Source organism: Notolepis coatsorum, assembly GCF_963971535.1.
Source record: "Notolepis coatsorum genome assembly, chromosome: 2".
NCBI classification, from domain to species: domain Eukaryota; kingdom Metazoa; phylum Chordata; class Actinopteri; order Aulopiformes; family Paralepididae; genus Notolepis; species Notolepis coatsorum.
In genome coordinates this window covers 140,048,601-140,292,393 of record NC_140166.1, presented here as the reverse complement: position 1 = coordinate 140,292,393, position 243,793 = coordinate 140,048,601, and the positions used below count along the sequence as shown (strand labels likewise).

The 243,793-nt window shown below is 43.7% G+C and overlaps 2 protein-coding genes across 2 annotated transcripts; both read left to right on the top strand.

Annotated features, from left to right (window-relative positions):
* The first annotated feature begins 2,069 nt into the window (after positions 1-2,069).
* Positions 2,070-77,720, top strand: ice1 (KIAA0947-like (H. sapiens)). The gene is made up of 19 exons (XM_084308325.1): positions 2,070-2,222; positions 27,989-28,047; positions 32,655-32,748; positions 35,525-35,646; positions 35,738-35,775; positions 37,460-37,542; positions 40,521-40,597; positions 42,587-42,624; positions 43,470-43,552; positions 47,137-47,173; positions 47,298-47,354; positions 50,367-50,875; positions 53,664-57,443; positions 59,855-60,023; positions 61,031-61,191; positions 64,060-64,250; positions 72,384-72,484; positions 74,820-74,918; positions 76,898-77,720. Exons 1-19 carry the CDS (start codon positions 2,124-2,126, stop codon positions 77,071-77,073), a joined length of 5,973 nt encoding a protein of 1,990 aa, XP_084164451.1. The 5' UTR covers positions 2,070-2,123; the 3' UTR covers positions 77,074-77,720.
* Positions 77,721-79,720: 2,000 nt separating this feature from the next.
* Positions 79,721-136,117, top strand: LOC311224218 (terminal nucleotidyltransferase 4A-like). The gene is made up of 13 exons (XM_084309113.1): positions 79,721-80,226; positions 86,182-86,452; positions 87,035-87,158; positions 87,302-87,348; positions 91,364-91,484; positions 102,915-103,022; positions 105,722-105,850; positions 113,962-114,193; positions 117,412-117,538; positions 124,777-124,880; positions 125,362-125,561; positions 128,276-128,410; positions 135,607-136,117. Exons 1-13 carry the CDS (start codon positions 79,815-79,817, stop codon positions 136,114-136,116), a joined length of 2,520 nt encoding a protein of 839 aa, XP_084165239.1. The 5' UTR covers positions 79,721-79,814; the 3' UTR covers position 136,117.
* Positions 136,118-243,793: the final 107,676 nt, after the last annotated feature.

The following is a 243,793-nucleotide window of genomic DNA, read 5'->3' as shown; positions in this document are numbered from 1 at the left end:
CCAGCGTCTCCTGCGTTGGTGGCGAGTGCCTTGCCCACTACACCACCTAGCCGCCCCCTTTGCCATGTTTTCTATGCAAAATCTTTTTCTTCAAAGTAACTCTTTGTAATCAAGTAAAGTACAAGTAGCTAAAAAAAATTCTTAAGTACAGTACTAAAGTAAAAAATACTTTCCACCACTGCAAATTGCTGATGATTCTGACATCCGAGGTAATAAACTGTGACAGGTCATAAAAGAGGATCCCATTCAACTCAATGCCGGCCGAACTGAACGTTTCCACACTGACACACCAATGTGCATTCACACGTGACATAATGACCCCCCCCCCCCACTTGCCGGTCTAGGGAGCGCTGAAGTCTATCACATGCTTCCTCCGACACATGTGGAGACAGCCAGCCGCCTCTTTTCACCTGACAGCGAGGACTCTCACTGTGGAGGATCACACTACCCTCCCCAGTTTCCTCCCTCACTGTGCAGGCACCCTGACCGACCTGTAGGAGTCGCTGTTTACAACGACCAGGATACACCCCACCGGCTTCCCACCCGCTGACACTGCCAATTGTATCAGTATGGACGACCGACCAAGCCAGAGGTACCGCTGACAGCCGGATTCGATACCAGTGAGTCTTGCGGTGGTAGGTCCGCTGCGCTACCCGGCCGCCAACCTTTCCTTCTTTTATACTTTCCTTGTACTCAACGTTCTTTTAAGTGTGTTGTTAAAATATAAACTAAACAAAAATGTGTCTGTGTCTGCTTTTTGAATGGAACGTTTTATGCCTTTTGATGATTGATTAAAAAGCAACTGCCCAACCCTCACAGGTTTATAAGACACCAAAAATACTGTTGCAGTGTTCCATTATTACATTACACATTTCATTATCTAAATACAGATTACATAAATAGGAGATTACAGCTCAGTCTAAACAAAGTATTCTGTCTTCTCTCCCAAACTTGACAAATAAAATCTGCTACAAAAAAAGTTCCTTTCAAGTTCATATTCATCCTATTGTATTCAGTCATTACACACAATACAATATGCACAATCATTCCAGACTGTCAACGGTCTTCGATTTTTTTTTGTCAGTGACTGCAAAGGTACAGGCTGAAGCATAATGCTTATGCCTGTCCAGCTGTCCTATATTCGTATCAAATTAAGCCTAAAAAAACAAAACAAAAAATGAAATAAAAATGATTCACATTTGTAACCCGCACAAATAGCTACACAAACCATTTGCTTAGCTTTTTGAACAGTAAACTTACAAACATCAAATCATATTTGCTCTCCTGTATTGAAAAAAAGATTCAGATCGTTTTATTTACATTTACATTACATTTAGTCATTTAGCATTTTGTCGCTTTTATCCAAAGCGACTTACACGTTTTGTACGACAAGTCATCAGGAAGGGTACAACTATCAGCTGAGTAACTATGTTCATCAAAGTGTTGAGTGCTGTTGGTTAGTATATTAGGACAAGTGCATGACAGTAAGGTTAGTTAGGGTTATATTTTTATTTTCCATACAACAAGTACAATGGAATTATTACTCTTCTTACTTCTTCTGTACATTATTTGCATACTTTTTTTTTTTTTTTTTTTTTTTTTACAATAAACCAAACCATTAAATGTCATAACATGGGACTTTGTAAACAGTGGATTGGTGGTCTGCATGATGCCCCCCTGCTCCCCACGTGGTCCACGCATTGTGACGCGACATGCGACGACATGTCAGAATCCTCCCGTGTTGGTGTTTTTTGTTGACGTCTCTATTGTATGCCTGTGATAATATTACCTGGCTTGTGACGTCTATGTATGTTTTTCTATTAAATCCCATGTTCGCATTGTTCAACAAACAGCCATACAATAATTTGACGAACTGCAAATGTGATGAAATCTAAAAGACAACACAACAACAAACACGCAGGCAGTTCCTTTAGTCCCCTAAACGTGGGGTCCTGACGTGGGGTCCTCACTCAACGTGGAACACACGGAAAGAAAAATGTTCCAGAAGAAGAGGTCGTAAACTCGTCTAATATGTCCTCAAAAACAGTTAGTTGTATGTTAAGTTCTGAGTGAAATCTGTATAATATATTTATATATAATAGTGTGCTTTAGGGTGAGTTACCATGATGCCGGGCCCGGGGGACAGCCACTCTAACGGTGTCCGCATCGCGTCGGACGCGACGTTTGGAGCCAACTGTCAGAACTGCTCCGTCCTGCAGGCGGTGAGTTCATAATAATAATAATAATAATAATAATGATAATGATAATGATAATGATAATAATAATAATAATAACTTTATTTGTATAGCACTTCATACAGAAGTTGCAGTTCAAAGTGCTTCACAACAGTAAAAAATACAGGCATAAGCGAGCATAAACAAAAGAGTGGTCTGCAGTATTGTATTGATTGATTGATTGATTGAAAAGTTTATTAACAGATTGCAGAATGGGTACAGTACAGCTCAATACATACAATTGTTAAGGGGATGCAGACCAGAGAAAGACTTTCGTCTTGTTTACATCAGGGTCCCCCATTTTCAATTCATCATAACATATATGACATACATCATGACATACAGATAGACAGTACTGCTACTGTGGGGGCTGTACATTGGAGGTGGGGGCGGGTTGTGTAGGGGGGGACGACGACACTGTACACTGTACATTGGAATACTGACAAAGCCATACATGGTAATTTACTGTACAACTGGGTTAGGACATTTGTAGGGGCCAGTTTCGAATTGCAGTCTCCCGTAGGTGTTCTTTGAGTGTTTTTGAAAGTGGGTAGTGATTCACATTCCTTTACAGCTTTAGGTAGGGCGTTCCACATTGATGTGGCATAATTGCGAAACGTGTTTAGTCTCTTGTTTGAGCCGGCTCTGGGTTGAACATGATTTGTGGAGCTCCCTCTGGGCCCCGTTCCCCCGTACCTGGCTAACTGAGTTAGCCGGATAATTTCCAGCATAGCTTGACTTAAGCCGGACCTTTCTGTTCCCCGAAGTCGAATTTTCTAAATCACTGACTGTCATGTACGAAGGTCTAAGAATAACAACGGGAGGGCGGCACATGAGCAAAAGCAGCCTCTCTCAGTAAATGTATTTAAATCAAGGTCCCAGGTATAGGTAAAAGAAGACACAACACAAGACGTTTTCCAAATAGTAAATTATATATTTATGGTGATAGGGATTTAAACCTCCACCATAATGCAAGAGAAAGGGGAAAAGGTAGGGGAGGACAAACAATACATACATGTAAACAAACAAACACTTAATAGCCAATACAACCACGTGCCCATCATAGGACACCACAGCTATGGGGTTTAATCCACACTCAATGCGATAAATGGCACCCAGCCACACAGTGTTGTCTCAGGTAACAGATAGGCGAGACGGCAGCCTCCTCACTCCACCCTGAAACGTGGCAGTGACTTCCATAAATGAGGGCCCCGTGTGTGTGTCATCTTCCAGATTATATCCACTCATCCAACTAACTGCCCACAGGTGTAATCAAGCAGGTGCAATCAGCTCAATCAGGAGGATGAGTGGTCTCTGGGAAAAAGAGAGAAGAAACAGAATTAAAGATGACACATCACACAACCAAGAACAACATAACCCATACTCATGATACTAATCTGATGTTCACATGGTCTTCCAAAATACAGTAATAATGATAATGACCAACCCACGTACGTCACACCTCCCCCATAGGCCTGTTGCAATAAGCAATAAATCAATTTATCGCGCAATAATGAAAATGAATGCAATGATTTTGACGGGCGCAATTAATTGCTATTTGCGTGTTTGTTTTAATGAGGCGGGAACCAGTACCTCTCTGTGTGGGGAGGCGGGCCGCTGGCGTTACTACAGAGTACAGCACGGGAGCTCCTGTGAGCACCATGCGTATGTTGGGCAGTAGCAACGCTACATAGCTTAACTACATTTCTCAGTAGCGTGATGGTAGCGTCGCTCCTTTTGAACCAAGTAGCGTTCTTTGTAGTGTAGCTATTTTTAGACCCAAGTAGTGATGTAGCGTGAACAAACGCTATACGCTACTGCCCGGAGAAACTGGACTGCTAAATAAAGATTAAAGATCTAGCGTTGATGCTATGACCAGGCATGCGTTGTTCATGGGACTGGGTAGCACGGTGTGCAAGCTCACGCGCTATTTGCATATCAATAGCGCCGGTCGTCAGGTGTGTTAAATACGTTCTCAGACACATTCACACCTAACTTGTTGTGAAGACGTGTTACATTCCATTCGTAGAGGCGAATTAGGCACTGTCTTTAGTCTGTGCCCAAGCGAGGGGACATTAAATGCGCATTCGCGGGAGCGCGCGCACGCGCCGGGAGCGCGCGTGCACGTGGTGCGTGTCACCCCAGATGATTTCAATAACGCACCACTGGCTATGACGCTTCCTCCTCATCGTTGATTGCCTGTAGTAGCTGCATCTAACGTTAGTAGCTAACGTTAAAACTAACCTAAAGTTAGTTGTTCACCAACAATCTCAACATTTGTTTTATCATTAGCTCAAAAACACAGAACCGGACGACACAAGTTGTCCGCTCATAGGTTCTGCTAGGATAATAACAACAATACTTCCGGTCGGTGGGTTTCAAAATAAAAGAGCAAAGTCTAAAACACCGGAAAAGACATTTATTTTGTACAGCGTTTTCCTCCACAAGTACTCAAGTACATCATGTGATCAATCGATCTGTTTTTTTTTGCCCATCCCTAGTTTATCCTGTGCTGAAAAGTCTCCATTCCAATAGAGATAGTATATATTTGTGTTTATTTGATTATTGTTGAGCTATATTTTAATCGAGAGTAACTGGTAGTGTAGCTTACTACATTTTCCAAGTAGCTTGCCCATCACATAATCCGCGAGCCACAGTAAACAAACGCGAGCCACAGTTAGGGTGACCAGGTGTCCCGCTTTTGGTTGTATACTGCACAGCCATTTTACCTAATGTCCCGCATATTGAGAGGATGTCCCTCTTTTCGAAGCAAAAAATAAAAACATGGGTCTAAAAGCCCCTTCCTACAGTAAACGTAGTAACTTGCCTCTTGTCCACACACATTGCTCTGCTCGTTTTATCATTGCTCTCACGGAGATAAAACTGGGAACGAGGTTACTCTGCTTCTGACGCTACCTCATATCTGATTGGTTAGGTAGTCATTTAGGATATTTAAAATGTCTTCCAATGTTAAATAAAGGTTTATTGCACTTTGAAACGGTTTCCTTGCATTATTATGCTATTATCATTATATTAGTAAAAAAAAAAGTTGATTGAAAACTTTTGGGAAATACATTTCTCAAAAAAATAATTTCTCTCAAAACCGCAATAATATCACTTATCGCAATAATTTCTGGGACAATTAATCGCCCAGCAAAATGTGTTATCGTGACAGGCCTATCCCCCCATAAGAGCGAACCCGCAGGGTTAGCAAAACATTATCACTTATTATTAACCAACATCCGATTAGCACCAACAGAACAGAAATAAATAAACAACACCCTTCCCAATACCACATGCCATAACGGGAACAAGACAGGCACCGTCATTACGTTCCTAATTTATGCAAATGACATGTCGTCAGCTTGTGACTGCAACTTGTTCCTGTTTGCGGACGACTCAGCCCTGCTGGTCTCTGACAAGAACAAGTTACAGGTTGAAAAAACCCTCAGCTCGGAACTAGGCAGAATCTGCATATGGCTCGCTGATAACAAACTATCATTACACATGGGCAAAACAGAGTCCATTCTCTTCGGTTCAAATAACAAACTCAGCAAGACCGACGGCTTCTCAGTTACAGTGGGTGACAATATTGTCACAAGGAAAGATGAAATTACCTACCTGGGTTCCATCCTAGAGGCTAATCTCTCCTGTGACAAAATGGCATCCAATGTAATAAAAAAAGTCAACCAACAAACTCGATTCTTGTACCGGATCTCCTCTGGTAAACAAGAATACCCTGAAGACTCTGGCAGGAGCACTCATTCAGGGGTACTACGACTATGCTTGCACCTCATGGTACCAAAGCACCTCAAAGGCGCTAAAAACAAAATGACAAACATCTCAAAACAAACTGGTCAGACTACTGCTTGACCTTACTCCTAGAACCCACCTCACCCCTGCCCACTTTGACAACCTAGGATGGCTTAGAGTAGACGACAGAGTACAGCAACTTGCAATGGGCCTGGTCTACAAGATACACTACACGACCAAGGTACCCATGTACATGTCAAAATACTTCCCAAAGGTCAGTGAATACCACGATCACAACACCAGAGGGAGCTCCACAAATCATGTTAAACCCAGATTCGGCTCAAATAAGGGACTAAACACGTTTCGCAATTATGCCACATCAATGTGGAACGCCCTACCCAAAGGGCACACTGGCGCCGCTCTGATGGCTGCCTTTCTGATCGCTCCGACGAGACTGTGCTTTATTTTGTTAATTTTTATAGTATTAGGAGTTTTATTTGCACCAACTGTTGGTGCATTATATGTGTATGACCGTCAGTCAATCATTGACATTGGATTAAGAAAAACTTACCGTTTGGATTGCTCTCTGGATCGGATCGCTGAACAGCAGAAATGGCCCGCCGAGATCCTTTGTTATGCCGGCCATGGCCAAGACGCCAAGAAGCCGCCGCGAAGACGAGGAAAGAGAGCCGGGGTCCGGAACAGACTGAGGTCCAAACGACACAGAACCACATTGCCCAGCATATTGTTGGCCAATGTGCAATCGATAGGAAACAAATTGGACGACATCAGAGCAAGGATCCAATTCCAGAGGGACATTCGGGATTGTAACGTCCTCTGTTTCACAGAAACTTGGCTGAGTCCAGATGTCCCGAATCATGCAATAGAACCGGCAGACCACTTCTTCGTTCTACGCAAAGACCGGACGGCATTAGAGTCATTAAAGAAGAAAGGAGGCGGCATTGCCTTCATGATAAACAAGGAGTGGTGCGATGTAGGCAACACAAAGGAAATGTCTAACCACTGCTCCCCAGACCTGGAGTTTATCACGATAAAATGTCGACCCTTCTTCCTCCCAAGAGAGTTAACGTCCATCATCCTCATCGGAGTGTACATTCCACCACACGCGAACACTGAGGTCGCACTTTCAAAACTTCACGACGAGGTAAACAAACTCCAAGCAGCTAATGTTGACGCTGCCATTTTGGTCTTGGGGGATTTCAACAGCGCGCGTCTTAAAAAGGTGCTGCCGAATTTCTATCAGCATGTGACCTGTCCCACCAGAGGCGAGAACATATTAGACCATGTATACTCGCAATTTAAGAATGGGTACAAGTCACAGGCTCTTAGTCCATTCGGTAAAAGCGATCACGCCGCCATTTTCCTTTTGCCTAAGTACAAACAGAGTCTCAAGCGAACGCCGGTGGTCTCGCGAGAGGTTAAGCGTTGGGCCGTGACGTCAGTGGAGTCACTCCAAGCAGTGTTGGGAAGCACAGAATGGAGTGTATTCCGTGATAACACAGCCAATATTAACGAATACACCGAAACGGTGATTGACTATGTCTGTACTCTGGTAGAAGTAATAATCCCCACCACCAAAATTAATATCTACCCAAATCAAAAGCCCTGGGTAGACAAATCCGTCCGTGAGGCTCTGAAAGTGCGCACATCAGCATACAACACCGGGCTGGTGACAGGCAACATGGAAGAACACAAGATGGCAAGATACAACGTCAGGAGAGCAGTAATAGAGGCAAAACGGCGTTACAGGGATAAAGTTGAACTTCAGTTTGAACAGGCTGACTCTAGAGGCATGTGGCAGGGCCTCAGAACAATGACAGACTACAAAGGAACCCCCCTCAAACTGAACAGTGACATCTCCTTAGCAAATGATCTCAACTCCTTCTATGCGAGGTTTGAGGCTGTGAACAACAACACCAGCCTACAAACCACGGCAATGGGGGGGGGGGGGGGTCTGCTGATGGAGACTCAGTGTTCAGGGTAACGGAGCATGAGGTGAGACGGATCTTTAAAAAAGTGGATATCAGGAAGGCAGCAGGACCGGACGGCATCCCCGGCCGCGTCCTAAAAGTCTGTGCCGACCAACTGGCCCCGGTATTCACTGACATCTTCAACCTGTCCTTGGAACAGGCCGTCATCCCCACCTGTCTGAAGAAGTCCACCATCATCCCTGTACCCAAAAAATCTACGCCCGCTTGCCTCAACGACTACCGCCCTGTAGCCCTCACCTCCATAGCCATGAAGTGCTTTGAGAAGCTAGTGAAGGGCTACATCTGTTCCTCCCTCCCCATCAACCTGGACCCTCTGCAATTTGCATATCGCCCCAACAGGTCCACGGAGGACGCCATAGCCCATGTGCTGCACACAGCAGCATCACATCTGGACAAGAGGCAGGGGAACTATGTGAGAATGCTGTTCATCGACTACAGCTCAGCATTCAATACCATAGTCCCCTCCAAACTCATAGCCAAGCTCAGGGACCTGGGCTTGAACTATGACCTGTGCCAGTGGGTCCTGGACTTCCTGACGGGCAGACCCCAGGTGGTAAGAGCCGGCAACTGCACCTCCTCATCCATCACGCTCAACATAGGGGCCCCCCAGGGCTGTGTTCTGAGCCCCCTCCTCTACTCCCTGTACACACATGACTGCGTAGCACAGCGGAACAACAACACCATCATCAAATTTGCTGATGACACAGTAGTGGTGGGCCTGATCTCTGCCAACGACGAAAGGGCCTACCTGGAAGAGGTAGAGAACCTGTCACAGTGGTGTCAGGAGAACTGCCTCTCCCTGAACGTCAGCAAAACAAAAGAGATGATTGTGGACTTCAGGAGGTCGGGGGTCAAGGACTACAGCCCCCTCAGCATCGACGGGGCACCAGTTGAGAGAGTGAACAGTTTCAAGTACCTCGGAGCCCACATATCCGAGGACTTGACATGGACCACACACATTGACAGTGTTGTGAAGAAGGCACGACAACGCCTCTACTTCCTCAGGCGCCTAAGGAAGTTCCAAGTCAGTCAGAAGATCCTTAGGAACTTCTACTCATGTACAATAGAGAGCATCCTGACCGGCAACATCACCTCCTGGTTTGGGAATAGCACTGCAAAAGACCGTAGCAGACTACAAAGAGTGACACGTTCAGCCGAACGCACAATTAGAGGGGGGCTTCCCACCCTCCAGAACATTTACAACAAGCGGTGCAAGGGGAAGGCTAAGAGAATTATTAAGGACTCGAGCCACCCGAACAACTGCCTCTTTGAACTGCTGCCGTCAGGCAAGCGATACCGGAGTCTTATGGCGAGCACAGAAAGACTCAGAAGGAGCTTCTATCCCCAGGCCATCAGGCTGCTAAACGAACAATAATCGCTAAACGAACAATAATCACTATGCAACAACCATCAAATGCACACAGCACACACACCCACACGCACACACTCACTCAAACAAACAACACACTGCAGCACCCACTCTCCACACTTTAGATCACACAAACACACTTACACTTTATATTTATTGATAAAGGATTTGCACTACAACTCGTACACCTACTGTGAATTGTACCTAAACTGCACCTCGTCCATTTATGCCTTGCACTATATAGTATTGTATATTAGTACACTGCACAGTATTGTATATTGTATGGTAACTACGTCTACGAACATTGTACATATGTCTAAACTGAACACTGTGACCTCTTTTTTTACTTCTAATTTTTACTATTTTTACTATGTTTTTATTTCATACTTATCTTGTCATGCACAGTCTCTGGAGCGCAACAGTAAGAAGCATTTTGTACAAAAGTATTCTGTACTTCTGTATGACAACTATTAAAGAAACTTGAAACTTGAAAGGTGTAAAGCAGGGGTCGGCAACCCTAGGCACGCGTGCCTGCTTAGGCACGCGGGACCATTTCCATAGGCACGCGGGGGGGGGGGGGGGGGGGCAGCATAAAAAAAAAAAAAAAAAAAAAATTATTATTATTATTATTTTTTTTTTTTTACTTCGCTTTGAAATATTATTGTGAAATGTTTTGCACTGTTGTCGCATATCTCTTGTTGAAATCCTCCCACAGGTTCTTTTTTGTAAGTCGACTGTTCTGCACACCCCTATATTATGACAGCAATCAGCTGTTCCCATGTGCTCCGCTGTAGCCGGCCTCCCGCCGGCCTCCCGCAGCAGTCGCGCCAGGTAACACACAGTGCTGAGGTTGCATTCTGTGCAGTGTCATGATCAACCCCCGCTAAGAAATCAAAGCAAATTCGCACATTCCAGCCCTCGTGGACAGACGATTACGGGTTTGTGGACCGTCAGAAGGACCGTGCTATGTGTTCTTTCTGTTTGGAAAATGTAGTTTGCCAAACATCATCTGTGAAACGCCATTTCGAGACTAAGCATAAAACAAGTTTCAAGGATCAGGCGGATAAGGCAGAATCCATTAAACGTGCCGTCGCCAGGTATGGGAAGCAAGCCAGCACCCTCAAAGTGTTCACAAGCGCTAAAAAACACGCAACTGAAGCAACTATCGCATTGCTCATTGCATTGCAAAACGTGGAAAGCCATTCACGGATGGCGACGTATATAGGCTTTTATCTGTACCTATTATGTTTTGTTTGAAGGCTTGCCAAATAAAGAGACAATAAAAGCAAGGATAAAAGATATCCCCACCATGTCAACGGAACGTTGCAATGGCTTTGCTGACGGTCTTCGGGTCAACATACCTCTGTGAGCAGATCTTTTCGCACATGAAGTATGTGCTCAACCCCTCCCGGAGTCGATTGACAACCGACCACTCCGAAGCATGTGTCCAGCTTAAAGTGACTAATTACACCCCCCAAATAACCGGAGCTCAGCCAGGCAAAACACTGACGCGACAGGTAGGCTGCTGTTTATTTTCCTATACATTGGTTTGCATGTTAACTTGAACTTGAACGTGCATATGCAGGGCTCTACGCATAATAGATCATACGCACAATCGCGCATATATTATTATTATTATTACGCGGCATGTGTATGTGTAGGGCTAGGGGAGCTGTCCACTGTGCATGTGGTGCTGAACCTCTCTCTCTCTCTCTCTCTCTCTCTCTCTCTCTCTCTCTCTCTCTCTCTCTCTCGTCTCTCTCTCTCTCTCTCTCTCGCTGGCTCTGGTGGAGAGATTGGAGGAGGAGGAGGAGGGTGTGCTTTGTGTGTGCACTGTGTGTGCCATCATGTTAACGTTAGCCTCAGTTAAACTTAAACCTTGGGACGCCTCGTTAGATGTAGCTGTGTTCTGAGGTGTTCTGAGCTTCTGAGCTGTGTCATGTGACAATAGTACACATATTTAATTGAAACCCTTTATTTGTTTATTATTTCAATTTAGCTGGAAATACATTGCTACATCATTCAGTAACATTTGCAGAGCCTTATAACAAAAACATTATTACGGTCACCATTGTGACCAGTGCTTAATCAACACATTTTATTATTTATTTTTCTATTATTTCATTGAACATTGCACATGTTAAAAGCCATTTTTCTTACTCAAAATGTGAGTATTACCAAGTCAACTTGTGTTCTTAAAACAATGACAATAAACATAGTTTTATTAGGTTGAAATAATGTGGTTGTGTACTTATTTTTCTGTTAACTTATTATGGATTGAAAACTGAGCACAGTAACTGAACTCAATATTTTTAAGTTTGGGTAACTTATTATTATTTATTTTTGTACAGTTCTCCATTAGGCCTGTAGGTGGAGCTATGGTGTGTGCTGTGTCCAAAAATGAATGGGCAAATGTGAGTGAAATGGTCGCACTGTATGCAGCTGTTTGTCTGCATTGCACCCCCCCCCCCCCCCAACTCAGATTTAGGGTTGATACAACCATCATAATAATATTGTTAATAATAACAATAACAATAATGATGTAATAATGTAAGAATTATCATTAAAAAAACCTGATTATGAGAGAAAAAAAACGATGCATGGAATATTGTTGAGGCACACTAGTTACAACTATATTTCAAATAGGCACTCCATGTCAAAAAGGTTGCTGACCCCTGGTGTAAAGGAATGTGAATCACTACCCACTTTCAAAACCTCTCTCAAGGGACACCTACGGGAGACTGCAATTCAACACTGGCCCCTGTAAATATCCTAACCCAACCCCCTCCAATGTACAGTCATTTACCTAGTATGGTTTTGTCAATAGTCCAATGTACAATTTTGTTTGTTTGTACAGTGTCTCCTCCCCCCCCCCTCAATGTACAGTTTTGTGCTTGTTTATACAGTGTGCGCCCCCCCCCCCCCCCAACCACCTCCAATGTAAATTACCCGGTATGGTTGTCAATATCCCAATGTACCCAACCCCCCCCCCCACCCAACCTCCTCCAATGTACAGTTTCTACGTCAAATGTATATACTCCCTTTTCTTGACTCCTTCTGTATCACAAACAGTACTGTATTTGCAAATCTGGTATGTCATAAATGTATAGATGTAGCAGTACTGACTATCTGTATGTCATGTATGTCATATATGTCCTGATGAATTGAAAATGGGGGACCCTGATGTAAACAAGACGAAAGTCTTTCTCTGGTCTGCATCCCCTTAACAATTGTGTGTATTGAGCTGTACTGTATTGTACCCATTCTGCAATCTGTTAATAAAGTTTTCAATCAATCAATCAATCAATCACGTTCACCCTCCTGTAGTACAAAAAGACCGGAGAGACACATTAGCCATGGGAGTTAGAAGTCAAGGAGAGTCCCAGGGACCATGGCCAGGTGAAGCCAGCCCCCTCTTTCTTTTGTCAGGGTACATAGCCACTCTCCCCACGACCTCCCTCAGCGCCACCGGACACCGACACGCAAACCGCTTACCGGGGTTCGCACTCCCAACATCAGCACTATGCGTCCTGCAAGGCACAATAGAACACAACCCAGCATGTGAACCAACCACCCTGTCACATCCCAACTCCGACGAGACGCGGGCAGAACCTTTCATTAGCCTATTCACATGACACCAGCGTGTCCTCCTCCGCCGCCCGGGCGTATGCAACATATACTTAGTGGCAGACACCCTTCCTTTTACCACATAAGGTCCTGAGAACCGGGCAGCGAGCACAGTACTAGGCGTGGGCAGCACAATAAACACCTCATCCCCCGCCTCAAAATGCTGCGCTACCGCCAATTTGCAAAACTCACCACAGACAGAGTCACCCAACGCTAGACCTTGGTCTCGCTTCCGCTCCTGTACCCTAGGGACAGCACAAATAGAAGGAACATTGGGGTGATTATCAATCAATGAGTTAGTAAATGGAGCGTCTCCAACCTCCAACACAGGGACGACCTTACCCCCAGCGATATCATTCCCCATGACGAAATCCACGCCCTTTATGGGAAAACATGGGCGAACCGCGACCGGAAAGCAACCTGTGATCAGTACAGACTGTACATGCACCTTATGCAATGGCACGCGCACACACCCCATGTCAATACCTCTCACCAATTCACTCGACTGACAGGAGTCCACATCCAATGGTAATACATCAGCCAGGATGAACGATTGAGCGGCTCTTGTATCACAGAGTATTCTCACCTGCTGGTAGTCCCCAACTTTACCCGACAGGGACACATAACCATCAAACAAAAAGGGTTCAAAAGAGCTATGCTGGTCAGGACATGACACCGTACCAATCAACCTCACCCCTTTCGGGTCCTGGGCTGACTCCCTGGTCTCCTGTCGATCCCTTAGCGCATGACAGTCCTTCACAAAATGCCCTTCTTTTTTACAATAATGACACACCTTTTCAGACGGCGGTGAGTGAGGTCGGAATGGTCGCTCGTCACCTCCCCGAAACGGCGACCCCGACGGAGAAAACGCGCCCCCTCCTACATACACATCATTTCGTACAGAAATATATTTGTGGGTCATTGCTAACTCTCACACAAAACCGCAGCTTCCTGGAGGGTAGAAACCTTTCGCTCCTCCAAAAGCACAATCATGCGTTCGGGCACACATTTTTAAAATTGTTCAATGAGGATTAACTCGCTCAAAGCCTCGACCCCATCCACTTTACATGATTCACACCAACGAGTGAACATTGTCCGTTGTTCCTGGGAAAATGCCACATGTGTTTGCGAGGGAGCTTTACTTAGTGCTCTGAACCGTTGCCTATACGCTTCCGGCACCAGTTCATATACGCGCAAGACAGCACCCTTCACTTTCTCATATACCATGCTGTCCTCCTTATTGTAATCTGGAGCTCTCTATCCTTCTCCTTCCCCTCTTTTCTCTCCTCTCTGTCTCTCTCTCTTCTCTCCTCTCTGTCTCTCTCCTCTCTTCTCTCCTCTTTTCTCTCCAATCTGTCTCTCTCCTCCCTTCTCTCTTCCCTGTCACGCATAGCAGCTCTCTCCTCTGAAACAGAGGCACGTCCTGAGTGTACAGAATTATCACTGTCAATCTCCTCAGCCTTGGCACCGCTACCCCTCCGTTCCTGTATAGCACCACCTGTTCCCTCACTGGACTCACCAGACGCCTCGTCATGCGTGACGTCCTCCGAGTCATTTCCCCCGGCTATGGGCGAACTTAATATCTCCCTATCTACCAACCCAGCGAGCACAATTGCTTTCACCTCCTCTTTACTCTTTGAACTTTGGACCGTAATGCCATAATGCTTGGCGACCCCACACAATTCAGCTTCGTGCAGACATCAATCTGATCCCTCGTAGGATCCGCCACAAACAAATCCAAAGTAAAAGCCGTCCCAGCCATAGTCCCTACAGAATATGACTACACCACAAATAACCTACGCAAAATAACACAATAATAATAAACAAATCACAGGTGCCAAGAAAATAGCCCCTCACCTACTCCACAATATCCGTGCGTAACACATTTAATCATTACATTCCGCAGTATACAATTCAACCACTCTGATTTACTGCCCACATCTACCATTTACGAAAACAATAAATGCTGGTCTAACCATCTACCTAGGATCACCTACGTCACTCTAGCATACCCCAGCTAAACTACTCCCCTGCCGGGATGAGGCTACACATATCTTCAGTCGCTTACCGATTTCATTGCGCGCTCCACCGGAATTACGACGCGTGCCCCCCACCCGCTAGCCAAGTAGGCGATCCCCCTGTTACCTATGTGGCAGAAAAACAGATTCGTTCAAGAGTGTCACATACAACAATGGTTTACATCAATCAAACTGTGTAGCACGGACAATGGAACCACACTAACTTACCAATCAGAAAACGCTATCTTATCTTACCTGACATGCTTCAATCGACAAGTCACCCCGTTATTTTACCAACAAGGAACCATACAATTGCGCAAACTAACGAGCCCCCATGTCATGTACGAAGGTCTAAGAATAACAACGAGAGGGCGGCACATGAGCAAAAGCAGCCTCTCTCAGTAAATGTATTTAAATCAAGGTCCCAGGTATAGGTAAAAGAAGACACAACACAAGACGTTTTCCAAATAGTAAATTATATATTTATTGTGATAGGGATTTAAACCTCCACCATAATGCAAGAGAAAGGGGAAAAGGTAGGGGAGGACAAACAATACATACATGTAAACAAACAAACACTTAATAGCCAATACAACCACGTGCCCATCATAGGACACCACAGCTATGGGGTTTAATCCACACTCAATGCGATAAATGGCACCCAGCCACACAGTGTTGTCTCAGGTAACAGATAGGCGAGACGGCAGCCTCCTCACTCCACCCTGAAACGTGGCAGTGACTTCCATAAATGAGGGCCCCGTGTGTGTGTCATCTTCCAGATTATATCCACTCATCCAACTAACTGCCCACAGGTGTAATCAAGCAGGTGCAATCAGCTCAATCAGGAGGATGAGTGGTCTCTGGGAAAAAGAGAGAAGAAACAGAATTAAAGATGACACATCACACAACCAAGAACAACATAACCCATACTCATGATACTAATCTGATGTTCACATGGTCTTCCAAAATACAGTAATAATGATAATGACCAACCCACGTACGTCACAATCACCATGGTAACAGATCAGAACGTTTGAACCTGGTCCGGAGCAGGGTTAAGTTCAGTTAGCTGGATGAACCATGGCCACGCCCACGCAAAGAAATGCCAGCTCGCTTCCTGAAATATTTCTCACAGTCTAGATCCCATTATACCATTCTGAATTATGTTTTTGTGCTTCGTTTTCCTAGAGGGGGCTTTTGAAATGTATAATAATAGAACTAAATGCTGATAATAAATCATATTCAGCCTATAGATTTACTTTGTCCTAAATAAAATAATGCACGTCATATACGGCGCTCGGAGTTGTGATACACGCTGCATGTGGTTATTTTAATAACGGCGCATTGCAAATGTGAATCCCGCGGGGATATTTTTAATGAATGAAACCTGCCGTTTGGCTCTGATTAGTTTAATATATTCTCCGCTGTAGATTTGCTTAACGGAGCGCCCGGATTGTGTTTCATTCAAGCATAAAATTGTGTGTCTATGCGTGGATTGTGGTTTTTGTGGATTATGAATTACGAGGAATCTGAGGATTGTTGAATTGTATCATCACTCACACGTTATTGTGATATTGTAACTGGGATTAAAATGTCTGATGAGAATGAGATGCGCTGTTTGACGGATTTGAGCAATTGAATGAGCCGTTGACGTCACATTAATGCATTTGAGAATAAAGAGATAAAACTTCATTCAAAAGAAAAATATTTGAAACACGGGACTCTTGTATTGATGGATACACAATGGATATATCCCGTCTGGCACAGTGGTGCAACGGCTAGTGCTCACTCCTGTCAAGCAGACGACCCTAGTTCGAAACCCCGCGTTTCCAATATACTTTTTTTGGAATATAATATTAATGAATATACGCAAAAGTAGCCTAGTTTTAAGTTAAAATATTATAAATCTACATGCATTGAGGATGTCATTCTTTATATAGCTCTCAAAGTGCACCAAATTGAAGTATTTACATTGCAAAAAGAAGAAAATAAATTAGAAAAGACGGGGATTCGAACGCGGGTTGTCCGCGTGAAAGGCATAAGTACAAACCATCAGACCACGGTGCCAGACAAATAAAACATGCACCATACATCCATCAATGGATAAGAGAGCCGTATCCTTATTCTGAAATAGTTGAACTAATTATTTTCGCTAGCAAGATCTCATTTGATTATTCAATCCATAAACCTACTGCCAGCAGGCACATTTAAAGAAATATAATCTGATTGATTGGGGTAATGAGGGACTTAAAATTAGCCTATAGATTATGCATTTAACTTGTCGGCGAGGCTATTGAGCCGTACTGTATTGTACCCATTCTGCAATCTGTTAATAAAGTTTTAAATCAATCAATCAATCAATGCCGTTAGAAAATCAGGATTTCTGCGATCGACATCTGCTGTCTTTTCAGCTGAAGCGGCCGCTCGCAATTATCCTGAGTCTCAAGTCTGGTTCAAATGAACGAGACTGAATCAGCGTTCGAGGAACAGGAAAATCCCGGATTCAAACATCGGGTTAATTGAATCTGGATAATGGGACTCTTGATCGACTTAGTTGAACCAGGTACGGGGAATAGGGCCCTGGTGTTGTGATCGTGGTATTCACTGACCTTTGGGAAGTATTTTGACATGTACATGGGTACCTTGGTCGCGTAGTGTATCTTGTAGACCAGGCCCATTGCAAGTTGCTGTACTCAGTGAACCCTTTTTTTCCACTATAAACTACTAAAGCATTAAGGTTTCAAACTTTCAATTGTTTTCATTTTTTTTCTCAAAGAGAGAGAGGGAGAGAGAGAGAGAGAGAAGGGAGATTTTTTTTAATGAAGATTAGCATCTCTGCCTTCTCGCATGCGAGTTGGTTCCTTTGCTCGGTCATCACGTGTCCAGCAGCAGAAAACAAACGCTCAGAGTCAACGCTAGTGCAAGGCGCTGACAGAAATGTACGAGCAAGTTGGACACTTTTGTATCACAAACGGTACTGTATTTGCAAATCTGATATGTCATAAATGTATAGATGTAGCAGTACTGTCTATCTGTATGTCATGTATGTCATATAGGGCTGCAACGATTAGTCGACATAATCGACGATGTCGATTATAAAAAATCGTCGACGAGAAATTGTTGCGTCGATTAGTCATTAAAAAAAATAAAAAAAAATAAAAATAAACTTTATTTAATTTTTTTTTTTTTTTTTTTTTTTTGCACTACCTATCTTTGTGAGAGTGGCTTCTCAGGGTTCCAAACAACATCATAACATGCTGATCCCATAGCAAATTTTGGACATTGAAAACATTGTTCCCCTGCAGGAGATGATGATCAGACAGTAGACACACAATACATTACACACGCACTCCTCTCACTCACACACAGCGATCAGAGTAAGACACACACATACACACTCCTCTCACTCACACACAGCGATCAGAGTAAGACACACACACATACACACTCCTCTCACTCACACACAGCGATCAGAGTAAGACACACACACATTCACACTCCTCTCTCTCACACACAGCGATCAGAGTAAGACACACACACATTCACACTCCTCTCACTCACACACAGCGATCAGAGTAAGACACACACACATACACAAATTACACAGTACACACCTCTCACTCACACAGCGATCAGAGTAAGACACACACACAAATTACACAGTACACACACTCCTCTCACTCACACAGCGATCAGAGTAAGACACACACACATACACACACACACGGACTCCTCTCACACACAGCAAACAAAAGTTATTTAAAGTACACTTCCACTTTAATTTGTATTATTTAATTTATTTATCTTGTTATGAGTGATTGCTGTATTGTTCTTCAAAAACATTTTCATTTAAAGTGGCTTAAAGATCCAAATTCAAATGTTTCATGAGTCATTATTTTAATTTGCTATGGGATCATCATGTTATGATGTTGTTGTTTGGTCCTGACAAGAGTCTCAAAGTCTGGGGTGATGGTAGACAAGCAACTCTGAGGTCATGCTCAATGTCCAATCTGTTCCTCTGCTCTGTATTCAGCTGGACCAGAGCTGAGAAGCCACTTTCACAAAGATAGGTAATTAAAAAAAAAAAAAAAAAAAATCCTTTTTTTTGTTGTTGTTTACATTGGTTTTCGATTAGTCGACTAATCGAAAAAATTATCGGCAGATTAGTCGACTACCAAATTAGTCATTAGTTGCAGCCCTAATGTCATATATGTTATGATGAATTGAAAATGGGGGACCCTGATGTAAACAAGACGAAAGTCTTTCTCTGGTCTGCATCCCCTTAACAATTGTATGTATTGAGCTGTACTGTACTGTACCCATTCTGCAATCTGTTAATACACTTTTCAATCAATCAATCAATGGGCCAGGCACTCGTAATGGGACTGGCTGCTACTCCAGTATTCCAGCGGGCAACGGCTCATGGGAAGCGTGGGCTCCAACAGATAGGACTGCAGCTAACAGTAAAAACAAAAGCACAGGGGATCAATTACGATGACGTTCTACCGGTTCCATAACACAAGTTATACAGTGTTCATAAAACATTAAAATAAAATATACACTTACGTCCGCATCCACTCTGCTGTCGTTCTGTTGTTCAGTTGCAGCAGCATCTGTGTTTTCTTCCATGATTGCCTCAAACATTCCCAAGAGCGAGTTGTTGTTGTTCTCGTCTTCCCTGGTCCTCTTTGCCGGTGGCTCGTCTGACTGGGGGCCGGGGGTGTCTCTCTCGATATTGTGCTGTTCCCGCAGCATTTCTGTAGCTTGACGTTTTGATGCACTACTGACGCCATCTTTGTTTACATCCGCGCTGCTTCTGAAACTTACGTGGCTACGTCACAGCCAAGAAAGGGAGCGCTGGATTTGTGTAAAACGCCCTCTTCCTAAACCACACGCTATCAGTCGTACCACAGTACTGGCAAAAACGGGAGCCTACAGTAAAAACAAACGCCTTTCATCCCAATTCACCCGCACCGCATATTTTTTTACCAAAAAATATATTGTGTTATCGGAGCTATCAATAACGTTATCGGGTTTATCGGGATGACGTCATAATTATCGTGCATCCCTAATTATTATTGTAAATAACCCCATGAAAGGTTTATGATTTTTATGGGTAATTACCCGCTTCATATTTGTGATGTTACTGGTTTCAGGGTGTGCCTAAAGTGATCAATGTGTTGGGCCGTTTATAGAGATCTGACTGTCATGTTTATGTATATCCGGAACTTTTTTTTAATAAGAATTGAGAGGCCTACTACGGTATGTGTATATGTGACCTTTATTTTGAAAACCGTGTTGCGACGCAACCTTGTTTACATTTGTGCTTTTGACTTGATTTGTTCAGTTCAACTTAGCTCGAAGGAAAGACTAATCAAAAAGCTTTAATTGACCCGTATGAGGCTCTTACGGTAGGACTTTGATTGTTTATAGAAGTGGAATGTAATACTATGCAAAACGAGAAATAAACAGTGATTTTACCACCAGTAAGTTGCAAGCCACTTTCATACGGGGAACTAGGGCTGTCTTAAATACTTCGAAGCTTCGAAGCTTTGTTCGATGGCACGAGCTTCGAACATTAAAAGAAATAAAAAATTTGCCTCAAATCTTGCGCCTCCATTCCAATGAAACGAAAGTAAGCAGCGCCTCGAATCCACCTCTCTACAACAAGCACGTGGAGATTATCTGTGTTGAAAACAACAAGGACATGTGCAGCAGACATGTCGACGAAGAAGTCATCAGACGTGTGGTTACACTTTAAAATATGCAAAGACAATGCCTCTACAACAACTTTGTCAAATCACCTAAAAAAACGTAAGTATCGTTGTACACGACGGCGACGCCACACAAAACATTAATAAGGCTGTGCCTATGCTGCTATGACTAATGTGTTACCAAGTTGGCTAATTTAATTGTAATCATCTGCTCTTGTAGGTGCATTGTCTGATATAATTATAAATTATAAATTAAATATAATATAATTGTTTGCTTGATAGACGAAGGTTGCAACATAATTATGTAATGTCATGTCGTTGGCTGTGAGAGCAGCCCCACTGCACCCAGGCAGCGCAGCCGAGTGAAACCTTGTTGGCTGCGTCAGTCACGAAAGGGGCTACTTAATTAATTAATCCAATCCACTTTATTTATAGAGCACATTTAAAAACAAAAAGTTTACCAAACATAAGATAAAAAAAAATAATAATAATTATAATGAATATTTTATCTTTTTTTCATTCTTTTTTCCCCCCGAAACTTTGAATTAAAATCGAAGCTCGGCCCCGAAGCTTCGATTGCCTAAAAAAGCTTCGAAGGTCAGGCCTACGGGGAACCGTGACAATTATTAGTATTATCTTATTTGCATATTGTCTCATTATTAGATAGATAGATAGGTTGATACTTTATTGATCCCCAGAGGGAAATTTAAGTAGACAGTATTTAAGTATTGAAAAACGTCCTAATAGTGGGCGACTCACCTAATGCATGGCTGAACGTTAGCAGTAGGGCTGCAACGATTAGTCGACATAATCGACGATGTCGATTATAAAAAATCGTCGACGAGAAATTGTTGCGTCGATTAGTCATAAAAAAAAAAAAAAAAAAAAACTTTTTTTTTTTTTTTTTTTTTGTGCACTACCTATCTTTGTGAGAGTGGCTTCTCAGGGTTCCAGACAACATCATAACATGCTGATCCCATAGCAAATTTTGGACATTGAAAACATTGTTCCCCTGCAGGAGATGATGATCAGACTAGACACACAATACATTACACACGCACTCCTCTCACTCACACACAGCGATCAGAGTAAGACAGTCACATACACACTCCTCTCACTCACACACAGCGATCAGAGTAAGACACACACACATACACACTCCTCTCACTCACACACAGCGATCAGAGTAAGACACACACATTCACACTCCTCTCTCTCACACACAGCGATCAGAGTAAGACACACACACATTCACACTCCTCTCACTCACACACAGCGATCAGAGTAAGACACACACACACATACACAAATTACACAGTACACACCTCTCACTCACACAGCGATCAGAGTAAGACACACACACAAATTACACAGTACACACACTCCTCTCACTCACACAGCGATCAGAGTAAGACACACACACATACACACACACGGACTCCTCTCACACACAGCAAACAAAAGTTATTTAAAGTACACTTCCACTTTAATTTGTATTATTTAATTTATTTATCTTGTTATGAGTGATTGCTGTATTGTTCTTCAAATACATTTTCATTTAAAGTGGCTTAAAGATCCAAATTCAAATGTTTCATGAGTCATTATTTTAATTTGCTATGGGATCATCATGTTATGATGTTGTTGTTTGGTCCTGACAAGAGTCTCAAAGTCTGGGGTGATGGTAGACAAGCAACTCTGAGGTCATGCTCAATGTCCAATCTGTTCCTCTGCTCTGTCTTCAGCTGGACCAGAGCTGAGAAGCCACTTTCACAAAGATAGGTAATTAAAAAAAAAAAAAAAAAAAAAAAAAAAATCCTTTTTTTTTTTTTTTTTTTTTTGGTTTACATTGGTTTTCGATTAGTCGACTAATCGAAAAAATAATCGGCAGATTAGTCGACTACCAAATTAGTCATTAGTTGCAGCCCTAGTTAGCAGTGTGTCCCGGTCAGTGGTGCAGTCGTAATATGGGAACTGCCCAAACGCCTGCACATACATGTTCCCTCGGTTGCGCACAGAACAGATGATTATTATGCATAAATGTTTTAAATGTAATTGTAGTTACAAGTTCTTTAATTGAATTAACTTAAACTAGAAAAGTAAATACAAACTAAATTAACAATGTAACTTAGAGTTAGTTTACAGAAGGACAGTTTCCTTCAGAGACTGAAGCACAACTTAATGTCTCATCCTTCCAGTCGGGACCACAGATCAAGCAACCCCCCACCAATTGGTACAGGGCTTGTATTTTGGTTTGGCTCTTCTCGTTGTTATGCTATCGGTATCCTATTATTATGCAAAGTCTAGGTGATAAGTGCCGGCCGGGTCCTTGCCGCATGGCGCGACGAGTCCAGTGACAATTGTGCACATCCACATGTCGCACTGTACAGCCCTGGTTGTAGGCTAATGTTTTACTATTTTTTTATCCAATTTGTATGGATTAATTTAGGAGTGAAATGCGAATGAAGGGTTGAAATCACTACTTGCAAGGTTGCCCCCAAATATTATTTTCCACTCGCACGGGCCAAATTAAGGGGCAATTTGCGATAATCTCTTCGCAGTGTACAGCCCTGGCAAGGCTTCGTCCACATTGCAGCCGGCTTGTGGGAGGCATGGCCTAACAACGCTCGAGACAGGGGAGGGTAGAATTGGACGATACGAAATTGGGGAAGGGAGAAAAATAGAAAAATGGGGAGAAAAAGTAGATAAAAAAAAAAAAAAAAAACGGTATCGGTGGCAAATTTTCATATCGGTGCATCCCTATTTATTGCGCCATACAAACCGGAAATGGATCTAGGTGATCGGCGTCGAATAATTGGGATCTTTCTCCCAATCGAACGGTAAGGGGGCAGTAACGTTATTTTCAACCCGATTGTGCATTTCCTTGTTTGCAAACAGTCTGATCAATATATAAACCCATAGTAAATAAAGCCGTTAGTGACGATCAAGGAATTATAAACGACCCCGCCCCTTTCCTCCACGCATGATGAAGTAGAATGTATACTGATCATATACATTTGAATTTTTTAATATAGCGTGTATGGGAAAGAAACGCCAATCGATAATCTATATATGCTTCAGGGCCTATAACTCTCATTTTTGGAATTACAGCAGAAAAGATTAAAAACATACTTATATTCTCGAAGGTATTAACACAACAATGTATGAATATAACGTTCCCACATCCTGAACGATAGATAATCGATGTTGAATTGGCCATAGTAATGTCAATATAGCTATAATATTAAAAAGTTATAGCCCTGCAAAGAAGGTAAACATCTCCATAGGCTTTTAACAGTGGCAGAGAGTGGTATAAGATGGGCACAATGCCCGGCGCCCAATGTGTTAACAATTGTGTGTATTGAGCCGTACTGTATTGTACCCATTCTACAATCTATTAATAAAGTGTTTAATCAATCAATCAATCAAACTTGTTCAACCTCATGTCACATTGACTTACCTGGTGAATCTTCATAGTCCCGGGCACTGTATTCAGGGATGGAGGAATCAAATCCTGGGCCGAAATGATCTCATCCTCTGTTACCATGTATACAGCCTTACAGATGAGTGTGTTGCCAGTTGCTCATGCAGTGTGTTGGTGTCTGGGATGCTAGTTCCATAAGCAACAAGCCGGTCTGCTAGGTTCTTGAGTGCACCCCCTACCCCATCAGGTATCATCATACTAGCTAGTTTTGATTATCTGCTGCCATTTAATGATGAAACATGTGTCCAACTTCCTCCTCTAATGTTCTTGTAATGTTAGTTGATACGGATGATGATGATAGTGCTGCATGATGCCAATAAGAATTTGCATACAGGAATTAAGGACCCCCAACATTCTCGAAGACACTCTGACGTCGCGATTTCTACGATCAAATGTATGCGTTGAGATTGATTGATTGAAAACAGATTGCAGAATGGGTACAGTACAGTACGGCTCAATACATACAAGTGTTAAGGGGATGCAGACCAGAGAAAGACTTTCGTCTAGTTTACATCAGGGTCCCCCATTTTCACTTCATCATTATATGACATGTAATACAGATACAGTCTGAGCTCCGTTTTTATTACATATTTGATCACATTCTTGTTTATGTTGTTCATTTCATAACCTTTTCATATAATTTGTTTTGAAAATATTGAGGCCAACATGGCATTTCGAAAGCCTTTCTGGTGATTGTAAGTGCATAAATTAAGGAGTACACCACTTTATTCTTTTAAGTGTTGGTCCGCGCGCGTTACCCATCTGGGTGGCCCGCGGACCCATCTGGGCCTCTCTCGCCGGACATCTGGGCCTCTCTCGCGTACCAAAAGTTGTCCGCGCGCGCGGATCAAAACATGTCGGCGCGCGCGGACCAACTGGACCTCGGTGTCTGTATTCGACAAAACATGTCGGCGCGCGCGGACCAACTGGACCTCAGTGTCTGTATTCGACAGGCTTTTGTCCCAATCGGCGCACCAACTGGCCCTCTCTCGCGGACCAACTGGGTCGCGCAGGATAACTGGATAGGCGGTGTCTTGTATTAGTCAGGCTTTTGTCCCAAACGGCGCCTCATACAGGGGCACCCTTGCCATGAGATGCCTCTGAGAAGTTCCAGGTGACATATTCAAACCCTCTCATGAAAGGCCCTGTCGAGGCCGGATAGAACGCTGTCTTGTTGCGGTACTGGGAGGTGGGTCCATCTGAAATAAAATGGATGTGCTTCACTTCTGGATGTTCCTCCCGGATGGACTTGAGCACTGGATTAAGATGAGCACACGTTGCAACAGCATCATGCTGTAGGGACGCTGACAGAGAGGCAAAAGACTCCACACATCCCCCACTCAGGTATTTGACCCCAGTAGGGCTGTACCGAATGTCATTTTTTAACATTCGAAGCTTCGATTGAAGTATTCGAACGAAGCTTCGAATGTCTATAATTTTTTTTTACTGAATCCTCAATTTGAATAAAGTGATTAATCTGATTAAATTAGTATTTTTCTTTTATTAAATCAACTTTCTTTAATTAATTTCGTCAACATAAATAATCCAATAAGGGCACGGTTGGTATGAAAGTGATGGTGACGTCTTATAGTATAATATTAGTGTAGCCTAATCTTTAACTGCAACTGTGAAGAAAACCCCTATTGGTTTAAACGGATCTTAAAAAAAAAAAAAAAAAAATTTAAATGTAAAATTCGAATGTTGATTTAAAATTCGAATGTCAACATTATGATCGAAGCTTCGAAGCATTCGGTACAGCCCTAGACCCCAGTATGAAGCGTCACTTGCTGGTTCCCGCCACCAAAGTGGGTGTCTTCACTTCCCTGGTGTACTTACAGCTATAGTTAGTGTGGGTGACTATTGTAATCTATACTATTTATTAGTGTGGGTGACCACTGCCACACTATTGTAATCTATACTATTCTTTATTCTTTTCACACCACAGACGAGTGAGTGTAAGGTATCAAAATGACCGGTTTGGTCCAACTCGAGTTGCTATTACTTTTTGGAAAGTTTCACCGCACCGTTTGGCTGCAAATCGACTTTAAACGGGAACTTTTGGTCCATACGGAATGAATGGCAGAACATTCTAGAACATTTGTGATGTCACATTATGCTGTCATAATGGCACATTCTAGAACATTTGTGCTGTCACAGTATGATGTATAATAGAGGCATCACCCACACGTTCACAATTTCCCCGCGCGGAATACAATAGTGTGGTTCAGTCAACTCTATGACAAGCGGTTCAAAAGATACAAAAAGGGGGCGTGGCCTAATGATCAAGATTAATCCCCTGAAGCCTGAAGGGAAGGAGCTGAACCATGGGGGCGTGGTCAACATAGACCAATGAAAGAGGATATCCCTACTGATTATGATGTCATAATAGCACATTCTAGAACATTTGTGTTCTATATATAAAGCCATTTGAAATCCGCATTCACGGAATCGCGGAAGGAATCGCGGAATTGAGCAATACAAACGCAATCAACTGTAAACGTGGAATATTGCAGAATTTGCCCTAATCTGGACTGAAATTCCGTGTTCGGGAGGAGATGGAACGTTTGGTGCAACGCGAACATGACCGGGGACGCTACAGCGGGTTACACACAACACGCAGCAATTTCCAAGCGTCTAGCTGCTTCGGTGTTAATGTTAACGTCGGAAGAAATTCCACACTAAGCCCTAAATTTAGAGCAGCGCAGTATCCCAATGACTTGTATATGACCGGCGATAAGGTGTTTTGCAAATTCTGTCAACATGCCGTGGACTGGACTCGCAAAACACGTGCGAAGATCACTCTCCAAAAGCCATGTCAGAAACACGGGAAAACACTGTGCTTCAAAACAGAGTAGGGTATATCTGCAGTGCCACAGCCCCATACACACCAGCTCTCTAACGATGATCCCTGGTGATACAATAGATACAGCTAGAGGGCGAGGCTAATCACTGACACTATTGTGATTAAATAGCTATGTAACGTTGCAGTACATAAAGTACACAGGACTAGAAATGATAGCTTCTTGCTAAATCTGGTGCACCCATCTATTTGTTTAATGCAAATTATTGTCAGTACACACTGTCCTTTATAAACTAAACTAAAGGTGCCTAAATTATGCATTACTATATTTCATCACAATAGAATAGATATAGCTAGGCTACTTGCATTGTGATAATGTCAGTAGTAGCTAGCTGTCTGAATCAGAGCAATCCGCCAATATGGTATTTAGACACTAAAACACATTGATACTAACTCCTCTTACTATAATACAATGCTAGAGACTGAAAAATGACATTTATAACGCATGTCACCTTTAAGCACAAAATGTACTAAAATATTAAAATAATTAATTGTTATGAGTAAACAACTCATTGTACAAAGAGCACATTTTTATCTTTAATATTATGTTTTGTTTACTTGAATAAATGCTAACCTTTATTTAGAAAAGATCACGGCCATGGTAAATCATTGATTTCATGAGAATGACCCAGGTAGGGTAAGAATAGTGCAGGTAAAGTACAATTTGTGTCAGTTAAAACGTTTTGTTGTTTCACTGACTTTAATACTTCGCACAATCTATCGTTTGAAAAGACTATTTTTGAGAGTAATCTTTTTTACTCCAATCTAGCTCAACGTACATTACTTGCTTGCTGGCTGGCTGGTATTTGTTAGGCTTTGTTTTGGTGTCAACGTTACTACTACAACGTCACCGCTACATCCCACCTTTTATTTTATTTTATTTACGGTTGTGTCAATTCCATCTCGTATCTTTCTTCCAGAGCCTAAACGAGTATGTGACCGCCCTCCTGACACTCAAACAGAATATCGTCGACTCAAAGTAAGTGACCTAAGTTAAGTTAGTGTATACAACGTAATAGATGTGTAGAACGCCCATTTGTCCCCCATGTTGGAAGGAAACTGTTGCTTGATTGTTTGAGTTGATTGATTGAAAATGTTATGTTTACTTTATTTTATTTATTTTTCCCCTTTTTTTCCCGTCTGTATTGTCATTTTTACTGTACTGTACTGTCATTGTATTGCTGTTGGCAATAAAATGAAAAAAAAAAAAATATTATCAACAGATTGCAGAATGGGGTACAATACAGTACAGCTCAATACACACAATTGTTAACACATTCGGGGCCATTTGGGGCCGTCTAATATCACTCTAGACGGCCAGCATTTCAAAACAGACTTGCATAGTTCGTGAGGCTGTTTGTAGAGCTAAATCTATACTTTATAGTATTGCTATCTGTCCATGCTCATTGTCAATTGAGACCATAAACCGTCCCTTCAAAATGGCTTAAAGAAATAATTTTTTCATCAATACGTTCTCATTTTATAGCGTCTTGAATATAAGCGTTATATGGGATTTGGGCTGGTATATTTCCTGGAAGGCGAGATATAAGGCGCTAAGCTAGTAACGTTAAATCCAATGGCATTTCGGCTATAGAGAAGCTAGAGTTAAAAATCAAACTGCATATGATCGATATGATGATCCATCATGAATGCATGAAAGGGGGGGGGGGGGCGGGGAACGTCGTTTCTGATTATTGATTACCAATAACGGCATTAGCCTCAGTAGCCTCATTCGCTGACCGGGTGGATGGCTATCAAAGCAAGGCCCGACCAAGCTGAAATTGACGTAAAATCGATCTTACCTGTGACCGGTTGGACTGCAAAAAGGATTTCCCAGTTATCGATCGCCATCTGGTAGATCGATATGTCCATTGGCTGATCATATATTCCTTTACTGCACACTGAAATCCGCGTCCCAAAACGTATTCCGTGCTACATGCTACAGGCATAGCTTCAGGTTAGCAGAAAACTACATTGAAGATCCAGAAAAAACAAGACAACTTCTGCCACAGGGAACACTGCATTATCGAGACAGCGGCCCTACGAGGATCTGGCCGGTAATGCACTTTTTCGAATTCAAAGAGTAGGGTACTTCTGCAGTGCCGCTCGGTGACATTGAGTAGGTTATTAAAATGGAATAAAAGCCAAAACACGGACCCTTTAGGCATGGCACCGAAACACGGACATCTCCGTGGCTGGGCGCCAATGTGTTAAGGGGATGCAGACCAGAGAAAGACTTTCGTCTTGTTTACATCAGGGTCCCCCATTTTCAATTCATCATAACATATATGACATACCAGATTTACAAATACAGTACTGTTTTTGATACAAGAAGAGTAAAAAAGAGAGTATATACATTTGACGAAGAAACTGTACATTGGAGGAGGTTGGTAGGTAGGAGGTTGGTAGGAGGGGTGGGGGGGGGTTGGGTAGGTGGGGTGGGGGGGAACTGTACATTGGAGGTGGTGGGGGGGGGTTGGGTAGGAGTGGTGGTGGGGGGGGGGGTAACTGTACATTGGATTATCGACTAAACCTTACTTGGTCCCAAGAAGAGGGTCTCGTGTATTATTGGGTTCGGACATTTACTGTACATTGGAGGGGCTTGCGTTAGGACATTTACAGGGGCCAGTTACGAATTGCAGTCTCTCGTAGGTGCTCCTTAACACATCTTGCGCCATTCACGTCGTACGAATATTAGCATAGTTTTGAGGGGACTGAAGGAATGAGTCAGCGTTAATAGTTTTAAATGCAAATAATTTATTGAAACACTCGGGACACACACACACACTGTTTCAACTCACCACCCCTGCATCATATTGTAGTCTAGTCTGTCTTCAAACTTCCACTCCTCTCGAAACTTTTTTATATTTGAATATCAACATTATCTGTCCATCCTCAGTAATCCTCAGTTTACTATAATATACTCCTGTCCTGAATCCCGACTAGTGACTTCATCGTCTTTCCAAACGCACGCACACACACAGGGAAAGGGAGCGTGCCCCCCCCCCCCCCATTTCCCTTTCCCCAGTCCACACTGTCTGCTGTTCTCTATGGCTCTACCTCTGATCAGGATTAGCTTGTTAGCTTACGCTAACGTAACGTTCATTTCGGGCGATGTGGGCATAAAGGAATGGCGATGATGCAACGCATGTTAGATGCATTTGACCCGTTGTGAGAAAAAAAAACACCACAGACTTATTTCGGCTCGCAAAATAGGCGCACTGCTGTGTAGGGATGGGAATTGATACGATTTTATCGATACGATTCCATTATCGATTCTGCTTAGCGATCCGATTCTTTATCGATTCCCTTATCGATTCCTGATAATTTATCATTTAAATAAATAAATTGGAAATGCAACAGAACTAAGCTGGTTAGAATAACAACATGCAACTTGACATTTCTGATTGTCATTTATTGTTGGGCCCCCATGTGAGAAAAATACAAAAACTGTAACTAACTATACACTTCTATACACTTAAATAAAATAATGTATTTGAGATTCTCTTAAACTAATTTATTTATTTATTTTAATTTTCTTTATAATTTTTTTTATTCTTAAACTAATTTAATCTATTGAATAACGACCTGTTCAATGCAACTACAGTTCAATATCTTAAACTCATTTAATCTATATTGAACTGTAGTTGCATTCAACTGGTCGTTATTCCAGTTATTCATGTTAAAACAAGAAGTTATAACGTGATACGGATATTTTTTTTCTGTTTCTTGTGTGGCAGCAATACGCTTCCGTACATTTGTGTGTCATTAATGGATCTTGTGTCTTAGTGGAACTGTAATCATATTTGAAATGATACATAAATTATGCATAGCTGTCAACATTGGGATTTGAAAAAACTATATATAAAAAAAAAAAATAATCGCGATTTACCCCGTGGCTACAACAACACACTGTGAGTCACTGTGTGTTGTTGTAGCCACCGGGTAAATCGCGATTTTTTATTAGTTTGTCATGACAAACCAATTACATAATCCAACATATGTGTAAAGGCACAACATATTCCAGTTAACGGTATATTCTTTTAATGATTCGTTACGGCGCAATCAATACTTCCATGCGTTCGGGACCTCCATGTTTTGGGGGTATTCATCAGAAAAATCTGATCCGGGATTCGGCTCCCATCAGTCGGGCAATAACTGCAGGTTTTCAGCCTCTCTCCTCTCTCCTGGAGCTTAAGGGGGAGCTTAGTATTCCTGCCTCTGAGGAGCTTGTCGCGGCTCATGCGCATGCGCACGCTCGGCCAATCAGAGCAATTCAGAGCAACGCGGAAGCGCATGTTGGTTGCCTAAAGTGTTCACACGGCCCGATCCCCGGGTCGGTAGTTGGCTGTAATGCCCCAATCAGATGGCCGACCGCCGTAAAACCCCAATAAGAAGAAGAAGAAGCTTCTCTGCCTTTTGTAGGTAGGTAGTTGTAGAATGTAATAAATTTCGCGCTAAACCACTCCTTTATCCGGTCGCTGTTCTTCTTCGGGTCGCAACCGTTTTCCGTTCTGACTTCCTGTGCTAACGTTCTAATCTACACTGCTGCCACAAAATGGGCGCTCCAGTAGCACACCATGTACCGCGCTGCGTCGCGGATCGGCCGACCCGAGTTCGATTCCCGGACCCGCCGTTATTTGCCGAATGTCTTCCCCTGCTCTCGCTCCCGTTTCACCCTCACGGTATCTGTCGGTCATGTCTGACCAGGAAAAAGCGATAAACGCTAAAAAAAAAAATCTTAATTTTTTTTTAAAGACGCACAAATATTTTAACGGGATGACGGCGGGAAGGAAGGTTGAAATACAGTACAATCCCGGGAAAAACAGGATGGTTGACATGACAGGCATGCATATGTTTTGCTACCACTGCACAGCAATCAGGCATTTTATTTCAAAAGTGGTTATTTACCATTTACCAATGGTTACAGGCAACCGTTTTTGGAAGAGGGACAACTACACACACATTCCATGCAAGGCCTCTCAATCGTTTTTATTGATAATTATAACTGTGTGAATGTACATCATTTGATGGTTATATTGTATTGTGTCTTTTGTCTGCACCCCAGGAAGAATAGTTTGTTTATAAGGAAAAGGGCTAATGGGGATCCTAAATAAATATAAACATTATGTTAATGGTTGGCCCCAGATCATTCAAGTGATGAATTCAATTAGAATCAATCAGAATATACATTTTCTAATTGTAATGAAGTGTTTTGGGTTTGGTTTGATAAAAAAAGAAAATCCTATCATATGCCTCAGTTCACATAGAAATAAGGTCTCCAGTTAAATTCAGAGGATAACTTCTCTGGATTACCTTTTTATCATAGAACGTATACAAATACTGCCCTTTGTGTAATCTGTGATAAACAGCCTAGGCCTGTATCTGTATAACCAATAGATACCAGGGTCACTTGATGAAGACTTTACAATTAGGAACTGGTGGCATGCAAATCATCTTTCCCAAAGTCACGCCCTCTTTCTTGATCTTCCAATCACAACTGTGGTCAATTCATGTTCCCACGTGTGGTCCCTTATTATTGTCCAAATGACTAACCCGTCCCTGTGTTCTGCTCACTGCAAACAGCAGGCTTCATGGACAAGTAGAAGAGCTACAGGCCAAACTGGTTTCTGTAGCGAAAAGGAATGCAGAGTACGATGCAGAGCTGCAGGAAAAAGAGGTATGTCTTTATATTAAAATCAAATCAAATCAAATTTATTTGTAAGGCCCGACAACACACGTTAATGTCCCCATGGGCCATACACGTCTTCTTTAAACAAGTCCAGAAGAAACATCGCAATAAGTCAAGAACAAAACAAGAACACTATAAGGTCCAACATTTTTTAAATAAATGCAAAATAAATGCAACACTCCCAGACATACCCCACGCGAAGGTAAGGAAAAACTCACAAAAACCTAGCAATAGGAAAAAATGCACCACAGGCAATGTGGAGGAGAGAAACCTTAGAAGGGACGTTCAAGGGGGGATCTCCCTTCTTAGATGTCGGTGATGGTAGTGTTGCAGACTAACAGTTGGTAAGCATGCACTCATGTGTGTGGTGAAACACAGATGAGTGCATGCGATAGCAACTGAACATTTTGAAAAATGTAAGATAAGAGCTGATAGCGATAGCAACTGAACATTTTGAAAGATTAAAGATAGAGCTGATAGTGGATCTATTTGAGGCACAGGGGTGGCGCAAAGAGGGTCGCGTCCTCCCGGTCTTAATCACGGGACGTCCAACACTCCGGTCATCACTACGAGACAGCCGGAGACAGGGAGACAGGGGGGCACGCAGAGAGGGTCGCATCCTCCCGGTCTTCATCACGGGACGTCCAACACTCTGGTCATCACTCCGGGACAGCCACTCACAGGGAGACGGGACAGGCGTTAGACAGCTCGCGTGATTGTAATGGGCGGACATAGCAATAGATACAAGTGGTAAGCATATATGTGAATAGAATAGATATATGAAGTAAGCATATTATGTGAATAGAATAGAAGTACTTAACCCAGCAATGAAACCACGTTGACAGACCATGGACAGAAGATGGTAAAAAGCTGATCCATGGCCTCGGTGGTGCACGTAGAACAGTCACTGCAATCTTGGCCAAGACTCCGAGACATCCACCACCTTGGTCAGCACTACGAAACAAGCACTCAGAGAGATGGGGGGGGGGTTAGAGAGTTCCCATGTTTGTAGTGGGCGGAGATGGAGCAATAAATACATGTAGTGAGCATATGCATACATGGTGACCGTAGAATCATAGTATAAGAAAATTGTGAAATAGAGTAATGAAAATTCGAATGAAAAGCTTTTTTTAAAGGTATGAATCTGTAATTACTTTAGGGATGCACTGATCCGATATTGATATCGGCCCCGATATGACTAAAATAGCTGGATCGGGCGTGTTGAAGTGTCCTTGAGCAAAGACACTTAACCCCTAACGGCTCCTGATGAGCAGGTCGCGTGTGGCCTTTTTACAACGCATCCGCGTTTCCGGCGCTCTGATTGGCCAGGTCATGTGACATGTGCGCCCAATAGCATTGCCCATTTCCGCGTCGAAAAGCCTGCAAACTACCTGCCGTTCTATCGCCATGCTCTAAGACAAACTCTAACCATAACCAACTTCGAAAGAGTGCCTAAGCTTAACCGGCGAAAGAACTTGCCGTCACGTTCTAAGACAAACTCTAACCTTGACCAACTTCGAAGAGTGCCTAAGCTTAACCAGTGTAGAAACTTGCTGTCCCACGATTGGCGCTCATGTCACATGACCTGGCCAATCAGCGCAAAACGGGAACCCGGAAACGCGGATGCGTTGTAAATAGAGCTGCCGCGGTATTGATATTTTCCTTACCGCACGAATTTGCGCAATATTTCCTACCGCCGCGGTAATTACCGCACAGTGCGCACAAAAAAAAAAAAAGTTTGAATGCATTTTTTTTTTTTAGTAGTCTACTCTTATAGCCTGCCTCTAGTCTAATGGCGCTTTTCCACTGCATATTACCTACTCGACTCGACCCGCTTTAGGCACCTGGTACTTCGTTCCTTTTCCACTGCAGCCAGGTACTACTCCGTTTGGGGAATGGGGATGCAGGCGGGGCCGCCGCCGCTCGCTTGTGTACACTGAAAGCTCCGTGGGCATAGATGTCCGAGGGCTTGCAGCAAGCCAGAGTTTAACACAGTTTCAATCAATCAATCAATAACAACATTAACCAGACTCTCGTTGCGTCTATTCTGCCAAAGCTAACGTTACCTCTCATTGTGTATTCTACCAAGCAAACCCGGGTTTAACGTTGTTACCTCTCGTGTATATCGGCTGACTGTAGTATTAGGCTAATCACAACAACAAACTTAACACATCAGCGATCTTGTTGTGACACTAAACTCTCCGCTCGGTGGTAAATTGGGTTGATGTCGGTTTTGTTTCATCAATAAATAAGGCAGAATACACAGTGAATCCATTATTTTTTGTTTATTGCACTTGGTTCTGTCGCAAACAAATCCTGAATGAAATGCATCCTTAGCGAGGCAGTAAAGATGGCGGCGCGGCGTTCTGTTTTCGTTCAGAGGCTACAAAGTGTGACGCGTCGAGTAGGGGGTATCTGCAGAGCCGCAGAGCCAGGCTGGACCAATAGGGTCGCTTGGAACCGAGTAGGGTATATCTGCAGAGCCGCAAGCCAACTTTATTATTATGATAAAAAACAGCTGGTGACGCGGTATTCAGCCTAACTCTGCGGTGAGCGTGATGCAACAGCGATACCGCGGTAATGCGGTTATCGCGGCAGCTCTAGTTGTAAAAAGGCTTCAAGCGAGCAGGTCGGCACCTTGCGTGGTCTCCTCTGCCGTCGGTGAGTGAACGGGTCAAATGTGAGGAACAAATTGTAAAGCGCTTTGGATTATAAAAGCTGTTATATTAAAATGCACCATTTACCATGACTGTTTGTGGTTCAGAGCTCTCTGAAGGCCTCTGAGCACCTGTCTGAAGAGCTGGCGAGGCTGAAGGAGGAGAACAGCAGGACGACAGCACTGTCTGAAGAGCAGGCGAGGCTGACGGAGGAGAGGACGGCGGCACTGTAAGGGACTCTTCACATCCTGATTAAACACCGTTATCGGTACATCGAGTTACGTCCAATTCACAACGTTAACTTGTTTCTCCCTCCTTAGGAAAAAGGATCTCGAGGACCAGCTGAAGGATTTCGAAGGTATTTTGCGTTCGTTATTGCAGCTTGCTCAAAACCTAGGAGATGTCCGATATTATCGGCCGATATTGGCATTAAAATGTTAAAAAAAGTTTACATTTATTTAACCAGGCAAGCAAGTAAGAACAAATTCTTATTTTATTTATTGTCAAAAGTATGCATAATGTTGTGTTAATTCCACGGCAAGAGATATGTAATGTTAATTACCTGAAATTATTCCGTTTTTTTGGGGGGGAAACCCAGCATATATCGGTATCGGTTGATATCGGTATCGGAAATTAAGAGTTGGACAATATCGGTATATTGGATATCGGTAAAAAAGCCAATATCGAACATCCCTACTCAAAACTTAGCGAATATACTCCGATATACGCACAAAGTCGAGCACAAGTTCAAATTGATAAATCCCACACTTTGCTTAGAAATGATTGTACGCACGGGTTACGCACATATCTGTGCGTACGCCACGTTGATAAATGAGGGCCCTGGTTTATTTTCTTTATCTAAATAAATTAGTACTACTGAGTAATAGTGCTAATCAGATGTTATACCCAGTTTAATCTCCTGTACATTGTATATTACTATTGCACTTTACTGTTACATTTGCACACTTTTTGTTGTACTGTACTTGTGCTGTATGATGATGACAATACATCTAACCTAATATTCACTCACTTCCACTTCCTGCCCATAACCCCTTTACTCACACCTGTCTGCTGGCTGTAGTGGACTCAATCACTAAGGGGGCTTTCTCACTGCCAATATATCCATTTATTTTCTATATATATATATATCTCTGAAGGGCGGCTAGGTGGTGTAGTGGGCAAGGCACTCGCCACCAGTGTGGAGACGCTAGGATTCGCGTGTTCGAATCCAGCTCTCCACATTGTTTTCAGTTTAGCTGGTCGTCCGCAGTAATACACATTGGCCGTATTAGGGGGTGGGAAACTGAAGGGTGGGGATCGAACGTTGTGGACAGCGACTCCTACAGGTCGGTTGGTGCGCCTGCGCAGTAGAATCAGGAAGTGTCGGGGGCAGCGTGAGCCTCCCACGCGTCACTCCTCGACACTGAGAGATCGAGCTGCGCAGGTGAAAAGATGCGACTGCTGTTACCTCAAGTACCGGAGGGGACTTGTGCTATGTATGACTTAGTCCACATTGCAGCCGGCTTGTGGGAGGCAAGAAACAGCGTTCGTGAGAGGGGAGGGTTGAATTGGATGATACGAAATTGGGATGGGAGAAAAATATAGAAAAATGGGAGAAAAAGTGGATCAAAAAAATATATATATATCTCTGAAGAAAATCCTCTTCCTGAACAGAAAATAAATGGATCCCCAGCCAAGTTACATCATGATAGCATGTACAATAATGCTGTATATACCGTATATTTATTTATATATGTATATATATTAGTGCTGTCAATCGATTAAAATATTTAACTATTATTAAGACCGCGTTAACTTTGACAGCCTTAATATATATATATATATATTTATTACGTTTTCCTGTTCAATACACTCTGTACCAAATATAATGCACTTTTAAGGTTAATGGAGTTGAACCCGACTACATTGTTGTCATTGTTCATAACCTTTTTAATAACAGCCTTTTTGCGTAAGCATGAGGACAGGATGGTGCAAATTGTACCTTTTTTTATGTTTTGTGTTAAATTCGTTCCCGTCCACAGAAAGGACAGAAAAGCAGACACTTGAGAACGCCCGGTTGAGCCGAGGAAAGGCCTCGTTGGAGAACGACTTGCTGAAGACACAGGTGAGGACAAGAAGATAAGCTGTCCGCTAGGGGTGGGAATCACCAGTTTCATCACGATACGATACGATATCGATTCTTTGGACAACGATACGATATTTGCCGATATCACAGTCTGCCACGATACGATACAATACGATTCGATTCAGGTGCCTGCGATCGATATGAGACTATATTATGTGCCCATTTAACACAATCAGTCACATTTAGATCAACTAAAAAAAGGCTACGGAAATATCAATTGACGTTTTTATTTTTGAGCTCTTCCAGACATTTAAATGCTATTGTTTTTAATACAAATAGACCTCCTGTTCACTGTAAAGCGCCACGTTTTTATATATTGAGCTTTAAACTTTAAGTCAAATGTTTTGGAACTCGCAACACGCAAGCTAAAACCCCTCCCTCTCCCAAACTGTTTCATGTTGCATGATGATCATGAATACATTTAATGGTATTCATGTTTAAATATCAACATTATCTGTCCATCCTCAGTAAATAATATCAATATAATAATACTCCTGACTTCATCTGGTATTTTCAAACGCGCACACACGCGCACGCACGCACACACACACACACACACACACACACACACACACACACACACACACACACACACACACACACACACACACACACGCACACACACAGAATGCCCCGCCCCTCCTCCTTCCCCTCTCCTCTCTCATGTTCTCTCTCTCGGTTAGCTGCTTAGCTTAGTTAGCTTAAGCAGCTAATGTAACGTTAATTTAGATCTGCCCGCAACGTGGGCATAAAAGAATGGAAAAGTAAAAGAAATGCAAAGCATGTTAGATGCATTTGACCCGTTGCGGGGGGAAAACTGCACAGACTTATATCGGGTCGCAAAATAGACGCTCTGTAGCGCTGTTCTGCTGTAATGTCTACACGGAGTTTCACACTACTGGGCGGATACAACTCGTGGATTTTCAAAATAAGAGTATCGCAATATGAATAGATCTTTTTACGTTGCATCGATCCTATTTGATTATTAATAATAGATCGATATATCGATCTGGATCGATGTATTTTCCAACCCCTACTGTCCGCCCAACGTTTACTGTACAACGCTCAGGGCTAGATCCACAAAGAATGGATTGCACGGAGCAAGTTGCACCCTTACTTACAATTCATTATGAATTGAAAATGGGGGACCCTGATGTAAACAAGACGAAAGTCTTTCTCTGGTCTGCATCCCCTTAACAATTGTGTGTGTTGAGCCGTACTGTATTGTACCCATTCTGCAATCTGTTAATACAATTTTCATTCAATCAATCACCGTGCAGATTGATTGATTGAATGAAAGTTTTATTAACAGATTGCAGAATGGGTACAATACAGTACGGCTCAATACACACAATTGTTAAGGGGATGCAGACCAGAGGAAGACTTTTGTCTTGTTTACATCAGGGTCCCCCATTTTCAATTCATAATGAATTGTAAGTAAGGGTGCAACTTGCTCCGTGCAATCCATTCTTTGTGGATCTAGCCCCCAGTGTTTGTTGAAAAGTTTGGTGGGTGATCTCTAGGCCTGTTCCCGACTAAGGATTTGTGTAGTCGACTTTGATTGGCCAAAATTTGCCGATAGTCGACTGGTAGACTACCCCCCTGAATGCAAAAGAATAAGTATTATTATTATTATATATTATTTTTTGGATAAATCCATTTGGGCTGTGGGGGGTGCTTAATGTCTGAAGGAGTCAACTGAAGGCTTCTTGTCCTCTGCAAAAGCATGCAATTGGTCCACTGATGGATACATCTTGATATTTGTCTAGTGTGTTCATTAGACGGGTGAAATCCTCTTTCAGTGCCTCTGCTTGTTTTCTTAGGCAGTTAGCCTCGCTGGTTTGCGCGCCATTAGCGTTAGCCACGCTTCTAGGCCTCTTTGCTTTTGGAAAGAATGATACAAATAAAAAAATTACAATTATTATTATTCAAATTTTTTATTTATTTTGTGCATTCGACTAAGAGGTTGGCAGTTGACTACGGCTACTTTCGATCGATTAGTTGACTATTCGACTAGTCGGGGTCAGCCCTAGTGTTTTCTGTCAGACTGAGAATGCTGTTATTGAACTGAACGGAACATAATGGAGGTTGCACGGTCCGTAGCGTAACTTGTCTAGCCAGACATTCACATAAGCTGAGCCAGGACACTCCATCACGACAGGGTTAAATACACTATGGTAAGTCATACTGACCAGCAGCGTAACTAGTAGGGCTATACCGAATGAAATTTTTTAACATTCGAAGCTTCTATTGAAGTATTCAAACGAAGCTTCGAATGTCTGTCGTCATATTTTATGACATAATCAAACAAAATCTTTAAATTTAATTTTTTTTATATATATCCTCAAACAAAATCCTCAATTTGAATAAAGTGATTAATCTGATTAAATAAGTATTTTCTTTTTATTAAATCAACTTTCTTTAATGAATATAACTCATCAGTTTCGTCAACAGAAATAATCCAATAAGGGCACGGTTGGTACGAAAGTGATGGTGACGTCTTGATGGAGCGCAGAGTGCCGAGTGGATGCAGATAGGCTACATCATTTATGATAAATGTTTTATTTAAATTTTTATGACGAGTCATATACTATAATATTAGTGTAGCCTAATCTTTATCTGCAACTGTGAAGAAAAACCCCATTGGTTTAAACAGAATGAATAGACGCAGATATGTACAGATATTTAGTATCTACAGATATGTAAAAAAGGACAGGTAAATATACAGACAGGTGTGGATATATATATATATGCTGCGAGAATAAATGTACCGTATATATATATGTTTACTGTGAGCGATTTGTAGTGCCAAATTTCCCTCGGGATGAATAAAGTATTCTATATATTCTATTCTATATATATATGGTGTATATACAGCATTTATACATGCTAATCATACAGAGTTATGGGTTATATATGCAGGTGTATAAGTAAGTATACTGTTGTGTTCTTCTCAGGCATCCTTGAGGACGTCTCAGGCTTTGGCAAATCAAGTTGAACGATTGAGAGAGGAGAACGTGAAGACGACAACCATGTAAGAATGAAAACGCAATCTAAAATTTTTTCCTGAGGTGGCTGTGGTCCTAAGGGGGGGCGGGCTGTGCAAACAAGTTATATATTTAAGTACAGTGTATAAGGTAAAGGTTGCACAATAGTTAACGTTGAACACGAAAACACTCACAGTGGAACAGAAGACCAAAGCGATCAGGTATTGGACGACGATGTGTCTTTTTTTAAGCTGGCTCCAAGCTCTCACTGCAAAAATATTAAAACGTAATAGAAATGGCTAACAACACTAAAGGAGCAGATGCTGTCACACCCCACAACCAGGATGTACCGAAGCCGCTGACGTTGGAGAACCTGAACTAAAGATAGTTTTGACTATGCTTCCTTTTTTTCTTTTTTATTGCCGCTGCAAAAAAATCTGAAAATCCGCCCGCCTCATCAAAGAGAAATCAATAATTAGACTTCATTCAAGGTCAAGAGCCTTTTGTGAAAACGTTGATCTCTCAATAAACACATGGTGGGAGCAAGTTTTTAACAGTTATTTTTGATGAAGAGCCTTTGTGAACCACAGACAAAACTAGGAGCGATGTTTCTGATGACCTGTAACTAGCCCCTTTCGTGACTGTGATGCACCAAGTGAATACACAGTCCCTTGTCCAACCATGTAAAATTCCTACAATTAAGTTCAGTTCAGTTCAGAGTTTTTATTTGCCACATGGAATCATACAATCATAGTTTCTTCATTACACAATCATAAATAGTCATTCCATGGACAAAATGAGCAGGAAGAAGAATAAATCTTATAGTTACCTGCCCCTTATTCCTAAACTAACGCCAAGCTTTCAAACCCTAGCGTTTGTCTGTCCGAAACCTTCGTGCAACTGTGAGTACCTTTGAAATTTCTCTGTGATACTTGTACGAGAAGCGTTTTGATAGAGAAAAGCAAGACAGACTTAATTGTAGGAATTTTACATGGTTGGACAAGGGACTGAGGCCATGTTTAGACGGAAACGCTAGCAGGTGAATCCGGAAATAAATTTTTTTCGGATGTGCCTTTTGTTTATACGGCAACAGCGTTTTTGCGGGGAGAATCCACAAAAAAGTGAGACCACCTTCCTGGGTGGAAATCCTAGAAACGATACACCCTTGCGCTATCATCTGAACAGTCAAACCGCATAAAACTATGACGAAAGGGTTGTCAAGGCTCTCGTCGCGTACTGCTTACGTCACAGGCATGCGCCAGTAGCCTAGAAGCATAAACAAAGCGAACAAGCATGTCTGATTCTATCCACGGAGATCACCTGAAGGCTACATTGGCAGTACTTTTAAATACACAAGAATCAGTCCAGCGGCAATCGCAACTATTAGTGACTGGAGCCACTGTCTGTGTGACTCTGCTTTGGTCCAATCACATTCCCCTACCCACAGTCTGCGAATCAGAGGCAGAGTAGGGTGGGTCTTCACAGCATGCCTGGTTGTCTCAATGACCTGAGGCAGTGTAGCGTATGGGTTGCGTGAATATTTTCCCTAACGGAGTTGCACTTCCGCGTTCGGTTTGCGCGATCTGATTGGCCACTGACGTTTGTGGTCATGTGACATCTGCGCCAATCGTGTGACAGCGGGGCTCCGTCGTCTCGAGTCAACTACACTTTTACAGCCTCGTCTGCACGCAGAATTCCATCCCAAAACACTAGTCTAAACGCAACATTAAAAGTGAGACCGCAAGACGACTTTTGCGGTTTCTGTTCAGACTCTCTCCGTCTAAACATGGCCTGTGTATTCACTTGGTGCATCACAGTCAGGAAAGGGGCTACTGTAACTGTACTGTAGGGAGACGGGTGGAGCCGGACACCTGAGATCTTTATACTCTATTTCTATTGATGGATTTATCTCATTTCTTCCAATATTTACTTATTTTTAGTTTTGTTTACTACTCCGATTCTGTAATGTCAAATATTGCCCCATTGCTTTTTAGCTCTTTTATTATTTGTATTATAATTTTTTCATCCTTCCTCAGAAAGAACAACTTGGAAAATCAACTGAGACTGTCTGAAGGTTGGTATTGAATCGAGTTCAAGTTCTTTATTTGTCAAATACACAACAACACAGGGGTAGTGCAGGTAATGACATTCTTGTGTTTCGAGTTCAGACTCAACAGTGCACAATTTAAGAAACATCAATGAGTACAAGAATGGTAACAATAAGTAGTAGTAGTAGTAGTAGTAAGATCAAATAAAATAAATGTAAAATGAGGTAAGATCAAATAAAACAGTCAATTATTTACAGAAAGTGTCGTACAGTTTGTAGAGTAGAACTGATCTTGGCGTCTCGGGTAGGGAATGAATGAATAAATGAATGAAAACTTTATAGATTGCAGAATGGGTACAGTACGGCTCAATACATACAATTGTTAAGGGGATGCAGACCAGAGAAAGACGTTTGTCTTGTTTACATCAGGGTCCCCCATTTTCAATTCATAGTGCACCGATGCAGTCGGATGCACCGATCCGACTTTTTCAGTCCTGATACCAATAGCTGGGCTTTGGGTATCGGCCGATACCGAGTACCGATCCGATACCCATTGTTCAATTAATAAACTGTATGCCTCACTGTGTGGAAGAGACTGGGATCATTCTTTTGTGCAAGGCAACATCAGGCTTGACTTAAAACATTACTTTCCTAACTTAGTGAAACAAAATGTAACAAATTAACACATACCGGTAGATATACTGGTAAATGTACTGAATTGTTATTTATTATTATAAAAAAAAAAATTATAATATTAAAAAAAAAAGTGTTACCCGATCCAGCTATTTTAGTCATATCGGGGCCGATATCAATATCGGATCGGTGCATCCCTAGTCTCGGGCGTGTGATACGACTGCCGTCCTCTCTTCCAGAGTCCAATCGCCACCAGAAGCAACGAGCGTCTCAGCTGACGAAAGAGAAGGTTCTGCTGGAGAGCGGCGTGTTTGACCTTCAGGTAACCCTTCGTCCTTCGCTGAGTCTGAGCCCAATCCAGGCCACTTTCACACTAGACCCAGTGGAGGAACAGTTATCATGCCTCCTCTGTGGCCGGTGTCTCAGTGGAGGAACAGTTATCATGCCTCCTATGTGGCCGGTGTCTCAGTGGAGGAACAGTTATCATGCCTCCTCTGTGGCCGGTGTCTCAGTGGAGGAACAGTTATCATGCCTCTGTGGCCGGTGTCTCAGTGGAGGAACAGTTATCATGCCTCCTGTGTGGCCGGTGTCTCAGTGGAGGAACAGTTATCATGCCTCCTATGTGGCCGGTGTCTCAGTGGAGGAACAGTTATCATGCCTCCTCTGTGGCCGGTGTCTCAGTGGAGGAACAGTTATCATGCCTCCTCTGTGGCCGGTGTCTCAGTGGAGGAACAGTTATCATGCCTCCTCTGTGGCCGGTGTCTCAGTGGAGGAACAGTTATCATGCCTCCTCTGTGGCCGGTGTCTCAGTGGAGGAACAGTTATCATGCCTCCTCTGTGGCCGGTGTCTCCTTGAAGCAGAGCACACAGCTGCTGCCTCCCATCTCCACGCTACATACTATATTATATGATTTCTCCACGCTACATACTATATTATATGATTTCTCCACGCTACATACTATATAGTGTAGTATTTCTCCACGCTACATACTATATTATATGATTTCTCCACGCTACATACTATAGTGTAGTATTTCTCCCCGCTACATACTATAGTGTAGTATTTCTCTACGCTACATACTATATTGTAGTATTTCTCCACGCTACATACTATAGTGTATTATTTCTCCACGCTTCATACTATATTGTATTTCTCCACGCTACATACTATATTATATGATTTCTCCACGCTACATACTATAGTGTAGTATTTCTCCACGCTACATACTATATTGTAGTATTTCTCCATGCTACATACTATAGTGTAGTATTTCTCCACGCTACATACTATAGTGTAGTATTTCTCCACGCTACATACTATAGTGTAGTATTTCTCCACGCTACATACTATAGTGTAGTATTTCTCCACGCTACATACTATATTGTAGTATTTCTCCACGCTACATACTATATTGTAGTATTTCTCCACGCTACATACTATAGTGTAGTATTTCTCCATGCTACATACTAGTGTAGTATTTCTCCACGCTACATACTATAGTGTAGTATTTCTCCACGCTACATACTATAGTGTAGTATTTCTCCACGCTACATACTATAGTGTAGTATTTCTCCACGCTACATACTATAGTGTAGTATTTCTCCACGCTACATACTATAGTGTAGTATTTCTCCACGCTACATACTATAGTGTAGTATTTCTCCACGCTTCATACTATAGTGTAGTATTTCTCCACGCTACATACTATATTGTAGTATTTCTCCATGCTACATACTATATTATATGATTTCTCCACGCTACATACTATATTATATGATTTCTCCACGCTACATACTATATTATATGATTTCTCCATGCTACATACTATATTATATGATTTCTCCACGCTACATACTATATTTCTCCATGCTACATACTATATTATATGATTTCTCCACGCTACATACTATAGTGTAGTATTTCTCCACGCTACATACTATAGTGTAGTATTTCTCCACGCTACATACGGTACTATAGTGTATTTCTCCACGCTACATACTATAGTGTAGTATTTCTCCACGCTACATACTATAGTGTAGTATTTCTCCACGCTACATACTATAGTGTATTATTTCTCCATGCTACATACTATATTGTAGTATTTCTCCACGCTTCATACTATAGTGTAGTATTTCTCCACGCTACATACTATATTGTAGTATTTCTCCATGCTACATACTATATTATATGATTTCTCCACGCTACATACTATATTATATGATTTCTCCACGCTACATACTATATTGTATTTCTCCATGCTACATACTATATTGTAGTATTTCTTCAAGCTACATACTATATTATATGATTTCTCCACGCTACATACTATAGTGTAGTATTTCTCCATGCTACATACTATAGTGCCGGGGTCAGCAACCTTTTTGACATGGAGTGCCTGTTTGAAATATAGTTGTAACTAGTGTGCCTCAACAATATTCCATGCATCGTAATATTTTTTTCTCATAATCAGGTCTTTTTAATGATAATTTTTACATTATTACATCATTATTGTTATTGTTATTATTAACAATATTATTATGATGGTTGTATCAACCCTAAATCTGAGTTGGGGGGGGGGGGGGGGAATGCAATGCAGACAAACAGCTGCATACAGTGCGACCATTTCACTCACATTTGCCCATTCATTTTTGGACACATCACCATTGGTGTGTGTACTGTACGTGTGCTGTCATAGCTCCACCTACAGGCCTAATGGAGAACACCAGGATGTGAATGGAGGGTGAATGTGAGGTATATCGTGTAAATAAGTTTTGATTGATCGCAAGACTACACTGTAAAAAAATATATAATAAGTTACCAGAACTTAAAAATATTGAGTTCAGTTACTGTGCATTAAGGTTTTCAGTTTTCAATCCATAATAAGTTAACAGAAAAATAAGTACACAACCACATTATTTCAACCTAATAAAACTATGTTTATTGTCATTGTTTTAAGAACACAAGTTGACTTGGTAATACTCACATTTTGAGTAAAAAAAATGGCTTTTAACATGTGCAATGTTCAATGAAATAGAAAAATAAATAATACAATTTGTTGATTAATCCCACTGGTCACAATGGTGACCGTAATAATGTTTTTGTTATAAGGCTCTGCAAATGTTACTGAATGATGTAGCAAATTTGTATTTCCAGCTAAATTGAAATAATAAACAAATAAAGGGTCTCAATTAAATATGTGGTAGTAAAAAGAACCTGTGGGAGGATTTCAACAAGATAAATGCGACAACAGTGCAAAATATTTCACTATAATATTTCAAAGCAAAAAAAATATATATATATATATACAATTTTCATTTTTTTTTTTTTTTTTTTTAATGCTGCCCCCTGTGCCTATGCAAACTATGCAGGCACGCGTGCCTAGGGTTGCCTACCCCTGCTATAGTGTATGATTTCTCCACGCTACATACTATAGTGTAGTATTTATCCACGCTACATACTATAGTGTATGATTTCTCCACACTACATACTATATTGTAGTATTCCTCCATGCTACATACTATATTGTATGATTTCTCCACGCTACATACTATATTGTATGATTTCTCCACACTACATACTATATTATATGATTTCTCCACGCTACATACTATATTGTATGATTTCTCCACGCTACATACTATATTATGATTTCTCCACGCTACATACTATATTGTATGATTTCTCAATTTTCAGTATGTGATCGGTTATGTCATGGCAGATCCTAAACATAAGCCAAGGTGCCATGCATGGGACCAGCCACTAGGGGTAAAGTGTGAGTGAGTGAGTGAGTGAGTGAGTGAGTGACAGACATTGTTGGTCTATGAGGTCACATCTTGATCCGGACCGTAATCAGAAATGGTTTCCCATCCGAGGTTGTTTGATTTAATCCTCATTTTCTCTTACAGGCCAGACTGAGGACACTAGAGAGGGAAAGGAACAAAGGTAAGAAATAATAATAAATAATAAAATAATGTAGAATAACATTAACAACTGTTATCTTAAACCATTTGTATTCTCGTTTTGAGTTGCCACGTACTGACTCGAGTCAAAACCTTTTATTTGACAGAATTCAGGAGCATATCAACTCATGCGTCGGCACCGGAAGAGCCTAAAGTGGACAAAGGTACCGTATGCATGATGCAACTATCCACATGATGTAACTATCTACTCTTTAAGTAGCCTGGATGAACGCATGATGTAACTATCCACATGATGTAACTATCTACTCTTTAAGTAGCCTGGATGAACGCATGATGTAAATATCTATCCTTTAAGTAGCCTGGATGAACACATGATGTAAATATCTACTCTTTAAGTAGCCTGGATGAACACAAAATGTATTGTCAATTTGTCATCATTACAGCACAAGTACAGTACAATGAAAAGAAGTTTGGCATCCAACCAGAGTGCAAATGTAACAGTAAAGTGACTATCGAATAGTTTCCCCCATCCCTATCAAAGACTGGGCGATCTCCGGCTATGGCACAAAGTCCAAATTAGACTGAGATGTTCCTTTTAACACTTTGGCGACCGCTGGGATGCGTCTAATATAGTGGTTGAGGACCAGCTTTTGTAAACAGACCGGTGTCTTTTTGTACAGCTAAATCTATACTTTATAGTATTGCTATCTGTCCATTCTCATTGTCAATTGAGTTCATAAACCGTCCCTTCAAAATGGCTTAAAGAAAAAAAAATGCATCAATAGGTTGTCATTTTATAGTGCCGTGAATATAAGCATTATAGCGGATTTTGTCTCGTATATTTTCTGGAAGGCTAGTTATAGGGCTAATAGCTGCTAACGTTATATTCAACGGCATTTCCGTTTTACATATGCTAAAGAAATAACTCAAACTGCATATCATCGGGACTGTCCCAAAGCATGTATGCATCGAAGGGGGGGGGGGCGGGGGACGTCGTTTATTATTATTGATTACCAATAACAGTGGTCGTGTAACTAGCCACATACGCTGCTCGGCTGGTTGCGTATCATAGCAAGCTCTGATCCGGCTGTAATTTATGTGAAAAAGATCTTACCATGAGCCGGTGAGATACCCCAGAGCATTTCCCCGTTATCGATCGGCATCTGGTAGATCGATATGTCCATTGGCTGATGATAAATCCCCTTATTCCATGGTGAAATCTGCGATTCGAAACGTAATCCACGGTACAAGATGCTGATTCAGAATCCGGGTACTAAAAATATCCATTGAAAGAAAAAAAAAGTCATCCGTTCGCCCACAGGGCATACTGCAGTGGAGCGATGGCGCCCGTAAGAGGATCTGGCCGGTATTGCACATCCTCAAATTCACAGACTAGGGAATATATGCAGTGCCGCTCCGCGACCTTGACCCGGTTATTAAAATGATATAAAAGCAATAACAACTTGCCACAGCTTTATATGTGACTCTGTCCACAACGCATGGATTCGAAACCCGTATTAACTCGTGGTCGGGTGGCAAAGTGTTAAGCCAAGTGTGCAAGTGTTTCAAGTTTCTATTTACCTTTCTCTGCACCTTGGTGTTTTTAAAGTAACACCAGAGAGATCCACTAGTACACCTGCTGCATCCATCCATCCATCCATCCATCCATCCATCCATCCATCCATCCATCCATCACATTCTGTTAGGATTGTTACAATTGGAGTGTGAAGGGGCGGTCAGGTGGCGTAGCGGAGATTGCGTTCGTCACCAACACCGGAGACGCTGGATTCGCATGTTCGAATCCAGCTCACAGCTCCGGCGTTGTCACCAGCTTGGCTGGCCGTTCACACTAATACAATTGGCTGTATTAGAGGGTGGGAAAGCTGGCGGGGTGGGTCCGGGTCGTTGTAAACAGCGACTCCTACAGTTCGGTCGGGGCGCCTGCTCAGCGCGGATAGGATCTAAGGGGGGTAGTGTGATCCTTCCACACGTTACACCCTCTCAGTGAGAGTCCGCGCTGCCAGGTGAAAAGAAGCGGTTGACGACTAACATTGGGATGGGAGAAAATCGGAAGAAAAAGGAGTGTGAAGTTAATAATAATAATAATAATAACTTTATTTGTATAGCACTTTTCATACAGAAATTGCAGTTCAAAGTGCTTCACAACAGTAACAAATACAGGCATTTAAGCGAGCATAAATAATTAAATAAAAAAAGATAGAGAGGTAGCAAGGTAAGGCGCGCTACAAGGGCCATTTCATGTATGCACGAGGAAGGACAATAATGATGATCTAGTGTTGATTTCAGGAGGATTCGATAATCAGCCGAAAAATTACAACGTGTTTTGTGTATTCCACTAAAGGGCTATTATCGCGTTTTTCTCTGGAATTACTAGAAATCACCAAAACTATACTCGTATTCAAAACGGTATAAAACGGAAATGTATCAATGAAAAAACAATCCGTTTTGTACATGTTGACTCCAAGCAACTCACTGATAATCGACGAGTGTATTAGACCCATAGCCATAATTTAAGATATATTTTAAGCACTCGCAAATCTCCCAGTCCTCCCATTGATTAAAGCGGTGGTGCTCTAGCGCCCTCTCGTGCACTTAAGCGTGGCGGTCAATGAGTTAATACTTTGAGTTTCTTTACAAAGTTCTAACATACAACAGAGCACAGGCATTAAAGCGTTCCGTCTTGAGGGGCCGAGGTTCACCCACCACCACAGTCTCACTAAATCCTGTGGGAAACACTGAGGATTCAAATTTTACGGCTGTGGGTAGGGCGTTCCACATTGTTGTGGCATAATTGCGAAACGTGTTTAGTCCCTTGTTTGTATGATAACAAGCGTTTTAGTTCATGGTTCAAAGTAATGGGAAAAGGGTGCTAGCTCGCCATCAATCAGAAGCTAGCCACACGACTTGCATTCACGCTCTCCAGCACACAGCCTCCCTGCCTGGCACAACAACCACAACAGTAGGGTCTATAGTCACAGTCGGGACAGTAGGCTCTACAAGTAGGCTCCCTTAAAACGCTAACGCTATAAAAAAAAAGAAAAAGAAAAGAAATTAAAATAAGAATATGACTTGGCCTGAAAAAAAGTTCAGTCAGGAGATTTTTTTTTGCTTTAATCCCTGAGAGCAGTGCATCGCTCTTAACACTTTGAGTTTCTTTACAAAGTACAGTTCTAAGTTGTACTGATGTTTTGCAGAAAAGTTCCGGCGACTGCTAGACGATCTGTGGTCATGTGTGGAGCCACAGAACTCCGTGCAGCAAGTCCACGGTCCCCAACATGGAGTCCACGGTCACCAACATGGAGTCCACGGTCACCAACATGGAGTCCACAGTCTCCAACATGGAGTCCACACTCCCCAACATGGAGTCCACACTCCCCAACATGGAGTCCACACTCCCCACCATCGCCCCAAACAGCCCACAGCCACTTCCTCCTCGACACCGCTGAGGTCTATTCCGCATGTTCCACAAATCACGGGGTGCCATGCGTCTCCACAGCGGCCAGAGGGGAAGAGGCGGACAGACGCGCCATGCAAGAGCAAGAGCAAGAGCAAGAGCAAGCACAAGCGAGGGTTCGAGGAGTTCGGAAGACCCGATGGCGGACGTGACGATGACAGTAAGAAGATCAGGCACAGTGCGGCTATTGACAAGATCATGGACTGGTTTAAGCCAATGCCTCCCTGTCTGTCACCATTGCTTTGCATGGTAAGAATGAATACACGTTTGCTATTGTGCTCATATTCAGTTGCTTATGTCAGTGTAGCTTAACCATAGTGACTTTATTGATAGTGACTTTATTGTTTATTATATATTAGGGATGCACCGAAAATTCGGCCACCGAAAATTATCTGCCGAAAATTGTTAAAAGGGCTCTTTCGGCTTTCGGCCAAAAGGGTTTTAGCACCGAAAATATAGGACCGAATGTCAAATAACGTGTTGATGACGTAATCAAAACGCGACTACAGACATAGCATGCGCAACGTGTAACGTGAGCAGCTTGGCAGCTCTTCCTGCATTCTACAGCCTGTGATAACGAACTCCTCTTGGGAGTAGGGATGCCCCCCGAAACCCGGTTCTAAACTAAATTAGAAAAAACCCGAGTATTGATAATAATAATAATAATAATAATAATAACTTTATTTGTATAGCACTTTTCATACAGAGGTTGCAGTTCAGGAGTGTGAGGGGATGTAACACTAAAGATGGCGGCAACGACAAAGAATTGCTGTAAAAATAAACATACATCTGTTGTTTAAAGAAAAAAAAAAAAAAAACAATTTCGATAATTATCGATATTGAGAAATATGATAACATTATCATATCGTTATCGCGATATGATTTTTTGCCATATCGCCCAGCCCTAGTTTGACGCATAACCCAGTCGATGGTAATCAGGAACAGAATAGGGGAGAGGATGCAGCCTTGTCTTACTCCAGATTTAATGGGAAATGACTCTGTCAAGGTGTTATCAAGGATGACACTGCATTCAAAGTGTTCATAGAATTTTCCAATGATGTTCAGCAGTCAGTCTGGATTTAATGTATGCATTCAAAATAGGGGTGGGACGATACATCGATCCAGATCGATATATCCATCTATTATCAATTATCAAATAGGATCGATGCAACGTAAAAAGATAGATTCATATTGCGATACTCTTATTTTGAAAATCCCCTGTTGAGCATATCCACCCGGCCGGAACAACAGTAGCTCAGTAGCAGCGTGTGTTAACGTTAGACAGCATTGCTTCAGAGTCCGCCTATTTTGAGACCCGAAATAAGTGCCTGTATTTTTCCCCACAAGGGGTCAAATGCATCTAACATGCTTTCCATCCTCGCCATTCCTTTATGCCCACGTCGCGTTAAATATCGAAATTAACGTTGCGTTAGCGTAAGCTAACTAAGCTAAGAGAACAGCAGAGGTCCACTAGGGACTGGGAAGGAGGGGGGGTTACTGCATTCTCGAGATAGCCCCACTAACAGGATCTGGCCGGTACTGCACCTTCTGACTCCCAATATGCCTTTTCCAGCCAAAATACAGCGCTGTGACAGTGAATAGGATATATTAATATCGAGAAAAAAAAGAAAAACTAACCAAAAACAGTGAACAGGAGGTCTATTTGTATTAAAAACAATAGATTGTTTTTCATTTAAATGTCTGGAAGAGATCAAAAATAAAAATGTCAAATGATATTTCCATTGCCTTTTTTTGTTGTTGATTTAAATGTTACTGATTGTGTTAAATGGGCATATAATAGCGTCTCATATCGATCGCAGGCACCTGAATCGAATCGAATCGTATCGTATCGTGGCAGACTTTGTGATATCGGAAAATATCGTATCGTTGTCCAAAGAATCTATATCGTATCGTATCGTGATGAAACTGGTGATTCCCACCCCTAATTCAAAAGTGCTGAATAAATGTTTTATGGGCCCATAATAGTGATTATTAATATTATTTAAGTAAAGTTTTGCCATAATCATGTCTTTTGCCATAATCGGGTAGCAAAAAAAAATAAAGAAATACATTATATATATATATTTATATTAATCATTTTCGGCCTTTCGGCATTCGGTTTTTGGCCAACTGTTTCCTATTTTCGGTATCGGTTTCGGCCAAGAATTTCCCATTCGGTGCATCCCTATTATATATAGTGTCTGGCACCTCATTGTAGTCAATATAGGCTTATTCAGAAGAGAATAGATGAATAGACAGTGAGTGAACAGACTCTCGCATGCAGTCTCGGCTTGCAGACGGTACAAGACATTCCGTGCAGTGAGGAGAAGTGCAGAAGTCCCTTCACTTTGTTTATCTGACCATCTTCCACTGTTGCGCCCATCTCTCCGAGACTTAACAGTGCTGTGGCTATTCTTCCTGGGGTCCAGAACACGTCAAATACAGTTACAGACTTTATACACTCACAACATTCACATGGCATACAGACAATTAAAACAACAATAAATACTCCTAATCAAATTCATAATGCAATACAACAATACATACTCATAATTAATTCATAATACAATACAGCATAATATACTATTTAGCTTTTACATACATTATCTATGTTCATATAAAATTATACAATCTTCTAATAATATATCCATATAAGACCCATATCTTTTCATCCACGTATATCCCTATCTCTTTATCAGACAGACACATACATTTTCATTTACGTACACACTATCTATTAGGAAATGTCAAATGTTGTTTTACCAAGATTCTGAAACGACATTTACTATGTGTCAGTGTGCAGAAGTAAACAACTCGTGAGCTGGTTCAGCTCTATAGCACCGCCTCCCTCGCTTTGTCTTTGTCTGGTTCCCTTTCTGGTTCCCTTTCTGGTTCCCTGGGCGCCAAGCCTCTGCACTTTGTAAAATGGATCCTTTTGCTGATATCGTTTAGACTTTGTGCAAATGCTCTCCTCTTTTCAGAATCGCTAGTTGCCCGTCCGCATATTTACGTCTTTTTCTTTTGTCTTTTCTTTCAGGATGTTGGCGATGATGACCTCGCGGAGAACGAGCAGGATGAGGAGAAACGGCCTCTTGGATCCACCGTGGACTCCCTTCCTCTTCCGCAGCAGAACACCTTCCTCATCGCGACTACCGAGTCGAAGGGTCATCCAGAGGAGTCCCCAGGGCCGCCACCAAAAGTCCGGGGGACTACAGTCCCCAACATGGAGTCCACGGTCCCCAACATGGAGTCCACGGTCCCCAACATGGAGTCCACGGTCCCCAACATGGAGTCCACGGTCCCCAACATGGAGTCCACGGTCCCCAACATGGAGTCCACGGTCCCCAACATGGAGTCCACGGTCCCCAACATGGAGTCCACAGTCCCCAACATGGAGTCCACAGTCCCCACCATGGAGTCCACAGTCCCCAACATGGAGTCCACAGTCCCCACCATGGAGTCCACGGTCCCCAACATGGAGTCCACAGTCCCCAACATGGAGTCCACAGTCCCCACCATGGAGTCCACGGTCCCCAACATGGAGTCCACAGTCCCCACCATGGAGTCCACGGTCCCCAACATGGAGTCCACAGTCCCCACCATGGAGTCCACAGTCCCCAACATGCAGACCACAGTCCCCAGTACGGACTCACCGCTGAGGAGGGAACGGGGCGTCGCGCCACCCGAGTCCCGTCATCATCCCGACTCCCCCGGACCGCCCAAGTCCTGTCATCCGGACTCCCCCGGACCGCCTGTGTCGCATCATCATCCGGAGTCCCCCGGACCACCCGAGTCGCGTCATCATCCAGAGTCCCCCGGACAGCCGACGGAATCGCCGACAGATGTTCCGATGGAGACAAAGCAGATGGTCACGACACCGGACGACCAGACGACCCCATTCCCTGGATTAACGGACCAGACGACCCCATTCCCTGGACTAACAGACCAGACGACCTGCTCGCCAGTGAAGACCGAACGGGACCTCAGAACATCCGAGTCGAGCCATCTCCCAGATTCCACTGAACTACCAATAAAACGGACTACGGACTTGCCGGAAGACATTTCCAACAGACGTAAGACGTCGGAAGACATTTCCGATGTAATTGATTCCAAGCTCCGTGAGAGACATGAGCTGAATGGTGATTCTACAACAGTGGGTAGAGGAGAGAATGGAATAGACAAAAGAGACGGTACAAACAATGAAGAAATAAATGACATATCTGTCTGTTTGACTGATGCCTCCAAATCGGAAAAGGTGCAGGTTGACCAGGGGCCTGAAAAGGTGCAGGTTGACCAGGGGCCTGAAAAGGTGCAGGTTGACCAGGGGCCTGAAAAGGTGCAGGTTGACCAGGGGCCTGAAAAGGTGCAGGTTGACCAGGGGCCTGAAAAGGTGCAGGACTCATCATCACCATCTTCAGCGTCGTCCTCATCGCCGTACATGACGTTTGCCGTTGAAATTTCTTCTTTGAGCACCGCTGAAGAGGAGACACAGAGCTCTGTACAACCCACCGGCAGTCCCCTAGAACCCATTGATAAACACCTAGAACTTAATGGTACTTCTGCGGAAGTTAATTTAAATTCTATCAAACCTAATGCGGATACTGAGATGTCCATACCTCCGCCTGGTCATTCGCTAGGGGTATCGGGGGAAGATACTCAAGGCGAGGAAGAGGAATCGGTGGGCGATGGAGAGGTGGAAGAAGCTGCTAGTAATCCTGTTATTGCTCCCCCTGATAAGGGGACGAGGGGTGGTGGGGAATCACTCTGCGAAGGCAGTCATGCAATAGACTCTGAAACGGCATCAGAGGTGCTGCCATTTACTTCTGCAACTGTTAGTCCTGAAACGCCATCAGAAGCAACTGTTATTCGCTCATTCACTGTGGCGCTCAGTGAGGTCGTGTATGTGGACAGCGGCACAGAAATAGAAACGGAGGACGAAGATTTAAATGGTTTGAAGCGGGACAGAAAGGACACTAGCCAACATGTAAATGGTTTGCAGCAGGACAAGCTAGAAGCAGTTTGTAAAGCAGTTCGTAAATCCCAGCAATATAAATCTCTCAGTGAAAACACAGACGTGCCTAAAGGACCGTCCCTTTGTCTGTCTGAGGTCATCACGAGTGAAAACAACATTAATGTCCTTTCTAACAAAGAGGAACCAAGCAAAAAGCAAAAAGACGGCGAAGAGAGGAACCAAGACGATCCCTCTAGGAAACTCGCCGGAAAGGCAAGCGTGTCTGAAACGTATCTCGTGGAACCGGCGGACGAACCAGCCTCTGCCGCAGAGTCTAACCGGGATTCAGGAGCCGGGACTTTGACTCCTTGGAAGTCTCCAGTGTTAACCATAATCATAACTTCTGGAGAAGAGTCCCACTCGGACAAGGATTCCGGGGATGCAGTCGATGAAGCTCCTTCCGCGGGGAGATTGAACAGTGAGGTGGTGCAAAATAGCACCGCAGCGCCCGACACCCACGGTGCAATTAAAACCAAAGACTTGGAGTCCAACAAGACGGGCGTAAGGTCACTCTCCCGGCAGGTCAGTCTGAAACTAGTCCGAGTTAGTCCTGAAACTGTAAAATTAGGACCTCCCACTCGACCAGCAACAATGAAGGTCAACATTACGCCTGACGCCAAGATTGGACGTCCCGCGACAGGCGTGAACACTCTACTGGCCGCGATTGACTCTCTGGAAGAAGGCGTGTTCAAAAAAGCTGTCGAAGAGCCGTCGCTACTCAATGCTAGTGATGAGAACTCTTGTAATGGGCCAATTCTTAACCAAAGTACCCCATCAAAACAGAGCCCTCTTGACAAAAAGGAAACTAGTAACCTAGTAGGTTCTACAGTAGAAGAGGGGGTCTACTTAACCAGCCCATTAGCAGGCTCCCCAACAGAAAGTATCCATACACCTGGTCACCAAGAGTTCATAGGTGAAGTCCGCTCCGAAATGGGCCCTCCGCTTCGTCCTCTGCTCACTCCCCTGAAAGCATCGCCTCAAACCAAGGTCAAACCAATCAATCCGAGGCATGCTATTGGACGACTCTCTTTTCCCTCGCCCATGGATCCACCGGCTTCTCCCCACGTGGTGCTCAACCGCCTGCAGCAGCGCTCTCCGTCGCTGAACACGCCGCCCTCTCCCACCGTTCCCTCGTCGCCGCTCCAGTTCGGCTCCGCCACTCCGAAGCACGCGGTGCCGGTTCCCGGTCGCCTGCCTTCCTCCGCCGCGTTGAACTGCTCCTCTTCCTCCTCCTCCAGCCCGTCTCAAGACAACTCCATGAGGATGCTGGACACCATGTATCCGGAGCTCTCGGCCCGCGCCCGGACCCTCAGCATCCTCCGAGGGAACGTCAGCCTCGGGATGTGTTCGTCGGAGGGCGGGACGATGGGCACGCCGGCCGCCGGCCAAATGTCCGGCTTCAAGACCGTCAACTCCGCCTCCACGGCCTTCACCAAGGCTGAGCTGAGGGGAGAGAAGAGGACAGAGGGCAGGCTTTACCTACCGAGAAGCGCCAAGAGGCTGAGGCTGGACACCTGCTCGCCTAACCCTTTGGTGCCTTCCAACCCGGCCAGTCCAGATGAGGCCTCGCCACCAAGGTTTGTGAAGTCTGAGCCACTTGAAGAGGAGAAGACCGTTCGCTCCGCTGAAGCCGTGAAGCCTGTGGGGAAGGCGCTGATCGTTTCCTCGTTGGGGAAAATCGAAAGGGAGTGTTTCGACCTCCTGCCTGTGATCAAGAGCCACCTGTACGTGGGGAACCTGTCGAGGAAGCCTGTGCTGAGAGACGAGGAGAGGGAGGTCATCTCGGAGTTCTGTCAGGATAGTCAGGTTAGTTTCCTCTGCGGACTGTTTAGTTTCACACATGCTCGCTAAAGCAAGCTAACACTTTGAGTCCTGTTGAACGCCCTATGTTAACACTTTGAGTGCCACGGACGTGTTTTGTCATTAGTTAATGCCGCCAGTTGAGTATTTTTTTTTATTAGCGATTTGAATTAATATTTCATCAATCGAGCCTCACGCTAGTGTTGCAGACTCTCTCTGAGCTCAATTGGGAAAATACTGCCCCCTATCGTCTCCCTGTGTAACTGCACCCCATTGGTTTAGACTGATGGGGGGGGGGGGGGGGGGGTCCAGCCTCCTCATGTTACTTCTCGGGCGAGGCATCTGAAGAGACCCAAGTTGATCGCCGGCCCGGAAAACGCGTGGAATACATATTTACAGTACCCAACGCTGAATCAATAAACGCGATCGATATTTGGAATGGCGATCAGGAATTGGAATAATCTTTTTGGATAACATCTGATCTGAGGTAAGCAATTTATTTGACCAGTCTTGGGGTAATCGGATCTGTTTTGACCTATATATCAGCGTGTGCCCCGTGTGTGTGTGTGCTCGCTGATCAGGAAATGAGAGAATATATTTTTCAGATTGCTTCTCTAGCGTGCATAAGTACACATATACTATCGATAATCTAGCGTTTATTTGAAAACTATTCATAAATAGGCCGAAAAATTACGTTTTTTGTGTATGCCAGAATATTCCAGTAAAGGGCGTTTATCACGGAATCTATATATTTTCCTGAAAAACAAGGGCTTTTCAAAATGCTATAAATCGGAAATGAACCGATTATAAAAAAAAAAAAAAAAAAAAACAATCCGTCTCGACAATGTTGACTGCAAACAAGTCATTGATAAACGACGGGCAGATTAGACACATAGCCATAATTTAAGACAGATTATGCGTTCACAACGCTATCATTGAAGTGGGTGGTGGCATTCAACCATGCTTTACCATGTTAACAAGTGGCACTGATAGTGTTAATACAGAAATTCAGTTTTTATATTCGTAACAACCCATATTTATGGCTAAAACGCAAAACCTCCTATGTATTTTCTGATTTTACTTTGGATGATGAGAAGCCTCCTATCTACACCTATTCAGTCTGTCTGCAAGATATTTTCCAAAAGTCAAAAGCAGTGTATTGTATTGGGTATCCTTAAGAAAATTGCGTTCTGCAACCACACGTTTCTTTTTGTTTTCTCAAAAAAAGTTAAATGTTCATATAGGAGGTTTTGCGTTTCAGCCATCGATATGGATTATCTGACGTGCACACACACAAAACATGCACATACCACTGGAATATGGGTCTTGTCGCCAAACTCTCCATATACGTTGTCATGGTATTTTAAACTGTTCATCTGTTCATGGTATTCATTACACATATAAAACAAACATCATAGGCTGTTACTATTTCTGCAACAATTTCCCCCGAAACCTTATCTTCAAAAAACAATGTGTATACAGTAGCTGCTGTTGTTTTAAATGGATAATTCAGATTTTTGTAACCCTAGCCCTAGTTCTTATTTACCAATGATGTTGTTGATCGGTAGAATCCTTTTTTTTTTTTTTTTATATCTTTTTCGCCCTCCTTTTTCCTCCGATTTTCTCCCATCCCAATGTTAGTCGTTATGCCAATTCCCAATCCCCTTCCTGGTCGCTGCGCACTTACCACAGTCGGTCTGGGAGAGTGGAGGCTACCACGTGCTTCCTCCGACACACGTCCAGCCAATCAACCGCTTCTTTTCACCTGGCAGCGCAGATTCTCACTGAGAGGGCGTAGCGTGTGGAAGGATCATAATACCCCCCTTAGATCCTATCCGCGCTTAGCAGGCGCCCCGACCGAACTGTAGGAGTCGCTGTTTACAACGACCCGGACCCACCCCGCCAGCTTCTCCCACCCTCTAATACTGCCAATTGTATTAGTGTGAGCGGCCAGCCAAGCTGGTGACAACCCCGGAGCTGTGAGCTGGATTCGAACAGGCGAATCCTAGCGTCTCCGGGGTTGGTGACGAACGCAATCTCCTACGCTACGCCACCTGACCGCCCCTGGTAGAATCCTTTCTTAACACAATCCATGTTGTAATGTAATGTCAATGGGGTCAAGCCGGCTGAAGCCCAGTGAACTTTACTCCACGGTGCACACAGATATGAGCCTCAGTGAGAGGAGCTTGACCCCATTGACATTACATTACAACATCGGATTTGCATTCGCTTGCCGCTAACCAGCGGGAGCTAGTATGATGAACGGCGGGGATTGTGCCGAGAAAGGATTCTACCAATCGACAACATCATTGCAGATAAGATAAGATATTCCTTTATTGATTGGGGAAATTCTGGAGGGCTAGGGTTCCAAAAATGTGAAAAATGTATTCTAATGTCATATTATTATGTGGTTCCAGTCCATGGCAGAGGAGATGATGTCGGCCATCCTGGCCAAGCTGAAGGCAGAGAAAGAGGGGTTGAGTGGAAACTACACCCAGGCCCTCTGCAGGGTCTATACAGGCATCTGTCGACAGAGGGGAGACTGGGAGAGGGCTCACATCCTGGCCTACAGCCTGCTCAGAGAAGGTAAAACACAGCCTCCTCAGAGAAGGTTTGATTGATTGATTGATTGAAAACTTTATTAACAGATTGCAGAATGGGTACAATACAGTACAGCTCAATACACACAATTGTTAAGGGGATGCAGACCAGAGAAAGACTTTCGTCTTGTTTACATCAGGGTCCCCCATTTTCAATTCATCAGGACATATATGACATACATGACATACAGATAGACAGTACTGCTACATCTATACATTTATGACATACCAGATTTGCAACTACAGTACTGTTTGTGATACAAAACGAGTCCAGAAAAGGGAGTATATACACATTTGACGTAAAAACTGTACATTGGAGGAGGTTGGGTGGGGTTGGATTGGGGGGGGAAACACTGTACAACTGTACAAGCAAAACTGTACATTGGACCATAATAGGTAATTTACATTGGAGGGGGTTGGGGGGGGGGGAAAACACTGTACAAACAAGCAAAACTGTACATTGGAATATTGACAACCATACTAGGTAAATTACTGTACATTGGAGGGGGTTGGGTTAGGACATTTACAGGGGCCAGTTTCGAATTGCAGTCTCCCGTAGGTGTCCCTTGAGAGTGGTTTTGAAAGTGGGTAGTGATTCACATTCCTTTACAGCTTTGGGTAGGGCGTTCCACATTGATGTGGCATAATTGCGAAACGTGTTTAGTCCCTTGTTTGAGCCGAATCTGGGTTTAACATGATTTGTGGAGCTCCCTCTGGTGTTGTGATCGTGGTATTCACTGACCTTTGGGAAGTATTTTGACATGTACATGGGTACCTTGGTTGTGTAGTGTATCTTGTAGACCAGGCCCATTGCAAGTTGCTGTACAGCCTCATTAGAGAAGGTAAAACACAGCCTGATCAGAGAAGGTAAAACACAGCCTCATCAGAGAAGGTAAAAACACAGCCTGCTCAGAGAATGTAAAACAGGCTGACACGCTGCTTCGTCTGAAGCTGGCTGACACGCTGCTCTTCTCTTTGTCCGTCCTCCCACAGATTTCCCACATGCGGAGAAGCTGGTCTTGTTCATGGTGACCACATGGCCCAGTGTCCTCTCCCACGGCAGTGCTCTGTGCCGGGCCATCCACACCGTCACCAAGCTCAAAGCCCAGGAAGATGTCCTCCACTGCCTCTCTACCTACCTCAACTGGGATAAGGTAAGGTGTCCATCGTTTTCCCTCAGGTTCATGGGTAGCGGTCTAAGCACTCTCCTACCACCGTAGGGACTCTGGGTTTCGAATCCAGCTGTCAACGGTACCTCCGGCTTGGTCAGTCGTCCCTACGAACACAATTGTCAATGTTGGTGGGTGGGAAGCCGTGGGGTTATGAGTCCTGGTCGTTGCAAACAGCGACTCCTACTGGTCGGTCGGGCGCCTATTCAGCAGGGAGGGGGGATCTGGGGCAGATAGCGTGAACCTCTACATGCGTTACGTCCTCCCAGTGAAACTCTCGCTCTCGGGTGAAAAGAAGCGGCTGGCGACTCCACATGTATCGGAGGAGGCATGTGGTAGTTCTACACCCTCCCCAGGCCGACAGTAGGGCAGTATGTGATAGTCTACACTCTACACCCTCCCTAGACAGACAGTAGGGCAGCATGTGATAGTCTACACCCTCCCTAGACCGACAGTAGGGCAGCATGCGATAGTCTACACCAGGGGTGGCCAACCAGCCAGAGACTAAGAGCCACAAAAATTACTGTGGTACCACAAAGAGCCACACCATATACCAGCGTTTCTCAACCTTTTTTTCAGTCACGGCACCCTTCATGTGTTTATAGGTCTCACCCTCTGGCCTCTGAAGTTGCTAATGTTTTTTTTATTTGGGCCTCACAGGGTTAAAAGTACCCTGTGAGACCCACGGTTGCAAAATTACAAAATCACTTTTAGCCATTTAAAAAAAAAAATGTTTATTTAAAAAAATGTAAGCACATGTATAAGTCAATTGGTCCTGTTGTTCAGCCTCACAATGCTATTTGATAGTAAATGTGTTTATATGTGCCACCCTCTGGCCTCTGAAGTTGCTAATGTCTTTTTAATTTGGGCCTCACAGGGTTAACCTCTTAAGCCCGAGATATACAGTAAAAGTGTATATTTTCAGCATTACGTTTGTTTACCAATTATTTTAACTGTTATTAGTGAAATATAAGATTATAGAAATCTCAGGGCATTGAGTCGGAAACCGGCGCATATTGACAGGAGGAAGTGGCACAGCCAAAAGTGAGTGTAGTCTTTTGAAGGAAGAGACTCAGGGCTTTCGAATTTCGAAAAACTACCCTACCCAGCTCACACCAGCCCCTGTCAATCATCTGACTTCTGGATTTACTTTTTTATTTCTCTTATTTTTTGGGATTATCTCCCACAAACCTGAACGTTATTGCCATAAAACAGAACACAGTTAGTTTATCTACCTTTCTGTGAACGTCTTGCAAAAAATTGTGTTGTAATACGATGAAAAATGGTGGAGAAATTTACATTATAAAAAAGATGGCAGAATTCAGTACTGTATCTACAAAACCTTCTGTTTAATCATCTTCCCTTTATTCATTTGCTTAGATTTTTCAGGTCTGGTAAATTTTAGCATGGTGTTATTCACAGTCAAAGATAATTTTCTTTTTTTTAAATAGAATTGATATTCTCGTTTGGTTCATTATAATTTACTCAAGCCTAGTAACAGACACACTATTTCTGACACTGATCCATATATGTCCCTAGATTCAGATACCAAGAACATGCAAATGGACCATTTAATTTTTTTAAAATGTTTATTCTACGTCCTTATGGAATGAGTGACAAGTTTTAAAAAAGTAAAAAAAAAGAAAAGGATTTTTTTTTTTTTTTTTTATGGATGGAAGAGACACACATTGACGGGCAAAGAGCTGCATGCGGCTCGCCACCCCTGGTCTACACCCTCCCTAGACCGACAGTGGGGCAGCATGTGGTAGTCTACACCCTCCCTAGACCGACAGTAGAGCAATGCGCGCAACGACCAGGAAGGGAATTGGCATAACGACTAAATTGGGGGATGGGAGGAAAAGATATGGAAAAAAAGTTCATGGTCACATTATTGTCCCGAATATAAGACAACCCCTCTTTTTCAAGACTCACTTGTGGAAAAATACTTTTTTGAAGACCAAATCTTGTTTTTATGAAGAAAATAATTTCTGTTTATAACTCATAGAATATTTGTGGTAGTTGTAGACGGGGGCATGCGAGGGATGTAGAGCGGAGTAGTGTAAAGGAGGTGTGTACAGGCAGCAACACCATGCACACTTTTAAAGGCCTACTAAGTGGTTTCGGCCACTAGATGTCACTAGTGCACCACCAATGGGGGTGTTTATATAAGAAACCTCCGACCATCAAACGCATTCCTTATCAAACTGTCAAACTAGACATTGCAGATCAAATATGACTCAAGATTCAGCAATATCATATCACTCTCACAACAATGTTGTAGGAAACATATTTTAGGTTCAACTGTGGCTAGAAAAAGAGAAAGTTGCCAAGCGAACGGGCCACCATTTTCTTTTTGAAAACGGGAGCAGATGACTAGCGGCGTGTTTATCCAATCGGTTGTGTTCTGCAAGTAGGGTGGAGGTACATCACTACGGTAACGTGCATCACTGACCACAGCGGAATAATAAAATACAGGCAGAGGGAGGCGTCTAGGGAGATGAAGACACTGCCAAACTCTTCTAATGGGTCTTAAGATTTGATTGAAAGGAATTATGTTTAATTATGGACATTCTTTATCATTTAAATTTTTTTATTATATTCGTGCCATCAATGGAGGAGGCAGGAGAGGGCGGCTTTGAGGTGGGTGGGTGGGTGGGTGGGGGGATGGTTGTGGTTGCTTGTTTGATCTGATCTGATCCTGTACTGTACATGTCTGTCTGTGTTCCTCTTGTTATGTATGTTTGCTGTGTTTTTTTGGAGCTCCTATTTATCTGCTGTAACATGAATTTTCCCAGTTTGGGACATACTAATAAACTTGACCTTCTGAATCACTCGATGCCCATCTGTCCACAGAGCCCTCCGGGAGACATCGACCAGATCATGTCCACCACGCTGTCTGACATCCGGACCGGGTCTCGCCTGTCCTTCAAGAAGCACGAGCGCTACGGGGACGACCTGGGGAGCGAGGCCTGGGAGAGCGTCTTCACGCTGGACCTGCTCTGTGCGCACAGGAAGTGGAAGTGGACCTACGACATGTTTCTGAGGTGAGGATACAGAACAATGTATACAGAACGATATACCGTATTGACCTGAATATAAGATCCCTAACAATATACCGTATTGACCTGAATATAAGATCCCTAACGATATACCGTATTGACCTGAATATAAGATCCCTAACGATATACCGTATTGACCTGAATATAAGATCCCTAACGATATACCGTATTGACCCGTATATAAGATCCCTAACAATATACCGTATTGACCCGAATATAAGATCCCTAACGATATACCGTATATAAGATCCTTAACGATATACCGTATTGACCTGAATATAAGATCCCTAACGATATACCGTTTTGACCTGAATATAAGATCCCTGACAATCAGTGATGCGTTCTTCATGGGACAGGGTTGCACGCAGTGCAGCCAAAGTTTTGTGAGCAGAAGCGCGTGCACACAGGAATGCGCTGCACTCGCCAACTCGCTAAGTACCCACCTGGGCTACTTTGCATATCAATAGCGCCGGTCGTCAGGTGTGTTAAAGACGTTCTCAGATACATTCACACAGAACTTGTGAATTAAATGTGTTACATTCCATTCGTAGAGGCAATTAGGCATCGTCTTTAGTCTGTGCTTAAGTGAGGGAACATTTATGTGCATGCGCGGGAGCGCGCGCACGCGCCGGGAGCGCACATGCGCGTGGCATTATTAGCGTGCGTGCAATCAGTGTTGATATGAGGAACGCAACACTGCTGACAATATACCGTTTTGACCTGAATATAAGATCCCTAACGATATACCGTATTGACTGCACACGCTCACACCAAACGGTCACTTTACTAAATGAAAAGGTCACTTTACTTTATAAAAAACAAACAAACAAAATAAAGAACGGGAGTGGTTCTTGTATAGCAATAGATGGATATAGCAAGATAGCATAAGGATATATAGTATAACTGTATATTGTATAGTATAGTATTGTATAGTAGTGTATATAAGACCCAGTGCCTCATCTGTAGCTTAACACTGTAGTGCACTATCGCAGGACCTTAGCATGTCTTTACCATGCATTTTAAACTTTATGTACATTATACCTGTTATGTCTTATTCTTATTACTTGTATTATTGCACAATCTCTGCGATATACCGTATTGACCTGAATATAAAATCCCTAACAATATACCGTATTGAACCCAATATAAGATCCCTGACAATATACCGCATTGACCCGAATATAAGATCCCTAACGATATACCGCATTGACCCGAATAATAATAATAATAATAATAACTTTATTTGTATAGCACCTTTCATACAGAAACTGCAGCTCAAAGTGCTTCACAACAGAAAAGAGACAGGCATAAAATGAGCACATAAAGTGCAGACACAGGGCTCCAGGGTGCGCCCGTTTTGGTCGCATTTTGAGACCAAATATCAGCGCATTGCGACTGGATGTTTTCCCTTGTCGTACTGGTGCACCTCCCAGCAGGTCTGTCTGTGTGTATGTGTGTGTGCGTGTGTAGCGTCTTTTTCCCTGCCATGTGCGTTCTCAAATAAAAAAAAAAAAAAATCTCTGCCTTTGCCGTGACAAATAAATCTCTTGACTTGACTTGACTTGAAATACTGTACACCTCCAGTACAGAAACATTGTTTATGAGTTTTCGTGTCAGGTAGACCATTGATTGACAGTCGATTCTGCCAATTACGTCACACCGCTTGCACCCACCTCTGCTGTTGATAACGCTAGCCAAGTTAGCATACACAAACGCACAGTGGGCCAGTGACTTTGGTGTAGGGGTGTAACAATGCATCGATCCTAAGGGGAAAATTCAACTGCATCGATTTGAAAATGTTAGAATCGATTATCGCAATTATTATAATTTTTTTCCTCCGTTTTTCTCCCATCCCAATGTTAGCCGTTATAGTGTGGAAGGATCACACTACCTCCCTTAGATCCTATCCTCGCTGAGCAGGCGTCCCGACCGAACTGTAGGAGTCGCTGTTTACAATGACCAGGACCCACCCACCAGCTTTCCCACCCCTAACACTGCCAATTGTGTTAGTATGAACGACCAGCCAAACTGATAGCAATGCGGAGAGCTGGGCTCGAACCCAGCGTCGATTATCGCAATTTTAATGTGTACACAGTGTTGCTATTCTCATGTCCATTACAGCCAACACAACGACATACGCTACTGCATCAACGTTATGATTAACAAAGCAAGGCATTCGTTTTGTTGCATTAACGTTATATTACTATTGCTATCGATAAATCTAGGTGTTCTAAAATCTATTGCTATTGGTAAGACTAGAATAAGTTACATTAATTTAATGTTACTGTCTCGGAAAACTCTCACATATCGCAATGGCGGACTTTTAGGAAGTAAAAAAGCAAATGAGAGCTTCCGATTGGTCATTTCCTTTATTTCCCTTGAAACCAGTCATGTCACTCTACTGTGATTGGACCGTTGGCTTGAATGCAATGTGGGACTTGTAGTTTTTTTTAACGATTATCAGCGGAGAGAAAAAAGCACGACTGAGGCTGTAATCTTCACTCGCACACCGTGCGAGTAATTGATTTTTCCGGTTCGCACACACATATTTCTAGGGGCAAATGCGAGCAATATGGTCGCACTGTAGAGCCCTGAGAACCATAGGTTATATTTCAGTTAGACTCACTGATCACCATGATGTTAAAACAGAATTATAACTCTTCCTCATTCCTGACCTGGTTAACTTGTTCTTCCCCTAAACCCTCTGAAACCTACTGATGAGCCTACTGAAGGCTGGCTGTCACAAAACAGTCACATCTAGAGACCTCAAAACCTACTCTAGCGAGGCCTTTAACCTTGAACTGGAGAGTCTGGACTGGTCAGATGAACTCAATGGTACACTGGTTGAAGAAACTTGGCTTGGCTTCAAAACCAAATTTTCATCAATACTAAACAAAATGGCCCCCCTAAGAACCACCAGGGTAAAAAATCGCGCTGAGCCATGGATGCACACTGAAATACTGACCGCTATGAAAGCCAGAGACAAAAAATGCTCTGAGTTTCGTAAAAGTCAGTCAAAGCTTACCAAAAGCACGAGCAGTGAACTCCAAGACCACGTGACTGAACTCAAACTAGAAAGAAACAGACTTAAGAAATGACGTAAACTCCATGATCAAAACTGCTAAAAAAAATTTCATCAATGACAAAACCGAGGAAAACAAAAATAAACCACGTGAACTTTGGAAATTACTCAACAATCAACTAGGCTGCAGTAAAAAACTCAAAACCAGGTTCTCAAACATAAACATAAAGACGGACAACACGCTCATCACAGACAAGCTGGATGTAGCCAATTACTTAAACACTTTCTTCACAAACATAGCCACAACACTGGTAAACAAACTACCCTCCCACTCAGGGCAGTATGGGGTAGAACACATAGTAGCATACTACATGAACCTAGGCGTCCACAAAGACGACTTCAAACTGGAAATAGTAACTACAGATGAGGTACTCAAAAAACTGAGCGCCCTCCAACCAAACAAGGCCACTGGCCATGACAACATCCCCTCCAAATTCCTCAGAGACTCAGCAGCAGCCATCACCCCAGTCATCACACACATAATAAACCTCTCCATAAAACAGGGACACGTCCCCAAGGACTTCAAAATTGCGAGAGTAACACCCCTGCACAAAAAGGGCAGCAAATTAGACCCGGGTAACTACCGCCCTGTTTCTATCCTTACATCCATCTCGAAAGTCATGGAAAAAATAGTATACGAACAGATCGAAAAGTACCTTGCGGAAAAAAATCTAATCTACGAATTCCAATCTGGCTTCAGAACATCCCACTCCACTGACACATGCCTTCTCTACTTGAACGACCACATCAAACAAGAGGTGGACGCGGGCAAATACTGCGGCATGGTCATGCTGGACCTACAAAAGGCCTTCGACACTGTCAATCACACCATTCTGATTGACAAGCTAAAAGCAATTGGTTTTGATAGTTTATCAGTGAGCTGGATACAATCCTACCTGGAGGGGAGGGAACAGATGGTGGAAGTAAACGGTACCCTATCCCCCCCCCCTCACAGTGAGCTGTGGTGTTCCACAAGGAAGCATACTAGGACCGCTACTATTCCTAATTTATGCAAATGACATGTCGTCAGCTTGTGACTGCAACTTGTTCCTGTTTGCGGACGACTCAGCCCTGCTGGTCTCTGACAAGAACAAGTTACAGGTTGAAAAAGCCCTCAGCTCGGAACTAGGCAAAATCTGCATATGGCTCGCCGACAACAAACTATCATTACACATGGGCAAAACAGAGTCCATTCTCTTCGGTTCAAATAACAAACTCAGCAAGACCGACGGCTTCTCGGTTACAGTGGGTGACAATATTATCACAAGGAAAGATGAAATTACCTACCTGGGTTCCATCCTAGAGGCTAATCTTTCCTGTGACAAAATGGCATCCAATGTAATAAAAAAAGTCAACCAACGAACGCGATTCTTGTACCGGATCTCCTCTCTGGTAAACAAGAATACCCTGAAGACTCTAGCAGGAGCACTCATTCAAGGGTACTACGACTATGCTTGCACCTCATGGTACCAAAGCACCTCAAAGGCACTAAAAAACAAATTACAAACATCTCAAAACAAGCTAGTCAGACTACTACTTGACCTGACTCCTAAAACCCACCTCACCCCTGCCCACTTTGACAACCTAGGATGGCTTAGAGTAGACGACAGAGTACAGCAACTTGCAATGGGCCTGGTCTACAAGATACACTACGCGACCAAGGTACCCATGTACATGTCAAAATACTTCCCAAAGGTCAGTGAATACCACGATCACAACACCAGAGGGAGCTCCACAAATCATGTAAAACCCAGATTCGGCTCAAACAAGGGACTAAACACGTTTCGCAATTATGCCACATCAATGTGGAACGCCCTGCCTAAAGCTGTAAAGGAATGTGAATCACTACCCACCTTCAAAAACACTCTCAAAAAACACCTACGTGAGACTGCAATTAGAAACTGGCCCCTACAAATGTCCTAACCTAGTTGTACAGTAAATGACCAAGTAAGGCTTTGTCAATATTCCAATGTACAGTGTAAAATGTGTGTGTGTCCCCTACCCAACCCCCCCCCCCCCCCCCCCCCCCCCCCCACCTCCAATGTACAGCCCTCACCCAACCCACCCAACCCCACCCCACCAACCTCCTCCAATGTACAGTTTCTACGCCAAATGTATATACACTCCTTTTCTGGACACTTTTGTATCACAAACAGTACTGTATTTGCAAATCTGATATGTCATAAATGTATAGATGTAGCAGTACTGTCTATCTGTATGTCATGTATGTCATATATGTTATGATGAATTGAAAATGGGGGACCCTGATGTAAACAAGACGAAAGTCTTTCTCTGGTCTGCATCCCCTTAACAATTGTATGTATTGAGATGTACTGTACTGTACCCATTCTGCAATCTGTTAATAAACTTTTCAATCAATTCAATCAATTTCAGCCAGTGGATCATCCAGCATCACTGTGTTTTCAAGGCCCTACCGGCTTGCTTTTTAAGATAGAGGCAAATGAAATCATGGGAATCTTGAGATTGATACCATTGACACCACACATGTCCTACTAGCTAAAAGGGCTAAATATGGCTCCAAAGTCGATCTTACTTCACCACGACACCTCCACTCTCTAGACTAGAGCTCCAATATAAGATGATGCTCATTTTTCAGGGTGTGATTTGTGGTCAAACAAATAAAAAAAAAAGTGCTTTCTAAAACAGTGCGTCTTCAATTCGAGACGATACGGTAGTTCCTTAATGGATACTCACCCTACTGGGGCCACCCACACTAAATATGTACACACTCACAGAGAATCAAGAGGTTTATTTGTCACATACATACCAGGGCATACAGTGAAATGCGGGTGGTCAGGCCCGCATCGATTGTTCAATAATACAATAATAAAATAGACATAGAAAAAAAATAACAGGTAAGACATAAGAGATGTGCATGATACAAATAGACATGCTAAGTTCCTGAGAAACTGGTTCCTATGTACACTACTATATACAATATACAATTTTAACTCCGTCATTATTATACTTAATGTATTCTAAACTATACTATACAATACCTCATTCCTTTAACACTTCCAGCGCCAAAAACGCTGTCCAGCGTTATTGGCCGCCATGCGTTGTCTGCCAGGATCGCTGTAGCGTTTTTGAGATCAATATTTAATTTTCTCGCCATGGCATTCATAATTCATATACCCACCCCCGGTCCTGCAGCTGGACCTTAGATGTGACTGCAACGACGGCTCAATACCGCCGCCTGGTGGATGGTCGGGCGAGTTACACTCGCAAAAACTGGATGTGCCATCAGTGCATCGATGAAAATCATCCGGCAGTCACATCTCGTTACGGGACTCCCGACAGACACTATGTACATAATGGATCGCTTTCTAAACTTAATAATCGATATGATTTCGGCGTTTATTGCGCCATACAAACCGGAAATGGACCTAGGCGATCGGCGTCGTATAATTGGGATCTTTCACCGCCAGTCTCATTGGCCCACGGTAAGAGGAATATAACGTTATTCTCAACCCGATTGTGCATTTCCTTGTTTGCAAACCATCTGATCAATATATCCACCCAACCTACATAAAGCAGTTACTCATGATCGGGGAATTATAAACGACCCCCCCCCCCCCCCCCCCCCTTTCCTCCGCGCATGATGAGGCATAATGTATACCGATCATATACATTTGAGTTTTTTTTTAGTGTAGCGTGTATGGGGGGGAAACGGCAATTGATAATCTATATATGCGTTTGGGCCTATAACTATCGTTTTTGGAATTACAGCAGAAAAGATTAAAAACATACATATATTCTAGAAGGTATTAACACAACAATGTATGAATGAAAAAGTATAACGTTCCCACATCCTGAACGATAGATAATCGATGTTGAATGGGCCATAGTAATGTCAATATAGACAGAATGTTAACCCTTTACTATCACACAGCCGACGGCGATGCTCCATCGGAGCTAATGATGCTAATGATGGAGCATCGCCGTCGGTTGTGTGATAGTAAAATGCTAACCTTCTGTATTGTCACAGTGAAAGGGTTAACCGGCTGTCGTGTGGCAGTGAAAGGGTTAAAGTGCTTGATTTTTTTACCAAACAAGGTCATGGCCTGGAATTCCTTGAAAACAGTCAATTTTCTTACAATGTGCTTAAAAGGTCCTTGAAATTCAAATCAACCATTCACATTGACATTTTTGTTCATCCACGATAAAATTGTTCTGAATCAAGAAATTGAATATTTTTTTATTTAAAGTGTAATTGTCGGGAAATGGTTTTAAAGGGGAACTCCAACATTTTGGGAAATTAGCTTATTTAACATGTTCCCTGGAGTTAGACAAGAAGATACATACCTTTTTTGTCTCTGTGCGTGCATTTAGCTTTGGGAATAGACGCTCCGTTAGCATAGCTTAGCTTCATCACTGGAAGTGAGGCAGATCCGTAGCCTTACAGTGCCTTACAGTGTATTGTAAGGTCTGACATTGACCAAATTTGATATGCATGACCTTGGTGGGCTCTAGGTCAACTCCTGAAAAGGGGGTCAATGTCAGACCTTGCAATCACAAGTTAGGGGGCGCACTGAAATTATGGCAAGGGTTATTAGCCCCCTAACTTTTGATTGCAAAGTCTGACATTGACCCCCTTTTCAGGAGTTGACCTAGAGCCCACCAAGGTCATGCATATCAAGTTTGGTCAATGTCAGACCTTGCAATACACTGTAAGGCACTGTAAGGCTACGGATCTGCCTCACTTCCAGTGATGAAGCTAAGCTATGCTAACGGAGCGTCTATTCCCAAAGCTAAATGCACGCACAGAGACAAAAAAGGTATGTATCTTCTTGTCTAACTCCAGGGAACATGTTAAATAAGCTAATTTCCCAAAATGTTGGAGTTCCCCTTTAAGCCATAAATATTGGATCCGATTTATTTTCTTTCTATAAAAAAACAGCAAGTGAATTGTATCCTTTTTAAATGCCCTTTTAAAAATGAAAAATAGTGCTTGGAAAAGTACTTGAAAGTCCTTGAGTTTCATTTTGCAACGTCTGTGGGAACCCTGTCTGCAGTAAGGAGCTGTGGCCCTTGATGAACAGCTGGGTGACGCAGCCCAGGGACCAACAGACTCCCATCTCCGACGCCGCCGTCGCCACCGTCCTCAGGCTCATAGGTACGTAGGTCGCTTGGTTTTCATCATGAGTCTGACGAAGGGCTTCGCCACCAGGTTGGCCGAGTTGTTTCGGAAAAGGGTTTCGATATCGTTTTGGGACGTATTCGATTAGATTAGATTCTTTAATGACCACCCAGCCAGGCTGGTGGAATTTGTTTTCAGTGCAGTTACAGCATTGTTCCAACATAGAACATATAGCATCACTTACAATACATACATACTACATGCAGTTACCGTAATTTTCGCACTATAAGCCGCACTGGACTATAAGCCGCAGGTGTTTTAATGTTTAATTACCATATGTAATTAGCATTGGGACACAATACTGTCGGACAAATAACAAGAATTAACTCATTTACAAGTTGTATTAAGTTTAGCAAATAAGGATAAATAACAGATAAATAACAGATAAATAACAGATAAATAACAGATAAATAACATTTCAATGCAGTCAAAAAAGCAATATTTTGATTTTTACATTTTCGGGTTTGGTCATGTCGAGTCACATAAGCCGCACCGTTATATAAGTCGCAGGGTCGAAAAATGGGGAAAAAAGGCACAGCTTATAGTCAGAAAATTACGGTAAATACATAAATACATAATTACAAAGACCATACAGAGGTTGCTACAGGGACTTCAGTGTCTGTATGGCAGTGGGGAAGAAGCTGTTTTTAAAGCGGGATGTTTTGGTATGCGTTGGTTGTTTTGTATTTAGGGGAATGGCAGGAGGATTTCTGAAAAATAGACAAAAGTGATCCGGGGAACAGCACTTAAGATAAAATAAGACGTTCCTTTATTGGTCCTCTTAGGGAAATTCACTTATATTTGTACTTTTTACAAACTGCAGTGTTTCGCCGCTGCTGAATTAGGACCGCCGCTGCTATGAACTAGACCAGGGGTCAGCAACCTTTTTGACATGGAGTGCCTGTTTGAAATATAGTTGTAACTAGTGTGCCTCAACAATATTCCATGCATCGTCATTTCTTTTTCTCATCAGGTATTTTTAATGATAATTTTTACATTATTACATCATTATTGTTATTGTTATTATTAACAATATTATTATGATGGTTGTATCAACCCTAAATCTGAGTTGGGGGGGGGGGGGGGGGGGGGGGGCGGAATGCAATGCAAACAAACAGCTGCATACAGTGCGACCATTTCACTCACATTTGCCCATTCATTTTTGGACACATCACACACCATCGGTGTGTGTACTGTACGTGTGCTGTCATAGCTCCACCTACAGGCCTAATGGAGAACACCAGGATATGAATGGAGGGTGAATGTGAGGTATATCGTGTAAATAAGTTTTGATTGATCGCAAGACTAAACTGTAAAAAAATAAATAATAATAAGTTACCAGAACTTAAAAATATTGAGTTCAGTTACTGTGCATTAAGGTTTTCAGTTTTCAATCCATAATAAGTTAACAGAAAAATAAGTACACAACCACATTATTTCAACCTAATAAAACTCTGTTTATTGTCATTGTTTTAAGAACACAAGTTGACTTGGTAATACTCACATTTTGAGTAAAAGAAATGGCTTTTAACATGTGCAATGTTCAATGAAATAGAAAAATAAATAATAAAATGTGTAGATTACAACAGTGCAAAATATTTCACTATAATATTTCAAAAAAAATATATATATATTTTTAATGCTGCCCCCTGTGCCTATGAAAATGTCCCCGCGTGCCTATACCCCTGAACTAGACTATTAAAAAAAATTACGGTATAAAGAAACAATTTTTTTTTTATCATTTCATTTGGGCTGTGGGGGTGCTTAATGTAAAAGACTGACCTGAGGAAAAGGCTGCAGGGAGAAAGCACTGCAGTCTAGTCGATTTTGTGTTTTGAGCACAAAGTTCATCATAGATCTAGCCTCTTTATTTTGCTCTCAAAGTGCACCAGATTGATGCATTTAACTTTAAAATGAAAAAAAAAAGAAAATAGATTTTTGATGTAATTCAGTGTCTGCTATAACATAAGATAAGATATTCCTTTATTGATCCCCTTGGCGAAATGCGGGCGTCATAGCAGGAGGGGCGAGGGGGAGGTACAGGTATGGGCAGGGTAATGGAAGAAAGACATACATATAGGCAATCAAATATGAGTGTCGGTGGGGGGGTATGAGTCTTTGGCTGAATGTGCTCCTCATCCTGGCTAGCTCCTCATAGAGGGGGTGGGAGGGGTTCTCCTGGAAGAATCTCCTCGCTGGACGTTCTTTTATGCCCTTCAATTTATGAACGGCTTTGTTGTCGTTACAAAAATGAACTCGTTATCAATATTGTAATCTAACCTTTAAATGATAATGTATTCTCTGCTATCAGGGCGCCTCGGTCACCTGGGAATCAAGGAGAAAGGCGTGGCCTCTCTGAAGACGGTCGCCGGCGTCATCAACATGTTTGGCAAACATGGGAACTCTGAAGGTATCCACATCTGATTCCTGTCGTTACCGGGGAAGGATATCGTTGCATGTCGTTGCTGTTTTGGATAGTTTTTGTTTTGATGTGCTTCTAAAACAGTACTTTCCTTGATCAAGTCACAAAGAACCCACGTACGCGTGGAAATGACGGCACATGACGCAAAAAAGAAAGATAAAAAAAAGATAAATGTTTAAGATGTTTCATTCTGCGGGTGGGTGGCGCAGCGGACATTGCGCCTGTCACCAACGCAAGAGACACCGGGTTCGACTCCGGCTGTCAGCGTTGCCTCCGGCTTAGGCCAGCTGTCATACTAACTCAATTGGCAGAGTTAGCGGGTGGAAGTCGATGGGTGGTAATCTGGACGTTGTGGACAGCGACTCCTACAGGTCGGTTGGGGACGCCTGCACAGCAGAGACGGGAAGTAGCGGGGGTAGTGTGAGCCTCCCACACGTTACACCTCGCCAATGAGAGTCCGCGCTGGCATGTGAAAAGATGTGACAGTCAGACAGGCTGCCTCCTCGTGTATCGGAGGGGACACTTGATGCAAGGCTTCTATCCTCCCTACAACCGGCCAGTGGGGGGCATATGTGAGCAACGTTCAAGACTGGGGAGGGGAGAATTGGCACAGTGGAATTGGGATTGGAGAAAAATAGAAAAAGTGGATAAAAAATAATTGTTTCATTCTGTTTTTAAATGGCTTCTTTGTGACCTGATCTATTGCTTGTGGCAGAGCACCCGGCCACGAGGCTGCGTGACGAGCATCTGACGTGCATCGGAGGCTTCTCTCGATACCTATGGCTAATGAAAGTAGCCTATAATCTCTGAGAAGATGCAGTAAATAGTTTTCTCTAATAACCCTTGTGTGGCTCGTTCGCATTTCTACTGCTCGCCCTACGTTCAGGGGCCTGGTGGACCCCCAACATTATTGTGATTTTAAATACGATCAATGACAAAATACACAACAGATGTTAACTTGATCTCAATTACAAGCGATCTAACACAATATATGGTTAATATTTGCCATTTACCTCTGCTAGATCACATTTATCAATAAAAGTGCTATTCGTTTTTTGTGAAATATGAAAGAAATCCATTATAATCAAGACATGAATGGAATAAATCACATTTATCTTGAACAATACTTTTCGCACTATAAGCCGCACCTGACTATAAGCCGCAGCAGCTAAATTGAATGATGTGTACATATATAAGCCGCACTGGACTATAAGCCGCAGGTGTTTTAATGTTTAATTACCATATGTAATTAGCATTGGGACACAATACTGTCGGACAAATAACAAGAATTAACTCATTTACAAGTTGTATTAAGTTTAGCAAATAAGGGAACAGATAAATAAAATGTCAATGCAGTCAAAAAAGCAATATTTCGATTTTTACATTTTCGGGTTTGGTCACGTCGAGTCACATATAAGCCGCACCGTTATATAAGCCGCAGGGTCGAAAAATGGGGGAAAAAGGTGCGGCTTATAGTCCGAAAAGTACGGTAAACGAGGCAGACAGTGAAGGAACACGGTGAACCTTTTTGTTGAATTTCTACCATGTTCACCTTTCACCTACAATTTCAACACCACGTATGTGATGTAAATGTACACGGGGGGGGGGGGGGGGCGGGGCAGTGTGCACTCAATGGAAATGTGTTATTTTATTTTATATGTTCTTCACAGAATAAGCCAAGGCCAACGGGTCACAGGTTAATTGTATTTCTTTTAATAAAAATGGAATCCCATAGACCCGAACACCACACACGGGTTATTATAAGTAAGTAGGTTTTTATTTATATAGCACCTTGCCGATTTAACAGAGGGGGGGGGTTCCGGGGGAGGGGGGCCCTAACGACAGAAGTGCAATCGCATTTTGCTTTCGCAATCGTTTTACAATCTGTCAATACTGGACCAGTCTGCCAATACCGATTTGTGTGTTCATCGCCCCAGTCCTAATCAGCTCTGCCTCCCCCCATCCAGGTGTACCATGGGAGGTCCAGTTGGCGGCCATCTACTCCATCTATGACCTGTATCCTAGCAACCCTAAGCAGGCCCTGGACGCGCTGGCGGGGTGGAGAGGAGAGGCGACGCAGGCCGTACCCCCCGCGGTCACCTCGTACATCACCCGGCTGGCTTCCGTCTGCAGACACGTCTAGTAGGGGGGGCCGGCGGATCGGTCTGCTTTTCCGATTCAGTCAGTTCAGGTCGTTGATCTTCTGCTAGATGTGAAATATTAAATTGTGTTTTTCTTTCTTTGTGTGCGTGTCATAAAAAGGTCAATCTAATATTCCCGTCTATAGATAAATGATTGAAAATGAACGTTCCGCTGTGTGTAACATGAAAGGTGCAGCTTCATACCACGCTTTTGAAACAATTGAACGGAATGTGAATTGATCCACACACACACACACACACACACACACACACACACACACACACACACAGCATTCACTCATCTACTCTAGTTTTCCATCAAACATATAACCCAGAGCACTACTATGCGAGTGTGTGTATATATCATGTATATGTATGTGTGTATATATGTATGTGTATGTGCAAACAATTTGGGCAACAAGTTAAGACCTTAGAGACTTGACACCATCTTACCAACCCCACAAGATATGATATTACAAGATATGATGTGGTAGGTTAAAGGTTAAAGCACATGTCGGGGCGGCTACGTGGCGTAGTGGGCAAGGCGCTCGCCACGAATGCGGAGACGCTGGGCTCGCCCGTTCGAGCCCAGCGCTCCACATTGCTTTCAGTTTAGCTGGTCGTTCATACTAATACACATTGGCCGTATTAGGGGGTGGGAAACTGATGGGTGGGGATCGGGCGTTGTGGACAGCGACTCCTACAGGTCGGTTGGTGCGCCTGCGCAGTAGAATCAGGAAGTGTCGGCGGCAGCGTGAGCCTCCCACGCGTTACTCCTCGCCACTGAGAGATCGAGCTGCGCAGGTGAAAAGATGCGACTGCTGTTACCTCAAGTACCGGAGGGGACTTGTGCTGTGTATGACTTAGTCCACATTGCAGCCGGCTTGTGGGAGGCAAGAAACAGCGTTCGTGACAGGGGAGGGTTGAATTGGATGATACGAAATTGGGATGGGAGAAAATATAGAAAATGGGAGAAAAAGTGGATTAAAAAAAAAAAAAAAAGGTTAAAGCGCATGTCCAGGTAATACTCATGATGCACATGTTGAGCATGTTAAGCTCGGTTCTGATCCACTTAGGGTGCTAGCGTTGTACATTTCTCATGTGGTTCTTTGTAAATATGTAATGTTGCTTTTTGTATAAACGAAAACAAGTTTACCTTTTGTACATGTTTTGTACATAACACAGTTACATTGTAAGAGATTATTTTTTACACATTAAAACATTACATTTAATTGTGCCGTCTTTTTATTGGGATCCACTCATCACATTTAACCGTCATGAAATATTGTTCGGAATCCCGTTTTGGTACTTTCACAGGCATCTTCTACCAAAACCATAAATGGGGTAGCACTAGCTACATAACCATTGTAATTTTTTCCTGACTGATGAAGAAAGAATTTTTGAGAGCTAATATTGTTAAAAAAAAGAAAAGAAGAAAAAAAGGCCAATCTGAACATACAAGTGACTACTCTGATCATTATAGGTTTCACTTTCCCTGCACGTGTCAGCTATAGCATTTTGGACACATCAGATAGCTGTTCTGGGACAAAATAAATAAGATATTCCTTTATTGATTCCTTTGGGGGAAATTAGGGCTTCATGGCAGCAGGGGGGAGGGGAGGTACAGGTATGGGCAGGGTAATAGTAGAAAGACATAAATATAGACAATAAGATTAAGATCTGAATATGAGAAAAAACTAAACAATATAATTAACTCAGAATATACAAATATACTAAACTATAATTAACTCTGAATATAAAAATATGAGAACAATTAACAGTGTAAACAGGGTCTGTGTATGCCTCATCAAATGTGTTAGAATTCGGGAGTCCTTGACATGAAAACGGTGGATAAATATTGTGTCGTACTGTTGAGATGTACTATATAATAATAATAATACATTAAATTTGTACCGCACTTTATATTTGTGAAAATCTCAAAGTGCTACAGTACAGGAGATAAAGATAAAAAGTTAAATGAATAAAAACAATTAAAATGGATAAAACAACCAATGAAATGGATGAACATAAAAAAATATAAATTAGTTATAAAATTAATAGAAGTGAAAAATAAAAGTAGAAGAATAATTCAGGCAAATGCCTTGTTAATAAAAAGAAACGTTTTTAATATTACCACACAAGAATACTACCACAGTTTCTGTGCGTTTCAGTGAAAACGGGGGGGTGTTCTACAAGCAGGTTTTTAAATCCCACGGACATGCGCAGTGCGAGCCCATTCAGTGGCGGTGGGTGGAGTAGTAGGGTATATCTGCAGAGCCGCAAGCCCAACAACGTCTGGGCGGGGGGGGGGGCCTGAATACTTTTACCAACGAATTTGGCGGGGGGGGGGGCTTCGCGGGGCTTGTACTCTGTGTGAGGCGGGGCTTCGGCGCGCTGAAGCCCCACACAGAGTACAAGCCCCGCCCAGACGTTGCCGGGCTTGCGGCTCTGCAGACATACCCTATATTGGGTGGGTGCGCCATGTTGGCTTTTTAATAACTGGGGAGGAATGGAGTTGTGGGCCGGCTGTGTTGAAACCACCGACACACATTAGACATGGAGCGTAACGGAGACATGTGAATTAATCAGCGCGACGACGACGACGACGACGAGGTTTGTCTCTCCGTTTCAAACGAAAAGCGGGTTTAAATCCGCGGCGGCTCTGTTACCGGGGCTTTACGTTAACGTTAAAAACGCGGCTTCTTTACGTTAAAAACGTTGAACTCCCTCAAGTTCAATAATCATGGACCCCAGGAGCGCTTGTTGGACGACTCAGCCGGAGCAGAAGGGACCCGCCGGCTCCCTGTGGATGCACATTTGGGAGACCTCTCATCATGGATACCGGGGGGCGACCGACAACAACTACCGACGCCACTTACCGGGAGGAGCCGCCGTGTTCAGCAGCAGCGCCGGTATCAAACCACCGGGAGCGGGACCGGGAGAGATGATGATGATGGGTATCCGGAGGAAGGGCTCGCTGTCGCCGTCCTCGTCGTCGCTGGACTCCGAGGCCGAGACCACCGGGTCCATTTCGCCCTCGCCGCCCGGTGGTGGTGGTACCGGCGAGGAGAACCTGAACGACGTCGAGGCCACGGAGGAGGCGAACCGGTTCCTGCACCCGTTCAATGTCGACTACCGGGAGGAGCAGCGCCAAGGTACAGTTATTATCCCACACTGAACACCCAACTATCTTATTATCCCACACTGAACACCCCAACTATCTTATTATCCCACACTGAACACCCAACTATCTTATTATCCCACACTGAACACCCAACTATCTTATTATCCCACACTGAACACTCCAACTATCTTATTATCCCACACTGAACACCCAACTATCTTATTATCCCACACTGAACACCCAACTATCTTATTATCCCACATTGAACACCCAACTATCTTATTATCCCACACTGAACACCCACCAACTATCTTATTATCCCACACTGAACACTCAACTATCTTATTATCCCACACTGAACACCCCAACTATCTTATTATCCCACACTGAACACCCCAACTATCTTATTATCCCACACTGAACACCCAACTATCTTATTATCACACACTGAACACCCCAACTATCTTATTATCCCACACTGAACACCCAACTATCTTATTATCCCACACACTGAACACCCAACTATCTTATTATCCCACATTGAACACACCAACTATCTTATTATCCAACACTGAACACCCAACTATCTTATTATCCCACACTGAACACCCACCAACTATCTTATTATCCCACACTGAACACCCTACTGTCTTATTATCCCACACACTGAACACCCAACTGTCTTATTATCCCACACACTGAACACCCAAACTATCTTATTATCCCACACACTGAACAATCTTATTATCCCACACTGAACACCCCAACTATCTTATTATCCCACACTGAACACCCAACTGTCGTATTATCCCACACTGAACACCCAACTGTCGTATTATCCCACACTGAACACCCAACTGTCATATTATCCCACACTGAACACCCCAACAACTATCTTATTATCCCACACTGAACACCAACAATATTGTGATATATATCGTGATATGGCCAAAAAATATCGCGATATCATTTAGGCCCTGTTTAGACGGAAACGCTAGCAGGTGAATCCGCAAAAATATTTTTCGGATGTGCCTGAAACGGCGTTTTTACGGGGGTGAAAGTAACCGCAAAAAAGTGAGACTACCTTCCAGGGTGGAATTCCTAGAAACGATAAACCTTTGCGCTATCATAAAACTAAACTGTCAAACCGCATAAAACGATGACGAAAGGGTTGTCAAGGCTCTTGTCGCGCGTACTGCTTACATCACAGGCATGCGCCAGTAGCCTAGAAGCGTAAACAAAGCATGTCTGATTCTATCCATGGCGATCACCTGAAGGCTACATTGGCAGTACTTTTAAATACACAAGAATCTGTCCCGCGGTGTGACTGGACCCACTGTCTGTGAGTGACTCTGCTTTGGTCCAATCACATTCCCCACCCACAGTCTGCGAATCAGAGGCAGCGTAGGGCGGGTCTTCACAGCACGTCATGTGACATATGCGCCAATCGTGTGACAGCGGGGCTCAGTCGTTACAGCCTCGTCTGCACGGAGAATTCCATCCCAAAACACTTGTCTAAACGCAAAATTAAAAGTGAGACTGCAAGACTACTTTTGCGGTTTCTGTTCAGACCAGGGTTTCCGTTAGAAAAAATTGTTGCCGGTCTCCGTGACCTGCAAGATTTCAATCTACCGGACAAATGAGATTAATTCCGGTCATAGTTTATTGAGCTTTAAAACAATCGATAGGCAGGCTATATAAAGAATGTCATCCTCAAGGCATGTAGATTTATAATAGTATTACTTAAAACTAGGCTACTTTTGCGTATACAGTCATTAATATATTCCAAATAAAATAAGTCCCTCGATACTCCGTGCTGCTGCTGACTTGAAATAAAATAGACCGCGTATGTGGGCAGTCGGTCCGACACTAAACAGAAGTCTGTTATAATCACATTTTTATGAGCTAACGAATTCCGTTATATTGGACATTTGTATTAATTATATCAAGCGAAGAACTGAGAAAGCAGAGAGACGGCAACATTATCGTGGTTTGCGTGACGACTCTCTCCACCTCGCAACGACTTATTTGCAAAGAGTATGGCGCTGCAGAGAAGCTGATTCAGCTGTTATTGGCTCTTTTCTGGGAACCGCACAGCAGCGCCCCCCACCCAACATTGGCTGAAAATGGCTGAATTGGAGTACTGCTGGAATACTGCATTGTGCTGATAGTGCTCTGGCTCTGCAGCTTCACAAAAGTTCGCACACCCAGCACTAAGCTCTCGCTGACGACGTCGTTGTAATTATTAGAAGCAAAGAGGAAACAAATGTAATGATCGTTTCGTTCATCGCATAGGCTATTTAATTTTAGCCTATTTTAATACAATTCAAATAATCAAATTGTGCTTAGACTCAGGGAATTATTTTCACCGGACATTAAGACCGGAGAGATGAAATATGTCGGACTTCAACAGATTTTGCCGGTCAAATACCGGTAATTACCGGCTAACGGAAACGCTGGTTCAGACTCTCTCCGTCTAAACGTAGCCTTAGAGGCCATATCGCCCAGCCCTAACCCCAACTATCTTATTATCCCACACTGAACACCCCAACTATCTGTGAGACGGGAACGCGAGCCTCTCCCCCTCCGCCCACACGCCATGTAGCGAGTTATCCCCACATGAACGCCAGCGGCTACGTTTTTTTGTATTAGTAGTAGCGTTTGTTTTAGCAACGTTACAAGACATTTCCTGTTGAGTAGCGGTTAACGTTAGTAGCACCGGTGAAAAAACGCCAGACGTAACAAGGCCTTGCACACCACGGAATGTTTCTGTAGTTCTTTCCTTCCAGTATGGCTGCTGCCTGTAACTACTTTCAAAAGAGAAATGCCTGGTTTCCGTCCAGTGGTAGAGGCTACGTTCAGACTGCAGGCAAGAAGAGTCATTAAAATGTGATTGATTTGCTCTTATGTGACTATGTGATTGTGTGAGCCGAACAAATCACATTGGGATCCGAGCTTTTGCATTCCGACATGGGCCACCTTTCATATTATGGGCCCAAATTAGGGCTGGGCGATATGACGATATTATATAAATATCGGGTACAGTTCATTAACGATACACTTTTTAAACGTATCGTGGATATCGTGATGTTTTGCCCAAGAGGCTTGTGTTGCGTCAATCTGGTCCACACGTTGACACTTTTGAACAGCGCCGCCCCACACACACACTACTGCATCAAAAGTTACTACTTATGATAACAAAGGCATTCGTTTTGTGGCATTGACGTTATATAGTTACACTTTCAATAACATCAGCGTATTTACATAGCAACGACCGAGGTCGACCTAGATATAGCAAGCATTAGCCGTTCATATCTCAGCCCGTGCTGACTCCGTTGTGCCCATTCTGCGGTCTGTTAATAACTTTTCAATCAGACAGATGTATGGAAATGCTTTTATTATAACATCCGTTGCAGTAAAATCATTATGCCTCCAGTCGTTTAGTCATTCTGCAGAGCTAAAAGGTAAAAGTCGGCCGCGGCGAGCTACCGCTGCCATTGTTGTTTTCATTGAGCTCTCCAATAGCGGAAGTAAAAAATTAATACGCGCTTGCCGATTGGTGCTAAGAACAGCAGGGCGGGTGCAAGCGATGTGACGTAATTGGCAGACGCGACTGTCAATCAAAATGATTCTGTTTGCCGACTGAATGAATATAAACGTTATTAACAGATTGCAGCATAGGTACAGTACAGCTCAATACAACAACAGTCAACAGTGGACTGGAGGATGCAGACCAGAGAAAGACTTTCGTCTTGTTTACATCAGGGTCCCCCATTTTCAATTCATCATATTTCATATCTAAATCATATATCTCATTGCTAAATATATGCAATATATAATCTAATAATCCAATAATTTAAATCTAATATATAATATAAAAATGCTAAATGCATGGGTATTTTATTTTGTCTTTAATGTTAGCTTGCAAACTCAAATACTGTCTTGGTAAGCCTCATAATGAATTGTTTGGGGGGAAAAAAGAAAAACATCGTGATGCGTATCGTGTATCGCCGAAAGGTCAGAAAATATCGTGATATCATATTTAGGCCATATCGCCCAGCCCTAGCCCAAATCAGATACAGGTCTGATTAGCTGCACGCTCCACTGCATTCAACTTGTAAATTAAACCATAAACTGACTTCAGTGTCCTCCATGTTACATCCATCCATGTTGGTACATCCACATCATTATTGCATGTGGGTCAGCACAGGAGTGTGGCCGGTTCACACTGGAATCTTTTTTTTTACCTTTTCATGTCAACGTTCACACGCACAATATATGCTTACCTAGGATTTGACTTGATTCAACAACAAAGCAGTCTGAGCAATGGCAAGCCGAAAACCTACGGCTGAGGTAGGTAAATTAAATTGAGACTAAAGTACAGAAAAAAGGTACCGTTGGGTAGGGCTGGGCGATATGACGATATTATATAAATATCGGGTACAGTTCATTAACGATGCACGTTTTAAACGTATCGCGGATATCGTGATGTTTTGCCCTCGCTTTAGAGGCCGCCACGGCTGAGATGAGATTTACAAGCGCAGTGCTAAATGCTTTCCTCTCTCTCTCGCCTCTCCCTCTCGCAGAAAAAAAAAGTCAGTCACACACACACTTGCCAAAATTACGTCATCTACACGCACGCAAGCGCACACACCTAGCCAGAGACAGAGAGGCGGTGGCTCGGTGCTAGGGATGCCCCCTGAAACCCAGGAGTAAGCTCCGACGTTAACGGTACTGCTATCTGTAAGTTAGTTTATGAGCGGATTAGCTACGGAGCTAACAGAGTGTACCATCCATCTGCGACGCAACAGTGGCAGCAACAGTGGACACGGAGTAATGTTAACGTTATGTGGAGTTCATACTACACTACACGTATGAACTCGACATAACGTTAACGTTACTCCGTTTCCATGAAGTGTTTAATTAGCAGCAATCTGTTGTTGAAAATGTAACGTTAACCGGAAAACCAGAAATGGAATGCGAGGACAGGAAGCCATCATGAAGTGGGCTTCTGGCCCTTGTAGTCATATATATTGTAGTCTTTTAGTCTTAACTAAAAGATTTTAACAAAATAAAAAGCAGCAGCACTATTGGATAACTGAGTCATGTTTGCTATGTATTTCTTTCTTTAGGGGAGTAGGACATTTGTTTCACAGTTTTAGCATGATGTTTTATAGATGGCTAGGTTAAACACAGGTTTTTGTTTTTAAGAGGGGGGTTTGATTTGATTGAAGTTTATTTCAAGTATGCAACACAACAAACAAACATCAAGTACAGATATAGCCTTAAGCCATTCAAATAATAAATGTATACATACATGTAAATAAATAAATAGTTACAATATGTAATCTAATCTAAATCTAATCTAAAAAAACGAAAGGCTAAAATGCTAAATATATAATCTAAGAATCCAATAATCTAAATCTAATATATAATATAAAAATGCTAAATGCATGAGTCTTTTGTCTTTAATGTTCGCTTGCAAACTCAAATACTGTCTTGGTAAGCCTCATAATGAATTGTTTGGGGAAAAAAGGAAAAACATCGTGATGTGTATCGTGTATCGCCGAAAGGTCAGAAAATTTTCTGACATCATATTTAGGCCATATCGCCCAGCCCTACCGTTGGGTACCGGTATCGATTCACAGGTACCGTATCGGTTCAAATGTGAAAGGTACCCATCCCTACTAGCTATATGGTATGAGCTTGATAGCTCTTTGCATTAATGTAGGGATGGATTCAACTTTGTCTTTGGAATGGATGGTAGTCAATGGGGCTGATGTGGAAAATCTCACATGAAAGTATAACTATAATCATAAAATCCATGATCAAAATTAGCCCACTACTGGTACAGCCTGACAAATGGGCATATTCGTTAGCGATGTAGCTGCTATTCAGTTACTGTTGGTCAAAAAACAGACCGTACAGCCGTCCAGTACTAACCCACAGTGTGACCCCCTGCTTGACCTTTATCCTGTGGTTCTAGGTCTTCCTGCGCCCTTTGACAATGTCCAGCAGCACTGTCGCAGCAGGCTACAGTCAGGAAGCAACACCCCCAAGGCATTCAAAAATCATCACGGGAGTAATCGCCAGTACCAACAACAACAACAATCTTCTGGGCGCCGGAGGAACGTCAACAGGGCCAACACTTTCCACGGATTGAGCAATTTCCTACCCAGCGCCTGTAGTAACGGGAACTTTCCGGACGCCTCTTGGAGTCTGTGGAAGGCCAGGCGGTACAGCCACGGTGTGAATGGGTAAGGAGGTTTGGCAGAATTTAGAACGACCTATGACCTTAAGAAATCTATGATTTTTTTTTTTTAGGCTTTCAAACAACTGCATGTTTGCTTATATATAACATTTTTTCCAATTAAATCAAAATAAATTTTGTTTGTATATCTTTGTTTCACACATTCATTCCGCAACAATTTACTATCTCAAACCCCCCGCCCTCTCTTCTTGATCCTCCAATCACAGCTGTTGTCCGAGGGAAGCGACGGTTGTGAATGGAGGATCCAAGAAAAGAGGACGGTGCTTGAGATGGTTAAATTGTGCCTGCATCTTCTCCCACGGAGTGATTTACTTGTCTGTTGACCGGTGCTACAATTAGGCCTGTGAGTCCATGATTATGGGGCGTGGCTTGTGCTTGTGCTCCATCCGTTGCCGAGCACACCAATCGGAACGTGCTTGGCCCTACATCAAGCCCCGCCCTCTTTCCTTGATCCTCCAATCGCAACCGAATCGAGGCACATTAGTCTGTGGCTGCTAGCGACCACTCGTGTAGGCTCCTAAAACTACGCCGTACCTCCTGACGTTTAGCGTGTCCCCCCCCCCTGCAGTCTTCACGAGGAGATTGTGGACTTCTTCAACTTCATGTCTCCTCGTCCAGAGGAGGAGACCATGAGGAGGGAGGTGGTGAACAGGATCGAGAACGTCATCAAGGAGCTGTGGCCCACGGCCAGGGTGAGTGTACTGTCTGTTTGTGGCCCACGTGTGGTAGTTGGGCCAGTGGGTTCTTGGCGAGAATCCCAGATATTAAAAAGATTGAGACTGATGCGGATCATATCACATGGGAAAAAAACCTATTTATTTTGCGTGTTCTGCAGGTGGAGATATTCGGCAGCTTCAGCACAGGCCTCTATCTCCCAACAAGGTAATGTCCAGAGAGAAGTGTGTTCTGGTCGGGCATCCCCGGGGTGTCGTTGGGTTAACTGTGCTGTAAGTGGTATTTCTTTGTTAAAATAAGTGTTAAATAGCTCTACATTCTGACAGCCATCGCTGATAATAGTGTCTTGCCAGTAACATGGGTCTCTCAGTCCCTCCGCTCTGCAGTAAACAGAAATGTTTTTTTTTGTATCGGGAGAGGGAACCCTATATATTTGTACTTATTTCAAGAAATCTTACCGTGCCAGATTTGATTCCTGCACTATTTGACTTATTTCAGGCACTAATTTCCTTGAAACTAGTTCTTATTTCGTAATTTGTCAAGACTATTTTTGCAGTGTGGAGTTCTCTCTCCTGATTGGATAAAGTGGGAACGGAATATCAGGAAATTTATTTTCTGTTTACTGCAGAGCAGGAGGGACTGAGAGACCTAGGGGTGCCCCCCGGTTCTAAACGGGAACCGGTACTAAATTAGAAAAAAACTGAGTATTGATAAGCTCCGACGTTATCGGTACTGCTATTGATACTCTAGAAATTATTATTACTATGAGTTTTTTTTTCGAGGACTTTAAACGTTGCAAACTATCTCTCCTCTCTCTGTCTCTGCACGAGAAGCGAGCCGCAGCGAGCCATTATTACTCACACTCAACTTTTTTGCTATTGCTATGTCTACTATACATTGGTTTCTTGTTCGAATGCATTTATTTCTATAGACCAGTGGTGCCCAACCAGTTGGCCGTGATCGACCGGTAGATCAATGACATGCAATATAATTGATGAGAGCAATGTTAGCTGCTAACTAGTAATACATAGGCTGAGCTAACTAGCGTTAGCCGCTAACCCTGGAAAAAGCTCAAAGCGGACTCCACGACACCAGTTCCATTCGTGAGAAAAAGGGGTGGGTTATATTGACATGGCTTGACAACGGATGTTCAAATATAACTTTTTTTTGAACAAATGTTTTATATATATATTTTTTTTTACATTTCTATAACCTTTATTTACCCAGGCAAGCAAGTAAGAACAAATTCTGATTTTATTTATTGTCAAAAGTATGCATAATGTTGTGTTAATTCCACAACAAGAGATATGTAATGTTAATTACCTGAAATTATTAAAAAAAATGTATATCGGTTGATATCGGTATCGGAAATTAAGAGTTGGACAATATCGGTATATCGGTATCTGTAAAAAAGCCAATATCGAGCATCCCTAGTAATAATCAATGATAAATCACAGGACAATAACAGAAATAATAATAACAATAATGACTGTCCAGTAATTAAATCGGAATGAAAGATTAAAAGACATACAAATTATAAATACAATACATGGGCTCTTGCTCACTCTTCCTCTCGTGTATGCATGAACTTGTGCATCTGGGACGCTTTATATTTAAGAATTAAAGGTTTTGTTGACTATCTTTACATGGTGGAAGGGTGTTTAAGAAGGGTGTTCTCCCTTCTGATGATCTGGTCCAAAATGAATATTGTCCAACAGGAAGTCTGCATGTCGTAGTTTTTTAGCATTGTCTCAAATAGGGATGCTCTGATATTGATATTGGATACCGGCCACGATATGACTAAAATAGCTGGATCGGCTATCTATTTTATTTTTTATATATATCGTTTTATTTGATTTTTTATAATAATATAATAAATAAAATAATAGATAACAATTCAGTACAATTCAGTACATTTATATCTATGTGTTAATTTTTACATTTACTTTCACTAAGTTAGGAAAGTAATGTTTTAAGTCAAGCCTGATGTTGCCTTGCACAAAGGAATGATCCCAGTCTCTTCCACACAGTGAGGCATACAGTTTATTAAATGAGCAATGGGTATCGGATCGGTACTCTGTATCGGCCGATACCCAAAGCCCAGGTATTGGTATCGGGACTGAAAAGTCGGATCGGTGCATCCCTAGTCTCAAACCATAAGTCTGCACATTATTTTAGGATTTTTCAAACCACCACTGAGCGAGTGACTGAAACACTAGCCGGCTATCCTGTACAATTAACACAGATTTCAATGAGGAAATCCATTTACTGACCAGTTGCTCGGTCCATAAGAAAATAGTGACTATATATCTCAACCCGGAAGTCTTAAAACCGGCAAACCGGAGGTCTCAGTCGCTGAATGTTATCTATATAGACCTCTCACAGGTATTGTATCTTCTGGCTGCTCCCAAGTCTCCAGAATCTCCTGCAGTTATAGGAAAATGAACTATTAATAGATTACTCCTAGCTTCATCTGTGGTCCTGTGAGCAAAGCCTTGTAATATACATTTCTGTCTCTTGATGAGGCAGGGGATTTTCAACTTTTAAGAGGCGGTAAATAGGGATGCCCCGATCGATCGGCCACCGATTGTTATCGGCCGATAATCAGTATAAATATGCGATCGGTGATCGGTGATAATGCTTTATTTTCGCCGATCGTCAAAAACGATCTCACTCGCTGTCTCAGTTCTGTCTCAGTTCTGTCTCAGACACCGGGAGCTGCACACAGTGGTGCGGCGTCTGCTCATCCCTCCAGCCCCTTCCGCACGCATGTAAACACGGGTCTAGTAGTCTAGTGGGACGGGACACAGGAGGACGGTGTCTCCCTGAGCTAACGTTAGCTTAGCTACCGTTACAAAATGACCCAGTCAACTATTCACTTTTAGTTTAATACATGAGGCATTGTCTAACCGAACGGTATCTAGCCGGCCAGCTACCGATAGCTCCTGACATCAACAAACGCTCCACAAAGTCTAGTAGAGACGTGTATGATAGCTCAGCTAGCTCACGTTAGCGCAAGTTCACTGTTCAAAACGAAATGTCCCATTGAACTAAATAATTCACTGAGGCGTTGTATTAACGTTATATATCCGGCTAGCAGTAGCTACAGATAGCTCCTGATATCAATGTCTTATAACACTGATTCGATGCGTATTCGAGCTGAGGGCATGTTGAATGTGATACGACCACAGTAACGTTATACCAATAGGGTCCATCTGCAGCGCAGGAGAATCCTTGCCGTAGCTCGAGGCTACTCGAGTATAGGGTCCAGGTGCAGCTCCGGAGAATCCTGGCCGTAGCTGGAGGCTACTAGAGTACACACAGACAGTGGAGCTTGTTGCTTGGTGGCGATGTCTTGCAGATAATACAAGTACAAGTCTAATTATATAATATATATATTTTATAAACAAAAAAAAAGAATTATATAAAATTAAATTACAAATGTTTTAATCAAAAACGATCGGTATCGGCCGATATGGCTCACAACGATCGGTATCGGTGGCAAAAAACGTGATCGGGGCATCCCTAGCGGTAAAGAAACAAAAGATTTCCCCATTAACCCCCGACATGCAGTATCAAGGATAAAATTACTGGTAAACAGGGAGACAGCGGCTCAGGGGGTACAGCGGACGTCTGATAGATCGGAAGTTTCCCGGTTCGATTCCAGTTCCTTGAGCGAGACGCTTAACCCCTGACTGCTCCCGTTAAGCAGGTTGGCACCTTGCAGGGGGTACAGTGTCTCAGGAGGTAGAACACCCGTATAGGGATTTATCATTGGGAAAATGGATTATCGGCTATTGTAACAATTCTGCCGAATGGAAATTGAAAAGCGTTCCATTTTTGCACAAAATGAGTTCCCTTCTATCACTAACATAATTGTTTAAGTATTTTTGGTTGAAATCAAATTTGGCGATTTATTTTTTATGATTAATTGCGCATATTTTCATGTTGAGCTATAGATTGTGGATGAATACCCACAGAAGGGTACACCGTGCAAATGTTTATGCTTTTTGTTTTAAACGAGACGATTTAGAAATGGGCGATGGGGAAATACATTGCGTTGGAACAGAGGGTGGAACACGAAAAACGGCAATGACGTAACCACTACACCTCCCTATTGGGGGGGGGGGGGGCTTAATGACGTGACATTGTGAGTGGCCTATAGCACTTTTTTTTTTTTTTTTTTAAATTTAACCCATGTGTCTTTTTGATTGGCCGACAGTGACATTGACCTGGTGGTGTTTGGGAAGTGGGAGCGACCTCCTCTCCAGGAGCTGGAGCAGGCGCTGAGGAAGCACAACGTGGCCGGAGCGAACGCCATCAAGGTCCTGGACAAGGCCACGGTGAGTCACCTGGGGGGGGGAACGCACGCCATCAAGGTCCTGGACACGTGAATATTTTCGGCAACCAACTTGTGTTTAGCGTTTCTCTGATTGGCCACTACGCCCATGTGACCGCGGCAGCGCGAGAGAGCTGCAGCGCGGAAATAGGCTGTTTATTGCCATTCTCTAAGACAAACTCTAACCTTAACCAGCTCCTTAACAGCGCCTAAACTTAACCCTTCTAACCATAACCAACTCCGAAACAATGCCTAACCTTAACCATAACCAACTCCGAAAGAATGCCTAACCTTAACCAACTCCGAAAGAATGCCTAACCTTAACCTTAACCATAACCAACTCCGAAAGAATATTGCCATTCTCTAAGACAAACTCTAACCTTAACCAGCTCCTTAACAGCGCCTAAACTTAACCCTTTTTTTTTTTTTTTTTTTTTTTTTTTTTTTCTTTTTTCCCCCTCTATTTTCCTCCGATTTTCTCCCATCCCAATGTTAGTCGTATGCCAATCCCCAGTCCCTTCCTGGTCGCTGCGCACTTACCCCCCATAGTCAGATCATTTGGGAGAGTGGAGGCTACCACGTGCTTCCTCCGACACACGTCCAGCCAATCAACCGCTTCTTTTCACCTGGCAGCGCGGATTCTCATTGAGAGGGCGTAGCGTGTGGAGGACCACACTATCCCCCTCACGTCCAATCCGCGCTTAGCAGGCGCCCCGACCGAACTGTAGGAGTCGCTGTTTACAACGACCCGGACCCACCCCGCCAGCTTCTCCCACCCTCTAATACAGCCAATTGTATCAGTGCAGACGGCCAGCCAAGCTGGTGACAACCCCGGAGCTGTGAGCTGGATTCGAACAGGCAAATCCAGCTCAGCTCCGGGGCTGGTGACGAACGCAATCTCCGCTCGGCCACCTAACCGCCCTAAACTTAACCCTTCTAACCATAACCAACTCCGAAACAATGCCTAACCTTAACCAACTCCGAAACAATGCTTAAAGTTAACATGCCTAAACTTAACGGTGAAAGAATGCGCACGTTAAAAAAAAAAAAAAAAATTGAAGGGAATCGAACTTGCCAGCAACGGACCGTAGGATCCACACCAATGCAGCGCTGCCAGTTGAGCTAGTTCTGGATAGTAAAAAAGGGGGGATTACTGCTACATAATGCTGCCGCTCCGCTCTGCTGCTGCCGCGGGGGCGTGGCTAGACGCAAGTTGGGCGTGGCTAGACACAAGTTGGTTGCCTTTAATATTTAGGCGTCCTGGACAAGGCCACGGTGAGTCACCTGGGGGGGGGGGGGGGGGGGGGGGTCTTCAAGGGTTCTACCTGGGGACCTTGTTATTTCCCATTAATCGTCAACGGAAAGAACTGTTGAAAATGGAATTGCAGGGCATTTCCCGTGACTTTCAAACAAGATGTTGCTGACTCGCAACTAGGGGAAGGTCCAGGAGGGGGCTGTGCCTCAACTAGGGGGTGTTCCAGGAGGGGGCTGTGCCTCAACTAGGGGGTGTTCCAGGAGGGGGCTGTGCCTCAACTAGGGGGTGTTCCAGGAGTGGGCTGTGCCTCAACTAGTGGGTGTTCCAGGAGGGGGCTGTGCCTCAACTAGGGGGTGGTCCAGGAGGGGGCTGTGCCTCAACTAGGGGAAGGTCCAGGAGGGGGCTGTGCCTCAACTAGGGGGTGTTCCAGGAGGGGGCTGTGCCTCAACTAGGGGGTGTTCCAGGAGGGGGCTGTGCCTCAACTAGGGGGTGTTCCAGGAGGGGGCTGTGCCTCAACTAGTGGGTGTTCCAGGAGGGGGCTGTGCCTCAACTAGGGGGTGGTCCAGGAGGGGGCTGTGCCTCAACTAGGGGGTGGTCCAGGAGGGGGCTGTGCCTCAACTAGGGGGTGGTCCAGGAGGGGGCTGTGCCTCAACTAGGGTGTTCCAGGAGGGGGGGCTGTGCCTCAACTATGGTGTTCCAGGAGGGGGGCTGTGCCTCAACTAGGGTGTTCCAGGAGGGGGGGCTGTGCCTCAACTATGGTGTTCCAGGAGGGGGGCTGTGCCTCAACTAGGGGGTTCCAGGAGGGGGGCTGTGCCTCAACTAGGGGGTGTTCCAGGAGGGGGCTGTGCCTCAACTAGGGGGTGTTCCAGGAGGGGGCTGTGCCTCAACTAGGGGGTGGTCCAGGAGGGGGCTGTGCCTCAACTAGGGGGTGGTCCAGGAGGGGGCTGTGCCTCAACTAGGGGGTGGTCCAGGTGTCAAAATAATTCCAATAAAAGCCATTTGCTTTAAAAAAAAACATTGTGTATATGGTTGCACAATAGTTTACAGTTGAACACACACACGCAAGCAATTTCTAAACTGGCCCCAAGTTTTCACTGTAAAAGAACCTATTTCTCTTAAACACATGGTCGGTTTTATTATTTTTTTATTAAATTGTACCATGCTTTTTAATTCATCCTAACCATCGCATCGGCCTGGGTGTACGATGGTGTTTTCTGTAACAAATTACACCTAAAAAAGATATATCGTGGGAACTTGAGTGATATTTATTAGCTGCAACCAGCAGCTCTAACGCTCGCTCTGTTTAGTTGGTCCACAAACGTGTCCCCACCTTATAGCAGCCACAGTTTCTGCCCCTAGGAGGCTGACATTTGGCATGGAGGTCAAGTGTTTGTGTGCCTGTGTGTGTGAATGCGTGCACGTGTCGATTCAGCTACTGCTTATTCGCACTCGTTTCGTCCAGAATTTCCCTGGAGTTCCTCCCACAGAAAAGCAGCAGAGTGCAATAACCGTCTAACCAGGTGCACAGGGGGCATTTAAACACCAGAGATCATGAGCCAGCTCTAATGCTTACTGCGGCAGAGAGCCGGGGCGATGACACTAAATAATGTGCCTATTCTACAGTTTGAGACGTGCCGTTTGAACTCGAGACTCCAGAGCTTAATCCCATCATGATCTCGACTCACAATTTGGACGCGAAAGCGGGAGTTTTACCTACAAGATGACAATGGTGAAAATATGAGAGATGGCCAGGTCTTGTATAACTGGAGGTGGTATGTAGGATTATAATAATAATAATTCATTTATTTTGTATAGCGCTTTTCAATGACTCAAAAGTCGCTGACAATAGGCAAAAATAAAACTGAAACGGAACCACAGGGAACAATATGAATACACAAGAACATGAAACCACGAGAAACGGACAACAAATACGGGAGTCGGTAGGGGAGACATTCGGTAAGTAAGGAAACTGAGGGGGGGTGGGAGGGGCAGGGGGAAAGGGGGTTGGAGGAGGGTGGTTATGGGTAGGGAAGGTATAAACGGTATGAATTTGCTCTACGGTATGGATTTTGACTATACCGTGTAACCGGTAGAGCAGCTCTAAAATAGCAATGACGTCATGTAACCACAGCGTGACTATTTCAATCGCATTTGCCCCTAAAAATAGATAGAATTAGTCATAGATAATAGATATGTGCAAACTGGAAAAAGTTATTTAGGAGGCTTCGTGCAGTGGGCGTGTCAACACGCAATTGTCATTTCATAATAAACACATATCACCGCGGCGCACAGCAAGTTTCAATTTCAGTTCCTGGTGTAACATTGCTGTAAACATTATATGTGTGTAGTGTTATGATAACGACGGCTGCAGCGGGAGGACGGCTGCAGCAGTGGATTTGCGAATAGCATGCAGCTGCAGAGCCGCAGAGCCAGGGGCGCTTTCAGGTCTGGTCACAGGCCCGCTCAACAGCGCCCCCCCCACCCACCCAACGGCTGAATTGCCAATGGCTGAATTGGAGTATTGCACTGTGCTGAGGGGTTGGGGGGGGGGGGGGGAAACACTGTACAACTGTACAAGCAAAGCTGTACATTGGAATATTGACAACCATACTAGGTAATTTACTGTACATTGGAGGGGGTACTTTTATATAAAATGCTTACTGTAGCCACTAAGTAACATCATTAAGTCTGCTATAAGCTATTCTCCCTCATGTGTGCAGATCTTTATGCAGTTTTAAAGCACATTGGCTTTGTTCTGAATGCACTTTGTAGTTATCCTACAGAGAAAAGAAAATGCACTTGACTTGGAATTAATGTACTGTATGCATTCAGAAGTGCTGAATAAATGTTTTATGGACCCATAATAGTGATTATTTATTATTTAAGTTAAGTTTTGCCATAATCATATATATTTAAGCATTACATCACGCGCAGGGGTGGTTTGTGAACAATAAACCATGCCTAGGGGTGGTCGTTAGACCCCCCTAGGCATGGTTTATTGTTCACAAATCACGACTGCAAGTGGTGTAATGCTTTTATATAACTGCCACATTCATCCAACCTTATTGCTATACAATAAACACACATTAATCGAAGATTTATTGAGAACCATCCGCCAGAAAAAGTAGTTCCCACAACAACAAAAAAGAGAAATTGTCTCCATGTGGAAGCAGCTCGGAAGTGCATCCAACCAACTAAGACATCCAACCAACTAACACATCCAACTGCCTTTCAACTAAGACATCCAACCAACTAACACATCCAACTTTTCTTTAGTTTTTAATTATGAAGTTATGAAGTGGTTGTTATTGGAATGATTGATTGAAAATGTTATTACCAGATGCAGAATGGGTACGGCTCAATACACACAATTGTTAAGGGGATGCAGACCTACTTTCTATAGAACTTCATTCTTAGATGCTTCTATAGAAAGTAGGTAAAACAAATTAAAAAGTTCTTTGCCCTATAGGAAAAAAAAAGTTCTTTTCCCTTTTTTTTTTTTAAACCTACTGTAGAGGGCCTAAACTTAACCAGTTGGAAACCAAGCGTACAGTAATAAAATTAGCAATCAATCAACTCAATAGGCCATGCTCACTTAGAACAGCGCAGCACCCAGCTCTCAGTCTGACTCTCCCCCGCGTTGCAGACAGGTGTGTGCGGGGGCGTACGCCAGCGTCGGGACAGTGAGAGTGAACGCTGCAGTCGGGGAGAAGGAAGTAGAAATTTAAAATAAAATAGCAAATTAATCAATCAATCCGTGATTTTTCTTTTGTTACACAATGATTCATGACTCATAGATTACACAATCCAACATTGTGTAAGAGACTAAGACATTCGCCGTGACAGAATTGCTTGATATTTAGTCGTTATGACGCTATCAACATATCCATTTGTTAAAGATTATTGTCCGCCATCTTGTGATCCGGCGGAGTGATGTGATGTGATTCGGTTGTGGGCGGGTCCTGGGACCAGCAGCGTGGAGTGTTCCCAATACATACGTGTAAATGGACTGTTTCAGCCAATCAGAATCGAGAAATTTGCATGCCGTTGTATAATTTTCCATAATCAGGTAGCTGAACAACATTGGTAAAAAAATTCTATTCTATGAATCACTTTCGGCATTCGGTTTTCGGCCAACCGTTTCCTATTTTCGGTATCTGTTTCGGCCAAGAATTTCCCATCGGTGCATCCCTACAATACAGTGTCCGTGTAAGTAGCCACATTCACAGATCGATTGCTAGCGTTGCACGGCAAGCGCCGATCCGGCTATAAATTAGTGATAAATGTCTTACCGTCAGCCTGTGTGATACCCGGCAGCATTTCCCCGTTATTGATCGGCATCTGGTAGATCGATATGTACATTGGTTGATGATAAATTCCCTTATTCCATGGTGAAATCTCCGCTTCGAAACGTGATACACGGTGCATGCTGTTGATTTGTGATCAGAGTAATATGATACTCCGTTGGAGGGTAAAAAAATAGAAATTGCCCACAATGATACTGCAGTGGAGCGATAGCGCCCCTAAGAGGATCTGGCCGGTATTGCATGTTGCCGATTCCACAGAGGCTGGTAGATCTGCAGAGTCGATCGGGGATCTTGATCCGGTTATTAATATGGAATAAAACAATAACAACTTGCCACGGCTATCCCAATCACATTAGCATGTAAGCTAACAACATTGGCGCTCTTTTTGTGAGACTAAACTCTCCGCTCTTGGTGGTAAATTGTGTTGATGTTGGTTTTGTTTCATCAACAAATGAGGCAGAACACACAGTGAATGTATCTTTTGTTTATTGCACTTTTTTCTTGCTGCAAACAAAGAATGAATGCTAAATGTGCTAAGCGAGCAATTTAAAGATGGCGGGTTTCTGTTTTGTGAAGGACGTTTCCTCATGTAACGTAGTGACGCGTTCAACCCTTCTGATTGGTTGAAAATGGCCATTATGTTTGAACTACATCGCCACCTATTGCTTTGGCATTGTACTACATGTATATTACATCAGTTTAAACCACCCGTGTGTACAGAGGTATATATTTTTTGAAAAACCTCGTCAAAATACCCGTGATCATGTGGACTGGGCTTAAGACTTCCCCCGATCTGCCGCTGTGAAAGCTCAACAATGACAGCGGTCGATTTCTGTTTTTTAATACAGTCATTGCTTTCAGCGCTAGATATAAGGTTTCCTTCGCTGAGAACTCGCTGAGACGAAAGAGCCGTGACGTGGTTCACTGGACGTGTTCCACCTCGTGTCGAGAGCAGAGACCCTGCAGCCAAGAGGAGCTCAAGTCTGAGTCATTGGACCAGATGATGATGATGCCAAACATCTCAGCAATGGGGTGGAATCCCATCCTGAGCGTGACATGAGAGCAAAATGGCCACAGTGTGGTTATTGTGAATGACAAGGCACTCCGTTTTCACTAGGGATGGGCACCGTTTTCTTTTTTGACCCACTTTCTCTCCTGTTTTTCTCCCATCTCAATTTAGTCATCATGCCAATTCTCCCCTTCCTGGTCGTTGCTCGCATGTGCCCCCCACTGGCCGGTCTAGGGAGGGTTGATAGATACTATCACATGTCTCCTCCGTTACATGCAGAGTCAGCCAGCCACTTTTCACCTGCCAGCGCGGACTCATTGGTGAGGTGTAACGTGTGGGAGGCTCACACTACCCTCACTACCATCTCCCTTCCTCGCTGTGCAGGCGCCCTGACCGACCTGTAGGAGTCGCTGTTTACAACGACCAGAATACCACCCCACCGGCTTCCCTCCCGCTGACTGCCAATTGAGCCAGTATTACAGCCGGCCAAGCCGGAAGCAACGCTGACAGCCGGATTCGATACCAGTGTCTCTCAAGTTGGTGACGAACGCTTAGGCCGCTGCGCCACCCAGCCGCGGATGGGCACCGTTTTTCAAATAGCCGTTCGATTATAAAAAGAAAATGTAATAGTTTATGCAAATATTGTTTAGTCTCAAATATGTTTTACCGGTAACTACACTTCTGTCGTGTATTGAGAGGGGACCCTATTAACCGTTAGACCGCTGAACGGCATGCTGGGTACAGCTCGCTAGCTAGCCAGGTAGCATAATAGTCTGTTAGAGCTCGGAAAACAGAAAATAAATATGAAGAGACACTGGAGATGTTACATGCAGGGGCGTAGCTGGGCCCCATGATAGAATTTACTTGTGGGCCCCTAAACCTTGCGAGCGCGTGCCAGCTAAATTTTTTTTGGGCCTTTATTTATTGATAAACTCATTATATGGTTTTTACCTATACATTCGGATCAGCAGTTCAGCACCTGAACTGTTGGTGGGTGAGCCTAGTAAAGGATGTCTCATTGCGTTCATCTTCAATGAATGAACCAATGCAATAGTCTACCAAAGAACCTTGAGTCGCACTAGGCTAGGCATATTTTCCCCTATTCTTGTGACAATGTTTTCTGATACTCAACATACAAAAGCTGTTACTTGTCCTGTCTCTGTAATCCCATCTCTCACACAAAGTCTACTCAAGCACACTATTAGGTTGACGGATACTTACATTTTGATGTGCTCTGTAGTATACAATCACTCCCTGCTTCGATATACACAGTAAATTTCGCAGAGTAAATTTTACTCAAACTGAGTACATTTTACTCAAACTGAGTAAACTGTTTACCTTTTACGAAGCGGATTTTGATTTTGAACTGTCGCGGGCGGAGCACTAGCTTTTTTGCTGTAGGGGCCGGGTTGCTGCCTTTCTCATCAGAGTGCTAAAGCCCTACCTGTTACACGCACAAGTAATTCAAGGAGGCGCGAGTGACAAGTGTTGAGCTATTGGTGGCGACAATTCAGGATTCTTGGATACTGGTGGGGTCATGACCTTCCACCCCCTAAATGACACAATAATACCCAACCTTGAAAACCCTGTTGAAGTTAATTAACTAATGGACTGCAAGAAATCAACATGCACTGACTTTATCTTCTGTCTATTTAATTGAAAATTACACCCAATACAGGAATGAACAAACAAAAAATATCAACATTCTTTGACTTATTCAATTAAGATTTGAACAACACAAGGACACCGTTAGCTAACGGCTAGCTAACATAAAGACTGACCTGTAATTCAAAGCAGCGAAAATTAAGAGAAGGTGATGATTATAAATGTGTTTTATTGTATTGAGCATTGTAACTTACATGAAAGGTCTGCCACCACCAATGACAGACACGTCTTTACACACGCACTCAGCCGACAGCACCTGGCTGCATGATCCAGGGCTGTACACTGCAACGAGATTATCGCGAATTGCCCCTTTAATTGGCCGTTGCGATTGGTAAATATTATCTGGGGGCGGGCTTGCGAGTAGTGCTTTCAAGCCTTGCATTCGCATTTCACTCCTAAATTATCCAAGGCGTGTGATGACGTCACTTGCGCGAGCTGAGCAGTGAGCACTCAGCAGGTATGATTAGTGGGAACAATCGACTGAGCACTCACTCTGATAGACTGGCTGACTGTCTGATTCATTTAGCTATCAAGAAAAGTAAAGTTAGTATTGCTTCATATTTTCGACGCGTTCGACCTCCTATAGTGAGCTGAACTAAACTCAGACACACGGAGAGAGATGCGTCTGCTGTGCCTCCTCCCTCCCGCACCCGTGGCTGTTGTAAACACTAGTCTCTAGTGCAGGGGTGTCAAACTCATTTTCACAGAGGGCCACATCAGCATTATGGTTGCCCTCAAAGGGTCAAAGACTGTATAAATGTTAATGTAATGTAAAATAAATGTAGCTACACATTTACATATTGTTAAACATGGTGTTTCTGTATTTATTACTTATTCAAGTTATACATATTGCATATTCATTTGCATAAATGTAAAAATATATGTTAGCTTATGTTATTTTAACAAATAATTTTAGTTTATCAGTACCCCATATTACTCCATCAATCAATGATCAAACCATTCAAGTAAATAACAAAGAAGAATATCATCAAATACAAGCTATGACATTAAGTTTGTTCAAAACCTTTTTGTCACAGTCAAGAGGGGCAGAACTAACAACTGTGAGCTGCAAAGAACACGTGGGACAGATGTAGCAGATGTTACAAAAACAAATGGCTGCACACAACCTTGCAGAGGCCATACAGTACATCCAACTAATGGAAGATAGTTTAATTAACTTTAATTAACAGATTGCAGAATGGGTACAGTACAGTACAGCTCAATACACACAATTGTTAAGGGGATGCAGACCAGAGAAAGACTTTCGACTTGTTTACATCAGGGTCCCCCATTTTCAATTCGTAATGAAATTGCTATTATGTGTCTGCATGAACACACAACTGTAACTGTACTCAAAAATAACAAAATAAGGGTTGTCTCAGTTCACAACTATATTGGTCAAGTTTTGGGTGGGACTTGTTTGCGTCCCTACAGCTTCTTATTCAATTGAGCGAGATGCTCGGTTATGTCACACAGCCAGTTTGCATCTGACAGTTCAGACAATATTTCTTCAACCCTTTGTTACCTATTCCGCCTGGATCTTTTTTGTATTTTGGGCTGTAAAATTGTCAAAGTGTCTGAGGAGTAAGTGCTTTTGGCTTTTTTCCTTTGTTACCTCAGATGTTCAACATACATGTATGTGTAAGAATGTGTAATAACTAAGGCTGTCAAAGTTAAAGCTTTATTAACGCATTAACCCACAATTATTTTAACACTGCTATTTTTTAACCCAATATTAATGTATTTTTTTTTTTTTTTTTTTTTTTTTTATACCTGAGCTCTTGGGGGGCCACATCAAATGACGTGGCGGGCCGGATTTGGCCCGCGGGCCGTGAGTTTGACACCTATGCTCTAGTGGGACACTGGGACCTCGGTGAGCCTGCCAGCCGGCTAGCTACTGATATCAACAAATGCTACAGCAAGTCTAGTAGTGCATGATAGCTCGCGTTAGCTCACTGTTCAAAACGAAACGTCCCATTAAACTAAATAGCTACAGATAGCTCCTGATATCAATGTCTTATAACACTGAGTCGATGCGTATTCGAGCTGAGGGCACGCTGAATATAGTCAATAGGGTCCAGCTGCAGCGCCGGAGAATCCTGGCCGTAGCTGGAGGCTACAGTATAGGGTCCAGCTGCAGCTCCGGAGAATCCTGGCCGTAGCTGGAGGCTACTCGAGTACACACAGACAGTGGAGCTGGTTGCATATAGCGAGCATTTTGACTTGTTGCGTGGTGGCGATGTCTCGCAGATAATACAACTACAAGTATGATTATATAATATATATATTATTAAAAAAAAATTATATATATATTTTTTTTTAATCAAAAACAATCGATATAAATAATGGTAAAATTGTTATTAAAAAATTTGCCCCTAAAAAATATTTTTTTAAGTGTGCCCCTAGTGAAAAAGCTTAGCGTACAGCCCTGTGATCAGGACTGTTGTGGGTGGGAGGCAGTAGATCAAACCATTGTTAGAGAAATGCAGGGGAGTCGCAATCTATGGAAACTTAAAAAAGCACCAGTTTGTTTCTTTGTGGCATTTTTCTTTTAATACAGGCAATTATACTTTTGAGTCATCTACATTAACTTACTTTAGGATAATAATAAAACCATATTAATAAAAAGACAATAATAGTGTTCTCTGGGCCTCCCCCAGTGCCCAGTTCTCTGGCCCCCCCCCCCCTTGGAATCATCCTAATCTACCCCCCCCCCCCCTACGCCCCTGGTTACATGGTATCAACATTATGTACGTTTGTCATGTTTCACTTATGTTCACACATTTCAAGCATCAGTGATGTTTTTGTGCAGCTTTTGTTCCGGGAAATACGCTAGCTTGGTCCGCCAGCGCTAGCTGTTAGCATTGACAGCAGCCTGCTAGCTCGCTTGTTGGATTATCTCACATTCACTATTAAGTAAAAACAAAACCGTGCGTTAACGTGGAAGCTCAGACATTTCATGCATCAACAATTTCACTTTCAGAATGTTAACTTTTGTTCCTGGAAATAACGTTCGCCTTCTGCGACTCGCAAATATCTAGCTGTTAGCAATGACTGCAGCCAGCTAGCTCACTTGTTTATCTCCTGTTCGCTGTTAAGTAAAAACAGTCATAATGTGTGTGGGGGAGGATTTGCTCATTTAGTATTCGAATAGTTCCCAGTGACCTTTGTTTCTCAACACTGACTCGACGCCCCCAGGTTCCCATCATCAAGCTGACGGACCAGGAGACGGAGGTGAAGGTTGACATCAGCTTCAACGTGGAGACGGGCGTCAGAGCAGCGCAGCTCATCAAGAGCTTCCTCAAGGTCAGACATTCACTTACATCTACTACACCTGGGCTCCATGTCCTCAGCGCTTGGACTAGGGCAGGGGTTCTCAAACTTTTTCATACCGACACTCTATTTTATTTAGGATTTTTTTTGGCGACCCCACACTTAATGTATTGTGTAATTTCAAACGTGGAATTAACGAATATCAAAATAAAAGCACACGTTGTTGAACTTGATCGCGCATATTTATCAGAACTAGGGCTGTCAGTTTATCGCGTTAATTCGATTAATTAATTACACAGCTAATTATCGCGTTATGAAAATTAACTCAACATTTATTAAAAAAAAGAAGAAGAAAAATCACATTCATAGAATAAACATTTACATTTTTTTTTTTTTTAAATGGTCCATTTGCATGTTCTTGGTATCTGATTCTAGGGACATCTATGGATCTCAGGGAATGTATTCCCAGTGTCAGAAATACTGTGTCTGTTACTAGGCTTGAGTAAATTGTAATGAACCAAATGAGAATATCAATTCAATTATTTTTCTTTTCTTTTGACTGTGACTAACACTAGGGGTGGGAATCACCAGTTTCATCACGATACGATATAGATTCTTTGGACAACGATACGATATTTTCCGATATCACAATCTGCCACGATACGATTTGATTCGATTCAGGTGCCTGCGATCAATATGAGACTATATTATATGCCCATTTAACACAATCGGTAACATTTAAATCAACAAAAAAGGGAATGGAAATATCATTTGACATTTTTATTTTTTAGCTCTTTCAGACATTTAAATGAAAAACAATCTATTGTTTTTAATACAAATAGACCTCCTGTTCACTGTTTTTGGTTCGTTTTTCTTTTTAATATTAATATCCTATTCACTGTCACAGAGAAGACAGGAAGAATAGCCCCATCACTGCTGTGGCTAATGGGGATCCAAATAAACATAAACAGCTGTATTTTGGCTGGAAAAGCCATGTTGGGAGTCCGAAGGTGCAGTACCGGCCAGATCCTGTTAGTGGGGCTATTTCGAGAATGCACCCTCCTTCCCAATCCCCACTTCTCTCTGCCTATGGCTCTGGGTTAGCTTGTTAGCTTACGCTAACGTAACGTTATCTTCGATCTTTAACGCGACGTGGGCATAATGGAATGGCAAGGATTGCAAAGCAGGTTAGATGCATTTGACCCGTGGCGGAATAAAACGGCAGGGACATGTTTTGGGTTGCAGAATAGGCACACTAGCCTTGCTCTAGTGACGCTCTAGACGCTAATGCTGTGTGCTGTTGAGCCGAACGGATACGAGGGATTTTCAAAATAAGAGTATCGCAATATGAATAGATCTTTTTACGTTGCATTGATCCTATTTGATTATTGATAATAGATCGATATATCGTCCCACCCCTAACTAACACCATGCAAAAATTTACCAGACCTGAAAAATCTAAGCAAATGAATAACTGGAAGATGATTAAACAGAAGGTTTTGTAGATGCAGTACTGAATTCTGCCATCCGGACACATGCAATTTGAAATATGATTATAGAATATAAAATATCAGGCCTAAAATAGTTATGCCATTAATTAGATTAATTAATTACAAATCTTGTAATTAATTAGATAAAAAAAATGTATCGCCTGACAGCACTAATTACAACATTTAATAACAGCACTGTTATCAATACACATTTATAAAACGAGGCATATTTAGCCAAAATATGTTGCCAGAACATAAACAAAATTATAATAAATGCGCGGCCTCACTGTCACCTACCCGCAACCCCAATTTGGGTCACGACCCGTAGTTTGAGAATCACTGGACCAGGGAGTGCTGGTACTTCTTGTGTCATGTTATTCATCCTAACATGACTGAAGCTGATTTAAGATGAGATAAGGTATTCCTTTATTGATCCCCTTGGGGAAATTCGGGCAGGTGGGGGTACAGGTATGGGCAGGGTAATGGTAGAAAGACATAAATATAGGCAATAAAATGAGATCTTAATAAAAAGAATGAGAAAACAAACTAATCAAAGGTGCAGATGAGGGTCTGTATGCCCCATCGGTTATATTATGTTGCAATAATTTTTTATATATTAGTGATGTCAATGGATAAAACAAATTTAACTAATTAATCTCTCAATTTTCTGTAATTAAAATTAAGATAAAAAATAGCATTTTTCTACTTAAGACCGAAGCTTGTAACAGATATTTACTTGAGTAAAATCATGGAATTAATGTAAAATCAACACAAGTATATTTAGATTCAAAGACTATTTTAATAGCTTTCTTTGAATACAGTTTCTCTCCTGTGAAATACAAATGTTCAACAAAACCATCAACATTGACTCAGCTAGACTGCTTTCTTATATCCGCGGCAACCCAGGCCTATGTTAAAGTGCAGATTGGCTTAGAGGACGATAATGTCTTATGAACTACCAGTAATATAAATCCTATTGACAACAAAAATGTGTTCCATCTTCATGTCAGATGATTTTCAAAAAGGTGCATGAGTCAAAGCAAATATACTGCTGAAAGTTCAGAACGTTGAAGATTTTTTCACTCCATAGATTAATCTAGATTAATTTATTTGAATGTTTTAAATAATTTAAATTACTCTCAAGTTAAAGCATTAACTTTGACAGCCCTAGTAACCTAACTGGCATGATAAACGGCATACATTGTAGTCATGTTGTGTTCTTTCTCGCTCATGTATATCCAGAGATACACGGTGCTCCCTCCGCTCATCTTCGTGCTGAAACAGTTCCTGCTGCAGAGAGATCTGAACGAGGTCTTTACTGGAGGCATCAGCTCCTACAGCCTCATCCTGATGGCAATCACCTTCCTACAGGTACACACACACACACACACACACACACACACCTTCCTACTAGTGTTGTCACGATACTGGATTTTCGAACTTTGATACGATACCTTGAAAAGTATCAATATTTGATACCATTTTCGATACCACAGGGAAAAAGGTTCAATCTTAAAATGTAAAAAAAGAAGAAAAGAAAAAGATTTCTTTATAAATTTTGCTTTTGTTGCTGGTTAATTCTCATCAGCTTCTCTCTGGTACTATAAGAGAAGATAAATATAACACTTTTAAAACCCTTTGGTTATCTTTAGATCACACATTTAAAAATAACTAAATGATATAATCTTAGAAATTAAGTAAACTGTAATCTGTGTTGCATGTACCTGACAAACTGAACGGTTTGTATTAGTCATATTCCAACTTAACTGAATGCACATGTGTGTGTGCATTCAGTTGTGCATTTTTGACAACACTACTTCCTACAGGTACACACACGCGCATCACCTTACTACAGGTACACACGCGCATCACCTTCCTACAGGTACACACACGCGCATCACCTTCCTACAGGTACACACAGGGACCGAAACTAAAGCCCGCCGCCCGCCAGGGGCGGGCTGTTTTTACCTTTGGCGCATGACACTTAGAGGGCTGCCCGCCGTGTGGCGTGTAGACGTGTAGTTCATAACTTCATAACGATACTCTTGTGCGAGTACAGATTATAGCCGCTCGTCTTTTTTTTCTCCGCCGCGAGATCGTTAAAAAACTACAAGTCCCACATCGCACTAGGTCCAATCACAGTAGAGTGACGTGACTGGTTTCATGAGAAAAAAAGCAAATGACCAATCGGAAGCTATCATTTGGCTTGTTTACTTCCATCTGCTCCAGTCTATATCGGACCTCCAAGAGCTAACGTTACTGTTTAAACAATGACCCAGTCAACTATTCACTTTTAGTTTAATACATGACGAGGCATTGTCTAACGGTATCTAGCTGGCTAGCTACTGATAGCTGCTGATATCAACAAATGCTCCAGCAATAGTCTACTCGAGTGCATAATACCTCCGGTCCCTCGTTAGCTAGCTTAGCTAGCTCGCGTTGATCCATCTGTCCCAGTAAACTAAATTGTCTTAACGTTATCTACCGGGCTAGCAGTAGCTACAGATAGCTCCTGATATCAATGTCTTATAACATTGATTGAATGCGTATTCTAGCTGAGGGCATGTTTAATGTGATTTGACAAAAGAACGGTAACGTTATAAATAGGTCCAGCTGCATCGCCGGAGAATCCTTGCATGCTGAATGTAGGGTCTAGCTGAATATAGGGTCTAGCTGCAGGGCCGGAGAATCCTTGCTGGAGCTGGAGGCTACTCAAGTATACACACAGACAGTGGAGCTGTTTGCAGATAGCAAGCATTTTGACTTATTGCGTGGTGGCGATGTCTCGCAGATAATACAACTACAAGTATGATTATATAATATATATTTTATTTAAAAAATTTTTTTTATATAAAATATATATATATATTTTTTAATCAAAAAAAATGTGGCAGGTAAGAAATATGCTTGGCTGGTAGACTCTTCCCATCTACCCGCCACTGGCCGGTGAGTCAAAAAGTTAATTTCGCTCCCTGGGTACACACACACGCATCACCTTCATACAGGTACACACACATCACCTTCCTGCAGGTACACGCACATCACCTTCCTGCAGGTACACACACATCACCTTCCTGCAGGTACACACATCACCTTCCTACAGGTACACACACATCACCTTCCTGCAGGTACACGCACATCACCTTCATGCAGGTACACGCACATCACCTTCCTGCAGGTACACGCACATCACCTTCATGCAGGTACACGCACATCACCTTCATGCAGGTACACACACATCACCTTCCTGCAGGTACACACACACACATCACCTTCCTGCAGGTACACACATCACCTTCCTGCAGGTACACACACATCACCTTCCTGCAGGTACACACATCACCTTCCTGCAGGTACACACATCACCTTCCTGCAGGTACACGCATCACCTTCCTGCAGGTACACGCATCACCTTCCTACAGGTACACACACATCACCTTCCTGCAGGTACACACACATCACCTTCCTACAGGTACACACACACACACAATACTATGGCCCATTTGGCATTGAGTATCTTATCGTTCAAGATGTAAAAAAGAAATAATTTTTCCATCCATACATAACCGTTTTATACCGTGGTGAATATAAGTGTGGTTTTAGAGCGGTTTAGGGTAATTCCTGGGAGGCTAGTAATAGGCCGCAATGTATATTATAGGGCTGGGCGATAAAACGATAACGATAACTATCGCGATAAATTATTTCCTCGAAATAAACATGAAACGTGGTCGCAAGTTTCGATATATCGATTTTCCAAGCTTGGATATCAGCACACGCACTAACAACCAATCAGTAGGGATGGGAATTGATAAGATTTTATCGATACGATCCATTATAGATTCCCTTATCGATTCCTGATTAATGTATAATTTAGATAAATAAATTGGAAATGCAACGGAACTAAGCTGGTTAGAATAACAACATGCAACTTGACATTTCTGGTTGTCATTTATTGTTGAGCCCCCACCGCGCTGTTATAGCGTGAAAGGATTTTCCTGAGTTGCGCGAGAACCACTAGCTGCAGCCTCAGGGGCCTTTCTCACTCACCCATTCGATTCCATTCCATTTCGTACCATCCTCATTCCGGATCGGATGCGAACTTCCCCCCTCCCTCTCCCCCCTCTAGTTTGTGTACACACTTCAGTCTTGGTTCGCTCCGGGTTCTGTTTACAGTTTGCGTTTTGAGCGTTTATGCTTGCCGTTGGCGATGATGTCACGCTCAAATGTAAACAGGAAGTGTGTTAACACGGAGACTGGAGACTGGATGTTGATATAAAAGAAACAAATAAATATGAAGTTATATTTGAACCTCTGTTGTCAAGCCTTGTCAATATAACCCACCCCCCTTTTCTCACGAATGGAACTCTGTTGTAGAGTCCGCTTTTGAGCGTTTTGCAGGGTTAACGATAACGCTAAGCTAACGGCTAACGCTAGTTAGCTTAGCCTTTTACTAGTAACATTGCTCGCATTGATTACCGTATATTGAATGTCATTGATCTACTGGTCGACCACGGCCGACTGGTTGGGCACCACTCGTCTAATAGAAATAAATGCATTCGAACAAGAAAGTATAGTATACAGCAATGTCTAACGCTAAGCTAATGGCTAACGCTAGTTAGCTTAGCCTGTCCAGCAGCTGGACTGGATCCAGCAGACTGGATGCTGATATAAAAGAAACAAATAACCAATAAATATGAAGTTGTATTTGAACCTCTGTTGTCGAGCCTTGTCAATATAACCCACCCCATTTTATCACGAATGGATGGTGTTATAGAGTTCGCTTTTGAGCGTTTCCCAGGGCTAAGCTAAGCTTAGCCTAGTCTAGTATAGCCTGTAGCTAGGCCTGCCACGATAACAAATTTTGCTGGGCGATTAATTGCCCCCGAAAATATCGCGATAAGCGATATTATTGCGACCGGTTAAAAAAAAATTTGAGAAATTTATTTCCCAAAACTTTTATTTTGAAGCCCACCGCTCCGTCTTTTCCGGTTTAAGACTTTTATTTTGAAGCCCACCGACCGGACCGGAAGTATTGTTGCGATTATCCTAGCCGACAACTTGTCTCGTCTGGTTGTGTTTTTTAGTTTTAACGTTAGCTACTAACGTTAGATGCAGCTACTACAGGCAATCAACGATGAGGAGGACGCGTCAAAGCCGTATATAATAGAATAGCTGTGGTGCGTAGGCACTGCAGCACGACTCGAAAACGACCCGTTATAATAAATTAATTCATGTTTAACTTGTCCCCGTCTCCAGTGCTTTGACTAGCCCCACCCGTTCATTGTAAACAATGATGCATGTAATTGTATTAACGTTATTCTGTGTTATTCTAACGTTACACTACAAATAACGCTACTTGGTTAAAAGGAGCAACACTATTGAGAAATGTAGGTAAGCTAAATATGTGGCGTTGCTACTGCCCCACGGAGCTCCCGTGCTGTGCTCTGTAGTAACGCCAGCGGCCAACCCACACGGAGAGTGACTGACAAGGGGCACTGGTTCCGCCTCATTAAAACAAACGCGCAAATAGCAATTAATCGCGCCCGTCAAAATCATTGCATTCATTTTAATTATCGCGGCAATTAATCGATTTATTGCTTATCGCGGCAGGCCTACCTGTAGCACTTATTTTTCAGCAAAGAACGTGCAATAAACAAAACTGATACATTCACTGTGTGTTCTGCCTCATTTGTTGATGAAACAAAACTAAAATCAACACAATTGAACACCAAAAGCTGAGTTTAGTCTCGTCGGCGCTGATTTTGTTAGCTTACATGCTAACGTGAATTGAATATGCCAGTATAACGGTATAGCATTGTGGCAAAATGCTAAGCTAACGGCTAGTTAGCTTAGCCTGTTCAGCACATTATCCCATCGCTCGTGGCAATTATATTCCATGTCATTGATCTACTGGTAGACCACGGCCGACTGGTTGGGCACCACTGGTCTAATAGAAATAAATTCATTGAACAAGAAACCAATGTATAGACATAGCATGGCAAACAAAATTGCCAGGCCTAATGCGAGCCAGGGAAGTGCCGTTTGTAACGTGGCTTCATGTTTTCATCCACTGAGCTGTGAGGCTCCACATGCTTGTTTGGTTGCGGTCTGAACTCTCAAATTGCCCATAAATATAGTTTTTGTGGGTATTGTCCAGTTGTTGCTGTGTGGTTTTATCTGCCCAAAATTCAAGCAAGCATGAAAAGCATTACAGTAACGACGTTGTGTGTGTCACGCCCCCCGCTCCCACTGGCCCACATCCGAAACCTCCTATTCCAAGCGTCCCAGGTTCAGCGGGGGGGGAAACGAATCAGCGCCGGTTCGATCCCAAAAGGGGTGTGTCCGTCTGAGTGAGAACCCCCCCGTCCCCGTCCCCGGGGGCGCTGATTCGATCCCAATAGGTGAGTGAGAAAGGCCCCTCAGTCTATTGTGATCATCTAAAATGGATGAAATGGGAGAATATTTATACAGTGAATTCATTCGTTTTCATTTAAGTTTTCCTAGTCAAGGAATCAAATAGTCTGGTATGGCTGCATGCGTGGCGCTAACGTTAGTGTTTTAAAATGCGCAAGTGTCAGAAAAACATGGCATCGATAAGAGGAATTGATAGTCACGGAGGCATGCGATTCCAGGAATCAGACAATTGGGAACCGGTTCCCAACCCTACCAGTGAAGGAGATGGCGACAGCGACGGAGACCCGCGGTGCACCTCTGGGTAGGAAACAAGGCTGGCTAGGATCATTAGCTTGCACGCCGCTATTTTATAGTTTACGTGCGGAGTGGGTGTGTGGAGTGAATTCTGAGGGTAACGTTTAGTGTGGGCCGGGGTATGCTGCGATGGACGTCGTTGCAATGTAATGGGGCGGAGCGGAGTATTTTAGGGTTATAGTTAGTACATTGTCGTGGGATACACCGCTTGCTCTGGCTAACTGTTAGTTCCATTCTTATAATGCATATGATCCAGTGGCGGTAGGTTGCCCCCTGGTGGAATATAATAATCTATGCACTGGGGTGTTTAGTATACTGCGTAGAAGAATTGATATGGACTTGGACACATTCATGGAGAATTCAAGCCGGGACCAACGCTTCTCAAAGGGTTGGCTCGACACGCGACGGCTCTCCAACTCGTCTCCGTTCTACCGCAGCAAAACAAGTGAGTCTATTAATAGCCCGTCGGCGCCGGGCACAAGAAGTTAATTAAACTTGACAGAAATTATATCGACGATAATTATCGATATCGAGTGATATAAAAATAATTTTATTTTATCGCAATAACGTTTTTGGCCATATCGCCCAGCCCTAGTATATTATACTTAATCCATTGGCATTTCGTCCCGATACACGCTACAATAAAAAATTCAAATGCATATGATCGGTATATTATGTTCCATCATGAATGCATGAAATGGCGGGGGGGGGGGGTCGTTTCTGATTAATTGATTGGCAATAACGGCATTCGTTAGTACAACAGCATACGCTGATCAGGGCGATGGCTATGAAAACAAGGCACAACCAAGCTGAAATTGACGTTAAATTGCTTTTACCTGTGGCCGGTGAGATTCTAAAAAGAATATTCCAATTATTTGATTGCCATCTGGTAGATCGTATGTCCATTTGGGCCATGCCATAACCCACCACAGCATAATGAATCGGGGATCCCGAAAACTATTCAATGCGATCGGGTAAAGCCCTTGGTCCAGGCTACTAGAAAAGTCCACCCGGAGGAATTTCATCGACACACAGCCACATACACAGTCTCAAAGGGAGCGCAACATCGGCAGCATACCATCAGGCGGCGGTATTGGACTCATTCCCTATGGTTACACAGGCTCCCTGGATGGATAACGATTGGAAATAGCGAATAAAAGAAATAACTATCAAATAACGAGTTTACTCGTTGTTGGCGTCCAACGATTGGCGGCCAATAACGAGTATACTCGTCGTTGGTGGGGAATGAGTTAAGAAGACGTGTCCGGCCCATGGGGACATTAACGTGTGTTGTCGGGCCTTACAAATTAATTTGATTTGATTCCTCTCTCTTTCTGTCCCTCATCTCTCTCTCTTTCTGTCCCTCGTCTCTCCTTCTGTCCCTCATCTCTCTCTTTCGGTCAGTCTCTCTTTTCTGTCCCTCATCTCTCTCTTTTCTGTCCCTCATCTTTCTTTCTGTCCCTCATCTATCTTTCTTTCTGTCCCTCATCTATCTTTCTTTCTGTCCCTCGTCTATCTTTCTTTCTGTCCCTCGTCTATCTTTCTTTCTGTCCCTCGTCTATCTTTCTTTCTGTCCCTCGTCTATCTTTCTTTCTGTCCATCATCTATCTCTTTCTTTCTGTCCCTCATCGATCTCTTTCTTTCTGTCCCTCATCTATCTCTTTCTGTCCCTCATCGCTCTCTTTCTGTCTCATCTCTCCCTCTGTCATCTCTCTTTCTGTGTCATCTCTTTCTGTCCCTCATATCTCTCTGTCCCTCATCGCTCTCTCATATCCCTGTCCATATATATCTCTTGCTCTCTCAAATTCAAAATAGGCTTTTTTGGCATGAAATATCAAAGTACCTATTGCCAAAGCAAGTCCAACATACAGACAATATCTCTCTCTCTCTGAAATGAATGTCTTCCATCTGATCTCTCGTCTCCCCACGGTTACACCTGTGCATCTCTCTAAATGATATATTATAGAAATGATATCTCTTCCATCTGATCTCTCGTCTCCCGACAGTTACACCTGTGCATCTCTCTAAATTATATATTATATAAATGATATCTCTTCCATCTGATCTCTCTGTCTCCCCACAGTTACACCTGTGCATCTCTCTAAATGATATATTATATAAATGATATCTCTTCCATCTGATCTCTCTGTCTCCCCACAGTTACACCTGTGCATCTCTCTAAATGATATATTATATAAATGATATCTCTTCCATCTGATCTCTCTGTCTCCCCACAGTTACACCTGTGCATCTCTCTAAATGATATATTATATAAATGATATCTCTTCCATCTGATCTCTCTGTCTCCCCACAGTTACACCTGTGCATCTCTCTAAATGATATATTATATAAATGATATCTCTTCCATCTGATCTCTCTGTCTCCCCACAGTTACACCTGTGCATCTCTCTAAATGATATATTATATAAATGATATCTCTTCCATCTGATCTCTCTCGTCTCCCCACAGTTACACCTGTGCATCTCTAAATGATATATTATATAAATGATATCTCTTCCATCTGATCTCTCTGTCTCCCCACAGTTACACCTGTGCATCTCTCTAAATGATATATTATATAAATGATATCTCTTCCATCTGATCTCTGTCTCCCCACAGTTACACCCGCGCATCTCTCTAAATGATATATTATATAAATGATATCTCTTCCATCTGATCTCTCTCGTCTCCCCACAGTTACACCTGTGCATCTCTCTAAATGATATATTATATAAATGATATCTCTTCCATCTGATCTCTCTGTCTCCCCACAGTTACACCCGCGCATCGACACGCGGCGCTCCAACATCAACCTGGGCATCCTGCTGATCGAGTTCTTCGAGCTGTACGGCCGCTACTTCAACTACCAGAAGACGGGCATCCGCGTGAAGAACGGGGGGGCCTACCTGGCCAAGGAGGACATGGAGAAGGCCATGGAGAAGGCCATGGGGGGCGGCGGCGGGGGCAGACCCTCCATGCTCTGCATCGAAGACCCACTGCAGCCAGGTGAGGAGTCTGACCACCCTAGGGCTGGGCGATTAATCGAAATAAAATCGCATTCTCGATTCATAGACCTATGCAATCTCATTCCTAAATTATGATGATTTTTTTTAATAAAAAAAAACAAAGTAATTTTTTGTATTTTTTTTTTACTTAACACTTTTATTGCCAAAAACGCCTTAACACGTCATTGAGATCAATATTTTAAAAATCCGTGATCGCAATCATATTTCTCCCCCGGAGACTTGAGATCTACTGTTGATCCCCTATCAACTCTCCAACGGTTCAAGAGCGCCATCTGGTGGCCGATCGGCGGATCGCCCAAACCGGAAATAGGAAACGGAAGCTGGTGCTCATTCCAATTCGGTCCGATCACTCGCCAATAGTCCCAGGACTCGAGCTAGACACAATGGATAGCAATCCGTTACCAATAACTCGATGAACAACATGATTTGGACGTATATACTATTATACAACCTGGAGATGGATCGCATATTTCAACATCCCATAATAGGAATATTTCTGCTCCACGCTCATCGCCCAACGCTACGAGGAAGCTACGGTGAGTTTTAGCGTTTTTTTTTAACGTGTTCGATACTAACTGCTATAATGATCATATCACCCACACTAGATGAATCATCTAACGTTGGCCACGGAATTATAAACGACCCCCCCCCCCCCCCATCCGGTCAACATCAGATGATAAGTAGTAACTTCTAGAAGCACGTCCATTTGACATTTTTTATCTCGCGCAGATCGCTATCAAACTGTATTTGATCATCACTATAATGCATTTAGGGCTATAAATCACGTTCTGGAGAAAGCTGCGGAAAACGATAAAAACATACATATACCGTAATTCCTCTAATAGTAACCCCGGCTTGTATTTGTTTCAACTGTAGCGGGTACCAGGCTTGTATTAGGAGGAGGCCTGTATAAGAGGAAGGCCTATATTTCAAATTTTCAAACTGATCATAATGAATAAATCAACATTTTGTGTCAGTTTGAACCCAGTAAAATGTACTGGGTTCATTTATTGAAACCAAGTACTGTATGAAATAGTAAACAGTGCAATTACAGGTGGTCACTGGTCATTTCAACGTTTTCAAAGTGAAATCAAGTAACTAGCTCAGTATGCAGCTCAGTATATTAGTAACCCGGCTTGTATTAGGAGGCCGGCTTATAATTGCTTAGCTCAAGAGCGCACCCGGCCATTAATAGAGACCCGGCTTGTATTTGAGACCCGGTTACTATTAGAGGAATTACGGTACTTTAGACCGTATTTTTGTATCAATATGTGAATGAAAAAGTATAACGTTCCTACGTCCTGAACGATAGATAATTGACGTTGAATGGGCCATAGTAATGTCAATTTAGCAATACAATTTAAAAAGTTATAGCCCTGCAAAGAAGGGGAACTTCTCCATAGACAAATAGAGCTGGCAGAGAGGGGTATAATGATGTACATAAGCCTGGCGAAGAAAGTGTTAAAAGGAAAACTCCAACATTTTGGGAAATTAGCTTATTTAACATCTTCCCTGGAGTTAGACAAGAAGATGCGTACCTTTTTTGTCTCTGTGCGTGCATTAGGCTTAGGGAACAGCCGCTCCGTTAGCGTAGCTTAGCTTCATCCCTGGAAGTGGGTCAGAGTTGTAGCCTGACGTTCCCTACAGTCACGAAATACACTCTAAATACAACTCTATAAACGTTCCTGTAAACATGTTGTGACCTGTGTATTTACCACATGGAGAAATAAAAAATAATTGAATTCGACAATTACGTTTTCTAAGCAAATATACTCTGAACAATTTTTTGCCTAACCACTCCTCTCTGAGCGCAGTCAGTGATTTCAACGTGTCGCTGTGTTTGTTGACATTCTCATTCATTCAAAGGATCCGAACCGATTCAAGTTTATGGATACCATGACTTAAAATCCTCTTACCTTGACGATTAAAAGCCTCCCCAATTTAGAAAACAGTATTTTCTGTATGAAAAGTGCTATAAAGATTATTATTATTATAGTAACATGGGTCTCTCAGTCCCTACTGCTCTGCGGTAAACGCAAAATACATGTTCTGGTATCCATTCCTATGTTATGCAATGAACTCTCAATGCAAAAATTATCTAAATGGACAAAAAAGAAATAAAAAGTAAAATAATCTGCCAGTGCCGTAAACTAATTTGTCTTGGCAAGATTTCTTGAAATAAGTGGGAAGTGATGCCAGGAAAAGCATTTTGTGTTTACTGCAGAGCGGAGGTACAGAGACCATGTTACTGACGACACTCTATATCAGTGATGGCTGTCGGAATGTAGAGCTATTTAACACTTATTTTAACAAAGAAATGCCACCTACAGCACCTTTTTAAATTTCTCTGAATCAAACTTGTGTTAATCCCCCAATAAACGCAATGCTATGCTGCCATTTTGCCTCGTGCCAGAAGCCCCCCCCCCTTTTTTACCCTCCATGGCCCGTTTGACATGTTTTGTATTCTCTTAGGGAACGACATGGGCAGGAGCTCGTACAGTGTGCTGAATCATGTTGTTTTGTGTCTTAGGGAACGACGTGGGCAGGAGCTCGTACGGCGTGCTGAATCATGTTGTTTTGTGTCTTAGGGAACGACGTGGGCAGGAGCTCGTACGGCGTGCTGAATCATGTTGTTTTGTGTCTTCTTAGGGAACGACGTGGGCAGGAGCTCGTACGGCGTGCTGAATCATGTTGTTTTGTGTCTTCTTGGGGAACGACGTGGGCAGGAGCTCGTACGGCGTGCTGAGTCATGTTGTTTTGTGTCTTCTTGGGGAACGACGTGGGCAGGAGCTCGTACGGCGTGCTGAATCATGTTGTTTTGTGTCTTCTTAGGGAACGACGTGGGCAGGAGCTCGTACGGTGTGCTGAGTCATGTTGTTTTGTGTCTTCTTAGGGAACAACGTGGGCAGGAGCTCGTACGGCGTGCCGAGTCATGTTGTTTTGTGTCTTCTTAGGGAACAACGTGGGCAGGAGCTCGTACGGCGTGCTGAGTCATGTTGTTTTGTGTCTTCTTAGGGAACGACGTGGGCAGGAGCTCGTACGGCGTGCTGAGTCATGTTGTTTTGTGTCTTCTTAGGGAACGACGTGGGCAGGAGCTCGTACGGCGTGCTGAGTCATGTTGTTTTGTGTCTTCTTAGGGAACGACGTGGGCAGGAGCTCGTACGGCGTGCTGAGTCATGTTGTTTTGTGTCTTCTTAGGGAACGACGTGGGCAGGAGCTCGTACGGCGTGCTGCACGTGAAGCAGGTGTTTGACTTCGCCTACATGGTGCTCAGTCATGGAGTGTCGTCTCTGGCTCAGTCCTACCCCAACACGGAATACGACAGGTGGGCCTTTCTACTTCAGGGCATGTGAAATGCTTTTTTTCCCGTGTTTTTCTGTGCCCCGAACATAGTAGTGACTTGAGGGGTTTGGAGCACCTTGAGACATAATGAAACATGGCATCATCCCTTGACCAATGAGCCAAACATCTTGATTGTTTTATTCACTGGTCTATTCTGCAGTTACGTCACTACAGTTTCACGAATATAAAGGCCAATAAACAAATGCCATTTTACCAACAGTCAAGGTAACAAAATATCACCAGGCCTCATGCCAGAGAGAGGAATGACTGAAGCCATGTTTTAATAGGGCGTGGTGATCTGGGATTGGGTGGTGGGTGATGCTTATTTGTTGGGTGCAGTCTTGAAACCCATCCACCAATCTGTGCTGTGCTGCTATGTAGTCCACCAATGGAGGGGCAGGCATAGCAGGGACCAATGGTGGAGGACGGGTTCTGGCTGGAGGGAGGAAACAAAAGGGAGACGAGACACACACTGGCGAAGCAATTACATTGGGATCTAACAACTTCTATCTAATTTTATAATCCGATCTATATGAGGCTTATATAGGCTCTAGGCTAGAAAGAGTAAAGACAGACCAGGTGAGGATGGACTAAAATGGTTCAAATTTTATTTCAAACTTTTTATTTCAACTCGTAAGACACTGAGGTTACCCTAATTTACCACGACGATGAGGTTACAAAACGAAACCTAATTTATCAGCAATTTCATACATAAAGGCACAATAAAAAATCGGTTAAGACGGTTACAATTCGACACATGGTGGTCAGATCATACTTTTAAATGCAGCGAGAGAAGGAAGAACCTTCATCTTCAGAGTCAGTCGGAGGGCGTTCCAGGTGTTGGAAGCATCAAAGGAAAACTTTTTCTAGTTCAGAGCAAACTGGAGGAACCCTGAGAACCAAGCAGTCATTTGAACGTGTGGAATAGGTTCCAAGATTCCATTCCAAGAGGGAGGTTTAGAAATAAACAAATACCAATGATAGTTACGCCTTTTTTCGACCAGAGAAGGCCATCCAACCTTTTCATAAAAACAGTGATGGTTATCATACCTGTCACCAGTAATAGATCTGAGGGCAGAATGATGGGCTGATTCCAGAGGTTTAACCCTTTCACTACCACACTACAGAAGGTTAACCCTTTACTATCACACTACAGACGGTGAACTGTAGTCTGTATTGTCTCAGTGAAAGGGTTAACCGTTTGGTAGTGCGGCAGTGAAAGGGTTAAGAGTTGAAGCCGCAGCCTATAAATCACAACATCACCATAGTCTTAACATGTATATAAAACACTATAGTAGATTTTTTTCCCCCCCTTCTAGGAGTAACCTGTAAAGACTCCCCATGTCGATATGATGATGACCCATCACAGTGTTTCACTGTAGACGTGGTCGTAGGCCAGTTCACTGGACAGTTCACCAGAATTTCCCCCAAGGGGATTAAAAGGCTGGGTGACAGTTACAGGTGTGTGTAAACAACTCTGTAAGGGTGCTTTCTCACTGCCTTTCGGGGTCGAATCGGCTCCGCTCCGTCCTTGGGTGCGAACTTCCCCCCTCTAGTTTGTGTACACACTGCAGTCTTGGTGCGCTCCGGGTTTTGTTTACGTTTTGAGCCTGTAAGCTGCCGTAGCAATGATGTCATGCTCTAACGTCAACACAGGAAGAGTTTTAACACACAGTGGTGGAAACTGGATGCTGATGTAAAGAAACAAATAACCAATAAATATAAAGTTATATTTGAACCTCTGTTGTCAAGCCTTGTCAATATAACTCACCCCCTTTTCTCACGAATGGAACTGGTGTCGTGGAGTCCGCTTTGAGCGTTTCCAGGGTTAACTCTAAGCTAACGGCTAACGCTAGTTAGCTTAGCCTATTTATTACAAGTTAGCAGCTAACATTAGCCCATTGCTCGCATCAATTATATTTCATGTAATTGATCTACCGGTCGATCACGGCCGACTGGTTGGGCACCACTGGTCTATAGAAATAAATGTATTCGAACAAGAAACAAATGTATAGTAGACATAGCAATGGCAAAAGAAATTGCCAGGCCTAATGCGAGCCAGGGAAGTCTTGTGCTTGTAACCTGGCTTCATGTTTTCATGCACTGAGCCGTGAGGCTCAACATGCTTGTTTGGTTGAGGTCTGAACTCTCCAAATTGCCCATAAATATAGTTTTTGTGGGTATTGTCCAGTTGTTGCTGTGTGTTTATCTGCCCAAAATTCAAGCAAGCATGAAGGCATTACAGTAATGACGTGTGTGTGTGTGTCAGCAAGTTGATACAGCAAGCCTCTTCAGTGTTTTGGTACAAGCCTGTACACCACGCCCCCCCGCTCCCACTGGCGCGCACCCGGAACCACCTATTCCAGCGGTCCAGGTTTGGAGCGAATCAGCGTCCCCGGGGACGGGGGGGGGGGAGTGTTCTCAGTAGGACGCTAACACCCTTTTCTGGTGCCATCGGGCTCTGATTCAACCCTGAATGGTTAGTGAGAAAGCCCCCCTTTCCCTGCCACACGACAGCCGGTTAACCCTTTCACTGTGACGATACAGAAGGTTAGCCCTTTACTATCACACAACCGACGGCGATGCTCCGCATCCGCGGAGCTAATGATGGAGCATCGCCGTTGGTTGTGTGATACTGATGGTAAAGGGTTAACCTTCTGTCGTGTGGCATTTATCCAAAGTGACTTACAAGTTCTGTACGACAAGTCATCAGGAAGGGCACAACTCTTATCAGCTGAGCAACAATGTTCATCAAAGTGTTGAGTGCTACAGTGTAGGTTAGTTTATTAGTGCATGACAGTAAGGTTAGGGCAAGACCACCCGCATTTCATTGTATACCTGTATGCCGTGACAATTAAAACTCTTGACTTGACTCGACTTAGTTAGGGTTAGATTTTTACTCTTACTATTACTAAAACTACTATTACTAAAACTACTATTACTAAAACTACTTTTACTAAAACCACTATTACTAAAACTACTATTACTACAACCACTATTACTAAAACTACTATTACTAAAACCACTATTACTAAAACTATTACTATACTATTACTAAAACTAAACTACTACTAAAACTACGACCAAAGGAAGTGTTGACACGGGTATGGGCTCTTTGACCAACAGTTTCTGCCACATTCTACCAACCTGAATACCTCGCAAAAACATTTACAAATTCATACACTGTAGTAGTAGTAGTTTATTGTCACGTATAAAGTACAGGTACATTACAGTGTGATGCTTGGTTCATAATACACATACAGCTCATTATAGTAATATTCCACAATTATTACAGTTGGTAGTAATAATGGCACACATAAATTCACACCCAAATGCGCATTTGTTGATACATGCAGGACTAAAGTCTTGAGACGGACGTATGTGTATCACCGCTGCCATGTTAACGGCGCTATACACACTGGTCTATAAATCCCACCTGTATTTGTCTATTGTGCCCTACCTGTGTTGTTGTGTCCCCCCCCCCCATTCACTGTGGGTGTTGGCGCTATCTCCCGCATTCCTTCAAGTCCAGCCAGGCATACATGTGAATGACACTTGTGATGACTGTCTGGCTTCCTGTGGAGAGCTCTCCTGCTGTCGTCAGCACTGAGGAGAGGCTGAACACTGTGGCTCCCTCCCTGTGGAGAGGTTGTCCTCTGGACACTATTGTTTTGTCTCGCATATTATTGCCACTTGTGAAGTGAGCCATCAGCGCACGGGGCCAGTGTGGGCCACCTGGGGGGAGAGGTCCAGGACTGTTGGTACTGTAAACTAAAGTAATAATAATAAACTTTATACAGAAACTGCAGCTCAAAGTGCTTCACAACAGAACAAAAAGACAGGCATAAAATGAGCACATAAAGTGCAGACATATCTCAGTTTTTCACATTAGGATCGATCATCCCAACAGGCCACCCTGTTTCTGGTTTGATTCAGTTTTAAAGGGACAATAATAAAGAGTAAGATAAAATATACAGTAAAATAATGCAATAGTGCAATAAAATAGTAGAATAGACATCAAATGTTCTGGATTACTGTTAAACAGTTCAAAGTCATCTTTACCTTCTCTGTTTGGTATCCACAGTTTACAACTTGACAGTCTTCCCTCCTGTTTGATACCATATTTTGACCCTTTGAACCTCCCACTCAGGGCAAGCCTCCCTCTCATCTAAGATAAGATGATCCTTTATTAATCCCCTTGGGGAAATCCGGGTGTCAAAGCAGCATGGGGGGGGGGGGGTATACAGAGCTTCACATTCCTATACAGTCCAGTATCTATATACACTAGATGCAATATAAATACAATATAATATTAAAAAAAAGTACAAAATACAAGATCGTCCAGTGATATGAGTCTCTAGTGCAAAATACAAGATGCACTCAGTTTAAGTTTATTTGGATCCCCATTAGCTGTTACAAATGGCAACAGCTACTCTTCCTGGGGTCCACACAAAACAATAAACACAAACAACATAATTAAAAATAAAACTAACAATAAACATACGAAACAATATGGATAGATGGAGATCTTTATTGATAATGAAACATATACAACTATACATATAAGGCTCACTATTATCAAAAGGATAAAAACACAATAAAACGTACAGCTTATTTCCATTGCCGTCCTTCATATTTCTGTGAGTAAAATGTACTGGCGAGTGTCTGCCTGGATGTGTGTAGGTGTATGAGAGTATGGGTGCATGATACAACATGCACTTGTGTGCCCACCACGCAGGAGGGAGGAAAACATGGGGAGATAAAATACAGTAAAAAATAATCTGATACAAATAAACTCCTAAAAACCTAAATAAATTAAATTTATTTTTTTAAATGTATCGATAAATAAATAAAAACGACTAAGATAAATAAAATATAATTAAACCCATGTTCTTCTCCTGATCCAGATCTTTACTTTGCCTTTAAAAGAGGAATAGGGACTTATTAATTTAATGTCTGCTGGTAGCCTATTCCACTCTACTGCAGAGGAATGAGTTTGGCCCAATGCAACGTTTACATTTGACTGGGACTAGATCTGTAGAGCTCCCTCTAGTGCCGTGACCATGTAAGGGCCTGTGTCGACCAGGGACGTTTTATGAGTTGTCAGATGTCAGCTCCTTTCTGTCATTCATTTCTATGCTACAGACGCGACAGGCGCGCTCCTTTTCCCAGCCTCGCGTTTTAGCGCTCTCAGCGGCAGCTTTTTTGGGCGGAGCGCTCCCAGCGCATAAAGTTGAAACTAGTTCAACTTTTGGAGAGGAGCGCCGCTCATCAAGGTAACTTTTTTCGACCGACCAATCGACAGCGAGCAAGTGGCGGAGCCGCGGCAGTCGCGATACTCAGGAAAACGCTCTGAGCTTTTTGTATTTTTTTTTTTCAACGTGGGCCGTCTTGAAAAAAAACGTCCCCGGTGGACACAAAGCCTTAGTCACCAACCTTGGTGAAATAATTTCTGAGGTATTTTGGAACTACATTATACATAACATAATCGAACATAATCCCCACACCCATCCAACCCAACCCACCTCATTACATTAGCATTATACCAAAATATTATAAAATGACTAGTAAAATAATAAAATGTTATATCAAGCATTGTGCCTGTACCTAAAAGTAACCTCTTTACTAAAAGCGAGTAATTATTATATATGGCAACCTATTCCACGGTGAGATGGCCCTATACATAGCAGTTATTCTCATTGCATTTGATTTCGGTAGAGGAATTGAAACATGACCCCTGATAACTTGTCTGTCTTGGGAAAATGTTATTCTTGATAACAGGCAACTTGGTTGTTTAGACTGTTATATTCCTGAATAGTGTTAGTAGGCTGCGTGTCGATCTGTCCTCTACTTTCAACCATGCAAGATCCCTATGCATTTGGTCTACACCTGTTCTCGTAGAACACCAGAGTGCAAGACGAGCTGCTCTATTCTGCACAACCTGAAGTTTGCTGCACTTGACCAGATTGCTGGGCAGTAGTCAAGGTGTGATAACACCAAGGTTTGAAAAAAAAAAAAAGTGGTGTTAATAAAGAGGAGTATCTTCTTATCATGGATATTCTTTTCCCCATTTTACTCGTCACCTTGTCAATGTGATTCTGCCACGTTAGCGGTTCATCAAGCGGGACTCCTAGAAGTTTAGCCTCAGTAACCTTTTCTATACAGTTGCCTTTGATGTACGGCTGGGCTGGGCTGGACGATTTAAAAAACACTATTTTTTTTTATTTTTAACTTAGTCACCTTTTATTTTACATGATGTTTGGTGAAAGTTAGATTTGCACTTTATTAAATTCATTCTTGTTTGATGATCAAGAGGCACCTTTTATTTGTCTCAAGTGAAGTTTGTTGAAAAAGCAAGTTATTGCACTATTAATTGTTTGATAAAGAGTAACCTTATATATATATATATATATAATTTTTTTTAAGTGAATATTGGTGAAAGTTAGGTTTGCACTTCAAACCCAATAGGGATTGTGTCAAATAAAAACAAGGCTTATTTGAATGATTTCCTTGGCATTTCTAGTTTTGAAGGGGAAAAATCTATTAAAATCGGATGTGGTGTGGAAAGAATCTGAGATTTTATTTTCAGGCCATACTTTGTAGGGCTGAAGCTTTTTTTGGCAATCGAAGCTTCGGGGCCGAGCTTCGATTTTAATTCGAAGCTTTGAGTTTTTTTTTTTTTTTTTTATCTTATGTTGTGGGACTTGTACAGCACTTTGGTAAACTTTGTTGTTTTTAAATGTGCTCTATAAATAAAGTGGATTGGATTAATGAATTAATTAGCCCCTTTCGTGACTGTGACGCAGCCAACAAGGTTTCACTCGGCTGTGTGATTTAATTCAAGGTGGATCACTGTTGTCGTTTGAACAACTTCAGATTTCATGGGAACTACCAATCCCCCAAATCAAGAATGTTTAAGATGAATGAATGAAGTAAGATTTTGATTATTTGAAATATGGTCTGTGTAGACTAAACTATGCACAGAATTATGTCTGTCTACAAGGTCCGGATTCTACATGGTCCGGCAATGTAGACCTTGTAGACTCCACTACAGACCAATTATCAGTGAATGTTCATGCATTTTTAAGAAGGGCTACTTCCACAAAAAAACAAAGAACTCACCAAAACATCTCAGTAGCACCTTATCTAAATGTTCTATTTCATATATGGAGATTCATATTTATTTATGTATTGCATGCATTTCTACATCTCTCATCACAGCACTTTAGGACGCATCATCAAGGTCAGCCCAGAGGTCCTGGCCTACAGGGAGTGGACCATAAAGAAGTGGGGAGCCAAACAATATGGCAAGCTGGAGAATCATGGTTAGAACTTATTTAACAGTGTGTTGTGGTTCTAGCTGAATGTACAGTAAGACATGCTAACTGTTGTGGTTCTAGCTGCATGTACAGTAAGACATGCTAACTGTGTGGTTCTAGCTGAATGTACAGTAAGACATGCTAACTGTGTGTTGTGGTTCTAGCTGAATGTACAGTAAGACATGCTAACTGTGTGGTTCTAGCTGAATGTACAGTAAGACATGCTAACAGTGTGTGTGTGTGTGGTTCTAGCTGAATGTACAGTAAGACATGCTAACAGTGTGTGTGTGGTTCTAGCTGAATGTACAGTAAGACATGCTAACAGTGTGTTGTGGTTCTAGCTGCATGTACAGTAAGACATGCTAACTGTTGTGGTTCTAGCTGAATGTACAGTAAGACATGCTAACTGTGTTGTGGTTCTGGCTGAATGTACAGTAAGATATGTACAGTAAGACATGCTAACTGTGTTTGTTTGTTGTGGTTCTAGGAGTGGAGAGCTGTGAGCTGGACCTCTCTAGGCTGGCGTTGTCTTCCATGGATAACCAGATAGACCCCTCCTCCCCCCTCAGCGCCGACTCCCCCTCCCTCATCTCTCTCCCCAGCCCCCAACACCACCACTCCTCCTCTTCCTCATCATCTTGCTCATCCTCGGCGTGCTCGCTCTCCTCCTTCTCCGGAAGTGACATGGTAAGACTGTTGTTGTTGTTGTTTTCCCTCACAATTTCCAGTACAGACAACAACAATACATGTTTTGCTTACATTTTCAAGTTAAAGGAACACTGCAATATTATAGTAAACGCACTTAGTCTTCTCTGAAAAGAAGATACAATTTCCTCTCTGTGCGTTCAGTAAAAAGCTATTCCGCTGCAAGCTAGCCTAGCTTGGCACAAATGAATAGAGGCAGATATGGACCACTAGCCTAGCTTAACACATTCGGGGCCAGACTTGGGGCTGTTTGTAGAGCTAAATCTATATCTATACTTTATAGTATTGCTATCTGTCCATTCTCATTGTCAATTGAGTCCATAAACCGTCCCTTCAAAATGGCTTAACACTTTAATCGCCAAAAACGCCGTAACCCGTATTTCCCCGCCATGCTCATTCTGCCAAAGACTCCGTACCACGTCTTTGATATCAATATTTCAAAAATCTGTGATCGATCATATTTCTCCCCCGGAGACTTGAGATCTACTGTTGAGCCCCTCTCAACTCTCCAATGGTTCAAGAGCGCCATCTGGTGGCCGATCGGCGGATCGCCCAGAGCGGAAACAGGAAATGGAAGCTTATTATTGATTACCAATAACCGTGTTCGTCTAAGTAGCCACATACGCTCATCGTATCGTATCATAACGAGGCTCGATCGGGCTGTAATTTACGTGAAAAAGATCTTACCATGAGCCGGTTGGATCCCCCGAGCATTTCCCAGTTATCGATCGCCATCTGGTAGATCTATATGTCCATTGGCTGATGATAAATCCCCTTATTGCATAGTGAAATCCGCGATCCAAAATGTAATCCAAGCTACAGGCTGCACATCCAGAATCCAGCTAACTGAAAACTCCATTGAAAGTAAAAAAAAAAATAATGCTCCGTTCAGACACGGGGCACACTGCATTATCGCGACAGCGCCCCTAAGAGGATCTGGTCGGTATTGCACTTTGGCGTATTCAAAGAGTAGGGTACATCTGCAGTGCAGCTCGGCGACCTTGAATAGGTTATTAACCCTTTATTCGCCAATGATGTTTTCCCACGTCATTCTCCGCCATTCGTAATCTGCCAATGACGCCGTAAGGCGTCTTTGAGATCAATATTTAAAAAATCTGTGATGGCAATCATATTTTACCCACAGAGACTTGGGATCTCCTGTTGATCTATTCTCAACTCTCCAACGGTTCAAGAGCGCCATCTGGTGGCCGATCGGCGGATCGCCCAAACAGGAAGTGACGCGCCGGAAGTGGTGCTCATCCATATTTGGTCCGGGCACTCGCTATCGTTAGCGGGACTCTAGCTCGACACACTGGACAGTGATCAGTTGCCAATAACTCGATAAACAACATGATTTGGACGTATATACTATTATACAACCTGGAAATGGATCGCATATATCAACATCCCATAATAGAGAACTTTCTGCTGATCGCCCAACGCTACGAGGAAGCCGCGGTGAGTTTCAGCGTGTTTTATTATTAAACGTATAATCTGCTCTGATATATATATCGCCCATACTAAATAAATGATTTAACGTCGGCCACAGACTTATAAACCCCCCCCCCCCTCCGGTCACCAGCAGATGATGAGGCAGGACGTTTAGGACCTTGTACAATTGAAAGTTTTAATATAACGTCAATCGGTATCAAACTACATTTGATGATGTAATATGTATTTGTAGCTATAACTCGCGTTCTGCAGAATGCTGCAGAAAACGATAACATATTTATACTTTAGACCGTATTTTAGTATGAATATGTGAATGAAAAAGTAGAACGTTGCTACATCCTAAACGATAGATACTTGACGTTGAATGGGCCATAGTAATGTCAATTTAGCAATACAATTTAAAAAGTTATAGCCCTGCAAAGAAGGGGAACATCTCTATAGACTTATAGTGGTGGCAGAGAGGGGATTAAGATCAGAATAATCCCTGGCAGATAAAGGGTTAAAATGGAATAAAAGCCAAAACAACTTGCCACGGATATATCCGTGCTTCTGTCCACAACGGGTGGCATCGAAACATGTATATATCCGTTGTTCGTCCCCAATGTGTTAATGGATCACGCCAACTTTTTGGAGTTAGACAAGCAGATCCATACCCTTTTCTTCTCTGTGCATGCATTAGGCTGGGAACAGCTGCACGGTTATCCTAGCTTTGCGTCATTCACTGGAAGTAGGTGTGCTAGTGTAGCCTAGTTCCCAACAGTCACTAAATACAACTGGGCTTTTGAGGTGATGAAATCACTGCGCCCAGGCAGCAGTGGTTCGGCAAAAAAAACATCGTAGTATATATCTGCTTTTGTTTTTTTGTAAATACACAGGTCACATCATGTTTACAGGAAAGCTTTAGAGTGTATTTAGTGACTGTTGGGAACTAGGCTACACTGGCACACCTACTTCCAGTGAATGACCCAAACTAGGCTAACGGTGCGTCTGTTCCCTAAGCCTAATGCATGCACAGAGAAGAAAAGGGTATGTATCTGCTTGTCTAACTCCAGGGTAGATGGCAAATAAGCTAATTTCCCAAAAGGTTGGCGTGTTCCTTTAGCTGGTCCGTATCCGATTCCATTTGTGCATTTGGTGGATTATATTAATATGTACCGTTGGACTGGTAATTCCATGTACGAATAAATAAATGATGATGAAACTAGTCGCCCTGCTAACGCCTGAACCTGGCTCGTGTTTTCCAGGAGTCCGACTCCCCGACCAGCTGTGGACCTCTCCACCTCCACACCCTGAGCCTGGCCTCCATGCCTCCAGTCCTGCACCTGCCCCCAGACCTCAGGAGCCTACACCCAGCCGGCTTCATCCCCACCACGGCACAGGTCAGTTGCTCTTCTCGGGCTGGTTGGGGAGGATGGCGATGGATGGTTCTGTGGTCCCTGGTACAGGAAGCTTGGGTGGGTGGATGGTTCTGTGTAGGGATGCTCCGATATTGGTATCGGCCGCCGATATCAGTAAAATAGCTGGATTGGTTATCTGTTCAAAATAAATAAAAAAATAGATTCACAAACTGTTGTATACTCATCTGGTTATTTAGTATAACATATAATAATGAGGAGACACGAGACACGGGTAAATTCCAGTTGACAGCTCTTTAGTGGAAAACTCAACACAGGTGATTACAATCACGGCAGTACTTATTAGCAGGGGGCGTGACGTTATCTAATAAGGGGCAAACTTAGAATGTCAATACACAACATATCCCTCCCCCTTAACTTTGAAGGTTCCCCTAAAAAGTAAGTACTTAAACATTAACAAAAAAAAACACTAAGTGTCACTGTGGTTTGGTATCCTTCATTCTATAATTAACTTAACAAATCATATTTAAACTTAAACTTTCATTGGCTAGTAACCTTTGCCTGAACTAGGGAAAGAGGGTAGACTACCTCAATTCCCAGACTGAACCCTGGGGATTATTCTGCCCCAATTGTAAGGGTTAGTCTATCAGGAGGGCGTCTGACTCTACTGGGGTAACGACCTGTAGGCAAGTCAGTTTCATTGTCTTTTGGGGAGGACTGTAGGAGTCCGGGTCTGGGAGAAGTGATGGCTGGGATAGGCCTAGGTGTGCCTGGGACAGGGGCCACTCTTGCAGGTTGCGTCTGGGGCTCTTCTGGTGATGAATGCTGCTCCTGGTAGGTCTCCTGCTCTGGAACAAAGGATGGCGGCTGAGGTGAGTCATCATGGAAACCAGCCGTGTGGAGCAGTTGATCGATGTGTCTTCTCCAGATGAGATTATCCCTGGTTTCTACTGTATATGACACAGGACCCGTTTTTGCAACAACTGTTGCAGGCATCCATTTGACCCCTTTTGTATTGTTCCGGGCGAGAACCCGGTCTCCAGCTGTGAAGCTCCGAAACTTTGCTTTCGCTCGCCTCTCCACTTGAGCTCTCTGTTGCATATGCACAATCTCCCTCGTCTTTTGGGGTCTCAGGAGGTCAAGTCGAGTGCGGAGTTGTCTCTTGAGCATAGCCGAGGCAGGCGAGACCTTTGTCGTAGCATGAGGTGTGTTTCGGTATGACAGCAGGAAAGCACTGAGGCGCCTGTTGATGGACTGTGTACCTTGAGAGGACTTAAGAGCTTGCTTCATGGTCTGTACGAACCTTTCAGCGAGCCCATTGGTAGCAGGGTGATAGGGTGCAGACTTGATGTGCTGAATACCATTCTCCTCCATGAATGTCTTGAACTCTTCAGACACTAGTTGTGGGCCATTATCACTAACCAGCTGTTGTGGTAGACCAAAGCGGCTGAAGATAGACCTTAGCTCTTCGATGGTCCTCATAGAGGAGGTGCCCGTCATGACGACAACCTCAGGCCATTTGCTATGAGCGTCGACTACGATTAAGAACATGTGGTTCTCCAATGGTCCAGCAAAGTCTATGTGGACTCTTTGCCATGGTTCTTCAGGCCAGTCCCACGGATGTAATGGAGCCAGCTGTGGGAGGTTTCTCACTCTCTGGCAGGCAGAACATGACTTTGCTTTCTCCTCTATAGCTGCATCCAGGCCTGGCCACCAGAAATAGCTGCGTGCAATTTCCTTCATACGCACGACCCCACAGTGTCCAGAGTGGAGCTCGTCAAGCACTTTCCCTCTCAGTGGTGGGGGAATAATGACACGATAGCCCCACAATAGGCATCCAGACTGGACCGACAACTCGTTTCGTCTCACCAGGTAAGGCTTCAAGCTTGGTGTCATCTCCCCTCCCCTCCCCGTCCACGAGTGACGATGTCCATAACCTCAGACATGACCGGGTCCGTGTGTGTGTGTTTCTTCACATGAGTTGAGGTCACTGGAGCAGCGGTCACTTCCTTGAAGTAGAAGATCTCCGCTTGTGGTGTCCGATTATGTGTGACAGGCAACGGGAGCCTCGAGAGCCCGTCAGCATTCCCGTGCTGATCCGACTTCCTATACCTAATGTCATACCGGTGGGCAGACGGCAACAAAGCCCATCGCTGCATACGACTGGCCGCAAGCGATGGAATGCCTGTATGAGGACCGAAGATAGAGGTGAGAGGTCGATGGTCTGTCAGTAGCGTGAATTTCCTGCCGTAGAGATATTGATGAAATTTCTTTATTCCAAACACTATAGACAGTGCTTCACGCTCAATCTGCGCATAATTGCTTTCCGCTTTGCTCAGCGTCCGTGATGCAAAGGCGATAGGTCTCTCTTCCCCTGATGGCATGATGTGCAATACTACTGCACCCACACCATAAGGTGAGGCGTCACACGCCAGCTGAAGTGACAAGGCGGGGTCAAAGTGGGTGAGGGCTTCAGACTGAGAGAGGGCTGTCTTTGCTCCTTTGAAAGCTGCCTCACATTTGTCTGTCCAATTCCATGTTTGGGCTTTGTGTAGCAGCTCATGGAGCGGTTTCAGCCTATTGGCAAGGTCAGGCACAAACTTCGCATAGTATGTCAGCAGGCCAAGGAATGATCTCAACTGACTCACATTCGTCGGAGATGGAGCCTCCACAATAGCCTTCACCTTTGACGGTGCTTTGTGGAGTCCAGTGCTGTCAATCACGTGCCCCAGGTACTCGACAGAAGGTTGGAAAAACTCGCATTTGTCTTCCCGGACTCTAAGACCATATTCCTCCAGTCTTTGCAGTGTGGCCCCCAGGTTCCTTAAGTGCGACTGCTCATCCGGTCCTGTGATAAGCAGGTCATCCAGGTAACACTGGACCCCTCGTAGCCCACTTAGGATCTGGTCCATTGCTCTTTGGAAAAGTGCTGGAGCAGAAGTAATCCCAAAAGGAAGCCTCTGGTACCTGAATAGCCCCTTGTGTGTCACTATGGTCAACAGTTCCTGTGACTCTGGATCTACATGCATCTGGAGATATGCCTGACACAAGTCTATCTTACTAAACTTCTGTCCCCCAGCTAAACCAGAAAAGAGTTCATCAATGAGGGGTAGTGGATACTGTTCTGCAATCAAGACAGGGTTCACAGTGACTTTAAAATCACCACAGAGTCTTAGACCCCCATCCTTCTTCATGACTGGAACAATCGGCGTGGCCCATTCACTGGTGCTCACTGGCGCCAATACCCCACTCTCCACCAATCTGTCTAGTTCTGCATCTACCCTGGGTTTGATGGCATACGGAACAGGTCTAGCCTTTAAACACCTCGGTGTGCTTCCTGGTTTGACTGTCAGCTTAACAGTAATGTCCTTCATGCTACCAAGGTCTCCACCAAAAACTTTGGAGTGCTTCTTCAAAATCTCCTGTAGGGGGCCTGTGTCTCCATCCTTAACCATGAACACTTCTTGCCAGTTCAGTCTGAGTTTCTCAAGCCATCGCCGTCCTAGCAGAGCTGGACGGTTTCCACGAATGATGTACAGTGGAAGAGTCTTCTTCCGCTTGTTGTGTTCCACTGTCACATTCACAACTCCTAACACTGGAACAGCCTCTCCAGTGTAGGTCCTTAACTTCAATTTGCTCACTCGAAGAGTCAGGTGCTGCAGCTTCTCTCTGAAAACAGCCTCCGATACCATGGACACACGTGTGCCGGTGTCCACTTGCATCCGCACTGCTTTATTGTCCAACAGTGGTGTGACCCAGTATCCATCATCACTGTCCAGCACAGATAACACATGTACAGTATCATCATCATCAGACTCACAGTCACTCTGCTCGTCCTGTTCGTGCTCCATCTTATTCACACGTTTCTTCTTGTTTCTGTAGAAACCACCTTTCTTCATCTCAGTGTGCTGTTTGTATGTCTGGGTCTTCCTATTACCACAAGCACGTTCCATATGGCCTTTTATACCACAGTTTCTGCAGTCTACGTCTTTACACCAACACTCTGATGGCTGATGCCCCATTCTCCCACAGCGGTAGCATGGCTTGCCAGCTGTTGTCTTCTTGTCCTCAAAAGACAACTTGTGCACTTGGGCTGATAGACTTAGCTGCTGTGCTTCTCGGGCAGCCATTTCCATTGACGTACTTATCTCTATGGCCTTTTCCAGTCTCAGGTTAGCTTCACTCAGTAGTCGTTTCTGAATAGACTCACTGCGTAGACCACACACCAGTCTGTCACGTATGGTGTCATTGAGTGAAATACCAAATTCACAATATTCAGACAGGCGTTTAAGTACAGCTACAAACTGTGAAACAGATTCACCCTCTTCTTGGTTCCTTTTATGGAACCTGAAACGCTCTGCAATGACCAGTGGCTTAGGAGAGTAGTGATCTTTTAATATTCCCACTATGTCTTCATAGGACTTGTCCCCTGGCTTCTCTGGCTGCACCAGACTGCGCAGTAGGTTATACGTTTTTGCTCCCATAACACTTAAGAATGTAGGTACTATGATATCCTCTTCAATCTTATTAGCAAGTGCAAAATACTCAAACCTTTCGGTGTAAGAACTCCATTGTTCCGTCTCCTCGAATGGTCCAATATGTCCAAACAGTGCAGCCATCTTCCTGCAATTAGTCCTGTCCTTGTTTCGTTTGAGTTACTGTCTTTGGATCTGGCACCATCTGCCCCTCCTCATTTACTCAGTCTCCTTCCCATCGCGGAGATTTCACCTTTTCTCCGTCTCCATACGCCGCCCGCAACAGTGTCAACACAGCAGTATGCACCGTTGCCAAGTTACCGCAGCCCCGACGTCGCGCTGCACACTCGCGAAAACAAACAAACACGTCAGATGCGGACTATTGCCGACAATAACAAACACAACGTGAGATCCGTATTATCCTCGTCGCCAGTTTTGTTGTATACTCATCTGGTTATTTAGTATAACATATAATAATGAGGAGACACGAGACACGGGTAAATTCCAGTTGACAGCTCTTTAGTGGAAAACTCAACACAGGTGATTACAATCACGGCAGTACTTATTAGCAGGGGGCGTGACGTTATCTAATAAGGGGCAAACTTAGAATGTCAATACACAACACAAACGATTCAGTACATTTATGTCTGTGTTCATTTGTTACATTTATTTTCACTTAAGTTAGGAAAGTAATGTTTTAAGTCGAATCTGAAAATAATGATCCCAGTCTCTTCCACACAGTGACAGTGAGGCATACAGTTTATTAATTGAATGAATGAAGTTTATTTTCTGTCTTTGTTTACAACACATCAAAAACACACTTGTGATCCTTTACAATTCTTAAAAACAAAATATATTTTAATATAAAATAAAAATGTGGATTTAAATATATTTTTTTAACTTTTTTTGAAAATAAAATTGAACAATGGGTAATCGGATCGGTATTGGCCGATACCCAAACCCAGGTATCGGTGTCAGGACTGAAAAAGTCTGATCAGTGCATCCCTAGTGCTGTGGTCCCTGGCACAGGAAGCTTGGGTGGGAGGATGGGGATGGAGGGTGCTGTGGTCCCTGACATGGGAAGCTTGGGTGGGAGGATGGGGATGGAGGGTGCTGTGGTCCCTGACATGGGAAGCTTGGGTGGGAGGATGGGGATGGAGGGTGCTGTGGTCCCTGACATGGGAAGCTTGGGTGGGAGGATGGGGATGGAGGGTGCTGTGGTCCCTGGCACAGGAAGCTTGTCATTTGGATACAACTTGGGGCTCGGCCTGGATTATTATTCAATATGACAATTCAATCATCTTTCCATGGGATCCTATCATGGGGAGATCATGATATATTGATGCACAAATCTATTGACCGAATTGATCGTAATAAGCGAGATGTGAAATATTTTGAGGCAATCTCATTTGAAAATTTACGTTTTGGTTTTTATCTCACTTTACATTATTAACCACAGAGTTCAATGAGATTAACATCAACTATATGACCACGCAGTTCAATGAGATTAACATCAACTATATGACCACGCAGTTCAATGAGATTAACATCAACTATATGACCACGCAGTTCAATGAGATTAACATAACTGGATTACATAACCTGTGATTTGTCAACATATATATATGTCGGTCCATAAATACTTGGTGGCTGTACACCACCACAATTAATTTGAAATTAAACAAACGAGGTGTGCTTTAAGTGCAGACTCTGCTTTAATTTGAGGGTGTTCACATCCAAATCAGGTGAACGTTGTAGGAATTACAACAATCTCTATATGTGCCTCCCCCTTTTTAAAGCAAATCTTGATTGTTTAATTACAAGTCCAGTGTGATGTTGTACAGAGACAAAACTGAGTCAGGTCCATAAATATTTGGACATTGACAATGTATGTATGTACCGTAAATCCTCAAATATAGGACGGGTCTTCTATTTACCTCAGCTGCAAAGAGCACCAGGCCTTTATTAGAGAGAGGCTTATATAAGAGGCAGGCCTTAATTTCTAAAAATGACACTCATGGACATAATCCCTTCATTTTCAGACTTTTATTGCATTATTATTATTTTTTTTAATACGTACATTGTCGGTCTACATTTATTTAGACTAGCATTGGTATTTAAATATTGAGTGCAGTTGAGTAATTGTGGGATTAACGTAATTCACACACACTGAAGTTGGAACTGTCTATAGGTTGTGGGGTCCGGGGAAGATTTAGCGTGTGGTACCTACCTTCTCGACTTCCTCAGTCGAATCGAGTTGCATTGATAACATGCAGTGGCTTTAGCTAACGTTATCATAGCATCACGATCTGTAATTTGTCAACTGGACAACGCCAGCCTCGCCTGCCAACACCATATAGATAGCGAATGTTAACGTTTGCAAACGAAGTCAACGTCATCCAGCTGACACCACAGATCTAGATATTATGACAACGTTGGCTAACGCCAACCATGGGGAAACGTTAATGTACGGTAGTCAGTGTAGCGGGAGGCAGCACTTGATTTGCATTGGCAAGAGTTTATCTCATTCTATATCACGGCACGAAAAATATACCTTATATTGGAGACCGGCCTTTATTTGTCTGCATGCATCAAACCCTCGGCCATTATAAGAGGTCCGTCCTTTATTCGAGTACCCTCCACTATTAGAGGATTTACGGTATGTATGTATGTATGTATGTATGTATGTATACCTTCTCCTTACTAGATCTTGAACCATCTCCCTTGTGTTCCTCTCGCCTCCAGGTCCAGATCTCTCTCCCGGGAAACATGGCCATCTCCTCCCTCGCCAACTGCCAGTTTTACCACGACAATCCACCCGTCATAAACGCTGTCCACCGCCACCTCGCCGCTGACCCCCAGAGCCCCCTGCCGCCAACGAGCCCCCACGGCCACCACCTGAAGCTGGGCGTCCCGCCGCCCCCCCACTGCTACAGCGTGCGCGCCCCCGGCCACGGCAGCCCTGTGGAGTCGCACGTCTTCAGCTTCGAGCACGCCGGTTTCCCCCCGCCCCCGGCCCCCCACCCGGGTCATCCTCTGAACGCTCACTTCGGGCCCCAACAAGGTCCTTGCTGCTCCTCCTTCACTCCTTCCCAGGGGGGGGGGCCCATCATCGCGGGGGGAGTGCCGGGCTTCCGGGTCCAGCAGCCGCCGCAGTACAACAACAACAACAACCACAATCACATGCCGTGGCGTCGCAGGAAGAGGGACACCCCGCCGCCTCCTCCTCCTCCTCCTCTGAACCACAGCAGATGATCCGAGCGTCCTCTCTGCATCTCTCGCTCTTTCTAACAACGTGCTTGTTGGGGGGGGGTAGGACCCGTCCAGCTCGGGTCTCTCTCACTGTCCCAAAAAAAATTTAAAATAAAAATAAAAAACCTGAGAAGACAACGTGAAAAGCAATTCTATGTCGTTAAAAAAGACATAACTTGACTCCAAGTCGGTGGAAGGCCTCACAGCGGCTGTTAACTCTCAGCTCTTGTAAAAAAAAAAAAAACCCTGTGTGACTCTGCCGTTTACCGGAGTGATCTCCCCTGCCTGCCGCTGAAGGCCTCGCTCCAATCCAACCCGGCTCTTACTTTTTAGAAAGCGTAGAATTATCCACGATACGGCTGTTTCCGACGCGACGAGACTCTGTGGTAGAGAGACCGTTTTGAATGATCCTCCTGACCTTCCATCGCTCCCCACGGCCGGGTCGCTGAGGGGGGAAACTTGACTTGACTCCTTGACAATTTCTTTGAAAAAGCTCTGAAGTAATTATTTCCCTGGACTCTCTCTCTGAAGCGCCTGGCCAGTCGAGCGGCCATTTGAAGTGACTGTTTCGGAGGTGCGTTTTGAAGGACTGCTGCTGCCGGTAGAGGTCTGAAGTCCAGCTGTAGGGTGGGTTGGGTGGGGGGGGGGGGGGGGATCACCGGCGAGGACTCTGGCTGCATGAGAGTGAGCTGCGTGAAACGCTTCCCTCTCGCTCAGCCGCCAACCGTCGGCCCATCCGGTGGTTACATTTTGCCGGAACACGGTCCCACCTGCTCCCATTATTATAAATATTTACTTGGCAAGGTAACGCAGGGAAAATGGCTGATTGCATGTGTGTGTGTCTGGGGTTGGGGAGGGGGAGGGGGGTGGGGATGGATGGATGGATGGATGGATGGATGGATGGATGGTCGGTCGGTCGTCAGTCACTGTGGCCTGTAGACAAGAATTGTCAGATTGCTGCCTTGCTCGTAGTCCTCCTCCCAGTGACTGAACACGAGTTTTGAGGACCGGGGTTCCTGAGGAAAAATGGGCGGGGGGGGTGGGGCATCCTAGACGGGAAGTCTCACGGCACTGAAACGGGTTCCTTGTGCGTCGGCCGCCGTCTGGGCGAGGTGTTTTTAAATGGGTCGTCCGGATGTCTCTGTTTTCAGAGTACTCAGCGAGGCTCGCACTCTGGGGCTCTGACTCCCTCTGGGCCTCTTGTCACGACACTAAGCTCCGCTCATCCCGTTTCAAGCGGCCTGTGAAGCGAACGCACGCTCCCCCCCCCCCCCCCCCCCCGTAGAGACTCCTCCTCCTCTGACTGGTTGTCTGTACGGACAGAATGGGGGGGAAAGCACTAACTTCTACCTATGCAGCGTTAATGCTGACCTGATGCTTGGTGCCATGGCACAAGCGGGGCGTTTGTCTCGAGTGCTTTTAACTGTGACGACTTGTTTGAATGTACAAAGTGTTATCTTTTTTAGGTTTTCGGTTATATTTTTGCTCTTTTTTTTTGTCTTTTTTTTGTTTTGTCCGAGACCTACTTTGGAATCTAGCAGGACGACACAAAGCTGTCCTGTTGAAGGGACTTCATTACCCTCCTCCCGGTGACTCATCGAGACAGTTTCACTTCACGTACTGTAAAGATTACCACCTTACTACCGTTTGTTGCATTTCCGTGCAATATTATTTCCTTGTTTATTTTGTTTTAATTATTTATTTTTACATTTAATTTTTTTAGTTCTCCTTACTTTTTAAGTTCTTTTTATATTTGTTTCCCAGACTACCTTGACCTGTGCAATAGATATGGGATATCGAAGGCCTTTGGAAAAAGGGACTGATGGATGTACTTGCAGCTCCCGGACTGTAGGGGGAGCTCTGGGATTAGCATTGTGCCAAACGGCCACATCATGACACAGACGTTTCACAGACGTTTGTTATTTTCCTGTCCCTCCGCGATCACTTGAAGTTTGTTTACATGTCCAAGAAAAAACATGTTTTCCGCCACACATGTTTTCCGATTTCAATATCACTTTTTTTTATTATTTTAATTTCTTTGAAGTGTTTATTTCTCAATCTACAGTGATTTTGGGGGAGGGGTGGGGGGGGTGGGGGGGTGACAAACTGTTAATTTAAGCAGTGTTCCTCTTTTCAAAAACAGTTGGTGCTACTTCTAGCCAGCAGAGTGCTTATCAAAGGCCTTAGAACCTAACTAGGATTCTGTTTTAAGTGACAAATTGATCCTTTATTTTTTTCTTCCCAGAAACGACCAAATTTCCCCCCTTTTTTTTGTGTTGTACTTGCCCGGAATAATTTCTTCAGTATTATTATTATTTTTCTTTGTTTCCGTCAGCATTGACACTTTGTAGTTCTCGGTGCTCTCATCTCACACACAACGCGCTTCTTACGGGGGTGAAGGTTCAGGGATCTGTGTCCACCTCGGCAACTTATCGGCACGGCCTCCATCTCACCGCTCGCATCCGGCAGTGGACTTTGTGAATGTCGACACTATTTCACAGGGTGTTTTTTTTTTTTTTTTTGCTGCGTTTCGTTCCCCTCTCCCCCCCCCCCCATATCGGTTATGATCATGAATCCCTTACCTAGCCACAGAATTCTACACACAACCATATTATTAACACATTAATGAACATTTTAGAATTTTTTTGTAGATTTTTCTTTACCAGGAACTTGTCACATTGTGGGGGGGGGGGAAGTGTCTGCGAGTGCCCTCGGCGTTCCCTAGTTCGAACCTATAGTCGTTCACACCATATAGCCGTGCACAATATTAAGCTTGAGGCTAACCCGGTGTCTGTCCGCTTCAATGAGGAATGCTACCTAGCTGATTTCAGGGAAGCTGAAGGATGAATTCTTCTGAAGGATGAGTTCTAACGCCCCTTCCCTTCCTCCCCTTCCACATAATGTGACAAATGCATTGGTTATAATATAAGACGTGCCGCGTTGGTGTTGAAATGCCTGGGGATTAAGATGCCTAGTTTCACCTCTGTCGGCCATGAACCAAATACCAATGTGTCTCTTGTGCCATGAAGAGTGGGTTGATGTGTTGATTGACATATGGATGTAAACTTTTGTTTGTGTTTCCCAAACTGGGCATCATTTTTATGTAAGGTTTTCTATTTTGATTATTTTTTTAATAAACATTTTAAAATGATTTTGCGTGCGTGTGTTTTGGCAGTTAAATCAAATGGCTTTAGGTATTGTGAAAAGGAACTACCTACCTAAAACCTTTTATACGGTCTTTTACTAGTATGCACTTTGCTACTAAGTAATCTTCCGTGCCTATATTACTACCTACTACGCTAATATGTCTCTACTACTACACACTCAAGACTGTGGCACTCAAGTTCAACACTGTTTGACAACTATCTTACTGACCCTTAGCTGCCAGAGTTGTACCTTCCTGCTGACTAGTGCAGAACTTCTAAATCACTTTGGATTAAAAACATCAACTAAATGTGAATGCTAGGGAACGGTCCGAACTCTGCTTATCATCATAGCGCCTCCCGAAGTTGAGTAAATGCATATTTCGGTGTTGGAAAATTGGCGCTACTCCCTTGAAGTGGAACGCCGGAAGGGAGACATTTCCAGTTGTATCTGCCAGCTGTGTTTTCATCAGTGGTAAAATACCGTAATTCCTCTAATAGTAACCCCGGCTTGTATTTGTTTCAACTGTAGCGGATACCAGGCTTGTATTAGGAGGAGGCATGTATAAGAGAGAGGCCTATATTTCAAATTTTCAAACGGATCATAATTAATAAATCAACATTTTGTGTCCGTTTGAACCCAGTAAAATGCACTGGGTTCATTTATTGAAACCAAGTACTGTATGCAATACGGTAGTAAACAGTGCAATTACAGGTGGTCAAAAAAAGTTAAATAAAGTAAAATAGTGCAATCACAATACTGGTATAATAATAACTTCGTTTTATACAATTCTGAGGTAGGCTTACTCTCTTGGTAAACATTAACACCATACCATTATATGGTATTTACTGCACAGCCAGGCCAGCATATAACAACAATAACAAAATATACCCGGCTTGTATTAGGAGGCCAGCTTATAATTGCTTAGCTCAACAGCGCACTCTGTTTTTAATTGAATACCGGTTACTATTAGAGGAATTACGGTAGTTTTAAGTAAGGGCTGAAATAAACTAGACTAAGGCCATGTCCAAACGAAAACGATTGCATTTTAATGATTATTAAATAATGGTGGCGGATGCTGGAACCCCATCCATGCTGGTCCTTCTCGACGTATCGGCAGCCTTCGACACGGTGGATCATTCCATCCTACTGGACTGTCTCCATTCAAACGTCGGACGCCGTGACCTGGCCTGTTCCAGTCCCTCTTGGCTGGTCGAACTGCAACTCCGTTGGTAGAAGACTACACGCGTCCGGGGGTTAGTCTCCATACGGTGTCTGGTAGACCCTGGGTGGAAAAAAGAGCAGGTTTCAACATTTCATCAGTGGATCCCTGCCAAAGCATCACTACTCTCAATTTATGGATGGAGACAGATTGCAGGAAATTGTTTTATTGGTGCAGACAGAGGCAACCTGTAATCCCTCATTTCCTTAGTAGTCAGCCAGTTTAAATCATCAGACAGGGTTTTAAAAAAATAAAAAGGTTTCAGAGGGAACCTAGCTTTTAATGGGAATAAAATGACAGCTCTTTGAGAACGGTTTTGAAGGAGGGTAGGGATTCACATTATTTTACGGCTGTGGTTGGGGCGATCCACATTGTTGTGGCATAATTGCGAAACGTGTTTAGTCCCTTGTTTGAGCCGAAACTGGGTTTAACATGATTTGTTGAGCTCCCTCTGGTGTTGTTGCCATGGTATTCACTGACCTTTGGGAAGTATTTCGACATGTACATGGGTATCTTAGTGGTGTAGTGTATCTTGTAGACCAGGCCCATTGCAAGTTGCTGTACTCTGTTGTCTACTCTAAGCCATCCTAGGTTGTCAAAATGGGCAGGGGTGAGGTGGGTTTTAGGAGTAAGGTCAAGCAGTACCGGTTTGTTTTGTGATGTTTGTAATCTTGTTTTTAGTGCCTTTGAGGTGCTTTGGTACCATGAGGTGCAAGCATAGTCGTAGTACCCTTGAATGGGTGCTCCTGTTAGTCTTCAGCGTATTCTTGTTTACCAGAGAGGAGATCCGGTACAAGAATCTGTTCGTTGGTTGACTTTTTTTTATTACATTGGTTGCCATTTTGTCACAGGAAAGATTTGCCTCTAGGATGGAACCCAGGTATGTAATTTCATCTTTCATCTTTCCACTGTAACCGAGAAGCCATTGGCCTTGCTGAGTTTGTTATTTGATCCAAAGAGAATGGACTCTGTTTTGCCCAGGTGTAATGATAGTTTGTTATCGGCGAGCCAGGTGCAGATTCTGCCGAGTTCAGAGCTGAGGGCTTTTTCAACCTGTAACTTGTCCCTGTCAGAGACCAGAATTAGTATTAATATGTACAGTGATACAGGTATAAAGACACTGTAGTAAGTCATACTGGCCTGCAGTGTAACTAGTAAGGGATATGTAACAAGGATTATATGTAGGTATGTTATGTACTGATGATGGATATATACGGTAAGAATATATATACACAGCATTATTGTACATGCTATCATACAAGGTTATATGGGTTTTATCCAGGTTTATATGCAGGTATATTCAGATATGTGGTATATATTAATGTGTATAGAGCACTATTGTACATGCTATCAATGTTTGCACAGTAAATTTTGCAGAAATCTTTTTACTCAAACTGAGTAAAATTTACTCTGCGAAATTTACAGTGTGCTAGGTTGTTAAAAAATACGAGGCCTACCAAACGCTGGCAATAGAGTGGCAAAATATAAATGTATAATATGAAAATGTTGAGGTTATTACTTTAAACAAAGTTGCTGTCCAAGCCTAATGATCTAGACTGAAATGCTTCATGTCCACGAATGGCAACTATAATGTATAATATACCGGCTTTTCCTGGTTAATTTATACCTGTAGGTTTGTCTAGGATTTGTCAGCTACCATAAATGCTGTTTTTCTCTCTCAGCTTTGTTCTCGAGGCTTTTCTCGTAAATCTATTTATGGTTTCAATTAGACACGTTCAGACTGCAGACTAAATTGGCCTAAATTCCTGCTGACTTGTTGTACAGAACTTCCTGCTGACTTGTAAAGTCACTTTGGATCAAACCGTTCAGCTAAATGTAATGTGTATCGATGCTGAAAAGCATGTGCATATGTTTGTGGAGTGGAATAATTTACCCGAATACATCAAACTGAGTAAACATTGCACAATTTTAAAAGCAGCTTAAAAAATACACATTAGAGAAATACAGAAATGGGTAATGCGGATAAACAAAGTTATGTTATATTGTGGTATGTAGTGTTGTGTTGTATTTACTGCTGTCAAGCGAGTCAAGTTTTTTCTTTTTGTACTATAAGTAAAGTAGAAGTATATTCTATAATGTATTATACTAAATTATGTTATATCTAGTAAAATTAATGGAAGAACAAATGTAAGGGGCTAGGGATCAATAAGCTTAGCTTCCCTCTACTCCTTTTTTGAACACGTCAACTAACTAAATACATTGCTCTTGAATGAATTAATGAAAATACAGTACGGCTCAATATACACTTGTTAAGGGGATGCAGACCAGAGAGACTTTCATTTTGTTTACATCAGGTCCCCCATTTTCAATTCAGTGAATTGTGAACTTTTTGTTTAATTTCTTTCGTTTATTATGATTGTTCTGTTTGACGGAGCTAGATACTGTGATTTGTTTGGAGTAATATAGGAGAATACATGTTAAAAAAATTAACTTTTTCATCATTCATAACAAACCGGTAACGTCTCCAGTGTGATCCTTCCTCATTCCACTTGGGGGCGCTGGTGGATCACGTCTGTGACTAATTTCAGTGGAGTAACTGCATTGCTAGGGAACCGCTTGGACCCGCATTTATTTCCTGTTGCGCTGTTTGTTAAATGATCATCAGCAGGCAGGAAATCAAACGTCTGTTCAATAATGTTTGTTTTTGTTAAGTTGAACCCGTACAAACTACTGAAGCCGTATAGACAATGAATTGAAGGCTGCCGATAGGTCGAGAAGGACCTGAATGAATGAATGAGAACTTTATTTAACAGATTGCAGAATGGGTACAATACAGTACGGCTCAATACACACAATTGTTAAGCCTTAACAATTGTGTGTATTGAGCCGTACTGTATTGTACCCTAACTTGTAACTTAAGGGGATGCAGACCAGAGACGTTTGTCTTGTTTAAATCAGGGTCCCCCATTTTCAATTCATGAATAGACATTTATGACGATGAATTGAAAATGGGGGACCCTGATGTAAACAAGACGAAAGTCTTTCTCTGGTCTGCATCCCCTTAACAATTGTATGTATTGAGCTGTACTGTACCCATTCTGCAATCTGTTAATAACGTTTTCAATCAATCACACAACATACATAACATTTATGGCATAGGGACATATAGGTATTTCTGATACATTTGTGACATAAACAGTATTCAAATATACAGTACTGTTACCCCTAGATCCTGTCAGAGTATATACATATGATGGGGGCGGGACGCGTGTACCACTTCCGCAACAGATTTGATTTCCGGGGTTGGCCTGATTGGCCGCGACGGCCACGTGACACGCCCCCGCGGCAGCCGCAGCGGCAAGCGCGCTACTGCTGGAGTTCACTTCGCCTTTCACATCGCTGCTGTTTAATAATATTGTCGCGTTGGCGAAAGCAGGATGAGAGAGCGTAGATTTCGCTGTGTATCATTTAATCATTTATCATTTAACATTTGAAAGGCATACATTGTTGTCATACAGAAGTACAGAATACTTTTATCCAAAATGCTTCTTACTGTTACACTGTTAGAGACTGTGCTAGACAAATGAATGACTAATTCGGTCAGAAATAGCGTAACTAATAACGTAAGCACTGCTTATATGCTTATTATGTCTGCGGGGTACAGTAAACGTTTCTCCCGGTACATTCTGAAGAGCACACCGCTGTATGTTGGAGAACCAGCGGTCTTCCGCTCCTCCTCACTCGAGTGTGAGAGCAAAGCCGTGGGAGGGGGGCGGCACCTCGGCACAGCTCAGCCCTGTGTGACACGAGCAGGAAGGAGGAGTGTCACGTGGCCGTCGCGGCCAATTAGGCCAACCCCGGAAATCAAATCTGTTGCGGAAGTGGTACACGCAGTGAGGCAGTGCTTCACTAGTATACAGACGGAGAAAAAATATTATTACATATTTTTATATTTTTTTTATTTAAAATTATTATTATTATTATTATTATTTTTTATTATAAACGTTTTCCTCTGTGAAAAAAAACAATGCCAGTGAATTTTTTTTCTTCAAAAATTTCCAAGTGACAGCTCTCTGACCCTGATCCCATAACGCCCCGGGCTCACTGCTGACGAATGAACACGGACGGACGGATGGACGGACGGACGGACGGGCGGCTGCCTCTTCACTTCCGCTCCTATGTTAACGGACGATAGTAGGCACACTGGCCGCGAGCGGGAGCGCGCGTCGCGAGCGGCAAGCTATTTTTTCGCCTCGATCCTATTTGAGGCCGCGCGCCACGCGCATTGTCACAGAAATACAATTGAATATCTGCATTATTACCACAGATATAGATGTTGTTCAACCAGCTGTGTCTGTATCTGCAAATAAACGCCCACCCCCCCCTGTCTGTATGTTTGTTTATACCTATAACTATTACAATGTTGCATAATAATAATAATAATAATAATAGCAGGATATAGCAGTCATTAAGTCAATCCACCATGTCACCTATAATGACAAACGTTTTATTTGTTTCCTGACAGCTAATTATGATTATTATTATTATGATTGAACAGCAACCAGTAGGCTTATATCGGTGTATATTTTATTAACAGATTGCAGAATGGGTATACAATACAGTACAGCTCTTTCTTTCTCTCTTTCTCTCTCTATCTTTCAATAGATGTTGTTCAGCCAGCTAATGTGTCTATCTTTCCCAATGCAAATAAACAATATTACTATAGTTAGTACCCCGCCCTGTCTGTCTGTTTGTTTGTCTATCTGTCTATATCTGGTTGCCTGTCTGTCCCGACAGAGACAGATAGAGAGGGGGGGGGAAGAGGGGGGGAGAGAGAGAGAGCTCTTGATGCTGCTGGGGCTCCACGCTGCTCTTTCGAGTACAGTCACACAGGCCGGACTGGGGAAATAATTCATACCGGGAGATATAGCGCGAAATATAGCCCCAGTCAGGCCACTTTTTAAGCGGGGGGTCTGGGGGTCCTCCACCGGGATTTTTTTTGTTACAAAGACTTAATTTCCTGCATTCTGGTGAATTTTAGTGCATGTGAATCACAAACTAATGAGCCAACAATTGCTTAGTACAATGTACTGTTATGGACCTCAAATAAAACTGTTGTGGCACTAGCAATGCTACTCTCTCTCCACCTTCAAAAAGAAAAAAGCAAGAGCACAACATATTTTTCTATTTACTATTATAATACAGTTAACCTCTCTCTCCTGTAAGGGCCTTTCTTTTTCTTTGTTTTATCCCTCTCTCCTCCACCCTTTCTCTTTCTTCCACTGTCCATCTTGACATCAACGTTAATTGACTTTAGCTCTACTGTATCTCTCTCTCCCGAGTCCCTCACTACCTGGCTCATTGCCTGGCTGTTATTCTGCATCTGAGTGCCGTTTGCCATTCCATTCGCCGCCTCCGCTGTCAATCAGTTGTATCGCCTGGTCCCGCCTCCACCAATCACATGCGGCAGCACGGCTCCATTGTGTGTGTGAGAGAGAGAGTCAGATAGTTCTCCAACTCTGTCGCAGACAGTGAAATCCTGGTTGTTCCCCACCCATCTAGGTTATCTAACTATCGCGCCGCGCCGCCGCCACAACTAGAAACAATGGCCTGGCAAAAATAATAATAATAATAATAATTTTTTTTTTTTTTTTTTTATATAATTTTTTTTTAACACTTTGATCGCCATGGGTTAAATTCATAATTTACCATCCCTCGCCAGCTCTATTTGTCTATGGAGAAGTTCCCCTTCTTTGCAGGGCTATAACTTTTTAAATTATATTGCTACATTGCCATTATTATGGCCCATTCAATTTCCTATATGTATTGTTCAGGGTGTAGCAACGTTAAACTTTTTCATTCACATATTCATACTAAAATATGGTCTAAAGTATAAGTATGTTTTTATCATTTTCTGCAGCTTTCTTCAGAACGTGATTTATAGCCCTAAATGCATTATATTGATGATGAAATACAGTTTGGTAGCGATCGGCGCGAGATGAAAAAATTCAATTGGACGTACTTCTAGAATGATCTACGTATGATCTGATGATGACCGGATGGGCGGGGGATCGTTTATAATTCCGTGGGCAGCGTTAGATGATTCATCCAGAGTGGGTCATATGTTCATCATAGCAGTTTATATGGAATACGTTAGAAAATAACGCTGAATCTTACCGTATGTTCCTCGCGCCGTTGGACGATCAGCGTGGAGTAGACAGTTTTTGATTATGGGATGTAGAAATGCCCGATCCATTTCCAGGTTGTATAATAGTATATACGTCCAAATAACGTTGTTTATTGAGTTAGGGCGAGCGATCTATTATCCAGTGTTTCAAGATGGAGTCGCGGGAGCTATAGAGAGTGGCCGGACCACATTTGGATGAGTACTACCGGTTCAAAGGTTAATATCCGGTTGGCGATCTGCCGATCGGCCACCAGATGGCGCTCTTGAACCGCTAGAGAGTTGAGAGGAGATCAGCACTGTCTCAGAGCTCCGAAAAGGAAATATGATTTCGATGACAGATTTTTGAAATATTGACATCAAAGACGAGTTACGGCGTCTTCGGCAGAATGAGCATGGCTCTGAATGACGTGAAAACTCTTTCCCGGCGATCATAGTGTTAATCTGTGCAGGCCAGGCCACCGGGAAAACTCCCGGTGCTCCCGATGGCCAGTCCGGGCCTGTCACACACTGATCATCGTTCTAAAATGACTGACTTCGCATATAGACTAGGCATTTACAGCTGTCCCAATGTAAATGTGCCTTCCTCGGTGCGCTTCTGCGCGCTCAAGTCGTAGGTCCAGTGTGCCTGACCAGGCGCGCGATCTCGCGAGGGAGAGGGCTTAAGAATCTAATAATCCAATCAAAATAGGGTATTTGAGTTTAAAAAAGGCGGTTAGTGAGGTTTAGCTCACTTGATTGATTGGCGTTCACGCCGTGTTACATTGTGTTGACAACCTTGAGATCCAATCAGAGAACACCATTTCCTATTCCATGCTTTGAGAGGGCTTGGAGGCGTCTATACTTTCCGTAGCTGCATTTCTGGCAGACGTTTCTGGTCATGTGACATGTGCGTGACGAACTGTGTCTTTGCCCATTTCCACGTCAAACAGCCTGCAAACTACCTGGCGTTCTATCGCCATGCTCTAAGACAAACTCTAACCTTAACCAACTTCGAAAGAGTGCCTAAGCTTAACCGTCGAAAGAACTTGCCTAACCTTAACCAACTTCGAAGTTTGCCTAAGCTTAACCAGTGTAGAAACTGCCGTCGGCCAATCAGAGAGCATCTGCCAGAAATGCGGCTACCTTTGGTAGAAATGCGGCTTGGAGAGCCCTGTAGTCAGTAACATTACTGTGTAGGCAGTAGCACCAGGCACGTGCACACATAGAGGCCAAGGGGTGCTTGGGCACCTGCCTTTTTGAGCATCAAAAAAGTGCCCTTCCAACTGAAAAATGTCAGGATAGAATCAAAATATTAGGTAAAGAGAGAGAGATGCCCCATATTCCATTGCAGTTTGCACGGCCTCCTCAGCGTGCCTCTCCGCGGACCTATATTTTATGCATAGCGTGGGTGGTGATGATGATGATGATAGAAACCGCTGTGGTGCATACAGTTGAATGCTGGTATTACACTCATTGAGGGACACGAAGAAGTCAAGTCCGATGGGATTTGGGAATCTCAAATACAAATCGGGATTGGAATAAAAAATGCATTTATATTAAACAATACAGAATATACAGCACTTCTTGGGGTCTGTAGGGTAAGCACTTATTCCCTCCCCCCTGAACATTTATGGAGATGTATGGGCCTTTTAAGTCAGTGATAAAAGTGTCTTTCAAGGATAAGTGAGCTCCTGCACTGATTATTATAGTTCAATATTAAATTTTTGATCACCAAAACCTCCCAAAAAGCATAAAAAGGGGGCCCCCCGCTCGAAAAGGGCCCTTAAAAATCGTGCTTGCGCTCTACGTGCGCTCTGTATATATAAATATATACACACAAGTGTAGTGCCCTTTTCAGCCTTTGAGCACCTGCCCCTCTAAAGTCCTGTGCACGTCCCTGATCATACTGTGACATCACAAATGTTCTAGAATGTTTGATTATGACATCATACTGTGACATCACAAATGTTCTAGAATGTTTGATTATGACATCATACTGTGACATCACAAATGTTCTAGTCAAGTCAAGTCAAGTCAAGCGATGTGCAACACAAGTAATAAGACAGTTGGCCATGATGAACATCGTAACATGTCTTTAGCATCATCTAACCAAAACTGCTAAATGCATCTTCTACTGTTTTAATCAATTTTTTTTTTAATATTTCCCGTATTTTCCGATTTTCTAGCTAATTGTTGCGTGATAATATATTGGAAATGGGGGTTCCTGCATTTTTCGTTTGGCTGAGTCGAAAGTATGCGTCAATTGTTGTGCATTGTCTTGAGGAGAAGTCCAAGAAATGCAATGGAGTACGCATTCCTGTTGATACCAGCAAGCCAAACCCCAATGAAGTGGAATTCGACAATTTGTATTTGGACATGAACGGGATTATTCACCCATGCATGCACGCATCCTGAAAACGAAGCTCCGCCCAAAAATGAGGATGAAATGATGGTTGCCATTTTTGCATACATTGATCGCCTGATCAATATTTGCCGTCCCAGAAGAGTTCTCTACATGGCTATTGATGGTGTGGCCCCGCGTGCTAAAATGAACCAGCAGCGATCCAGGAGATTCCGGGCCTCTAAGGAAGGAGCAGAACTGACTGAGGAAAAAGACCGGATGAGGGAGGAGATCATCGGGAAAGGAGGGTATCTTCCACCTGATGAGATAAAGGAGAGATTTGACAGCAACTGCATCACTCCAGGAACGGAATTCATGGACAACCTTGCACAGTGTCTTCGCTACTATGTGGCAGATAGACTCACCAATGATCCTGGTGAGGGTAACATCACAGTCCTCCTGTCTGATGCCAGTGTTCCTGGTGAGGGTGAGCACAAGATCATGGACTACATCAGGAGACAGAGAGCTCAACCCAATCATGACCCCAACACTCATCACTGCCTGTGTGGAGCTGATGCTGATCTGATCATGCTGGGCCTTGCCACAATTTTCCAGATATTTACTTGTCATGTGAAAACATTTTGTTTTGGCGGGTGGTGGATGTCTTTCTCAAGATATGTACTTGTTCAATGAATTCTCTTTTTATTCTACTTAAATAAAATTCCTGTGCTTGATATAAAAAAAATTTATCAATTATGTTCTTGATTTTTTTAAGATTGTGACCTGTTGTAAAACTTGTGAGTGAGTCAAAGAAAATGTTTGTTAATTTAAAGAAATGTGTCCAAATCTTAAATGTTCATTAGCAATCTGTTTAATATGCGATAACAAGGCAAATTATTAAAGTAACAAGTATTTTTTAGAAAAAAGAAAAAAAAGTAATAAGACAGGAATAGGACAATTGTGCAATAATACAATGTGCAATAATACAAGTAATAATAATAACAACAGGTATGTACATAAAGTTTACAAGAGCATGGTAAGACATGCTAAGGTCCTGTGATAGTGCAATACACAGTTAGCTACGTGAGACAGGTGAGCTACATCACAAATGTTCTAGAATGTTCTATTATGACCAGTGATGGGAATAACGGCGCTATAAGTAACTTGGTTACTAACGGCGTTCGTTTTTTCAGTAACGAGTAATCTAACGGATTACTCTTCCAATCTTAATAACGCCGTTACGTTACTGCAAAAAAATGCGCCGCGTTACTATGAATGAACCTGTTTCTTTCATCAGACAGATCTCTGCGCTGAGAGGCAATAATATGTTCTTCCTTGTTTAGTGGGCAGTGCGCAAGCCAAGCATACATGCTGACAATTGGCTGAGGTTGAATAAACTGTCATGGTAAGCCAATCAGAGGTGGAGGTGGGCGGGTGTCTAAAGCATCCAGAGTCTGACACACAGCGCGACAAGACAAGCGATTACTGATCAGTCAGCATGAGACCGCGGTCCGTGTAGTGTACGTTTTGAGCCCAAAAACGAATCCAACGAACAACACGAGCGACTCAGTCAACATGAGACCGTGGGTCCATGAGCGTTTTGTGTTCACTCTTTGCAGCGCAGGGCACTGAGTGGCTCTACTGCAGTGCTGACAGCCTTATCAACAGTGCTGCACTTCCTGGTTTAATAGCACAGGCTTCAGGTGCTCAGAGATATATATATCTCTGTATGTCATGATTAGATTAGTTTAGATCAGTGGTTCTCAAACTTTTTACACCAAGTACCACCTGAGAACGTAGCTGGCTCTCCAAGTACCACCATATGACCGGCGTTAAAATACAGTCTATTCAGCTATGCACAGTTCACGCAGGAGGCAAATGTATTCCTAATACCATTATTTATTGTTAACTTTTGTCAGACACAGCCACAATGTACAAAGGGATAGCACTCTAACTATGCAAACGCATCCACACAACTCATACAATGCAAGGGGCATTGAGAACATAATAACTAACATTCTCACATAGCAAGTGAGAAAATTAAGAACAACTGTATTTCAGCAAATGTACTTAATTCTCTATCTATCTCTCTCTCTCCCACTCTCTCTCTCTCTCTCTCTCTCTCTCTCTCTCTCTCTCTCTCTCTCTCTCTCTCTCTCTCTCTCTCTCTCTCTCTCTCTCTCTCTCTCTCTCTCTCTCTCACACAGCAAGCAATTGTCCGTCATTCTCTCTCTCTCTCTCTCACACACACACACACACACACACACACACACAGACACACACACAATTATTTGGTTACAAAAACTTAATTTCCTGCATTCTGGTGCAGGAATTTTTGAAATTTTACCCTTTAAATGCCAGTGTTTGTGATGGGCATCACAAATTATTGTAAAAAAGAAAAGAAAACACATATTCAATACATTTTTGAATGTTTACCCTTTAAATGCCTGTTTGTGTGATGGCATCACAAATTATTGTTAAAAAAAACACAAAAAGTAAAACATTTACAATATATCAAATGCAAAGTACATTTTTCTGGGGGGGATTATTACAGGCTAGGCATGTGTCAATGATTAGCAGCAACACATATTTTGATGGATTTTTTGTAATGTCAGATTTAACACCAACTCTTTTCAGAAAAGTGGGAGTATTTCATTTTTTATCTGACATTACAAGAAATCTAAAAATAAATGGTTATGATCAGGGCTGAAGTAGAATTAAGATTTATGACTGTTTAGACTGCATTACTCTCTGTCATCTCCTGGTTGTTCCCCACTTAGATTATCTAACTATCGCGCTGCCGCAACCAGAAACACTGGCCTGGCCTGCTTCTAAGTTCAGTGGCCTGACTGCAATTTTTTTTTTTTTTTTTTTTTTTTGGACCACTAGTGGTACGCGTACCACAGTTTGAGAACCACTGGTTTAGATGATTCGATTAGATTCTTATATCTGTATGTTGTGTATGTCATTGATTGATTGATTGAAAAGTTTATTAACAGATTGCAGAATGGGTACAGTACAGTACAGCTCAATACATACAATTGTTAAGGGGATGCAGACCAGAGAAAGACTTTCGTCATAAATGTCATGAATTGAAAATGGGGGACCCTGATGTAAACAAGACTAAACTCTTTCTCTGGTCTGCATCCCCTTAACAATTGTGTGTATTGAGCCGTACTGTATTGTACCCATTCTGCAATCTGTTAATTAAAATGTTCAATCAATCAGTATATATTTGTTATTTATTTTTGGTATAGTGCTTAACAAGCATAATTTAATGTTGCCCAGTTGTGGCCTGTTGAGGGGCAATACATATCAAAAGTTCCAAAACATCTATTCTGTTTGTATTTGTATGATCCACTATATAAACCTAGTAATTATAATATCTACATACATGGCATTTGATTGGAGGCTAGTCTCACTTTGTCCCACAGCAACATTAAAATAGTTTAGATTTGTGTATGTTGTTTATGTAAAAAAAAAACTTGAAAGTAACGCAATAGTTACTTTCTGAAGTAACTAGTTACTTTTATAATTTTTAACTGAGTAAGTAATTTAGTTACTTTTTGGAAGAAGTAACTAGTAACTGTAACTAGTTACTTTTTTAAAGTAACTTGCCCAACAATGATTATGACATCATACTGTGACATCACAAATGTTCTAGAATGTACTATTATGACATCATACTGTGACATCACAACGGAACATGTTTGAGTTCCATTTTAATAATATAAATAATATGTTTGGTAAGGCTGTCCCCGAAGCCTGTTTTTGGGATTCAAACTTTGTCAGGGTTCTTCGAACGGATGTTCGAACCTTCTTTTTTAATTAAAACATTTAAATAAATAAAAAAATTAAATATAAAAAAATTAAATGTATATCCTCAAACTAAATCCTCAATTTTAATAAAGTGATTCAAACTTCGTCAGGGTTTTTCCAACGGGCGTTCGAACCTTCGTTTTTAATAAAAAAATTTAAATAAAAAAAAATAGACAATTAGACAAAGACAAGAAATTGACAATTCCGCGCGGGAAAATTGTGAAAGTGTGAGTGATGCCTGTGCACGGCCGGCCAATGGGAGAGGGTCTGTATTGTCTCTATGACAAACGGTTCAAAAGATACAAAAATGGGGCGCGGCCTAAGGACGTGGTCAATATAGACCAATGAAAGAGGATATCCCTACTGAGTACAATGGTACAACCCGCAAGTCTCTACGACAAACGGTTAAAAAGATACAAAAAGGGGCCCAGCCTAATGATTGGGGGAGTGGTCAACATAGACCAATGAAAGAGGATATCCCTACCGAGTACAATGGCACAACCCGCAAGTCTATGCAGTAGACTGACCAGTTTGTTTTGAGATGTTTGTGTAGCAGTAGTGATAGATGATATACTTTCTCCCCAAAGCAGTACCTTTCCTTGCTGATGAGCAGAGACCTGTCCCAATGATGCCTAGGCTCCCCTGTTAGCCTCTTTAGCTGCTGCTGTTAGCTCCCCTGTTAGCCTCTTTAGCTGCTGCTGTTAGCTCCCCTGTTAGCCTCTTTAGCTGCTGCTGTTAGCTCCCCCGTTAGCTTCTTTAGCTGCTGCTGTTAGCTCCCCTGTTAGCCTCTTTAGCTGCTGCTGTTAGCTCCCCTGTTAGCCTCTTTAGCTGCTGCTGTTAGCTCCCCTGTTAGCTCCCCTGTTAGCTCCCCTGTTAGCCTCTTTAGCTCCCCTGTTAGCTCCCCTGTTAGCTCCCCTGTTAGCCTCTTTAGCTGCTGCTGTTAGCTCCCCTGTTAGCCTCTTTAGCTGCTGCTGTTAGCTCCCCTGTTAGCTCCCCTGTTAGCCTCTTTAGCTCCCCTGTTAGCCTTTTTAGCTCCCCTGTTAGCTCCCCTGTTAGCTCCCCTGTTAGCCTCTTTAGCTGCTGCTGTTAGCTCCCCTGTTAGCCTCTTTAGCTGCTGCTGTTAGCTCCCCTGTTACCCAACACCATGATTAGTTCTCTTTCCACACCGGTCAATACACAGTAATGTACCCCGTCCCTTCAAGGGTTGAAATGCTGGGCTATCACACACCAATCATGTCAGGCTGGCCTGCTAGGCCTTAGCGCCTTTGAGGTGCTTTGGTACCATGAGGTGCAAGCATAGTCGTAGTACCCTTGAATGAGTGCTCCTGCCAGAGTCCCCAACCCCTGGACAATTTCAAAACTGCTCTCAAAACACACCTCTTCACCAAGGCTCTTCCCCATTAGTTAGTTTAGATTAGATTAGGTTCATTATCCCTTACCTGCCCTCATCCTCCCCTTTTCCCCTACTGCCCCATTTCCCTAGCTCTTTTGATTGTAAAGCGACCTTGGGTTCCATCATTCTAGGAGGTACCCCGGTGGCCTCTGTGGAGTCCTGCCGCTTCCTCGGCATGACACTCTCCCGGGACCTGAAATGGGAGCTGAACACCATCGCTCTCAATAAAAAGGCCCGGAAGAGGATGTTCTTCCTACGTCAGCTGAGGAAGTTTAGGCTGCCGAGGACTATGATGGTCCAGTTCTACACTGCCAGCATCCAGTCCATCCTCACCCTCTCCATCATCACCTGGTTCCCTGCAGCCACGGTCAGGGACAAGGCCAAGCTGCAGCGGGTGATACGATCAGCGGAGAGTGTGATCGGCTGCCCCCTTCCCTCCCTCGAGTCCCTACATTCTCTCCAGGGCCTTGAGGAGGGCGAGGAAGATCATGGCAGACCCCGCCCACCCGGGTCACGACCTCTTCACCATGCTTTTCACCCTAGCAACCACCTAGAAACACCCTAGCAACTACCTATAACACCCTAGCAACCGCCTAGAAACACCCTAGCATTGCAACCACCCATAACACCCTAGCAACCACCTAGAAACACCCTAGCAACCACATATAACACCCTAGCAACCACCTAGAAACACCCTAGCAACCACTTATAACACCTTAGCAACCACCTAGAAACACCCTAGCAACCACCTATACCACCCTAGCAACCACCTAGAAATACCCTAGCAACCACCTAGAAACACCCTAGCAACCACCTAGAAACACCCTAGCAACCCTGTGGGGGGCCTGTGCAGGGGCCTGTGGAGGGGTCTGTGTGCCTGTAGCTGTTCCGCAACCGTTCCTACTTCCGGGGTAGGCCTGATTGGCCCCGACAGGCACGTGACCCGCCGCGGCCACGCCCCGCGGCAGCCCCAGGAGCAAGCGCGCTACTGCTGGAGTTTGCTTCGCCTTTCACATCGCCTTTCACAAGCAGACAAATGAATGACTAATTCGGTCAGAAATAACGTAACTAATAACGTTAGTAAGCACTGCTTATATGCTTATTATGTCTGCGGGGTACAGTAAATGTTTCTCCCGGTACATTCTGAAGAGCACACCGCTGTATGTTGGAGAACCAGCGGTACATTCTGAAGAGCACACCGCTGTATGTTGGAGAACCAGCGGTCTTCCTCACTCGAGTGAGACTAATAAAGGCCTCTGCATGCTACAGAAACTTCAAAGCAACTGCACCACAACATCGACAAAGCAACGGTGTTGTAGACACTCTGGATTTATGCTTCTGCAACATCGACGCACAGCCTAGATAGTTGATAGATAAAACTTCCCTTCTCAACCAACCCATTGATAACAAGCAGAAAAAGAAGCATAATTTTTACTTCCGATCAGTGGATTTCAAAATCAAAAAATAAAACAGCAACGTCTAAAAGCACCGTAAATACGTTTATTTTGTACATTATCTAACATTAACACGAACCTAAACTAATCTAAAGTTAGTTTAGGTTCGTGTTAACGTTAGATAATGTACAAAATAAACATATTTACGGTGCTTTTAGACGTCGCTCTTTTATTTTGAAATTCCCCGACCGGAAGTATATGTGATGTATTCTGCTTGTGTAACTTCTGTGTTTGTTGTTGTCTGTGTAGAATAGATCGTCGGCAGCTCGAACTACCTGATATTAAATGAATTGATTGCTCTTTAACTTGTCCGTGTCCAGTCCTTTGTAAACAATGATGCATGTAATTATATCAACGTTACTGTGTGTTGTAGCTATGTTAATAAATTCTGAATGGCATTAACGTTAGTTGGGTATGATAGCATTGAGCTGGCTGGCTACAACAAATTATCACAAGCTGGCAACGTAAAATATCAACACCAGCCATGGGAACACTGTTTACTAAATTGTGGAGGCTTTTAATCGTCAAGGTAAGATGATTTGAAGGCGTATGTTATGGAAGTCCCCTGCGGCTCCACTTTGTTGAAATGTACATAACTAGGGCTATAGGATAATTCGCGATTATTTTTATTGGTTTATCATGACAAACCAATTACATAGTCCAACATATGTGTGAAACTAACATATTCCAGTTAACGGTATATATTTTTAATGATTCGTTATGGCGAAATCAATATTTGTGCAGGGCCCTGTGCGGGGGCCTGTGGGGCGACCTGTGGGGGGGCCTGTGGGGGGCCTGTGGGGGTCTGTGCAGGGGCCTGTGGGGGGGTCTGTGTGGGGTCTGTACGGGGGCCTGTGGGGGGTCTGTGCGGGGGCCTGTGGGGGGTCTGTGCAGGGGCCTGTGGGGGGGTCTGTGTGGGGGCCTGTGGGGGGCCTCTGGAGGGGCCTGTGGGGGGGCCTGTGGGGGGCCTGTGGAGGGGCCTGTGCATCACGTCGTTGGGCGGGGTCAGGCCACAGGACCTCGTTGACATCGCAGGCTATGTTTTCCCTCGCCAGGCAGCGGGGGAAGAAAGCTCTGGCATGCCGGCTGTTTGGCACCTTCAGCAAACTGTGCATTCTAAACTGGCCTATATAGGTGTTGTCACATCATTGCCAGGTGTCTTCAATTTTGAGTCATTGTGTTTAAGTTCAAGTTTCAAGTTTCTTTAATAGTTGTCATACAGAAGTACAGAATACTTTTATACAAAATGCTTCTTTCCAGAGACTGTGCTAGACAAAAGATAAGTATAAAATAAAATAGTATAGCATGTAAAAATAGAAGTAAAAATAGAAGTCACGTACGTAGACACAGTGTTCAGTATATACATATGTACAATGTTCGTTGCAGAATAGAGTAACTGAGTTACCGTACAATATACAATATACTATGCAATATACTAATATACAATACTATATAGTGCAAAGCAGAAATGGGATGAGGTACAATTTACAGTAAGGTGTACTGAGGTATTGGTTGTAGTGCAAATCCTTTACCAATAAATATAAAGTGTGTCTAGGTGTTCTAAAGTGTGGAGAGTGGGTGCTGCAGTGTGTTGTTTGTTTAAAGTGAGTGTGTGCGTATGGATGTGTGTGTTGTGTATGTTGTGAGTGCATTTGATGGTTGTTGCATAGTGTTATTGTTCGTTGAGCAACCTGATGGCCTGGGGATAGAAGCTTCTTCTGAGTCTTTCTGTGCTTGCCATGAGACTCCGGTATCGCTATCCTGACCGCAGCAGTTCAAAGAGGCAGTTGTTTGGGTGGCTGGAGTCCTTAATAATTCTCGTAGCCTTACCCCTGCACCGCTTGTTGTAAATGTCTTGGAGAGTGGGAAGCCCCCCTCCAATTGTGCGTTCGGCTGAACGTGCCACTCTGTAGTCTGCTTCGGTCTTGTGCAGTGCTATTCCCAAACCAGGACGTGATATTGCCAGTCAGGATGCTCTCTATTGTACACAAGTAGAAGTTCTTAAGGATCTTCTGACTGACTTGGAACTTCCTTAGGCGCCTGAGGAAGTAGAGGCGTTGTCGTGCCTTCTTCACAACACTGTCAATGTGTGTGGTCCATGTCAAGTCCTCGGATATGTGGGCTCCAAGGTACTTAAAACTGTTCACTCTCTCAACCGGTGCCCCGTCGATGCTGAGGGGGCTGTAGTCCCTGACCCCCGACCTCCTGAAGTCCACAATCATCTCTTTTGTTTTGCTGACGTTCAGGGAGAGGCAGTTCTCCTGACACCACTGTGACAGATTCTCTACCTCTTCCAGGTAGGCCCTCTCGTCGTTGGCAGAGATCAGGCCCACCACTACTGTGTCATCAGCAAATTTGATGATTGTGTTGTTGTTCCGCTGTGCCACACAGTCATGTGTGTACAGGGAGTAGAGGAGGGGGCTCAGAACACAGCCCTGGGGGGCCCCTATGTTGAGCGTGATGGATGAGGAGGTGCAGTTGCCTGCTCTTACCACCTGGGGTCTGCCCATCAGGAAGTCCAAGACCCACTGGCAGAGGTCATAGTTCAAGCCCAGGTCCCTGAGCTTGGCTATGAGTTTGGAGGGGACTATGGTATTGAATGCTGAGCTGTAGTCGATGAACAGCATTCTCACATAGTTCCCCTGCCTCTTGTCCAGGTGTGATGCTGCTGTGTGCAGCACATGGGCTATGGCGTCCTCCGTGGACCTGTTAGGGCGGTATGCAAATTATAATAATAATAATAATAACTTTATTTGTATAGCACTTTTCATACAGAGGTTGCAGTTCAAAGTGCTTCACAACAGTAAAAAATACAGGCATAAGCGAGCATAAAAAGATAGACAGGTAGAATCACAGTGTTTCACATTAGGATCTAGCATCCCAATAGGCTCTCCGCTTACAGTTTTCAGTAACACAAATAGTAAAAATAGTTTAAAATGATTCAGTTTAAAAATAGTAAAATAAAAATAAAATAAAAATTATAAAATAGAACGGACATAAAAAAAATACAGGCATGAGCGAGCATAGTAAGATATGGCAAGTGACAACAATGCATAAAGTTTACAGACAATCCATGCTGATTGAACTGCCATAAGCAAGTGAAAGTTTACAGACAATCCATGCTGATTGATCTGCCATAAGCAAGTGAAGATTACAGTCTGTTCTAACAAACCAAACTGCCATGTATTAAAGTTTACAGACAATCCATGCTGATTGATCTGCCATAAGCATAAGATTACAGTCTGTTCTAACAAACCAAACTGCCATGTATTAAAGTTTACAGACAATCCATGCTGATTGATCTGCCATAAGCATAGTGTTTCACATTAGGATCTAGCATCCTAATAGGCTCTCTATTCAGTAATTAAAAAGTGCAATAACCGACGGACATAAAAAATACAGGCATGAGCGAGCATAGCAAATAATAAGAATAGTTTAAAATGATTCAGTTTAAAAATAGTCATCAGTAAGAAGTAAAAAGTGCAATAACCGACACATGAATTTGATAGGCAGTGTAAAAGAGTAGGCAGGGTAAGAATAAATACAAGTTGTGTCAGGATATCCCTGATGTTTCCTCTTGCCACTAGGTGGTAGCAGATATCTATCAGTGAAATGCCTGAGCAAAGAGATAGGTTTTAAGCTGTCTTTTAAAGATGTCTAGCGAGTTGGCTTCCCTGATGTTTTGGGTTAGTTTGTTCCATAGTTTTGGGGCATAGTTGATAAAGGCTGCATTACCGATCCTCTTTTGACTTGCAGGGGGTCCAGGTTGATGGGGAGGGAGGAACAGATGTAGCCCTTCACTAGCTTCTCAAAGCACTTCATGGCTATGGAGGTGAGAGCTACAGGGCGGTAGTCGTTGAGGCAAGCGGGCGTAGATTTTTTGGGTACAGGGATGATGGTGGACTTCTTCAGACAGGTGGGGATGACAGCCTGTTCTAAGGACAGGTTAAAGATGTCAGTGAATACCAGGGCCAGTTGGTCGGCACAGACTTTTAGGACGCGGCCGGGGATGCCGTCCGGTCCTGCTGCCTTCCTGATATTCACTTTCTTAAGAGAGAGGGGAGGAATGGGAGATAGACCGGGGAAGACATTCAACAAAGATCACCGGGTCCGGGAGTCGAACCCGCGTGGGCCGTGTTGCACCGTAGTGCTGTATGTGGTGCACCACTCGGGCGCCCGCCACCCAAGAATTTAATTGACAATCAAAGCAATGGGATAAAAGTGATTACAATCAGATCATTTAAAATCTGTAAAAAAAAAGTAAAAAAAAAAATACTCGAAAATCAACAAATATCTAAAGCTTTTTTTCTTGCCATGTATGTATCCTTTCATAAGGGTGGTATTAATATCAACATAAATAAAATAAAATAAGAAAGAATACAGGTTAAAAAGAGGTCACTATGGTAACAGTTCATGGTGTGTGCAAGCCTGTGTTTTGTAGAGTATGAGAGAGAAAGAGAATTGTAGAGCTCTGTTATCAAAGTGATCGTAGAGCTGTTATCAAAGAGATTTTTTTTTTTTATAACTTTCTTTTTATTGTTTTTCACAATAAGCAAACAATCACAAACAACAAGACATAACAAAAACACAATCCCGGGCTGCATTATTAGTGTCACTTTACAAAAATATACTTTTCACATGCTGAGTTCTCAATTATCTTACTTTCCCTATAGGTATGGCGAATATTCTTTACAACTATACATCAATACATCATCCACTGGTTGTCGTCATTAACATATAAAAGTCCCACTTTTCCCAGTACAAACCTTTCTCTTCCTGTAATCTGAGAGTAAAAGTAAGTCTTTCCATTGTGTATATTTCGCCTATAATGGCCAACCATCTTTCTTTTGTTGGAGGTTCTTGTTGATACCAGAGACGCGTGATCGCTTTCTTACTTGCTGCTAAAAATATTTTCATCAAATATCTGTCTCCTCCTACCAATTCCTCAGGTAAGTTACCCAGGTACAAATAGGAGAAGGTCTCCGGTATCTTAAAATTCAATATAACCTGCATGGTGGAGTGAACATCTTGCCAATAACGTTGAATTCCTGGACAATTCCAAAAGATATGAGAGTGGTTTGCCTCCCTCTGGCCGCACTGTCTCCAACATGGTTGCTCTATGCCTACTTGTCGGGATTTGATTTTGGGAGTTATGAAGAATCTAGTCAAGTTTTTCCAGCAGAATTCTCTCCATGTTTTTGAATTAGTCGAGCTACATTGAGTTCTGCACATGTTCTCCCATTCGTCTTCGGTTATTTCAATGTTTGATTCCTTTTCCCAATTTGTCTTAATGTAACTTGTGGAGTCAGTTCTGGCCTGAACAAAGCTATTATACAATTTTGACACAGTTTTACTCATCTTGTCCCTGTATGCCTGAATGAATATCTGAATAACACTGTCTATTGGGGTATTGGGCTCAGACACCTTTACCTCTTTTAGAAAGTACTGGCGTAGTTGTAGGTATCTGAAGAAGTCGTGTTTATCCAAACCGTATGTATCTTTCAAGGTTTGAAAGCTCACAAGTTCTCCATTCTCTACCATTGTGCTGAATGAGGTAATACCTCGGAGAGCCCATTCCTTAAATGTTTGATCATACATTCTTGGTTTAAATCCTAAATCGAAGGCAAACCACCTCAAGATCTTAATCCTTTTTTCTAACTTGAATTGTTTCACAATTTTGAACCATGTCTGTAGGGTGTGTACAATAAATGGGTTTAAGTTTCTATATAGGGTCTTGGCCTGCTGTCTATCACCAATTACTGTCTGGAGTGGTATATCAAGTGATTTCACTTCAATGTCCTTCCACTTCGCTTCGTAGTCCCTTTCACACCAACAGACCAAAGGTCTTATTTGCGCTGCATAGTAATACTCCTTCAGATTTGGGAGGGACATGCCTCCCTTCTCTTTAGGGAGTTGGAGTGTCCGGAACCTAATTCTCGGTTTTTTCCCGCTCCATATGAATCTAGAAATCATCCTGTCCCACTCGTTAAACTGTTTAGCAGGGATTTCCACCGGCAAGGACTGGAAAAGATATAGTAGTCTAGGGACTACGTTCATTTTTACTGAGTCTATTCTGGAGGTGAAATCCAGGGGGGCTAATGACCATCTTTCTATATCTTTTTTAATTTGTGTGTTTAGGGGCTGGTAATTTGCTTCATACAATTTTGTTAAGTCCTTAGTCAGCCTTACTCCCAGATATTTTATGGACTTCATGTTCCAATTTAAATTGTAGTTTTCTTTTATTTCTCTTGGGGGGGTATAGTTATATGTAAGTATCTGTGTTTTTCCTATATTTAGTTTGTATCCCGAATGTTGACCATAGGTTTCAATAAGGTCCATTAGTCTAGGGAGGCTCAGACTGTTTTTTTTTAAGTAAATTAAGACATCATCCACGTATAATGCTATCTTATGCTCTGTTTCTTTTATATGAATACCCGTTATATTGGGGTCTTCCCTAATTGCTTGGGCTAGCGGTTCAATGAAAATCGCGAACAGGGCGGGGCTACATGGACAACCTTGGCGTGTACCGCGTTCTAGGGCGATCGGATTTGTTAACCGACCGTTTACTTTTATTCTCGCTGTGGGTCTTGTATATAGTGTTTTAAAACACCTAATTGCATCTTCCTTGAATCCTAACCTTTCTAGTACCAAGAATAAATAGTCCCAGCTCACACAATCAAACGCTTTTTCCGCGTCCAGACTTAATAAGGCCGAATAAACGTTGGTTTGTTTAATCTGATTCATAATATGTAGTGTTCGTCTTAAGTTATCCTGGGTTTGGCGACCAGATATAAATCCAGTTTGGTCCGTGCTTATTAGGTTTGGCAAAAACTGTTCTAATCTTTTTGTGATAATGGAGGCGTACAGCTTATAATCCAAATTAAGGATCGATATTGGTCTAAACGAACTACATAATTCCTTATCTTTACCCTCCTTGGGAAGTACTGTTATAGTCGCCTCCCTCCAGGAGGGAGGGGGGATGCCCTCTCTAAGAGTGTAGTTAAATGAGGCCACCAGCAATGGCATGATCTCCTGGCGAAAAGCTTTGTACCATTCTGCTGGAAGACCGTCACTACCTGGCGACTTGTTAGTTTTAAGATTAGATATTGTCCTGTCTAACTCCTCTATAGTGATTTCTGCAGTCATAATTTTGTTCTGCATTTTGCCAATTGAGGGCAGGTCAAGAGATCTCAGGAATGCAATAGTGGCTTCACTATCTATTTGTGCTGGTTGTGTATATAGGTTTTTGTAGTATGATTCAAAGGCCTTCTCTATATCTCCCAAATTACTGGACACTACTCCAGTTAAGGGATCTTTAATCTTATTAATTGTATTTTGTGTCTGTTGCTTTCCAACCTTCTGGCCAATAATCTAGTAGCCTTTGGGCCTGATTCATAATATGTTTGACGTAAAAATCTAGATTTTTTCTCAATGTCATCTTTATAGACTTCGTCAATCAATTTTCTTGTTTCCCTAATTTGCTGTAGCAGCTGACTAGTTGGAGTATTTTTATGCTGTTGCTCTATAGATGTCAATTTTTGGGTTAGATCCTGATATTTGCGTTCTTTCGTCTTCTTCAGTGTTGCTGTGATGGCAATCATTTTCCCCCTTAGCACAGCTTTTGCGGCATCCCAAACAATCACTGGATTAACCTCACCATTGTCATTAATCTCTATATATGTTTTTAATTCGGTCCTAATACTTTCAACAATTGTTTTGTTGTTCAATATTCCTGTGTTAAGCCTCCATAGTGTGTTCCTTGGCCTACTATCCAAGTGTAAAGTCATATAGACTGCAGAGTGGTCTGATATGTCAGTAGTTCCCAAAGTACAATCCATTATCCTATGTCTATCACCTCTAAACATAAAAAGATAGTCAATTCTTGAATAAACAGAGTGAGGAACAGAATAGTGGGTGTAGTCTCTCTCAGATGGGTGGAGATCTCGCCATACATCAAACATCCCTAAGTCTGTGAGTGAAGCATTCATTATTTTTGTCTGTGGAGTCCTGTTCACCCTATGGCTTGTAGTGTCCAGCTCACGACTAAGAATAGTGTTAAAATCTCCCCCACAGATTAGTATTCCCTCAGACTCCGCTGCTATCAGACCAAATATGAATTTATAGAAACCTTTGTTGCTCCCCGGTGGGGCATATACATTCAGCAGCGTAACCAAGTTGCCCTCTAATTTGCATTTTATCATGACATAGCGTCCTTCCTTATCATTAGTTTCTGTCATAAGTTCAACATTTAATGAGTTAGGAATTAGTATAGAAACACCTCGTTTATGACCCGATCTAAACGAGCTATAGAACGTATTCCTATATCCATATTTCTTGAGTTTCTCGTGCTCCATCTGAGAGAGATGAGTTTCTTGCAAAAAGATAATTTGAGCTTTTTCACGTTTCAATTTGGTTATGACTTTGCTCCGTTTAACTGGGTTAACCAGACCATTTACATTTATAGATACCACCTTAAAGTTTCTACTCATCTGTGCTTTAACAACTTAAACCTGACACTGTCAACCCGGAATTCACACATTACTAAACATGAACAGTTAGACATATACACATAGAGAACAGGTGTAACATTAACAAAAACAATACTTGGCTTCCAAAAACAGACGTTCGCTGGCCATCCCATGGCTTAGGTCCCGTTGGGGGTGGGGGGATAGACTCCACTCAAGTGCAGGCCCCCGCGGAAAAAAAGGAGCTATAAAAAAAAAGAGAAAGTGTCTAGTCTACCTACAGCGTGCCTGAGTGACTCTCGTCGGTCTTTCAATAATCAAGTGGAGTCTGTTAAACTATAAAAAAGGGAGACTAATAGTCATCCAGTCATTTGGGTCAAGGGGCTATTCAGCGTTCACGTGAATAGCTTACAGCTAGTCCGCATTAGATCCAACAAAAACTCGGAACGTCTAGCGTTAAGCGAGTCAAAACAACACAATACAGCCCATAGTCCGCGACATATTCGGGCAGTTCACTCACGTCACGTTGACTTAACTCACCAGTCTTATTATGCTATGTATTTCTCACCCTGAGATTTATTTGCTGGTGGTACATTGAAAGTCCTGCAGTCTGTTCTTTGCTCGTTGGGCTATTCCTCTCCCCCTCTCGCTCGCGTCTCCCGGGTGTCTCTCCTTCCTTCCAGCGCGCTGCCACGGTTGCCCTCGCTGTAGTCGCTCGTCCTGGTCTGTTCTAGCAGCGCGGGGGGCTGGCTCCTCCACAGCGACTCCTCTCTTCTTCAGATCCTGTGCGGCTTCCTCTGCGCTGTCATATGTACGTGTGCCGGAGTCCCAGTGGATTCGGATCTTAGCGAGGGGTGTCTGGAACCGAATCCCGTTTACTTTCAGTGCCCTTTTGATGCCACCATATTCTCTTCTCCTCTGCATCACCGCCGTCGCGTAGTCATGGTCAAACGACAAGCGTTTGCCCTCGATCTCGATCTTCTTCTGCCAGGCTTTACTGATGACCATCTCTTTTGTAGTGAATTGGAGGAAGTTTATTATAATCGACCTAGGTGGTGCATCGGGTCCTGGCTTTTGAGCCAATGCTCTGTGGGCCCGCTGGATCTGCAGGTCGGTATCTGTCGGTAGTGAGAGCTCAGCTCTTAGCAGATTATCAATAAACTCCGGGAGAGGGCAGTCTTTCTCCGTTCCCTCCGGTACGTTATAGATGCGCATATTTGTTCTTCTGGACCTCCCTTCCATGTCCGTTAGCGCTTCTTGCATGGCTCTCTGCTGTTCCAAAGACATGAGGAGTGTTTCCTTGACTGTCATATTCCATGTTTCTGTTTCTCCGATGCGCGCCTCTGCCTCGTGTATTCTGGTGCTTTGTGCTTTGGCCTGTAGTGCGTTAGCTCTCAGTTCTTGATTAATTTCCTTTTTAAAATCTTTGAGTTCTGTCATCAGTTCTGTCTTTAATTCTTCTTGTGTCGTTTTCAAGTCGTTCTTCAGTTCTGTCTTAAGGTCGCGTATCTCTCTGCTAATGTTGGCAAGTCCCTCTTGAATTGTTTCAGTTGTGTTTTCACCGCCGCCATCTTCACCCATGTTAGTTGATCTTACTTTGTCCATCTCGCCGTTTTCATCGTCTTTCTCCTGTTTTTTACAATTCCTTCGACTCCTTCGACTCATAGTTTATGTCCTCTCACTTATTTCCGAGTATTTCATTATTGTTTGAGCTTTTCTTTTGAATTTGGAGAGGTTATCTCAATCGACCGTCGGGAGCTACAACTTCAAGCAGCCATCTCGTGTGCCTCTCCCTACGGAAGCCATCAAAGAGATTTTGATTGCAATATTTTATTGTGAAATAATAAATAAATTATGTGAAATATTCATATGCTACTGTGAGATTACAACATCTGATGTGATATTACAGAGGATTTTGATTGCGGTATTTTATTGTGAAATAAGAATAATATAATGTGATATGTTGATATGCTATTGTGAGATTACAACATCTGATGTGATATTACAGAGAAAGACTTTCGTCTTGTTTTGTATAAAATTACAATATTTTATTGTGAAATAATAATATAATGTGATATGTTGATATGCTATTGTGAGATTACAACATCTGATGTGATATTACAGAGGATTTTGATTGCGGTATTTTATTGTGAAATAAGAATAATATAATGTGAAATCAAAAGATACTGTCTTTTTTACATGTATTTGTTGGGATATTACAGGAGGCCTTAATTACAATATGTTACTGTAAGATAATACTGTTAAATGTTGTGAAATGCTGGTTAATTTTTACAGTGCAGGTATCGGTGAAGATGTACTGGAATCAGGTTGAACAATTCCATCTCCCTGCTGAAAAAACAAACAAAGACAGAAAAAAACATCAAAACACATTCCCAGCATATGAAAGACAATGACACTAATTGCCTCTAAGGATGGAATGCAACACATTTCATGGCAATCACACACAGCCCATCGTTCACACCAAACTTGATGAGGAGGCAGGGATCTCCGTTCCAACTATCCACTCTACTCTACACAGTAAAATAATTATTCTGTTAAGAAGACATTATTGTTACTTACATTATTTCTGTCATTCAGTGATTGTGGCACTGGAGCTGTTGGGGTACTTTTTGTAGGCGTGGGCACAGTTTCATGATCTACCTGTTGAATAAACAAAACAGAGAACATTAGAACATATTACAATTAGTCATTACTGAATGCTTTGTATCTTGTTTGCTAATTCAGGTTAAAGACCGCAGATTTAAGCAGCATATCAAGAGAGCAAGGCTATACTGTCTATCTGTATGTCATATATGTTATGATGAATTGAAAATGGGGGACCCTGATGTAAACAAGACGAAAGTCTTTCTCCCGGTCTGCATCCCCTTAACAATTGTGTGTATTGAGCTGTACTGTATTGTACCCATTCTGCAATCTGTTAATAAAGTTTTCAATCAAGCAATCAATAGCAAGGCAAATCATTACTGAATGATTGTATTATTATTCTTCCAATGTGATTGCGTGGCAAATACATTTCTTTGTAAGAATATATCTGCATTTTGTCAGTACAAGATTAATCAGTGATCACATTGAATTAAAACATGATTATTTCTTGACTCTGTAAACACGTATTTGTCATGTCTCGTGATTCATGAACCACGATTATTTTCAAGAGAAACAAACAGGCAAATAGCCTATAGCTTAGTCAATCTGGACAAATACATTAGGCCCTATATTAAAGGAAAAAAAGAAAAGCTGTTTAAAATGCTGTTACTTGCCTTGTTGAAATGGTTTGGTTTTGGAAGTGGGCGTGGCAGGGCGTCCCTGCTGCTGGTCTGGGAGGCGCAGGTGGAGCCAAACTAAGTTTGCTTTGGACGAGTATCTCCTCTTGAGCGGTGGCATCCTTGCGTTACAGGTACTGTAGGAACATAGTACTGTTTGTTGTCAAACGATCTGTTTATACCGTGTATATGAGGACGTAGTTGGAGACACCGACGACCTTCGCTATTGTTATGTAAGACGGTGGGTACTTAGCGCACAACGAATGCGTGGAGCGTGCACACCCGTGCGCGACTGCGCGTACTTCTGCTCAGCAAACTGCTAGGACGGCGTGGTACCGCGTGGAACCACCACACCACTGGCACACACACACATACACACACACACACAATACACATGCTGTATTCGCTCACACACAAACGGTCACTTTAAACAAAATGTAAAGGACACTTTAAAGGAACAAGGAAAATAAAGGTCACTTTAAGGAAATAACTGATGTGGTTCTTGTATCTATAGTTTCGAAATAGCAAGCATAGCATAAGGATATAGAGCAGACCTGGGCATTGTACGGCCCGCGGGATGATTCTGACCGGCCCGCGAAAGATTACATGATAATTTTTTTTTTTTTTTTTTTTTACTTTTTTTTCCATGTCAACGTTCACACGCACAATATACGCTTAGGAGACATGCTCAGAAGATGTTGGTTCTCTTTGGATCCACCTACATATGTGGCCGAACTGAAGAACACTAAAATGTGGAAATATAACAAGTGAAATGGGACACTTGATTTTTTTTTCTTTTTTTTGCACAGTTCTGAAAACATTAAATGTTTAATATAGGCATGTAAAGTCAAAAAGGCTACAAAACTGGGACACTTTTCTTTACACAGTTTAGTGACTTGTTTTGTTTATTTTTGCTATAAGAAAGCTATTAGAAAGCTAAGAAAATCCTTGTTTCAATAGTATATGAAACTCAAAATGCCCTTTGTTATTAATGTTTCACATTTTGTTTATCATTTTGGAAATAAATTCTATTTGAATAAATTATATTTTTGAAAGCTAACCTCACCTTTTAATTGCCAAATAATAACATACACTCTTACCAGGGGTCAAAACAATGCCATTTACTGCTTTTTATATAGAAATAAAATGTATATTATGCATAATTGAGTTTGGAATTTTGGCCCGGCCCCCCAACATATTTTCAGTTGCTCATTCGGCCCCCCGGGAAAAATAATTGCCCACCCCTGATATAGAGTATACTATTTTATTAGCTGGTTATTATGTCTATTTTATTATTTAGTATTATTGCACAATCAAAGTGGGCATGGCCACCCGCATTTCACTGTATGCCCTGGTATGTATGTGACAAATAAACCTCTTGAATCTTGAATCTTGACCCTACTAAATGTAGGTGTAGTGATGATGGAAAGTTGTAGGGATCTAAATTCAACATGAAAGAACTGTGCATCTGCAGTAACACAGCAAAACGTATATACAACCTTTATTTAGCCTCTAAACAATGTTACTGTGAGGTAAGCCATGAGACTGTCTCGGGCAACTGGTACCAAGAGGTATTCGCTGGCACCCCTCCCCCTACCCAAGAATTTAAATGATACTTGTCCTTTCGGACAAGTTATGTTTTTGTAAGTTTTTATTGATTTTTGCTACCGGGCAGTCCGGTAGAGCGAGAGAGAGAGAGAGAGAGAGAGGAGGAATGGGAGATAGACCGGGGAAGACATTCGACAAAGATCACCGGGTCCGGGAGTCGAACCTGGGTGGGCCGTGTTGCACCGTAGTGCTGTATGTGGTGCACCACTCGGGCGCCCGCCACCCAAGAATTTAATTGACAATCAAAGAAATGGGATAAAAGTGATTACAATCAGATCATTTAAAATCTGTAAAAAAAAGTAAAAAAAAAGAAAATACTCCAAAATCAACAAATATCTAAAGCTTTTTTTCTTGCCATGTATGTATCCTTTCATAAGGGTGGTATTAATATCAACATAAATAAAAAAAAATAAGAAAGGATACAGGTTAAAAAGAGGTCACTATGGTAACAGTTCATGGTGTGTGCAAGCCTGTGTTATGAGAGAGAAAGAGAATCGTAGAGCTCTGTTATCAAAGTGATCGTAGAGCTCTGTTATCAAAGTGATCGTAGAGCTCTGTTATCAAAGTGATCGTAGAGCTCTGTTATCAAAGTGATCGTAGAGCTCTGTTATCAAAGTGATCGTAGAGCTCTGTTATCAAAGTGATCGTAGAGCTCTGTTATCAAAGAGATTGTAGAGCTCTGTTATCAGAGATCGTAGAGCTCTGTTATCAAAGAGATCGTAGAGCTCTGTTATCAAAGTGATCGTAGAGCTCTCTCTGTTATCAAAGAGATCGTAGAGCTTTGTTATCAAAGTGATCGTAGAGCTCTCTCTGTTATCAAAGAGATCGTAGAGCTCTGTTATCAAAGAGATTGTAGAGCTCTCTCTGTTATCAAAGAGATCGTAGAGCTCTGTTATCAAAGAGATCGTAGAGCTCTGTTATCAAAGAGATCGTAGAGCTCTCTCTGTTATCAAAGAGATCGTACAGCTCTGTTATCAAAGAGATCGTAGAGCTCTGTTATCAAAGAGATCGTAAAGAGATCGTAGAGCTCTGTTATCAAAGTGATCGTAGAGCTCTGTTATCAAAGTGATCGTAGAGCTCTGTTATCAAAGTGATCGTAGAGCTCTGTTATCAAAGTGATCGTAGAGCTCTGTTATCAAAGAGATTGTAGAGCTCTGTTATCAAAGTGATCGTAGAGCTCTGATATCAAAGAGATCGTAGAGCTCTGTTATCAAAGAGATTGTAGAGCTCTGTTATCAAAGAGATCATAGAGCTCTGATATCAAAGAGATCGTAGAGCTCTGTTATCAAAGAGATTGTAGAGCTCTGTTATCAGAGATCGTAGAGCTCTGTTATCAAAGTGATCGTAGAGCTGTTATCAAAGAGATCGTAGAGCTCTGTTATCAAAGAGATCGTAGAGCTCTGTTATCAAAGAGATCGTAGAGATCGTAGAGCTCTGTTATCAAAGTGATCATAGAGCTCTGTTATCAAAGTGATCGTAGAGCTCTGTTATCAAAGTGATCGTAGAGCTCTGTTATCAAAATGATCGTAGAGCTCTGTTATCAAAGAGATTGTAGAGTTCTGTTATCAAAGTGATCGTAGAGCTCTGATATCAAAGAGATCGTAGAGCTCTGTTATCAGAGATCGTAGAGCTCTGTTATCAAAGAGATCGTAGAGCTCTGTTATCAAAGAGATTGTAGAGCTCTCTCTGTTATCAAAGAGATCGTAGAGCTCTGTTATCAAAGAGATCGTAGAGCTCTGTTATCAAAGAGATCGTAGAGCTCTCTCTGTTATCAAAGAGATCGTACAGCTCTGTTATCAAAGAGATCGTAGAGCTCTGTTATCAAAGAGATCGTAAAGAGATCGTAGAGCTCTGTTATCAAAGTGATCGTAGAGCTCTGTTATCAAAGTGATCGTAGAGCTCTGTTATCAAAGTGATCGTAGAGCTCTGTTATCAAAGTGATCGTAGAGCTCTGTTATCAAAGAGATTGTAGAGCTCTGTTATCAAAGTGATCGTAGAGCTCTGATATCAAAGAGATCGTAGAGCTCTGTTATCAAAGAGATTGTAGAGCTCTGTTATCAAAGAGATCATAGAGCTCTGATATCAAATAGATCGTAGAGCTCTGTTATCAAAGAGATTGTAGAGCTCTGTTATCAGAGATCGTAGAGATCTGTTATCAAAGTGATCGTAGAGCTGTTATCAAAGAGATCGTAGAGCTCTGTTATCAAAGAGATCGTAGAGCTCTGTTATCAAAGAGATCGTAGAGATCGTAGAGCTCTGTTATCAAAGTGATCATAGAGCTGTTATCAAAGTGATCGTAGAGCTCTGTTATCAAAGTGATCGTAGAGCTCTGTTATCAAAATGATCGTAGAGCTCTGTTATCAAAGAGATTGTAGAGTTCTGTTATCAAAGTGATCGTAGAGCTCTGATATCAAAGAGATCGTAGAGCTCTGTTATCAGAGATCGTAGAGCTCTGTTATCAAAGAGATCGTAGAGCTCTGTTATCAAAGAGATCGTAGAGCTCTCTCTGTTATCAAAGAGATCGTAGAGCTCTGTTATCAAAGTGATCGTAGAGCTCTCTGTTATCAAAGAGATCGTAGAGCTGTTATCAAAGTGATCGTAGAGCTCTCTGTTATCAGAGATCGTAGAGCTCTGTTATCAAAGTGATCGTAGAGCTCTCTTTGTTATCAAATAGATCGTGGAGCTCTGTTATCAAAGAGATTGTAGAGCTCTGTTATCAAAGTGATGGTAGAGCTCTGTTATCAAAGAGATCGTAGAGCTCTGTTATCAAAGAGATCGTAGAGCTCTGTTATCAAAGAGATCGTAGAGCTGTTATCAAAGTGATCGTAGAGCTCTGTTATCAAAGAGATCGTAGAGCTCTGTTATCAAAGAGATCGTAGAGCTCTGTTATCAAAGAGATTGTAGAGCTCTGTTATCAAAGTGATCGTAGAGCTCTGTTATCAAAGAGATCGTAGAGCTGTTATCAAAGAGATCGTAGAGCTCTGTTATCAAAGAGATCGTAGAGCTGTTATCAAAGTGATCGTAGAGCTCTGTTATCAAAGAGATCGTAGAGCTCTGTTATCAAAGAGATCGTAGAGCTGTTATCAAAGTGATCGTAGAGCTCTGTTATCAAAGTGACCGTAGAGCTGTTATCAAAGAGATTGTAGAGCTCTGTTATCAAAGTTATCGTAGAGCTCTGATATCAAAGTAATCGTAGAGCTCTGTTATCAAAGAGATCGTAGAGCTCTGTTATCAAAGAGATCGTAGAGCTGTTATCAAAGTGATCGTAGAGCTCTCTGTTATCAAAGAGATCGTAGAGCTGTTATCAAAGTGATCGTAGAGCTCTCTGTTATCAAAGAGATCGTAGAGCTCTGTTATCAAAGAGATCGTAGAGCTGTTATCAAAGTGATCGTAGAGCTCTCTGTTATCAAAGTGATCGTAGAGCTCTGTTATCAAAGAGATCGTAGAGCTCTGTTATCAAAGTGATCGTAGAGCTCTGTTATCAAAGAGATCGTAGAGCTCTGTTATCAAAGTGATCGTAGAGCTCTGTTATCAAAGAGATCGTAGAGCTCTGTTATCAAAGAGATCGTAGAGCTCTGTTATCAAAGTGATCGTAGAGCTCTCTGTTAGCAAAGTGATTGTAGAGCTCTCTCTGTTATCAAAGAGATCGTAGAGCTCTGTTATCAAAGTGATCGTAGAGCTCTGTTATCAAAGAGATCATAGAGCTGTCAGAGATGATTATCAAAGAGATCGTAGAGCTGTTATCAAAGTGATCGTAGAGCTCTCTCTGTTATCAAAGAGATCGTAGAGCTCTGATATCAAAGAGATCGTAGAGCTCTGGTATCAAAGAGATGGTAGAGCTCTGCTATCAAAGAGATCGTAGAGCTGTTATCAAAGTGATCGTAGAGCTCTGTTATCAAAGTGATCGTAGAGCTCTGTTATCAAAGTGATCGTAGAGCTCTCTCTGTTATCAAAGTTATCGTAGAGCTCTGTTATCAAAGTGATCGTAGAGCTCTCTCTGTTATCAAAGAGATCGTAGAGCTCTGTTATCAAAGTGATCGTAGAGCTCTGTTATCAAAGTGATCGTAGAGCTCAGTTATCAAAGAGATCGTAGAGCTCTGTTATCAAAGAGATCGTAGAGCTCTGTAATCAGAGATGGTAGAGCTCTGTTATCAAAGTGATCGTAGAGCTCTGTTATCAAAGAGATGGTAGAGCTCTCTGTTATCAAAGAGATACCTACCTTAAAGGACGTTTCCTGTTTTTCTGCCAGACATAAGACATTTTCCAGGCTTGACTACTTGTTCTCTTCTCCCAATCTCTTCGACGACTTTGATGTCTCTTTATTACTCATGGCTTTCTCCAATCATAAATGTATCTCTTTCACAGCTTAGTGTAGATTTAAACGATAACATAACTTCTTCATTTCAGTTGTGGCATTTGTAAAATTATACCCCACTCCATGACGTGGTCTGTTTACATATCATAATGGAACAAGGCAACCACAGTCTTAGAAATAAACACAGTTCAACAGATGACTCATATTATTGATAATGAGTTTATTGACAGGAGGAAGAGTGCTCTATGGGGTCAAGAAGAGGCCTGAACAAACACACTGTCTTCACTGAAGGTAGATGGTACTGGTAGAAAACACAGGTCATCACCTTTTGTCCAAGCTGCAAAGCTGTGACTTGTCAGCTTTTAAACAAAAATCTAAGTATTTTTGTTCAGCTCCACACAATACTATGTGTGGTCAGATAGGATAGCGCAGGAAGCCAGTGAACATGTTGCCTGAGTTATCATAAAGCTTGTAACCTGATGGTAAACGCATGTACACAATGTTCCCCTGCTCCAGCTCTAGGGTGATGCCACTAGTTATGTAAAATATTCTCTGTTCATTTTTATACATCATGATGTTCATGTCCACCCCTGATTTATAGTCAGATGCAGTAAATGTGAAGTTGTAGACTCCTCTCACTGGGGCTGTGAAGACGCCTGTAAGACACGGTACACAGGGAATCAAAAACAACAATTGTGAAAATAAAAATGTGTGATTATTTGAAATGAGGACTGTGTAGACTCAACCATGTACCAACAGCTACCTGGAATAAACTATTTAGTGGTTGAGTCTACAGGGTCCTCATTTTAAATGATCAAAAATCTTAGTTCATATTGATTTGTGAAGAACTTTTCAAAAACAAAGTTAATATGTGTGCTATAAAGGGAAAACAATGGTTTGTGCATCTTTATCTGAATGGACATTTTAAATGTTTTAATAAACATAACTCTTTATGGTAGAATTATTTTTCTTTTGTTTTTTGTTTTAGTTTTCCTGAAAATAAACGTGTTTTATGAGGTAGTTGCTATATTGAAATAACATAATCACAGCCTACCTGTGGCTGGGTTGTAGGCGTTGCCGATGTTGGTGAAGACTTTGGTGTAGCGCAGGGTGGTATCAACACTGAAGGGTCCTACATGTCCAGAGTTAGTGAGACCAGCAGAGAAGGCCACCTCTAGTTGGTCTGTCAACACACAAGTGGATCAACATTTCTTAATTGACTAAATATAATAATATAACACCCCTTCCTTTCTTTTTGGATGATTGGATAACTCACCAGGAACTCCATGCATGTCCTCAAACTGCACCACCCAACCACATCTTTCTTTTTTTTGGTACTCTATACAGTGCATGTGGGATGAATTTATGATTCAACACCAATTCTAGCATCTTTGCTGCCCAATAATACTTTGTTATGTCAAGTTCCAACAACCAATCTTAGAAAGATACTGTTCAGACCATATTTCACATAGAATTATCTACAGTAACTCACCTGCAACCTCTGTCTTCAGTTCCTCCACTTGTTTCTCACTGGTACTCAGTCTGACTCCCATGGTGGACAGCTGATCTGCCAGAGCTGAAATCATGACAACATGCACTTATTTACATGCATGAAGAAACACGTTGTTTTATGTTATGTGTTGTTAATTTTGTCAAATAATGACTTATGTCTTAAAGGAAAACTCCAACATTTTGGGAAATTAGCTTATTTAACATCTTCCCTGGAGTTAGACAAGAAGATACATACCTTTTTTGTCTCTGTGCATGCATTAGGCTTAGGGAACAGTCGCTCCGTTAGCATAGCTTAGCTTCATCACTGGAAGTGAGTAGGGGCCGGAGCCTGGCGTTCCCACACAGTGTATAGTTTGATTGATTGATTGAAAAGTTTATTAACAGATTGCAGAATACACTCCAAATACAACTCCAAAACGTTCATGTAAACATGTTGTGACCTGTGTATTCACCACGTGGAGAAATAAAAAATAATTGAATTAGACAATTACGTTTTATAAGCAAATATACTTGCCCAACCACTACTGTATGAGCGCAGCCAGTGATTTCAACTCCCCACTTCAAAAGCCTCCCCAATTTAGAAAACAGTAATCCAATGGCTGGTATTGATAATATACTACTAACGCTCGGAGCTAACCAGCAACCGGACACTCAAGCAGATAACGAGAGCAATGACTTCCTTTCTGGGGGGTTTCAAAATAAAAGAGCGACGTCTATAGCAGCGGAAAACGTTTATTTTGTACATTATCTAACGTTAACACGAACCTAAACTAACGTTACAACTAACCTAAAGTTAGTTTAGGTTTAGCTCCGAGCGTTAGTAGTATATTATCAATACCAGCCATTGGATTACTGTTTTCTAAATTGGGGAGGCTTTTAATCGTCAAGGTAAGAGGATTTCAAGTCATGGTATCTATAAACTTCAATCGGTTCGGATCTTTTGAATGAATGAGAATGTAAACAAACACGGCGTCACGTTGAAATCACTGGCTGCGCTCATACAGTAGTGGTTGGGCAAGTATATTTGCTTATAAAACGTAATTGTCTAATTCAATTATTTTTTATTTCTCCACGTGGTGAATACACAGGTCACAACATGTTTACATGAACGTTTCGGAGTTGTATTTGGAGTGTATTCTGCAATCTGTTAATACACTTTTCAATCAATCAATCAAACTATACACTGTGTGGGAACGCCAGGCTCCGGCCCCTACTCACTTCCAGTGATGAAGCTAAGCTATGCTAACGGAGCGACTGTTCCCTAAGCCTAATGCATGTGTGGTAAATATTGAGTTGAATTTCATAAATAACCTGGTATACTGGTTAGCAGAAGTGGTTGCAGGGCTAAATAGATAAAGGTCACACCTAATGTGACCAGATTAGTACTGTATGGTAAAGGCCCAAAAGGTCAAAGAGTATTCACACCCCCCCTCGTGAGACAAGACCCAACACAGCGACCACACGGACAGGGGCCACCAGCAGAACCCCTCTGTGCTCAGCGGGGGACCACACCGACGGGGGCCACCGACGGGCCCCCTCTGTCTCTGTCCCATCACGTCGCCACAACCCAGGGGGGGGGGGGGGGGGGGGGCTGCCAGCCCCCACAGGAGATCGCCCACAGGGGACCGCTCACAGAAGACGCCCACGGACCAACTGAATTCTATTGGCTAGAAATTGTAGTATATAGGAGGAGACAAATTGGTAATTCGGGAGCCCTCAGACCGGACCGACCCCAGGGGTCTGTTGGGCTCCACCGCTCCTTCCACCAGAGAGACTGTGCTGCTTTTTATGTGAGTAAATCATGGACCCTTGGTTGGTTAGAATAGAATGTATAGATACTTATCTTAGAAACCAGATTTACTCATGTATAATGTGTGCAGCCTGGTCTATGTATGTTCAAATTATGTTACCAAGTGACTGTTTATGTACATTATTGAGGTTTGAGAATGCAAACCTGATTGTGATTTCTGTACAACAGACAGCCCTGTTAATGTTCTCTGATAATCTTTTGTCCTATTCACCTTGGTCTCCTGGCTCTGATCAAATAAATGTTGAATTGGACTATAGTTCATGGTTTGTCTGGCCTACACGTTTATTCCTCATCTGCTTAAGTCAGATGAGGAGACCAACAATTCTATCACGTATGATCCCTTGCTCCTCCTTCCAGATAATCAATCTCATTGTACTGTACTACAATAACCTCAAATTATTGTAGAAGTTCTGTGGGAATTTACCACAGAAATGGTGCCGTTCTTCCCACCCTATTGTGTCTCCCCCTGAAAAGGTGCGGTAGGGTCTTGTCATATCAAATCTGGACCTTGCTGTGTGTTGGGGACACGGGGCAAAGAGCTGGGGGTTGCTGTGTTTGGAGTTATAGACGAGGGGCTTGTTGTCTGAATGAAGGAGAGAGGGACAGGATGAAGGTTGGTTGTGTACGCCACTTGTTGGGACCCACGGTGAATATGGCTTTTGCATGCAGGGTTGGGGGAGCGGTGACTTAGGTTAGGATGTCCGGAGGTATGAAGATCGCGCTTGTTGTGCAGTGAACATGCAAACGTAGGCTTTTTATGTTTGTGTGGTTGTTCAGACACAGGAGGCCGGTCTCGGCCTATGCGGGCCACGGGGGTTGAGTTGGGACTCGTATGGAATATACTTTATGAACTATACGGGGGGGGGTTGCACCAAGAAGAGACGGCATGTAATGGGATTGCGTATTGGTGGCGCACAGACTATCTGGTCATGATGTAATGGTGGTGGCGTCGCATGACGGCAGATAAAAGGCTTTTCTGGCTAGGAAGTTCTGAGTATATAATTGCCCGAAATTGTTCTCAGGAAGGGGGCGCGGGTAAGTTGGGGAGATTTGATTGTTCTGAAATGGAAAGAGAGCTGTGTCCGAGGAGCATTATGACCCTGCTTATAGTCACAGATAGCGGGACGGGGACCGTGAGTGAGGACAGTATGGGCATAAATGCGTCGGGCTCGATGTAAAGAAGAGCTCTGTTAACTATTCAGAACATGCAAGTCAGGTATGGTAAAGATGAGTGGAACCTGGCATGATCAGCGCAGGGGTCTGTGCGATTGCAGGATTAAAACGTAGTAATTAATAGAAGATAAGGGTGCCGGCGTGTTCAAGACGAGGCTCGATAATGGACGAACTGAAGTCAGGGACCAATCGGCCTAATTTAAATGAAGATATATTTGCCGTCCTTAGGCATAGTATCGAACGGATCGGGGGGTCCTTTTTAATCTTGAGCGAAACCGGCCTGTTGATTCGATTACGTTCGCTGTGATACAAAAACAATTCGGTCGAAATGATAAGTACTTAATGGTTGTATGGGGGACTATGGCTATGGTTAGGAATTGTATGGGGGACTATGGCTGTGGTTAGGAATGATTGGCGAAACGTAGGAGCTTATTGTTGTATTGTTATGATATTTTGATGACCAACGAACATAGGTTTGAGGCGAGTCCTACTGGTGGTTGGGGCTAGCTAGCTTAGCTCTGTGGAAAAGTCTGCGGTGAAACTGGGGACGTTACGATGGCGTTATGAGAATTGATTAAACACTGTGGCGGCGATTGCAGGTAAAGAAGCAAATCGAGACGTAGGGTGGCGAGATTGTGGCCGTTTTGAGGGTTATTATTGATGCGGTAGCGATAGTGTATGATATTAAGAAGTCGCTGCTTGATGGCGTCATGGTGTTGTGGAGAGTGTGTAACGTTCGCGGTGCTATGGTGTGAGGCGGAGTAGGTAGGAGAAAGGATTCGTGTTGAACTATGTGTGCGGCGTTGGTTTGTGTGAATGTTTTAAAAATTATTTTCTGTTAGAGTGGTTGGTTATTTTAAGCTTGTGTGAGTTGTTTATGCTTTGATTGGTACTGAGCGAATTGCGTGGATGAACGGATCTTGAAAGGCACGGCTCCCGTGAGGGCCTTGAACGTCGCATTAGAGCTGGCTAAGCTAGTTAGCTTGCGTGCCGTTGTTGTGTGGCGTTTGCGGGCGACATATGTTACGTTTCGAGTTTTGAGAATGATGTTGGGGAAGGGTTAGAGAACGTGCGGAATGTCGTGGCATTTTTATGAATGTCGTGGAATTTTTATGGATGTCGTGGCATGTTTAGAATGTCGTGGCAGATTTTGGTTGTCGTGGCAACGTTATAACGGTCGCATCGGTTGCTGCTGCGCATGTGCGGTTCGCTGTTTCGTTTATTTTCGCTCAGGGGCCAGGGAAAACGGGTGAGTTTATATTTAGCTTTGTGTGATATGGTTGTATTTGTATATTGTACATTGTATTTTTGTGTAAACAGGGGAAGAGATGTAACATGTATGGTGGTTAGGTTAGGGGAGATAGTCAATAAGGGTTTACTTAGGCTGCAAACAATACAGTGAGCCTATTGAGGAGAAATGAAATAATGGATACAATGCCCATAATTAAACTGGGATTCATAAAACCGGCTATACTGGGTAGATTGTATTATTGTCTTTGATACACAGGGGTATGTTTTTAACCAGGGGGGAATGAGTAGTGATTGATTAAAAATAAGTACAGTTAAAGACATACAGTTGTTAAGGGGATGCAGACCAGAGACGGAGTCACCCGTTTTAAATACATCATAACTTTTATTGCATACATGATACACAGATAAACGGTAGTTTGGGAGGAATAATAGGCTAAAATTGGTAAAATGTTCTACAAAGTAGAATGCAGTAAAGTCAATTTATCACACGTGTATGAAGAAAGGAGCATTTGGAACTAACCACTAATGTTGTTTTATTGCTAAAGGGTGGCTTTTGATAAAGAGGCTTGTGTTTGTAATATGCATAAATATTGTTTTGTGAAGATGTGAGTTTTAAAATCTGTTTAGAGTGCAATTGTTCAGAGATGAATGAGGTTGTGTTTATGCTTGTTTTGGATTGTTAAATCTTTAATACACTGTTAATATGGTTAGGACATGTGTTTATGCTTGTTTTAGATTGGTAAATCTTTAATACACTGTTAAGATGTTGACACAAGCCTCCGACTTGTAGGAGATTATAATTTATTGATGGAGGCTTGCTGTAATGACAAATTTTGATATGGTTGTGTTTACAGTGATCGAAATGATTGTTTTTATTAAACCTTAATAATGTTATACGCTGGGGAGGGGGTTAGCCTTCTCCCTGGGAATGTGTGATTAATTCAAAAACCTGGGGGCGGCTTGCCTCTGGGAGATGAGAAGTGTGGTTAACCATTTAATGATTTACAGATGGAGTTATTTCATGAAGTGAGGAGATAGGGTCTTTGTGTCAAAAGCCTTTATGCTCAGGGGAGACTGTATGCATGGAGCATGAAAGAGACAAAAGTTGAGAAGGTTATATTGCCCGGGGGGTAGGAATCCTTTTGAGGCAGGTCGAGATGCCCAAGGGGGGTCGAGATGTACAGCTGCTTACAATGGCTGTTCTTTTATGACAGGATGGCGTGAGATTAGATGCAACAGGAAAGAGGCCACAGGTGGAGATAGGAGAGAACAGTCAAAGTGAGATAACAGATGGCGTTATTTTTAGAGCAGAGGACAGGAAGTGGGGGTAATGGGCCAGGGGGCCAGGAAGTGACAGGAAGGTGAGACAGGGGAAGATTTGTCAGGGAACAGCTGGGTTAGTGAGTGAGACAATCAAGAAAGTAGGCATTCATTTGGGGTTATGACTTATGAATGTTAACTATTTTGATAAGGGAATATTTGGATCTGTCTGTGCACTGGAGGGCATGGGTAGGTCTGGATTAAGGATGGACTCCAGTCCGTCTTTGAAGTGAGAGTAGAGGAGCTGTTGTGAGGAGAGGCTGTAGTAGCCTGAGATCAGAGCAGAGAAATTGAGAGCAGAAAAGTTGAGCGCAGAAGAACTAACCTTTGTTTGTCAAAGATGTGAAGTGATTAACGAGTGTGGTATATGTTTATAATATGAATGATGGGTGGGTGATGTTGAATTGTGATGTTTGATTGGGTTTTGCTTTTGTTTCTTTTTTAAAAAAAACTCTAAGGTTCAGGATTGAATGTGTTGTGACACTGTGAAATTGGATGAGTGCGTTTACTCTAGGTCATATTTTTTGGTTGAGTTGGTACGGATAATATTTTTTATTTAAATTTAATTTTTGTATGTATGTGTGAGATTGAGATGTTGTCTGTTTATGTCCTTTTGATTTCAGTGAATGATTGAGCTGGGGGTGGGGGCCGGGAAGCCTTAATTACCCATTCACACACACACACACACACTCACATTCACATTCACATACACACACACGCACACACACACACACACAGACACACACAGACACACACACACAGACACACACACACGGACACACACACACACACACACACACAGACACACACACACAGACACACACACACGGACACACACACACACACACACAGACACACACACACACAGACACACACAGACACACGTTCACACAATCTGATCACACATACATACACACACACAACTTAGCTTTCACTTAAGGTGAAACTAGTCTTAAAAATAACAAAATGTGTTTAAGTATGATATATCTGTGTTTATGTAATCAATTGGATGAGGGATTAGGGAGGGGGTAGGCACCCCGAACCTCTAGTCCTTAACAGGCGGCAGTGGGCTCGCAAGAGTCTGGGCGCACGTTAAACACAATCCTATAGTGCTGGGGAGAAACTGAAGGCCCTCGTGCGTAACGAGGTATGAAATAACATACCACTGTGGTACCGTCTAGTCGGCCCAGGAAACGTCGCACGTAAGTTGGTGTGGGCACTGGGTGGTACGTGGGCGACAGTCCACACCTAGGAGCAGGGCGGTGCACCGGAGGGGGCACAGCTCCTGCCATGAACAGGCTAGGCTGGCGAAAACGGTCAATATTTCCATGCCCAGAGCAAGCGGGGTGGGGACAAGACCGTCGGTTTCTAAACTGAGTGGCTGATAGGTACTACGGACAGTCAGCCGCTTGGGGTCCTGACTTGATGACGGACTATGAGGTCGCTATCGACTGGGTCGCCAGCCGGTTGGGAGAGCGTTATGGCAGAGACCATAAATGCACCTGGCTCAATGTACAGTCAGGCCACAGTGACCTTACTAGCCGATACAGGGTTAGTAGGCGAGTTGTGCTTCTGTGATCAGTGTTTTTGAAAAGAAAATGCTGGGAAGCAGAGGGATGAGGGGTGTCAATTCAGAGGAATCTGGATTGTCTCTCCTAAGATTGGAAAGGGACCCAGCCTTAAAACTGCACCTGAAGGTAAAATAAGGGGACTTCTTCCGTTCATGTGAGGAGACCTTACCGCCGGAAGTGGAGACCTGCATCTCTGTTGGGGGAGAGGGGCCGGCGTCGGACAAGGCAGCCCTAAGAAAGGAGCTGGTTGTACCGTCGTAGCGGACTGCCTAAACCTTACGGGGAGAGGTGCATCTAAGTAGGGGAAGGAGTGCATCCGAACGGGAGGAGGGTACTCTTAACTGGAAGGAGGTTAAAAGGGTCAAAGCGTGAATCTAGATTTTTAGAGTTCTTTTCTATTTTTAATCTTTGAATTTAGAGTTTTGGATTTCTTTTCTTTTCTTTCTGAATAACCATTGAGGTGGTCTGCGGTTGGAGCTGGTTAATTTCATTGATCTGCTTTCACATCTGTTGGAATGTTTTTTTGATTATTTGCCTTTTGTTGTTTCTCTGTTATGATCTGGTGAGAGGACTGTTGAAGGCTGGGATACATTGGAACAGATGGAGGCTGGGATGCATTGGATCAGATCAATGACAGTTAAGTAGTGCCACCACGATTTGCATATGGAATTAATGGCTTCCCTTATTGAGTATGTTGACATATTGTGTAAAAAGTTTGCTCTGTGCTTGTGTTTTCAACAGCTCAGAAAAAGGGAGGGGGAAGGCAGATCGACGATGGGGGAGACATGAATACATTTCATTAGAAGCGGTAACGTAGGATTTCATTTTTCCCTGTTACTCTGCAGTCCAATGATGGTGAGAGAATTCTTGTACACAGAGACCCCTGCCTATACAAACCCCATGCGGGTGGGGCCAGGTTGTAAAAACTGAACAGATGTGGTTTGGAGGAACTTCCACGCTATAATCGTCTGACGACGGGTTGTCATGAGATAATCGATGACTGGACCTGGGATGACCTGGCCTAGGAGGGCGGGGCCAGTCTGAAGACTGAGCTGACAGTGTGTGAACAAGGTTCTCTGGGGAGTTGTGGAGTTGTGGTTGGACTGCAGGGGACAGGGACGGGACTGAATAGGTACTGATGGGCTTTGTCTTGTGCACATTGATTTGGTAGGGCGCAAGCAAAGGGCGGATAAATTACACAACGCAGGGTCAGATAAAGATGCATTCACATAAGTGAGGATATGGCCAGAGTGAGGAGAATGGGTGAAAGAAAATGTTCGTTGAGATTCTGCTTTCCTCTGCCAAAACTGAGCTGTGGAAACAAGAAGTGACAAGGTTATGACCAATATATGTGTCATAAAAGGGGGGAGGATAGGTGGGAAGCAATTGATTGATTATGCAGATGTGATTGTACTATTTTAAGGAATAAATTAGCAGAAAGAAGAGATTATTGAATGAATGGAAAAATGAAAATATTGTGATACTAATGTATGTTTTCTCTCAACCAGATCATCTAAAAGAGTGTGGGAACAAACTTTCCTGTAGATTAAGATAATTGGGTTTTTAATTTGTGATTTTTAGATTCAATTTGTGATGTGTAGATTAAAATTATTTTTAATTGTTGTTAGAAATTTTGAAAAAATGAATTTTAATTTTAGAAAAAATGAATCCTTTGAATGGTTAGTATGTATAGAAAATCAAGTCAATATATCATATGTGACGATAAGAATCGTCAAAAACGGGGAAATGTGGTAAATATTGAGTTGAATTTCATAAATAACCTGGTATACTGGTTAGCAGAAGTGGTTGCAGGGCTAAATAGATAAAGGTCACACCTAATGTGACCAGATTAGTACTGTATGGTAAAGGCCCAAAAGGTCAAAGAGTATTCACACCCCCCCTCGTGAGACAAGACCCAACACAGCGACCACACGGACAGGGGCCACCAGCAGAACCCCTCTGTGCTCAGCGGGGGACCACACCGACGGGGGCCACCGACCGAAACCAGATTTACTCATGTATAATGTGTGCAGCCTGGTCTATGTATGTTCAAATTATGTTACCAAGTGACTGTTTATGTACATTATTGAGGTTTGAGAATGCAAACCTGATTGTGATTTCTGTACAACAGACAGCCCTGTTAATGTTCTCTGATAATCTTTTGTCCTATTCACCTTGGTCTCCTGGCTCTGATCAAATAAATGTTGAATTGGACTATAGTTCATGGTTTGTCTGGCCTACACGTTTATTCCTCATCTGCTTAAGTCAGATGAGGAGACCAACAATTCTATCACGTATGATCCCTTGCTCCTCCTTCCAGATAATCAATCTCATTGTACTGTACTACAATAACCTCAAATTATTGTAGAAGTTCTGTGGGAATTTACCACACATGCACAGAGACAAAAAAGGTATGTATCTTCTTGTCTAACTCCAGGGAAGATGTTAAATAAGCTAATTTCCCAAAATGTTGGAGTTTTCCTTTAATGTTTTGTGATTGAAGTGTTCTATAAATAAACATTTTCTATCACCTCAAATCCTGGACCACCAAAGGCCCTGAGAGCCCAAGGTGTGTGTGTGTGTTTTGATTGATTGATTGATTGATTGAAAACTTTATTAACAGATTGCAGAATGGGTACAATACAGTATCAATACACACAATTGTTAAGGGGATGCAGACCAGAGAAAGACTTTCATCTTGTTTACATCAGGGTCCTCTATTTTCAATTCATAGCAGAGTTCGAAATTAAGGGGGCTTGGGGCAAAATGGCCTCAAAAGTTTACCAAATGCCCTCGAAAATCAGTTAAGGGGGGCAAGAAAAGCCCCAGACAGTTTACTAATTATATATATATAATTATATATATGCTCTACAGTGCGAGCATTTCACTTGTATTTGCCCCTAATAATATGTGTGTGCGAACCGGAAAAATCATTTACTCGCAGTGTGCGAGTGAAGATTACAAACAGCATAGGCAAGTTATACATTCAGAATCAGACAACGCAAAAAATTCAGCCAGTCATGAAGCCCATTCATTTTTATTTTGAGCAAAAGAGAGACGAGGAGAAAGAGGAATCCGGAAAGGCAGCTAATGTTACCGAGGCGGATACCGTTAGCGAAGTTAGCACACGCACATACACGCACACTGTGGGCCAGCCAGTGACTTTGGTGGTGTGTGCTATTGCACAGATGTGTGTCCCGTTTGCACACGCACATACACACACGCACATAGTAAGCCATCACTGGGAACGCTCAGAGGAAAGGGGGGCTGAGAATATCTGTGTCTATCTGTGTGTGTGTCTCGCTCTCTCTCCCTCTCCCTATCTACATCTCTCTCTCCTGAACCTATTTCATTCAAAAGGAAGACATTGATGGACAGTAGCTATACGTATAAATTATAGCTCAGTTGACATTACACACACTTCTGCAGTCCTGTTTGAGGAAGTGTCGGGTTACACTGCACTACAACCATAGAGGGGGCGTTACTGCAGATCAATGCTATGTCGACGTCACCTAAACCGTCAAATCAGAACAGTTTAGTTGAGTGAGGGAAGATCTTGTGAACTCGAGACTAGACTGATGAGTCAATATGGTAATTAGAGACACAGACCCATTGATACTAACCTGTATTACTATAAAACCATGCTAAACACAGAAAAAAGGCATTTATAATGCATGTCCCCTGTTCTGAAGGTCCAGATTAACACTGAAAGTCTGCGTTTATTATTTTGTATAACTTATATATTGTTTATATATATAAGATATATATCTTTACGTCATCTGTTTACCTACCAGTATTCATCATTCGTTTATTGTGTGTCCCATTCTTGACGCTGTAGGCGCCAGGGCGCACGCCCCCCTAGACATGTTTTCAGAACATGTTCAGGCATGCCCGTTCAAGGGAGCGAGCGCATTGATTCTGTACAGGTGAACAGGCGGAGTCCAACAGGGAACTAATATAGAGTGTGTTGGGTAGACGACGTGCAGCAGCAGCATTACAGGAAAACTAAGAGTGAGGGAGAAGACGTCTGGTGCAGTTGTACACAGACCGAGAGCAGTGTATCGTTATAGAGAGCCGTATGGCTAATTAGATACCACTATAATATTGTCGAGCCATTATTGGCACAGTATAGTGACTTGTGTAAGCGAAGTAACGTGGAGAGACTTATAGTTAAACCCAGCGACGTTCTGGACATAACTACTCATTGGAGACCGCCTGCGGGTTAGCTTCCAGTACAGACGGAGCTAACTAGCTATCATTTATGCCAACGGGCTTTTGGATTAATAGCTATTAACCCTGCCATCGGGCGCTAGGAATACAAGGACCGGTTCCGTACGAGACCCATTCTCCCAGCGACGACAGGATTATCCCAACAGTCTACAGTTTCTCTGGAGCCGGAGCTCTAGAGAGAACCACCATCTCCAGCCACCATCTTGCTTTTCCCTGTGCCGCCTCGCTTCGTCTCACTCCATTCAGAGCTCCACCGGTCGAGTATCCGTAGTATAGGAACTATCGTTACCGCTGACTTTGTTGCACTGACATTCTATTATTAAAGGAGAACCGTGATATATACTATGTATGTTTACTATTAACATTAAACTGATGCTTGTTCAACTTGTATCCCTGTCCCGCGCAGTTAATGGAGTGTCCGCCATTTTGTCTAACTGTACTGTCTGGCCAAATTAATATTCTTTAGTAGTGGTTTAATCTAAACAATCTAAATACAGTCAGGGTTGTGTAGCCCCTTAGCTACAATTGGTCCTTCGAGCCGGATGGTATCAGTAATAATAATAATATTAGTGATAATATGGCCAGCGGCGGACACTCTCCAATCGGCTCTCCCCCATTAGAGCGCCCTAGGCGCCAGCGTCAGCCCCCTCCCCACTTGGAGGGCTACGCTGTAGATTTACCCCCTAGCTTATCTACGAGGACGTTAAGCAAGGATAACATTGGTAGCTCAAGCATGCCCAACCTTATCGACCTGTCAACCCCAGATGTAGAGACCCAAGTTAGTTTAAGTGAAACTGACTTAGCTTACGGGGGGGGACAAGCAGGGCATGACTCGACTATACCCATAGAACACCGCGCCCCTGAGATGGACTTCGGAGCGCATGAAAGTAAAGAGTACCGCGCCCCCGAGATGGACCTCGGAGAGCGGGAGAAGACAGAGTACAGCGCCCCCGAGAGGGACCTCGGAGCGCGTGAGAAGACCAGGTCAACGCCAAGCCCTGCCAACCCCAAATCACCATCATCAGCGTCATCCCCAAGCGAGGCCGACCAGAGGCTAGCGCAAGTCCTGATCGCCACGATAACCGCTTCGGCGGAAAGGGATCGCCTCCAGGGTGAGCGTGACCGCCTCCAGGCGCAACGAGAAAGTGAGAGTGAACATTTCAGAGTGGAAGAGAGACGCCTCCAGGCGCAACAAGAGAGTGAGCGTGACCGCCTCCAGGCGCAACAAGAGAGTGAGCGTGACCGCCTCCAGGCGCAACGAGAGAGTGAGCGCGAACATCTCAGACTGGAAGAGAGTCGCCTCCAGGCTGACGCCACGATGACCATCAGACTGGAAGAGAGGCGCCTCCAGGCTGAAGAAAACATGGAGCGAGACCGCGTCAATGCGCAGCGCGACACAGCCAATGCGCAGCGCGAGGCAGAACAAGACCGCCTACAAGCACAAATGATGGAGCAAGTGCTCCAAAAGGTGACTCCCCACTCTTCCACCCGGAGCTCCCGGAGATCATCACGCCAAGGGTCGAGGGCACCCTCCCCTCCCCGACAAAGCTACACGGGACCCCGCCTACGGGAAGAACCTGCTTACGTCGCAGAGCAGCTAGCCGAGCGACTACAAAGCCTGACGGAGGACGAGGGAGGACAGAAAGCCCACCCGCACTACCCCATCTCAGACCAGGAGGCTCAGGGCAGCCCCGGTCTCAGTCCCGACACGCTGCGTTATGAACCTCCAACATGTCCCAGTGGGGAGTTCGAGCACCAGACGGCACCGAGGAATAGTGCCTGGGAACCCAGCCCCTGGTTCCCGCCCAGCACGAACCAACGACCCAACGTACAGGGAGACTCACCACGGATGCCTCTCCCCCCATGTACGTCAGTGTCACAGCCATCCATGGCACCCTACATTGGGACACCCACATTCCCAGACTTCACAAGAGAAGACCGAGCGCAGTACACAGAGCTGCGTATGTGCCTAGAGACAATCATGTCAGGAGTACAAGACGAGTCATACAAGTACGCCATTCTCCTTAAGCATCTCAAGGTAGGGGAGCTCCAGTAGCTCACCACGTACCGCGAGTGCTATTTCAGCGCCGTGGACAACCGCGCTCGCGCGGATCTGGGGCTGAGCGCGTTCGAATCCCGGACGGCAGCCGTGCCTTTCCCAGAGTGTCTTCCCCCCCATCTGAACCCTTTCAGCCTGCTTCTGTCGGTCGAACTTGACCAAGTATGAGTGCGATGAAAAAGCGATAAACGCTAAAAAGAACCAGCTGACTGGTCAAAGTTTAAAAAAAAAAAAGCATCTCAAGGTAACTAGAGCTCACAACATTGCGCTGGCATACTCAATTCACGGACTCCCTACTCTGACGCCCTGGCGGCCCTCGACGCACGTTACGGACGTACGTGGGATTATGTCATTCAGGAGATACGTGAGATCGAACGTCTCCCCCCGGCTAGAGACAACCGAGCCCTGGACGACTTATCCGTCAAAGTACAGTCCCTAGTGGGGATGCTCGGTTCCCAACAAGAGAAGGGGATGCACGAGCTGTACGCCAACTCCAACGTGGAGCGCATATTAGAGAAGCTTCCCCCATTCCGCCAAGAACACTTTTGGCGGCAACGAAACTACCGTGACCCGAATGGCCCAGAACAGTCACTGCTGGATCTTGCTGACTTCCTAGCCAGGGAGGTTAGCAGCCTAAGAATCGACACATTCGCATGGGGTGGCTCGAACTCTAAAGAGGGACCGAGGAGGGCTAAAGACCAAAGCAGGCCCATCACAGTGATGCACCAGGCCGAGTCGGTGTCACGACAGAAGAGTCACAACCCCCCCGCCAAAGAGAGGAGGGCTAAAAACCAAAGTAGGCCCATCACAGTGATGCACTAGGCCGAGTCGGTGTCACAACAGAAGAGTCACAACCCCCCCGCCGAGGAGAAATGGAAGATCGCATGTAAATACTGCGACAACGAACACTGGCTGTCACAGTGCGACGCATTCAAGAAACTGACCACCGCCGAAGTAAATCAGTGGATTAAGGCTAACAAGTGTGACGCCGCTCACTTCGAAGCACTGCACGAGAGCAACAAGCGAAACTCAGCTCCACAAAGCAACTCGAGAACAGAAGTACTCTACATTGACTCCGCGAAGAGTGGGAGCTCTAGAGTGCTCCTCAAGGTAGTACCAGTACTCCTCAGTCACGGGGACAAGGTACTCGACACCTACACCGTCCTCGACGACGGGTCGGAGAAGACACTCCTCCTCGCCTCCGCCGCGACCCAGCTGGACCTGCGGGGCCCAGAGGAGACCATGACCCTCCGTACCATTCGTCGAGACTTAAAGACAATCAAAGGTAAAAACGTCTCGTTCACCATTGCAGCGATCGACCAGCCTGAGAAGCGGTACAGCATCAGCAAGGCGTTCACGAGCTACGACATAGGTTTGTCACGCTACGATTCACCCATCCCACAGTTGAGGGAAAAGTACGACCACCTACGTCAACTGCCCATACCGCTTATCAGCGGCGCTACACCGACCCTACTCATTGGCTCCGACCATGCGGACCTCATTGTCCCAACTGATGCGGTCCACATCGGACCCAGAGGATGCCCAGCCGCGGTTAAGACTCGACTGGGATGGACGCTCCAGGGCCCCCTCTCCGGGCCTTCCAGCCAACCAACGTCCACACGCTGCCTTTACACCAAGGCGAGCGACACAGACAACACTCTCCTACAGCACGTTGAGAGGCTATGGACACTAGACGCACTGCCATTCAAGAACGAACGCAAGATGGTTTGGTCCAAGGAGGACAAGTATGCCATCTCTCTACTAGAGCAGAAGACTACGAGAGTCGAGGTCCACGGAGTGCTAAGATACGCAACCCCACTCGAGGCGGGACGGGATGCCCACTCTGCATGTGCCTAAGGGAGCGACGCACCACTGCCTACAGAGCGTATCCACGCCAGAAGAAGCAGAGAGCATCCTAATGAAGCTACGGGCTTCATTAGCCAAAGGTGGATTCGACCTCCGACAGTGGGCCAGTAGCGACCCTCAAGTTCTCCGGCACCTCCCTCCAGAGACTAAAGCCGCTAGCAGCGAGACCTGGATGGCGCACACCCCAGGCGAAGCGCAAGAGATGACCCTGGGCCTCGTCTGGCGCTTCAAGACGGACTCGCTTCACTACCGACACACACCTCTTAGGACGGATCAAGAGACGTCCACGACTAGACTGACCACTCGGCGGAGTGTGTACCGAACACTCGCCAGCCAGTACGACCCAATGGGGTGTATCCTCCCCTACACCACCCGGGCGAAGATGCTGGTGAGAGAACTGTGGGCCAAGGAGCAGGGCTGGGACGACCCCATACCCGAGCACCTAGCTACCACATGGAGAGTGGGAGGATGAACTTGTCTTACTCCGCGAGGTGGCCATCTCGCGGAGCTACTTCCCTCCTACCGTGCGCTGGGAGACTTGTGAGGTCGACTTGCACGTCTTCAGTGACGCCTCAGAAGTGGCGTACGGATCAGTGGCCTACCTGAGGGCTCGAGAGGAGGGAGTTCTGAACTCCAAGCCCCTCGGCTACGTTTCAAGCGACGTAGCTGACATCGACCCCATCACCCCAAACTACCTCTTGATGGGGCGGCTGGACCCAGCCCTTCCTCAGACTGTGTACAGACAGGACGAGATGAACGGATGGAGGATGTGGAGACACAGCCAAGTACTGACCGACCAGTCTTGGGCCTGCTTCCTCCTACGCTACTTACCCTCCCTTCCAGCCCGTCAGAAATGGGTGAAAGACAGGGACAACCTGACCGTGGGGACCGTCGTGATGATCATAGACCAGTCACTACCCCGAGCTACGTGGCCAGCCAGCCGTGTGAGCAGAGTGATCAATGGTTCGGATGAGAAGGTCAGAGCGGCAGAGGTCATCGTGCAAGGGCGGACTTATACCAGACCAGTAGCTAAGTTGATAGAGCTTCCTGCGTACCCTGACCCCCCTGACGACGACGATAACCCACTGACTTTATAGATTACTTCCAACTCCCCATAGCCTATTATGGAGAAGTTGACTTGACCCTTAATATTAATCTGTCCCCCACATTTTATTTACTAATTAGGTTCGGACTAATTAGGGGGCGGCTGTTCTGAAGGTCCAGATTAACACTGAAAGTCTGCGTTTATTATTTTGTATAACTTATATATTGTTTATATATATAAGATATATATCTTTACGTCATCTGTTTACCTACCAGTATTCATCATTCGCTTATTGTGTGTCCCATTCTTGACGCTGTAGGCGCCAGGGCGCACGCCCCCCTAGACATGTTTTCAGAACATGTTCAGGCATGCCCGTTCAAGGGAGCGAGCGCATTGATTCTGTACAGGTGAACAGGCGGAGTCCAACAGGGAACTAATATAGAGTGTGTTGGGTAGACGACGTGCAGCAGCAGCATTACAGGAAAACTAAGAGTGAGGGAGAAGACGTCTGGTGCAGTTGTACACAGACCGAGAGCAGTGTATCGTTATAGAGAGCCGTATGGCTAATTAGATACCACTATAATATTGTCGAGCCATTATTGGCACAGTATAGTGACTTGTGTAAGCGAAGTAACGTGGAGAGACTTATAGTTAAACCCAGCGACGTTCTGGACATAACTACTCATTGGAGACCGCCTGCGGGTTAGCTTCCAGTACAGACGGAGCTAACTAGCTATCATCTATGCCAACAGGCTTTTGGATTAATAGCTATTAACCCTGCCATCGGGCGCTAGGAATACAAGGACCGGTTCCGTACGAGACCCATTCTCCCAGCGACGACAGGATTATCCCAACAGTCTACAGTTTCTCTGGAGCCGGAGCTCTAGAGAGAACCACCGTCTCCAGCCACCATCTTGCTTTTCCCTGTGCCGCCTCGCTTCGTCTCACTCCATTCAGAGCTCCACCGGTCGAGTATCCGTAGTATAGGAACTATCGTTACCGCTGACTTTGTTGCACTGACATTCTATTATTAAAGGAGAACCGTGATATATACTATGTATGTTAACTATTAACATTAAACTGATGCTTGTTCAACTTGTATCCCTGTCCCGCGCAGTTAATGGAGTGTCCGCCATTTTGTCTAACTGTACTGTCTGGCCAAATTAATATTCTTTAGTAGTGGTTTAATCTAAACAATCTAAATACAGTCAGGGTTGTGTAGCCCCTTAGCTACATCCCCTTTAAATCAACTTTCCAGCCCCCTGTCAACTGTCAAATGATGTCAACTGTCAACCTGAATTAACATTCAGTATTCAATATGGTCTGATATTAACATTCAGTATTCAATATTGTCTGATTCAATATTAACATTCAGTATTCAAGTAGAACAGCTAGCTAGCCGTTGTGGACACTCACCTTTCCACAGCTAAACGGTAGGCAAGGCACCTTGGTTGAGAAATGCAGGTTTCAGTCTATGTGTTGTAGGATAGACAGTCTATCTATCCTGTCTCAAGATGCACAATGAGATCTTCTTCTTCTTTTTCTTCTTCTTCTTCTTCTTCTTCTTCTTCTTCTTCTTCTTCTTCTTCTTCTTCTTCTTCTTCTTCTTCTTCTTCTTCTTCTTCTTCTTCTTCTTCTTCTTCTTCTTCTTCTTCTTCTTCTTCTTCTTCTTCTTCTTCTTCTTCTTCTTCTTGTGAATTTCCGGCAGTCTAGACACCCTTCGGCGTATTGCTGCCTAACTATAATCTAGTTTACAATCTTCTTCTTCTTCTCATCTTCAAACTGAATTACTATCGTCTCTGTCTCCTTGTTCTCTGCTTCTCTTGCCATCCTTTCCACACTCTTAACTTTCCGATTCACAATGATCGATCCAATGAGATCGAACAATGAGATCTTTAGAGAATTGTTGAATATAGAACACAAATGTTCTAGAATATATGACATCATACACATCACAAATGTTCTAGAATGGTCTATTATGACATCATACTGTGACATCACAAATGTTCTAGAATGTTCTATTATGACATCATACTGTGACATCACAACGGAACATGTTTGAGTGCCATTTGAATAATATAAATAATATGTATGGTAAGGCTGTCCCCGAAGCCTGTTTTTCGGATTCAAACTTCGTCAGGGTTCTTCAAACGGATGTTCGAGCCTTCGTTTTTAATAAAAAAATTAAAATAAATTTATTTTATTTTATTATTATTATATATATTTTTTTATCCTCAAACTAAATCCTCAATTTGAATAAAATGATTAAACTTCGTCAGGGTTTTTCGAACGGACGTTCGAACCTTCATTTTTAATTAAACATTTTTATTAAAGAAATTATTCTCATTATTTTTTTTATATATATATAATTTTTTTGACATGACATAAAACTAGACACACAAGCATTAACAGTAAATATCCACAATAAATCACAGGATTATACATTCCAGTATTTGAATCAATATAAATGTAGTTTACGAGATATATACATAATACTTGCAATACAATACAATACATACATATGCTCTTGCTCGCTCTTCTTCCCCCCCCTCAGGACCCCCCTCGGATAATCCATCCATTATTTCGTTTCTAACCAAGGATTACAATTCATATGCTAACCTTTATTCTCTCCACCACTTCTAACCAGATTGCAATGCTGGCTTCATTGACACCTAAAATTCTTGCTGTAGATATCTCTAGATAAATCACATCGAGATAAGTAAGAACCCATACCTTCAGGCACATTTTATCCGGTTGAATCCAGCGCGATGCTATCAGCTTTTTAGCAGCCGTAAGACCGGACAAAATTAGTCTCTTTAGCTGTATAGAGGCTGCTAACTGAGAAACATCATTCAACAACAATACAGAAGGCAGTACAGGTATGGTCAGAAATAAAAATTCTGATAATTGCGTGGTTACTTCTTCCCAGAATATCTTAACAGGGGGGCATTCCCAGTACATATGTATAAATGTACCGATATCACCCCTTAAACACAAGGAGCATAGAGAGTCTTGTTTAAGCCCCATTCGGTTCAATCTTATAGGAGTCAGGTAAGTCCTATGAATATAATTAAGATTAATCTGTTGATGATCCGGGTTGCGTGACGCTAGTCGAACGTTTGCCCAGACTTCTTGCCAATCAAAATCTACTTCCAAGTCTGGTATATCCCTCCTCCAGACTGAGTCTAGGGGGAGGATTCCATACGAAGACGTAAGTAAGAGATGATAAAAGTCTGATACGAAGCCTCTCGATGTCTCCCTTTCATAGAAGAATTTGTGATATCTGTGGTGCTCAAGTGGTATCTTTAATGGGACTCCATGAGCCTTCAAAGTTGCTAATAACTGTCAGTGTTGGGAAAGTTCACTTTCTACATGAACTAGTTCAGTTTACAGTTCACAATTTTTAAAATGAACTAGTTCAGTTCATAGTTCATAATTCAAAATTTTGAACTAAAGTTCATGGTTTCAAAAATGAACTAATTTAGTTCTTTTTAGTTCTTTTTTGAAAAAAAAAATTGATATAGATTTTTCACGTACAGTTACTTACCTTACAAAAACACACATTGGGACAAGGGGGGGGGGGGGGGGGGGGGGGTCCTCCAGTTCATCTCTATGCCATCATCCACACCATAAGCAAGCAAAAACAAAACAAAAAGAAAAACAAGCAAAAAGGAAAGCAAACCAAGACAGGCACTGTACAGTATTGCACTTGCCTCGAGCCCATTCATGTAGACATATATTTATTTTTTCCTATCCTAGGTCTGTCCATACAATGGGGCACTGGGCCTTTAGAAGGATCCGAGAAATTTCAGCAGGAAAATAGTCTAATAGTGGCGCCCCCACACCTCCTGAAAGGAAGCGTTGTTGCTCTATGCATTGCACAGTGTCTTTCATGGGGTAGCACACCGAAGATCTCTCTATACCACATTTGTAAAAATGGAGGCTTATCCTTAATCCAGTTTATCAGAATGCATTTCCGGGCTGAAAGTAGAAGTTTATCAAATAGTTTGAATTGTAAAGGGTGTCACCCCTCCTACCCACCCCCCGCCACCCCCCCCCAACCACCTCCAATGTACAGTTTCTATGTCAAATGTATATACTCTCTTTTCTGGACTCTTTTTGTATCACAAACAGTAGGCTACTGTATTTGCAAATCTGGTATGTGTCATAAATGTATAGATGTAGCAGTACTGTCTATCTGTATGTCATATATGTCCTGATGAATTGAAAATGGGGGACCCTGATACAGTACAGCTCAATACATACAATTGTTAAGGGGATGCAGACCAGAGAAATACTTTCGTCTTGTTTACATCAGGGTCCCCCATTTTCAATTCTACATAACATATATGACTGAGCTGTACTATACTGTACCCATTCTGCAATATGTTAATAAATTGTTCAATCAATCAATCAATCAATCACTTGGCCCCAGAACCTGGATAAACACTTAGATTCCCAAAAGTAGTGATAGACTGTAGGTACCCAGGTCTGTTTGACATTTCGAACATAAAGGAGATATTGAACGGCCCATTTTGTTAGTTCTTTTTTCAATACGTTCCTGCAAGCTATTATTTGTAAAAAATATTGAACCACAGACAGCAATCGGAATACTGGCATTTCCATAACGCTTTGCCGCCGCGCATTCAGTCCACACTAGTAGCAGCTGCAGCTTTCATCTCTACAGTATATTTTCAAAAACATGAGGAACAACTTTGCTTGAATTGTCTTTATTATGAAAACTAAAACAGGACGTTTGCATATTCTCAATGTTGCTGTCGACGTTGTCGCGTCGATGTTCGGACTTGCTTCTTCAAACCGGGTGGACAAAGTTTACAGACAAACGTTTCCGTCTGAGTCAGTACTGACTTTAACGTTAAACTCTTTTAAATGCTCAAACGCCGACGTCTAGAGGTAGAGTTCTCTGAGCGAGTGCTGCTCTGAGTCTCGACCTGCTGCTGCGCAGCTCTCGGCTTGCTCGCAGATTGAGCTGGTCCACTGTTGTTGTGATGAGTCTGATGACGTAGCAGGGGGTGACAGGCGCGTTGCCAGATCGGTTGGTTTTCCACATAATTTTGAAGCCTGTTTACAGTGTGTTTTAACTGGGTTTTCGGCTGAAATGCATATGAAATCTGGCACATCTTTGAACGGCGTTATAACAGAGTGCTGAGAATGAACGCACTTTTGAACTCCGTTACACAGCGCTGAGAATGAACGCATTCTCAATTACGTTCATTTAGCGGATATACAGTACTTTCAGTTCACGTTCGCCCAAAATACGAACGTGTTCATGAACGATCGTTCATTGAACGCGTTCAGGTACATCACTGATAACTGTATATAGAAATAATAAGTGGAGCTGGTGAGGTTAAATGTGTTATACATTTCATGATAGCTACAGAAACCCTGTTCGTTGAAGATATATATTTTTTTTATATCCTCAAACTAAATCCTCAATTTGAATAAAGTGATTAATCTGATTAAATTAGTATTTTTTCTTAAACTTTCCAGCCCCCTGTCAACTGTCTAATGATGTCAACTGTCAACCTGAATTAACATTCAGTATTCAATATTGTCTGATTCAATATTAACATTCAGTATTCAAGTAGAAACAGCTAGCTAGCCGTTGTGGACACTCACCTTTCCACAGCAAAACGGTAGGCAAGGCACCTTGGTTGAGAAATGCAGGTTTCAGTCTATGTTGTTTAGTCTATCTGTTCAGTACTGTTCAGTACTGTTTCAAGATGCACAATGAGATCTTCTGGCTCTCTCCTGGGATTCAGCTGGTCTTTGGAAACTAAGAGATAAACAGATTCATGTTTGTGCAAAAGAGATGTTCCATTAAATGCTAAATGGTGCATTTATCCAAAGCGCTTTACAATTTTGTTCCTCACATTCACCCATTCACTCACACACAGATGGCAGAGGCGACCATGCAAGGTGCTCAACCTGCTCATCGGGAGCAGTTAGGGGTTAAATGTCTCGGAATTGAACCGGGAACCTTCCGATGACCAGACGAGCGCTCTACCTCCTGAGCCACTGTGGCCTCCATTAGACTCTGTACTGTAGTCTAGTCAAGACTTCCCAACCTTTGGGTCACTTCATCTCAACAGGGTCCTTTTTAACCCTTTCACTAGCTAAATCACTGAATCTAAAATGTCTTCATTGACCAGTTTCCTGTCCATTCATGTTCTGATCAATACAGGAGGCACCTTTTATTCTCTTTGTCTTTCAGTGAAGCTGCATGGATCCCTGAGTTCCTTTTATTCTCTCTGGATGGCTGGATGGCATAGGAAGGTGCAGTATACACAAGGTGCAGTATACACAAGGTGCAGTACATATTTCACAAGTACAAATGAGCACACACACACACACACACACACACACACACACACACACACACACACACACACACACACACACACACACACACACACACACACACACACACACACACACACACACACACACACACACACACACGCACACACACGCACACACACACACACACACAGACAACACTCATGCGGCAACCGCTATAACAACCACGTAAACAAAATGTCACTTTAAAAAATAGAAAGTCACTTTAAAGGAAGGAGGTAGTATAGTTTAGATACAACAGAGTTAAAATTGTAAATTGTATATTGTATAGTAGTGTATATAGGAACCAGTTTCTAAGGAACTTTTTTTTTCTATGCCTATTTTTTATTATTGTATTTTGCACAATCAATGCGGGCATGACCACCCGCATTTCACTGTATGCCCTGGTATGTATGTGACAAATAAACCTCTTGATTCTTGATTCTTGTATACACAAGGTTCAGTATACACAAGGTGCAGTATACACAAGGTGCAGTATACACAAGGTGCAGTATACACAAGGTGCAGTATACAGAAGGTGCAGTATACACAAGGTGCAGTATACAGAAGGTGCAGTATACACAATGTGCAGTATACAGAAGGTGCAGTATACACAAGGTGCAGTCTACACAAGGTGCAGTATACACAAGGTACAGTATACACAAGGTACAGTATACACAAGGTACAGTATACACAAGGGGCAGTATACACAAGTTACAGTATACACAAAGTGCAGTATACATGCAGTACACACGAGGTACAGTATACACAAGGTGCAGTCTACACAAGGTGCAGTATACACAAGGTACAGTATACACAAGGTACAGTATACACAAGGTACAGTATACACAAGGGGCAGTATACACAAGTTACAGTATACACAAAGTGCAGTATACACAAGGTGAAATATACACAAGGTGCAGTATACACTGGCATGATATATGTCATACGTTGTAGTCTGTGCAGGTTCTGGTGGTTAAGAGTCCAACACACTTACGATAAGACATCAACACAACAGTGGTGCATTAGTGAAAACCAAGGAAAAGTGGTTGAATCCTCCGTCAGTTCTGGCCACGTTCAGGCCCACAGCAGCTGGTACCACGGTCAGGCCCACAGCAGCTGGTGGAGGAAAACCAATGCAATCAGTGGATTGTTGTTCTCAGCTCAATATGCAATCATATCCATGTGATCAAGAATACACTTAACTGGGGGGTGATGTTGCGTTGTCTGCACCAGATTCAGATTCAGATTACTTTATTCACCATATTGTTTGTACAAATGGAACGTGATTCGACATTTACAGTGCATGCTTTTTTCACAATTAAGAACAACACAACAGTAAATAAATAATTATAAAGTGCAAAACAGGACAGAATAGTGAGACAACAATAAGACTGTAAAGTGCAGTGGTTGGGGACATGGATACAATGCAGCACAAAGTTCAAGTCCAGAAGTCCAGCCCTAGCAGCTCGCAATAGAGTGGGGGGGGGGGGGGGAGCAGGGGGACACCTGACTCGTTTAACAGACGAGCTGCTGAGGGGAAGAAACTCAGTCTATGACCAGTCAGTGGATCTCCGATCCAACAGTGGATACCGGATCCGACTGTGAGTGCTGCGTGTGTGTGTGGGTCACAAGCAGATAACAGGGACTCTTAAAGTTATCCGTGAAACGAACCACTAGACTGCTTACGCAGATATTTTAGGAGACGGGAACAATTAAACAACACAAAACATCTTTTACAGGTAGAAGTCTCAAAGAGAGAAATTAAGAAAATAAATCAAGTCCAAAAAACAGGACTACTCTCGATAAAGAGGTATAGTATAAAAGTAAATAAGCCACAAGGGCACCTCCTAATAACGGAGTTTATATTGAAAAAAGCAAAACAATAAACCTTCACTAAGGGAGTTTATGTATAGAATAAAGCGAGTAGCCTAAACTAAGAATGACTACCATAAAAGCTAAACTCTGAATCAGAGATCAGACTAAACTTCAATATAATGAGCGTGACCAAAAGAACAGCCAACACTAGGAAATGAATTAGCAGTTGACACTGCGAGCTCCAAACTTAAATAGACTCAAGGCATGGCCATAGGCACAGCTGCACTGGATCAGGTGGAATCAAGCCCACACACCTGCCGACCCATGAGGCAATCAACCACAGGGACCAGGGATTGACAGCTATCCCTCACAGAAAGGTGAAATAAAGCAAAAATAGACAGCTGTCCCTCACAGAAAGGTGAAATCAAGCAAAACCATGACAGGACCCCCCCTCTAGGGGGCGGCTCCAGACGTACCCCCTGAGACACGTCTCCGAAACTCCGGAACAAGCTCAGGGTCCAAGATGTCTCTGGCCGGAAGCCACATGCGCTCCTCTGGCCCATAACCCTGCCAGTCCACCAGGTACTGTATACCCCTACCAACCCGCCTACTGGACAGGATACGCCGTACAGTATACACAGGTTCGCCATCAACGAATCGGGGGGGAGGCGGAGGTCTCTCCGCGGGAACCAACCTGCTCTTCCGAACCGGCTTAAGGCGGGATACGTAAAATGTAGGGTGTACCCTCATTGATGAGGGTAACCGAAGACGCATCGTGACTGGGTTTATCTTGCGAACAATGGTGAAAGGACCCACAAAACGGGGAGCAAGTTTGCGCGACTTCACCCGTAATGGAAGGTCGCGTGTGGAAAGCCACACCTGTTGGCCCACACGGTAGGAAGGTACAGGGCGACGGTGTACATCCGCCGATTGCTTGTGCCGGGCCGCAGCACGCACAAGGGCCGAACGCACCTTCTTCCATGTTGCCCGAGACCGACGGATAAACGCCTCGGCAGATGGCACCCCCATGTCCCTCTCCTGTTCAGGAAACAGTGGAGGCTGATACCCAAACTGAACCTCAAATGGGGAGAGACCAGTGGATGCATTGCACAATGAATTATGTGCATATTCTGCCCATGCCAGTTGGTGACTCCAAGTGGTCGGCTTGGAGGAGGCCAAGCAGCGAAGCGTACTCTCCAGTTGGTGCGCTCTGTTTCTCATTGCTCTCCGGGTGGAACCCTGATGACAGGCTAACCGTCGCACCCAGTATAGCACAGAATGCCTTCCAAAATCGAGCAGTAAACTGGGGTCCACGGTCCGACACCACGTCCTGGCAGATGCCATGAATTCGGAAGACATGGTCAACCACCAGTTGAGCGGTCTCCTGAGCAGATGGCAGATTGACCAGCGGAATGAAGTGGGCTGCTTTGGAGAACCTATCCACCACTACCATGATGACGCTGTGACCATCAGAAGGAGGCAGACCAGTCACAAAACCCATGGCGATGTGGCTCCACGGACGACTAGGAATGGGCAAAGGATGAAGCAGCCCTGGTGGTGACTGTTGAGAAACTTTGTTCCGTGCACAAACGGGGCAGGCTGCCACAAATTCCTGAATGTCCTTCATCATACCAGGCCACCAGAATCTTCTGGCCAAGAAGTCACGAGTTCTGTGCACTCCGGGATGTCCTGTCAGCCGAGAGGAGTGGCCCCACTTCAACACCCAAGAACGAATGCTGTCTGGTACAAATAACCGACCCGGGGGCACCCCACCCGGATCTGGTTCCAAACGTTGTGCCCTCCGCACAGCAGAGTCAATGCTCCATGTCACAGGAGCTAGGATCTGTCCTGCAGGAACAATGGGCTCAGGAGGATGGTCCTCTTCTGACCCATCATATAATCCGGCTTGATATTTTTAGACCCGGGACGGTACGTCAGGAGGAAATTAAACCGAGAGAAAAACAGTGACGCGAGTTTCTCCTCTGAGCACCCTGGATATATTCCAAATTTTTATGGTCTGTCCAGACTGTGAATGGGTGTTCAGCTCCCTCTAGCCAATGGCGCCACTCCTCCAATGCCAACTTGACCGCCAACAGCTCTCTGTCCCCAACATCATAGTTTATTTCAGCCGGCGAGAGCCCACGTGAATAGTACGCACATGGGTGTACCTTACCGTCGGACGATGAGCGTTGGGACAGTATAGCACCGACTCCAAGCTCAGAAGCATCCACCTCCACGATAAATGGCAGGGATGGGTTAGGAATAATGAGGATAGGCTCAGAACTGAACCTTCTCCTAAGCTCAACAAACACTGTCTCAGCCTTGGGAGTCCACTGGAAATGGGAAGGTGCTGTCTTCCTGGTGAGTGCGGTGATAGGTGCTACCACTGAACTGAAATTACGAATAAAACGACGGTAGAAGTTTGCAAATCCTAGGAATCGTTGCACCTGCTTGACCGAGACGGGTGTAGGCCAGTCCGTAACTGCTGACACCTTCTTGGGGTCCATTTGAATCCTCCCCTCAGATAGAATGAATCCCAGAAAGGACACATAGCGGACGTTGAAGGCACACTTCTCAACCTTCACAAACAACCGTGCATCCAAAAGGCACTTCAAGACCTGCCTGACATGTTTGACATGGTCAGAAAGGGACTTGGAGAATATCAGAATGTCATCTAAGTAGACGAAAACAAACCTTTCCAACATCTCCCTGAGCACGTCATTGATTAACGCCTGAAAAACTGAAGGGGCATTAGTAAGACCAAATGGCATCACCAGGTATTCGTAGTGACCATTATGAGTGTTGAATGCGGTCTTCCACTCATCCCCTTGACGTATGCGCACCAGATTGTAGGCATTACGGAGATCGAGTTTGGTAAAAATGGATGCCCCCTGGAGGCATTCGAACGCCGAGTTCATCAGGGGAAGGGGATACAGTTTTTTTTACTGTAATTAGTTGGGCGAAAGTGCCAGGTGATTAAAACCGAAGACCTCCTAATGAGTAAAATCTATAAATTTTCTGCATCTCTGACATTGCTGATAAAATATAATTAAATTCAACTCAATGTATCACAGCTAATTTTATTCAACTAAAATTGTGTAAAATGCTATTCATAAATTGTTCAAATTCGTTGAATTCAGCCCAATTTGATTGCATACGGCACATAGTCTTTTTTATTATGTATAAGTTACTAATAATTATTTAATAAATATTAATTAACCCCAATCCCAGTTTTTTGAGTGTGTGCTGTGTGTGAAATTTGTACTGTAGGTCCCAGTGAGAATTGCAATCAGTGTGTATTTACACTATCCTAATGTTGCTTAAAAAAAGAAATAAGCAATTTAAATCAGAATATGTTCCATTCCATGTCTGACTATTTCTGAATCTATTGACCATTTCAAGGAATGTTTGGTTACTATTGGGCTTCTAGCCTTCTACTGAACTTATTGTGAATCAGCTGATAGGAGTTTGGCTAGACTATACTTAATAAATAGAATTGCATTATTTACAATATAAAAATAAAAAAATGCCTTTTTTTCATTAGCGAAAACTAGACAAAAATCATCGGTTTTCTAAATCTAGACAAAAACAAAAAAGACAAAATCGAGACTAACACTGACTAAGACTAAAATGCTCAGACATTTAGTTGACTAAAACTGACTAAACGAAAAATAAATGCAGATGACTAAATATGATGAAAATGAAAAAGGAGCACTTGACACATGACTAAGACTAAAACTAAAATGAAAATAGCTGCCAAAATTAACACTGGTATGAATACGTGTACCATTACACCCCTACTGTATGCTGTCGTGAGACCTCAGTCTCTGTGTGTTGCGGACTTCCACCCAAGAGTAGTCTGGTAGTCTGTCCTCTCAACACTGACCTGACATGATGAAGCCCAGGTGTGCAGGTCATTGCATCATCATCGCACACCTATGAGAGACTAGGACCATTTGCATGTTCTTGGTATCTAGGCAGGGCCCGAAATTAACTTTTTGACTCACCGGCCAGTGGCAGGTAGATACTGCATCCCAATCAAAATCTACATCCAACTCCGGGACATCCTTTCTCCAAATCGTATCCAGGGGGAGGTCCTTATACGAGGACGTAAGTAAATGGCGATAAAAGTCAGAAACGAAGCCTCTCGATGTCTCTTTGTCATAAAAGAATTTGTGAAAGCGGTGACGCTCTAGTGGAACATCCCATGGAACGCCATGAGCCCTCAGGGCTGCTCTTATTTGTAAATAAAAGAAAAAGTAGGTTCCAGGGAGATCATATCCGTTGGATAGATCTTGGAAAGATCGGAGACCAGAGTTATCGAAGATGTCCCGTATGGATGCCTTTCTTTTCCCATCTAGGGTACCTAATAGGTTGTTGTCCAATAAGGAGTAAATTGTTATTAAATAGAGGGGAATGCGTGTGCCATTTATGGCGGTTAGTACATGCTTTCTGGGTGTCACGCCAGGTCTGGATCACGTGTGTGATAAGAGGCCCAAATCGTAATTTGCATTGCTTAATTGAAATGTTGGTATACACAATATCCTGAAGTCTATGAGGGGACACCATCTTCTCCTCCAATGGTCGCCAAGACACGGCTGCTTGAGCGTCAAACCAAGTGATCAGAGGTCTCAGAGAGAAAGCTTGAAAATAATATTTAAAGTCTGGAAATGCTAAGCCTCCATCGAGTTTACTTCTTTGGGCAGTTGATCTCTTCAAGCGCAGGCGTTTATTATTCCAAACGAATTTATATGAGGCAGAGTGCAATTTCTGCCAATAACCAACAGGAGGAGGCAATGGGAGCATTGAGCTGATAAAATAAATTCTGGGTAAAATATTCATTTTAATTATTGACGCACGGGCCTGTAATGCATTTTTTTATTTGGACCATCTATTGAAGTCATTTGTAATCCTGTCACCCAAGCTGGAGTAGTTATACCGTACCGTCTGGCTAATAGTAGGGAATATTTCAATTCCAAGACATTTAAATTGCTCCACCATAAGTATGTTTGCAGGCAGGATAATAATAATAATAACTTTATTTATATAGCACTTTTCATACAAGATGCAGCCCAAAGTGCTTCACATTACACGATAAAAGAAAGATAAAACAATGAATAATAACAAAAGAACATAAAGTAAACCACACAGTCAAAATCACAAGTAAAGAAAATAGATAAATCGAGTATTTAAAGGGGAACTATCTTATAAATGGCCTTTTTGAGTGTTTAGCATTGTTTCCTAGCTATGTGAACTTATATTAATATGATCTATGTCTCAAAATTCTCATATTGGCGCATTCTTCCAATTCTCCTCTCACAATATTCACCCTCACTGAACTGAGTCGTTTGAAAATGTGCCTATATGTGATGTCATATAGTCACCGCTGCATGTTAATGTTCAGGGGAAGACGACGACCCGCAGTGGTTTAGGAGCCCAGGCTCAAAACAGCTCGAGATCTTGAGGTAGAAAAATGCTGTTTTTGAGGACTTGATTAGAAATACAAAACAATGAATAAAAAAATATATATATTACAGAGGTGTTCCATAGACTCACAGGAATTGTGTAAAAGTGCCCAAATAGTGAAAGAAATAGTAAAATAGTTCCCCTTTAAGGAAAAATAATAAAAATAGTTGCTAATTAAAAGCAATATTAAAAAGGTATGTTTTCAACTGTCGTTTAAAAATGTCTACTAAGCCAGCCTCTCGAATATATTTTTTGGGATTGTGTTCCACAGCTGTGGTGCATAGAATTTAAAAGCAGATGCCCCAATTTTCCTTTGGGGCACCCCAGGAACAATTAAAAGACCAGCTGTGGAGGACCTTAGGGCTCGTGAGGGGACATAAAAGGACAGGGGATCGGAAATGTACGATGGTGCTAAATTGTTAAGAGCTTTAAAAACAAGTAGAAGGACTTTTAAATCAATTCTAAAAGATACAGGGAGCCAATGCAACACTGCTAAAACTGGAGTAATATGCTCTCTCTTCCTTGTTTTCGTTAAAAGTCTAGCAGCAGAGTTCTGAATGAGCTGTAGCTTGTCTATTGATTTTTTTGGAAGACCAGTAAAAAGAGCATTGCAATAGTCCAGTCTGCTTGAAATAAAAGCATGAATAAAAAAACAATCGAACTTTAGCAATGTTTCTTAGATGGAAAAAGGCTGTTTTGGTCACCTTATTTATGTGGGTATTAAAACTTAAATCAGAGTCTAAAATTACACCTAGGCTAGTTACTTCCGGTTTATTCTGGTGAGCCAAACTTCCCAACCCATTAAAAAGTGCTTCCCTTTTGGCTTTAGGGCCTACTAAAAGAATGTCTGTCTTGTCTTCATTTAGTTTAAAAAAAGTATCGCTCATCCATGGATCAATTGCAGACAAACAGGTAGTCAAGGAGCATAAAGCGTTTGGATCTTTTGGCTCGACAGAAATATACAATTGGGTGTCGTCGGCATAGCTATGGAAGTCAACATTGTGTTTTCTAATAATATCACCTAGAGGTAACATGTATAGTGAAAAAAGAAGAGGACCAAGGCAGCTTTCCTGTGCAACACCAAAGGACATGTCATGTTTCTCAGATACAAAGTCACCTAAACTAATATAACATGTTCTCTCTATAAGATATGTTCGAAACCAGTTCAATGCACAATCGGATAATCCAACCCAGTTTTCCAATCTATGAATTAATATGCTATGGTGAAGTGTATCAAATGCAGCACTCAAGTCCAAAAGGATGAGAACTGAGACCCTGCCATCAGCAACACTAAGTCTTAGATTGTTTGTTACTTTAATCAGAGCTGTTTCAGTACTGTGATCAGATCTAAAACCGGACTGGAATTTCTCTAGGATACCATTTTCATTAATTAGATTTCTTTAATAACGGTTTCACAACAGCCGTTGTTTATGCATTAGGAAAAATTCCAGTCTCGAGGGATGTATTCATTATTTTAAGAACTGATTTAGAGAGACTATTAATTTTTTTTTAAAACATTGTGGGGACAGGGCCAAGATTACAGGTTGATGATTTACTCTGTGTTACAATTTTTTGGAGTTCTGGTTCAGAAATGTTACAAAAATGTCTCAGAGTTGCTGGTCTGTTGCAGGGAAAGTCATGTGTAACGCTGGTATGTCTGACAATACCAGCTCTAATGGTCGTTACTTTATTGTTAAAGAATTGTGCAAATTCCTCACATTTTAAGGTAGAGGCTAAGCTGAGGATGTCAGAGGCTGGTGCAGGATTTAATAGATGGTCAATGGTTGAGAATAATACCCTGGAATTGCCACCATTCTCTGCAATTATCCTAGAAAAGTGGGCTCTTCTCTCAGAGCAAATAGCCTTGTTATATGTGGTGATATGCACCTTAAAAATACTGCGGTGAATCTCTAGTTTGGTTTTTCTCCATGTCCGTTCTGCAGCTCTACACACTCTCTTAAGGTCACAGATAGTACTATTTATCCATGGGGATATTTTATTTCGTGACCTCTTTTAAATTTTAACTGGTGCAACAGTGTCCAATGATCTGCTCAAGTTACTATTAAAAGCATCGACCATTTCATTTACAGAGTAGTGTATATTACAAGGATCAAATGAGTTTGCAAGTTCCGAGAATTTTGTTACCGCTGTGGTATCTAAATACCTTTTTTGAATAGTGAATTATTTTTTGTTACTAGGTGTACCTAATCGAGCATCAAAGAATACACAGTAGTGGTCAGAAATAGTAATGTCAGACACTAAAACATTTTCAATATTGATCCCTTGTGATAATACCAAATCAAGTGTGTTACCCAACTGGTGGGTAGCTTCCGTAACATAACATTGTGTTAATCCTAGGTTGTCTATGAGATTCACAAACTCCATAGCCCATGAATCAGTACTGTTATTAATGTGAATATTCATATCTCCACTAAGGATTATTCTGTCATAGTTCGTGAGAATAGTGGACAATAGCTCAGAAAATTTTGAAATAAATACCGTGGATTTCTTGGGTGGTCTATACACAGTTAAAACAAGCACATTTGAATTATCTTTCCACACAATGGCAAGGTATTCAAAAGATAGAAATATACCCAGATCAATCTCCGAACAGCAGAGCTGATCTGAAAAGATAGTGGCAATACCCCCACCTCTTTTATCTTGTCTTACTGATTGAAAGAATTTATAGTTTGGAGGACACGTTTCAATAAGAGTTGCAGTACCATCGTTCTTGAGCCAGGTTTCAACAAGAAATAAAAAATGCAACTTCTTTTCCAAAATGAGATCATTAATTAAAATACTCTTATTGGTGAGTGATCTAACATTAAAAAGTGCCATATTAATGTTGGTATTAGACTGTGTGCCATTATTGGGACAGTTAATAAGTGGGATTTTGATCACATTTTCAGCATCCAGTCCCCTCTGTAGTTTCAGCCCAGGCTACTGAGCCAGATAGGCCTAGTTGTCAGGCCAGTGATGCTACACATTGTATGACGTTATGCTTTAGCACATTTACCCCTGATATGTTTGGATGGATGCCATCGGGTCTGTAATGGTCTTTTCTGGACCAGAGCAGATCAAAGTTATTTATATAGCTAAGTTCTGTAGCAGTACAATAGGTCTGTAGCCACTGGTGCAACCAGAACAGACGGCTAAATCGTTCAGATCCACGACCTATGGATGGAATGGGGCCGGACACAATGCATATTTTGCCCAGACTCTCAACAGTGAGAACGAGTGATTCAAAATCAGATTGGAGTTTAGCCGATTGTCTAGCCATTACGTCATTTGCTCCAATATGAATGATGATGGTGTGGGCGGAGGGATATCTGTCGATGATTTCAGGAGTACACTCAAGTAAGTCAGTAACCTTTAAACCGGAAAAACAATATGTAATGCCGTGAGGTATTTGCAAAAACCTGGTGATGGAATCTCTGATGAGTAGGATCTCTGGCATCCCCCGTCGTAGATGGCCAGGTTTCTATGGTGAGAAGCCACAGGGGTAGCGTCTGCATTTCCAGGTGTAGCAGATTGAGTGGAGGTGTCGGCGGAAGTAGCCGGCTGGTCGGGCAGCAGCGCCATGTGGAGGGGCTCATTCACAGCGGTATTTCCGTCGATGACACTCGCCGTTGGAATGACCGCACTGGCATGGGCTGCAGAGCACCGCAGGCGAGGACGTTTATTCCTCGGGGAGTCGGACCCATCACCCGAACCTGGGGAGTTTGGCGATGCGAGAGCACACAGGGCAGAGCGTTTTCTGCTCCGGGGCGCAGCTCTACTCCCATGGCCGAGCCGTGAGCTGGAGAGGGCCGTCCTGGCAGCTTCACTTGGAGCCTGGCTAGTAGCTAGCATCGGATAGTCATTGAGCAAAGCTACTGCACTAGCAGCATGAGACGGAAACGAGGGAGAGCCCAGGAGGCCGGGATCATTACACAGAGGATTGAATCGGTTGGATAGTTGAGGTGAAACAAGGGGGACATGAGCTCCGTTTGACGCTTGAGAAGATCCATTACTAGCATCTCAATGGACTTCAGTTCCGTTCGCATTTCTGCGACATCTGATGTCGGAGCCATTTCCTCGGGAGTGTGGAACACAGTGAGTACTGTAGCGTTTAGCTGTAGCTATGGCAACAGCAAGCCCCGATAGCTTAGGTCACGTCAGTCAAAAGTCACATAAAACCAATAAAACCAACAGCATAAACGATAAAAGCTATTAAAGTCACAGTGATCAGTTTAGATCAATGGTTAAATATGTTTTTTTTTAAATAACGTAAAAAGAAAACAGTCAAGGAAGTTTGGGAGAGCAGGTCCGCACAAACACGTCAGTTCAGCAGCCGGATGGTAGCCTTTGCAGGCTCATTAAGTGGAAGAAACGCAGATTTTGGCCAGTTGATCTTAAAGCCGGACAGGCTGCCAAACTCATCTATCACATTGAGAAGATGAGGCAGAGAGACGGAGGGATTCTGCATAAAGAGGAGTACATCATCTGCGTATAAGCTGATATGGTGATGTGTGCCCTGAATTGAGACAGGAGATATAATTTGGGATTGTCTTATGTATTGAGCTAGAGGTTCGAGGGATAAGGCGAAAAGACCGGGACTAAGAGGGCAACCCTGTCTAGAAGAGCGCGAGACAGAGAAGAGTGGCGAGCAGAACTTTCCCGTTAAGATCATGGCAGAAGGCCCTGTGTAGAGAACTTTGATCATATGAATGAAACCCTCTCCCAACCCCATCCTTCTAAGAACTGCCCACAAGTAAGACCACTCCAATCTGTCAAATGCCTTCATTGCGTCCAAGGACATGACCGCTGTAGGGGTTGCAACATCCTTGCTGGTATCAATCACGTGCAGTAACCGTCTGATGTTATCAGTAACCAGGCGGCCTCTTATGAAGCCGGTCTGTTCAGGGTGAACTAGAGATGTCATATGCTTTTGAAGTCGGTGGCTAGAACCTTGGCATATAGCTTAAGATCGGCTCAGAGGAGACTTAGGGGCCTGTAGCTGCCACACTCGGTGGGGTCCTTATCTTTCTTGAGTAAAACAGATATAAGCGCCATATTGACATCTCTGGAAAAATTGCCCTCTTTGATTGTTTGTAAAATCATTGAGAGCAATAAGGGACTGAGTACATCCCAGAATGCGAGATAGAGTTCCGGTGGGATGCCGTCCCAACCGGGAGCCTTGCCCCGTTGCATATCTGCAATCGCCTCTCTAAGTTCAGCTAGCGTGATAGGTGCAGCTAACAGTTTAGCACTATCTTCCGAGATCTGTGGTAAGTTGATTTGATCAAGGAAATCCTCCAGCTTGGTATGATCAAAGACCACCTCTGACGTGTACAGGTTGGAATAAAAAGAGCGAAATGTATCATTAATCTTTTTATGGTTGGTGGTTACCTCCCCCTGTTGGTTCTTAATGGAAGGGATATCCGCAAACATACATACATACATTTACATTTACATTTAGTAATTTAGGTGACGCTTTTATCCAAAGCGACTTACAAGTTCTGTACGACAAGTCATCAGGAAGGGCACAACTCTATCAGCTGAGTAACAATGTTCATCAAAGTAACAATGTTCATCAAAGTGCTATAATAGGTGACTAGGCCTGGAACCGTGAAAGTAGTAGTGCTGTCTTGTTCTGTGCATTTGAAATTCAGATTGTTGTCTTAAAATGGAGTTAATCTCTTTTTTCACTACCTTCATTTGAAGCTCCAGTCGACTAGAGTGGTTGTGATGCAATGAAGAGATCAACGTGGCATGAAGCTTTTCCAGTTCCACCAGCTTGGAGAGACGTCCCTTGCGGAGATTAGATGCAAAGAGAGTAGTGTTACTTCTGATAAAACCCTTAACCGAATCCCATAGAATTCTGGGATCCTGTACCGAGCCCACATTAAACTGCAGGAATTCAGTGAGCTTCTCTTTAAATTGCAAGTTAAACTCCCCGTTTTTCAGCAGAGTTAAAGCGCCACCTAGGGGCACAGGATGTTATTTTATTGAGTGAAACCTTAAGTAGGATACCTTTGTGGTCTGAAAGTGTTATGGGTAATAAGTCAACATCAAAGCTATCAAAGAGCCGTGGGGAAGAAAAAACATAATCAATCCTGGAAAAAGTCTTATGTCTCGATGAGAAGAAGGAATAATCTCTCGTGGACGGGTTGAGCGATCGCCACATATCGATTACCCCTGTGTCCTTAGACCAGGCCTGCAGGGCCGTGGTAGCTTGCTTCTGATAAGAGGTTTCAGCGTGACTGGACCTATCAATCAATGGATCCCAAACTAAAATCAGCTCCTACTATTAATGAGTAATCAGGTAGTTTCAGCATTGCTGCAGTGAGAACAGCATAAAAGTTAGCATCATACAAATTAGGGGCGTAAGCAGAAATCAGCTAAATTTTTCGGTTTGAACATACTATTTTAGCAATAGTGATTTGGCCATCTCCATCGGACCACACATCTAACAGTTTAATATTCAATTTCCGCTTTGCTATTATGGCTACCCCACGGGCCTTGGTGTCAATAGAAGAATAACTTATGTTATGGTCAAATGTATTTGCCAGTCTTGCGTTATCCGCCAATAAAAGGTGTGTTTCACTCAGTAATGCAAGGTCCACTTCCTTCCTTTTTAGCCACGTTAGTACACTTGTGCGTTTATGCTGTATATTGAGACCCCCTGTATTCCAGATCAATATGTTCAAATTAGCCATAGTCTAAAAAGGCTGCAGTATGACTGAATGTAATTCGTTTGGAGTAGCACACCATAACATTTTGTTAAGGTCCTATTGCGATCCGAGCGTGAGCGTGAAAACAAACATAAAACAGAGCGAGTCGACTGGAAAGAAAAACAGAAAACCACCCAGGTCTGCGATCTTATTTTCGTAAAAAAGGAATTTATCCTCAATCTCCGAAATCTCTGTCGAGTTGGTTTCGGTCACAATTGCCACCTCTGCCATCCTTTCTTCCACACTAGTGAGCCGCGTGGTCACGCTAGCTACCTCCTCGTGGAGCGAGTCCAGTCTGTTGGTTAGCTGGAGCATGCTAGCCTCGAGCTCACCACGGAACAAAGACCTAATGCATTCAACGTCCACCTCATTTAATGTCCCCTTCTTATTCGATATTTGATTCGCCATCTCTGTGAAGTATTATGTGAATGTATGTTGTGAAATTAACGTCGTAATTAATATATAAGTGGAGTGGTCGCTGAGCTCGGAAAAATTACGCCGCCATCCGATCTGAACGTAAACCGGAAGTCAATTGTAACCTAATGTTAAACATCATCAGACTCCTCACTCTCTACCCTCTTTGCAGGATTGAACAGAACATGATAAAATGTGAAGGTTTTGTAAACCTAACTTAAACCTCCTCAATCATGTCCTCATCACAGTCCTGCTCTGACATGGCTGTTAGCCTAGCCACAGAGGGTCTTGACAGGAGAGGCTCCGATTGAATCCGGGACACATACATGCAGCCAATGTGACACTGGCTCCGTTCATGGTCACGAATGGCTTCCAGCTTCATTGATTTACTACTGATGACAAACGTGTTGTTTCTGTTTTTCTTTTTTACATACTTGCGGCACACGGAACAACTCATCACTACAGCCCCAGCATCATACTGTGTAGCCAGTGTCTTGAAACACAGCTATCTCCAAACTTCCACTCCTCTCCAAACTTTCTTTTGTTAGGGCTCTAATTTCAGGCCCTGTATCAAGGGACATCTATGGACCTCAGGGGATGTATTCAATTTCCCAGTAATTCCCTTGAGTAAATTGTAATGAACCAAATGAGAATATACATTTAATTCGTTTTTTTTCTCCATCTTTGACGGTGAATAACACTATGCTAACATTGACCAAAAGTGAAGAAATGCCACTGAGCTCATTGAGCACCTTCCTGAGATCAAGTGTACTAATGATATAAGCAAATTAACAAAGGGCAGATTATTTACAGGGGTTTCTGTAGATACAGTACTGAATTTAGCCAGATAGAAATTCCTTCCTTTCTGTCAGATAAAGTTATAAGGTGAACTGACGAGAAAATCCGGGAGCTTGACCCAATTCTCCCGGCCAGAGAACGTCAAGTCCAAAACCCCTAAACGAATTTGTATTCGATTGACCATGTTTTAACAAATACATTTGCATCAACCAAGATGATTTGATCATGCGCATACTTAACCTCTTTACGGTTTCTACGACAATATATTTCTGCAACATTCCTCTGCTCTTCATGGATAGCAAGGTAAAGGTAAATCTCCCCGCACTGCGTTCCGTCCAATCATGTCACTGAAGAGAGACCTTGCTCGGTCGCCACGATGCCGAACAAGAACCACGAAGGAATCTCCCGGAATGGGTTGAAACTGAATGGAATATGCATACCAACATCTCGCAGTGCCATAATGAGCACCCATATGATGATTTCCATAACAGCCTACATCTACATTTGCATAATGAAAAAATTCCAACTGCATTTAATCTCCCATGTATGCTTTTAATGATATTCAAAGTGCATATTGATGTTTTCCCTTTAAATGTATTCAAAGCACATGAAAATTCCCTTGGAGAGACACTTAAATACAACATCACCATCTCTGTGGTTGTATTGTGGTTGAAGGCTGGTCCGCTTCACAACAATGCGTCCAATTAATCTTGTGTATTTGTTTATTTATTTTGTTGTTTATTTATTTTGTCACCTTGTCAGTTTGTCTTTTTACATAAGCGTCTCTGAAAATGTTATCTTTTTCAAAGTTTGAGGTGGAGAAAAGAGCAGAGCAGGCTGGCTGGACCTTTGCTCCGATTACCTCCTATTACTGCCCACTCTCATCCAATCTACAAGAAGTAATTCTATAATCAATTCTATAATCAATCTATAATCTCTTCTACTGCTGACAATGTGAATCTGTTCGAACTTACAGGAACAGTTTCAGTGATACAAGAATCCTTCCCTCCACACCTTTACTGAAGTGAAAGTCATGAAGAAGTATTAGAATCCTTTAAGCAGGGGTTCTCAACCTTTCTGCTGCCAAGGCACCCCTGTGTTCAATAAAATATTCCAGGGCACCCCTACGATAAAGACTTTTCCGGTCCTGTCTTTTTTGCTACAATGATGACAAAAGTGCTTGCTTTCAAAATAATGTTTATCTAAGAAACCGGGAAACACATTTGTGTGTATATGCAGGCTATATAATGCATTATTAACAGGTGTTTCAGGTCTAAATGGCTTAGTACTGTTGACATTACACTGCTTGTAGTAGTAAATCCAATAGCATATTTATTTAAATAAAATTACAGAAAATTATCATTAAAGTGCTATCTGTTGCAGCTGCACTGTTCTCCATAAAAATAGCATATTTGGATAAGTTTGACCATTTCTCAAAAACAGAAAATCATGTATTTTTTTTAAATACAGAAAAGTATCACCAAGTTACCATTTCTCAAAAAATATAAATAAATACAGAAAATAAGCACTCGTTCACTCAGTGGACATTTCTAGCTCAATGTGAGGTCTGCTGCTGCTGGCTAATAATACAGTCAATACGTGGGGAGATCTTTGACAAGGCAACACGCATGTCATCCTCAAGGCTCAACTTGACCCTATATTTTGTTTTCAGAGCTGTCATGGATGAAAAGCCAGCTTCACACAGATATGTGGTGCTGAATGGTATCAACACCTTAACTGCTGCATCATGAGATACTTGGTACTCAGCACCACACAAGCTCTCCAGGTGGTATCAGATGAGATTTCAAAGAGTTCTTCCAAGAGTTTGGATGGAGATGTGTCAGGAAGCTTTGTCTCAATGTTGTCTGTAAAGTTTTTTTTTATCCAGAGTAACTTGGTGATCCTTTTCTGTGTTTTATTAAAAAATGATTTTCAGATTTTGAGAAATCGTCAAACTTATCCAAATATGGTATTTTCATGGAAAACAGTGCAACTGCAACAGATAGCACTTTAGTGATACTTTTCTGTAATCCAAAAATAATAAAAAAAAATATATTTTTCTTTTAAATCTTAAGGCACGCCTGACGCGTGTATGCTTTCTACAACGCAGTTGCGTTTCCGGGTTGCTCTGATTGGCCGCTGACCCCACGTGACCCTACGCTATTACGCCCCCCGTATCTGACGCTCTACAGCTCTCTGTAACTTCCTCGCAGAACAGCTGCTTCTGTATTTATAATATTGGAAACGCTGCGCTGTGATAACAACATTAACGAGCGCTGTGATAACAACATTAACGAAACTCTCGTTGTGTCTATTCTGCTAACGTTAACGCTAACGTTACCTCTCATTGTGTCTATTCTACAAGCTTTAACGTTACCTAGGCTCTCGTGTCTATCTGCTAACGTTCTCGCGTCTATCTGCTAACGTTAGCATTAGGTAATAACCGGTTTAAAATGGATGGTGATTACCTCACGTTGTGTCTATTCTACTAGCATTAACGTTACTAGTACAAACAATCAAACCAAAACATTGACATCTAACTTATCTTTAGATATTTACTCAACCTCTAATGTCTAACTATGAATGAACACAACACTCTAACTTAACATCTTTAGCTGATAAAGTACTCAACCTCTACTGTCTTTAACTATGAATGAACACAACACTCTAACTCACCATCTTTAGATAATAAAGTACTCAATCTCTACTGTCTTTAACTATGAACAAACACAACACTCTAACTTACCATCTTTAGATAATAAAGTACTCAACCTCTACTGTCTTTAACTATGAACAATAAAGGAATATCTTATCTTATCTTTCACTACCACACTACAGAAGGTTATATACTCGTATGGCATCGCGTCCCGCTCTTAAGCCATACCGAGATATACCTCATCTCATGTACCTAGTGTACTCCATCAACGAATAAAAACCAATACACCCAGCACCTGCCAGGCCCCGCCCTACTGACGTACTATATAGTACTAGGCGTGGTCACCACTCACTCTTCCTCTATTTTCGTTTCCATCATAGCGGATGCGTGCACCCTATGCAACTAGTTGATATGAAACGTTTAGATAAATTAGGTTGAGTGCTTACCGAAGATTTGCCTACCCCTGAAATCTTCGCGGCATGTTCTGGCGGCGCTCGTATGGGTTCTGCGACTCTGCAGCGGGATGCATTTTCGATGCATCTCAGCGTCGAGTTCTGTAGTCTCCTTGTCTTGTTGACAGCAGACAGAGGGACAGTGTGTGAGGCGTAGCTATCGAGCTACCTCGCACAAGGTAGGACTTGCGCCACTAGGCATTATTGCTGGTGTTAGTAAATGCTGCTTGTTGTGAGTTGTATATCTGCGCCAGGGGCAGGATGTTTGGGTAAACGTCCCTCTGAGGTGGACGTTTCCCAGGCTGTCCTGGAGCGCGCTGCTAATACTAAATGCTATAAATGCTGGGTCACTGTTCTACTGTTCCCCGCTGTGGGATGTCACTAGGCATGACAATGCTGGCGTTTGTGATGTGCTCGAGTTGTCCCGAGAGACAACCGAGTTGTGTATTGGCGCAATCGGCGGGATATCTGGGTAAACATTGTTGTTTTCCCCGTTATCCTGGAGCGCGCGGCTAATGCTATGCTATATTGGGCTACTGTTTCTGTTCTGTCTCCCTGCTACGGGAATGTCTGTCTATACTACAGTCTTCCCTCCTCTCAACCATTCATGCTGACGGTCAATCGGTGTCTACTGGGGGAGTATTGCGGGGGGGCTTTGTTTACCGTTCATGGGTAAATGGGCTGAGGTCTAGGGCTGGTGTGCTGTTGTGAATATTATGAATGAATGCGGGACTGGTTCTCTGGTCCGCATCCCCTTAACGTTGTGTGCATGGGCTTGCCCATTCTACAGTATATTCGTGTTAGTTCATTTATTCATTAACCCCTTCATGGTGCACACCATAGTGGAGGTTGCTGGTTGCAACCACCACTGGTGCTCCGTGTTAGCATCAGTCCTTTGCTTTTGACATGTTGAAACAGTGCCCCGCCCGGCCGACGCCATGAGGTGGGTCGGCCCGGCGAGTGGCTGGTGGGCTGCTAAAGCCTGTACCGCCATGGCAGAATTGGCAGCGATTAGTAACTGTGTTTGAATTGCTGTTTTTTCTATCAAAAATGGTGTCTGGTGGCGGGGCCTTGAGGGCCAGCCGACGTCGACACATCGCGCAAGGTTGTTGACGTTATTAGCTTTGACCTAGCCGCAAGCTATAACCGCTCAGGGCTCCCCTCTCCGCAGAGGATCTTGGTCTTCCGCTGGAGCGCGGGCGGTATTTGTCCTAGGCCCCACACCGCCTCACACCGAGCAGCCAGAAGAAGAGAGAGCACGGCCTCGTCAGCGGCGATGACGAGGCCCTCGACAGGCGGCCATATTTTCCCCCGCCAGAGGTATCCTGGGCGTTGAATCGACAGGTGTCCACAAGGCCGAATGCCTTGGCGGCCGAGGGATCGGCCATGTTGGATGAGCTCGGCTTGGAATATACAAGCCGTCGCCGTCCTGCCGCGAGCAGCCCGCTCTCCGATCACTCCCTCCCCCAACACCAGCGGAAAAGGGGCTCTGATTGTTTCCTTTGGCTGCGGGCCGCATGCCTTCGTTGAAGCGCGTGCGGCCCCACTTTTCGCTTCTCATGGGGACAGGGGCTGACACCCAGTTGATCGCTGAGCCTGGGTCTGTCCGTGAGAATGTTGTGCTGTCAAGCGGCTCCCACACCATAAGCTGTGTTTGGTTGAGCCTGGTGTTACGTCTGTCAACTATAAGTGTTGTCAGCAGGGGGGTTCGAAACCTTTTTGAGGCACACAGTGCGGGCTTCCCCGACCTCGCCTTTGCCAGGCCAGGTATCATGTTGGTGCCTCCCACTCCTGAAAGATTGGCAGTGGTCTCGCAGGCGTGCGTGATTTGGGTGGTAGTAATATCACTGCAGGGCTACGGTGTGTAGGAACTCATGGGGGCCTCACACCTTGCATGTCCGGCTGCAGAACAACTCCTCAGCATGTTCTGGAGGGGTGTTCAGTGGGGGTGCTTTTGTCACCTAGACTGATGTCAGCTTCCCCCGTATCAAACCGGCCCTTTCTGTCGGGGTCCCCCCTTGGGTGCGATTGCCTCGTGGGTAGTGTCAGGGTCAGATGTCCCGACACGTAACGCTCTGCTCGCACGGGTCCAGGGTTGGCTACGCACAGCGGGTGGGACCGGGCCGCCTATCTACAGTTCCTAGCGGACCTGCGCCACATAGCGGCGGGTGCGTTGGGAGTGTCATCACATATGGCTACAGCAGTACCATATGTCGAGGTGGATGGAGAGAACGCTGAGGCGGGGACTTGTTACACAACCCCACCCGTTTTCGGGTTTGGTACAGACCCTATTGTCAGGGTCACCAGCAGTGACAGCTCTGGTCAACGAGATCCAATCTCTGTGGACGAAGCAAGCCATCGTCGTGGCGTTTTCCTCCCGGTGTTCTCTGGTGCCTGAGAAATCGGGAGGGGGGGTGTCAGACCCATGCTGGACCTGTCCCATGGGAAGGTTCAGCATTTTTTGGATCGTCTCCTACCTGTTGAACACTGTCAGGTGGGGGTCTGGTTCTCCTCCATAGACCTGTAGGATGCGTATTCACATCCCCGATCTTCCATCCTAGGGCTTACCTACGCTTCCTTTGCAGGGTTAGCGTATGAGTACCAGAGGCTGCCGTTCGGCTTTTCTCTGGCTCCCCACATCTTCACCAAGTGCGTGGAGGCCGCACTGGGGCCTCTGCGTCGTCAGGGGTTACGAAGTGTATTCTGCCCTGACGACGTTCTGGTCCTTGGCGGTCAAGGTGGATCGTCAGGTCTCGTACCAGCCTGGGGATTGCTGTAGACTGGAAGTAGAGTACTCCTCTTCCCAGTCAACGGGTGGAGTGCTATGGGCATCCCTCTCAGAGCGTGTTGTCGACACGCTCGGGAGGTTCCGTCCTAGGACGGTTACGGCGCTGTCCGTGATACGCCTGCTCGGTATGATGGCATCTGCTCATTCCGTGGTCCCTCTTGGCCTCCTCTTCACCCCAGGAGGGGGTTACGGAGGTGGGTTTTCCAGTATGGAAATAGACCCGGTGAGAGGCAAGTGGAAGTGGCTAAAGTTCCCGTGTCAGTACTGGGGGACCTTGCCCCTGGGGAGGGCCTGGGGTCCTCACCAGGGGGGTCCCCATGGGCAGTAGGCTGTCACACGTCACATTTTTCACCGACGCCTCACTCGCTGGAGACGCGTCGGGCCAATGCAGTAGGGGGCAGCTGGCAAGCCATGCTGCCTGGTCTGCGCTACGTTCAATGTGTTGGTATTGAAAGCGGTCCTTCTGGTCCTCAAACGGTGTTGATCAGGACGGACAATACGATGTCAGTGTCGTATATCGACAGACAGGGAGGAGTACGCTCCCCCCGTCTGCACTGGGCGGCGGGCGGCTGGCTATGGGCGTTCTCCATCTGCGCGGCCTGAGGGCTCTCCACATCCCCGGCAGGGTGAATGTGGGTACAGGTGTAATGTCGCGGGGCGGTCCTCACCCTGACGGGTGGGGATTACGTCCGGACACAGTCAGGCAGGTCTGGGACCGATGCCGTGCAGCCTGGGATTCTTTCCCCCATACATCTGTTAGGTCAGTTGTTGGGGCGGGTACGTTGAGGAGCGCAGGTCCTTAATCCTGATTGCGCCGGACCGGGGCGCAGCTGTGTGGTTCCCGGTCCTGATCCAGCTCTTGGTATCCCGTCATGGCCTGTTCCTTGGTCATCGCGGGCCCTCTCTCAAGCGCACGGGTCTCTGTGTTAGTTCCCTGTGCTGGGCCAGCTGCTGGTGGGTTGGCTGGTGAGAGGGTGAGTCTGGAGAGGATGGATCCTTCTGTGGTTGGTACCATCCGGAACGTGCATGCTCCCTCCACTATCGCGGGTTACGCGGGTAGGTGGCGTATTTTCAAAGAGTGGTGTAAGGCCACCCTCTTGTGAAGCGTTTCCTGCTTGGCGTTCGCCGCCTTAAGCCGGTGAAACGCTCTTTGGCTCCGAGCTGGGATCTTCAATTGGTCCTCGGTCGGTTGTCCTTGGCCCCGTTTGAGCCTCTTGAGCAAGCGCTGTTGGAACAGCTGTCGTTCAAGACTGCGTTCTTGCTGGCCATCACCTCCGCTAAACGCGTGGGTGAGCTTTGTGCTCTCTCGGTACGGCCAGAGTGCCTGTCTTTTCGTTCCGATAGCGGTGCCACTCTGCGGCCTAATCCAGCCTTCGTGCCTAAAAATATCCGGAGTGCTTTCCGCTCCAGGGATATTATGGTTCAGGCGTTTCATCCGCCTCCTCACGCTAGTGAGTTGGAGGCGGGCCTTCACCTGTCATGTCCGGTCCGGGCTTTGGGGGTTTACCTCAGCCATGCTCAAGGCCTCAGGGCTACCGATCAGCTTTTTATCTGTTACGGTGGCTCTCGTGCTGGTAAGGCACTGTCGAAACAGCGCCTGTCCCATTGGTTGTGCGAGGGCATTGCCCTTTGCTACACGTTGGCCGGACTGGCTCCCCCTGGGGGCGTCAGGGCGCACTCCACTCGTGGGGTGGTGGCCTCTGCCGCTCTCCTGGGTGGGGCCTCGGTGGAGGACATCTGTGCTGCGGCTTCATGGTCCTCCCCGGGTCCCTTCGTAAGGTTTTACCTCATGGACATGACCGGAGGTTCTGTCTCCCAGGCGGTTCTGAGGTCTGTGGCCTCTCCTGCTTCCCGTCCTTTGGTGGGGTAGCAGTCGTGTGTGGGTGTGGGCCACAATGTGTTGTGTCACACGTGGTTCCGCCTGTGCTGTGCGTTCAAGAGGTTCTAGTTCCCTCTTGTTCGCACTCGGGTGGAGTTGACTGCCGCCCCCTCTTCATTAGGAAGAGTGGGGTGACGGGACTCCCCTCCCCCTGATGTGGGCTTACGGGTCCTCAGGGGGTGCATTTGTCGGGCCTCGCGTCCGCTCTACCCCATATCTCGGTATGGCTTAAGAGCGGGACGCGATGCCAGTACGAGTATATAACGATAGGTTATGTATATAACCTAGTTATATGAGTACTGGCTAAGCGTCCCGCTCTTAGCGTGCCCTGAGTTCCCTTGGGGAAACTTTTCTTTGGAAACTATTTTCCGAGGAAGAGTGAGTGGTGACCACGCCTAGTACTATATAGTACGTGAGTAGGGCGGGGCCTGGCAGGTGCTGGGTGTATTGGTTTTTATTCGTTGATGGAGTACACTAGGTACATGAGATGAGGTATATCTCAGTATGGCTTAAGAGCGGGACGCTTAGCCAGTACTCATATAACTAGGTTATATACATAACCTATCGTTAACCTTTCACTACCACACTACAGACGGTTTAGTGAAAGCAAAGGGTTAACCGTCTAGTGGTTATGAAAGGGTTAACACCTTTGTTGTGTGGCAGTGAAAGGGTTAACCTGGATTGTCACAGTGAAAGGGTTAACCACTTGGTAGTGAAAGGGTTAACCTGTATTGTTGCAGTGAAAGGGTTAACCCTTTGGTTAGAATCTAACTAACTGAAAAATATATTCACAGTATTCACAGTGTCATAAGGTGCTTAAGGCTAGTATTAGTAGTAATAGTATTACCCATTCAATATGCACATGACAGAAAATATTATATGGCATATAATATTTTCTGTCATGTGCATATTGAATGAGTATATAATATATACCCATTCAATATGCACATGACAGAACATAATGTCCCAAAACCCTACACCCAATGGGAATTACATTTTCAGCTCTCAATTATGATTATTTTCTGTTTATTATGGGTATCCATTAATGATGATCAGCCATTTAATGTTTCTATTTGGCTCAGTTTGTTGGGTCAGTGTTGTGTGTCAAATGAAGGCTCCTAACAATGGGACCCAATACAATTTTCATGATTGTTTTCAAGATTCAAGAGATTTATTTGTCACATGTCATACACGAGACATGTAGTGAAATGTGACCATGCCCGACTTGATTGTGCAAAAAATTACAAATAATAATAGAATAAAATAGAATAGATAATAAAATAGACATGATAAAAGTACTAAGATAAAATACTATATAATGCTAAGCTTACGAATGAAAGGTAATGAGTCCTATATACACTACTATACAATATACTATACAATATACAGTTATACTATATATAACTATACTATACTAGAGTAGCTATACTAACTATACTATACAAAAACATACACATATTCCCGGAAGTATTAAATAGCCTACAGCTCAGTGGAATTATAGTAGTGAATAAGTTCTCGTTAAAGGCATATTTAAAGGCCTTGGTATTATTTTCATATTCATCATTTCACTGAGCTGTAGCCTAATATCTCCTGGAAGATGTGACATTAGAATAATAATAGCTTGGATTTATATAGTGCCTTTCATGAAACCCAAGGACGCTTTACAAAGCAACAAAAAGAGAAATAAAACACGACCAGAATAGATCATAACAATGAGGGACAGAGAGACGACTAGAGGCTGGAGGCCTTCGTGAACAGGGGCTTTTAAGCTTACCGAGGTTAGTAGTCTGGTGGGGGGCATGGAGGAGGTGTCGGGGGCAATTTGGGCCTGGAGGGAGTGTAGGGGGTGGAGAAGGTCAGAGAGGTACTGGGGGGCATGGAGGAGGTGTAGGGGGGGAGGAGGACAAAAAGTTACTGGGGGCACCCCCCCCCCCCCACATGCCATACGATTTCAGGTATAGAGAAAACAACTAATGACAGTGGAAGAATAATAATAAAACGGAAATACAATAACAAAATACAACAATTAATCAGACCACAGTTTGTAAAGGGAGCCCATATGGGAAATATTGGTGATCTAGGAGATGAGATTTTAGTGCTCTTTTGAACACCAGAAAAGAAAATTCCAAAATATGTGGAGGCAAAAGAGTTCCACAACGTTGACCCCGGGCAGAGTAAACAAAACTGAGATTGGGAAGTGCAGGAAAGGGGTGGTCTAAGCAAACAGGAACTACGTGTGGGGTAATTATGAATTTGGTGATTGTGGGCAAACATGTCATGAAAGAAAGGGGGAAGGGCTCTGTTTAAAGAACTATGCACAAATAAACCAGTCTGAAGATGATTCACTTGATAAACACTGAGTATACCTAACTTATGGAATAGAGGCTGAGAAGAATTACTTTTATGGTTGTAAAGCGCTTTGGATAAAAGATGTTATATAAATGCACCATTTACCATTTACTTCGACACGCTGTCGGGAGGAGCCGTAATCAAACCACCAACATTCCCGTTACCAGGCGACTGCTCTACCTACTGTTTTTCCAAGAATACCAATACTCTTGGCAATTTTTGTAGTTATGGCTGTGATATGAGGTTTCCATGATAGGGATTCATCAAGCAGAACACCACGGAATTGTGTAGAACACACCCTAGCTATGGGGATGTCATTGATCACGAGGAGTTAAAAATCACAGATTTGAGACCAAACATTTTATGTTCTTTTAATGTTTAGTGATCATTTAGCAACATGGAGGAGGGGGGAGGGGAGGTACAGGTATGGGCAGGGTAATAGATGAAAGACATAAATATAGGCAATACAATTACATCTGAATATAAGAATATGAGAAAAATAAACAGTATGCACAAGGTGCAGGTGAGGGTCTAGTAGTATATGTGGTGGGAGATTACCGTATGGGCATAATAAATCTGCTTTATTTTTTGGGTTTCTTTGGCGTTCCTTTAAGCATAAGTCCACCCTACAATAATCCGTAAAAGCCTTCACCCTATGATCATGTCCGTCTACTTAATCATATCAAACCTCTATCCAATAAGGGGTTAACAGTGTTATCTGGATACCACAACTTGTAACCAAAACCTGTCAGCCTTTTTCACTAACGAGCTCCCATGATCCTCAGCGCTCGGACGAGGGGAGCTTACTACAGGGATCTACATCCCGTAAGCCTCGGGGGGGGGGAAACAGGAGAAAGTAAGGGTCATATACAAACCTGAAACCACCACGTGTTCGCCTGGGAAACAACATGCAACTCCGAGAGCAAAAGTATTATTTTAAGGCTTATATTGTATACAAGTGAAACATATAGAGGACATTCTTTTTTAATTTATTTTACCCAGGGACACTTAGACAGTGCACATTAATTAACATCTTCAGTTTACACATCAATGTAAATGTGCCAGAGTGTCAGTGCTAGACTAATAACACTCCCTAAATGTAGCACTGAACGGCACATTCCAACAGCCATCAGACCCCTCACTGCATCACTGAGCACAGGGTGACAGTTACCATCTTCCTGGACTCTTACTTTTAAAACAACACTGTTCAATATTACACTTACTGAAGACTTCTGTAGACTTCTGTATTTTTTACTGTATATTTTTTACTGTATATTTTACACTAGAATGTTTAAGCATTACATCACGCGCAGGAGTGGTTTGTGAACAATAAACCATGCCTAGGGGTGGTCGTTAGACCCCCCTAGGCATGGTTTATTGTTCACAAATCACGACTGCAAGTGGTGTAAAGCTTTTATACAACTGCCAGATTCATCCAACCTTATTTCTATACAATAAACACACATTAATCGAAGATTTATTGAAAAAACCATCCGCCAGAAAAAGTAGTTCCCACAACTACAAAAAAGACAAGTTGCCTCCATGTGGAAGCAGCTTGAAGTGCATCCAACCAAACTAACACATCCAACTGTGTATTATTGGAATGATTGAGAGAAGTTGCCTCATGTGGAAGCAGCTTGAAGTGCATCCAACCAACTAACACATCCAACTGTGTATTATTGGAATGATTGATTGAACATTTTATTACCAGATACAGAATGGGTACAATACAGTACGGCTCAATACACACAATTGTTAAGGGAATGCAGACCTACTTTCCATAGAAATTCATTCTTAGATGCTTCTATATAAAGTAGGTAAAACAAATTAAAAAGTTTTCTTTGCCCTATAGGAAAAAAACGTTTTCTTCGCCCTATTCTTTTATTTATTTTTTTAAACCTACTGTAGAGGGCCTAAACTTAACCAGTTGGAAACCAAGCGTACAGTAATAAAATTAGCAATCAATCAATCAATCAACTCAATAGGCCATGCTCACTTAGAACAGCGCAGCACCCAGCTCTCTGACTATCCCCCGCGTTGCAGGCAGAGTGTGTGTGTGTGTGTGCGTGTGTGTGTGCGTGTGTGTGCGTGTGTGTGTGTGTGTGTGTGGGGGGGGGTGGGGGGTGGGGGGGGTGGCGGTGGGTGGAGACTAGAGCGAGCGCTGACAGTCGAAAGGAAAAAAAATTGAAAAAAAAATTGAAAATTAATCAATCAATCAAACCGCGATTTTTCTTTTGTTACAGAATGATTCAAGACCCATCAATTACATCATCCAACATTGTTTAAACGACTAAGACATTCGCTGTGACAGAATCGCTTGATATTTAGTCGTTTAGTCGCTATCAACATATCCATTTGTAAAGATTATTGTCCACCTTCTTGTGATCCGGCGGAGTGATGTGATGTGGTTCGGTTGTGGGCGGGTCCTGGGCCAGCAGCGTGGAATTGTTGCCAATAAAGACGTGTAAAATGACTGTTTCAGCCAATCAGAATCGAGAAATTTGCATGCCGTTGTATAAATATACATAACATACGAAATGTGAATCCCGGTCCGTACTTTATTATTATTATCTTATTCTTAGGCCTCTTCTATTCTTAATTCTTAGGCTATTTGTTTTGTTATTCTTATTCGTGACTTTGTTCTGTCTAAATGTCTAAATGTTTACCATGAGCGATTTGTAGTGTCAAATTTCCCTCGGGATGATTAAAGTATTTCTATTCTATTCTAGCTAATGAGCAAATTTTCATCTGTAGTCCCTGCCTACCATGCATGTCTTTATGGTGTGGGAGGAAACCGGAGTACCTGGGGGAAACCCACGCCAACACGGGGAGAACATGCTAACTCCACACAGAAAGACCCTCTGCTGGGGTTCGAACCCAGGACCTTCTTGCTGTGAGGCAGCAGCGCTGACCACTGTGCCACATGCACCGCTCTCTCCTAAAGCTAGACACCGGCGAGAGAATCCTCCACTCGGTGATGTAACCGGGGTTATGATTTGACAAGGCCACAACATGTTTGTGTGAGCTCTTACACCCAATTTAGGTTTTAATTCTGGCCCAGTCTGACCTTCTAGCAATGCTAGAATATTAACCTTATTTGGGTGTGAGAGCCAAGAAAACATATTAGAGAGATATAATCAGAGCTCCAGTCATTGTCTATTATTTAATTTCCTTTCATTTAATTTGTATTTGTTCCGTTCATGGTGATGCACAGTTCCATAAAAGAAAAAGTAAGTCTTTCATACTCAACGCATCTCATTCCATGAGTGAAAAGGAGCAGGGAGAAGAAAATCGTATTTAGCCTGCCCCCCCCTTACTCAAAAATATAAATAAACAATAGGAATAGATTCAAGATTCAAGAGGTTTAATTGTCACATACATACACAAGACATATAGTGAAATAGGAATGGAACCCGTAACCTCAGTTTTAATGCTGTCATATACCATTGTACTATAGCCATTGAAGGAACACTGAAATAATGTCTTGGAGAAGATAAAAGGTATTACAGTGGTGGTGATGGGGGGGGGGGGTGAACATAGCCAGAGGGTGTGTGGGCTGACGAGAGTGGCAGGTAAATTGACTGCAAGGATGATTAATCTTCTAAGGCTCAGATCTGGATCATAGAATAGATAGAATAGAATAGAAATACTTTTATTATCCTGTTGGAAATTTGACACTGCAAAAATCGCTCAACATTTAAACAGTTAGACAGAACAGGTCACGAATTAGAATAATGAAACGAATCTAGATGGTCCTCAATTGTCACTGGAATGTGGCTGTTATGACAGGACCGGAACCCTCCGTCTCCCTCCAGGTGGGTCTGCTGCGAGGAGGCAGATTAACTGATAAGGATAAAACGCACGGCGAGAGCGCTTGTCACATCAGAACGTCCTTTGATGCATCAAGCTTCTCCCTGAGAGCGGGAGATAAGAGGTTTTTGAATTTGTCCAGATAATTAGAAGAAAGGGTATTAGAGTGATTAAATGCTGACGTAATCAGCGGGTCGCCACTATTTACTTACCTACTACTAATGCTGCTTGTAGGTGTAATGACTCCCACCCTTTACTCGTGAGAAGCACATCTTTATTGTCACTCACTCACTCACTCATACAGTAACTCACTCACTCACTCACTCACTCACTCACTCACTCACTCACTCACTCACTCACTCACTCACTCACTCACTCACTCACTCACTCACTCACTCACTCACTCACTCACTCACTCGTTCACTCACTCGCTCGCTCACTCACTCACTCACTCGCTCGCTCGCTCACTCACTCGCTCACTCCACTCACTCACTCACTCATACAGTAACTCGCTCACTCGCTCGCTCACTCACTCGCTCACTCCACTCACTCACTCATACAGTAACTCGCTCACTCACTCGCTCACTCACTCGCTTACTCACTCATACAGTGACTCACTCACTCACTCACTCATTCACTCACTCACTCGCTCGCTCACTCACTCACTCGCTTGCTCACTCACTCACTCGCTCACTCACTCACTCACTCACTCACTCACTCACTCACTCACTCACTCACTCACTTGCTAATTCCACTCACTTACTCATACAGTAACTCGCTCACTTGCTCGCTCGCTCACTCACTCATTCATACAGTGACTCACTCACTCACTCACTCACTCACTCACTCACTCACTCACTCACTCACTCAATCACTCACTCACTCATACAGTGACTCACTCACTCAACATGTAAACAACAGCATTCATTTTGGACCCGCAAGAAATGTAATAAAAGATTTATAAAAAATAAAGAAATAAAATAATTACTCTACAGAAAAACGTTATATATAACACCTTTAACCTCTTAATTAAATATCACCCCCAAAACGGGGCCATTTTTGTTTTTGTTTTTGAGGACTGCATACTTTTTCTGCAAAGCTTAGCTTTATACTTTATACTTAGCACATGCATGAGCCTGGTCTCTTTTGAAAGGTAACATTCTGAAGTTACTAAAGCAAAAAAGGATAATCACTTTTAGTGCTAATGAAACAGAGGTTTGAACTTGAGTTGAACTTGAACTTGTGTACTCACATTTCTCTTTAGTGGTTGCCAGATTCCTGTTTTTAAGTTCCAGCATAGAGGTATGAGCTGGAAAATACTGTGGTTCCATAGCGTGAAGTCTTATGTAGTACAGGTCCAAATCTAATAAAAATCTGTAAAGAAAATTTAGCTTGAGAAAGGTTTTAGTAAACTGTGTACCAAACAAAAAAAATCTAGAAAATCCAAAATCGCTATCCACCTCCGTGCGTTCTGAAGATTCAGTCAAAACTGATTTTTGCTCATCAACTTTCACAACTTCCCCTTCCACATGTGGTATCATTGGAAGCGGACACTTGCTGACCAGTAATTTTCGCCATCAGCGGTGATTGGTCAGTTCTCGAGTGTATACAGTCAGACATGGTCATTTGATGCACGGCCTGTAAAAAGACACTCGCCTGACATATCGTCATGTAACTCGAGAACCGAGGCACGGAGTTGGTCGAGTGAGGTGGCGTTTCGAACGGTATATTACATGATCGGTGCATGGGCCCATGCACGCTAAGAGGTTAACCTCTTAAACATCGGACGGCTCGACGACGGGCCATCACGCTCACACGTCATCGCAGTTTGCCCTCGTCTGCCGGCTCCGGGCTGCATTTTTGCCAATCAACCAATCGTTGGAAAGTTTAATTTACTGCCTTTCGATCGTCACCCCACTCAACCTATTGTGTGCTTCCAGTCTCGAGTTACAAGACCAAACATCCGACGAGCGTCATTTGACAAGCCATTCGGACAAGTGACCACGTCCGGTTTGGCCGGGTCCTGAACGGACCAGTCACCTCTGATGGCGAAAACGATTGACCACCTTTGTAGCCGCTGACATTCTGGAGCCAGGGGTGTCCCACACAAGGGCTGATTGCCACGACAAGGGGGTAGAAGAAGACCAACAAGTTCTTTGTTTTGACTTGCGCGTCTGAATGAATGGGAGCGGCTATTTTGGATAATCACGCCAAATGAATGCCGGTACACACCATTACAAAAACCTTTTGTAAAACACAAATTTTCCATGGGATTGTTATAAACTTTGGACCTGTACTAGATAAGACTTCAGGCTATGGAACCATTATGTTTTCCAGGTCCTACCTCTCAGCTGGAACTCAACAACGGGTATCTGGCATCAAGTAAACAGAAATGTGAGTAAACAAAAAAAAATCTTCAGTGTGTTCAAACCTATAAATATAATAAATCCCAAATTACTTTGGGTATGCAATCGTCAGGCGTGTTGTGCAAAACTAGCCCCATTTTGGCCGATGCTTAATTAGTTAAAGGACTAATAGTTTCAGCCTCTAGATGTCACTTAAGCACCACCAAGACAATGTCTGTTTATATAACTGAAACGTCGTTATTTGACATTGACTGAACTTTCAAACTAGGAATTGCAGATAAAATATGACTCGAGATCCAGCAATATCATAAAATGTTTGTAAAAAACGACATTTACATTTTTGCTTTTTTTGGGGGCAGATAACCACGGACTGGCCACCAGTGTTAATTTTGTCAACTAAAATGATGACGAAAGATGTTCGTCAACGAAGGTTTTTTTCATGACGACAACGAGACGTGACGTCACGTTATTGAAGACCGTGTGACGCTAACGAGACTAAATAGTTTATTAAATATCGTTGACCACAACTGAGGACACAAAAATTAAATTTACAAAAACCAGGACGAAATTTCTCTTCATGTATGTTGATATTGTTGACTAAAACAAGACGAGACAAAATAATTATAACTTTTCTTAATGCCATCGTCCCGACAGAGCAGTGTGATGGGGGAGCTCTGTTATTAGCATTAGCTGAAGAGCTATTTGAAAAGCTTGTTTTAGCTTAACGTTACCTTTGCTAAAGTTGGGACTATTCATAATCCAGCTGCTGACCTGCAAGCAAAGTACAGCAAGTTGGCAAAGGAGTTCTCCAAGGTAAATCACTTTTTCACCAGTAACGTTACATTGTTTGTATTTCCATCTAGCTCGCGTTAACTAGTGGCTAACCTAGCTCACGCTAATGTGGCTAACTGATCGACCTCTCACACACAATTAATGACATGTTGCGGACAGCCATACCGGTGACAATGTTTAGCTTTTAGTGCCAAATGATAAGAGTCTGAGGCGGAGTCTCAAAAGAGAATGTTGAATATTTATTGTGCATTAAAAATCACAACAGAGCCTTTTCTACTAGCTAACCTAAACGGAGCCTTCTGGAAGCAAGTGCAACAACGTATAATGTCCGTGTGGAACCAATGTGCCAACAACCTTTCCGTGGGTGAAGCATAGTTGAGCATAGTTGTAATTTAATGATACTAATACTAATCTATACAATCACCTGTTGTTGAATAAATACCATTACTTTCTAGTTATTACTAAAAAACTGCATATATAAAACAGTAGCTGTAAAAAAGAAAAGAAAAAAAAGTTTTATAATTTATATAATATAATTATTTTTTTAGTACATTAACTAAAAAGAGACAAAAATGTCATCCGTTTTCATCTACTAAATCAAGACTAAAACAAAAAAGACAAAATTGAGACAAAAACTGACTAAGACTAAAATGCTCAGACATTTAGTTGACTAAAACTGACTAAACGAAAAATAAATGAAGATGACTAAATATGATGAAAACGAAAAAGGAGCACTTGACACATGACTAAGACTAAAACTAAAATGAAAATAGCTGCCAAAATGAACACTGCTGGCCACTACCAGCGTGTTTATCCAATCAGATGTGTTCCAGGTTTGGCAAGTAGGGAGGAGTTATACAATGGCATGCAAATGTCTTGGCTGAAACAGTCAAGTTACCGGTTGTTATTTCGTATAACACTCCACGTTACCCCAGATCCCTCCCACAACCGAATTACTTTTTTTTTCTGTCTGAATCAATCCGCCATAGATAGAAAAATGGAAGTATGAATAGCTTTTTAACGAATCCTCCAAAAAAGATACAGTCAACTGGAATATGTTAGTTTGTTACATACACATGGATTATGTAATTAATTTGTCATGACCCATTGTGAAACAAAAGAAAAATTAAAAAAGAATGGCCGTCGATCTTATTTAACATTTTTTTGTCAGATTTGATTGATTGATTGATTGATTGAAAATTTTATTAACAGATTGCAGAATGGGTACAATACAGTACGGCTCAATACACACAATTGTTAAGGGGATGCAGACCAGAGAAAGACTTTCGTCTTGTTTACATCAGGGTCCCCCATTTTCAATTCATCATAACATATATGACATACATGACATACAGATAGACATTACTGCTACATCTATACATTTATGACATACCAGATTTACAAATACAGTACTGTTTGTGATACAAAAAGAGTCAAAAAAGAGAGTATACATTTGACAAAGAAACTGTACATTGGAGGAGGTTGGGTAGGTGGGGTGGAGGGGGGGGTTGGGTAGGTGGGGTGGGGGGGGGAACTGTACATTGGAGGTGGTTGGGTGGGTGGGGGGGGGCGGTTGGCTAGGCGGGGTGGGGGGGGGGGGGGGTAACTGTACATTGGATTATCGACGAAACCTTACTTGGTCCCAAGAAAAGGGTCTTGTGTATTATTGGGTTAGGACATTTACTGTACATTGGAGGGGGTTGGGTTAGGACATTTACAGGGGCCAGTTTCGAATTGCAGTCTCCCGTAGGTGCTCTCTTTTGGTTTTGAAAGTGGGTAGTGATTCACATTCCTTTATAGCTGTGGGTAGGGCGTTTAGTCCCTTGTTGGAACCGAATCTGGGTTTAACATGGTTTGTGGAGCTCCCTCTGGTGTCTACTAGTGGATCTACTATTGGATCTACTTTATCTGTGGATGGTTTTTTTAATAAATCTCCATTATGCTTCAATTACTGTTTGTTTATTGTATAGCATTAAGGTTGGGTGAATTGGGTCATTGTATAAACGCATTACATCACTTGAAGTCATGTGTTATACAAATTAGATCACGCCTATGGGGGTCTAACGACCCTCGGCTGCGCCTCGGGCCTAACAACCACCCATAGGCGTGATCTAATTTGTATACCACACTCCGTCGTGTGATGTAATGCTTAAGTACATCACCATGGTAACGTGCATCACTGCCCAAAGGTTGACGCCCAGAAAAGTCCCAAGCACAGCAATAGAATGATTAGAATAGCTCCCTTGGCCATGGGGGGAATTCTGCTTTGGCTGACCGGTAGATATTTGGTTTCCCATGTGGGGGACCTAGGATTTTAATCCAGCTGGGTTACAATGGTGCTGTGACTGCGATAGGTATGCCCAGCGATGGGAGGTCGAAGGGGGGTCAGTGTGCTGAGTAAATCCTTGGCCTGGGGGGAATTCCCCATTCGCTAACATGGTTCATGATGTTTGGTTTCCTATGCAGGGGGAGCCGCGGGTTTGAATCCAGTGGGTTTACACAAGCAGGGTCACAGTGTGTGCCCTGCTCACTTGCGGGCGACAGTGGCTCAGGAGGTAGAGCAGTCGCTGGTAACGGGAAGGTTGGTGGTTTGATTACGGCTCCTCCCGACAGCGTGTCGAAGTAAATGGTAAATGGTGCATTTATATAACAGCTTTTATCCAAAGCGCTTTACAACCATAAAAGGTGCCAACCTGCTCATCTGGAGCAATTAGGGGTTAAGTGTCTTGCTCAAGGATACTTCGACAAGGGAGGAGCGGGAATCGAACTGGGAACCTTCTGATTACCAGATGACCGCTCTACCTCCTGAGTCACTGTCGCCCCTGAAGTGTTCTTGAGCGAGACACTTAACCCCTAACTGCTCCTCTTGCCAGTTAGGGTACCTTGTGTATACTGCACCTTGTGTATACTGTTTACTTTTACTCTTACTCATAGTATATATTCAGATAAAAATGATTTATTGCCTATATCTATTGTAACATATAATATAACCAATAGGGCATATCTTTGTTGACACTGTTTATTTATCTCATATCTTTATATTTAGAGTTAATTATATTGTTTACATGTTTGACTACATTTCTTTGCATATATTTATGTCTTTCTAGTATTACCCTGCCCATACCTGTACCGCCCCCCCCCCCTCCCTCCTGTTGCTATGATGCCCGAATTTCCCCAAGGGGATCAATAAAGGAATATCTTATCTTATCTTATGAGCTGGTCGCCACCTTGCATGGTTGCCTCCGCCGTCTGTGTGTGAATGTGAGACATAACTTGTAAAGTGCTTTGGATAAAAGCACTATATAAAATGCAGTCCATTCATATAAAATACAATCTTACGCACAAAACCCACCAGGCGCGGGCTCAAGGCGTGAGGCGGGCGGGCGATCAACGCTTCACTTTCGCTCTCATGTTAACAGCGACTCGCGGGCGGGACGCGAATTTAATCACTTTGGTTGGATTCAGAGGCATGCGCCACGTGCATTTTCACAGAAATACACTCAATATCTGCATTATTATATAAAAAATCTTCAAATGGGGACTGACTTTACATATAGACTAGGTATTTACAGCTGTTCCAATGTAAATGTGCCTTCCTCCGTGCGCTTTCGCCCGCTCTGAAGTCGGACTCGGTGTGGTTTACTCACTCGCGCTGTTCTCGCACGAAACCCGCGAGTGCTTGCGCGTGCACCTGGTGATATCCGTGCGTTACTCTTTACTCAAGATGTTTGAAGGATCAGTGGTCAGTGTGGAGGGAGCGAGTGCTCTCACTTGACTTTGTTTACCATGCGTATAATGACACACGATTGACAGGGTTCACACAAGGTCCTTGAAGTGCTTGATTTTTTACACCAAAGAATCAAGGCCTGGAATTCCTTGAAAACAGCAAAAACATTTGAACAAGGTGCTTAAAAAGTCTTTGGAATTCAAATCAACCATTCACATTGAAAGTTTTGTTCATACATGATACAATTGTTATTTTTTTTTAATCTAAAGTGTAACTAATTGTCGGAAATTGGTTTTTAACTTAAGCCATACATATTGGATCAGAGATTTTTTTTTTATATGCATTTAAAAGTGAATTGTATCCTTTTAAATGACCTTTTAAAATGAAAAAATAGTGCTTGGAAAAGTACTTGAAAGTCCTTGAATTTCATTTTGCAATGTCTGTGGGAACCCTGGATTGAACCGTGAGGTTTCATGATTCATGTTTACATTTGAATGAAGGACAACAGAAATACAGACATACACAGAGAGACAGACAGGCAAGCAGAGACAGACAGACAGACAGACAGACAGACAGACAGACAGACAGACAGACAGACAGACAGACAGACAGACAGACAGACAGACAGACAGACAGACAGACAGACAGACAGACAGACAGACAGACAGACAGACAGAGGACTAAACTACCCAAGTCCCTTCTGACAACAGTCTAGTGAACTCTTCCCTGTGTTCACACCTGTCAGCTCCTCTCAGATCATGTCCTGTTTAAGAAGGCAAACAGCAGCAGGGGGCTGGGGGCTGTTTCTGGACCCACCACCCTCAAGCCCTCAGCTGGGCTGACAGGTCCAACAGAACACAGAGGCAGCAGGAGGCTAGGGGCTGTTTCTGGACGCAGCACCCTCCTCAAGCCCTCAGCTGGGCTGACATGTCCGTCAGAACAAAGCGGCAGCTGTGGCTCGCTAACGAAGACAAGCCTTTAATTACAAACATCCCTCATTAGCACATTTTGCTTCTCGTTTTAGGCCAGCCAGATAGCCAAACAGCCACTCAGCCAGATAGCCAACCAGCCACTCAGCCAGATAGCCAACCAGCCACTCAGCCAGATAGCCAACCTGTCCGCCAGCCAGATAGTCAGCCAGATAGCCAACCAGCCTCTCAGCCAGCCTCTCAGCCAGCCTCTCAGCCAGCCAGCCAGCCAGCCAGCCAGCCAGCCAGCCAGCCAGCCAGCCAGCCAGCCAGCCAGCCAGTCCGCCATGCTGCAACATGTCTCTTCTCTCTCTCTCTCTCTCTCTCTCTCTCTCTCTCTCTCTCTCTCTCTCTCTCTCTCTCTCTCTCTTCTCTCTCTCTCTCTCTCTCTCTCTCTCTCTCTCTCCTCTCTCTCTCTCTCTCTCTCTGTCACACACCATACACACCCCCCTCTCATTATTCTGCTTGTGTGATCCATATTAGATAAGCCCTTGGGGTACGCAATTTACAAATCTCCCCCCACTGTCACACAGATGTGATGCACACTCCTACACACGTGCATGTCTGTAACATGGGAACATTCCATAGACTTACATTCATTCCGTGACTAACCCTGACTTTATTAATCCTGAATCTGAATTTCCATCTCTCACACAACCAATGGGGCTATGTGCTGCTGACCTGTCAATCTGGTGTAGAACTATAACTCATGAATAACTTTAAACCTCTCTATTTCTTGCAAATGCTCTGTCTCAGATACCTGGGTGACATGTGTCGGCAAGATACCTTACACATTGATATGAGGGGTGCTACCTATTGCTTTCACTGTCTACAATTGCCCTACACTGTAATCACAGTAATCATAATAATCACAACCACCTATACCTCAAACTATAGTCTACCCAAGTACCCATATAACTGATGATAACATTTATATACTGTATATATATACATTTATATTTACTGCATATATATGTCCATATCTGTGTGAATATATCTGCATATAATCCTTCTACAGTATACCTACTTATACACCTTTATATATCCCATATAACTCTGTATGATAGCATGTACAAGTAATGCTGTATGTACAGTATATCTATCCACATCTGTCTGTACATACCTGCATGTAATCCTTTTTATTATCTTTAGATACTATATCTATATATTATCTGTACATATCCCTTACCTACTCTTACTAGTTACGCTGCTGGCCAGTATGACTTACTACCATAGTGTCTAAATACCTGTATTACTGTACATATTAATACTACAACTCTGTACATACATCTGATTAGCACTATTACTCAGTAGTACTAATTTATATATTTTATACCCAGTTTAATCACCTGTACATTGTATATTGCTGCACTTTGTTGCACTTTACTGTTACATTTGCACTCTGGTTACCGTCGGTAGTGTGATAGTAAAGGGTTAACCTGCTGTAGTGTGGCAGTGAAAGGGTTAACCTGTGTATTGTCGCTGTGAAAGGGTTAACCGTTTGGTAGTGTGGCAGTGAAAGGGTTAACTGAGTATCTCAGACGAAGAACCATATAAGTGTTATGGTTTGTAACCGACCCCAATCGCACAACACAAGACAGGTATGAGAGTAAGCCAAGAACAGGGCAAAGGACAGGGCAGGAACAGGGGCACTGGAGAGGGGAACAGGGACAGAGGCCCGGGGAGGCGGGCTGGAGACAGGGACAGAGAAAACAGGGTTAAGGCCTTGGACAGGGCGAGGGCCAGAGCTGCTTACAGGGATGGAGTAGGAGCGCGCAGGCTAGACGTCTGGAGTGGAGCGCGTCGGCTTGAAGAGCGCGCCGGCTCGGGGTCTGGAGTGGGGCGCGTCGGCTTGAAGAGCGCGCCGGCTCGGAGAGCGCGCCGGCTCGGAGAGACGCATCCTCCCGTAGAGGATTAGGAAGCGATGCGCGTCTGGAGTAGTAGCGCGCCGGCTAGACGTCTGGAGTGGGGCGCGTCGGCTTGAAGAGCGCGCCGGCTCGGGGTCTGGAGTGGGGCGCGTCGGCTTGAAGAGCGCGCCGGCTCGGAGAGACGCATCGTCCCGTAGAGGATTAGGAAGCGATGCGCGTCTGGAGTAGTAGCGCGCCGGCTAGACGTCTGGAGTGGGGCGCGTCGGCTTGAAGAGCGCGCATCCCCCCGTAGGATAGGGAGCGATGTGCGCCGGCTTGGAGAGCGCGCCGGCTCGGGGTCTGGAGTGGGGCGCGGCGGCTTGAAGAGGGCGCATCCCCCCGTAGGATAGGGAGCGATGTGCGCCGGCTTGGAGAGCGCGCCGGCTCGGGGTCTGGAGTGGGGCGCGTCGGCTTGAAGAGCGCGCCGGCTCGGAGAGCGCGCCGGCTCGGGGTCTGGAGTGGGACACTGGAAAACCTCCCGTAGAGGATTAGAGAGCGCAGAACTGTGTCCCACTCCAGGCAAACGGCGACAGGTGGCGATGGTGATGACTCACCAGGAGCGCGGCGGTAGAACGGTAGCATAAGATACAGATAAGAGATACGGAACGACCCGACGAGGACTGGAGGGGAAGTCAGGTATTTAAAGCCCTCTGGGGCGCTAATCATAACTAATCACAGCTGTGAAAGGTAGTCCAAGGGTGTGGGCTGCTGAAGATCAGAGGAGAGTAAACGAACGCGAGGGTGGGGGCTGGTGAGGTGAGGAGACAGGGAATTAAAGGTCCAGGGAACAGGCGAACCTCACAGTACCCCCCCCTCCACGGGAGCCACCGGGCGACCCAAAAATACAGACAGAGGGGTAGGGGACATGACAAGGCAACAAAAAAAAAATTGGGCCATGCTAGCAGGGGAAGCTACACCAAAAGTGGGGCTAGCAGAGGGACAGGGAAGCTGCCAGGGCACTGCTAGCTACAGGGCCTATGCTAGCTGTACTGCTACATTAACATAGAGGCTGCGCTAGCTGCCGGAGCTAGGCTAGCAGACAGGGCTGGACCAGCATGAGAGAACAAGCTAGCTGGAAGGACAGTCCTAGCTGTGGGGAACAGACCTTGCTAGCTGAAAGGGCAGTCCTAGCAGCGGGGAAACTGACCATGCTAGCTGAAGGGGCAGTCCTAGCAGTGGGAAAGCTGACCTTGCTAGCTGAAGGGGCAGTCCTAGCAGTGGGGAAAACTGACCTTGCTAGCTGAAGGGGCAGTCCTAGCAGCGGGGAAACTGACCTTGCTAGCTGAAGGGGCAGTCCTAGCAGTGGGGAAACTGACCTTGCTAGCTGAAGGGGCAGTCCTAGCAGTGGGGAAAACTGACCTTGCTAGCTGAAGGGGCAGTCCTAGCAGTGGGGAAAGCTACACAAAAAGTGGAGGCCATGCAGAGGGACCGGGTTAGCTGCCTGGGCATGGCTAGCTACAGGGCCTATGCTAGCTGCAAGGGCTGCATTAACATAGAGGCTGTGCTAGCAGCCGGGGCTAAGCTAGCAGACTGGGACCAAGCTGGTAGTAGAGGCCTGGCAAGCTGCAGGGGAGCTAACGAGGCTAACAGGGAAGCTAACAGGGGAGACTAACAGGCTAAACAGGGGAGCTAACAGGGAAGCTAACAGGGGAGTCAACAGGGGAACTAACAGGGGAAACTAAACAGGGAAGCAAACAGGGGAGCTAACAGGCTAACAGGGGAGCTAACAAAGGACAAACTCAACATACACTGTCTGTGCTGGCTGGGGTCGTCGACTGGTCGGGTCGTACTGTTATGGTTTGTAACCGACCCCAATCGCACAACACAAGACAGGTATGAGAGTAAGCCAAGAACAGGGCAAAGGACAGGGCAGGAACAGGGGCACTGGAGAGGGGAACAGGGACAGAGGCCCGGGGAGGCGGGCTGGAGACAGGGACAGAGAAAACAGGGTTAAGGCCTTGGACAGGGCGAGGGCCAGAGCTGCTTACAGGGATGGAGTAGGAGCGCGCAGGCTAGACGTCTGGAGTGGAGCGCGTCGGCTTGAAGAGCGCGCCGGCTCGGGGTCTGGAGTGGGGCGCGTCGGCTTGAAGAGCGCGCCGGCTCGGAGAGCGCGCCGGCTCGGAGAGACGCATCCTCCCATAGAGGATTAGGAAGCGATGCGCGTCTGGAGTAGTAGCGCGCCGGCTAGACGTCTGGAGTGGGGCGCGTCGGCTTGAAGAGCGCGCCGGCTCGGGGTCTGGAGTGGGGCGCGTCGGCTTGAAGAGCGCGCCGGCTCGGAGAGACGCATCCTCCCGTAGAGGATTAGGAAGCGATGCGCGTCTGGAGTAGTAGCGCGCCGGCTAGACGTCTGGAGTGGGGCGCGTCGGCTTGAAGAGCGCGCATCCCCCCGTAGGATAGGGAGCGATGTGCGCCGGCTTGGAGAGCGCGCCGGCTCGGGGTCTGGAGTGGGGCGCGTCGGCTTGAAGAGCGCGCATCCCCCCGTAGGATAGGGAGCGATGTGCGCCGGCTTGGAGAGCGCGCCGGCTCGGGGTCTGGAGTGGGGCGCGTCGGCTTGACACTGGAAAACCTCCCGTAGAGGATTAGAGAGCGCAGAACTGTGTCCCACTCCAGGCAAACGGCGACAGGTGGCGATGGTGATGACTCACCAGGAGCGCGGCGGTAGAACGGTAGCATAAGATACAGATAAGAGATACGGAACGACCCGACGAGGACTGGAGGGGAAGTCAGGTATTTAAAGCCCTCTAGGGCGCTAATCATAACTAATCACAGCTGTGAAAGGTAGTCCAAGGGTGTGGGCTGCTGAAGAGCAGAGGAGAGTAAACGAACGCGAGGGTGGGGGCTGGTGAGGTGAGGAGACAGGGAATTAAAGGTCCAGGGAACAGGCGAACCTCACAATAAGTCTGTTTTAAAGGTGACATGTACTATAAATGTCATTTTTCAGTCTCTAGCATTGTATTATAGTAATAGGAGTTTGTATCAATGTGTTTTAGTGTCTAAATAGAAGAGAGAGGGAGGGAGGGAGAGAGGGGGCCTTGTCAATAACGGCCTGTCTTTTTTTCTCTCTCTCTCTCTCTCTCTCTCTCTCTCTCTCTCTCTCTCTCTCTCTCTCTCTCTCTCTCTCTCTCTCTCTCTCTCTCTCTCTCTCTCTCTCTCTCTCTCTCTCTCTCTCTCTCTCTCTCTCTCTCTCTCTCTCTCTCTCTCTCTCTCTCTCTCTACCAGTGCAGACTGTGTGGACTGACTGTCACTCAAAGTCCTTATGGGCGGAGCCAGGCCATAACAGCCTGAAATTTTGAGGCTAAAAAATGATGGTTTTGAGTACTTGATTAGAAATATAAAACAATGCATTTTTTTGAAAAAAACCTTACAAATGTCTTCAATAGACAAACAGGAATTGTGTAAGGTTGCCCAAATAGTGCTAGGAATAGCAGTACATAGCCCCTTTAAGTTTTCAGAGGAACAATGTTTTCAAACTTTATTATCTAAAAAGAGTGTTGTGTTCACTCATAGTTAGAGACAGTAGAGGCTGATGGGTTATATTATCGTACTTGGCCATCGCGTCCCGCTCTTTAAGCCTATCGAGATATACCTCATCTCATGTACCTATTGTACTTCATCAACGAAAAAACAAGTACACCTACACCTGCCGGGTCCCGCCCCTATAAAACAGTGGGCCTGGTCACCAAACACTCTTCCTCTATTTTCGTTTCCATCATAACGGATGCAGTGCACCTTATGTTAACTAGTTGTTATGAAAAGATTAGAGAAATTGCGTAATGTTGAAAGCTTACCGGAGGTTTGCTTACCCCTGGCATCTTCGAGGCATGTTTCAGCAACACGTCGGGCCTGTGTAGATGTTTCCTCGTCTGACGGCAGCAGACCAAGGGGCAGCGTACAAGGTTTGGCTATCGAGCCGGCTTGTACAAAGGTAGGCCCTGTGTCATCAGGCATCAATGTTGGTATTGGTAATGCTGTGGAGTATGTTTCGGCGCCACGGCCGGGGTGGCTTGGTGAACGTTCCACTGCAGTGGACGTTTTCCTGGCGATCCTGGAGCACGCTGCTAATGCTAATGCTACTAATGCTACTACTGCTAATGCTAATGTTGACGCTGAAATGGGTCGTTGTTCTAATAATCCCTGCCGCGGGACATTGCCGCTTTTCCCTCCTCTTGCCCGCTTCATTGATGAAGGTCAGTCGGTTGCTAATGTGGGGGGTTTCGCTGAGTCCTATTTACCTTTTTTACGGGTAAACGGGCTAACAACAGGGTGCAGGCCGGGTGTACCGTGGCTACGTAGCCAGGTAGCTTTGTTCCTGTGCCCCGGCAGGGATGAACGATGTCCCACCCGGCCGATGCTTGAGAGCGAATCGGCTCGGAGGGTGGCAGTATGGACGGATGAGTGGTATACTGCTGCAGGATGGTTTGTAGCGGCGGCCAGTGTTATGGCTCAGCTGGCTAGTTTCCTATCCACATTGGCGTCGGGTAGTAGGGCTATGGGTCCAGCCGACATTGTAAACATGTTGCATGTTTGTGGTGTTATAGAGATCTTGACTCAGTCGCAAGCTATAACTGCGGGGAGGATTAGGATGCTATCAACGTTTGTTGTTAGGCATGTTTGGTTGGAGCACTCTCCTCTTGGGGAGGAGGATAGGTTTTCTCTCCTCATGACTCCTTTTTCCACGGAAAGTCTTTTTGGTCGTTCTGTGGAGGCGCAGGCGGTTGTTGATCTGGGTCCTACACCGCCTCACGCTGTGCAGCCAGAGGTGGGAGCACGGTCTCGTCAACGACTGTGGCGAGATCCTCGACAGGCGGCCATGTTTCCCCCGCCAGTGGTGCCCTGGGCGGAGAGTCAAAAGGGTTCCACAAGGCCGACAGCCTTGGCGGCCGAGGGATCGGCCATTTTGGGTGAATTCGGCTTGGATAAAACAAGCCATCGTCACTTTGCCGCGAGCAGCCCGCTCCCCGTTCAATCCTCTCTCTGTTACCCACGGAAGCGGGGCTCTGATCGTTCTCCTTTGGCTGCGGGCCGCGAACCTTCTTTGAAGCGCATGCGGCCCCATTCTTCACTTATCATGGGGACAGGGGCTGACACCCAGTTGATGGCTGAGCCTGGGTCTGTCCGTGAGAATGTTGTGCTGTCGCATGGCTCCTGCACCACACATTGTGTGATGGATGAGCCTGGTGTTACAGATGCCACTAGCTATGGTGGTCAGCAGGGGGACTCAAGGCCTCTTCTGTTGAATGCACAGCAAGGGTTACCCCGGCCTCGCCTTCGCCAGGCGGGGTATCGCGCTGATGCCTCCCACTCCCGCGAGAGCGGCAGTGGTCTGCAAAGAAGAGGCGAGCGTGATTTGGGTGGTACCAATATCACTGCAGGGCTTCGGCGTGTAGGAGCCCATGGGGTCCTCATGCCTTGCGTGTCTAGCTGCGGAACAACTCCTCAGCATGCGCTAGAGGGGTGTTCAGGGGGGGGTGTGTGTCAACCAGTTTGATGACAGCTTCTCCCGTATCAAACCGGCCCTTTCTGTCGGGGTCCCCCCTTGGGTGCGTCGCACAGCGGGAGGGACCGGGCCAACTATATACTGTTCCTTGCGGCCCAGCGTCAGTTGACGGCGGGTGCGCTGTGGGATTATTTTCACATATGGCAACAAGAATGCCGTTTGGAGGGGTGGATAGAGAGAATGTTGAGGGAGGAGCTTGTTTTGCAGTTCGCACAACCCCACCCTCCGTTCTCAGGTTTGGTGCGGACCCTATTGTCAGGGTCAGAAGCAGTGACAGCCCTGGCCGACGAGATCCAATCTCTGTTGGCGAAGCAGGCCGTCGTTGTGGTTCCGAGAGAGGACGCGATGTCAGGCGTCTACTCCCGTTTTTTTCTGGTACCCAAGAAAACAGGGGGGGTCAGACCTATACTGGATCTGCCCGCGTTCAATAGGTTGATTGTAGCGAGACCGTTCAGAATGTTGACCGTCAAACTCCTTCTGCTTGCTGTCAGAAGGGGAGACTGGTTCACCTCCATAGACCTGAAGGATGCGTATTTTCACATCCCGATTTTCCCTCCTCACAGGCAGTTCCTACGGTTCCTGTTTCAGGGCGTAGCGTACGAGTACCAGAGGTTGCCGTTCGGCTATTCTCTGGCTCTCCGCACATTCACCAAGTGCGTGGCGACTGCGCTGGAGCCTCTACGTCGTCGGGGGATACGAGTTCTATTCTATCTCGACGACATTCTACTCCTCAGTCGTTCGGAGGAGGTTGCCAGGTCTCATACCAGGCTGGTGGTGGAATTCCTCACCAGGCTGGGTTTTGCTGTGAATTGGAAGAAGAGTACGCCTCTTCCCAGTCAACAGGTGGAGTACTTGGGCTTGACGTTGAGGTCGAGGCCCATGATTGTAACCCTCTCGGAGCAGCGCCGGGTGTCTATCCTTCGCGCGCTCTGGGGTTTCCGTCTGGGAGGGACGGTCACGGCGCTGCAAGTGATGCGTCTGCTCGGTATGATGGCATCTGCTCACACGGTGGTTCCTCTTGGCCTCCTCTTCATGAGGAGGATACAGAGGTGGTTTTTCTCTATGAGAATAGATCCGGTGAGGGACAAATGGAAACGGTTGACGGTTCCTTTGTCGATATGGGGAGATCTCGCCCATTGGAAGAGGCTGGGTATCCTCACCATTGGGGTCCCCATGGGCAGCAGGCGCTCACACGTCACGGTCTTCACCGATGCCTCTCTCACGGGTTGGGGAGGGACGTGTCGGACCCACGCAGTGGGGGGCAGCTGGACGGAGGTTCATGCTGGCCCATCTACCCCGCACATCAATGTGTTGGAATTGAAGGCGGTCCTCCTGGTCCTCAAACGGTTCGACCACCTGGTGGTAGGCGAGCACGTTTTGGTCAGGACAGACAGTATGACGGCAGTGGCGTATATCAACAGGCAGGGTGGGACTCATTCCATCCGCCTGCTCCGGGCGGCGGTCGAACTTTGGCTATGGGCATCTCGCAGGCTGCACAGTCTGAGGGCGCTCCACATTCCTGGTACAGAGAATATGGGCGCGGATATGATGTCTCGGGGCGGTCCTCGTTACGACGAGTGGGAACTCCGCCCCGACATAGTCAGACAGATCTGGGATCGGTACGGGGAGGCCTCGGTAGATCTGTTTGCGTGCCGACGCTCTCACAAGTGCCCCTTGTGGTTCTCGGTCAGTCGAGCAGATCATCCCCCCTTGGGGGTGGATGCCTTCTCGACCTTTCCATGGCCGCCCGGTCTTCTGTACGCCTTTCCTCCTGTACAGTTGTTGGAGCGGATACGGAGGGAGCGCAGGACGGTGATCCTGGTCGCGCCGGACCGGGGCACGGCAGTGTGGTTCCCGGTCTTGATCCGGCTTCTGGTCGCTCCTCCTTGGGTCATTCCTTGGTCGGCGACG

Excerpts from the sequence above, each read along its gene's own strand:
- ice1 (XM_084308325.1), top strand. The coding sequence starts at position 2,124 with ATGATGCCGGGCCCGGGGGACAGCCACTCTAACGGTGTCCGCATCGCG. Across the intron at positions 35,776-37,459 it reads CCAGCTGAAGGATTTCGAAG|AAAGGACAGAAAAGCAGACA; the intron begins GTATTTTGCGTT and ends TCCCGTCCACAG. Across the intron at positions 60,024-61,030 it reads CTACAGCCTGCTCAGAGAAG|ATTTCCCACATGCGGAGAAG; the intron begins GTAAAACACAGC and ends GTCCTCCCACAG.
- LOC311224218 (XM_084309113.1), top strand. The coding sequence starts at position 79,815 with ATGGACCCCAGGAGCGCTTGTTGGACGACTCAGCCGGAGCAGAAGGGA. Across the intron at positions 87,159-87,301 it reads AGCTGTGGCCCACGGCCAGG|GTGGAGATATTCGGCAGCTT; the intron begins GTGAGTGTACTG and ends CGTGTTCTGCAG. Across the intron at positions 87,349-91,363 it reads GGCCTCTATCTCCCAACAAG|TGACATTGACCTGGTGGTGT; the intron begins GTAATGTCCAGA and ends ATTGGCCGACAG.